Source organism: Paroedura picta, chromosome 11 (assembly GCF_049243985.1).
Source record: "Paroedura picta isolate Pp20150507F chromosome 11, Ppicta_v3.0, whole genome shotgun sequence".
Taxonomy (NCBI): Eukaryota; Metazoa; Chordata; class Lepidosauria; order Squamata; family Gekkonidae; genus Paroedura; species Paroedura picta.
In genome coordinates, this window is record NC_135379.1 from 34,318,675 (window position 1) to 34,533,958 (window position 215,284).

The window sequence follows — 215,284 nt, forward strand, 5'->3', positions numbered from 1 at the left end:
CACAAAAGTAAGCAATCATCATTTTTGAAATGGTTAGTAAATGAATTCCCACTTCTAAGTCACCACTCCCTCATATATATTTATAGAAAGAGCACAAAACCTGCTAATAAAGTTACCATTTACATGAGGATGTGTCAGCATTAAAACAGCATTGTCAGTGTATATTGATAACATTAAATTTCATGTTCACTGTACATGACAAATGTTTCTCTACAATATCTTTGAAGTTGCTAAAGCCAAACCAAATTCCAAAAAGGTTTAGTCTAATTACATTTTCAAAATATAGCTAACAAATTGCCATGGCTGTCTTTTCATCTCTAACTTTTATTTAGTGTTGGCAGAGCTTAAATATGCAAAGAGATGTCAAGCACCAGACTGCTTAAAATAATAAAATAGTGTTATTGTGAAGAGAAACAAATTTTACATAGAAATGATATAAAATTTCTAACTGTCTAATTCAGACTTCTCAACCAGGTTTTCATGAAACCCTGGGGTTTTTTGACAAATGGGTAGGAATTAATTGATTTTTAAATATATTTTTAAATTTGTTAATAATCATTTGGATGATATGACCATATATGGTCATGTTGAACTGTGCCCCCTTCCCAAAATGGCCTACCATGGGCCTGGAAGGGGTGGGAAGGGGAGGGGCCCTGGGTGGGCATGTACACAGCTGGACTTCCCAACAAGATTCTACATGATTGTGCCACTTCTGGGGTTTCTCAGAGCCTGAAGAATGTTTCAGGGGTTTCTCAATGGTAAAAAAAGTTGAGAAAGGCTGGTCTAACTGCTCTGTTCTGTGTTATGTCAGTTGTAGAGGCAAGCAGGAAGGAAGTATGCTCAAAGGAGTAGGAAGAGTCCAAAAGAGCCAATCAGGACATGGGAGGAGACTTTGAAAAAATATCAGGAAGTTCCTAATTGTACTATGCTAAATACACATATTCTCTGATGCCCTCTGTAGGAAATTCTTTGAAACATTCCTTTTCCCTAGCCACATTCCCAGAGAAGGATAAGGCAGCACAGATGGTAATCTCCCCTCCTCCATGTTATTATCACAATAATCTTGTGGTAACAAGATAGGCTGGAACAGGGTTACTGGCCTAAGGCCACGCACTGAACTTTATAGCTGAGTGACAATTTGAATTAAGGTATCCAAGGGCTAAATCCAACAATAACTATTGTGCCACATTGGCTCTCTACAGTCTTAACCTATAGAGAGTTAGATGTAAAAAAGTCATTAGTTTTATGGAAATTAAAACTGACAGCATTTTAAGAAAACCATTTCCATAGCTGAGCTAAAACATGGACTTCCCAATGTTTCTCTCATTTCTTTTAAATAAGGAACATATTGGTCACTTTTAAATGTAATAGCCACTAAATCATCCGAAAACTCCCTTAACACTAACCTGGACTGAATCTTGTTAGACTCTGATAACTTTCCTATATATCTATTTCCTGAAAAAGAGTGAATGTAAATGTAAGGAAAAATCTGGAATGCTTATGTGATTTCATTTTGTTTGCTATTTCTAGACATGGCCAAACATTCTATTGACAAACTGTGATTTCTCCATAATATAATATTCCCTAAAATATACAGAATATGAATAGCATAATTATAAAAAAGATGCAGTGAGAGGATTGTCCCAAGGTCAGGTTTCAATCAAATACATTCAGTTATTGTAAAATGTAGGTTGATAACATAGGTTGTCCAAGGGTTCTTTATCATTTAATGGTTTTGGAAATCCTTCTTCCAACAATACTGAATCTATTCCTTTAAAGCAGTACTTCTCACCCCAGGACCTACAATAAGAATCATAGAATCATAGAATCATAGAGTTGGAAGGGGCCATACAGGCCATCTAGTCCAACCCCCTGCTCAATGCAGGATCAGCCCTAAGCATCCTAAAGCATCCAAGAAAAGTGTGTCTCCAACCTTTGCTTGAAGACTTCCAGTGAGGGGGAGCTCACCACCTCCTTAGGCAGCCTATTCCACTGCTGAACTACTCTGACTGTGAAAAACTTTTTCCTGGTGTCTAGCTTATATCGTTGTACTTGTAGTTGAAACCCATTACTGCGTGTCCTCTCCTCTGCAGCCAGCAGAAACAGCATCCTGCCCTCCTCCAAGTGACAACCTTTCAAATACTTAAAGAGGGCTATCATGTCCCCTCTCAACCTCCTTTTCTCCAGGCTGAACATTCCCAAGTCCCTCAACCTATCTTCATAGGGCTTGGTCTCTTGGCCCCAGATCATCTTCGTCGCTCTCCTCTGTACCCTTTCAATTTTATCGACGTCCTTCTTGAAGTGAGGCCTCCAGAACTGCACACAGTACTTCAGGTGTGGTCTGACCAGTGCCGTATACAATGGGACTATGACATCTTGTGATTTTGATGTGATGCCTCTGTTGATACAGCCCAAAATGGCATTTGCCTTTTTTACCGCTGCATCACACTGCCTGCTCATGTTTAGTTTACAATCCACAAGTACCCCAAGGAATCACAACAGGTGAGACTGTTGGAACACTGTCCCACTCACATTACACATCAGCATGCCTTAAGTGACAGACAGCCAATGATACTGAGAAGTCAGGAAGCTGATTTATTTCCAAGATGCCCAGAAAGAATCCCGAAAAGAAACAACAGAGGCCATGAGCTAAAACAACAAAAACAACCAGCTTTAAAAGCCAACAATCTGGGGAGTTGAACAATGCCAGAGATTGTGAGTGAGTTGAATCCTGTGCTGAGAGAAAACAGAAACGACTGCTCAAGAAGGCACTGCAGAGGACTGAGGCAAGAGCTGGTAAGACTCCTTGGAGTTAAGTGCAGACTTAATCCCGCATAGAGACAATGAGGGAGCAAGCAGGATGAAGGTTAGTTCAGTGCTCAGGTGAGTCACCTGGCTAATAAGACCAGAGGCTAATCTTATACCTTCCGATATCAAAGGAAGAGGGATAGGCTCCACTTCTTATTCTCTACTAGCCAGAGATGGGCACAAAATACATATTTGGAACACTGAGGTCATTTGCTTTAATTGGCAAGCAATTGGGAAAAGGAATCTTGAATCTCTTGCCTTATTCATTAATTTGTTGTTGTTGTTAGGTGCGAAGTCATGTCTGACCCATCGCGACCCCATGGACAATGATCTTCCAGGCCTTCCTGTCCTCTACCATTCCCCGGAGTCCATTTAAGTTTGTACCTACTGCTTCAGTGACTCCATCCAGCCACCTCACTCTCTGTCGTCCCCTTCTTCTTTGGCCCTCGATCGCTCCCAGCATTAGGCTTTTCTCCAGCGAGTCCTTCCTTCTCATGAGGTGGCCAAAGTATTTGAGTTTCATCTTCAGGATCTGGCCTTCTAAGAAGCAGTCAGGGCTGATCTCCTCTAGGACTGACTGGTTTGTTCACCTTGCAGTCCAAGGGACTCGCAAGAGTCTTCTCCAGCACCGGAGTTCAAAAGTCTCAATTCTTTGATGCTCAGCCTTCCTTATGGTCCAACTTTCGCAGCCATACATTGCAAACCATAGCCTTGACTAAACGCACTTTTGTTGGCAGGGTGATGTCTCTGCTTTTTAGGATGCTGTCTAGATTTGCCATAGCTTTCCTCCCCAGGAACAAGCGTCTTTTAATTTCTTTGCTCCAGTCCCCATCTGCAGTGATCTTGGAGCCCAGGAAAATAAAATTCATTCATTAATTCATTAATTCATGAATAAGTTCCCATAATTTTTGAACTTTAACAGAATATTGGGGGAAACAATAATTTTAAGAAATTTATCTTAAACTAGGCCTTTTGGCTACAGAGCCCAATTAATAAAACTTTGAAGATGGAACCATTCAGTTAGTAAATCCATTAACCATTGAGAGGGAGAATCAGGGAAGTGCTTTGCCTCACACCTATCTATAAAGTTGTTCTTTCTAAGTTTATCTATCACAAACAGACTCCTGGAAAGGTCCCAGTTGACACTCCAATTTCTTTAAATTCAATTATTAGCTTTAGAATGATATATATTAAATTGTTTCAAACATTTGACCTTCTTTTAGGGAACTAACAATTATTCCCTTTGGAACTTTCAAGCTGCAAGCTACTTTGAAATTAATGGGATGTGTTATTGGCTTTAAAATAGTTCAGCAAAACCCACTTTTGCATTAATTGGATTATATGCATAATAAATTAAAGATTAAAGACATTCTGTAACCTCAAATAGTATCTGAATGCGTTCATTATTCTGGTGCTTGGTTGTCTGGTTTAAAATATACAGAGCTTAGAGGGAAAGGCAGAAAGAAGATAATGTAACTGGCATAGAAGCTTTCTATCCCCGCCGCCCATTACTATGTGCTAAGCTGGTGCCACTGCGACTACTAGGGTGGTTATGCACAAACAGTTGTTCACTGAAGTCAGACCACTGAAGCTGTTAAATCGCCCCTTTTAAAAATGTGATGGGGGGTGCATACCATAGTAGACTGAAGTAAAGGTTTATGTATTTGAGAGAGCTTTCCTCAAGTGGGAGGATACTTCATCCATTGTACTAGGAGTTCATCGGTAGGCTGTGGTCAGCAGCAATGTCAGCTGACCAACACATGCTTCTGGAAGAGCTTCATGGGAATCATGGCTCATGGGCTTTCTGTTCAGCCATTGGGGTAAAACAGCTTAGGGGAGGAGACAGAAAACAGAGTAACATTTACACGTGCCATAAAGACAAGTGTATAAAGAGCATCCCTGGAACCAGCTTGAAGGAAACCATTGTAGCAAAGCAAGTTTACAATACTATGAGGAAACAATGCTGAAAATGCCATGAGGGGTGACTGCCATGCATAATTAACAGTACTCCAATGGGCTTTCCATGGCAAAATCACTGCCACATACACATCTTTTTTGCAGACTTTTTGTGAGAATTCCTGTTGTGCATAATCGACCCTGGTCAAGTGTGGCATAACCAAGGGTAACTAGGGTAGGGCAGAGTCTATCTTCCTCTGTTCCTGATTTCTCAGTTACTCTTTCAGAAGTGTCCATTAAATGTATTGGTAAATGCAGTTCTGACATTGAATCCTTGCAACTCAATACAACCAATCTTGAATGCAGCAGAAAGAGCATTCAAGGACCTAGGGAAATTATTGTCACATATCACAGCACTCCTGCCTGTTGACATTGCTAGAGTATATTAGTATCCCTATCCCCCCCCCATACACATACAGTAAGTGGGGGGAAATGAGAGAGGGTACATAACTAATGGGGGGGTGAATAGGATCAGTAATTAATATGAGGATAAGTCAAAAGGTATTGTTAATAGGATTCCAGTTCATACACACACAGGTTTATTTCAAACAAAGTATGCCTCTGTGATCAGTGGATGGTAGCAGACAACTTCTTTTAGTAATTCACTTGTCTTAATCTCATTAGGGTGCCTTAATAAAAACTGAAAACTGCACTGATGAGAATAAGTCAGGAACGTTACACCAAATATTTTTTTCCCATTTTGACCATCCACTTGCTTAATCTTTGAGGATAGCAAGGACCATACTACAAAAATTTCATTGGGAAAACTTTACCTCCATCTACTCTACAGCCCTGATCTTGCCCCTTCAGAATGGTTTTTGTTTCCAAAACTCAACAACATTTAAGAGGAACACAATTTGACATCCTCAAGGATGCCAAAACTGCCTTTCTGACATAGTGTAAACCAAACAGCACAAAATTCTTTGGGGAAAGATTTAAAAGATGGAAGCACCACTGTCAGAAGTATATAGACCTAGACGCAGAATATGTCAAGAAGCAATAGTTTCATATTTTGATATTTTTGTTTAATAAAGATTTTGATGAATTTATAGTAATACTTTTTTACTTACCCTTGTATAATGCAAACTTTTAAAAATAAAAGAAACAGTTGTGTGTTTAATCAAATTCACTATCCACAGCACAATAATTTTGAATATCAAGATATCACTTACCGTATTTGCCGGCGTATAAGACGACTGGGCGTATAAGACAACCCCCCAACATTTCCACTCTAAATATAGAGTTTGTTACATTACATTACAGTACTGAAGTGCACCCGGCGTATAGGATGACCCCCCCCCCCACTTGGAGGCATGTTTTTCAGGGGGGAAAAGTAGTCTTATACGCCAGCAAATACTGTATTTTCATAGTGCTTTCAAACTATATTTTACAAGGCTATCTTCTGTTAATCATTTTATGACTGAATCATTACATACATGTACAGTGACCATCTGAGACATAATTTAACAGTAAAATTTCTGGTCTGAACAAATCTCAAAATCCATACTTTTGTTTAAAATAAAGCCACAATTGTTTTCCCAAAATTGCATACAGGAAAGCATCTCTAGGTAACAATGTAAGAAAAAGAAACTTGAAATACCAATCATTTAAATGCTTGTAAATTGTGAGCAACATTTATATTTTTTTAGATTTCATGATCCAATCAATACCAGTAAGCATTATGTAATCCATTCTTGCCTTTATATATTATTTACATCCTGCTTTAGTTTTAGACAGCTAAAAGCCAGCATTTAAAGCCTATAATGTAAAATCAATTAAAATTCAGTCAAAATCATAAACATAGCAATAATTAAAACAGCATAACTCACCATAGGAACACATTATCCTTTAAAAATTAAAGAGGATAAGTTGTTTTAACTTGATGACAGAAGGACCAAAGACTTGGTGGCTGTGCCTTGGAGAATTTCCCTCCCTACAAATGGGGACCCAACACAGAAAATAACCCATTGCTGGCTACATCAGACAGTACTTAACAGTCCAGACACTACCAGACTGTACCTGAGAAGGTACTCTAATCTCCAAGAGTAGACAGGTTCGTATTTAGAATGACAATCTTTTAGATAGCTGGTTCTCTCAACTCGGTTAAGAACATCTATCAATTCCATATGATGCCCCCATTCTTTGAGAAGCCAATATTTTAATGCTGCATTGCTCACACCTTATACATATAGATAAATCTTTTACTGTCCATTTTGGGGAACTTTTGATTCCACTCCTCCCAAAGCTAAATTCCATCAAGAGCTGTTCACCTATGATACATACAACCCCATAAACTGCTCACAGGAGCTCAGATTCCTATGTAGCAAATGCTTTGATTACATAGAAAATTGGTAAGTTTCTTAAGATCGACCTCCGCCTTTCCAGAACTTTTCTTCAGAAAGTTTAAGCTGCCCAGAGTGATTGGTTGCTACATAAAAGGCTATTGCTTCCTATGCAGCAAAAAAAAAAGACCCTGCTTGCTCATTTTTGCACAAAGTAGCAGAAAACTGCCTAAAGTGGGAGGCCGTTTGTCAGTTTCTCTGTAGTAAACTTGACATGACTGCCTCTTTACTTGCCAATATCACTTTGCACCTGAAAAGATAAAAATGTAAATGGCACATGCTTGCAAAAGTGTAAGACCGAGGAACTTGCAGCTCTTTGAAGATGATCTATTTGGGATGCACTTGGGCTTTCCTAAACCAGTACAAGGTAGCCATAATTTGCAAGGGGGGAAAGCTGCTTAGATGAGTCAGCTAACAAGATACGACACTTTATGTTTCCAAAAACAGATCCGAGTACGATCTCCCTTGTGAAGACAACTCTCCTTCCCTCCCCGACAAAACTAAAATGTGTCCTTCAGAGTCAGGAATAAAGACCTAAATTTTCAATTACAAGTCGCCCCACACAATTATAGCTTGGTTATGTGTCCTAATTAAAATATTTTAGTAAAACACTTGAGACAAAAATAAAGTAATTGCTGCAAGGCACTGTTCATTCCTTGTATCATAACTCCTAAGTGTTAAGCTTCTTTCAGATCTGTGAATTTTATTTTGCAATTATATATCTGAAACATTCTGGCAAGCCTGACTGATCATCCTGCATGGAAATCTCCTGCAAAGATTGGATTGAGGTGAGCGGTCCAATCTGAAACATTTGTGCTCGGTCTCAAGTGTCATTTTATCTCAAACACAGGGAGCTTAGGCATTTGAATTGTCATTCATTATGCTGAAATTGTGTTAAGTGTGTGGTGGTTAGCCAAGTTACAGTTATATGGCCAGGCTTCAAAAGAGACTGAAATGGAATACGCCCGGATATCCAGAATTCCACACAGGGCCGACTTTCACCTATCCTAGCTAATCCTCAGGGGTGCTTCTTTCACAGCAAAGGAAGTGCTCATCACAACTGAGTGGTTAGGAAGTGACAAGTTGTTCTTGTAAACAGTGGGTTGTATCCTATCTACTTAGCTAAATGAGGCCTTCTCCCAGCGCAAGATGGGAAGGGAAAAAGTCCTGCACTTACTCAAGTGTAACAATAGAATATAACACATGAACTTGCCTTACATCAGGTCAAACCATTGGTCCAGGTAGAAGTGTCATCTGTGGTAACTGGCCGTGACACCCTGAGGTCTCAGACGGAGCAAGACCTTTTCCAACACTGGCTAGATGAGATTCTTTGACCAGAAATGCCAGGGGTCGGTTTGCAAAGCATATAATCTTTCGGCCCATTGTGATCCCTACAAAAGTGACAAAACCCACCTAGGGGGAGGGGAAAGGGGTTTCTGGGACCACTTCCTATTGGACTGAAAGTATGTCCAATCCAACAGCCTGGACTCTCCAATGAATTCTTTAAACCCCAGCCACTCACAATTAGGTAAAAAGGAGACATAAGCATTCATTAAGGGGATGATAACATGTAAACTATGTGCTCCCTAAGGGTCTCTCATTTGGGAACCTGCTAGACCAGGTTCCCTAATTATTTTAGGGTTGCCAGGTCCTCCCTGGCCACCAGCTGGGGATGGAGATGTTAGGTTGCCAGATCTTGATCGGGAAGCTCCTGGAAATTAAGGGATGGAGCCTGGGAAAGATTGGGGCCTCAGTTTGGTACAATGCCATAGAAGCCACCTTCCAAAGCATGGATTTTCTCCAGGGGAATAGATCTCTGTATTCTGGGGATAAACTGTAATTCCAATGGATTCTCAGATCCCACCTGGAGTTGGCATCCCTATTTATGTGATAAGTAGAAATCACTTTTTAAATAAACATTTGCCTAGACAGAAAAGCCACAGATGAAGAACAACAAATGTTTATTTAACAGTAATCCAATAATCTGTTGGATTTGGATGAATAATCTGTTGGACTTGTGCAATGGTCCAACTTGGCTATATCAAGGAGGCTTGATTCTGAGTTTGATTTTAGGATCCTAATCTTTAGACTGAATGCTTTGTCTCAGGTCTTTGCTTCTTGTTTCTCTTCAGAGACCTAAAACTGGGATCGGAAAACCAGGAGCTACAGAGAGGTCAATTAACCGCCTTTCTTTACAGCTTTGCAGCAAAATGTCATTGTAAAAGGATTGTACAGAGAATCTCAGATAAATCAATCGATATTTTCACTCAGTACATATATGTTGCAAACTGACCCACACAAAGTCTTTGATTGTTTGATATATAATAGTCACTGGGCAGATTTATATATGGACTTTTGGAGCATTGAACTACCAGCAGTTGGATACAGATATGTTTTATGAGAAACCAGAATTTCTCCAGGAGAAATATAATAGGTCATAACAACCTGAGAGCTTTATTATTCAGTACCAAGATAGTTATATAGTCAGTTTCATTTATGTAAAAAATAGTCTGGAATTTTTTTTCAGGCGTTCGAAGAATTTAAAGCAGATTACATAAAACCACATGATCCAAAGCTCTTAAAGTAGGCCTCCAATTATTGTCTTTAGTAGTTCCTAAGTCTTAGGCTCAGCATTTATTTTAACAACTCCAAACTATCATTTTCCTTGGCTGTTTTGACTAATTTCTTCCTATTGATCAGAATTAGATCTAGTACAAACACTTGTTTGCAGAATGACCAGTATGAGTATTTTGCTCCTATTTTAGTATTACATCTAACTCCCCCACTCAAAAAGAAACGGGCAAGTCAAAGATAAGGAATTTCTTTCCTCTCCCTTTATCCTTCTTTTAAGGATATGCATTCAGATATTTCTGATAGAAATATACACCAAAAAATTCCTTCTCCTACACTTCTTGCAGTCATTATTGGGTTGTGTGGTGATTCATGAATAAAAACAGACTTTTGTGCACATATTTCTTGCTGGATGAAGTTTAAATGGCAAGTATCTACAATATATTTATCATTCTGCACCACTATCATTAGAACATGGACCCTTTTTTAATGGAAGCAATCTACTTCCCTTAAAATGGAGGGCTTAGATCAGGGGTAGTCAAACTGCGGCCCTCCAGATGTCCATGGACTACAATTCCCAGGAGCCCCTGCCAGCGAATGCTGGCAGGAGCTCCTGGGAATTGTAATCCATAGACATCTGGAGGGCCGCAGTTTGACTACCCCTGGCTTAGATTAATAAAACATACTTTGTCTCAGTACTGATCAGATCTTTTTTGACACACACAGTGGTACTTGCAGGGAAAATGTAACTGTAGAACTTTTGGGCTAGGCATGTGCCATTTTGGATTTTGTCTGAACTGATTCAGACTGAATCCAAAGCACTGTTCACTTTTTTGGATTCAGATGAATCAAAAAAGCTTTGGGTGTGTTTTGTTTTTTTGCATATGCTCCCCTTCCCAGACAGCAGAGAACATATCGGCATATGTCATTATCAGCTGTTTGGCATGGTGCTCCTTAAAAATGCTTCCCTATGCCTTTGCAGGCAGTGCTTCGCTGACAGTGACAGCCAGGCACAGCACTCTTTAAATGCCCTGCAAAGGCTGCCTGCGATGTCTTTGTAAGGCATTTATTAAGCGCAATGCCTGTCAGTAACAGCTGTTATGTGGGGCACTCTTATGTGTGGGACGAGGTAGTTCCATCTGGGAGTGATGGGAGACAATGACACCTGAAGTGTGTTGTAAAGGGCCAGGGGGGGGGGGAGAGAAGGCGTCCTTCGGGGCCCACCTCCAATTAGTCAAAGGACCACATGTGGTCCATGGCCCACAGGTTGGGGATCGCTACTTTAAACAACTCCTTATGCAAAGGTATTGGGGAGTCATTTATAGATCACTCCACATAACAACTGATACTGACAGTCAGGCATCATTTAGTGCCTTGCAAAGACTTAACAGGCAGCCTTGCCTGCAAAGTCCTTGCAAGGCATTTAAAGAGCACCACACCTGTCAGTCTCTTCCCCCTCCTTCTCAGTCACTGCCTGAGAAAGCGGGGGGGGGGGGGGCTTTAAAGGGTCTGCTAAGCAGCTGACCTGTCAAGATCAGCTGCTTAGCAGGCTATCTTCCCCCTGCCTTTTCAGACAGTGCCAGAGAAAGTAGGGGGTGGGATTTAAACTGGCAAGTCATAGCTGAATGACCAAATTTTGATTCTGCCATTGCTGATTCATTTCCTTTAAATGGCAGGGATGGGTGGTTTGGCTTGGATAGGTCTGAATCAGGGGTAGTCAAACTGCGGCCCTCCAGATGTCCATGGAGCACAATTCCCATGAGCCCCTGCCAGCTAATGCTGGACTTGTATTGATTTGTAAGTCGTCTTCCCATTTTAAAAACCGCTCATGACAGCTCAATTGTTTAGTCCTTAGAATGCTCTATGATAAAAATCACATTGAACTGAGGGGCTGCAGTTGCTGAATGAAAGACATTGTAACCCACCTCGAGCCTTGGGGGAGAGGCGGGCAATAAATTTAAATAATAAATAAATAAAAGAAATGATGTCCTTCCGAATATCGGCATCCCTTTCCCGCCTTAGGGTTACCAACTCATGCTTTGAAAATCCTACTTTTTGATAGCAAAAAATAAAAGATGCAGAAGGGGAGGAAGCTTCTTGTATTTTTTGTCCAGATGATGAGGTGAGGGAAGATAAACCCTTCTATTTATTTACTTTGCTGTGTCGATTATTTCAGCCCAACTGACTGCAGTCAAGCTAGAAGAAAATTACTTCAACCAACAAAGCAGTGATGACAAAGGCAAAGTGGATGAGGTTCCATTTCATTCTCCTCTGTGCTTCATTTTGGGTAAAAAAAAAAATGTAATGTCAACCTCTCACTCCCTGCCCTAGCTATGCCTATTAATGGACAATTTTGTGAAGAAATACATGTAAAGCCTACTGTTGTAATAAGATTAAGCCTTAACTTGACCAATGAGGATTGTGTATGCACTGAGCCATGTATCCTAGTGAAATCATTGACTATCCTTGGATCAATATGTCACTATAAAACCAATCTAAAATCAATATGTCACTATTTCTTGAAATTGCAGCAAGACCGATTATCAAGCTCCAGTAGTTGATTTTTGAACAGCAGGCATGTTTAACGAAAGCAGTACACAAACCTGCAGAGATTAATTATTATTTAAAAAAAGAGGGGAAAGCTAGGAAATTAATCCCACATACAAAGATCTGTTTTGAAAAGTTTCTGAACAATATTTGTGCTCCTTTTCTGTGAACCTTCCCGCATGCTCTGTTAATATCTATTTATGCATTCTTGTTTTACAACTGTTCTTACCTGGTATGAATCAAACATTCTGGTATCTATGACTATGGAAACACCCATTCAACCTGCAACACTGTTCTATGTAAAACAGGAATATGAATTCAGCAGATTTACTACTTACTATGATAATATTCATCTGTTGGAAGAGATGTAAGTTTTCTTAAGTTATCAGCATAACTAAACCAAACTATAAATAATTTATCATAAAAATAAGATGGGAGATGATGACTCAGTAATCTAAATACAGTTATCTCCTGTATTACTGAAACTTAGTATTACCATTAACTATTCCTGCAGGAATATAACTTTTTGATTAAGGAGCAAAACACATGAGGCGTCCATGATTGGATCTTTCTAGCCCTTTAAAAAATGCATTTCCAGCATGTGCAGCACTGATTAGTATTGAGGTTCTGGGGAGGGGGGGGGAGAGAGGAGTTCAATTCTTGATCGGGAAGCTCCTGGAAATTAAGGCTTCAACACTTCCCCAAGCTCCTATGAGCCATGCTGCAAAATATGAGTGCCAATCCATGTTACTTTCTACAGCTAATAGGAATGTGTACAAGGAAGTGGTTTTGATAGGAAAAACATGTAAGAACATAAAAATTAAACCACTAATCTTTCCCCAACTCGGCAGAGACCTACATTGTGCCACATACACCTGAAATTTTCTTCTCTTTTTCTGTGCTCTTTCTCTTGCCTCATTTGATCCTAATAATTTATTCTTTTAAGTTTCCACCATGGAAAATTCAAATGTTTATTACTTAAGAGCACCATATACCTTAAGAATGAACATAACCAGCTTTGCCAGCATAGTTCCTTTTTAACATAGCATGAAGAAACTAAATAACTGCACTTCATCATTCATTTCGCAGTTGCTGAATCTACTATGCTCTAGGAATTTCCCAAACCTCTATGACCTTTACCATATTGTTTCCCCTCCCCTTGCCTTCATTAAAAAAGCTCTCTGGATTGCTAGGACAAGCCTGGGGACACTAAATCATAACTGTACTAGGTAGATCTTATGTAAAAACTGCCCTCTGTTGATCAGCTTTTGGGTGGGAAAGGGAAGCATTATAATTGCCAATTCTTGAACTCAAAACAGATGCTAGTTCCATGACCTGTATGCCAAGTTCTCCAAATCTGAGATAACTGAGCCCTACAGAGTTTGGGATAGGTCCATTAGTAGTGTACAACATAAAAAGCTGTCACATCACATGCACTGCCTGTCAAATTTATTGGTGCCCTTCTGTTTAGTAGTATAGGAAGAGAGAAAGTTCTACTTTCTCCACAATAAACATTAATTTGCAGACTAAATTGAAAACCTCCCAAAGTCTTTAGCCTTTGATCACTTTGGTCACCCTTTCGCTCTTTTCTACACCTTTCCCAGCTCTACAGCATCCTTTTAGAGATGTAGCAACCAGAATTCTGTGTACAATTCCAAATACTGCTTCATCAGAGATCCACACAAAAACAATAACCTGGAGAACTGGGTTTGATTTCTCACTCCTCCACATGCAGCCAGCTGAGTGACCATGAACTAGTCTTAGAGCTGTTCTGGAAGATCAGTTTTCATAGAACGCTCTTAGTCCCACCTACCTCATAAGGTGTGTATTGTGGGGAGAAGTAAAAGGTGTTTGGGTCTTTGGGACTTCTTTGGGTAATGAAAAGTGGGGTATAAAAAAACCCAGTTCTTTTTCTTCTTCCGCTAATGGCTCTTGGATTTTCACCCCTTTCCTACTATTCCCTAAAATAGCATTGGCCTCTGTTTCTGCCCTTAGCTTTGTGTTGTTTAATCAGATATTAATCAACAATAAGTCCTGTCCCCCATTCCCAGGTTGCTAAATTTACTGAGAGATTTTCTTATGAACTTTGTGGAAGTCCAAGTAAAGCAGGTCTAGTGTATAGATACATTCTGCTTCCTATCATTTTCAGTTACTAATTCATGAGAGATCATATGATCCTGTCAAAAGAGATTGTAACCTAAACCACTTCACATATACATATCATCAGAAGTTAAGGGAAGGGCCACAAAAGGGCGAAAGAGAGACTACTATGTAGAGGCACTCCAAGGTGGAAGTCATGCTCAGTGAATGTAGCTATTTGTTTTAGTATCAGAAAAAGATAATCCCCATTGTCTGAAACTCAGGGGGCTAGTCATGCCGGGTATTTAGTCTGTCAGACTAGGACAGCCTTTCTCAACATTTTTACCATTGAGAAACCCCATAAACATTCTTCAGCCTTTGAGAAACCTCAGAAGTGGCACAATCATGTAGAATATATTTAGAAAGCATAGCTGTGTACATGCCCACTGGGCCCCTCCCCTTCCCACCATCTCCAGGCCCATCATTGGCTATTTTGGGAGGGGTGGGTGGGTCAACATGATCATATATGGTCATATCAACTGATCAATGTTTAACAGATTTAAAAAATATTTTAAAGATTAATTAACTCCTACCCTTTTGGGCCATCAAGAAACCCCAGGGTTTCACAAAATCTTGGTTGAGAAAATCTGGACTAGGACTCTGGACTCTGTGATGGAAGCTTGGTGGGTGACCTTGAGCCAGTGACATATTCATCTCAAGTTAATCTACAATACAGGGTTGTTGTGGGGATAAAATAGAGATCCCCCCACTGGAGAGAAATCAATAACTTTCTTATTTAATTTTCTTACTACGCAGTAATTTATACAGTATTTTAACTGCCCTGAACTGGTTTTAATCAACAGATTTACAGGATAAAACATTGTTTTTACCTCTGCTTTGTGTGTGTTGATGATATATTATTGTATTTGTTTGTGCAGTTATATTTCTTATAAATTGCATTGAAAATTATTTATGTAGACAGACAATTATTTTCATATATAGAAAGATATAAATAAATACTTCTTTCTTTCTTTGGCCCTTTGCTATATAGGCAGTTTTAATTTACTCCAGAAACTTTCTCTGTCAGATCTGAGATGATGGACATAGTTCATACTCTGACAAAGCCCAACTGACTTTTCTGAATTATACATTATGTAAGAGTATCAAGTAACTGAAACACATTGACTGGTTACAGGTGCAAAAATAATGTTGCAAGCTCAGACAAGGGATCTGTCATATGGACAAGGCCTAAAATTGCATGCCAGGGGGAAATCAGAGCTGATGCCAAAAAACACGGTAATGTTATTTAATGGCTGTGGATATTACCTCAGTAGTCTTAACTATTTGAGTTTGGAAAAGGCAAGGGACCTCTGCCTTCCCTTCCTTATAGGAAGGGATAGACATGTGAATAAACTGCAGTTTAGATGTTGGAAGAGACAGAGAGCAGCAGATACTGCTATGAATGGGATGAAGCATCTTGGAGGTCAGGATCTATGTTTTCCTGGGGATAGATGCAGGTAGAGAATCTGCTTTCCTATTAAGGTTGCCATCTTCGGGAGTGGAGCTGGAAGTGAGCATGATTTGAGGCAGGGAAGAACCTCAATGGAGTATAATGCCTCATAGGAGAAACTGGTTTCTTTAGTCGGTAGATGAGCTATAATTCCAGGGGATCCCTAGGTCCCACCTGAGGATTGGCATCCCTGTTTCTCATAGGAATATCTATTTACCTGTACTTATTCTCTGCTTTGTTTAGATGGTATAAATAAAATGCTACTAAAACACCATTCAACTCTAATAGTCTCTCTTCCACCAGGAACCAACCCAGGTAAATGCTTTCCTGAAATATCCCATTACTGCAGGAGATGCAACAGTATGGATAAACATGCAAAACTTCATACGTACGTGTGTAGCATGATGTTAGAAATTAATGTTTGGTAATGAATAACATCTAAGCAAAAACAGAGGAGAGCTTCTATTCAGAGTCTCTTCATCTTAAACAGTTTTGAATTAAATCATAACTATGTCACTAAAACACTTCAAATGCCTGCAATATGACCTGACAAAAGTGGTAAATGAAAGAAATCACATTTCTGTTCTTCAAGATGCCCTATGTAAATTGACCAGTAAGTACCCATCACACATTGAGATAAGGTAAAAGGAAAATCAAAAGGGAGCTTAACTAATAAATTTAGCGCTATCTGGAAGTAACAGCTGGAGAAATATAATGCTCTAAGCTTTTAATATCACTAAGATGATGTGATCTTATCTGATGGACCTGTCAAACTCAATTTCTAGTATTTTGAACTTTTTAAAACTCCTGATCTAATCGTTTTGATGTTGGTTCATAGGAATCTTTAACTTTGGGATGTAAAAAAATCTTAACTTTACCACTTCATGGCTGAAATAGAGAAGGGCACATGTGGTCATAGTCAAAATTGCAACTTGAAATTTGTTGAGGTTTTGTTTTATGGGTTATAAGTCAGAGCATATTTTTTACGGAAACAATTTACTAAAATGTGTCTGTTAGTTTGATATGTGCACCTAATGTCAGGATCCAAAATGGAAACTCCTAAACCACAATAAGCAACTTGAGGAAACTGATATGTTGTATATAAATTAGATTGTTGTTTCTCAATAATCTTTACATAGGACACCTTGCAGGAATCAAGCACCCACAGTGAGAACAGAATTCGCTCAGGATTGAAGCAGTGACAAAGAATGAGGTGAGGTTAACTCTGTTTTCTGGATTGCCCATTGAACCGTCTATAGGCTTTGGAGGTGGGGGGAAAGGGAGTTAATCCAGCAAAAGGCAGACTATCTATATTAATACTAGGGCTTTCATAGCAATTTTCTCAAATGTAGTGAATTATATCTGCTCCTGGATATTGTGTCACTGTGGAAAAATCATAGACATTGCAGAGGGAAAATTTAAAGTGCTAAATATCAAAATGAAAATCGAATAACATATCTATCTTTTTAAAATTTGGCATCACCAGGGATAAAAATCCCAGTGCAGATTCAGCCCTAGTCTAACCACTGCACCATGAACAGAAATACAGGTGCTGCGAGTATCCTTCCCAGCTAACTGATATAAAAGGGTGCAATCTCCAAAGATATTGAAAATGACTGATATGTCAAGCTAACTTTGTTTATAACACAGCAGCTATATAGGTTACAATTTCTGTGGAATCAAAATCTAAAACCTCCACTGTCTTCACAAATGAAAACTCAAACTCACACAACTCATATACCATCTTTAAGGTGGTAAGAGGATAAACAGGATAATTCTTTTTCTGTCATTAGAGCATGTCCAACAGAACCTTCCAGCTAAGAAATGGATGTAAGATTTTAGTGTGCTAGCTATTCACTCTTCGTAAAACATTCACATTCTTTAACAGCATAAACATGAGCAGGCAACCCTATATGTATCACACATGAAGCATACTAATATGGAGTATAAATATAATTTAGGTCTAATATTATTTCATTTACTCTTTGGTGAATATTCAAAGTGTTAAAATTTCATTGAATCCTCCAGAGTTAGTTCTTTACAAACAATAATGATCTTGTGTTTGTGGAGGTTGTGTGGAAAGAAATCTGCAGTCAATTATGAGCAGGACTCTGTCAATTATCCTGTAACATTGACATGTAACTAGACTTAATTTGGATCTGCTTACTTACCTGATCTTTCTTAAGTGACAAGATGTCTCTTCTCATCAGTCTAACAAACCTGTATATATTGTATTATATATATATATATATATATATATATATATTCTTTACAACTAATTTAAAAGTAGAAGATAATCCTACATGCACGCTCAAGAAGTTCTGACAATCCATTGTAGTTTGTGCCTTGAACACATATGAAGCTGCTTTATACTAAATCAGACCCTTGGATCATCCAAGTCAGTATTGCCTATTCAGACTAGCAGTGTCTCTTCAGGGACTCAGATGAAGGTCATAAAACATCACCTATTGTCAGATCTTTTAAAATGAAGATGCCAATGATTGAACATAGAACTTCCTGCATGCCAAGTAGCTGCTCTACCACTGAGCCACGACTTTTTCCCTTGTAAATGCTAGAATAGAGAGAGTGAGGATTTATGGTAGCTGCCATCATGTTGCTTTCTATCACAATTTAGATCAAAGAAAATTGTGACCTTCGCGAATTCGCAAAAGCTAGAAACTTCGTTAACCACATACAAAAGTAGACACCAGAATACAGGAATGTATATCCATTTCTACAGATACATCATTAAGGTTGTCTACCTCCAGGTGGGACCTAGAGATCTCTCAAAATTGTAACTGATTTTTGGATTACAGGCTGTTTTGAAAGCTGACCAACTTCAGTCAACATCTGGCTGCAACATTCTATATGAATTAGATTATATACACACACAGCCATTCTGTACCATTCTATATCAATTAAAGTTTCCAAGCACTTTTCAAAGTCAGCCCCAAGTGGCGTGCACTGAAGTAATCTAAATGTTATAAGGGCATGCACTAGAGTGACCAGATATTTTTTTCTTCCTAGGAAAGGCCAAAGCTGGCTGACTAGCCAACGCTAGTAAATGATACAGCAAGCCACAGCTGCCATCTGCTTATCCATCAGTAGATCCAGGTCCAAGAGCATCCCCAGTTAACAGACCTGTTCTTTCAAAGAGAGTGTAATTCCATCCAGAGCAGATAACACATTAAATGAATCAGGCCTTCTATTCATCAATAGCATTTCTATTTTGTCAAGGTTAAATTTCAGTTTATATGCCTGCATCTACTCTAATTGCCTCCAAGTACCACTTCAGGGTTTCTACACCTTCCCTGGGATTTTCAAGATAGAGATGAATGCCGTACACTCATTGCTGACAGCCCAGTCCAAATTTCTGTGTTAGATCCGTGGATTGAGAGACCAGGACACTGGGAGTTCATTTGAGCTCTTTATTGTGACTCCAGCATCATGGTAAAAGAGGAAAAAACTGAACTGGAGAAATCCACCAGCAACCCCAACTTATATACAATACAGCACAATAAATCTTCCCACCAGCGTGTGCTATTGGTCAGTGTCATTTTAAACTGACTGGATCCAGCAGTCAGGATCAAGCCATGAATTGGCTGGTTACAGTGCAGATCCTGTTTCAGACCTCAAGCCAGGTCCTTGGAAGAACTACAGACACAACACTCTGGATGACCTTACCCAGCAGTTTCACATAAATGTTGAAAAGCATTTTTTTGGGGGGGGGGGTGGATAAGATGGAGCCATGCAGGACCCCACAGGTCAGAAGATATCAAGCAGCAGTCCCCCAGCAGCAATCCCCCAGCACTACTCTCAGGCAGCATTGCAAAATAATACTTCCCATTAGGAAAGCACACCCCAATATAGCCGATCTAAATATGTATCTGAAAAACACCTTAGTGATATTTTTGTTATATTCAGGTATCCAGATCAGACCCATAGCCACCATGGTTACCAAAGGGGTGGGACTCAACCAATCATTCCTCATGCCCCTCCAATCAGCACTAGGGGCCTGATATGAAATCTGTCACAGGTCTTCTGCCATCCTCCTACCTCCCCCCCCCCCAGGCTTTGCAAATAAGGGAAAGATTTTCCTTCTCTCCTCCCACCTGACTCCTAGGCTTTGCCAATGAGAATGAAATTCTCTTTTCCTCCTTCCTCCCAGTCTTTCCCTTTGCACTTTGTTTCCTGCACACAGTAGTTGATCAGCTGTGCTCTAAAGCATGTGACACAGTCCTTTTCCTACCATAACATGCTAACTTCTGCGAGTCATGGATTCCTCTGGTCTGCAGCACTGTAGAACATTAAGACAGAAGCTTTCCCAAACACTATCTTAGTCCTGGATGGGAAGTATTCAAAGGTGGTGGTGATCAGAAAGGCAGCCTCTGCCTTTCACAAGTGGATTTGTGATCACTTTACAGTGTGTGTGCAGCCCATGCTGCTGTTTTGACCCTTGAAAATGTTTGGTTTGAGGAGAAAGAGTTCTGCCCTGCAAGGCCTCAGTGGATCAAGGCACTTCAGCATCACTGTAAAATGTATTGGTGCTAGCAACAATTTTGCCTTCTGGACTCAGCAATCTCTATATCTGCAGAGGGGAGCCTTCTTTTCCCATCTGCATGAAGCAAAAAAAGAGCTATCCTTCCCTTGCATGCCAGGCAGGCTATAGCTGAGAAGGGAAAGTGTGTATGCACAAACTTGCTAGAAATTCATGGAGATTTGGTGGATAAAACCTGGGGAAGATGGGGGACGAGGGACATTAATCAGGTATAATAGCACAGTGTCTATCCTCTGAAGTATGAAGTAGCCATTTTCTTCAGTGGAAGTGATCTTTTTAGTCTGGTGATCACTTGTAATTCTGGGAGATCTCCAGGTCCCATCTGGAGGTTGGCAACTATATTGCATTTCAGCCTGCGTACCTCTAGCTGTTCTTAAGTCTTCCTATAGAAAGTTATGTGGAGCCAAACCAAAGCAGGGTTTTAGGCTTTCATGGGGTTAATGACAAATGGCATTGTGAATCAAAGGGCCCTTCCATCCAATAAAATGCACTTTCTTCTGTGATCTCTGTTAGCAAAGCCTCATTTCATGCTCAGAGAAAGAAACTGATGCTTATATGGTGACACATTACAGGGGAGATTCCCATTTGGCACAAGGCAACCCATGAAAGTGGAAGTGGGGAAATATGGGATCTTCATGTGTTTAACAAGACTCTCTTCATCATGTGTAAATAATGGACGGAGATATTTGGTTCCAAGCAAAATGTATTATCGTTTAACATTCTTAAATAAAATGCTGCCTTGTAGAGACTTTGCACTACACCATTGCTCATTTATAACAAATTAAATAAATACTGATGTGCTCATCACAGTCTGCTCATCCCCGCTGCCCCCAAAAAACCACAAAATGTTCTGGCTACGGGCCTGATCCAGATTGCAATTTGGGATTCTTAGAATGCCGGTATCTGGTTCCTAAATATTTCCAGAAGTATCCAGGCTAGCATTTTAAGGATCCCAGGCCTGTCTTACCCCCATTTAACAGGTTTCTCTGGCAACTGGACGGATGTGGGAGGGAGGCAATTCTCCCAAGCAATGAGATCAGGCATTTGGGCAGATGGTTAGAACGCTTCCCCTATCACAACAAATATCTCATAGCCTTGCAAGCCTCTGAGCCTGACAGAGAGGAGCTACATGAAATCATATGACACTCAAATGGAGAGTTTCAAGCTCCATGCTTCCACCTGCTAATGGAAGGTCATGCTCAGATGAATATGAGTATATGCTGCAGGTGCCTTGGCTTGGGTGGCCCAAACCAGCCTGATCTCATCAGATACCAGAAGCTAAACAGGATCAGCCGTGGTGAGCATTAGGATGGGACACTTCCAAGGAAATCCAGGATCATTATGTAGAGACAGGCAATGGCAAATCAACTCTGAACTCTCTTGTCATTCCAGTATCAGCAGTGGGTGGGGTGTGACACATGCCAAGGTCCACGCTTGCTTGCTGTAAAATTGTTGTGGGGTTTCCCCGCTTCCAGCTAAGAACAGCAGAGTCTCTAGGGCAGGGGTAGTCAACCTGTGGTCCTCCAGATGTTCATGGATTACAATTCCCATGAGCCCCTGCCAGCAAATGCTGGCAGGGGCTCATGGGAATTGTAGTCCATGGACATCTGGAGGACCACAGGTTGACTACCCCTGCTCTAGGGCATTCAAATAAAGGAGCTGAAGGACCCAATAATTTCCCTCAAGAAGCAATCTGCCCTTTATAAATCTTTGATTTGTTATTTTTTTTTAAAGGCTTGCAAAGATGGAAAATCTAAAGTCTTATTCATGTCAATATTGGTGCAGTCACCACCAGCAGCAAACATTGCAAACAGTGCACATTTGGGATACAGATGATGATCTGAAGGGATGTCATTTCTTATACGTTTTGAAAGCTAAGCAGTTCTCATCCTGGACAGTGTGGATGGGTCACGGAATCTCCCGGAAGCCACTGTGAAGAGCATCTTATAACAGCAATAATTTTTTTTACGGGTACTCAGAGCCATTCAGCAAAAAAATATCCCCAAGTAGTCAGGACTGAAATTGGGGGGGAGGGAATCAAAGTCCTTAGAACATAAATATGTATTCAGTCCTGATTTGCTGTGTTCTACTGTCCTCCAATGGATGCTTTTTATAATACAGTGCTAGTCTACAAAAGTTGTGAATTAGGATTGTGATTTCAAGCTCAAACAATGCTACATCCTGAAATAGAAAGGAGTCCCTACCCAAGTTTAACTGTGACCTTCGATGATCCCTCTTGGAGCCTGAATTATTTTTAGCAAGTAATAATTAAAGTATAAAGGTAAAGGTAAAGGTATCCCCTGTGCAAGCACCGAGTCATGTCTGACCCTTGGGGTGACGCCCTCTAGCGTTTTCATGGCAGACTCAATACGGGGTGGTTTGCCAGTGCCTTCCCCAGTCATTACCGTTTACCCCCCAGCAAGCCGGGTACTCATTTTACCGACCTCGGAAGGATGGAAGGCTGAGTCAACCTCGAGCCGGCTGCTGGGATCGAACTCCCAGCCTCATGGGCAAAGCTTTCAGACGGCTCCCTTACCACAAGAGGCTCATAACTAAAGTATACATTAGTAGATATATGAATCTTTAAATAATAGAACGAAGTATCTGATCAAAGTATGATTTTTGGACCCTTTCAATTCCTCAGCAGTTTAGCTAGGGTTTCCCATAGCAAAATCAGAAGTGACTGATTTTCCCAAAAAGATCGCTTGTCCGTTATTGTCCGTGTTCTCTTTTTCCATATAAAAGCACTAGAATATGTTGGTAAGTTTGAGGATACACCCTCGGTTTATACAAGGCAGTGATGATAACCAGTCTAATAAACAAAGCCAACATTCCATGAGATCCGGCTGCATATGTAGCCTACCTCCACCCAATTCTTTAGTTTAGCATGCATGGTTTTCAAAGAGATCAACTGAGTTCTTCAACAGGTAAGTTAGTGTATTAAAAGTTCTCAGAATGTAGGAACTTTGAACAGACCTTTGTGCACCTGACCAACTGCACAGTCATGCCAACAGACCGTACTTGGGTCAACAGAAATAGATGGTTGACACACTGGAGCAAGCCCTGCTGAGCAGCCCTTGAGGGGCCACAAGCCAGTACTGCACAGTCTACGCAGCTCAACAGCACCAAAATGGCAATTAAATCACCCACGGCTTCCTCTTCCAAACTTGGAGCAGTTTTTATAAAGTGAGTATGGCCGGATGGTGCTTCTACCCAGGGTGTAAACTGCACTGAGCTTTTATTCCAATCCCAGGCCGATTCAGTCTCTGCTGTCTACACAGAATGGGATTTCCATTTTGATTTTGGGCAATTTAAATTTTCCTTCTGCAACAAGCAGGATTGATGTGCCAATAAATGTAGTGACCCTACCTTTATTGTATGATATCTTAGAGTGCTTTTAAACCTCAATATTTTAAGATTTGGATTGAGAAAGCAGGCTGTTTTGAATCTGGGCTCTCCTTCGTGGTAGAGACACCCTGATTGGCCAAAGGTGCCCATGTGATAAGCTTGCCTTAAAGGAGAAGCCCCTAATTTCTCTCAACTTCTTCGGATTTTTTTCTTCCTCCTCTGCTGTTTTCCAGTCATCTCCCACACCCTTCAAGAAAATTAAGAAAGAGGCTGTGATTGGCTCCCCCCTTTCTGAACTATCCTAACCACGTGCAGAACACTTTTCTGTTTCAATGGGGAGGGGGGGAGAGGAAGACCTGAGTTCAAATTGATCTGAATTCAACAGGATTGACAATGGAATAAACAAAGTAAGTGCAGACTCTGCCCAGGATGACCTCTGATTGGTCATTGGAGATTTGATTGCCCAAGAAGATGTTTTTAAAGATGTTGCTCTGGCCACAGCTTCCATCATAATTCAAGGAACTTCACTATGTGAATGAAGCCATGTCAGCCATTTTGTGGCTGTCTCCACCTCTTTTGGCAGCCATTGTGTGGCAGCCATTTTGTGGATGTGCTCACCACACTATTACAATTTTAATGGTGCCCGCGGGCTCAAAAAGACTAAAGCTCCCTGCATTAAGTCTTCCAACTACATAGAAAAGATTATACAGCTGTCACTTTCAAATGAAAGTGTGCCACTCAAAAAAATTTTTGGGGTGAGATTGCGATATTTTCATTAGTCAGTCATGCTAAAAGTAGCTCTGCCATTGTACTGTTAAAGGTAAAGGTAAAGGTATCCCCTGTGCAAGCACCAAGTCATGTCTGACCCTTGGGGTGATGCCCTCTAGCGTTTTCATGGCAGACTCAATACGGGGTGGTTTGCCAGTGCCTTCCCCAGTCGCAACCCCCTTATTATCTTGGTTGCCCTTTTCTGCACATTTCTATGATATCTTTTTTGAGGTATAGCAACCAGAACTGTACACAGTATTCTAAACGGGGCACAACATGGATCAATACAGTGGCATTACAGTCTTGATCATTTTGTTTTCAAATTATTTCCTAATCACAGTATATTGTCTGACTTTTTCACTGCTGCTGCACCCTGAGTCAATATTTTCATTGAGCTAATACCATGTCGAGATTTATTTTTCTTCTCAGGAATAAATCAGATGAGGCCTGAAATGGTGCCAGGAGATGTTATTTGGCCATACATTACCCTCCACAGTGTCATTTTGGATCAGAAAAATGAAATGGAGGGAAAGGTGGGATCCTCTCCTCTTCTCACACCATGATGAATCTAACCAGAAATGGGTCCTTACAGCACACTTCAAAGGTGTTCTCAAGTGGGAGTGTCCTCTTTAAAATGGCAGTGTTTTACTGGGGCAAACTGAGAGACTTGTCCAGTTTAGCCCTCTGTCTAAACCAATTCAGAAACCATCAGTGTATTTTTAAAGTTAGAATTTTGTGTTCCATAAGACATCACCTTGCTCTTACATATACTGGATAACATCATGACAAATGAAGCTTACTTACCCAGTCTAAAGAGATCCTCAAGGAGATCTTTGGAATCTGAACAAGTTTTCACATCTTGAACAATTTTGTATCATCTTCAGAGAAACTTCAGTGTAATGCCAAGCAGATCCAGAGACTTTTTTGGTTTTCAGTTAGCTCAGAAGTCTTTCACGTTTCATCACTTCAATTGGACTCAGACTCTTCAAAGATCCTTCTTGAAAACAGTCACTCCAATCTGGTTTTATGTTCTCCAGATTTCTGCACTAAAAACAGACACAAAGACTTCATTCATCTTCTCTTCCACCTCCTTGTCTTTCTTAAGCAATCCTTTTGTCATCCCACAGCTCCAGCTGGTCTCCTGTTTTTAATATATTTGAAGAATTGCTTATTATTTGTCCTCAGATTCTTTCTCCACGGTTTATTGTCAATTTACATTTGTCAAAACCTACCAAGCATACATTGTCATGAGGCCAGGAAGAATGATTTTAGGTGGCAAGGAACAGGAATCTTAAATTGCTGAGAGTGTTGCCATGTGTTTAAAATTAGAAAATGTAAGCTGAAAGGCAAATGTCAAGAAAGTTTAGGAGTTTTTCTAGAAATGCCTTTATAGAGTCAAAGAACAAAGAGAGATAAGGTTAATCAATTCAAACTACGCATGATATGGGAAAGCCATTATGAGATCACCAGAGGTGCAATTTATAGTTGTTATTATTTATTTAACAATATTCATCCATTCCCTTTCCATCTCAAGGTGGTGTACAAGTTAAAATTAGATCAGACGCCTCCATTATATTCCTAAAAGAACAAAAATTAACAGAGTATTAACAGTAGTAAAATGCCAAGTTAGCAAGCAAGCCAGCTAACAACTACAATCCTTCATAAATGGAATTTATTTACAGTGAAAACCTAATCAGTCACACCATTGTAAGCTTATTGACTGCAATGGATATAGCTATAGAAGGATGCAGTTCTGTTCTGGTTTATTTGGTTTTGGTTTATTCATATCCCATCCCGCCCCCCCCCCCAGGGACTCAAAACAGTTTATATCATTCCTCTCTCCTCCATTTTTCCCATAGATTATCCCTAGGGGTAGGTTAGGTGAAGTAGTGACTGATCCAAGCCCTCCCAACAAAATTTCAAGGCACAGCTACCTGACACACAAGGTTAAAGGAACACTGGGAGTTTATGCAGAGTTGGGGCTGTGGACGGTTTCCTTAGTCGCCCTGCTCCTGGTCTTTACTGATAGAAACCTGCATTTTGAAGTTGCAAATACAGTACTGGGGAAAGTAGGCACAGCTATCAGGTGTCATTGTAAATCTTCATCCAACTTTTTTTTTCTTAGTGTGATGCTCCCCCTGCCCTTCTGCTGGGATTGTGCTGACTGAGCTGTCACTTTTATAGCCTGGAGTGGAACCTCCAGCTAACTGCCTCTGTATGGGAGAGGGGAGAAGACGTTCTTGTCCGAGCTCTCCTCCTCATCATCACTGTGTTCTGGGGACTGTATGTGGGTTGCAGTGCTTCAAGTGGTGGAGTGAGAACCTGCAAGCAGGCTGGAGGTATATGTAATGGTTACCACTCCGCTGGCACTGGGATCCAGGGCAGTGGCCTACCTAGCAATGCTGGTGTGCCCGCATTCTCCACCCCATATGACACTCCCCCTGCCCTTCTGCTGGTATTGGGCTGGCTGAGCTGCCACTTTTATGGTCTGGGGTGGAGCCTCCAAGTCACTACCTCTGTATAAGGGGAAGGGTGAGGATGCCCTCATTGGAGCTTTCCTCATCATTGTCACTGTGCTCTGGGGACTCCATGTGGGCAGTCAACACCTAGGGCCCAGCTGGCTTGGAACCTTCTCTATGCTTTCCTTTTCCCTCTGGTCTTTTGCCGGACTCCCTTTCCCTTTTCTCACTATCTTCTCTCCTGTTGCTGCCTGTTTCCTGTCTCACTCACTACCTATCTGTCCTCTCCTTCTCATTCCCTCCCCCTCCCACCTGTCCCTGTGGTCTTTATATCTCCCCCTTCAGCCCCTCCTCCTCTATGGTTATCGTCCCCATTCCCTGATGCTGGTTCCCCTGGCCGCCTATCTCCCTTCCCCACTGCCCATTGGCTTCCCCACCCATCCTTCCCTTGCCCCTCTTATACAGAGGTGAGCTCTCCCTCCACCTGCCCAGTGCTGGATTCACCCCAGCATCTTGGAGCTCAGTATCCAATGTGCCTGGGGCCTCGATCAGGGCTCTAGACTGCTACGGGCTCACTTCAGCTTCAGGGCAAGGATGGCACTGCAGCTGCATGAGGACTCAGGATGGCAGCATGGGAGAGCTTTGCCAGCAGCATTGGGTGGTTTGTCAGGTGGGTAGATGGGGGATTCCCGGGTGTGCTTGGGAGCAGTGGGGGCTTCCTGGGGGAGCCCAGAAGGGCCCTCAAGGAATCCGTGGCCAGACACTTGGGCAACCTATTTGTGATGGAAGTGCAAGGGAAACAGCCAATGCTTCACACTCCAAAAGCTAAAGCATTTGGTCAGCACATCCTGTTACCATAGATATAAGTTATTGGAAGAGTGCCATGCAGTATCTCCTTGGGACAGATTTGGCACACAGGCCTCCAGTTGCTGATACATTCCTGCTGTAAATTGTTAATAAATCAAATAGTGCTCCCACTACAGTGATTGTTCAGGTTGCTGGAGCATATATGGTCTGAAGCTTACATGCCACTGGAAACCTTTAAAATATAGGAAATAGATGCATATTAGTGCTGCCCTACAGAAGGTTCAGTTGGCATTTTACTGGGGATAACAATTATGCAGATGTTTAATCTCTTGAGTTTCTGACTGTATGATGCTGCCATCAGGAGAAAAATGCAGAAGTGTTGTCCTGTAGAAGACTGTCCATCTGTTACCCTTCAAAAGATAATTGATTCTCATGGTCTGTTTCCTTCAGTGTTAATAGCTGATGCTGAAGAGAGATGGGAATGTCTTTTTGTTGTCTCATTGCTGCCCCTACAATGCAATTTACTGGACGCCAGGATCTGAATCCTCAGTCAGGAACTATAAGTAATGCTCTGAATGTTTTGGTTTCTCATCACTCCTTCAGTACTATTACAAGCATAAGACCCTTACAGGGGCATCTCATTTTCCCTCTGTGTTCCCTTTCCTCACACCATTTCCTCTTTCCTTCCTACTGATAACCCCATATCCTCACTTTCCCCTGTTTCCTTCCTACCAATGAACCTACATTTTATCTTCCCCTCATTTATTACTTATACCCTGCTTTTTTCACAAAGGAAAGAACACCAAAGCAGCTTGCAGCATCATCTCCTCCTCCATTTCAGCCTCACAACAACCCTATAATATAGATTAGGGTGAGAATGTGTAACGGGCTCAAAGTCCCCCAATGAGCAGAGTGAGGATTCAGACCTGGGTCTCGCAAATCCTAGTTTGAAACTCTAACCCAGTGGTCCCCAACCTGCGGGCCGCGGCTCCCTCTCCCCGCCCCCCCCCCCCGCAGTAAAAAACTTCCCAGGTCGCAAGTTTGCGGCCCGGGAAGCTTCTTACTGCGGGGAGGGCGGGGAGAGGGAATCAGGGCGCGCACCCGCGCGGCCCGATCCGCGGGTGCGGCCCGCGGGCGCGGCCGGGCGCGGCCCGATTCGCGGGTGCGGCCCGCGGGCGCGGCCGGGCGCGGCTCGCGGGCGCGGCTCGATTCGCGGGCGCGGCCGGATCCGCGGGCGCGGCCGGGCGCGGCTCGTGGGCGTGGCTCGCGCGGTCCCTGCGGGCGCGGCCCGATGCCCTGCCGGTCCCCAGCCTAATAAAGGTTGGGGACCACTGCTCTAACCCCCATCCTGGGAGTTGTGTGAACAATAGCAAGCAGTCAGGCAAGCATATGTCAAGCAAGTTGTGTGGTAACAAGTTACCTGATGAATACCATTCTCCTGGCCCTGATGAGCTCTCCCTCAAAAGCCAAACTAGCTTTGGGAAGGACCATGTCCCACCTACTGCCTTTTCCTGATGTAAACCAAGGACAGAAAATGCTGCATGGATGACTAACAATGGCCACAGAAAGAGCTTGATTTTTTAAAGCTGCAGTCATTGCTCTTTTTACTAAGGGGGGGGGGGATTTGACCCCTAGTGCTTTTTTCAGATTTGTAGAAAGATTTATCTTCTCTGTTCATGGCTCCAATCTCTGGATTTAAGTATCCACAGATTTGAGCATTTTGAGATTAGATATTGATTTACTGATGATATTTATAGTCTGCCTTTCTCATTGAGAGAATGGATTGAAGTACAATAAACAGGATGAGGAAGCATATAAACAATGAGATAGGATTAGGGATGAGGAAAGGCATAATAAATATTAATAAATATTAAACATGACATGTTAAACAATGCAAGAATGGTATTACATAAGTTGAAATATAATGAAGTGAGAGCAAGATAGTTTAAAAAACATACAGCAACAGATACTCTGTATTAGTACCGCATTTTCCCTAAAATAAGACCTACTCTGAAAGTAAGACCTAGCGGGGGAACTTTGTGAAGCCTAAGCTGCAAGAGGTGGTGACTTGGGTGAAGAATTCATGAGATAAAATCACTGAATGTGTTGCCAATGCACTACAAGCAGGCTACCTGGACAAGAAGTTTTCATTTAAGGAGAGCAGTATTGCTGCACATGAGAGACTGGGGTCGTTAATTCTAAAGGAATTAGAGTCAAAAGAAATCCAGGAAGGAATTAGATTCAGATATGGAGAGTTATGATATTCTAGAAGATGACATGATGGTATTTGAATAAATGTAGAAGCAGAACATAACATATGGTTGTTTGTATACTGTACATGTTGATTTGAACAGGTGTTAACGTACCAGTAATTTGTACTTGTTGAACTGGAATAAATGTAACATTTTTGGACATCAATAAATATAGGACCTACTCGAAAATAAGCCCTAGTGCATATTTTTAACCTAAAATTAATATATTTCATTAATATTTCATGTTCCTTCTTGAAATGTCTTCCTGAAACATTGTGTTAAAATGTAGCCTTATGTTCTCCTCTGTTTTTTGCAGTAATGTCTTATGTAATTTGCTGAAAGCTCAAGGCTTTCCTGCCCTTATTAGGCAGGCCATTCCATATGGTGGGAGCCACTACAGCAAATACATGCATACAGGGAGTTGTTGATCTTGCCCATTCACAGGTGGTACCCCTATGAGGCCGGTTCAGACCAGCCAAGTAGGTGTGGCAGGGAATAGGAGGAAAGGTTGTCCTGCCTGTATGAAGATGGAAGGCTACGAATGTAACCCAGTATTTACTAAAAGCCAATGGTATGATTGCAAAATGAGGCTCAATATGCATGCACCACCTAATTCCTGAAAGCTTATTTTCTAGATAATTTTATCTTGATTCTCTGGAGACCTGTTCAAGATTGCTACAAAACAAAAATAATAAAATCAAAACATTAAAATATATTAGTTATAATTAGCATTTAAAAAGTCCCAGTCCAGCATAAACACGGCTCATTAAAGAAAGACACCAGACCACAGATAGCTTAAAATAACAGTGTTCACAAAATCAGCCCTTTAATCATAAGGCTGGGTGAACAGATACATTCTGGACTGGTGCCTAAATGACATCAACATAAGCACCAGGTGAGCCTCGGGGAAAAGGGCATTCTACAAGCAAAATGACATCACTAAAAAAGCCCTGTCTCTGGTTGTCACCTGCCTCACCTGTGAACGTGGAGGCATGTAGAGCAGGGTTGTACCAGGCTAAGCAGGCATTGTACAACTAGGCCAAAGTTTTCCCAGAGGAATGAAGACAGGTCAGATAAAGGTTGGTTGGCTGTTGAGTGGGAAGAAAAGAAGGAAGCAGGGGAACGGGAAAGGCCATGTGGGCTTTCAGGTAAAGGAAAGAGGGAAGTGTGAGGTAGGAAAGATGCCCCTTCCAAGTCCTAGGTGGGGAGTCCCCCACTTGTAGCTATATAACTTTCATCTAGAGACAACACTGATGAGACGGACTCCACTGTACACATAGCCAGCATAGTGTAGTGGTTAAGAGTACTGGACTAGTACCTAAGAGACCCAGGTCTGAATTCCCAGTCATGCCATGGAAGCTTGCTGGGTGACCTTGAACCAGTCATATTCTCTCAGGCTAACCTACCTGAGGAGAAAAGAATAACGTAGCTGCCTTGGGCTCCCACTGAAGAGAAAGATGGGAGTATAAATGAAGTAAATAAATATTACAGTAATTTTATAACAGCTCTCTAAGAAAATAGTATTAACAACCGTATATTGAAGATGTTGTGGGTATGTTGGAAGGACAGTTGTGAGGAAGGACTGGAGATAGGATAAAGAAATTTTGCATTGTAAGGTTTGTAGGGCAGAGCGAAAGGGGAGGAAGTGAGGGACTGATTTTCCATCCTGCTAGTCCTCATGTTTGATATTACAAAAATAAAGATGTGATGACTTTGGGGGAAATATCATGATAAGTTTAATATTCCATGTACACTCTACATTCCTATGAGTTAACAAAAAATAGCCATGCTGAACTATAGAAAGAGGGAACTTGTAGAATCCTCTGAATGTAAAAATAGCGATTTCCCTTTGATCAGAAGGCATAGCCTTGCCTGATGCTTTAGCTCCTCCTTGTGGCAAATACTTGGTTAAATATGACAAAGGAAATCCATCATTTAAGTTTTAACAGTTTCAGCTGTACCTTCAAAATGTTCCTCTTCAAGAAAAATCAAGCACAGCTGACAGCATTGTTAGTACCAAGGATAAAGACAGACTAAAAAAGCAGGAGTAAGTTACGATTTGTTACAAATTTAAACTTTCACCAAGATGGAACTAATCTCTAAAGATACTCTTTTGCTTCCCCTCCCTTCATTAAGTCCTTGGGTTCATGAGAAACTAATACCTTTAATATTAAATATGCAATAGCTCTTCTTTCCAATTGCACAGCAAAATGGGTGTTCTAATTGTGCTTCTTGCTTGGAAACAAAAAATATTTTTGAAATACCTCAAAGAGCATCATTCTTATAGAGCATGCTGCAAAACAGATTATCACCAAACTAGGGGTTATGCATAGATTTAAATTTTGTTCAGAAGGATTTATATAGACATACATTGACTTGTAGACTGCAACAGATCTCATTGAAGGAGGATTTTCTCCATTCCCCTTCCTACCGTAGCCCCCTGAAGTTTTGTTGCTGAGAAGAAGAGTTGGTTTTTATATCCGACTTTTCTCTATCCAAAGGAATTTCAAAGTTTCTTACAATCCCCTTCACTTCCTCTCCCCACAACAGACACCCTGTGAGGGGCAGAGAGAACTGTATTTGGCCCGAGTTCATCCAGCAAGTTTCATGTGAAGGAATGGGGAATCAAACCTGTTCTCCAGATTAGAGTCTACCACTCATAACCACTACAACATATTGGATTAGTGGGACCTCAGGAACAGCATAAATGGAAAAGCAGAGTCTGTAATGGGAAGGGGAAAGTTGTTAATCACCCCCTCCCTGGCTCCATTGATGGAATTGGCCTTAAGTCCTCAGAACTGCACAGTTTGAGGCAAACCAGCTTTCCTCACCTACTTCATGAGTCAAATTACATCTACATTATCACCAATGTGTCGCATAGAAATAATCTGTGTTCACTATTTAATTTATCACATTTCTATTCTTTTGTCTCCAAGGAGTTCAGGGAGCTTTCCCATTTGCATGTTCAATAGAAGAGAGGGAAACGACTAGCACAAAATGAGTGCCACAAGCCAACATTCTTCCATTTGTGTGCATTTTATACTACCACCATTCAGTCTCTAACTCCTTGAGCCAGCCTGTGCTCCACAGCAACAGCTATAGACAGACACAAAATGCACTTCCAATCTTTATGCCTCCTTCCTAAGAAATACCTACTGGCTTCTTGTCAGGAATTCTGGAGAAGCAGCCTATCTCCATGGCAGAGAGTTGGACTTTGAGTTGTAGCACCTTCCCCTTTTCAAATCACTGAGAGCAGGGCAGCTGTGCTGGCCTTCAGGAAAGGAGAGGGCAGGGGACAGCTGCATTGCAAGCCTTTACGTGTTGATTTTAATTTCACTGAGCATGACTCACAGGTAAGTGCATACAGGGTAGCCTTAATCGTGGTGGGGGTGGCAAAAAACATGAACAGGGGAGGAAACCAACTCAAAGCCAAAAGAACCTTAAAGGCTTGGGGCCAAACTAGGCATTCTCTTTTTGACAGAAACTCTTTCCCCAGAGAGACACAGCAGCTGGGGGGGGGGGAGAATGTCTCTCAGAAAATAGTTCTCTCAGAATGTCTCTCAGAAAATAGTTCTCCATGTGGGACACTATCACCAGGGTGTGGATGGGCTCCTTACTCCTCCACCCCAGTGCTGAAATAAAACTGAGATGGAGTTATTTCCACATTTTTGTTGCTTTATTTGCATGAGGAAATAACAGGGGGGGGCAGAGCCCATCTTCTGTCCACTAGAGTATTCTAAGCACAAATAGAGCCTTCTTTTATTTGTTGATTTGATTTGTATACCGCTGCTTCCAGTAAGCTTGCTCGCAGTTTACAATAACACTCTAAAACATCAAGTAAAAGTATCAATCAAAAACATCTTACAATACATCATTCATACTAAAAATACAGCTAATACCAAAGAACAGCAAAAAATACAATTAAGATAGCAATAATACAATAAAACTCTTTCCCCAGTAACTTGTAGCTATGGTTTCTAGCATGGGTACAACTAGTGGTCTTAATGGAAAACCAGGAATAGATTGCCATTATCCGGGACTGGTTTAATACCAGGCCCAGGAAGCAGGGGGATGGGGACCTGATCTAATACCCCGGGGGCTTCTGGCCAGCCTCAGCCAAACACCTTGCAGAAGAGCTCCATTTTGCATGCCCTGCAGAACCCAGAAAATTCCTAGAGGTTGTTGAGCACCTGTTCACTACCTTCCTGCAGAGACAAGATTTTCCCTCAGTTTTTATCTTCCTTTGCAACTGAGCCTCCCTAGGTACCTTTTTTCTTCTTTCCTGAAAAACTCTGGGTGCCCATCCTGTCCCAGTATGATATTTTACTGCTGGCTCAGCCCAGAAACCTGAGGAAGGGTCGAGTGCCCCCTCTAATATAAACAAGTGAAATGACACTCAAGGCTTTTGGAAGTTCAAAAATAAAAAAATATTTATAGAGGTTAGGTGAGATCAGGGGTAAAATTACAGAGGTACCTTGAATAAATAACTCTGAAGTAAAATCAGTACATGCAAATGTTTCAGGTTAATAAGAATATCTTAGGCTATTCATCTTGATTTAAGGCATAAGAAGTTGGTTTTTGTACCCCACTGTTCACTTCCAGTACTCAACTCTTCCCAGCTACAGCTGTGGAATCAAAGTGAATTTATCCTCAGCATTCAGTTCTCAAGTCTTTCTCTGCTCAGCTGTTGCCAACCAATCAAATTCCTTGGAGAACCCTCTTAATCAAGGCTTTCTGGCTCTGTGAGAAATTAACCCTTCATGGTACCTTACCTGTTTACACAGAACTTCTGAGCATCTTCAAGTGCAGTCTGTCACACAGTCATTCCCAAAAGCTGCTGTGTGACTGTGGGAAAAGAGAATTGAGTTTGGCTGGTTAAAGTGGGGGGAGGAAAAATGATAGTTAAAGTGGCTTAAAATGGTTAAAAATTTCAGTGGTCCATTTTACTTCCCCTGCTTCTAAGAGGAGAAAAGAAAAATGGACAGGCCCAAACTGGTTGGTTAATTTTGAGACTTTTGTTTTAGGTTGGGGGCTCCCATGTCTTTCACGATACCAGAACACCTCCTACCCTGGATTCCCTCAATGAGGCAGCAGAAAGAAATAGGAAGGCATTTATTACAGATGTCACTTCTGGTTCAAAAGTAGAAGTGATGTTATCACATGGGGTAGCAATCTAGGATTCACCCATGATACCATGGAATACAGATTTCACACCAAAAGTGACAACATGTGTCTCTGCCCCTGAATATTCCTGCTGGGGTAGGTAAAGAGTGTGCGCTTCCCTACTCCACAGCATTCATAGACTATAGGATGAGCAGATAGGCTGTGTTTGTAGGGGCAAACAGTGTTTGCATGATTTAATAATCCTTTTAAAATATCACTGGCCTCGTGAGGAAATTCTGATTCTATGTAAGCAAGGAACTTATTTGTATTCTCTGGAAAAATGCTAACATGGAGGAGTGTAGAGAATCTGTTAGAACAGAGAAAATAATATTTAAACAGAATACAGCATACATCTGTACAAATAAAAAAGCCCAAATAAATGTACATTTGTGTCAAAGCTATTATTTCTTGATACTATATTAATGGGGTTATAAATTTTTAATCAAAGTGTGAAAGAAAAATGAATAGCTTTTCATTTATGTTCCCTGTATAAACATAGTATCTTATTTTACATTCGGTGTGAGTGTGTGGGGAGAAATCACCGCATCAATATTTTTCTTTTCCCTTCTTTCTAGAGAATACTATTTCAAGTTTAATCTCAAGTCAAATATTAATGAATGACAAAGACTATTTGTCAAGAAGAAAAAAAAGGAAATGGGGGGGAGGGGCTCTCTTGAATAATCTCCTGTAATTGTATTTCCCAAAATTCAGATGGTAATGAATTAGTAGATATTGAAAGAGAAATAACAGCTGCAGCTTATCCCGCTGTGTCACTTGGTAATGACAATGTTATACCACATTAGCAATTGTGACATTAATAAAAAAGAAACCCATAGGATTAGCAGGCGACAGCTGACTTTAGTCAAATGTAGGTCATGCTTTGTTTGCTCAGAGCTGGGTAATAAATTTCCAGGTAAGTGCTCTCATGTGTCACACATGTACACCAAGAGCATCATTTCAGCCACACTCAATGAGCCACATTCTTGTATTTCTGTAAGCCATTTTTGAATTACTGTTAAGCATTTAATTCCACCGCAGCATCTCTCAAGCTATTTAAAGGTATTAACTCATGAGACACTGATGTCTAGGTTTATTCTTCCCCCACCATCACAAATGCAAGATAATAGCATCTTGATCTGCTTTCCCTTTCACCGGAAGGCAATAGCAGCTCCTCTGAGTGTATTTAATAAAAGATATTGAACAAGCCTCCAAACCCGGAACATTTTGCTGCTTTGGATAAAGGAAGGAAACACTGTTTGGACAGAAGCCAAGCAGCAGCAAGATATTTTATGCCACAAACGACAGGGTTGGGCAGGGGCGGAAGGAAATGTGAAAGGAATTACAACGAAAAGCCCTCAGTTACTCCTTCCAAATACTCTTTTCTGAAGCTCCCTTCATTGAGGCAGCTGTCAACAGTTAGAACATGATCAAGAGATATGGAGTTTGTGATCTTAATTCCAAAATAAAAATGCTCAGGCTAAATCTTTCCCAGACACTGGAGTTTCTTGGCCTCAACATTTGTGTGTATAAGGGCAAAACAATATGGGACACAATATGTGACTCACAATCAGGTGTCCAATCAGATAATTGAGCTGCAGACAAGAAGCTACGGGGTTTGTGTGTGTGATTTATTTTCTTACTAACTTTGCTCCCCACTTTGCTCCCCACTTTGCTCCCCACTTGCTCCCCTGGCAAGTACCATCTTTCACCTCTGCTGAAACTGAGGCCCATTCCGCACAGATTCATTGTAGCAGGAGTGTGGCACATTGTAATCGCTACTAAAATGCAGTTATGCACAACGTTGTACACAATCTGCCACACTCCTGAAACCGATCAGCAAAAAGCGCTTTGTTGTAGCTCTTCCAGGGAAATCCCAAAAAGTGGATTCACCCTCTGGAAAGCGCTACACTCTTGCAACCAATCTGCAACACTAGCGAAAAAGTTCTCTGTGTTACCATTGTTGCAGTTTCAGCAGAGTCCCTGGCTCTCTCCTCTGATCTTTCGGCGAAGCAATCGCCAATTTTTTTTCTCGGAGCGAGCGGAGAACAATGAACCAGCGAGCCTTCATTCACCCAGCGAGGCTTCCCCGGCTGCAGTCCCTCCACAGAGCTGTTTTAAGTCACCAAGCACAACACATTCCCCGTTTGCTGGTTCCCTTTATTTTTAGCCGAAAATCGCGCCCGGGGGGGGGGATTTTTTTTTCACTCGGGAGAGCATGGCAATGATGAAACAGCAGCTCACACGCCACCTGCCAGCTAGATGGGTCTCTCCGTTGCAATGAATCAATGCAGATTCGTTGCAACGTGGTTTTTTTTTTTACCTGCTTTAAAGGGAAAGAGGCTTTTCAGGAGCATGATAACGGCCGCCCATTGGCTGTTCGTTTGAGTGACGGCCAGGGGCAGGACAAAGCACAGAAATAATCGTGATTTTTGCCGAGACCGGAAACCTGTGGGAAACAATTGAAACGCAACTGGATTCCACTACAAAGGCAGGTATGCATAAAGACGAATTCCACTATTTAAAATTGCGTTTTTTCTTTCCGAAACCAATTTGCCACATTGATCCTGGTGCGGAATGGGCCTGAGGCTCCTTTCTGTCCCTTCCCCCACCTGCACCATTTTCAAGCCCCCTCCACCAGGGGGCTTGAAGCTACAGACATCCCCTCCTTCTCAGATGAGTTCTTCACTTCCCAGTTGAGACCATGGAGAGCCTCAGTAGCTACATCAGGGCAGATAAGCAGGACATAAAAACCCACCATATCTGTAAAGAGGGACACATTATAACTAGGAAAATGACATGGAGATAAAGAGTTAACCCCATCCTCACACTGCATCCAAGCTCCAGTATGAATTGAACACACCCCTCTAATCACAGATTTCCCCAGCATGTCATTTGCACCATTCATACATAATTGTACCATTGGTGGTAATCACTGGAAAAGCAAAGGGGAGTTATGTATCTGATCTGCAGTTTATATATGATGTGCTGCCGTTTATCTGGGTTAGGGCCACACTGGTGGACATTTTGTGCATGCATGAACCACATATTTGCTAACTGCGATCTATGAGAGAGAGCATGAATATAAGTTGAGTGCTCCATTCTGAGAACAATATGGGTTGGATCACTTTAACATAAACTGATGGACTGACTTAACATAAACCATAACTATTTAACGCAGGCAGCAAATAATTTGGCAAAGGCCTTACTAGATTGGCAAGCACATAAATAATTTCTCTTTTGGACAACAACAGATGTTATTCTCATTCCAAAGAAAGATTTCCTGATTTGGATTTAAATGGCCAGAGTTGTTTCATTTAGCTGAGGAAAGAAAGCTGTTTGAAGGCAACAATAATAATAATAATTTAAAAATTCCCCCTTTCCCCCTAAAATACATGATGATCCAGGGAGATATGACATCAACTGGCTACAAACATTTCTACATAATTGTACCATTGGATGCATGCCAATAATGTGCCATCAGAACATGACATAGTGATTATGACAATAAGTGGCCTGAAACAGCCATCATATCACTTGTCTTTACGGATGCTATTGCCTACTTTTAGCTGAAGTGTTTGAGCCCGAGGGGAATCCATGCCAAACAGTGTACGATTCTGGAGTGTAATTCCTGCCTAATGACTTTGCATCATTGTTTAAAGAGGAAAAAGGGTAATTGTGTACAGTGTTGTTGTTATCTTATCAACCTAGAGGGGAAGTGCTAACAGTTTTCAACAATCCTTCATTCTTCAATAGTGCCTTTCATAAGCACATGTCAAGGGGTATTAGCGATAGTGATATTAAGTGTGTGCATACTATGTATTTACCAACAGTTAAGAAGGGATAAATGGCACACAGGTGATTGGCAACAAAGGGCATGACTAATTAAAATGTTATCTGTAGTAGAAACTGAGGTATTTCTTTCTGTTTGCAAACTTGCCAAGTACATGAAGATTTAGAAGAAGAAGAAGAATTGGTGTTTACATGCCACTTTTCTCTACCCAAAGGAGACTCAAAGCGGCTTACAGTCACCTTCCCTTTCCTCTCCCCACAACAGACACCCTGTGAGAGCCCTGATATCACTGCTCAGTCAGAACAGTTTTATCAGTGCTATGATGAGCCCAAGGTCACCCAGCTGGCTCCATGTAGGGGAGCACGGAATCAAATCCAGCTCGCCAGATTAGAAGTCTGCACTCCTAACCACTACAACAAACTGTGAGAAACTATTACTGAATGAGGGGAGAACAGGGTTTAGAAAATTAAAGCTTGTTCCATTATAATATGGCTAATTATTAATCCAGTTGTATGCATTATCTGCCACTTGGGAAGGTTTCTGCCAGTGGAACAGCTGACTTGGTTATAAATTAGTACAAGGCTGCTTCATATGTATTCAAAGTAGAAACATATAGGCCAGACTTTCTCAACTTTTTTACCACTGAGAAACCCCTGGAACATTCCTCAGGCTTCAAGAAACCCCAGAACTGGCACAATTGTGCAGAATATGGTTGGGAAGCATAGCTGTGTTTATGCCCACCCAGGGCCCCTCCCCTTCCCACCCCCTCCAGGCCCATCACTGGCCATTTTGGGAGGGGTAGGTGGGTTGACGTGACCTTATACGGTCATATCATTTGATAAATGTTTAACAAATGTTAAAAATGTTAACTTCCATCCATTTGCGAAACCATTTTCAGGACCATCATGAAACCCCAGGGTTACATAAAACCCTAGTTGAGAAAGCATGACTGAGGCAGTGGCTTTAGTGCTATCAAAACTGTATTTGAGACATGATGACTAAATGGAACTTCAATGTCTGGACGCTATTTTCAGCAGGGAGCCAACATCAGGTGAAGAATGTTGTATTTATTTCCTGGATGCATTTAGATACATTGGGATGTAAGATGTTGGACTGCCATAGCCTTTAATCCAGCATGGCTGGTTCCTGGTACTTATATCAAGCCTAACCATTCAAGAGGCATCATACTACCTGCCAATTGGGGAGGACAACATTATATTTTCTTCTGTATTTGAAGAGGATTCTGACAAGTAGAACAGGTTCAGGCTGGGTAAAGTCTCAGAATACAAGAAAGCAACAGGTAGAGTTTTCTATCTTCACATCCTACCTTACAGTTCTTAGCAAACCCTTCCCATTATGTGAAGCTTAAACTGGCTCTTCATTGTCTCATTCATAGAGGCCTGCTGTACCTTATAGAGGAGAGAGTTACCATCCTTTTGTTCCTCCTCCTCTCCCTGAGCATCTCCATCATAGCCTGGAGGTGCCCCATCAATGTGATGCCCCAAGATCTTGCAAGAATAAAAACACTTGTGAGTGCTTGAGTTCCATCTTTCCTGGCCATGTTCTACCCCAATGCCCATCCCTCTGTCAGTGGGCCATACACAACGACATCACAACGATCCCTTAAAGCCATGAGATCCCACACTTAAGTGGAGACAACACATAGATCTGCTACCTCCATCATCACCAGGCTAGACAGGAGTTTTGGCTGGGCCCTGCACCATGGCTGTCTGTTGAGTGGGCAAGCCAGACAGGCAGATGAGCAGGTTAGGTTAGGGCTGGGGCTAGAAGGGCCCACTGTGCCTCATGGTGGCAGCAGCAACAGAAGGAGGGGCACAGGGGTCCCACCACAGGATGGTGGGAAAGCGGCATGCTGCTATCCTGCCATCATGGGGGGTGTAGAAACACCCCAGCTCTGCAGCACCGCGAAGCCGAATGGGGCATTTTGTATCCCTGCAGGGACACCATACGTGGGAGCCTGACCTGGCTGGGCCCTTGATGGCCACCACGGCAAGAAAGGGAACACAGAAGAATCCACATTCCCTTGACGTAGGCCATCAAAGCAGGCCAGGGTCATGAGGGAGCCCGGATGGTGCTGACATCATGTGTAAGTGGGGATTAGCCCTGCTGTCATGCCCAGCCTTCCTTGCCCATGCATAATCGGTATAAGAAGATCAATTGCTTGATTAGCTGGAAGTGACTCATCTCCAGGACAACAGCCACGAGCATGCAACAAGACTTAGAATTCCTTTGCTATACCTGTCCAATGGAGTCATTACACAGCATGTTTACAGTGAATAATGATCCCGCTCTCTTCAGTTGCAAGACAGCAGGTGTTGCCATAGGAGTGTAAAACACTATCAGATACACAATTAGTTGCCTAAAGACAAGTCCAAAGATTTTTAGACTGTATATTTCTTGACATTTATCATGGGACTTTAATGATGAGAGGGCATCATGATATACTTACATTTCCATCTTTAATTAACACATATGGCAATGAACTGCTGATCATTCAGTCATGAAAATATTATACTGCTTTACAATTGCTGAGTGCCAAATCACAGAACACTGAGGCTGCCAATTTTTGGATCTTTGAAAACCACAAATCCTACATGAAAAATTAAGCACTACAATACTCTGGTTTCTCTTCAGATCGCAAAAATTAAGCACTATACACAACACATGGTTGTGAATAGAACCAAAGGAAAGCATCATGTTGGTACTGGTAGTATAATCATAATGTATAATTTGTCATAGATTTTGATGCACAGTTCTCAGCTTTCGGATTTGCCTGCTTCTTGATTTGATATGGTGTGGTTAGTTTTTTATGGACTTGTACATTATAATAATCAAAGGAACAGCCTTCTTACCCTGCTCTACCCCATGGTGTAGCAGCTTGTTATATTTTATGAATTAGAATAACTGGGTGGAAATAAGACATGTTTAAGACATGTGGCTCTGGTTGCCACTGCCTATCTATAGGAATGGAGGACCAGAGATAAAATTCTGGTTTTCAGGTCTGCCTGAAACCCCGACAGTCCCAGCTAGCCTGGGTGCCTGAGTGGCTAGGATTTTTTTTTTAAATAAAAGTTTGTGGTATAAAGTCTAACTCCAAAAACCAAAGTATTTTTCTTGGATGTTATCAAACTCACAGACAAACCACAAAATCGTCTGTGACTGATGCCACTTACAGCATGGAGAAATAAGTATCTGTAACTTCTGATTGTGCCCATAGTTACTTCTCCTCCACTCATTCAGATTTCCAAGTGGAAGTAATATTAGCTCAGAGCTCAGCCACATCATCAAAGTTCACAATTGCCTCCACTTATATGAAACATGATATTAGACAGAATATGTTAAAAATAGTCATTGAATGCCTCCTTGAAATCTAGATCAACCCAAAAGAGCAATGTACACATGGAGGGAATTATGGTGTCAGGCTTCAGTCTTTAAATTAGACAGACTCAAGGAAGATAGGCATATCAGTGGCTACTATACATTTTGACTAAAGGGAACCTCCACATTTAAATGTCTGAATACTAGTGCCAGGAGGCAATATCAGAAGGCCTTGGCCTCCCTCTATGATCTATTGTTGGTTCTTTAGGGATTCCCTGGGGTTATGCAAGAGCTCCTCAGAGGTTGCACAGCCTTTCCCAGAAGTTTGGATAGCTTTTGACATCACTAGATATCACTGGAGCTCACTTCCCTGTTGGTCTATAGGCCAGGTCTCTTTCTCCACAATAGATATGGTAAATGATAGATTGATGGGCTGTCTCCCATATCTTATTTCTGCACCCACTTCTCTGAAGGCACACATCACCACTTCCAGGGTTCCTTGAAGCCTGACAAATATTCCAGGGGTTCCTCCACAGTCAAAAGTTTGAAAAAGGCTGCTTGAGTAACCGGTTGGCCATTGTGTGAGACAGGATGTTGGACTAGATGGACCACTGATCTGATCCAGCAGAGCTCTTCTTATAACTTACATTCTGACAATGTCTGCAGGTTCTGTGCAAGACTGGAACAGAGTCTTTAGTTATATGCTGACAGATTCTGTTTTGACCTTCCACTCTTCAATGAAACATTGTGTAGGTCAGAGACAGAGCATGGCCTGCCACAACATTTCCCCCCTCCCCACAAAATGTGCTCAGTTGATGTTCTTCAAAGGTCTGGAAAAGGTTTTAATGACAATTAAGTCATTTGAGAGGGAGTTTGCCCATCAATAGAGCATACACATACCTTGAGTCAAAGTCAAAATGTTACCACAGCCATTTCTAACTCCTCATACTGATGTCGTTAAGGCACACTGACTTTTAAAACAAAAGGATGTGGTCAGCACATGCCTTACTGTCTCAGGTTTCCTCAAGCAAAGGCATCTGATCTCCTGTTAATAGCTGAATAGTGCAGAACTGTAATCCAGTATGGATCTCTAACCTCCAAAATTCAGTCGTGTAGTTACCGTATCTAACCCACTTCTCTGAATAGCACCTACTCAGATGAAGGTCAAACATGAAAGAATGCAAAAACGGTGTGTGTTTGGCACTAATTTTCTTCTACAAAGATTAACAGAATAAACACACATCTTGTTCTTCCTCTAAGATTTGTTGTTGTTGTTGTTATGTGCGAAGTCGTGTCCGACCCATCGCGACCCCATGGACAATGATCCTCCAGGCCTTCCTGTCCTCTACCATTCCCCGAAGTCCATTTAAGTTTGCACCTACTGCTTCAGTGACTCCATCCAGCCACCTCATTCTCTGTCGTCCCCTTCTTCTTTTGCCCTCGATCGCTCCCAGCATTAGGCTCTTCTCCAGGGAGTCCTTCCTTCTCATGAGGTGGCCAAAATATTTTAGTTTCATCTTCAGGATCTGGCCTTCTAAAGAGCAGTCAGGGCTGATCTCCTCTAGGACTGACCGGTTTGTTCGCCTTGCAGTCCAAGGGACTCGCAAGAGTCTTCTCCAGCACCAGAGTTCAAAAGCCTCAATTCTTTGACGCTCGGCCTTCCTTATGGTCCAACTTTCGCAGCCATACATTGCAACTGGGAAGACCATAGCCTTGACTAAACGCACTTTTGTTGGCAGGGTGATGTCTCTGCTTTTTAGGATGCTGTCTAGATTTGCCATAGCTTTCCTCCCCAGGAGCAAGCGTCTTTTAATTTCTTTGCTGCAGTCTCCATCTGCAGTGATCTTGGAGCCCAGGAAAATAAAATCTGTCACTATCTCCATTTCTTCCCCTTCTATTTGCCAGGAATTGAGAGGGCCGGATGCCATGATCTTTGTTTTCTTGATGTTGAGTTTCAAGCCAACTTTCGCACTCTCCTCCTTCACCCGCATCAACAGGCTCTTTAGTTCCTCTTCACTTTCTGCCATTAGAGTGGTATCATCTGCATATCTGAGGTTGTTGATATTTCTCCCTGCAATCTTGATCCCAATTTGTGACTCCTCTAATCCCGCATTTCTCATGATGTGCTCTGCATACAAGTTAAATAGGCAAGGCGACAGTATACAGCCTTGCCGAACTCCTTTCTCAATTTTGAACCAGTCAGTGATTCCATGTTCAGTTCTCACTGTTGCTTCTTGACCTGCATATAAATTTCTCAAGAGACAAATAAGATGCTCTGGTATTCCCATCTCTTTAAGAACTTGCCACAATTTGTTGTGCTCCACACAATCAAAGGCTTTAGCATAGTCAATGAAGCAGAAGTAGACGTTCTTCTGGTACTTCCTAGCTTTCTCCATGATCCAGCGTATGTTGGCAATTTGATCTCTAGTTCCTCTGCCTCTTCGAAATCCTGCCTGTACTTCTGGAAGTTCTCGGTCCACATATTGCTGGAGCCTAGCTTGTAGGATTTTGAGCATAACTTTGCTAGCATGAGAAATTAGTGCAATGGTGCGGTAGTTTGAACATTCTTTGGCATTGCCCTTCTTTGGGATTGGAATGTAAACTGACCTTTTCCAATCCTGTGGCCATTGTTGAGTTTTCCAAATTTGCTGGCATATTGAGTGTAGCACTTTTACTGCATCGTCCTTTAAGTTTTTGAATAGTTCAACTGGAATGCTGTCACTACCACTAGCTTTATTGTTGCTCAGACTTCCTAAGGCCCATTTGACTTCACATTCCAGGATGTCTGGCTCCAGGTCAGTAACTACCCCATTGTGGTCATCAGGGATGTTAAGCTCGCTCTTGTATAGTTTTTCTGTATAATTTTGCCACCTTTGTTTAATCTCTTCTGCTTCTGTGAGGTCCCTACCATTTTGGTCCCTTATCATACCCATCTTTGCATGAAACGTTCTCTTCATATCTCCAATTTTCTTGAAAAGATCTCTGGTCCTCCCGATTCTATTGTTTTCTTCTATTTGCTTGCAATGTTCATTTAAGAAGGCATTCTTATCTCTTCTAGCTTTTCTCTGGAATTCTGCATTCAATTGGGTGTATCTTTCTCTTTCTCCCTTGCCTTTCACTTCCCTTCTCTCCTTAGCTATTTGTAAAGCTTCCTCAGACAGCCATTTTGATTTCTTGCATTTCTTTTTCTTTGGGATGGTTTTAGATGCTACCTCTTGTACAATGTTGCGAACCTCCGTCCATAGTTCTTCAGGCACTCTGTCTATCAGATCTAATTCCTTAAATCTATTTGTCACCTCCACTGTGTATTCGTCGGGGATATGATTTAGTTCATACCTGAGTGGCCTAGTGCTTTTCCCTACTTTCTTCAATTTAAGCCTAAATTTTGCAACAAGAAGCTCATGATCTGAACCACAATCAGCTCCTGGTCTTGTTTTTATTGACTGGATAGAACTTTTCCATCTTTGGCTGCAGAGCACATAGTCAATCTGATTTCTGTGTTGACCGTCTGGTGATGTCCATGTGTAGAGTCGTCTCTTGGGTTGCTGGAAAAGAGTGTTTGCTATGACCATTGTATTCTCTTGACAAAATTCTACCAGCCTGTGCCCTGCTTCATTTTGTACTCCAAGGCCAAACTTGCCAGTTATCCCGGTTATCTTTTGGCTTCCTACTTTAGCATTCCAATCCCCCATGATGATAAGCACATCATTTTTGGGCGTTGCTTCTAGAAGGTGTTGTAGGGCTTCATAGAACTGATCAACTTCATCCTCTTCAGCCGCAGTGGTTGGGGCATAGACCTGGATCACTGTGATGTTGAATGGTTTGCCTTGGATTCGAACTGAGATCATTCTGTCATTTTGGGGATTGTATCCCAAGACTGCTTTTCCTACTCTCTTATTGATTATGAAGGCTACTCCATTTCTTCTGCGAGATTCTTGTCCACAGTAGTATACCTGATGGTCATCTGAATTAAATTCACCCATTCCTGTCCATTTTAGTTCACTGATTCCTAAAATGTCGATGTTCAGTCTTCTCATTTCTTGTTTAACCACGTCCAGCTTGCCTTGATTCATGGATCTGACGTTCCAGGTTCCTATGGAATAAAAATCTTTACAGCATCGGACTGTCTTTTCGCCACCAGTTACTTCCACAACTGGGCGTCCTTTCGGCTTTAGCCCAGCCGCTTCATTCATTCTGGCGCTACTCGTACTAGCCGTCTGCTCATCCCCAGTAGCATATTGGACACCTTCCGACCTGAGGGGCTCATCTTCCAGCGTCATATCGTTATGCCTATTGGAACTGTCCATAGAGTTTTCATGGCAAAGATACTGGAGTGGTTTGCCATTTCCTTCTCCAGTGGATCACCTTTTGTCAGAGCTCTCAGCTATGACCTGTCCGTCTTGGGTGGCCCTGCACGGTATAGCTCATAGCTTCACTGAACTACGCAAGCCCCCTTGCCACAACAAGGCAGCGATCCTTGAAGGGGGCCTCTAAGATTAAAAAGTATAAAAATAAGAAGGGGACATTCCAATGCTCACTTATTTTGAAGGAAGCCTCATTTAGCAACATGAGAATAATTCCTGCATATGCACAACAGGACTCTGCGATAAGTAGCAAAATTTAGAAGTAATACCTACTGTATGTTGATTTTTGACACAAAAATCAGAAAAACACATTCTTAAAATAGTTTCTTGTTGAGATAGCTCAGCATGAGAGTTGCTGCCAAGATGGAGCCAGTAGGTGTCATCTGGAAGATAGATATGTTCCACCCATTAATGGTTCTCAAACAGTTTTCAAATGTTGTTTCATTTCTGTATAAAGAATAGAATAGAACAAGAAATGTTAGTCCTCCAAAGCCCAACCATTTTCCCTTTTCAGCTCTGCTCACCCAAGATTCTTCTCGTGTCAGGGTAGACCTTTCCAGATCCCTATCATCCTGAAAAATGTGAAAATGTCAGGCTGATTAAAGCAGGTAAGCGATAACTGAAACGTTACCTATTTATAAGGCATTCCTCAAAAGCAACTGTTTCTTTAAAATTTCTGGTGTTCTTCCCTCAAACACTAACAACTAATGTATGTACAGTCTTGGTAAACTAAAAGTATCTTCAGTTATTATAAAATCATCCATTTCCCATTCACTCAGCGACTGGGTCACCACCACCCTCCACTTTTGGGAGCCCAAGGGAGTGGCCACACACACACACACCGTCAGAGTTGCTGTCACTATGGGAAGAAGGCTGGCCAAGGTGGTGCCCATGCTGTCCCACAAAGGCTCTAGGCAGTTGCTCCAGGGATAGGCTGTGGGTAGCCAGGCCACTTTCAGATTGTCATCATTCTTGATGTAAGAAGTGCTTGCAAGAACTTTTGCAAGGTTCATGGATAGACACTGAAGAAACAGAGATACTAAGTAGTAAATTTCAACTTTTAGAAATCTCATACTGAATTTCTTTTTCATTTCACCTCATGTTCTTTTAGAGAGGTAGCAGCAACAGCAGATGGATGGTAAAGTCAGCATTTGAAGTGCCAAGAAACCCTAGCTGTGCATGAAAACTGGTGTAACCATGCAAACAGATTAATCTGGACACCTCCAAACAGCTTGATGAACTATTGGATCCCTGTTTTCAACTGGCAAGCAGGATGTAAGTTGAACCAGTGAGTGTTTGAATGTAACTAATAAAGATCTAAGTCTTTATTATTAATATTATTTATTTATTATTAAAAATAATAACTTCCTCCACTCTCCTCTCCCTCCCTCTCTTCTCATCAGCTTGCTGCAGTGCCTCCAGATCAGTTTCTCTTACCTCTGTAAACGAGCAAAGAACAATGCATGAAAATAGTATTGCCCTACATGTTAGTCCAGCCAGACCAGAATCTATTTTAATTGGGCATTTGCTTAACAATGTAGAACACAAATTGATAAAGGCAGTATTGGGATCTGCTTGAAACCAGCTTTATTATTATACAGTCAACTGACCTTTTCCAGTAATACAATCCATTCTTTTAAATAAACTGTTATACTTATATAGGTGTTTGATTAATAGAATTCTTTCATCTTTCAGGACCTAGCCTCGGTGGCTGCATATTAAGGAAACAAACATTAGCTACTTTCAGTAATATTATGTGCATGTACACATTTTTCCCAGCAAATAAAGGGTTAGCTAATTATTTTGCTAAATGATTTTATATTGTAGATTGTAGCCAAGAGCTAAGAATTGGGATGCTTGGTAAATATTTTGGTTGTTATCTTTTTGATGCTCACTGCCTTCATCCTGAGTTTTTTTCCCCACATGGCACTCTGTGCCAAAAGGTCATATTCAAAGTGCTTGAAAGATGAACAGTTCCTTATCTGTTCCACTCAATATTTCTGGTAAGGCCTTGAAGGAGGAACTTGTCTAAAGGCTTAAGTGCCGCTCAGCGCTTAACACCCACTCAGGGCAGCTGTCCAGCCCCGGAGTGCCTCATCCTCCAACCAGCTTGCCTGTCTTTCCAGAAACCAGCCAATCGCCTTCTGTCCCTCACTCCTGACCACCCCCTCCTCCTTCCACTTCCCTCTGAGGCTCAGAGTCTGCAGATCCCTGCCACCTGAGAGCTGCCCCTTCCCTTGAGTTCCCTAACAGCTGCCTGCAGCCTTTCCAGGTCCTGGGGGGAGGGGGAGGCCATTTGCAGAATTCTTCCACTCTACCTCCCTAATCTAGTGCCCATTGCATTCCTGAATGCAAGGGGATTGGCCCCTAGTCCAATGATAAATCTGGATATTTTAAGATTTTTCTTGAAGTTATGTGATTGCTGTGCTGGAGAACTGGACTGTTTCTGGTAATGGAATAGAACATGCATGAGATTCAGTGACTATGGGATGCAACAGTTAAATAGAACGACAGATATCATTTCTGTGCACAATACTTAGCAGATACAAGCATATTGAGGGCCATTCTGCATGACTTAAATGTAGCCAAATGTAGCCACCTTTCGTAAACGCTATTAATTCAACGTTCCGCATGATGTTGTAAACAAATCGCAAATCTCCCACCAAACTCCAGCAACAATCGGAATGTTATAGCGCTTAGGGGGAAATTCAGAAAAGTGGATTCCCCCTGAAAAAAATGCTACGCTTCTGAGCACAAGCCGCAACACATCAGCGAAAGACATGTGCGCTCTCAAAATAGCGGTAGAAAGAATGTCCCTCCCTCGCTCTCACCCCTGAGCTTCCGGAGTTGCGATCACCATTTTTTAGACTGGTGAAAGCAATGAACAAGCGAGGCTTCTCCGGCTAAAGTCCCCCCACAGAAATGCCTAACATTAAAAAAAGCTCCCTACTGCAATTGTCTTTAAAGTTTCCAAGCACAATACAGCCCCCTGTTCGACACTGTCCGTAATTTCAGCCAGAAATCACGCCCATCGGGGGGGGGGGTTACTTGAAGAGCATAGAAATGATTAAGCACCAGCTCCTACGCCAGCAAAAAAGGTCTCTCTGAGACAATGATTGAACAAATATTCATTGCAACTGGTGTGTTGGGGTTTTTAAAAAACAGTTTTTAAAGGGAAATGGGGCTTTTGGGGAGCACAAACACAACAATTCATTGGCTGTTCTGTTTGATTGACGGCCAGGGGCGGGAAGAAGCACGGAAAAATATCGCTTCCTTTGGTGCGATTCCAGCGAGACCGGAAACCTGTGAGGAACGAATAGACCGCTACTGGGACTTCAATATTCCAGGTGTGCAGAATGACGAAATTCCACTATTCAATATAGCATTTCTGCATACTGCAAAAATTTGGCAACATTGGTCCTTGTGCAGAAAGGCCCTGAGTATAAGGTGTTACACATATACCTTTTAGGTTCTGGGATGGTGATTACTATGCACTTTGTAGATTGGCAGAAAGTTACTTCACATTATTGTTGTTGCTGTTGTTATTGTTGTTAATTAGATTTCTAGACCACTCTTATATTACTGTTAATGATGCCTCTTTGGATCTCTTTCACTTCAGCTTGAATTTTAATCAGCGTTTCAAAGTTGTTCATGGCATCATGTCAAAACAGTGAGAAACTGCAGATGGGAAAGGCTCAGAGATTAATTTCAGACAGGCAGGCAGGAAATGAAATTTTCCCAGTCCCGTGTGAAGACATCACCTTGGTTGACAAAGAAATCCATGGATCTAAGAACTTTTGAACTACAACAAGTAACATAGAAGCTACACTTCTGAACCCCCAAGGAATCTACCAAGACACACATATTGAAGTCAACAAGATTTTGAAAGACTTACAGTGGCCAATTTTTTTCAACCTCACATTTAAAATGAAGCCACATTTTAAAGTTTCTTTGCTCTTTTTCTTGATCCTGTGAGATGTGATTGGGGACCATGATGAATGGCCATTGCCAAGACTAAACATGCAATTAAAAAATTAGCATTTCCTGGGTGGTTCGAAGGACTTGGTGGTCTGCTTCAGACCCCAGACCTGGTCTTAAAAGCTTTCTCTTTTACTTTTTGTCATTCCCATTATCACCTTGGTTGTTTGGGTTTCAACAAAATAGAGTTTGTGGTGTTATCTGAATTGGGAAAGCGGGAAGGACGAACTGTCCCTGACTTGGAGGATCAGAAACATTATGCGTTAATCAGACCATTGTTCAATTGGATTTATCTGGATGAAGTTCAAATTATTACTCTACTAGCAAGAAAGCCCATTGCAACCAGGAATGCAATGGGCGCTAGGACCCAGGGGACACCAGGAGGTGCTTTTTTTTTCTGCTGCGTGGAGCTGTGAAAGGCTCCTACAGGGTTTTGTTTTCTGCTGCTTGGATCTGCGAAAGGCTCCTACAGGGTTTTTTTTTTCTGCTGCTTGGAGCTGTGAAAGGCTCCTGCAGGGTTTTTTTTTTCTGCTAGCTCTCGTGGGCGTGCCGGCTTGGAGCTCCTACAGGGTTTTTTTTTCCTGCTGCTTGGAGCTGGGAAAGGCTCCTTCAGGGTTTTGTTTTCTGCTGCTTGGATCTGCGAAAGGCTCCTACAGGGTTTTTTTTTCTGCTGCTTGGAGCTGTGAAAGGCTCCTGCAGGGTTTTTTTTTTCTGCTAGCTCTCGTGGGCTTGGAGCTCCTACAGGGTTTTTTTTTCCTGCTGCTTGGAGCTGGGAAAGGCTCCTTCAGGGTTTTGTTTTCTGCTGCTTGGATCTGCGAAAGGCTCCTACAGGGTTTTTTTTTTCTGCTGCTTGGATCTGCGAAAGGCTCCTACAGGGTTTTTTTTTCTGCTGCTTGGAGCTGTGAAAGGCTCCTGCAGGGTTTTTTTTTTCTGCTAGCTCTCGTGGGCTTGGAGCTCCTACAGGGTTTTTTTTTCCTGCTGCTTGGAGCTGGGAAAGGCTCCTTCAGGGTTTTGTTTTCTGCTGCTTGGATCTGCGAAAGGCTCCTACAGGGTTTTTTTTTCTGCTGCTTGGATCTGCGAAAGGCTCCTGAAGGGTTTTTTTTTTCTGCTGCCTCTCGTCGGCGCGGCGGCTTGGAGCTCCTACAGGGGTTTTTTTTTCTGCTGCCTCTCGTCGCGCTAGCGGCGAAAGGCTCCTCCGGGGGTGTTTCTTTTTTTTCTGCAGCTTCTCGGCGGCTGGAGTCTTGTGTTGTGTTTGCGGCGGGGGCTTCCTTGGGGCCGGCCTGACGCGGTGAGAGACGCTTCGCGCCTCTCACCACGTCAGGCCGGGAGCAACTGCGAGCCGCGCTGAGCGCGGCTCGCAGTTGCTGGGGCTGGGAATCGGAGGGACCAATCGGCAGGCGCGAAGCGCCTGCCGTTTGGTCCCTCCGGTTGTCTGTCATGAGGAAGGGTCCAATCCGGACCCTTCCTCATCCCGGACACATCCCGCCCCAGAACCCCTTACTGTTTTATTTAGTCCGTGGCGCCCGCGGCGCCACGGGCGGTGTACAGATGGCGCCCGCGGCGCCACGGGCGGTGTACAGATATTACACTATATTACAGATTTAAATAAACTAGAAAAAGCCTGAGTAAAATGAGCTTTTTTGATGATATTTAGAAGTTGTTGTTTTTTATACCCTGCTTTTTCACTACTGGAAGGAGTCTCAAAGCAGTTTATAATCCCCTTCTCTTCCTCTTCCCACAACTCCTGTGAGGCAGCTGGGGATGAGAGATTTCTGATAGGACTGTTCTGTGAGAACAGCACTATCAGGACCGTGACTAGCCCAAGGTCCCCCAGCTGGCTGTATGTAGAGTAGTGAGGGATCAAATCCAGCTGACCAGGCTATTAAACACTACACCAAGCTGGTTCTCTGCAAATTCTGTGTTTGTGCAAAGTGCCATCAAGTCACAGCTGACTAATGGTGAACCCATAGTGTTTTCAAGGCAAGAGACTAACAGAAGTAGTCATTTGCATAGCAATGCTGGAATTTCTCATCCAAATACTAACCAGGGTTGATCCTGCTGATGTGCTCAGCCTAGCCTGGGCCATCCAGGTCAGCACTGATTGGACAATAGGACATGAAATCTGCCTTCAGTCTTCCCTTTACTTTAATTGTGTATTTTATTAAAGGAATAAATACTCACTAAGGACTTTTACAAGCCAGAACTGATGGCAGGAGAATTAAAATATCAGAGATAGAATTAGATTGCAGTAAAATTGCAACATAAAAACAGGAAGCGCAGATAAAATCACACAAGCTTTTACTTTACCCTGGAATTGCAACATAAAACCAGCAGTCAGATGTACTCACACCACTGAAGCAAATCCAAACTCAATCTAACAGTAACAGTGCACAGCTTAGGAGGACCTATTTCAAGTGTTCCTTATCTTGATTCATAGTAAGGAAGATGAAAGCCTCCTACGAATCCAGGAGATGTATTGAAATCACAGAGAAATGAGTTGGTGTGCATACTGGCACATCATTCAGCCTCCTTCTTTGGTATCCTGTGCTTAGAATCCAGTGGCTGTCAGAGGACAGAGCTATACCCTAGTTATCAACAGCACAGATGAAAAAAGTCAATACCAATATCCAGCTTTATTCCAATAAGAATGCAACATGCCACAACAAGAAAATCAGCTTTTAGGGGATTTCTGCACCCAATAAAAATAGTGAAATACTTACCTTTCATTGTCATTATATTCTGGCCCCGCCATATGATGTCACCAACATGCAGCATCTGGGCAGTAAACGGCTGGCTACATCCTCCATTTTAAAGCACTAGTTGGTGAATCACCAAAAGTGGATTCACCAACCTATGAAATGGAAAGCAACCAGCAGCCCACCAGCCAAAGAAAGATATGGATGTGAAGAAGTGCTATCTCTGCTTCCAATGTCCCGCTCTTGCACCCACCTCCCTTTCCCTTCTCCTGGGTACGTTGTTTTTTTTAAGCAAACTGCATGGAGCAACAAATAGGCATACAAGTGTGCAAGCAAAGCCAAAACTTATTTTCCCCCAAAGTTTTCACACAAAGCATGCCTCTCTACAGTTCGCCCCCCAAAGAATCAGGAACATTATTTTTTAAGTATCAAGACTTGTGATTCCATAATGGGTGAAATTTAAAAAGCACTATGCATCTATGATTAGATGCAAAGGCATTTCAATAGAGAAGGATTGTATTTTAAAAATTACTGGGCATCATGGGCCCTTTAAAACGTTGAGAAAGTGGATTGGTTGCCTGGCTTGATTGACAGGTGGAAGAGAGTCGCGTGTACAGTGCTTTGCTCTCTTCTGCCATTTCAAGCAGGCATGTGGAGTGTAAGAAGCGTGAAAAGGTGGCAGACGAAAGCAAGACAGGAAGAAGGTGAGGAATGGCCAGAGGCGTGATAATTTTTAGTGCTACGCCATTCGGCTGGCATAACACTATTTTTACAGATGTGCGGAAATGACCTTAAAATTGGCATTCACCTGCACTAGGCACAAAACCACACAGATGTTTCACTGTTTGCTATGTCTCAAGCATTTGCCAGACCTGAGTTGTGGTCTGTGCTGAAGATTTTTAGCACAGCATTCTTTTCCTCAGTAAGAGAATCTTCCTGTTCTTCTGAAAAATCCAAAAATGGTTTTTGTGATTCCATTGGCCTGTTAAAAGGAAAGAATGCCCAAACACATGATCCAGGAGTAGAAAAGCAGAGACATAATTATCAAATTGTTATCTGCAGAATTTTCTACTTATCCCCGAGCATTCTCTCATCCAATTGCTAAAGCCCTTCTTATATGCTTGTAGTCACTTAGCAACAGTAACCTAACCACAGCTGCTAAAGGAGCACAGCCACAAATTGGTGACGTATTGAAAGCAGCCTGAGGCACTGCATGTCTAACTTTGCTTTGTGCTGGGCCTCACATAAAGCATGTCTGTATGTTGCTTTCTTTGCAATTGATGGGTTACACCCAGTCCTATTAAAGCTTTGTTAATACAAAAGGAATAGAAATGCCACAAATACCCAACCATACACATAGCAGCTTAAGAAACTACGAAACCTTATCTTGTTTACTTGATCTTCCATTCAAGATTACCTGGACCATCCTAATCAAGTCCATTGGCTTCTAGGGGCTTAGAAGGGCATAACTCTGCTTAGTGTGGCACTGTACATTTGTCACCATTTAGCTATATTTATAAGCCCCATACTTTTCAGTAAACTTACTCAAAAGAAAGTTGCAATGGGACTTATTCACTAATAAAAGTGCACAAGACTGCAGCATTTGGTACAGGAAAAGAGTTCCTACAACTTCCTTATTTTCAGCAGAACCAGAATCAATTGCCCTCATTAAAAAGGATTGTGATCAAGCAAGGAACTCCTAATATATGCATATCAGCAAAAAATGGGGAGGGGGAAGTCACCCTCGAGGCCTTAAAAGCAGCTTAGCCTATTCTATATAAGAATCAGTTCATTGGTAAGGAACATATTTGCATCAAGAAATGTGAACAGCACATCCAGAAATTAACACAAAAAGTCATGGGAAAAGCATACATTTTTGAAAGTGATCCAGACCCACCAATGTGCTTTTTACACACACACAATATTGCTCCAGCGGTTTCTCAACAAGGGTTTTATAAAACCGTGGGATTTCTTGACTGTACTGGAAGCATTTTTCTGATTGGATGGGGAGTTAATTTTTACTATACTTTAATTAAAAAATGTTGAGTGATATGACCATATATGATTACATTGACACCCCCCCCCTCCAATGGCCAGTGATGGGCCTAGGGTGGAAAGGGAAGGGGCCCAAGTCATAAAAATCCTTGCTGGCTAGGCTTATTGCACATGGTAGTGACTGGAGTCCAGAAAGGTAAGTTCTCTTTATTTTAACTTAACTGTGTTGCAGGGTGTGGCAGAGGATGACAGAACAGCTGGCAAAAGCAGAGAGTGGTGGCTTCTGGAAGTGCATATTTTAGAAAGTGGGTTCCAAATCAGATACCTTTCCATTAGAAAGACTAGTTGGAGCAGCACCTAACAGGTTTTTCTTTGCCCTCCAGCAAGCCTTTTGATACTGATTTTATACACAAGTGCATTCCTCACAATAGTTTGACCACTGAGGAAGACCCCTCTGGGTCGAAATACATTTGGTCCATTCTATGTTGGTCTATTCCACGTGTAGTTAGAAATATGATGTTTTAAAATCATGACGACTATGTTTTTAGTGTGCTGAACGAGTGCACTTCATGTAATAAATATTTTAAAATAATTTTTAAAATTATTTCTGCAGCTCAACTTTTGGGTTCCTAACTTTTCTGGTTAAGTTGGGTTTTGGTTTCCCTTTTTGGTTTTGCATACCTGTGTAAAACCTGGAACTGCTATCCCATAGTGAGCAACTGGGATATACATGAATGTCTTCAAATGAAATACAGAATAGCCCTGTTTGCTGGAGTCCAGTGTGCATTGATGGCAAGGCTGGAGAAATGGGCTTTGAGTTGCTTTTACAGCCTTTGATTGTGATTGATCCAATTGCTCCTTGTGGAAAAGATCCCCTCTTTCATGTATGCCAGCTCTCAGCAGGTTTGCCAGGAGACATTATAACAGCCAGTAAACCCTAATTTGGCACAGTGCTGCTCACATAGTTTTCCCTTGGCCAACTTAACTATGTAGAAGGCCAGAGTAAAAAAGGATGAGTAAATCTGAAGGTGTTGTATTACTGTTTTCCAACATCATAAGGTAACACAACCCAGAGCAAACCAAAAATCTTGGCTGCAGCCCATTTTTTAAAGCACATAAAAAATCCCACATAGGAGACTCATAGAATTATGAGATTCTAATGCAAATATTATTTATGAGCCTTGGCTCAATGCAGCATTAAGCAATTGCACTTTTATCTGTGGTCGTCACAGAGATGAGTGATCATTGTCAGTTTCTGCACCCAGACAGTCCTTAAAAAGAATTCATCAAATGGTATCCTTTTCTCTCTCCAAGACTGTCACATATCTTGTTTTACTTTGTATACACCCTGTTATTCAGTTTTATGAGTAATTCTTGCTTCGAAACTTGGCACAGATATCCTTCTTCACCTTCTATGAAAAGGTTTTTATAACCAAACTCTAGCAAGGTGACCTGTCAAGAGCTTAATGGTTAAATCTCTCCCTGGAGAAGAATTTAATTCAGTCTGGCCCCTTGAATCAGATTTAGGGTAAGGGATATCCTGTATTCATGAACCCTTGCTCCTCTCTCTCTCTCTCTCTCTCTCTCACACACACACACACACACACACCACTCTCTCACCCCCTCTCACTTTTTCCTTTCTCAACTTTGCACTCTGTATAAGAGACAAGAAACCTATTTCCTAATGTCTACTGTATCACCAAAGGGAACCTAATAAGTTGGGCTGCCAAGAGAATGATGATATTTAACTCCACGGTGTAAAAAGCTTCAGCTGCCCATCTCTACATATTAAGCCTCTGTTACAGAACAATTTTCTCCTGACGTATTAGCAACCCTGTTAGTAAATAGCTATACGCATGAACTTGTAAAGCAAATAAGACTAAGCTTCACATTAGGTGGCCCTTTGCTTTTTGAGGCCCCAAACAAATCAAGTGAATACATATGGTCAGGTGGGATGGCAAGCTTTGCTGTGGTCTTATTTGCAAGACACAAAAGATATAATTAGACAAGGTGGCAGAAATTACAGTAGACCTACAGACCCAAGAATTCCTGACCAGTCTCCCAGCCAATGATTCCGGCTTCTCAGAGGCTGGAGCCAGACAAAGCTCAAGTAGCCTCAGGGAAGTCTGCATTCCAAGACAGGGCATGGCTGCAGAATAGTGTCTCCAAGCATTGGTAAATCACAGGGCCTTTCCGCACCCGATAAATATAGTGAAATGCTGACCTTAGGTAGTCGTTATATTCCGACTGCTCTGCAGGACGTCGCCAACATCCAGTGTCCAAGCAGCAAATGGCTGGCGACATCCTCCATTTTAACCCAACCAAAAAGCACAAGCTACAGGAGAGCAACCAGCAGCCCACCAGCCAAAGAAAGTTATGGAGGCGAAGAAGCACTATCTCCACCTCCAATGTGTCATCCTCACACCCGCCTCCTTCTCCCTTCTCCCTTCTGGCCAACAAGTTTTTGTCAAACCAAATGCACGATTAAACGTAGAGAAAGTTTACCCATCACATAAGAACGTTAATGATGCAATCTCACAAAAGCACCAGCAACTACTCTGCTCAAATCCTATTGAGATATAATATATCAGGGTTCAAAATTATTGATTTAATAATAGTTATTAGTTTTTATCAAATAATTTTCTGAAGCATGGGTTTTGAAACTGGTACTGTAGTATGATGCTCTGCTTAAAATTCTACCTGTGATATTAGGTTTATAGGTAGGTTCATGAAACAACAGACTCTTGTTAAGCGTGGCTCTTTATGGGATGTGAAGTAGAGCAGTACAGAGAAAGGGGCATAAACTACCTTTCTGACAAGTTAACCTTTGGCTCAACTGTTCTCTTCTTTGGAGCCTATTAGAACAGCTCAAGGAGATGAATTATTTAATAAATGCTTATAGATAAATAACAGAAACCTGTACTGGATTATATTCAGGCTGTCAGGTGTACTTGCCATACATCAAAGCACGGCAATTAACAAAGGGCGGGACCCACATCCCCTCCCCTGGCCTCAACCAAATGCCTGGCAGAAGAGTTCCATCTTGCAATCCCTGTGGAACATTGATAGCTCCGTCAGGGTCCTTAGCTCTTCCTTAGCTCATTCCACCAGGTCAGGGCCAGGGCTGAAAAGGCCTTGGCCCTGGTAGAGGCCAGGTGGATATCCTGGGGGCCTGGGATCACCAGGAGATTCATACCCACAGAGTAGAGCGCCCTGCGGGGAGCATAGATAAGCAGTCCTTCAGATAGGCAGACCCAAGCCATGTACAGCCTTAAAGGTCAGAACCAAAACCTTGAGCTTGATCCGGAAACAGACAGTAACCATTGCAGTTGTCATAGCACAGGCTGGATATGGGCCCTCCAAGGAGTTCTAGTGAGGCTCCTTGCAGCTGCATTTTGTACCAGCTGTAATGCCCAGGTCAAGGCCAAGGGTAGGGCCACGTAGAGCGAGTTACAGTTGTCTAACCTGGATGTTATTTGCAGGATCAGAGCTCAGCTTCTATGGAAAGCAGTAAATATTAGCAGATTTTTAACTGATTTAAGCAACCCAGGGACTTTGAGAAGAAAACTAAGATTATCATTCAAATTCTAAATATTTTGCTAATTACTTCAGGCTTTAGGTTGTCTGTTTAGGGATCTCATAAAGAGACTGTGATGTTTTCCCAGTCAGTAAGAAATCAAAGGGCAATGTTTTGCAAAGAAGTGATATACTTAAGGTAGAATGAGCTGTCCAACCCAAAGGGATCTGTTAATAATTATGTAAATTCTAGTGCCTTGGTATGAACATATTTGTATAAAGCACGCCATGCTGCCATGCACATGATAAGGTTTAATGTGAGCAGTTTAAGCAATATAGTTAAATGGCAAAGCTTAATTAATGGGAACAGTATAATTCAATGACCAAATATAATAGCTTGTATCAAAGCACTAGTAAATTTCCGCACCTTGTAAACAGATATGTCAATTTAATTTGTTTACTTCAAACTGTTGCTAACTTGTTTGTGATCCTTGATAACTGGATTTCAAATGGTAATTATTGCAATCTGCATATTAGAAAGGAGCAGCATCTTAAAGAGGAGGGAGAAATTAAGGGTATTTGCTTGCTTCACCAATCCAATGAATGTATTCTTTTTCACTCAATCTATTCTAATCAGGGAAATTCAGTATAATTTGAATCTTCCCAGGATGGAAAATGAAATTGCTGCTTTAGCAGAGTGATGGCATTCAGGAATGGTGTCTTCTGTTCTAATGTAGTAGAGGTTTATTCACCCACCATTCTCATGTGTTTGTGGTTGTAAGCAGGGCTTCAGTTTGGGAAGGGGTAGGGGGCTACATGGACAACTACCATGCAAGCCTGGGAGATACTTATTGTGTATCTGAAAATGACCAGTCAGTCCAATGCCTCCTTCACTCTCAAGATAATTTGAGTGACTTGGTGGGAGTGTGGGAGTGTAGTAAGACTGTAAGTAAATTAGTTTATTGTTGCAGCTTTATGCCATAATAACCATAACGATCCAAGTAAAACAATTAAAACAAGTGTGCTGTATATTAAGACTGCCTTAGCCAATCAGTGGACTTCTCCCCCCCACACACACATCTTTAAGCTAGTGCTATAGACAAACTATGAGTCTATAAAGAAAGTCATCATCTCCAACCACCAATTGGGATCATAAAATACTTCATTTTAACTGGAACATCAGTTTTACAGTTGCCATTATTATAATGTTGTATCAGCTCAACTGCCCTGCTAAGTAAGGGAGAAATGCAAGTGGAACTTCACTCAGTATTGTTCATTACTGCCGTTAAGCAACACAATTTTACACATGTCATTTCCAGAGATGAGTGATCACTAGAAACACCAGTCATCAAGTCTGCACACATTTACATAAACATACACATTCAAATAAGCTATTGGAGTAATTTGGACCATAGTAAACCACAGTGAACTTTCATGCTTTTGTCACCGCCAGGGTCTAGTAGAGAAATTTCTCTGAGGGTGTTCTTGAAGACTATTTCGAAGTTAGTCCAGAGTACAACAGTAGGATGCTAGCTGGTATGGATCCCCAACTTTATTGAATCTATAGGCACAATAGGAATCTTGAGAATAGGCAGAGAGCACCAACAAAATGGCTGCTACCAGGAAGTGAGACCAATTCCAGAATACCGGAGGTTCAAGCCTAACAACCCCTTATGAGAAAAGCTGCTGTTTCAAAATTGGTGCTCCTTGAAGACATGAAGGAGATACTTCCTGGGATTTTCTGAAGTCTCTGCCATTCCAGTAAAGTGGCAAAAAATCAGGATAGTCTCTCTCTCTCTTTTTTTTTTTAGGAAAGAAGCAAACTGGAGCTAGGAAACACATGGGCAGGTGTCATGCTGTGCACAGGTACTGTGTTGGCATCACTGGACTTCAAGTAGGGTTGGCAGTCAGCCGCTTCACTTCAGCAGAAGAAAAAAATGGGAGGTGGTGTGACATCACTGTTGGTAGAGTTTGGATATTCAAGAGAAGCAGAGCACCAGGCTGTTTAAAAGAATACACTAGTTTTATTATGAAGAGAAACAACTTTGTATAGAAAGAGAGAGGAGAGAGTCCTACAGTCTGTCTCTGACTAACATTATGTCTTTTGAGGAGGCAAACAGGAAGTATACTCAAAGGAACAGGAAGTTTCTAATGAGCCAATCAGGACATCAGAGAAGGCTATTTGAAATATATCAGGAAATTCCTATAACTATGCTAAATACTACTCTTCTCCTATATCCCCTGCAGGATATTATGCAGTTGAATCATACACATTACATATCTGGGCCTTCCTCGTGTATTCAAAAGTAAAATGGATGGCAAAGAAAAATTAGGCCTTTTCATTGGATGGCTCTACCTCTCCTTGCTTCTGATACCATTGTTCTTTGTATTCTGTGGCCAGATCAAGATCCTTTTATTTCAGCTTGATTTTCTTGAATGCTTCATCTTTGGTTTGTTCTTCTGAGCAGTTTTAATTGGATGGTGTGGGCTTATTTATTAAGCAATTTTATCTGCTGCAGTATGTTGTTTATTACTTAGTGGGGGAGGGTTTGGTGGATTTTGAAACTCCATGAGCCCTTGAGTGACAAAGCAGTACAAAATATTTATACAAATAAATACACCTGAATTACATCCCACTGAAACGCATCCAAATGCAAATCCACATTCTGTTCCAATTAGTCAACTGATATCTAAACTACAATGCAGCAAAATAAAATTGGGACTGTCAATAACCCAAACATAATGGAATATATGACTCATATAATCTTGCTGCAGTAATGTAAAATGCAATTCTGTGCTTGTTTATTAGAGATGGGCATGAACCAGCTCACAAACTAAAGATTATGACCAATATTGGCTGGTTCCACAAATTTTCAAGAGGGATTGTGGATGTTTGTGTCAGTTCCTGAATGGATACATTTCCAGACAGACTGTATCTGCTATATTTTGGATTCTGTCTTCCTACTGGCAGCAGTTCTTACCCACTGGGGTGATCTCCAGCACCAATCAACAATAGTGTACAGCTGTCCCAGAACAAGGCTCTGGAAAATAGGGATGTTCGGACTATGGAACACTCAGAAGGTACAATGAAACAGATAAATATGTTCATCCATTTTTTTTACATGGTATTTCTTCCACATGTACCGTGGAGGAAGGAGGCTTAAGCTTATACGTGTGAGTACCCACATAGCTTAATAACTGAATTGTTCAGAAATCAGGGACATTTGGACATTGTGGTGCTCTGGAATAAAAGTAGCCCTTTCCTGTCCCTTTAAAATATGGGAACTTTGATTAGGGGAACCTTTGATTCTCAAAAGCTCCAACCATGAACATTTTGTTGGTCTCCAAGGGGTTACTGGACTCAAATTTAGATGTCCTGCTGTAGACCAACCTAGTTACCCTCTGAAAGTATTTAAAATAACATATAAATAACAATCTTGATTTCATGTATTGCAATTCCATACAGTTCAAAGTCTGCCAAAGGAGAACCTTACTTTTTTGGACTTTTTCCCTACAACATTGGCAAGGTAGGTTGTTAGGCTGTGTTTGCTATCAAAAAGACAATTGGTTACTCTTTCTGCATAATCTTTACTACTAATACAGATTGGAATATGGTACATAAATGCCAGATGTATCAGTTTAGGGATGTTTGAACCCTAGACTGAAATAATTCCTGCTAGCAAGTCTGACATGACAAATATGTAACTCCAGAAAATTGTCTTAGCTATTGGATATTTTGTTGTTAATATACATTCTGAATCAAATTCAGAATTCTGTACATATTCACTTTTACTCCAGAGCATTTTAATTCTTAAAATACTTCTTTCTTCAGAAAACAAAATTCACTTTCATAATCTGAATAGGTTCCAACCTCAGATATCAATGCCATAAAGTAGGTAAGGGATAACTTTGTTTATAAAAATCTTCAGGGCTGGGTCTACTAGAAACCATCCCCTGATGTGGTAAAATCTCAAGATGGCGCCAATGAATTTTGAACCTGAGGTTGACATTCGAGTTTAAAGTCTCACTGTAAGTGATTCCAAGGTATTTAACTGTACTGCAGTGTTCAATGGGAATTTTTTTGGATTTTTTTCCTAAAGCCTATTACTTTTGCTTCCGTGTAGTTGATGGAAAGGGACTCTTCCTTACAGTACGTACCCAGGTTATTAAGTAGCTTTTTCAATCTGAGGGAGAATCAAGGCCAAATCACCTGCATATAGCAAGATGGAAACTTTTTGTTGACTGACACAGAGAGAGATACAAATTCTGGGCCAGACAGCTTTTGTACTATGTCATTAATGTAAATGTTGAAAAACAAGGGGGGCAATATACACCCCTGCATTACCCCTTTTCTTACCGGAATTTACATTGGTTAGCGAACCTGAGGTGCCCACCCGGATTTTTGTGAAGATGTCTGAAGGTAGTTCGCACAGCAAAAATAAAAGGTGTTTGTTGATGTTAGTTTTCATTAATTTCATCCAGAGTCTGTCTCTGTCAATGGAGTCAAAAGCTGTGGCTCTTGTGGGTCCTTTCATGCTAGAATAAGCTAAATAATGAATGGCAGTGGTTGATCGTAGATTGTCGTCTTCTAAATCCTACCTGATATCGATGCATGATGTGATTATCAGCAACGCAGTCCTCTAACCTGTGGAGCAAAAATTTTCCATAAAGTTTAAATGCAATATTTAGTAAACTAATGGGGCGGTAATTTTGTGGGTGAGTTTTGTCACCTTTTTTGTTAATAGGGACTACTATGCTCATTTTCTAACCATTAGTAAAGATACCCAATTCTTTTATCTGGATGCAAACCTAGAACTGGGGCCCACCAGTTAAGAAGGGCTTTGAATAAGTCAGGTAGAATCAGGTCTTCCCCAGACGATTTGTCAGAAGCTAGAGATTTAATAAGGCTTCTGAATCAGCTTCTGTGACTGGGGGCCAAGCTGGTAGGTTTGAAAATTCTATGGGATTGGCCTGAGTACTTGATTCTGTAGATAGCAGTAAAGATGGACAAACTCCAAACATATTGGAGAAATATGTATGCCAAGTGTTTCCAGGTATTTGGGCTTCAAGCTGTTGGGGGAATCTCCCAAGCTCAAATGAAACAAGACTCCAGAGATGAGACTCATTCTTCTCCTTTACTGTCTGGTCTAATCCATTCCATAAATGTTTGTATTTTATTTTTAACTATGTTTTGTAAAGGCTTTTGGCCATATACAATAAGTATCTACTACTACTACATTCTTAATCTGGAATATATATCCCTTTCTCATAATATTGCATAGCATATATTGACAATTATGTTTCTCCCATTTTTCAAGAATCTTTCAACCATAATTACTTTTTCATGTAAATGGCTTGAAAAGAATAAAATTCTTAAATACAGTGGGATTTTTGTTAGTAAAGATAACTATATAATCAAACTGACATGCACATCCATCCCACTGTTAGGCTGAAATTTCTGTGAGCCATTTCACGGGTCAGTTTAGCGTCCCACTGCTTTGAAGTGGTGAAATAGCTTGCAGCATCCATCCCACAGTTAGCCTGAAATGGCAAGGAGAAGCAAAATGGACCTTACAGCACTGAAATGGCAGCCAACCATTCTATCAGTTGTTTTCATTTTCCCTCACTTGGAAGTGTGGGGAACCAAAACTGATTGATGAAATGCCTACCAGCCATTTGGGTCTGCCCATCAGTTGTTAAGTTTAAATAAATGCAAGCAATTATAACCATCAGATGCGCTTCAAAGCAGGGGAAACCAAACAGGTTAAATGGCCATCCTAGGCAACTCCCTTCTTTCTCTTTGCTGAAGCAAGCCCTGGCTGAGAGAAAGGGGGATCTGAGCTTGCCATTTCAGTTTGGGACTTTTGGCTTCGTTCAGTTTGGCGTTTGATTCAGCGCCCACTCCAAATCCTGAACTGTAATGTTTTGGTATGTGCTCATCCCCATTAATTCCAGAATGATGATGGAAGTTACAGTGCCATGAATGAAGGGAACTAGAACACCCTGAACCAGGTTAACTTCATAACAGACAAGATGTAATAGGAGAGCTTTGAAACAACTTGTCATGTGTCTCTAAAACTCAGACCCCCAATCCACCACAGAAGATTATTGGGTGACATACTCTCAGCCAGATTTCTCTCACAAGCATAAAATGATTTACAATCTAGTTCCTGAACTGGGCATTGTAACACGTAGAACACTAAAACAGATTAATGTTCCCTTATCAGAATGACAGGGGAAGCATCCTTTTACTATTTCATTGGATCATGAGGAAATATTAACGCTCCCCTTTTGTTCATACTATTATCAGAGCTTTGCTATTATACTGCTCTTGAATTCATTTTGTTAATAAGCAGAATACAGATGTGAAGATCTTCTGACCAAGAAGTGTATATAAAATTCAGGGGGACACAGAAAAATTAGGTGGGTGGAAAAATAAATAAATGAGGAAAGTGTGGGAAAGAGGGAGATAAATTAAGGAAAAGAGAGAGAACATTTATTTTACTGCAGTGCCCTAACTACCACTTCACAAGATCTGGTTGATCTGAGTGCAAGGAAAGGAGGGAGAATGGCTGGACTATTATAGAAAATGACCTTGACTAGCCAGCTGCAGGCCGACAGAGTAGCAGTCATCACCCAAGTTGTCTTGCTCCATTGATAGATTAGTTGATGGGTTTAGCATGATCCAAGTTTACTTGGAAAAAGGGAAATTTAGCCGATATTAGTGTGTGCTCAGTCCTCCCTGGTGGCTCCAACCAGAAATGCATTAAAAATAAATTTAAAGACATTTGACTGGATGCAGCATGACGCCAGCTTCAAGGGCCCTTCAACTGACTTGGACTCCCCAAATATTGTGTCCCCTCTAGTCTCCCTCTATCAGCAGCCCTATAACAGACTTGTAAACTGCTTTACCTATGTAGAGGAAGCAGTGGCAGTTCTGGAATGGGAAATATCTGCAGATAAATAGAACTTCATGATAGAGTTGAGCTGAATAAGTAGAGGGGAAAACTGTACATGTTTTAGATAAATAGAACTTAATGATCAAGTTGAGCTGAATAAGTAGTTTGCAAGTGCTGCTGCTTCTTTGACTCGATGCCTTCCTTGTTAAGGCTTTCCTTATCGCCTCTGCCCTCTGTTCCTGCTGCTAAGACTCTCCCAACCAGATGCATGTTCATTAGCACTTCCTGCAGCCCAGCCTGTCTTTTAACATTTGTTTTCCAACAAAAGATACATTGGGAATTGTACAAGCTGGCAGTTTCAAGTGCTTTAAATGACTCTGAATAATTTACTGAAACAAGGTCCTTACAGAAAGGAGTTTATTTTTTTTTAAGTAGAATATATTAGGGCTGTACACGCTGAAAACTTTTGAATGTCTAAGATCTAAAGCTGGTCGATTTAGAGATATAAAACTTAATTTGTTGCACTGCAAAACCAGATTTTTTAGGCTGAGTAAAACCATAGTGTGACTTAATAGTGGCATTTTTGCTTTGAAGGTAAAAGTTGAAGCAATGCATCCTCTGGTCTGTGCCAAACTGTAGCCAATTTAAGGTTCCAGCCAGCATGGAACCTCAAATCATATGCACAATGTAGCTCTCACATGTGCAATTGTCATTTTCACAGAGCTGATTTTGGCCACGGGGCTCAACCCTGAGTTAGTGTGATAGAGAACAGCAAGGCATGATGTGGCTAAATTTAAGCACTCTAAATTCTAACACTGCTTCTGAAATCACTGAGATATGCTAATCCTTGAGTCAGGATTTCTTAACCAAAGTTTCGTGAAACCCTGGGGTTTCTTGATGGCCTTGGAAGGGTTTCCCGAATGGGTGGAGTTAATTTTTAATATATTTTTTAATTTGTTAAACACTTATCGATTGATATGACCATTTATGGGGGTTCTCAACAGTAAAAAAGTTAAGAAAAGCTGGCTTTAGTCCTCTGTTTATTAGGAACTGAATTAACACTGTATTTGCTGATGTGAATTAGATCTGTGTTTTTCAGATGATGATCTTTTTGGAAATTGGCCATGTGTATGATTATTACTGACGACAGTTGCAATAATTAGGACTCTTCTTGTTGGGCAGTGAAAAGTGGGGCAAAAAACCAACTCTGTCCCCCCCCCCCCCCCAGAACTATCACATTTCCACATCATAGCTTTTAAAACATAGCATCACATTAGGACACAAACAGGAACAACTATTCTTTACAGATAGATGGGTCAACATGTATATTGCATTTTAGTCTTTTTAATACAGTTTTATTTCTTGTGCCATGATGGTGTGTGTATTGCAGCCAAGAGATCCAAAGACTGTATGACAGTCAGGCAAGGAACATTTGGAGGTAGGTGCTTTGCCATTTCCTGGTTCTGTGTCATGACCCCTAGTGTTCCTTGGAGGAACTACCACCCACCTCTTTAGAGTTCTCCCATCCATATACTAGCCAGGTTCAGCCTTCCTTTGCTTCCATGATCTAGCAGGATTGGGCTTGTCTGAGCTATCCAGGTCAGGACAGTTTACTGTTATCAATAGTTTACTCACACTAAAGGAAATAAAACATATGTATTTATTTGAAAAACTGGAACTTTTTACTACTCGAAGAAGTCACAGCTTACAATCGCTCAACACCTTTCCATCCAAAGTATTACAAGGGAGATTTGCCAAGATTCCTTTCGAAAATAGACTATGCCCTTGCGAATCAAATACTCCTGACACTAGTCAACATATTTTACTGGATTGTCCCTTGTTTATTGTCCAGCGAAGGCATGTTATATCTCTTATACCCAAATGGAGAAATCATTCAAAAGACCCAATCTGCCAATTTTTATTGAGTTATAAGGATGCTGATATCACTTTTATTATAGCTGAATTTCTGTCTTCAGTTTTTAAATTCAAACTGACTGATGTATTTTGATTACCTCTGTTTATCTTGCTTCTAACCTGCTTTTTGCCAATAAAGGTATTGCCTGTGTGAGTATTTACTCCAAGATTTTGTCAAGGGAGTGTCTTAGAAGCCTAATCAGCAGCTGATAGTTTGCCTTCAATTTACCATGGAAGTTCTGCAGTTACCTTACTTGGCTGTGATTTCTTTAAACAATTGTAAAAAGCTTCTCCAAGCTAAGGGACTATTTTCTGGGCCATGGACACAACTTATTTATCGCTGCCACTGCATTCTTCAGATGTTTTATATTTACAATTTAGGATGCTATCTACATATTACATTTGGGAGCCGTGAAGACTGTCAGCATCACATTCTTATAATGGGTTACCTGCAATATGTTGTTTGTGAATGATACTTGGTTAACCGCTTCATAGCAAGGGGAACAGATAAGAAAAGATATTAAGGATGATTTGGAATGGTGCCAGTCATTTGACCTTACGATGAAATATAATAGTTATTGTAATGACTCTGAACAACGCTATCAAATATATTTTAATCTATACAGTTTAAAATTATTTAAATCCATTATGATTTCAAAGAATATCTTTTCCACTGTTCCTTGATACTCTAATGAATTTCACTCTAAATGCTAGCAACAACACCTTTCACATACAGTAAATGATTTTTTTAAAAAGTGATTGCACCACTTCTGGGTTTTTTCAAAGCCTCAAGAATGTTCCAGGAGTTTCTCAACAGTAAAAAAGTTGAGAAAGGCTGACCTAGACAGTCATATAGCTTGGAAAAAAGTCTACTTCTTTTAAACTTGTTTATTCATTTGGACAATTTGTATGCCATCTTTCCAGAGAACCTGCTTCAGCAGCATTTTTTAAATGGCTGTGAAGAACAGAACACATAGTTACAATTCAAAACAGAATTATACCCTTTTAACCTGGTAAATTCAATAGACTTAGAATGGTAAAACTCTGCTCAGGACTGTAAAATCCTTACCACAAAAGATAGAGATACACATACATGCAATACCTGGCCAGTCCATTGCTGTTGCTGGATTTTGTACCCCCATGGTGCACTGAGAGACAGCTGTTAGTGGTTAGGGGATGGTGGATTTTTTTTCACTGCTGGGTTATATATAGTTTTAATGGGGACACTATTTTATTGTGAGGTTTTATTACGTAACCTGCTGTGAGACTGTTTGCCAGGAGCGGCAGGAAATAAATAGAAAATAATAACAACAACAACAACAACAACACAAACACACACATATTTAGGAAACGGCAAATTATAACAGCATTTCAGATGAGTCGACAGTTATACTAATCATACAAGCATCCTTTATATATTCCATTTTTTTCAATGACTCCTATGCCATATTACATATTATTATTAGGTGAACAATAAAATACAAACAATTTATATTTTAAACTAAGAGAAACAATTGCGCATAAACAGAAGAACGTTTAAAGGAGACTATTATTATTTGGTATCTTATTGTTAAAGCCAGCGTGGCTGTTTTTAATTCTTTAAACCTTTAAATTGAATGGCTTTATTACTTTGTAACAAATGTACACCACGGTCACACATGCTGGCCTAATAGTTTTGTTGAAGCTCTGCTGCATATTCAGGCATATTCCTCCCATCCGCTTTCACTTCTAAAATATGTGCTCAGTGCAGCTGGCAGGCAGATATCCAGGAGCTCTGGTTCAGTGCACACAAGAATGAGCTCCTTGTCTGACAAAAGTAAAGAGACATTGCAAAGTCTCTCTTCTCTCCTGTCTTCACTTGACTAACAGTTCACAACTATGAGCTCCACTAATATCCAGTCACTCAGCTCAGAGTAGGATTTTTTTCCCAGGGAATATGCAGTGCAGTGTTCAGCATTTCCACCTCCAGCATTTTGTACAATTTAGCTTCTGAATGTGAAAGACTGCAAACAGAAAGTAAGGGGAAGGGGTGGGTGGGGTGGAGATGCAATCTTATAACAACCTCTAAGAAATCCTATGCAGCTTTTTGTCTGTGGAATTCTCCAATACCTAAGATCTAAACCTAGATTTCATTAGCAGCAAAATAAAAAACTACTGTTAGCATAAGAGTCCTGCTGGGTCAGGCCAGTGGTTCATAGATCATCATCCTGTTTCACGCAGTGGCTATTTATTTATTTATTTATTTGCTACTCCTCTTGGTCACCTGTCTCAGGTTAGTTTACACAGTCTAAAAACTAAAAAAACAACAACTGTAGTACATAAGATAAAAACCAGAATTAAAATTCTATGAGCTACAATTAAACACTTGCATCAATATTAGTTATTAAAGTCAGGTTGTAGCCAGCAGACTTTAACATATAGGAAGGGGGGAGGGGACAAAAAGTAGAGTCGAGGGGGCAAGAGGAAGGCCCAAATATTGCTATAGTTATCTAGCTATTTATCTACCTAGTGGGCCTCAATCGGAAGACCTCCAAGTCCTAACCCATCCTCCTGGGAAGAGAGAGGCAGCAAACCCCATACAAACAGCAAGGCCTTCCTTTGATGCTGCCTGCTGGCAGTGCTATTCAGAAACTGCAGTTGAATGTGGAGGTTCCTTTAGTAACCGGGGGTTGCAGGATAGGTCCTCTCCTCCATGGATCCATCTAATCCCCTTTTTAAAGTATTTATACACTACATCATCTACATCAGCACAGTTTTCTCAAGAACAAGTCATACCAGACTAACCCTCTCTCTCTCTCTTTTTTACCAGTGGGTAAAAAGGCAAGTGGGGTTTTGGGCTGTATCGAAAGAAGTATTGTGTCCAGATCGTGCCAGGTGATGGTACCATTTTATTCTACTCTGGTTAAGCCTCACTTATTAATGTGTTCAATTTTGGGCACCATAATTGAAGAAGGATATAGACAAACTGGAGCACATCCAGAGGAGGGCAACGAAAATGGGGTTTGGAGACCAGGACATATGAGGAAAGATTGAGAGAGCTTGGTCTGTTTAGCCTGGAGAGGAAACAACTAAGAGGTGATATGATAGCCATCTTCAAATACTTGAACAGCTGTCACATAGAGGATGGAGCAGAGTTGGGTTGTTTTTTTTGTCCCAGAGGGTAGAACCAGAATCAATGGGATGAAATTAATTTAAAAGAAATTTCAGCTAAACATCTGGAAGAAGTTCCTGATAGTGCAGTTCCTCAGTGGAACAGGCTTCTTCAGGAGGTGGTGGATTCTCCTCCCTTGGACGTTTTTAAGCAGAAGCTAGATAGCCACCTCACAAAAATGCTGATTCTGTGAATTTAGGCAGATTGTTAGTGGCTGGGCAGAAGGGATTGTTTCCATGCTTAGCTCCTATGGCTCTTTGTATCCCCAGGGAAATTGTGATCACCACTTTGGGGTTGGGATGCAAATTTCCTCCAAGCAAGACTGGTCAGGGATTTTGGTTTTTTTTGGGGGGAGGGGCATCATCTGGACATAGAATTGGGGTCACTGTGAATGGGCAGGTAGTTGTGAATTTCCTGCATTCTGCAAGGGGTTTGACTAGATGACCCTGAAGGTCCCTTCCAACTCTATGATTGTATCTGGCAATGGATTCAGCAATTTAAGTACTCAACAAGTAAAATAAGTTCATTTAATCCATCTATAACCACCAACTTCACTGTACATCCCTGAATTCAAATATTGAGGAGAAACAGAATTGTCAACTCACTTTCTCCACCCTATCCATAATTTTATAAATATCTATCATGCTTACAGGCTCCTGGTGGGGCCTGCAGATCTCCCAGAACTACAACTGATATCCAGACTACAGGGATCATTTCCCCATGAGAAAGTGGATTCTTTGATGGGTGGAGTTTGTGGCAGTATACTCCACTGAGGGCTCTCCCCTCCCCCCAAAAAATCCAGCCCTTCCCACTCCCCTTTCATACCTCATTTTCCAAACCAGATGTCCCCACAGTTGCCTCTATTTAATATATTAATATTTTGTTTAAATGTATTGTTCCTTTTCTCAACCCCAGTTTAAATTTACTTGCAACTACAGGCACACCTGGAGGTGTGGACAGGAGGGAGAAATATATTATACAAACAGAATTTTTTAATAAGTGTAGCATATTTATAAGCAAAGTGTAACAATATTTACTGAGGACAACTTGAAATGTGTTTTATTTCCAAGCAAATATGATTATTTTTGCCAGTTTATATATAATCATTAACTACAAAATCCGCTCATGTTGCAAAAGACAACCTCAATGTTCCCATCATACAGATGGCAAAATGGAAATCTGCTTTGCTCAAGGTTAACCAGTATCTTTCTTAAATTTAAATCTAACAGCCTGTTTTCTTAACCCCATCTTATGTCTCAGCCTAGAACCATTTGGGTGAGTTTTGAAACTTGATAGTAACACTGCAAATCTTGTATTCCAATACAACATCTGTTCATCCAGCCTTTGGTACAGCAATCCTGCCTCCTCAAGCTGGTCCAAGCATTCCTTTTCGTTCTTCATTTATACTCGACCTTTCTTCCCAGTGGGGACCCAAAGTCACATCCATGGCAGAGTGGGGATTTGAACATGGGCTTCTCATTTCCTAGCCTGCTACACCCTGCGGCCTCTGACAAGCCATCTCCAGATCCCCACATTCACACACTGTCTGAACTTGGCCAGTCTCACCCAGGGTGCTTGGGACAACTACAAAAAGCCCAAGTAGCTGTGGTCTTTTTAACAAAGCCAAACTTTCCACCCCTAGGATGGCAGCCCCTGTGCTTTTTATACCTTCCTTAGTTAAGCCTCTCCACACAGTGGATTCTACCAGGCAGGGGGTGGGGTATCCCCCACCATACACACCCAGGTGGCAATATTACGCTCTGCCAGGTAGAGTGGCCAGGTGACCCTCCCCCCATCCACTGGCGGAGGATAGGGGATTAGGGTTGCCAAAACCAGGTCGAGAAGCTCCCGGAGATTTGGGGATGGAGCCTGGGGAGGTTAGGGACCTCAGTGGGGAACAAGGCATCCTTTTTCTCCACGGGAACTGATTTGTGTAGTCTGGAGGTGAGCTGCACCTGCAGGGGATTCCTAGGTCCTACCGCCAGGAGAGTCGGAGAAGTTAGTGGGGCTGCCTGGGCTCTCCTCCCTGCTCGATTACTCCTCCCCTGCTCCTCGGTCCTTCTCGGACACCCCCTGACCTCTCAGTCCGCACGCCAGCCCCAAACGCCCCGCCTGGGAACCAGGCTGCCCCCGACGGCCACCACAGTCCCCTCCCCCGTCCTCTTTTCCGACTGAGCGTCCCTCCCTCGGCCCTCCCCCCTTTCCCTTTAACTCGCGCTTTTGCCCCCGCCCCTCCTGCGCGCGCGCGGCCGCGGCTTCCCCGCGGCGGCGCGCGTGGTGTTCCCGCGTGCGCGCGCGCTCCAGCCCCCCGTCGGCGACTTTTCCTCTCTCTTTCCTTCGCCGTCATTCTGCGAAACCAGCGAGGCGAAGCGCGCCGCCGCCTGCTCTTCCCCTCCCCCCCCCTCTCCTAGCCCCGAACTCCTGGCTTAATTGCCTGAAGACGAGAGCGCGCGTCGGCGCGGCGGGTTTACTTTTCTTCAGGCGGCGGCGACGACGAAGAAGAAGAAGAAGGCGGAGGAGGCAAAGACGACGGTGGGAGCCGCCACCGCCGGGACTTGGGAAGTCACCGCCGAGGCAGGGTGGAAGAGTGGCGGGCGCGCATGTCTCCGTGATCGGCCGGGAAGAGGAACTCCCCACCCCCTCGCCCCCCGCAGGGCTTCTCGCCCCCCCCCCCATACGGATTAACACGCAGCCTGCTGAAGCTGGAGAGCCAGAGACCCCCGCCCGCCCTTCCTCCCGCAGGTAAAAGCGCTTCTCTCTTCTCAGCCCCCCCCCCCCAGGGCCGCCGTGCCCACCTCTCATGGCTGGTAGTTCTGGTCTTCCCTCCGCCCGCCTGCCTGCCGACCCACGAGGCTGCAATCCTCCTCTCCCCCCGCGCCTCAATACTCCTCCTCCTCCTCCTCGAGTATTTTTAACCATACTGCCCATTATCCCGTAGCTACTCATTCTCCTTTTCATATTCCCACTGCTGGGCTTTTAACAATGGTCAAATTATTCCTCCCCTTGTGGCCGCTGCTTTATTGCCCTTCCCCTACATCACATGCAGCTCTCCCCCCCACCCCCCATTCATTGTAAACCCCTCTACTCTCTCCTGCTGACACCATCCATTTCTCTGCACTGTGTAGTACACCTGCGATACTCAGGACTGCTCTCTGTGTATTAGTTGCCTTTTCATGGCTCTGTTGTAGACATGGTCAAGGTAGGGGGGGAAATTGCCCACCCCTGCCTTTCTTTGCATGTTGGAAGTGTGGATTCTGATCTGTGTTAATTGATGACTGTGTCTGGGAACAGGATGGCCCAGACTGGCTCGATCTCATCAGACCTCAGAAGCTAAGTGGAGTTGGCCCTGATGAGTATTGGGATGGGTGACCACCAAGGATGTCCGGGGTAGCTATACAGAGCCAGGCAATGGCAAGCCACCCCTGAAAACTCTCTAGGGTTCCCAGAAGTCATTTGTGCCTTAATGGCATTTTCTACCACCACTGAAAGCAGGTGTGTGGATTGCTATACCATGATAAGAGTATAAGATTTGGTTTTGGGTATGTGTGTGAGACTGTGCCAAATAGTTCATGATTCTTGGATAGACACTTTCAAGTCAAATTTTCCTTCCTGTTTCACTTAGCATTTGATGATGATGAGACTTCCTCCACATCAAATGTGTTGCTGTGGCTTGCTCAGGTTCTTGTGGCAGATACCATCTCTATAGAATACCCTTTGCCATATCTCTACCTTTCCCCCCTTATCCCCAGATGCTCCTCCCTGCAAGGATCCACGTGGGACCTTCTGCTAATTGATCTTTTCCTTCGATCCAGCATCACCAACCCTTGCATTCTGCAGTAGGAAACCCCTATGCATAATATTTCTTCTTAGATTCTCAATCCTATGAATCAACACTTTGCCCTCTTTGTTACCCATAGTCCTTTAGACTCTGACTCACACAATAGAAAATGGCAAAACCCTAAAGCACACAAAAATGTTCATCTGCCTTAATTGCTGACGTGAAGTAACCATCCAGAGCGCTTTATGGTTTCATTAAGGAAATATCACCATTATCAAATTTAGCTGCACATACTTTTTTTTTTTCCAATACAGCATATAATCTCCAGCAATTCCATCACATTGAGCAAATACTGGGCTAAAGAGAACTGACTCGCACATGGCAAACTTTCTACACAGATATTACTTCATGTAAAAAATTGTGCTTGTTCTATGTAAGAAAAGGTTTGCCATGGCATGTGATGGTTAGTGGGATTTCAGTAGTATGTCCTGGTGGGAAAATAAACACATGCATTTTTCATTGCTCACAGTGTATGTTGAGGACATGCTGTTATCTGTTGGAGTTCTTAGTTCCCCCCCCTAGTTATTTTATGCTACTTTTGATTTGATAGGCCCATCTGCAGAATAACCGTAGTCATTGAATCGCTTGACAGCTTCAGTCATTCATACTCTTCAATTGCCTGCTGTGATCCCCACGTGCTTTCTTTCATCATCAGTAGTGATTTTTTTTTCACCTATGACCAGCGTATGAAATGTGTATCCCTGTCTTCTGAAATGTGTACTCCAAGGCCTTGCACTTACATATTTTGGCTCACACTAATCATTCTTCCTGTTTATTTGCAGTTGGTGGCTATAGGTCTTTAATGGTTCTTTCTCCATATTCATGTAGCAAATCCTTTTCTAGTTAATTAGGAAATAACTTATTGACAAGTGAAACACCCACCAGTCTCTCTCATTGATGTGTTTTCTCAAATGGAGGAAGAAGATCAACCAGCTTCTTTCTTCCTCATGCTGAGATTTAGTCTGAGGGACAGAACAAACTCAAAGCATTTCTGCTGCTGGAGAGCAGCTTATGATGGGGCAATTTCCAGCTTCACTGCCCTCACTATTTTCAGTATGTATCTTCAGCTGCTGCCTGAAAACCACTCCTTCCAGTGTATCTTCTTTCCAACCTCTTCTGTCTATTCTAACCCATTTCCTTCTTTTCTTTCACTTAAGTTCTCATTCTCCTTTTCACACCCTCATTTTCTCTCCTTGTCTCCTGCCTTTCCAAGGAAATGTCAAAGAAACAGAACATGTCATGTTTTAAAAGTGTCCATTTCAACCTCTTGTCATTTCTAGTACTGCATAATTATGTCTGTGACATGTATCTCTCCCCCCCTCCTCCTCCTCTAAGCAGCAGGAAAATGGGGGTGAATTGTATATATCTGTTCTCTGTGTGTGTGTATCAGTCTAGGCAGCTGCTTCGCTCTCCTGCTCCTCCCTCCCCCTTCACAAAACTTGGCCTAGACCATTAGGAACATACTCCATGTTTTCTCTCCCATTCCCAGCCACTTTACCATAATGTTTTGATTCTTCTGTGTTTTATAGCTTCAGATGAAGTTAGGATAGTGCTTTCTGCTGCTTTTCATGCACTCGCCAGAAAAGGTCCCCTAATAGGAAATAAAACGCTGCTTGAGAAAGACATCATTGCAATGTTTCCTTCCCATCTCTAGACCCTTGTTGCTAAGTTGCAGTTTGTTTTTGGGTGTGTTTTTTGGGGGGGGAGGGGGGAAAAAGTGGCATCTCATGGTTGTTCTGGAGATTTGTATTTAAAATTCATAGACAGCCAGATAGTTTAATTCCAACATTTCTGCGTCGTTATCTTGTGTTCTCCGAAAGGCTTTAACCTCCCTGACCCTTGTGCATGCCTATCTGTTTCTTTTAGCAAATGCCTAAGAGCTTTTCTCTGGATGAGATTTCAGCTGTGCCTTTTGAAAAAATCTTTGTTGTACTGTGACATAACCTTGAGGCTACTTGATTGTGTGTGGTATTATTAAAGGCAATAAAATGTTTTCCTACCGTTTCACTCTCCCCTGTTGATTTTTAGATTGTTACTTTGTTGGTTTTCCTCTTACTTTGACCACATGTTCAAAAGCTTGGACTTGACAGACTATTTTTTTTTAATCCAGGTTATATTTAGCTTTAGATCTTTTCAGATGACATGCAGCTTGCCTTTGAGTTTAAATGTTTATAGGATATGGCAGGGAACATTTTCCTCCCCTGTTTGTTTAGGGAGATGAAAAATATAGTTATACATCTAATGACAGATTTAAACATTTATTTTCTGTTATAAAAGCTGGTATTACTTGTTAAAGTAATGATATGTTATGGACTGCTGCTGTTATGCATTTATCTGATGAATGGTAACCTGAACTTCTGAAACAAATGCCAGTTGTTTTTCAACAGCAGTAATATTTATAGCACAATTGTTACAGCAAACACGTGCCTGGAATTCCCTAAAAGTGCTACCGATTTTTCTGGTATTCAATTCCAATGATGTGCATGTTGTGTTCATTCTTCTCTTTCATAATGTGTTACTGAACAATCAGTAATTTGCACAACAGAGTCCTGAGGCAGGACTGGATATTATAGCACTGTATTATAATATATTCTTATTCTTTGGGTTTTTTTCATAGCTTTATTTCAAAATAACCTACATTATTTTTCATTCTTCCTGTATAAGCACAAATAATTTTTTATTTTGAAATATGCTAGTGTTGTTTTTAAAACAAATGATTGGAAAATGTGTAGGTGATTTTTTTACTGTTTTCCTCTGTTATCTTTGGTCTAAGTAAATTCACTTGTGAGACAGGAACCTCAGAATCTATCACCCATCTTTGGGAACAACGGCCCATTGGACCATTTTGGCCTTGCAGGAGTCAGTCTGTTGAGAAAACAGAAACAATGGCTTTAAAGGGGATTAAATAGATTCATGAAGGATAAATCTGTCAGTGGTTACTAGTCATGGTGACTTGGGGGGGGGGGAGAAACCTCCATATTCAGAGTTACTAAACCTCTAAATCCCTGAGTCAGGAGGCAACAGGGAAAGGCCTTGGCCATTAGGCCCTGTTTTTTGGGACTCCAAGGGAACTGGTTGGCCACTCTGTGAGATGGGATGCTGGACTAGATGGGCCATTGGTCTAATGCAGCAGGGTTCTTCTTGTGTTCTTATAATTTGGTAGTTTTAAAGGTGTTGCTTAGATCTTATGGGCTTTATGGTCTTGAATCAGTTTCAAGTTTGAGGGCCCCTTTAATAGTGCATATCAGAACTTCATGACTTCTGTGACTATTGTTAGATCGTTCCAAAATATTTGGCCTGTCACACTTTTGATTTGATTTTCTGTACCATACAGTGATATTTCTTCAGGTAATGAAGAAGAAAAAACAACTAAGGCACCTTGAATACCTGCTTACTGTAGCATAAACTTTTATAAACCAGAGCTCACTTCATTAGACTATGGGGGTGGACAGAAGGGATTCTGCAGGGCCTGTAAAACGGAGTTCTTCCACCAGGTTTATGGTTGAGGCTAGGGTCTGCGAGGTAGAGTATTGCCCCCCCGGGGGGGTCTGAAGTATACATCATCTCCCCCATTCTCTATCGCCTTGGCAGGTGGGAGTAGATTGCGATTGGCTGCCACCATGTTATGATTTTTAATGTCTTTGAATGGGGTTTTAATTGGGATTTTTAAGACAACTGTTACCCACCATGAGCCTACCCAGGGAGTGGCGGGAAATAAACCTTATAATAATAATCCTAACCCCGCCCGCGGTGCTATGGGCGCCGCGGACTGAATAAAGCTGTAAGGGCTTAGGGGGAGGAGTTAGGGCGGGCTCTGTCCGGGATGAGGAAGGGTGCCGATTGGCCCCTTCCTCCGGACAGACCATCGCCGGGGCCAATCGGCAGGCGTGAAGCGCCTGCCGATTGGCCTCTCCGATTCCCGCCCTGCTGACAAGGGAGCAACTGTGAGCCGCACGGCAGTTGCTCCCTTGCTGGCGGCCTGATGTGTCGGGAGGCACAAAGCGCCTCCGCCGCGTCAGGCCGCCATGTCCCGCGTGCTGGCGGCCTACAGGCTCGCCGGCACCAAGACCATAATCTAGCGCCTGCTACAGCGGGCTTGATTCCTAGTAATAATAATAATAATAATAATAATAATAATAATAATAAATCAGGGCATGGCTCTTGTAGCCATTTCCTGCATTCTATAGGAGGTTGGATTAGATTACCCTGGAGGTCCTTTCCAACTCTGTGATTCTATGAAATGGTCAATAAGTGTGGGAGGTACATACAGAGGAGATGAAATAAAAGTTTAATGGAATGAAACCAAGGGTCAAGGGATGCAAATACATGCAATAGAAATGTGAAATTACTATGAATTACACGTATGAATGCAAAGTTTAATCAAATAAATACAAAGTACAATCAGAATGGGTGTGACATACTTCAAATGAGATGCTACTGGTGATTAATTAAAAATAAGGCAGTACAAATGATAATGCTCATTAATAATGGGCAGAGCACTTCCATCTACAGGTTGCTCTACAGCAGTTCTTGAAGTTGCCACACTTGGAAATTGAAGCTTATAAGGAAGACTCCAGAGTAATGCCACTGAGTTAAAGTTTATCAGCAAATTTGCACCATGAAACTATTCACAGCTGGGAACGGCTAGTTCATGGCAGAAAGTATACTCACTTTGGGTGTATATTTCAATATTTACCATGCTTCCTTGGATGTCAGCATCTAAAAATTATCCAGTAAATTTGAGAAAGAGGAAATAAACACTTGTGGACCATTTCAACCATGGAATCCAAATTAAAAAGAACGGCCGCAATTTTATCCACAGGAAACTCTGCAACTGTAACAACATGCAAGTGAGATTCAAATGAGTAGCCGTGTTGGTCTGAAGTAGCACAATAAAATCAGAGTCCAGTAGCACGTTTAAGACCAACAAAAATTTATTCAAGGTGTGAGCTTTCGAGTGCAAGCACTCTTCGTCAGGCTAAGAACTGACCATCATAACAGTAGGAATATATACACAAAAGTTAATCCTGTTACATTATTAAACTGTGTCACAGCATCCAAACACAGCCAGATCATAACTCCCTGCCAAACCAGCCAATCATCATGATAACAATCATGTGACACAGTTTAATAATGTAACAGGATTGACCTTTGTGTATATATTTCTACTGTTATGATGGTAATATGACTAATCTGACTGGCTGAAGGACACCATTTTCTTTTCCCCTTACAGCAATTTGAATTTCCTAGCAGGGAGAAAGAGATGAGATGCTCAGGATTTGTAAGGCTCAGGTTGGTTAGCAACTTTCTAGGTTCCTTTTCTTAATCTGTACCCTGGTCCTGAAACGTTGCTATTTTGGCAGCTCTTCCTTCCTTTTTTTTTTTTTTTTTTTTTTATGATAATTTTATTGTTTATTATTATATAAAGCATTTACAGAGAAGTTGTAAAGAAAAAGCTCTTCCTTCCTGATGAAATAGGGAAAGGGAGATAACAGCTAGTGGTGGTAGTAACTACTGAAGGACAGACTCTGAACCCCATTTTACTGGGTTGGGAGGTCAAAGGATTTTAGTAGAGATTTCCAGATTTTCTTTACCAAAAGAAAGATTCCTGCCCTAACCTCCAAGCGAGGCTACATTTCTCTCATTCATTTGAGGGCTGTTTGCCTGAGTGGGGAAAGAGAACAGTCTGATGGGCTGGTGGACAAAAGCATCACATCTCAGTCTCTCATATCATAGTCTGACACTCTGTCCACAAAACCACATTTTCATGGACTGCCTGCTGTTGAGTGGTAGCAAAGCAGTTGAGTTTTAGGTAAGTCAAGCAAGTTTAGTAGTAGCCCGTTGTATGGTGGTTGCTGCTAGGCCTGGCCCCTATAGATCCTCCCTCAAATATAATAAATAAAATATAATGCATGATATACAATATGTAAATATATATAAATAAATATATAACAAATAAAAATGGGCTTTGAAAGGGGCAGCAGGCAGGAGGGCGTGAGAGGGTGCCTGTGGTGGCGATAGGGCTTTTTTGCGACTGGCAGGGAGGCTGCAAACTCCCCTCCCCTGGCTCCCTCTCAGCAGGACTGTACCTGCGGGCTGCAAAGGACAGGGCCTCGGATAGTCTCCTCCCAGGAGGCTGTTTCCCAAATATATAAGGGAGTGAAATAGTGTTAAGGATAATAAAATAAAAATAAAGGCAAAAATAGCCCTGGAAATGGCCTTTCCCCCTTCCAGTGTCTTTTACTGACAGAAACCAAGGCTGACAATACTGTTGTGGTTGCCTAGCAATAATCCCTGATGTCCTTAAAGCTACAGCTGCTGCTTCTATTTTGGGAGAGGGAGGAAGCTTCCCAGTGTATTTTTTTTTTCTTTTGGATTATAGATTTTTCTGCAGACCTGGAATACTATTTCAGGTTTGTTGAAAGTTATTGTCTGTTCATGACTCCAATCTCTGGATTTAAGTTGACTATTAGATATATTGGTGATATGCAGCTAAAGATGGCAGCCTTCACGTGCAGCCTGGGGATCTCCAAGAATTACAACTGATCTCTAGGCTATAGAAATCTGTTCTTCTGGAGAAAATGGAGTCTTTGGAGGGTGGGCTCACTGGCATTGTATTCCACTGAGGTTCCTGTCGTCTTCAGGCTCCACTCCCAAATCTCCAAGGGTCCCCAACACTATCCCTGGTGGTTGGGTGTGGGGGACCTGGCAGCCCTACATACAATTGTTAATGCATACTATGCAATTTTTTTTTGTAGAAAAGGGATATTTGTGAATGGTGTTTCTTTTGGTAAATTTTGTAAGGACTCAGTAGTTTGATGTACTGTTGGCAGTGACACTATTTCTCACAGTATCAGAACCAACTTTTAAAAAATTGTTTTCCATTTAGAATTAAAGATGTCCACTGAAGGGCAAAGAGTTGACGATAGCCCAAGTACTAGTGGAGGCAGCTCTGATGGAGACCAGAGGGAAGGCGTTCAACAAGATCAAGAAAGAGAACAGGTTCAACCCAAGAAAAAAGAAGGCAAAATCTCTAGCAAAACTGCTGCTAAGCTTTCGACTAGTGCTAAAAGGTAGTTACCGTGGTTCTTTATGACATATTTCCTTTTAATAAATATCGCTGGTAGACACTGATGTTTAAAAGAATTCTCAACATTTTAGCCCTCCAATGTGTGTGCTTTCCTAGCATAATTAAACTAGAAGCTGATTATACATCTCACAGGCTCCCTAGCCACATGGTTTTTTAGTAATGGCTGATGTGATAAATAGTGGCATTCCTTTATTGCTGGCAAATTGAGACAGTTCTGTGGCTTCTAAATATATATGTGTGTGTGTGCAAGCGCACACATGTTCAGTCTTGACAGTGCAACTTATGGTTAATTAACTGTAAACATTTCAGACACTTCAGTAATTCAGCATGATAAAAGACTACAGAAATACCTCTTGCTGTAAAATATTGTTTTCTTTCCCCTGTTGGTTAGGTAAAATGTCAGTATGACTGAAAATGCATTTTAGTTTGATTGTGTTAAACTGTATACTTGCTTATACTTTTGGCTCTCCTGCCCTCAAGAGAGAGAATAGATTTGGAGAACAGCTATTTACAAGATTCTAGGCTTGTTGCATCAGTCAGTTCATGATAATGATCGGTGTGCTTAGATTCTGCACAGATGGAGCCTGCATTAATAGATTTCCCCCAAGCACATGGCAGTGTAAGCTTGAACAGAGACATTCAAATCCTATTTCTAGGGAGTTCAAACCAATCATGGATTTTCAAGAAGGTTGCTGGAGCTCAATCCTATATTTGTAACTTGTGGAGAATTTAGAATCACTGATTGCCTTATACTGCACTAGGGTTGCCAGCCCTCAGCTGGGGCCTCAGGGTCTCTTGGTTTGGCACTTTCCCACTTGCTTTCAGGAGTTTTAGATACTAGCCTCCCCCCTCAAAAAACAGGCAAGAAGCTGGGGGGGGGGGGAAGACTTCGTATTGCCCTGATGTTGCCCAGTGAGGAAAGTGAAGGCGGGATGCACACAAAACCCAGCTAGACAAAGGGCACTCTGAGAGCAGGGACTGCATTCCCAACACTCTCCAACACATGGAGCATGCTCTTTGTGGGAAAGTAATGTAATGATGATGTCAAGGGGAGCCAAGAGGAAGAGCCATTAGTATGCTAGCTGGACTACTGGAAGAATTTAGTGAGAAGGGAAACAACTGGGGCAGAAGAGTGGGCACATTTTTACAAAAAGATGGAGGTATTTTGGAACACTTGCTCCCTGTTTAGCATGTTTCAGTGATTCTTTTTGCTCCTGGGAAATGCCCTCCCTATTCCCTGCCAGCAATTGCAAGGACCTGGCAACCCTATACTGTCCCATCCTAAATTTACAATTTTGTAAAGTCTAAAATCTATACGACTCATTGATATTATTGTGAAGTATATGATAAGTTGGGTAATGTGTGGATTAACCCCAAACTAACTGAAACAAAAGCTCCATCTTAGATAGATGCATCTCCTGCATACCAAAAGTCTTCCATGTTTACCTTCTAGAAAATCTCCACCACTAGTTGTTGTTTTTTTTGTCTTTTTTATTCACCTCCATATATAAATACATATTGAAGCTACTATGATGGGGAAATTAATTAAATAATTAAATGATATGAAAGAGTATATCTTGAAATTCAAATAATCTTTTAAACTTTTTTACTATTTCCGATATACTGTGGTTAAAACATTGAAACTTTTTGGGAAAAAACTTTGTATTAGTTTTGTATTAATAAAACTTTCAAACTATATTTTATATACATATTTATTTATTTATTTACACTGAACATTATATACCTTACATGGAACATTATACAGACTATACATTTAGATGTATAAGCATGATTCTAACTATTATTTCCCCCAGAATGTACCAGAGAGATGTCTTATCGTCATACAAATAGGGGAGGGACTGTGGCTCAATGGAAGAGCCTCTGTTTTGCATACAGAAGATCCCAGGTTCAACCCAGCATCTCCAGTTTAGAAGTACCAGGCTGTAGGTGATATGAAGACTCTGGAAAGCCACTCCTAGTCTTAAAAAGGCAGTACTGACCATGATGGACCAGTGGTCTGATTCAGTATAAAGCAGCTTCATGTGTGTTCAATTTATATTCTGTGCGATAATTTCATATTAAATCATATCACATATTCAGACAGGTCTCTCTTCGTATTTAAAGCTATATTTTAATGAAGTACTTGGAATTTTTTATTTAAAATATTTTTGTAATGTTTTTTTACAACATCACAAACATTTAAATAATTTAAAATACTGTTATAATTAAAACACACAACCACACGGCACTATTAGGAGGGCCAATACTGTTTTGGGGGGTTATGCCAGAGGAAACCAAAAAGTCTTTGCTTGCTGGCAAAAGACACAGATAGAGGCCGATAGATTAATCTCTCTGGGAGGGGAGTTCCAGAGTTTTGGTGCTATGACACAGAAGGCCTATTCCTGGGTCTTTATCTTTCTAGCCTAAGGTCGCAGAGGCTACCAAAGCAGGGTCTCCAAGACTGGCCAGAATAAGTAGGTAGGACTGAGAATGCAATCTTTAAGGGATATGGGTCAAAGGGCTTTAAAAGTCAATAACACTGTCAGAAATTGAGCCTAGACGCAAATTTGAAACTAGTGTAGGTAGAACTAGATTGGTGTGACTGGTCCTTATGAAGAAGAAGAAGAGTTGGTTCTTATATGCCGCTTTTCCCTACCCGAAGGAGGCTCAAAGCGGCTTACATTCGCCTTCCCATTCCTCTCCCCACAACAGACACCCTGTGAGGTGGGTGAGGCTGAGAGAGCACTGATATCACTGCCCGGTCAGAACAGTTTAATCAGTGCTGTGACTAGCCCAAGGTCACCCAGCGGGCTGCATGTGGGGGAGCGCAGAATCGAACCTGGAATACCAGATTAGAAGTCCGCACTCCTAACCACTACACCAAACTGGCTATGATCCACTCCAGTCAACCTTCTGGCTTCAGCATTCTGTACCAGTTAGATCCCAGACAGTCTTCAAGGGCAACCCCAAGAGCATCATTGCCCCAGACGTAGAGTTTCATATATACTTTGTGGCTAATAGCCACTGATGGACCTTTGCCCCATATGTTTTTTCAATTCCCAACTGAAGCTGCCTATGCTTGTAGCTGCATTTTGCATTTCATAAGTAAACAAGTATTCATGTATGAAGTAAACACTTTGGTTACTGCTGAGCTGAAAAGCCATGGTGGTGGTAGTTGTAGGAACAGCAGCGAGCAGGTTGTAACAACTGAAATTAATGTTTTAAAATTGTAACAAGTGGAAAATTTCATACACAAATGAGCTGTCTTGGATCAGCAGTGTATTTTGTGTCAGAATCTGGCCTTAACAAATGTATACTATTTTGCACTTCATGGCAAAACAGTATTGATACTGATTCAGAGTCGCAGCTGATTAAACCTAAACTAACAGTTTTCCTTTGATGCACTAGAAATAATTCACAATGATTCAGTTGATTTTTGTAATGGTATAAATGAAGCATTTTCTATTTATGAGGGCTTAAGTAATTTCATTAGTGTACAGCAAGCATACAAAAGTGTTGGAAATGGTAATGGAAAATTCAAGTTCGAAAGACTCTTTAAGACAACAGAACAAGAGTTCTGTGGCTTCATAGCTTGCATATGATTAGCATCTTCAAAGATCACATTCATTCTTAGTTAAGTGAAAACTGGCACAATTGAACACTGTAATTTCTGTTTCCTTTCTTTGGTATATTTGACCACTTGCTCAGCCAATAGCGGATGTAAAAACAGCTACTTCACAGTTATACAAAAATGTTGAAGAAAAGAAATTATCTATTTGGGATTGGTTGTGCCCTAGTAATTTTGTATAAGAAAGTTTGAAAGGGGCAATAGTTCATCCTTTACTGAAGAAGCCTTGCTGGGGCTGGGATCTATGGAACATCCTTACAGTGGCTGTGCTCCTTTTTCAGGAACTGGATACAGAGAGTTGCAGTGAGAAAGGAATTGTCGCATCCCTATCTACTCCCTTATGGAGTTCCTCAGGTCCTCTCCTCTACACTATTTAACATCTTTGTGTGCTTTCTGGCCCAGCTGGTTCAGGGTTATGGGTTTGGGGTGTCATCAGTATGCAGATGACACCCAGCTTTATCTCCTGATGGATGGCTGCCTGGAGCCCCCCCCCCCCCGATACTTTTGTCAGATGTTTGGAAGCCGTAGCTGGGTGGTTGGAGTAGAGTTGCCTGAAACTCAACCCCTCCATGATGGAGGTCCTATGGCTGGGCAGGAAGGCAGCAGATCAGGAAGTGCACCTACCCACCTTGGCAAGGGTGCAACTTAACACCTCACCCTTTTCCAGGAGTCTGGGGATGATCCTAGATGCTTCCCTTTCTATGGAGGCCCAGGTTACAGGAGTAGTGTGTATGGTGTTCTTCCACCTGTACCAAGCAAAACTACTAGCGCCCTACCTGTCATCAGTTTGCTTGGCTGCAGTTCTCCATGTAACAGTCACCTCCAGGGTAGATTTTTGTAACTCGCTCTATGCAGGCCTACCCTTGTTTCTGACCTAGAAATTGCAGCTGGTACAGAAGGCAGCTGCTAAGGTTCTCATGGAAACATCTTGGAGGGCCCATATCCATCCTGTGCTGAGGCTTACCAGTTGTGACCTGGTTCAGGTTTAAGGTTCTGGTGTTAACCTTTAAGGTTATTTGCGGTCTGGGCCCCATATCTGCAGGAACGCCAGTCTCCTTATGCCCCCCTCAGGGCACTACATTCTGTGGGTTTGAATCTGTTGTAGGTCTCTGGCCTGAGGGAGGTTTGCCTAGCCATGACCAGGGCCAGGGCCTTCTTGGTCTTGGCTCCTAACTGGCGGAATGAGCTCCCAGGAGGGCCCTGACACACTGTCTCAGTTCCGCAGGGGCTGTAAGATGGCGCTCTTTCACGTGGTCTTTGGTTGAGGCCAGGACCAGGAAGATTGCTGGCTAGTTAATTCTTCAGTTCCCCTGTTCCCCCCTGGAACACTAGTTACTGAAAAGGTCTGTTGAGCAGGAGGGAAATGGGATCGTCCTAGTGAGGGGAAGTTTTAGGGGTATATTATTTTTTTTAGGGGATTTTATGTTGGTTTTAATGCTATGAACTGCCATAAGCCACTTTGTGGGAGGGGCGGTATATAAATTGAAACATAAAGTGAGTGAGTGAAAATGTGATATAGCAGAGAGAAGAGTGGAATATAGTGGTTTTATCTATGCAGAACATGATTCATTATGACGTCAGATGTTTCAAAAGATACATGGGATGTTGGGTTGTATATGAAAGAAGTAAAAAAAAAAGTCATTAAAACGCAACCAGATTTTCCTAGGGGAGAAGAAGAAATTCTTCAGACTAAAAAAATCTGTGGATTGAGAAAATGCATGTTTCAGATCTGGATTCATTATTATTTGTATAATAGAACTTGGATAGTGTTTTATAATATATTCAGTCTTTATGAATTAATAAATACCGTTAAGGTTCCCGAGAGATATGTAGTTCTAACATTTCAGTTTAATGGCATAACTAGTTACTGAATTAAGTTTATGTAGCATAATTTCGAGATGAGATTTAAGTCAGGACTGGTCTTCCTGCATGGTCAAGTTTTTGGAAATGTAAAATAATAGATTTGAAAGTAAATGTAGCTTAGAGGTTTAGGAAGATGTAAGGTTTTCTTACCTTGTCTTAAAGATAATTTTTAAAAGTTTCTCTTATGCAATTAAGTGCTGGCGTACCCACCTTCTTTTCAGTATAACTACAAAGGACCCCCGACACACCTCTATTCTAAGGTAAATTATCTCCCCCCAAATAAATTGTTATTCCTTCACTGACTGAGCTCCCTTTGTATTGTGTTTTCTTTGTTGTAAAAGATAATGCTGACTGTCCACCGCCTGTCACTGACAGTAGATTTGGCTTTAACTCGGCCCTGGAACTGTTTGGGAAAGTGTAAGAGCCCTTCAGAAAGACACTGAGATGATGAAAGTCCAACCAGAACAAAAGATTTTATGTAACATATATATGCAGGGGAGGGATAGATAGAATGAAGAAATAAAGCTTTGATATAAGAAACAGTGATTATACAGTTTGTAGAATCTGAATCACAGACTTTAGAGAGAAAGAAGCTTTTTTCTAAGTTTCTGCATTCTCACTGAGAGGCTTTTATTTCTGTGTTTACTCAAACACACTTCTGTCTTTTTATCTGAGTTCCTCTGAACTCCCTGAGTTTCTAAAAGGCAGGTATTCTCTGCTAATACTTCACGTTCTCTTCCCAGAATCACCAGGCTCCTCTAACATCTGGGGTGTCTAAATCAGGTTTCTTTCCATACCAGTCCAAGGAAATCCTCAACCAAGTTCCCCTCACCGGATACAGGTTCTTTCAGACTGTCAACCCTAAAAGTCCTACAGTCCTACAACCCAAAAAGTCCTCTTTAAAAAACAACAGCTGTGGTCCTCTGTATGTATATTTGGCAGTAAACTCCATTGTACTCGTTTGGTCTTACACTTTAAACTTACATATAAGCCATCTCATGTCAAACTAAGCCGAAATGCTTTCAGGGTTTCCTCTCTCATAACTATATTGATTCCAATTTGTTTATTTTACATTAATCATAACAGTAAGTGTTAAATTTCAAGTACTTATGTAAGTAATATTGCTGAATGTGGATATACGCTTATTTTTTCCTGTTCTGCTATGGAGCTGGATCCAAAGCACAACCAACACATGTTCTCAGCAAAAAACAATGAATGCATGTATACACTGGGAAAGATTGTTCTCTCATACCACTTTAAAGTCTCTGAAGCGGAACACAGTCTAATTGTATTGCATATAATTTCTTTAAAAACTATGACATGCTTAATAAAGAAATGATTTTGTATTCAGTGATGTCAGTAATGCTAGCATCTTTATGAATATATTAAAATAGAAGATGTACTTAGCAGTCTATACAGATATTTTTAGGAGGTTGTGAGGAGGATAGCGCTAGTTTGCAAGCAGCAGCTGAGTACGATTTGTGCTGAGTATTTTTCTCCTGTGCTTGTAGGTACTTAGCTTGGGTGTGTCCAGAGGTATGAAGCCTTGGCAAAGACCACAAAACTGTTGGTCCTTGCCGCAGCCCATGGTAATGGACTGAGGCCTGTACTAGGCAGCCTGCTAGATCAGTACCAGCCCAGAATGTATTTGCTTCCTTTGTTGGTGTTGGATGTATTGCTTCCTTTGCTGGTGAGACAGCCAGTATGGTGTAGTGGTGTAGCGGTTACGAGTGCAGACTTCTAAGAGAGCGGGTGTGGAGGAAGACTCACAACAAAGGTGGCTAGGACATCTCATCACACGCTTATGAAGGTGTATGAGAATATGCTGAAAGCAGTGAAACAAGACTTCTATGCTGCAGAAATCGCATCTGTGAGCTCTCTCCTGGCACAATTGTTTAAAGTGATTAGGTCTCTTACTGCCCTTGAGGAGGGGCATCAAATGATAAGGAAATTGGATTTGAGCTGTGTGGCTTTATTGAGCTATTTCGCAGACCAAGTTCTGTTGTGCCGCTGGGACCTTCCTACTACAATTGATACAGTTTGGCGAACTGGAAACACTGTGGCCATCATGGGGGTTTCAGGCGGCTCTCTTTAACCGAAGTGGACAACTTGCTGTGGTCAGTGAGGGCAACCACTGGTCCCTTAGATCCCTGTCCATTTTGGTTGCTCAAATCGGGTGACTAATGGATAGGAGGCCCCTAGAGGAACATTGTGAACCTCTCCCTAACATTGGGAGAATTCCCTGAGTATGCCCTCTACTGAAAAAAATGCTGGCCCCCCTGGGAAATCAATTTTTGTGTTTGTGAACTGCATTTATAGGATTTCTGTTCTTTACAAGATATGTATGTACCTGAGGTCAGAATCCAGGTCTGTGCCTGAAGTACATGTTTTAGCAAAGGGAATTGAGATCCTTGGAAGCAAGATTTGTTATAACTGTCTTCTTGCCTAATCCCCTTATGGGACAGGGCAAATACAAGAGGCTTTATATATTTGCATTTATATTCTTCTGTCTTGCTAATGTTTCTGCCCTTTATTTTATAATGCGAATCTTAATTCTATAATGCAAATCTTGTATGTATTACATTTTGTTGATTAGCAGCTGTGCTTTCAGGAACTAATAAGAGAGATAACACAATAAATCTGCTAGTTACACTCATGTTATGCAAAGAAAATCAATCTAAAGTTGGAATATTTTCTGTTTTTGATTCTATAATGCTTGTGCAGACTAATACCGGTTCTGTATAAGTGTATAAGTGAGAAATTTACCAACTGGAGCTACAGTGAGAGAAAAATGAAGTGGGATAAAGGTTACTGCTGAGTTTGTAAACTTCAGTGTCATCCAGTGTCAGCCTATTTGACTGCCTTTGTATCCTGAATCTCACTGGCAATCCTGTGTACGTTCAACAGGGAATACTATCCAGTGGGATTTGTGTGTAAAGTTGCACACAGGCTGCACTGCTATATTTTAGTTAAATAAAGATCAATGGAACTGGTTGGTAGAGCTTTCCAAACTTATCTCTTGTTTAAACTGTGTGCATATCTGGACTCCTGTGCTAACTTGAAAATAGAGTGTTCACATTCACCTTGTTAATAAATTGCTAGTTGAATATTGTAAAGTTGTCTGTATTGCTAGTTTTATTGTTTTTCAAGTTATACTAAATGTAAAGCATGATGCCAACATTGAAAATCTTTAGGTTAAAAGTAGGGTGTAAATTAGAAGAGAGAGAGAAGAAATTGTACAGCTTCCATTGAGTTCAATGGATCTTAATGTTACATATTGACTGATTTCTAATGAATCTAATCAAGACTTGGGAAGGAAGATTAGACACATTTAGTGATTTCTGTATGCCATACTTTCCATGGGAATCCATGTATGCACATTATTTAAGGTAATATGATAAGGTAATATGACATGCCACTTCTTTTGCATCGTGCTCAAAGAATTGAACATACACTTTTCAGAACTTGGCCAAGAAATTCTAAGAAAAGTTTGGATTCTGTTTATGCTCAGTTAACCATAACTAATCATAGTAAATGATAGGATTAATTTTAAAATAAATGAGTGTCTTAGCTTTGTACGCATTACCATAGCTTATGAAATTTGTTACACACTTTCCCTAATAATAGTAATCTACTTTTTTATTAATTGTAGTTACCTCCAGCACACGAAGTTGGAAAGAGATTATCAAAGGGGGAGAAGTTCAGTCTAACCTCTGTTTCTTTTCTTTTAAGAATTCAGAAAGAACTTGCAGAAATTACATTAGACCCTCCTCCAAACTGTAGGTAAGTTTTACATAGATGTATTAACTTGAGATATATGTGAAAATTACACCAGGGTTTTGCCAATGGTTAGTTTGACTTTTGACATAAATGTCTGTAGTAATCTTTATAGCTGTGTTTCCCCAGTGGTAAAGAGTTTCCAGGGATTATTTAGATAGCCGAAACTATCAAATCAGAGCAACATCATTCCAATTTTAATACTTTGATTTTGGTGTCTGGCAGTAGTTGCTGTGTGTTGTTGGCAAATAGTTGTGTGTTGTGTAAAAGAGAAATTGCACAATTTTAGGCTTTCTTTTTCTTGGATGTGATTGTATGAAAGCATAATAAATTGTTGAATATTGTTTTTGAGTTTTGGTTTGGCCGTTTAGGTTCACGTCCTGAACAATTTAGCTCTTAAAACCTGTATACTGTATTTTAGCTGGTTTGTTGTTACATTACATGATTGTCTATCTCAAACTACCATATTTGATGGCGTGTAAGATGACTGGGCGTATAAGACGACCCCCCAACATTTCCACTCTAAATATAGAGTTTGTTACATTACATTACAGTACTGAAGTGCACCCGGCGTATAGGAAGACCCCCCCCCCCCACTTGGAGGCATGTTTTTCAGCGGGGGAAAGTAGTCTTATATGCCAGCAAATACTGTATATCTGCCAATTTGACATGACAGTGTTGGGAGTTTTGTCAGAATTATTCTTCAGGGATTACTCTACTCATGTACTTGTGGTAATGAGTGCTAATATTTTAGTTTAGCATTTTAATTTGGATCACTCTTAAAAATATTCTTGTGGTATATCATATCATGAAACAAGAATGCAAAAGCTTAATGAAATTAGGTAAGAGATGCCTTTTGGAATGAATTTAATAAAATACATTTGCAGTAAGAATGTATTTTACAGCCCTGGTTTCTACACAAAATATAAGTATTAACAAAATACTAGAATATGGTTATGTTGAGTTTTGGAAGTATTTTTGGAAAAACAAAAGTTAGGTTTATAGTTTAACATGAGTTCTTGTTACATGGTCACTGCTATTTTGTGTACCTTTGAGGGTAAAACCCCTTGAAAAATATGTGGATTTATTATCTTGGAGTACAGTACTAGAGCTCTGATTCAAATTATAGGGTGGAGTGGTAGGGCAGCGTGAACCTTGCTACTTCATTTCCTGTGTTTTAACACTTGGATGCTGACCGTAGCTATTTGAACTGCACCACTCTTAGCATTTTAATCTCATTTTATAAAAAGCATTGTTTGTCTAATGTATAGGCTGTTTTTCTGTGAAGCAGCAACAATGTTTAAGTGATAGTGAAATAAAGCAGTTTCAGCTCTTGTATGCCAGCTTGATAAGTTGCTTGCTAGAAGTGAGGCTAGGTTTAGGCAGTGACAAATTATAAAGAGACTTGAATACTATGATTTGCTGATACATGCTGAGAAAAAAACCATCTCCAATGTATAATATTCATTAGCCTTGTTTATAAATATATATTGTTAAGTGTTGATTTTGAGGCTCAGGATCAGTTTAATTTTAATCCCCTAGAGTTAATTTCATGAGAGTGTCGGCTTTGGGAAACAATAAATATTAGTTCTGTACTGCTGGAAGCAGATTGGGGTGGATCCTATTAGTTTATTGCAACAAAAACAAATCAAGTATTGTGACACTTGAGACTAACTGATTGATTGTGGCATAAGCTTTCATAGAGTGGAGACCGCTTACATGATGTTACTTGAGTGAAAGCTTATGCCATAATAAATTTATCAGTCTTTAAGGTGCCACAATATATTTCCTTGTTTTTTCTTGCTAAAAGCTGGAATGAAATTCCCGCACATTCTTTTTACATGGATGTACGTCACCATTTTGTTCTCTTCCCCCCCCCCACCTCTGTTCTGTTCTGTTCTTTTCCCTCCTTCCCATGGGAAATGACTTGCTATCACTGGTACAGCTTTTTATACTGGTTTCTTGCTTTTGCCAACCATGTATGGCGGTCTCAGGAAAAACAATTTACTCCTATATCCAGAAGAGAATTTCAGAAAACCAGTAAATACAGTGGTGCAAGCTGTATTAGTTTAGAAATGTATATGCCATCTCTCCAGGGAACTGGTGATGATTGTTAAGTTTATTTTTTAACTATTTGTTTGTTAAAACATCGTAATACTGCTTTTCCATGAAATTTAGGGCCCCCAAAGTCTGCAAACAATATATATTTTTAGTTATTGGTAGTACGATGTTCTACCCCCCTGCACACACGCACATAATAGTTGTTTTTGTTGTCTTCTTCCCTTTGGGGAAGGGCAGCATATATACGTTTAATAAATAAAATAAGAAAATTAATTAACCAAGAGGATAAATCAATAAATGCAAAGTCTGGTGAAAACAGAAACCATAGAGGTTAGGCAATGTTTTCTCACATCAACATATTTGGAAACTTCAAGGGCAAAATGCCACAGTTTCTTAAAAGGAGGTTGATGAGGTATGAGAGAATGTGAGTGGCTCATGATTACCTGAGAGCTTCACAGATGAGGTTTAAACACAGCTCTTTCCAATTCTATTCCAAAACTGTAACTATGAGTAGGCCTGTTGGCTTGTTACAGGAAGTGGGCGTACATCCCTCGTGTACATCTGTTTGTTAGAGCCAAAACATGTATGCATCAAAAATACAGGCACCTGGATAAATGTGGAGTTTAAATTGCATGTTGAGTTGTACATGTGTTGAATATAATGTAAGAATTATGCAATATCTGTACAAAGAATCAAAGTATATACTATACATAGATTGTAATATGTTTATTGTGACATATGAGCACCAATGGTTACTTAGAATGGTGTAAATCCACTTAGGTTGATGCCTTATAATGAGCTTACAGTTCTTTTTATTTTATAAAACATGACTGCAGTTGTTCAAGGAAGGTAGGATACACATTTCTTACTTGTCCAAATAATGCCAATTGCCACTTTGGAGTAAGGAATGAATTTTCTTCTAAACTAGATTGACTAAGGCAGGAGTAGTCAAACTGTGTCCCTCCAGATGTCCATGGACTACAAGTCCCATGAGCACCTGCAAGCATTTGCTGGCAGGGGCTCATGGGAATTGTAGTCCATGGACATCTGGAGGACCACAGTTTGACTACCCCTGGACTAAGGTATCCTGGAGGGTTTTTGCCTTTCCCAGGGTATAAAATACGAGTCATTGGGGGAGTGTGAAGGGAAATTTCCAGCATGAAGTTGTGCATTACCTTTATTATATTGAAATACACACAGTGTAAAATGTTTAGTTTCATCTATTTATTTACTTTACTTTGTTATTTACCACAAAGTCCATTATTATATTCTCTAATACTGCTCTCAGAGCAGAAAGACAAATAGTGAATCAAATCAAACTTCCATTATAATTCAACAGTTTTTTTTAATTGTTATCCGTGGAGAGTTTGCTTTGTCATTTCAAAAAGCTCCCAAAGGCCATTGTAACCTGCAGGCTGTGGAAAGCTCTACTGACAAACTCCTCTGATCTTGTAATGGAAATAACTGATTTGTAGATCCTTATGTTCAAAATTTCTAAATAGGTGGCCATTGCAGAAAAACAAGGGCTCCTGTTAGAAAATATGAATGCACATTTAAGGAATAAGTGTTTCTTATATATGTTTACCGTATTTGCCGGTGTATAAGACGACTGGGTGTATAAGTCGACCCCCCCAACATTTCTACTCAAAATATAGAGTTCGTTACATTACATTACGGTACTATGGGCCACTATGGGCAGCTATGTCTATCCCAACTGAAGTGCACCCGGAGTATAGGACGACCCCCCCATTTGGAGGCCTGTTTTTCAGGGGGGAAAAGTAGTCTTATACGCCAGCAAATACTGTAATTTAGTGTGGATCACAATAGATGTTAATTACCATGTAGATTTAAAGAACAAGAAGTTAAGAATTTTCTGTGAGGTGGATGCAAATCATGTGTCATCATGATCTGATTGAAATGATATATCCTGTTCCTATTGCAGAGGATTGTGTAGCACTTGGACCTTTGCTCACATATTTGACTTAAATGCCTAATGTGTTTCTCATTTTCAATTTAACAAAGTTCTGTTCTCAAAGGCAACTGTAAACTATCGTGCTTATTTATCTACCAGTCATTATTAGTCTTCTGCTCATCATTGATATAGTCTTTGTGCCTATTTATAAAGTTCATGTTTAATTATTATTCCAGTTTTGCCAGGGCATAGCCACAAATGATATAAGTAAACAGTGCTTTAAATCCTTTCAAAATCATTGGTCAAAAACATGAAACAAGCTGTAGGAAACATTTATACAGTAAATCAAATACTTGCAATATGTATTTATGGATTTGTTTTTCACCGTAATATGTAGAATTAAGATGTGTTAATTTCAGGACTTAAAAAGAGCAATATATATAAATATTAAATTAGTGATTTGTTCCAAGTACAATATAGACAATGCAAATTGTGTTATGTATTGTTGTGTTGCATGTTTCACATAAGTGAAGGTGTCTTTAGTGTAATCCTTAGTTTGTGTATGTGTTCACAGGAATTTAATAGGGTGATTTTCCTTGTGTTTTTGCTTTCATCAAGGTTGAAAATGATGATAGCTCAAGAATAGATTATGTTTTCATTTCCACTTAGTTGTAAAGCTTCTTTGATATGCAGTGGCACTAAAAGTCTTTTGTAATTCTTTCATTATTAAAAACAAGACATAAACAGCCCTCCAAGCAAACATAACTGAGCTAATCTAAATACAATGAATAAACAATAGTAGCTGCTCAGCAGGGTTTTCTAAATCAAATAATGGTCCTATAGATGAAAATATTTTCAAAACATAATCCCTAGACAAAAGAATTCAAAACTATCATTATGAATTAGACTTGAAAATATCTGTGCCTTTACCCTATCTGATATGGCCTCTACAGTGAGGTTAAGAAAAAAGATTGAAGATTTGAGCTAATATGCAGTCTATCTAAGCCAGGGGTAGTCAAACTGTGGCCCTCCAGATGTCCATGGACTACAATTCCCATGAGCCCCTGTCAGCAAGTGCTTGCAGGGGCTCATGGGAATTGTAGTCCATGGACATCTGGAGGGCCGCAGTTTGACTACTCCTGGTCTAAGCATTGCATTTTTGTTTCACTTCACGCATTTGTCTGAAAGTCCAGCACGATTGCATTGATATGTGTGTAATGTGATGTAAGTTGTATGTTTGGATTGATATGGTCCTTCACCTTCAAAATAGGGTGCACATTCATCACACATGTTCTCAAAAACGCTTACCTAGGGCCTGCTCTGTTATTTGTTTGAACCAGCCCTCAACCCACAACTTTCACTTTGGCTTTTACTTTGGCTTTAGCATTAAAATAAAGACCTGTTTAAAAAGGTGGTTTGTTTTAAGGCAAGCCATCAGCAACAAACAAAAATCTGTCCTCCCCTATTATACTAGAACCGTCGTAATGTCTTTGTGGTGTTTGGGTCTACTGTGATGTTGCCTATACTCGTGAAATTGGTTGCTTACCAAGTTTCCAGTGTATACTGTAATGCACCTTTGTGTGGACAAATCCATCTCAATCCCTAGTTCCTCCGTTTCTTCTGTTCTGTTGCTATAATTCCTGTTAATGAGATAAAGACATTTCTTTCTTGCTATTTCTGTCTGAAAAAGTGAGTTCTGTCTAGCAAAAGCTCATATTATACTAATGTTTTCAATCCCTTTGTTAATCACAGTCCTTTTTATGTGACCCAAATTAAAAAGGTGATTTAATTTGGGGATTCATGGATACCTTTCTCCTCTGTGTGAATGTGGCTTTTAGGGAAGAGAGTTCCTAAAGCCTTCGTTTCCAACTTGGCAGCCTTTACCCATGAAATCAAAGCCACCATCATGAGTATTAGTTATCAGGGTCAGGATTGCAGAGAAAAATGTGTTGTTTTACAAGCGTCTTTGATGATAGAACTAATTTGAGCCAAGCTCAGTATCATTTGTGCTTTCATGGGTAATAAAATTCACTCACAATGATATTCAGCATGGGCAGCTGCTGAATAGTTAAGACCAGACGGAGCTTTTGAGCTGATATGGAGGAGGGGGAAGGAGGAAAGCCTGTGAGCTTTAGAAGCTAGAAATAATTATAGCTTTTACTTCTGCCAAGCCCTCCCCCAAATATTTTTCAAAATTAGATTGATCAGGCGTCTGCTTTGTTTATAAGGCTTTCATTAAGTAAATCTTTCCCCCCAAGTGATGAAGGAACAGGGAAGATTTGTTTAGACAAACAAATGAACATTAGCCTATCACCATCTGAATAGATTTGAAAGAAGTCCTATAAAAAAGCAAATATTTGCTTTCTTTTCAGATCCCCTGGGGTGCTGTTAAATGTTTTGTTAATTCTTGTTGGAATATGCAAGATCTGTAGTATGTATGATTTAAAAGGATATGGAGCATTGGATTACATAAGCAATTAGCATATTTAGATACCTCCTAGTTTTTTCAAATATTCTCCTCATGTGTCCTGATTGGCTCAACTGGGGACTTCCTGCTCCTTTGAGCACACTTCCTCCCAGTTTGACTTCGGAGAGAAGAACAGTTAGTTATACTGATAGGACACTCTCCTCTCTCACTTTACAGAGTTGTTTCAGTTCTCAGTAAAGCTATTTATTCTTTTAAGCATCCTGTCCTTTACTCCTTTGCATATTTAAACTTTGCCAACACTTCGTTACTATCAAGTTTTAATTATCCTGAAATGTAATGCATTGCTTTCTCTTAGTTTATCAAGTAAAACTTCTTTACTGCTAAGAATTGCATGTTTTGAAATATATAAATTAAGTTTTTGAGGATTTTTCATTTGTAAACATTGCTGTTTGCATTTGTTTTAATTAAGAGTGACTTGAGTCCAGTGGAAGCTTTCTGTCCAGAATGTAATGCTCATCCCTCACTTTGCAGTCCAGAATTGTTTCTGGGAGATGGTACCCCCACCCAAAATAAATAAATAAATAAAAAAGAACGGGAGGGAAAAATCAGTGAAATCCACCCCTTTTGCATGTAAGCCAGTATATCATGGAAAACAGGAGAAACGCTCCAAAATCTGATTATTCTGTCATATGTAAAAAAGTATGCAGCATCGTGCTTTACTAGTTTATTCTGGAGACATGTTGCCTTCAGTGCTTGGGTTAAGTTAAATGTTCCCTAATTATTATTAAGATATTGCCTTAAAACAACTTCTTCACTTGTCAGCTTATTTTTTAACCAATCTACGTGTAGTGTGAGCTGACTTGTGGTGATTTAAATCACACCAACCTCCACTGATTTTAATGTTTAAAGTTCTATTGTTTTGATACTTTTTTGTGAAGCGCATACTAATTTGTTGCCCTGAAAAGGATAATCAAACAGCTTATGTTTGGGTTGTAATTTGTGTACAAATTGCTAGCAGTACTTATATATTTTTCACTTTTTCCCAGAGGTTCACAATTGGATTGCAGATCCTTTGTGTAATCATATTCTAGCACAGCTTTCTCTGTTTACCCAATGCTGTTGGCAGAGAACAATATTAACTTTCAAAAGAGGTACTCTTCTTGGTTGCATGCTTCTGCTGGGGTGGGCAAAGCTTGTCTTTCTAATTTCCCATTCTTGTGCATTTTGCCTCCATGCCTGATTCCTGCAACCTAGCATGTTCATTTGTGTTGACTGGCTGCTACACAGCTACCCAGAAAATGTAGCTTGATCCAGTAAATTCTATGCAATCAACAAACATGATGAATGCCACTGCCTGACGCCTGTGCAATGGTATCAAATGTTCAATATCGTAGCTGATTTTAAATTATTTATTTATTTATTATATTTATATACCGCCCTCCCCGGAGGCTCACCTGACTGTGATATCATTGGAGCATGTATAATCTAAGTGAGGCATGGCGTTGTGAACATGCACTGATGGTGACTACTTGGCCAGATGCTGCAGTGAATACCTTCACAGATTCAAGGTTATTTAAAATGCCTTTCATTTTGAATAGTAGACATATTGTGTAGTTCTGTTGGTGATCATATCATCATTTGACATCATTATGAGCGAGACAAGTTTAATTTCATGTACCTGTTATAAATGGCTCTTCTTATTTTCTCCTTCCTCGCCCCTCTAGTAGTGGGGGGTTGGGTGGGGTTTTTGTTCTTTTCTTATTTTACTAATTCTGTATGTGGAGAAACGGCTCTTCTTATATTCTCCTTCCTCACCGCTCTAGGAGTGGGGGGTTGGGGGGGGGGTTCCACCATGTTGGGATTGTCATGTCTTTTAACGGGAGTTTTTAATGGGGTTTTATGAAACTTGTAACCCTCCACGAGCTGACTTCGGAAGTGGCGGGGAATAAATCAAAACATAATAATAATAACAATTACAATTACAACAAAAAAAAATAGACAGCTGTCTTTACTTCTACATTTCATGGCTGAAGAGTAAGATTCCTTTGAAATGTTAAGGAGTTATAATTATTATGAGTGAATTAATGCAGCAGTTCTGTCATATATTTTTTCCCATCTCGCCTTCACATTAGAAATTATATAGAAAATTCTCCTGAATGGATAAGGAGGACAAAAAAACATCCCTGTTACAACTGGCTTGTGATCCCTGGCCCCAAACAAGCACATCAGTCCTCAACAAGGGCCAGAGCTTTTTGCGTCCTGACCCCCACCGAGTGGAACGAGCTCCCGGAAGAGATCAGGGCCCTGCCTGAACTGCCACAATTCCACAGGGCCTGCAGAAGGGAGCTCCTCCACCAGGCATTTGCCTGAGACCAACCATACCCAAATAACATCTACAGGTCCCCCTCAGGCAATCCCCTCCAAGGCCTGAACCAGTCTGACCTCTCTGGGGGACTTAGCTAAGTTACTGTTCTTGTTATATTGTTGTTGTTTATGACCATTGAAATTGTGTTGTTCATAATCACTGTCAGATTATTGTTGATGTATTTTACTATGTTATATGTTAGGCCTGGAGGATCGTTGTCCATGGGTCGGACACAACTTTGCACCTAACAACAACAGCAACAATACATGTTAGGTCGTTTCATGTGTCCCTCTGTGACGTCATATGTAAACCGCCCTGAGCTGTATGGAAGGGTGGTATAAAAATCTAATCCTTAACACTATTTGGCTCGCTTATATATTTGGGAAACAGCCTCCTAGGAGGAGACTGTCCGGGGCCCTGTCCGTCCAGGTCCACCCTGATTGACCCTCCCCCTCCAGCTCCTAGCCTCCCTCCTTGCCTGCTAGAAGCCTTATGGCTGTGGCCTCCATTTGCGCCCAGGAGGAGAGAGGCAGCGACAAGGCTTGGCAGCCCTCAGGTACGCTCCTACTGTGAGGGAGCCATGGGGCCTCCCTGTGAGCTGCAAAGCCCCATGCCGCCTCGCAGAATGCTATGCCGAACAGGTAAGCTGAGGAAGGGGCCCTTCCCCCTTCCCCTTCCCCTTCTGCCCATTTCAAAGCCCATTTTTTAAAATGGCTTTGATGCTAGTAAATAAATAAAAATAAATAATAAATATGATTGTTACAGAATAAAAATTACCGGTACATTCAGCATTCAGCTTGCTTTCTCTTTGTGACATGCTATCTAACTGCCTGTGTGTTCAGTGTAGGTGACTGTGTTCATTAGGATAAAATATTTAGAGAGGATTTGTTTTGGGGATGAATGTATTTTGGCATATATTTTCTTACGTTCCTCCAAATAACTGTGTTAATGCAGTTGTAGTTTATTAGGTGGGTTAGTGATTAGTGATGATAAAGTAGTATCCTGGTATTATTGTGGCTCCAGGTATCTCAGTTAGCTGTATTGCATTTAAATACTTTCTCTGATACTGTCAGATTCTGGTACTTTAAATGTTTTTAAATGCTTGGCTTCTGTTAATTAGCTTATTAATTGAATAACATACTGTATGACCTTAACAGCATTCTGTATTAGAGGGTTGTGTAGGGTCTTTTTGCAACAGCAGTCCCAGAGGACATTTGGCTGATTCATTAATATGCAATATCTCTTCTGACTAGGGATGGGGGAGAGCAGCATATGTTGTGCCATGTGAAAGGGCATTTCAGTTGGCTGGTTCAGAGAGGAAATGAGCCTCAGCCCTGCTGCTTGTTGAACAGTTACTACCAGGACTATTGGTGGGTGATGGCTATTTTGTTCAGCTGCCTTATGGCCCTGCTTTTGCTGGGGCACTGATAGAGTGCTTTAAGGCTGACAGCTTTGGGACAAAAACTATAATTAGCACGCTCTAATTTATTTGTGCTTTCCAACAAATAAAATAACATCTGTCATTCATATTTTTGATAGTGCCTTGCTTGCTTCACTGCCATATCTCATTCACAGAAATGTCCTGTTGGTAGCAGCAGGCATGGCAAAACACATTACCGAAATGAAGGAGTAATATGAAAATAGTTGTCAACATTTTCAAAACTTATTATCGAGGCTGGATTAAAGGTGTGAAACTTTTATAGATTTATTTGCATTTTCTTCAGTTTATTGCTTGTCTGTTAAATGGGGTTAAGCATTTACTCATTGGGAAGATTAAGTGATCTAAATGTGCACGAGTCAAAAATTAGCTAAGTGTGCATACAATGTATATATAATATAAAAGGAACACATGCATTTTATTTACTGATATATAATTTGATGCAGACAAATTATATGTTTATATTTTTATACAGTTTCTGATTTAAATAAAGTAATTAAGTTGTCTTCCTAAGCACTATGCTGATTCTTTGTTAATGATTTTTCTTTTTATCTACACTTGATGGTATTTGCTTGAATCTTTACTGATTTAATGCCTCACTAATGAATTGATCTTAGACTATTGCCTCTTTGGAAATTGTTTCAGATTTTTCCAGTATTTTCAGTGCTGCTTTAATCTATTTTATAGTTTTTGTTTGTTTGTTTTTACCAATTTGTGTTCTTCTCATTGTTGTGTAACATTTTTATTTATGTAAGCCATCCTGAGAAACAATTTAGGTAAAAATATATTTTTAATTATATTTCCAGATGATTGGGTTGGCAGAAACCCACACTTCCACATTCATATAATTCTATGCAGTCTGTCATGCTAGTAGATAGTTTTCAAAAAAGTTATACAATGCTAGTTGTGTTGTTTTGAATCTCGGGGTTACATCATATACAATTTCCAATATTAATTTGGAATGTTTAAGTAATAGTTGATTGATTGCATTTGTATACCACCCTCCCATAAGACTCAGGGCAGTTCACATAGAACGTAACAGAACAATACATCGAACTAATTGATCATAATGAATAGTAGCAATAATAACAATTAACAGAGAAAACTTTCCGTATATAGCAATCTAACAGGCCCATGATTGGTACAATCAGTCACATAGGTTCAGGGAGGAAGGATCGTGGCCCAGTAGCTGTATTTTGGGTCGGCCTCAACCAAATACCGGTAGAAAAACACCCCCTTTTACAGGCCCTGCAAAACTGTTTTAGCTCTGTCAGGGCCCTGATCTTCTCTGGGAGCTTGTTCTACCAGGTGGGGGCCAGGACAGAAAAGGCAGACTTCCTTGGGTCCAGGGATCATTAGCCGCTTCGAGGTGGTGGAGCGTAGACAGCTCCTTGGATGTATAGACTGAGGACTGAGCTTCAGATGATTCTGCTTAAGCCACCTTGTCACTGCTTCCAGGCAGCTGGCTAATGCTTCTATGGGAGAGTTAAGGTGGTCGGTCATCCATCAGGAGGAAGAGCTGGGTATCATCCACATATTGGTGACAACGCAGCCCAAACCTCTGTACCATTTGGGCAAAAAGTAATTTTTTTTCTGAAACATTTAAATTTAATCAGAGGTGGCAGCATTGTTCCACCTGCTATTACCCTGGAGGGTTTCTCCTTCTATAGGAAAATTATAATGCCTCGGGGTTCTACTTTAGGCTTGAAAATTGTTGGATTTTTTATGTATTTGGAGTTGCATGTTTGTTGCTCTTCATTGTGTTTGTAAGTAACTATTGACATGTTGGCATAGCGTATGTAAATTTTAATGTATTCTATTATTATACAAATTCCGATATAATATCTATGGATTTTATAATTTATGTGGAGGTTAAATTTACTCTTTTATCTTGGGAATATTTGGATATTTGCTCCAAAATAGTTGATAAATATTATCCTATGTCCTCAAGAGCTAAATTATTACAAACTAGTAGCAAGGCCTGTTCTCAAAATGAGACATAGAACAGGGCAACTGAACTCAACAGCTAGGCCACAACTCTAAGCAGGAGCCCTTTGCCCTCTGCCCTGCATCCTTTCTCCTGCACAGCAAGGGGAGACAAGTGGTGAGCTGGATTGGACAGTTCCCCTCCCCTTGATCTCTCCCAGCAGTCAGGAGACTTGGGTGCATGGTGCACCCAATGAAGAATGTGGCTGAATGTCCTTCCCTGCCCCTGAACTTTTGCCACGGCCAGGATGCTTGGTCATGCAGCAGAGCTGCATAGAGAATGGCCAGATGGCCTTTCCTGCCCTCCCAGCTGCTGGGAATGTTGGGCAATGTGGTTGGATAACTATCCCCAGTTCCCGGGCTTACCTCCTGGCTGCTCCTTCCTCATGTCAAATCCCAGGAAACAGCATGGAGTAGTAGTAGTAGTAGGAAAAGCTGGTGATTAGGAAAGAACCTCTGATTGGCTCTCAATCAGGGACTGCCATTACCCTTTTGAGGGGATGGCCCCCAGTGAGGGACAATCAGATGCTCGGCATGTCATCTGAAGGACAGTAAAGTTTTTATGTAGTATGATAATGATATATAAAGCCTGCCTTGTCAATCACATTTTTAAAAGTGAAATTTGTTTCTGATCATAGACAATAAATATATGTCTAATACATCTACTTTTTAAGGCTAAATTTGCTAATGAAGGTTAATACAATCTTTGAAAGTCTGTCCAAGAATCAAAAAGAGGCTTAAACTTCTCTGTGCATTGTCAAAGGCTTTCACAGCCAGAGTTGTGGGTTTTTCAGTCTGTCTGTAGTCAGAGCATGGCTACACAACCCAGAAACCCACAACCATTAGTTATGCTTTTCTGTTTTGCTATGAAATGCTTTTGTATGAATTATTGTTCTTTTATTAAGATAGCATTTGATATTACATCATGAGTGATTTTTTTCCTTAGCCAACAACATGGAAAAAGGCCAGACTGCAGTTGCATAATCAACCATGTACTATTTATTTGTTACCTCCCAGAACTGAGCCAGTGTTTCAAAGAGAAAGCATGCAGAGACGATTAGTAAATGCACAGCACTACTGTGAAATAGGCTACTTGGCCGTAGTTGATGTATTCATATTCGTACTTATGCATACTTGCATTTTTTTAGTGTTGAGAGCACTAGTAATGTTTAATTTTAGTCAGCATTTCCAATGCAGTGCTATAAAGTAATGATTTTAATATACCAATGATTGTGTTATGCAGGTATAATGAATGCCATCTGGTATTTTCTTTTAGATTGCTTAGAGCTTTATGCAAATATATCTGATACTACAAAGAACTGAAATTGTCTGCTTTAGAGACTTGTTTTAACAATTTAAAATGTTATGTATGCATTTTAGTTATTGTCCACATTGCAACAATTCAGCAGAATTTCATGCCCCTTTTGATGCTTACAAGGCCTATTGTTTGCAGTAAAGGAATTATTTGTAAAGTGCACAAAAGAAATAATACATGGTTAAAATATTATGCAACCAATACATATACACATATTTCGTATATGTAGTTTCTGGTTGCTTTTCTATTGAAGCAGCAGCACTCCTTAGTTGCTCTGAGGACCATGTATGGAAGCTTCATGCATATCAATTTTTTGTTTGTTAATAAGGGTGGGGTATAAACATGATCTTAGACACTTTTGTGATGACACTTATTTAGCTACTTATTCTTAGTATGATGACAAAGGCCAGTAAATGTAATTTGTTATAAAATAATGTCAACATGGGACAGTTATTTCAAATGTTGAAGTGATATTTTTAATTACAGGAGACTAGAACGTTTATCAAATTAATTCAGGTGATTTTTGAGAAAGAGAATGCAGCCAGGGCAAATGGTATGCTGAGCAATTTCCTGGGTTAACACAGTGTGAAGATACCACGTGCTTTCTCTTCTGCAGTGGGAAAGATTTTTGCAAAAGCCCTGGAGCATAGCTTTCTGTTCTAGTCATGCTTTCTGGATAATTTAATTCAGACATGAAGCTAATAACATTTTTAATACAATTGTGTGTATTAAATAGTATTCACACTTTAGCCTTTGTGTGTGGGAACTGATCTAATGCAGACTGTGAACACAGTGGCAAAACCTTCAGTAACCCTTTTATATGCTTTGTGCTATAGAGTGAGAAAGCTGATTCTTTTAATCAGCTATGGTTGAACTGTATGATAGCAGAACTCTAAGAGCATGATTCAGCCAAAGTTAAGTGTGCTTACTGTAATGGAGTACTTATGCACATGCTTAAATAGAGCATATTATCAATTACAAAACACAGAAACTATGAATGGTATTATAAAACTGATTTGTTAGATAAGATATTCCAACCATATCTACTGCTTGTCATTTTTATACATAATTAGATTAGATATTAATACTAACGCTAGTAATATATAGCCCTGTAAGTTTACAATAGGAAAAATAGTGACTACCAGTTCTTCAAAGTCCAAAACCATAGCTCCTGTTTTCTCTTTCCCATTTTGGTTTAGTGGTTAGGAGTGTGGACTTCTAATATGGCACATATAGCCAGCTGGGTGACGTTGGGCTTGCCTCGGCACTGATAAAAATGTTCTGACTGGGCAGTGATATCAGGGTTCTCTCAGCCTCACCGACCTCACAAGGTGTCTGTTGTGGGGAGAGGAAAAGGAAGGTGACTGTAAGCCGCTTTGAGCCTCCTTCGGGTAGAGAAAAGCGGCATATAAGAACCAACTCTTCTTCTTCTTGTTCTTCTTTTTCTCATTAGACTGTACTGGTCTTCTGAACCACTGATTTTCTACTCCTTTATTACATAACAAAAACCTTGCAAAATTCAGAAATGCAATCTGTTAAAAGGTTTATAAACTTTCAATAATTCTTAGTTATATTTAAATATATTAAATCATTCTTCGATATAAATATAAAAATTCTACCACTGTAACACTAAAAAATCTTTAGACTATGATTCTGCATTGAGAATCTCAAGAGTATAGAATGGGCTGTTATTGAGCTTTTCATTATCATGCTATTTTCCCCAGTTTACTGTTACAGAAAACATTGGTGTTCAGGAAAGGAATTTCTACTCTTTATTTGGGGAAGGGATTTAATATTATATTTTTTAGCTTTTCAGATTTTTCTGCAAACTGGGAAAGATCCTCCAAGTCAGTAAAACTAGCTGATTTATGTTACTGTGTCCCTAATCCACAGATTTAAGTAACCACAGATTAGGGCACACTTAAGGGAATGTATATATTCACTGACAAGCACTCAGGAGAGCCTGATCTCATCAGATTTCAGAAGGTAAGAAGGGTTGGCCCTGGTTAGTTCTTGGATGGGAGACTATCAAGGAAGTTGCTGTGCAGAGGGAGGCAATGGTAAACCATCTATGTTCATTTTTGCCTTAAACTCTAGGAGATTAGTGTGAATCCAGCTGTTATTTGACAGCTCAAGGTGTATGCATTTGGATTTACCTGTGCAGAAAATATACCTGAAATACCTTATGGCTCTTTTTTTCCCCAGGTATATTTCAGTATCCCAAAGATGTGCAGGATTTTTTGAGAAAACTAAAACAAAATTCCTGAAAAAATCCTGGATATATTTGGGAATTACCAGGTAGATCTGAAAAACAGCAGAGAAGGCTGGAACAGAACAATTTTGCTTGTCAGCTGTTTGTCAGGCTTCTGTTGCAGTCCCTTTAAACTTTAAAGGGATTACAGAAGACAGCCCAAGGATCAGATGTGCTGTTGGGGTACTGTTTTTGTTTCCCACTGGCACAGCTTCAGGCTAGGGAACAGAGTAACTATGCAAAGCCCTTTAAGATCAGTTATGTGCTGGTTATAGGAAAGGTCTGAATGCTTTGGAAGTAGGGGGAAAGAAGTTCGAGGGGAGGTATATTTAAATGAAAGTAGCATACCAGTCAAGATCTGGGACATGTCTGGGAGAAGTCCTGTTCAATGAGGAGTTCTGATTGGTCCTTAGAGATTTGATTGGCTGTGCAGATTTAAATCATGTTTCAGTGGCTCTGCCTCCCCAGACGGTTTTGGTCTCTCTCTCTTTACCAATATATTTTATAGTACCCCTTCTTACAGTCAAACTTTGTTTGTCTGTTTATCTTTGTCTCCTGTAGCAGCTGCTTTGTAGTTGACTCCACATCCTGTGGCAGTATTTTCCAACTTATAAGGGGAGCATATGTCACAATATAATGCTGAGATTCCAAAATTTTCAAATAATTTTCTAAATACTTTATACTTATTTGACACCTTTTTCATTTTTGGAGTACTATAACCTGGGAAACAGCACAATCCTGAGAGCACTTCTTTGGGAGTAAGAACGCTTTTATGGGAGTAAGCAAGCACCACCAAAAAGACCCGATGGCTGAACTGTAAATCAGTTTCTAGATAAACAGCCGTGTTTGTTCACTGGAAATGAAGCATAATTTTTTTTTTCTCAAATGCAACTAGATTTGACACTAATGCATATTTCTCAGTAGCTGCCTCAGTTAAAATAGTCTGTTCCAACATGAAGCGTTTCTCTCATAGTGATTTATTTAAGATTTGCCTATTTCAGGATTTCATGCTTGTTATTGTATTGATGCACATTAGTGATAATTCAAGCATTGTAAACACCTTACATTTCAATGTAAGAAACATTATTGAAGCTATAATTTAAATTAAGATAGTAGTGTCTACATGACAGCCATGTTAACCTAATGCAGGCGTGGAGTTGGGCTCAAAAGATTCCATCCTAACAATTCTTCTGATACAAGGAGCCTTCCTGCAATGGAAGATTGCTTACGCAAGTGGAAACCTCCATCATTTGGTTCTGAATCCCCATGGTTCTGAATCATGAAAAAATAGTATTAATAACTATTTTTTCATGATTCAGAACCATGGGGATTCTGTCTGTCTGTCTATGGTGCTTATGCCGCAGTCTCACAGCTATACCAAACACAAATGGATAAAAGCTGCCTGTCCTTCCTAAAAGCAAGAACCAAGTGACAAGTGCTTAGGTAAAGTGATGAAATGAATTTAGCCCTCTCTTCCTCTCCTTCTGCAGAAAGGCTAGCCATTGATTGAATTTATGCTGCAGAGGTCTTATTTCTTTCAAACATACATGTTTTACACTTACAACTTGCTACTTACCTCCTTGTTACTAATTTGAGCTCCTGAATACAACTATTCTCTTAAGAGCTTTCAACTTCTATAGGACTGAGACTCAGGAATTAATTATTATGTCTTTATTTAATGATACAATACTAACAGAAAGAAAAGAAAGCAGTCTTCAAGTATTTAAAAGGCTGCCCTGTAGAGCAGTGGTCCCCAACCTTTATTAGGCTGGGGACCGGCAGGGCATCAAGCCGCGCCCGCGGGGACCGCGCCCCGGCCCTGATTCCCTCTCCCCGCCCTCCCCGCAGTAAGAAGCTTCCCGGGCCGCAAGCTTGCGGCCTGGGAAGTTTTTTACGGCGGGGAGAGGGAGCCGCGGCCTGGCGCCATGGCCTTGGCGGCCCGGCGCCGGGCCGCGGCCCGCAGGTTGGGGACCACTGATATAGAGGATGAAGCAGATTTGTTCTCTCGTTTCCCCGGTGGGACGGACCAGAACCACTGAAATTAAATTAATTTGAATGAAATTCCGTCTGAACATCAATAAGAAGTCCCTGACAGAGAGGTTTCTCAGTGGAACAGGCTTCCTCGGGAGGTGGTGGGTTTTCCATCTTTGGAAATTTTTAAGCAGAGGCTGGATAGCCATCTGATGGAGAGGCTGATTCTGTGACAGTTCAAGGGGGTGGCAGGTTACAGTGGATGTGTGATAGGGTTGTGAGTACATTCAAATGAGCAACCGTGTTGGTCTGAAGTAGCACAGTAAAATCAGAGCCCAGTAGTACCTTATGTATTCCCACTGTCATGATGGTCAGTTCATAGTCTGAGGAAGAGTGCTTGCACTCAAAAGTTCACGGCTTGAATAAATCTTTGTTGGTCTTAAAGGTGCTACTGGACTCTGATTTTAGGGTTGTGAGTGTCCTGCATAGTTCAGGGGGTTGGACTTGATGACCCAAGAGTCCCTTCAAATTCTTATTATTTTATGATGCTAGTATATGATTCTATATTTTTGCAAGATTGATATAGACCCAACACAAAAATTATAGGCTCTGCATTTGACTTTAAAGTGCCACCAAAGTATTCTTGGAATATTATGCAAGAAAAATGTTGTCAGTATATGAACCCTGACTTACATATCTGTTTCTTTCATTTATAAGAGAATTTTCCAAGCTGAAAGCGGAAAGTCACTGTATCCATTGTAATTTATTGGATAATTCTTTCTCTGGAAAGCATGATTGTTTGCACAAGAATGATACTGGCTCAACTGTGTTCACACAATGCAGGTTCATTGTGTTGGCTGTCATTCCTGGCACACACAACTCATTATAATGTGAAAAGAAAACTTCACAGAAAAAGAATACTGGATGACATGCTGCCACTGGCAACATATATAATTCTGAAAATATAGACTCGGTTTTTAGAAAGTTGCACACAAAATCATAAAATAGGATTTAGCAGCTGTAGCTGTCACTTCTTATAAAGCCTCACTGAATTATACCAAAGTAATATATGGAAGCATTGATCAATTGCTTGTTGAAGTGTGTGATTATTAAATTTCCAGCTTAGATTATTCATTAAATGCTGTGCAAAATGAATATATTGAACATTTACAAAACTCCTCACAGCCTTAAAATTTCAATGTATATAATTATAAATTATCTAATTCAGTTTACTTTTAAAAAGCAGGTTTTATTCATTATATGGGAAAGAATAATGTTCTGTTGATTGAATGATTGTTTCCTTAAATCAGAAATTTAAGAGGCTAAATAATTCTTTTTGTATCCTAATTAAACAAATAATATGTAAAGTAGTTAAATGTCGGAAGTATGGATTTGTTTCTACAAATTATTCTTTCATTTTAAGAAAATTATATTTGTTTGGAGATATAATTGGAAACTGTTTCTTAGGAGCTGTTTCTTAGGAGAAAACTAATTAATACAGATCATTTTACAAGTTGTTATAAAGTATTCCTAAGGCAATATTGATGTATTTTCAAAATTAAGTTAAACTGTTGACCATAATATTAGCATAAAAAATCAAGGGGAATTGATGAGAGTACAACCTCTGAACGAAAACTGCTTTTTTACTGATCTCACATGATTTGTTTTGCTACTAAGTAGAAGGTCTCATGATTAATACCTGGCGATGCTCAGGCCAAGCAGAGGACAAAGTGAGCCCAGCTGGTATTCTGCTGCTGCTAGCATGCAGGATCTTCCCAGTTTCCTTAGCTGTCATACTTTAATGCTTCAATCCCTGCCCACTATTCCAAAATACAGATAACTAGCTTGTTGGATAGAAATTTGGTTTTATCCACATTTATTTGTAAGCCATAAGACTGAGTGATGCAGGCAGTGCCATAGAGCAGTGGTCCCCAACCGCTGGAACACGAAGGCCTCAGCACCAGGCCGCGTTTCCCTCTCCCCCCCCCCACAGTGAGAAACCTTCCAAGCCGCAAGCAAATCGGTGAAAGTGCCACACATGAACGTTTGCGGCCACGCAAGGTGCAAACGCGCATGCGCGAAATTGCCATGCATGCGCGATATCCGGATCGCCCCCACCAGTCCAGGGCCTGAAAAAGGTTGCGGACCACTGCCATAGAGGACGTTAGTAGCCTCTGCATCTGTATTGGCAAATATGGCACTATCATCTGCAAACATTAGATCTGTCAGGAAGTTGTTTTGGCCATATTGAACTCCATGTTTATTCTTGAATACTTTCCTCATAATGGCATCAACTGTGTTGTTAAAAATTAGGGGAGGGTCTGCAACTCCTTGGAGCACTCCAGTCTGGTTGAACTCCTCTGATAGCAGCAAGAAACCACAGCAGCTCTAAAAACCAGTACTTGGTCAAGAATTATTTGCTATCTAAATCTGATTTTGTAATTAGTTGTAATCAGAATTGGGCACTGCATATGGAAATTATGGGGAACTGGAAACTCATGTGTAATTATTACACTGATGCCAGCACCAGATCGGCTTGTGTACTCCATAATGGATGCTTCTAAGTACCATTCTCAGCTATCCGCAGGAAAGGCACTTTAAATAGGCCTTGGACTGCAGAGTAGATCTATTGGAAAAAAGCATAATGGAAGAGGCTTTGCTTTCAAATGGTCTTTTCAGATTTTCCCCCATAAAATACTTATATACATTTGTTCATGTGGGTATACCCCCATCCCAGTTTTTGTTAAAAGTGAACATCTAACAATTCATGATGTCCATATTTGCATCTGAATATTGACTCTTATGAGGAGCCTCTTGTGGCACAGGGTGGTAAGGCAGCCAACATGCTGTCTGAATCTCTGACCATAAGGATGGGAGTTCGATCCCAGCAGCCAGCTCAAGGTTGACTCAGCCTTCCATTCTTCCGAGGTCAGTAAAATGAATATCCAGCTTGCTGGGGGGGGCGGGGTAAAACGATAATGACTGGGGAAGGGAATGGCAAATCACCTTGTATTGAGTCTGGCAAGAAAACGCTAGAGGGCGTCACCCCAAGGGTCAGACATGACTCGGTGCTTGCACAGGGAATACCTTTGCCTTTACCTATTGACTATTACAGATGATTTTCAGAAACGTATCTGTTTCTCAACTTCTTGAATATACGTGAGGGGTTGCAATAATATGCAGGTTAATGTCCTTTGGTTTGTTTTTTGAATTCCAGACATTGATAAAATTCAGTTAGGATTAACTCATGCAAATTTCAATTTGACATTCACCAGAGCTGGGATGTTTGTTGTAACATTTTGCTTCTGCAGCTACAGGAAGACTAAGGAATATTAAGAACGTAATCTTAGCCAAAGTATAAATTATCTTTCTTGCTCTACATTTAAATTCAATGTTTCTAGTTCTTAGTCCTTCAGTACACTTCTATTGAAATTTATGTTGTTACTGATATGAATGTATTTTATGCATTTCACTTCTAGCACATAAAACTGCATCCCTCTGTTGACTGAAGTGCTAGTACAAATGCAGTAGGTTTCCAAAATTTTCTGTGGCTGACTATTTTGTAGACTTTACAGCTGAAAGCCTATCACCAGTGTATGCATGTATTGATTGTTGTTGTTTTCCATAACAGGATTGTGAACTTTGTACTGTTAAAGTTCAGTATGAGCTTTCTTCTGAACTTTTTTTCTAAAAGAAGAGTTGGTTCTTATATGCCGCTGTTCTCTACCTGAAGGAGGCTCAAAGCGGCTTACAGTCGCCTTCCCTTTCCTCTCCCCACAACAGACACCCTGTGGGGTGGATGAGGCTGAGAGAGCCCTGATATCACTGCTCGGTCAGAACAGTTTTATCAGTGCCATGGCGAGCCCAAGGTCACCCAGCTGGCTGCATGTGGGAGAGCAGAATCGAACCCGGCTTGCCAGGTTAGAAGTCCGCACTCCTAACCACTACACCAAACTGACTCTCTAAGGTTGTAGTTTGCACACTACAGGAGTAGTTGGTGCCAGAGTTTATAAGTTGTGAGTCATTTGCATTCCAAACCAGGAAGAAGTAGCTTAGTGGTTGGTTTGTATATTTACTTGAGAAAATTAATGTGTGTTAGGTTGTATTCATGCCTGTGCTTGTACACTGATGTTCAAAGTAGAATACTGTGCACAATCAATGGTGCAGAGCTTGACCTCTAAATATAGGATAAACATGGTAATGTCGCAATCTTGGTTGATTACAAAATCTGGTTACTGGTCTCTCTTTATTAGGTGGTCTATTGTTGAAAAGCTGTTTTATATTAGAGGTCTCTTTGTAAAGAAGAAAACATGCCACCCAAGTCATGTGTGAGAAAAATAGCATAGAATAGGTTGCAGGTTGTTGACAATGTGTTGGACTGCTGTGAGCTATAAGATATAGGTGATGTTTGTTGGACCCATCTTATTGTAGGCTATTTTGGAGTATAATTCTGCTTTATTGATCTATTTCTTTACTTCATTCGATGGATAGTGTAATTCCAGAAATGCCTGATGAACATCCTGAGACACTGGGTGTAATAATATCAGTTGTTCTATCATAGGCACATTTACTTGCTCTTCTTCAAGAGTAATATATGCTACAGTGAGTCACCAGAATCCCTCCAGGGCATTTTTTTAATTGATCTAAATGTCAATGTTATCCTAACAAATATCTTCAAAGGAAAAATTCAGTGTCAAATCTCTAAAACTGGATTCATCAAGATGTTCTATGCTATCTATCTGTGCCATCCCATCCCTTGTCTCTAAGGATTTAGGATGTGTCACAGACTATAAAGGTAAAGGTATCCCCTGTGCAAGCACTGGGTCATGCCTGACCCTTGGGGTGACGCCCTCTAACGTTTTCATGGCAGACTTAATACTGTGGTGGTTTGCCAGTGCCTTCCCCAGTCATTACCGTTTATCCCCCAGCAAGCTGGTTTGCCAGTGCCTTCCCCAATCATTACCGTTTACAGCTATTAAGACAATGTTATAGTGACTAGACTGTCAACTGTGGCATTCATTTTGAATTGTCAGTCGAACTATGTGTGATTGAGGCTTGTGAATAAAAGGCCACAATCCCAAGAAAAGATACCATACAGTTGCAAATAAAGTCCTAGGTGTTCATGATGAACCATTTTTGATTATGTCCATGGTAATGCATTAAAGGTTTGGGGCTTTGAATAGTAAATCAATATTGCTTATTACTAGCGTATATTTACAGTTGGGTTAAACTTGATAGCAGTTCTGGCGGTTAATTTGGTTTTTCAAAAATAAAATAATAACTCAGTTTAACATACACTGACATTTGTGCTGCCCTGCTGGACTGCACCTGCACAGCTGGGTAGTTGTGCCGGAGCAGAGAGCTTGCCCCAAAGTTCAGATCCAGAGCTGGGAGAGACAGAGTTCACAGGAACACAGGATGGGGAGCAAAGTCAAACTGAGCCATAGTCAAAACTGGAGAGAGTGGGACAAAGGCAAAATATGAACCAGAATGAGGAACAGAGTTGAAAGCCAAAAGAGCCAGAGCAAGAACGTCCGATAAGCCAGAGGTTGAGGATCCGGGACAGGAATGTCAGACAAGCCAGGGGCTGAAGAGCTGGGACAGGAACATCAGACAAGCCAAAGATCGAAGAGCCGGGTGTCACAGGAACAGAGCATTGCCATGGTGAAACAGAATCACATGAGACCGGCATGAAGAGCTGTGCCTCAATGCTCTGCTGAAATAGCCAGAAGCTGGGTGGGGCAGCCCTCAGCCAGAGAGCCTACAGCTGTACCTAATCCTTGTCAGAAGAAGGAGTTGCAGCTGGACCCCATTTACCCTGGCAGTGAACTGCTAAGCGTTCTGATCTTCTGACAGCTGTCAGGGTAGATCGCCTCCTCAAATGTTCTGGGATTGCTGGGACTTTGGCCTGCAGTCTCCAGTGCTACTCCTACAGCGAGACTTCTGGGCTGGGCACTGGCTTGACACAGGAGAACTGAGTTTCAGCCTGGCTGGGCCCAGGCTGCTCCTGGTTTGTGGGAGTTGGGTCTCCCACTGACTCTGGGAGATCTGCTGCTTCTTGAACACCACCTGGTGCCAAATCTGAGGGTGTGGGCATGACAACATTCTTATCGGGTTATACCAGTTTGGTGTAGTGGTTAGGAGTGCGGACTTCTAATCTGGCATGCCAGGTTGATTCTCTCCCCCACATGCAACCAGCTGGGTGACCTTGGGCTGGCCACGGCACTGATAAAAGTGTTCTGACCGGGCAGTGACATCAGGGCTCTCTCAGCCTCACCCACCCCACAGGGTGTCTGTTGTGGGGAGAGGAAAGGGAAGGTGACTGTAAGCCGCTTTGAGCCTCCTTCGGGTAGGGAAAAGCGGCATATAAGAACCAACTCTTCTTCTTCTTCTACCTTAGATTCATAAAATTAATCCCTTTAGTGTATTCAGAATAGTAATTTAATGTTTCTCTCTCTCCCTGCTGCATCTGGAAGCAATTGATCACAAGTTTTCTTTAAACTGTTTGGAGTAAAATTTAATCTAGGATAAAACTATCTAACAGTATTGAAAAGCAGATTGCATTGGCCAATCATAATATTAGTTATTATAATATTTCCTGTGTGATGGCGAGCCTCTCATTCTTACGCTTCTAATTCTGTTAAACTATAGAGTTATTCCAGTGTGGTTTAATGGCAGTCTCTTTCAATTTAAATCTTACGATCACAGTCTTTGGCTGTGATCCCAAAAAAGAGAGATGTTCGTGTGAGAAAGATCAGCATGCACAGCTGGAACATCACTTTTTTTCTTCTGCTGCAGCAGTTTTCACTGCCAAGAAGACAAGTTGTTTTTAAGCAGGACGGCAGATTGTTTCTTCTGCAGTGAGAATGGCTGTGGCAGAAAGAGCAAATGAAGCTCCAGCTGCATGCACGGTTCTCCCTCTGCACACACTTAACTTCTTTGGATCACAGCCTTTACCTTATTTGTAAATTATTCACCTGCCAAGGTGTGGAAATGTGTACAGTGGGAAAATTGCCTTGCTAGTTATGCCAAGAGAAGAGGAAGAATTTGCTCTTGTCTGAACCTCATTAAAATTTGTTCTGCAGTAGAAGAGCTTTTTTTTCTGTACCCCACTTTTTACTACCTAAAGGGGTCTCAAAGCATCTTACCATCACCTACCCTTCTTCTCCCCATAATGGACACCGCGTGAGGTAGGTGAGGCCAAGAGAGCTCTGGGAGAACTGTGACCGGGCCAGGATCACCCAGCTAGCTGCATGTGGATGATTGGGAGATCAAACTCAGTTCTCCAGATAGCAGGCCGCTACTCTTAACCGCTACACCAAGCTGGCTGTAATGAAAATTGCTGGTTCCTACCCTTTTGGAATTTAATGGTTTGAAAACATTTGTTATTCTAGAGCAGGGGTGGCCAAACTGCGGCCCTACAGATATCCATGGACTACAATTCCCATGAGCCCCTGCCAGCGCTTGGCCAAACTGTGGCCCTCTCATATGCTGGCAGGGGCTCATGGGAATTGTAGTCCTTGTACATATGGAGAGGTACAGTTTGGCCCTGCTCTAGAGCATTTATGTTCTGTATAACTCAGTTTAATTTTGCACCTTCACTTGCATAACAGGGAAGAACTATTGTAAAATAAGACTCCCTCAGCTCAAATCCTGTTGTATTTTCTTTTGCAGACATTGCAGACATTTTATATATGTACTAGGGAATAAACCCCATTTATAAAAATGGGCAGAGGTTGGGCATAGTGAGAATGGGCTTCGGAGCATTTGTTCAAATGGAGGTAGCGGCGCAGGGTGGGCTGGGGGGATGGGGCGAGTCATCGGGAGGCGAAGGACGCATGCTCGGGTATCCGGGCATGCGTGCAGGAGCGTGGGGGCGGGGTGCTTGGGGGGCAGAAGTGCGTTGGGCTCTGCAACCAGGCATGCGCGTGAGTCCGCGCATCTCCGGGTCATTCTAGGGCCAGTGGAGCAGGCGGGCAGAGCAGGGCGGCTGGGGCCAGCGTCGGCGAAATGGGAAGGAAGGGGCCGGGCTGCGGAGGACCAGGAAAGGTGAGCGTGGTGGCGGCGAGGGTGGATCGGCATAGGAAAGGGGTGGTGGGGAAGGCCGGGGACAGGAGCTGGGAGTTATGTCGCGACTGGTTGTTTGGACCTCGTGTCGGGGTGGGAAGGGGTCTGGGTAGTGTGGTGGGGTGATCGGTCAGCGGCAGGGTGGGTAATTGTGTGGTTGGGGGGGTTCTGGAAATGTCGGAAGCGTTAGCGGGACGGGAAGGGGTCTGGGGAGGGTGGGAGGGTGATCGGATGGTGTGCGCGCGGGTGAGTGTGTGCGCGAAGCGTGGGAAGTGGCGGCGGGGTGCGGGGAGGGTGGGGGGGTTAGCGGGCGGCGTGCAGGTGGGTGAGTGTGTGGACGGTTGTTTTAAGGGTGGAATTGGCGGGGATGCGGGAAGGGGTGCTGGTCGGCGGGCTGGTCGGCGGCTCCTTCGGCGGCGGCGGCGAGTTTCTTTCGGCGGGGGCGGGCTGACGCGGCGAGAGGCGCTTTGCGCCTCTCGCCGCGTCAGGCCGCCAGGCAGGGAACCCCCGGCAGCCACGCTTCACTCCCTGGGTCGCTTCGCTCCCTTCGCTCCGCTTCGCTCCCTTCACTCCACTTCGCTCCGCTTTGCTCCCTTCGCTCCGCTTCGCTCCCTTCGCTCCCTGGGTCGGCGGCCTGACCCGGCGAGAGGCGCAAAGCGCCTCTCGCCGCGTTAGGCCGGGAGGAACTGCGAGCCGCGCTGTGCGCGGCTCGCAGTTCCTGGGGCTGGGAATCGGAGAGACCAATCGGCAGGCGCTTCGCGCCTGCCGATTGGTCCCTCCGATTGTCTGTCATGAGGAAGGGTCCAATCTGGACCCTTCCTCATCCCGGACTCATCCCGCCCCAGGACCCCTTACTGTTTTATTTAGTCCGTGGCGCCCGCGGCGCCACGGGCGGTTTACAGATTATAATTGAGGATGAGGATATAGACAGGATAAGAGAGGACTCCTAACCTTTACAGGAATGTAGTAAATTGAGGAGGGGGGTCATACTACCACCATTCCTCTTTAATATTCTACAGCTGCTTGGAAGTACATCCTTCCTGCAATCCCAAAGCAAACATCATACTCATTTTGAGGGCAGGTATTAGCTAGATGTTGTATCGATTCTTCAAAGAGATTATTGGATGTTGGTAGTCAAACTGCGGCCCTCCAGATGGACTACAGTTCCCATGAGCCCCTGCCAGCATTTTCTTGCAGGGGCTCGTGGGAATTGTAGTCCATGGACATCTGGAGGGCCACAGTTTGACTACCCCTGCTCTAGTAGGACTGAATTGAAATGAGTACTGTGACTTCATGTATTACATGCAGAGGCCAGCCCCTGTAACATGGTTGGGGGAGGGGAGAGGGCAGAGAGGAGTGATCTTTCCATTAATTTTAGAAGAAATGTGGAGCAAATGTGGGGGAAAGAAAGGACCGATGGAGGATTCTTGCAAACCCTTAATCTTTGATGGTCTATGTGTTTTGTGATGTCTCATTCTGAGATGCACCCTTTTTCAGTAATCTGCAATGCTGTATTCTCAGCACTGATTTGTTTTAACCCAGTTTGTTGTACATTTCAGTGAGGTGTATCCAGTCTTTCCATATTCTTTGTGATAGAAAATAATTGGATGGGTAATTTTCTGTGTTGTGCAGCTTTGTAAAACTTATAATCTGCAAAATAAATAAATTATCCTGTCCTCTGTTAAGGAAAATATTTAGTTTCTATATAACTTGCCAGGAAGGCCAAGAGAAACAATATCCATAACAGCTGTACACAGTTGGAAAACGTATCCACACTGTGAGCAGCAATATATATGTGTGTTAGTAATTCTTGAACTGCCTGCTGAAAAATGAAATAGGTAAGAAACTTCCTTGTTTTTCAAACTTAAAGTGATGTCTATGGATGGCTAAGGCATAAGAAGGAAAATGGAGGTGGGGGCTTATATTCCTGGCGGGGTATGCGCTTATGAATTTCTGTCCATTTCTAGGAAGAAAGAGCTACTGTCTGGAAGAAACTGTTCTTGATTTATGAAATGACAAGGGAAAATACTGGGAGCTGATGGTGATGTTCTCGGCGGGTGTTGGAAGCTCTCAGCTCTCCAGCATGCAGAGTCGTCAAGTGGCACCAGATCAATGAAGCAATCACTTCAGCCTTCAGATTGAGGAAGGAGCAGACAGTGTTAGCCTGCTGTTGTGTGATGTTCCTGTGTGGTCTGTTCAACAGAGTAGCCAATAGCCTGGGAATTTGGGAGAACAGGGGAAATCTGAAATTCCTGTGAGAGGGAAAGCTTGCTTTTACTATACTTACGCAGCCCAAGAGAGTGTGAGCTGAATACTTATGAATTTCATGCAGTGATGCAGTATTGATTTATCCATGTCCCCACCTGTTATATTATTTTCCCTTTTCTTCCCTTTGTGTGACTGTAACATATTTGTAAAGACAGTATAATAACCTACCTGAGTACTGTATGCGGTTTTCTGAACAGAAACTGCAACTCTGATTTCTGGAAAAACCAAATGTAATCAAACATTTGTTGTTGGTTGAGTGCAGTAAAATGTAGTTTTGCCAGGTTGCCAGTTAACTAAATGTGGTATTTATTGTCCTGCCTTCCAAGACAATTGGCTTGGATTCCTAAGAGGGCAGCAGCCAAGTCCAGGCCATCCAGCCTTCTCCCTCACCATCCTTTCATTGATGCTGGCCTGTCTGGTGATTGGCTCCATGATCTGCTCATCTTTCCCAGACATGACTGGAGGCAGGTTTGCAGAAGGTTGTAGCAATCTTGGGGGAGGGGGACACTGGACAAAGTAGGCCCTGCTCTGCAATCCAGGGAGCTTCCAAGGAAGTAATGTCTCATTAATAAAAATTTATGAGAGTGCCTCATATTACATAGATAAGATTAACAAAGCGATAAAAAGACTAACACATCTTTGCACTGACCTAAATTTAAAAGTTTTAAATAGATCTTTGGCGATTCACAAATGCCAATAAACTTACCCATCATTCTAGTAGGGACAATAATGTCATTGACTTTGTCTGCTCAACTCCTGAATTTATGAAGCACATAAGTAAATTTGAAATAGATTATCATACCCAAAGTTAACATATGCCACTTTGTATCTCCATCAGAGTTGGTGAAAAGGAAAGTTCTGTCATCGATGTATTTGATGGATCCTTAATATACAAGAAACTAAATTGGTCCGTTTACCCTGCTATGTATTGGGAGCACCTTTTATATTCCAGGAAATTATTTGAAATGAGGAATAATGTTATTAATACAGGCCCCTCACACACTGTCTTACAGTCATATAATGCCTTGATTGATAGAGGGGTTTTATAAATTGGCAGTGCCTCTGAAGAAAATAACTAAAGCTACCACTTGGTTTGATGGTGAATGCCTAAATAAAAAGAAGACACTGAGAGCTTACTATCAAAACAGGGTTACCGGAGGATCAGGACTTGTATGATAGAATAAAAACTGCCCTGGTCCCATAAAAGAAGTCAACCTTTTATAATAAAAATTGGGAGGCACTGAATAAGGGACTTAATTCATCTAATAGCTGAATATTCGGGGAAACAGTTAACAAAGCCCTGAGCAACAACATAAATAATCCAGTGCATTCAATTGAGACCTCCAAAATGGGTAAACAATTTTTCAAAGCTGTTACGACCTCAGGATCAAGTTGTAAAAAGTCTTTTCTAGCACCTCTGAGATCTAATTTGCAATAGCCAGAGGTGGAGCCATTTGAGATTATGGAGCTGATTAAAACTCTGACACCAGGTAAAGCACTTGGCCCAGATGGATTGCACCCAGAACTATTTATACATCATTTGGACTAGTGGGCCAAACCACTTGCAAATTTATTTTCAAGGATCAATGACTCAGGGCAGATTCCCGAATCCTGGCGAAAGTCCATCATTACCCCAATTAATAAAAAAGGCAATATTAACCTACCAGCAAATTACTGCCCAATCAATCTACTTTCTATTGTAGACAAATTCTATGCCAAATATTTGGCTACTAAACTTATAAAATGGGCTGTAGACAATAACATCATAGGGCCTGAGCAGGGTGGTTTTAAGAAGGGATGTTCAACATTAGACCACTGTATGGTGTTATCCTTTCTTATTAAAAAAGTATAAAATCTAAAAGAGGCAAATTATTTGCCTCATTCATTGATTTAAAGACAGCATTTGACGCTATTCCAAGGGAGAGACTGGTCCAAATTATCAAATCTAGGAATTGATCGATGTCTTTTGTATCTTTTAAAACAATTACATAGTGAGAAACAGGGATGTATTCTTGCCCCACATCTGTTCAATCTCTTCCTTAGCAATTTACCTACCTTGAATTGGTAACTAAATTAATCCCCCAGTTTCTTTATGGATTCCCAGTCTGGATTGAAACTTTTATCAATGAATGGAAAGTTTACAGCTTTCTTTCATTAGGCAATTATTAAGTTCCCAATTGTGTATCAAATAGGATTATTATAGCAGAGCTTGGACAACAGAAGCTAGAAAAAAGAGCATGGCAGCTCGCTTTTGGATACTGGCTTCGGATACATTTCCACCCACATCCCTATTCATTGCTACCAGACTTCCTGAGGAACTCGACAATCCCTGAAGGATTTAATAAAATAGTCCATCAGAAATTATAACATGGGGCTAGATATTTCCTTTTTGGTTACACAGGAGGAACATACAGTTAGGAAGCAAAAAACTCAGAGGTTGGAGGATTTTAACGCTCAGGCCTTAGCCTCAACAATTACAAGTGTATGCTCTCCATGGCATTGGGAAACATTGCCAAAATACAAATTTATGCCTCCATATTTACAAATGTTAGGTGATCCATCAACTAAAAGGGCCTACCTTAAGGCACAATTTAACATCTGTCCCTCAAATGTGAAAGGTCGATTTTTACAAATTCCCTTAGAGGAAAGACAGTGCTTTCATGGATACAGAATGCCATATACTCTGGCCCACATTTTATTTGACTGTAACATTCTCAAATATCATCAGCCCCTCTTGTACTATCTCAAGAAATGTAATTTGGGTGTAAATGAGAAACTAGCTGTAGGCAAGGTGTTGAATGAGGGGAATTCAACCCTTAATGTGAGGATAGCTAAATTTCTGTTAAGACGTTTCTTAGAACTCAGGCAGAACTCAGTGGACTAATGCCATAGCATATCCTGCTACTGAAGCCAGGGAAATTCTTGTCAAACTGAGCGGGGAATCCACACTTCTTTTCTCCTGCAAGAACTGACCCAATGTAAGTCAATATCAGGTGCTCAGTTACATCATGAAAGACTGAAACCACAATCCAATTTTAGGATGTTTGGAAGCTGCCTTCTCATTCAATTTTTTTTCATACAACCATAAAACCATTAAATAATCTAAGAAACTATATTAAGTTTTTGGTCAACTTTTATCTTTACATTTCCTCTGTATGATCTCTTTAGTATTCTATGAACTATGATGGGTATGATCCCATTTTTTAAACTTTCTGTCAAGCTTGCTTCAAAAAAAATAATTAAGTAAAGTAAACACCAATAATGTTTCTCTTTTGCAAATATGTTTTCTAATTATTTAACCAGTGTTGAATTTATTACATTTTTGTTACTTTAATCATTGTCATGCCTAGCCTCGACAAGGACCAGGGCCTTTTCGGTCCTGGCCCCTACCTGGTGGAATGAGCTCCCTGAAGAGCTGCAGGCCCTGTCAGAGCTCTCTGAGTTCCACAGGGCCTGCAAAATGGAGTTCTTCCACCAGGTGTTTATCTGAGGCCGGATGGTAGCCCAGGGGCTAAGATCAGGCCCCTCTCCACAGGGAGAGGGGAAGGCCAGTATTAGACTAGCTTGGTTCTCCAGATTGTTCCATCCTATGCCCAGTTATCCATCCACTCCCTTCTGCCCATCCAGTGGGCCTGTGTGGGAATAGTTTATTCAATCACCATCATTGTGACTGAGTCACTGTTTATGGGTTTTTAATGGGGAATTTTAATGGGTTTTAATGTATTGATTTGTACTGAAATATTGTGAACTGCCACAAGCCGGTTTCCGAGAGCAGCGGTCACACAAATCGAATAAATAATAAAATAATAATAATGCAAATTCAAACTGAATATAATGCATAAAAACATTATGCATAAAAAGCATTATGCAGAATCCAACCTTTAATACTTTATTCCTTTAGGCCTTTAGTCTTTTAACCCAAACATCCTGGATTCTAAACCAAAGACTATTGATACTTTCAGTTCCAGATTTCATCATTTTATACTGAAACAGCTTTTACATGAGGCATACTGGTGTTCTATCAAGCTCAGTAAGAACTGGGGAGAAGGCAAGGAGCATATGGAGAACTGTAGCACAGTAAGGGGCTTCCCTCCCTTCTTCTTTTGTCTCCTCCAACTGAGGCAGCTTTGTGTGTTAATGAGTGAGAGGGAGGGAGGACACTATTTGTGGGTGAGTGAGTGTTCTTGTAACATGCTAGAGTGTGCTTTGTTGTGTTAAGTATCATTAAGAACTATTTTCTCTGCCTGTACCTGATTGAGCAAGTATGTTGGTGGGAGGGGGAAGCAACAGAGGGATTACAAGCCCCGCCCTGTGCTGGGCTGTGACTCTGCAAGTTAAAGGTTCCTCCTTGCCAAAGACAGAGCTGAGAAGCTGGGGAGAAGGCAAGGAGCATGTGGACAACTGTAGCACAGTAAGGGGTTTCCGCCTCCCTTTCTTCTTTTGTCTCTGAGGCAGCTGTGTGTGCTTGTGGGTGGGAGAACAGTATTTGTGGGCGAGCGGCCTGGTAGAGTGCGCTTTGTTGTGCTAAGTATTGTTAAGAGCATTTATCTGTGCCTGTGCCTGATTGAGCAAATGTGTGCCGGGGTGGTAAGCAACAGAGGGATTACAAGCCCTGCCCTGTGCTAGGCTGTGACCCTGTGAGTTAAAGGCTACTCCCAATCAGATGCACAAGCTCTTGTCCTGTGGCCCATTGCCTGGGGATTTGTCTGGGGATCAACCTAACTATCCTGAAGATAAAGATTCTAGAGTCAAGGAATCTATTTTTGGAAGACATGAATTCTCAAGGCTCACATCCAGTCACCTACAAGGAGTAGGCCATGTTTGTTTTCCTCCCTGAATATAAGATGTACTACACTTACCATAAGTGTAAATTGTTAAGGCTTTTAAGAGGAGAAGATCAGGGGGCTTTAGGAGAGGAATAAAACACTGCATGAAATCAAGCAGTGAGAGGATTTCATTGTTAGTACCAGTACAAACCTGCATATGGAGAACACTCCAAAGTAGAATGGGGGTATTGACTTCCGTATGGAGCCTCCTTCACTACTGTAACACAAACTTGAAGGTTTTGAGCGAGGTGACACTCAAGCCATTGGAGCTCAAGAACAGATTTCAAGCCCTTGAAGAGGAGATGGAAAAGCAGCATTGAGGGTTGCAGAAAAACCTAACATTCGAAGACAGAGTAAAGAGGGCATGGGTGTAGGAAGAAATGGCATTCAAAGGAAAAGGAAAGTGTTGGTAATCTGTGATGGTGACTCTTTGCTGAGAGGCATGGAACAGCATATGACAAGGCCTGATCCCCTAATTCGAGAGATGTGTTGGTTGTCAGGGGCAAAGATTAAAGATATTATGGGCAAGATGCCCAAACTGATAAAACCTATAGATTTGTGATGGTTTATGTTGGAATGAATGATATGGCCATCAACTCAATTGCACATATTAAGGCTGACTGTGAAGAAATAATAAGTTATGTTGTAGGCCATGCATGTCCTGTAAAAGAACAGCATTTTAAATATTACATGAAATTCCCTCTGCCTTTTAAATCTCATCCTTTTATGGTGATTGAAAGTAGGTTCAAGCACCCATTTTTTGTTTCTTATCACTACTTCAAAACTTGATCCATTATTTAAATATCAACGCAAGTGTTGCCTTGAGACAGTGTAGAAATTTAAATTTTAGCTTTGAAAAGTTAATGTTGACTGGAAAATGACTGCATGCTGAGTGGCTATTAGGGTAGAAGACAGTTTGCACCTTCATTGACTTATTTCTACGGAGGCTTAGCTATGCTCAGCAACAGACTTTAATGACTCTAATATACTTTAATAGCCTGGAGCAGTAATTTGCTCATAAACTTGTTCCTCTGCCTTACTTTTTAATTACATTGCAGCAGTGCATTTGTTGCTGTTGGAGAAATTTGTAATAAGGTCAGTCAGTTATAAAATCTTGCATAGTTTGAGTCAAGTTATATTTTCATGATTTTTGTTTTGTTTCTTCAACATATGATATTACAAAACTAGATAATCTCATTTATTGCAGGACTCTAAAATATGGTCAACCTTTTAAATTATGTTGGCAAAACCCTTTTGTACATCTGTGTGTGTGTGTGTAAAGTGTCATCAAGTCACATCCAATTTATGGTGACCCCATAGGATAGGATTTTAAAGAGAAGAGATTAACACAGATGATTTCTCATTGCTTTCTCTACAAAGAGTATCTGGCATTCTTTGGTGGTCTCCCACCCAATTACATGTCAGGGCTGACACTGCTTAGCCTCTGAGATCTAATGAGATCCATCTAGCTTGGTCAAGGCTGTACCTACTTCTGCCAAAAAGCCACTGGGAAGGCTAGCTTTATTCCAAAACAATTAGCTCATAAAGTACACAGACAGCAGGGCATTAAAGGTCATAAAACAAGACTCCCACCAACCAAATATGTGCAATCCCCATGTCCAAAGTCAAAAACAAAATTGAAAAGTATACAAGAAGCAATCCAACACTTGCTAGATATTATGGCCATAGAACAAGCACCAAAAGGAGAAGAGAATGTCATCACAACCCCAAGAACAGATTCCGGTACAAATGGACATGTTATCACAGGGCCCGGTATGGCACCCGGACCCAGAGGGCTTAAAACTGACTGCCTGGAGATTGAGTGGGAACATCTGAGCAAGAGGGAATACAGCATGGATGTAATCCGCACCATAATGTCACCACGATGCCAATCTACCAACAGAGTTTACAACATGACCTGGAAGGCCTTCTTAAGATGGTGTAGACAGGAAAAGGTGAGTCACTGAAGGCTTAGTTGGTCCAGGGCCAAGTAGTTTAGCTTGGCACAGGTGGAAAATGCCAGCTGTGCTACTCTTGTGACCTACGCCTCCATGGAGTGGGATGCATTAAAGATCATGCCCGTTCCTGGGAGAGTGTGCAACAGACATTTGGCCAGGATCCTCTGAAGAGTTCTGGGATGGGGTTCTGTGTGGCCAGCCAAGCCTTGCCTCCTTTTGGCCACCTTGGCCCAGGCCATCTGCTTGCCACCATTCCTGCAGAATGGGAGTGTTACCTGGCAGACTATGAGCCTGCAAGTTAACTTTTCTGTGAGGAAGTACTTTATTTTTGTGTAATCTGAATCACATCCACTTCATTGATTGCTTGTGTGCTATTATTTGGGGAGAGGAGAGAGCTCATTCAATCCACAAGCCCAAGTATAAAGTTCTTTCATGTCTCAACTTCTACCCTCTCTATGTAATTAATGGATAACAATGTAGGAGGGCATTCTGTCAGTTTACTGCTTTAATTGATGATATTTCAAGAAAGGGGAGAGAGACCTGGTATGACTACTACACATGAAATTGGTGCAGTTGCTATTGAAACTTTAAGAATAATATGGAGAACAACATACTTTTCTTCTCTACGAAAAACATTTACTTGGATCTCAGAGGTGTGGTCTCAAACAGGCTATTAGAAGGCCCTTCCCTTTATTGTTTCTCTCCACTGGGCATAATTATCAGAGCATTTTTATGTTATACATATTTCAAATATAATCCTTGCTAATGACTAAAAGTTGCTAAAATTACAAGTGAAACTGCATGTACTTTTCTCTGATTTCAAAATGTTCAAATAGGTAGAATTGTGTTCTTGTTTTCAACATAGTGGAAAAGTCATGTACTGTAATGAGTGTAAGATACTTCAGTAATAAAACAAATTTTACTTTATGATTTAACACTAATCAGCCAATGCTAATGTGCTATAAAATGCTACTTAAATAGATACTGACTATCGCTATTAAAGCTGATGACCTACAATTAACTTATCTGCCTTATTCAAAGAGAATACACACAGAGAAGCTGTGGTTTAATTATCACCTAATATTTGTTCTAAATTAATTTCAGCACTATTGAGCTGAAATTGCAATGATGAGACAATTAAAAAACATTATCTGGTCACTCAAAGCTTCTAGTTAAACTCAACAGTATATGATTCTGCTGGAGTTTAATGCCAGTAGAAATTAAAGTTTTTGATTAACATGTTAAATCATTCTATAATAATTACGTTAGATTTTTAAATTATGAGGCATTCTGCTTAGATTACATCTGTATGCCAAATCATTTGAAAATGTTTTTCAACCCATTCTGAGAGTAAAGACAGAATACTACAAATACAGATTTATGGAAATATATTGTGATGTGATTAGTAAGCCAGTTTAAAATGTTAGTCTTCCATTTAGTTCAAATTATTTCGGTTTTCTTGTCCCTTTTTGATAACTTTAGTCAGTTGAGGAGCAACCTCACTTCACTGCAGGTCTGGGAAGAATTTTGTGCTCAGGATATGTATACTACAGGATACGTATTTATTGAACCTCCACCTTATTTTCCTACATAATCACCTACCCAAATGGATGAGCCTTTAATTAGCATGTTGCCTTTTGCTACTGATGAATTGGGTGAGCAAGTGCAACTTTTACTCACAGTAGCTGTGACAGATTTACAGGAAAAGTCACAAATCTTTCCGATTCCCTTTCTGTCCTGCAAGACCAAATTGTCACAATTGCCCCACCCACCCATTTGACATCCCACTATGTGCATTCTGTTTTGGACTACCGTATATACTCGCATATAAGCCAGGTTTTCCAGCACAGTTTTTAGCACTTAAAAGACCTCCTTGGCTTATACACGGGTAATTGATTAATAGCCTGCCCCCAGCCAGCGAATCGCAGCATTGCATTTGCAACCTAAGCTCTTTGCAAGTGAGATAGTTACCTCGTTAACCTTTGCCTTCTGCAAAGATCTTAAAAACTAAGCTCTTTGCAAGTGAGCTAATTGCTCTCAGCTAACCATTGCCTTCTGCAAATATCTTGAAAGCTTACTTTGGCAGCTTGTAGTACATCAATGGTTTGACTGAGGGAATCTGATACTTTCCCCCTTCTCTTACTAATCACTTCTTCCAAACTATTCTTTTGGTTTCTGTGGGTGGGGTGGGTGGGTGGGTTTTGGGGGTGCTTTGGGATTTACTGTTTTTTCAGTGTTTCTTCTTTTATCTGAATTCAGAGCCCATCACCCGTTAACCTGAGTGCCCTTTGTGAGATGACCTTGATGATATGTTAACAATTCAAAACAAACATCTCAGTGATAGTACTCAGCATGATAGCTGGCCAGGTAGACCATGCTAATGCACCTGCAGAATTACTGTTTGCTTGCCTCACAGCATTAAAATCAGATATGGCTAATTTTGCGTGCTCTTTACCCCTGTACAACCTGTGGCATTCATCAGACTGCACAAAATAGAAGTTCAAAATTTCATGGATCTGTATTGTAGATATCACAGAGCTTTGCATATTTTGGACCCTACCCTGTTATATTCATAGCCTGGTGGTTCAAACTGCCTCTACTAGGATTTTGCAAAGCACTTCTCATTTGTATTTTGAGCTAGCTACACAAAGATGCAGAGCAAAAATAAGTATGTAGCATCAGTGCAAATATTAAGTACTTTGTTGTTGTTTTAAAATAGGTATTACTTATTCAATTAAAATAACAGTAAAAGTGTTTTATTGCTCATATATATATATAGAGAGAGAATTAATATATAATAAGGTAACATCTGATTTTCAAAAAATTATTTAAGTAATAAGACATTTAATTCTGTTCTCAGCTGGCTTTCAGAAGCTAGGACAAGGGACTGCTGAAAATCCTGTATGACCTCATAGAAGTGAAAACTTGCTGATGCAACTTTAAATCAATTGTTGGAATAAGACAAATAATTTGTGTGCAATCCTGGACTGTGTTCCAGGCTCTGTGCTTCATATCTCTCATTTACCCATCTATAGCACAACAACCCTGAAAGCTACAGATAAACAGACAATATTTACATATGTGCAGTGGAACAGTTTCCATGGAAAAATATAACATCAGAAAACTTTCCTCCCCAAATCACTGCTGACATGTCTCTAAAAGTTTTGATCCTCTCTCTCCAGCATGTGTAGATCACCTGCTGCATGGAGTGTCTGGCCTCCCTTATGAATCTCTAATTCTGGAGATTTAATTGCTGTTTCTTGGTTTTTGTGGTATTCTGAGAAGAGGGGAGCAATCAACATTAGTAACTTTTGTAGTGTAACTTTTTCCCCCTAAGGAAAATGTGGTTGCACAGACACAGCAGAGAAATGTTGTTATGCCTGGTGCTTCTTGAAGTGGTATGCAGTGTTTTATTTTGCCTTTTTTGGTTATTGGTTTTTCACTTTCATGCTATAGATTGGTTCCAGCAAGTTGCCTGCTTGCTAGAAGGAAGTCTGAATCTGATGACCAACAGTAACCATTATACTCTGGTGTGCTTCCCCAGAGAGCCACTTGAAAGGCTGTATTGAAACAAGACCATTTAGATCTATTAAGGACTCCAAAGAACCAGTTTCTGGCATCCTTTATTTTTGCAACGCAGAAACACATCAAAGAACAATGGCAGCCAACAGTTGTCTATTAAAACCCTGTTTTGAGCCTTTGAACTACTTGTTCCAGAGTAGCTCTTTCATTCTCCTAAAACAGTCCAAACTATAATGAACACTTTCTCCTTCAGCTTCTATCTTTGCAATCAACGACACTTCATTCATTCAGCAAGTCCTTGTTAACGAATTAACTTTAATGATGTTTAATAAAGATGCTGAATTGTAGTGAAAAAAGGATTCTTCTTCTGTGAGGCTTTCCCCCTTTGATTTAACATATTTTATACCTCATAACACCCAAAAGTGTTGCGTTCTGTTGGCTTTAAAAGTATTCTTGAGTATTTTGCTTCTCTAGCTCAAGCTACAGTAAAGGCTAACCACTGTGCAATATTTGACACAAATTTCAGACACAATTTATGTTAAAAGGGTAGGGCCTTCATAAGGGTTGAAGATTTGTGAGTATTAAAGCAAATATTGTTCACCTTTAAATTAATTGATAGACCTTAAGGAGTCTAAATTGATTGTGACATTCTAGAGTCCGGTACATATGAACAGTGAAAAAGAATGCACATTGTAGTTAGTCTCTGAACAATATTTGAATGTCTTCCTTGTTTGTTCACCATCAGCATTCAGAGTATTTGATAAAGTAACAAGAAAAAATTCCTTGTTTCAAAAGCTTGCAATCTAAAATTAATTACAACGGAAGCAATAGATAGAGAAAAGGAATTCAGTTCAATTATGCATAGGCTTTGTTTCAATAGAATGTTAAGGTAAAGGTATCTCCTGTGCAAGCACTGAGTCATGTCTAACCCTTGGGGTGACGCCTTCTAGCGTTTTCCTGGCAGACTCAATACAGGGTGGTTTGCCATTCCCTTCCCCAGTCATTACCGTTTTACCCCCCAGCAAACTGGGTACTCATTTTACCGAACTCTGAAGGATGGTCAGAGCTTCAGACAGCATGTTGACTGCCTTACTACCCTGCGCCACAAGAGACTCTCATAGAATGTGTAGAGTAATGAATTTTGCCAAAATCTTCATGAAAAAACAGGTTTGAGATTGTAAGGAACGTAAATAAATGTATTGTGCTAAGAGTACTACAATCTTTAGTATTAATATGCTGAAGTTCTCACCATGCCAAATACTTGATACTCTCTCTAAGTGCATCTTCAAAATCTGTTTTTCATAACTTGGACTTTTGTGAGTTATCCCTTTGTTAGATGTATGTGGCAGAGAGAGCTCTTGTCTCATAAAAGTTTATGTTGGAATAAAATGAGTTTAAATTTCCACTAGATTTCTGCTTAGTCAAATTTAAATATATGTATCCTGCTCCCATTCATTCCTTATTACTTTTCTCCCTTTCAATCCTTCTGTTTCTCCTTGCACTCCGGGCTTTAGATTGTAGCTTTCTTTGTGATATAGACTTCCTTTTGTAAACTGCTGTGTCTGTTAATGGTTCTGTTGAGCAACTATAAACTGATAAAAGAGTCATCTAGTAATTTTCTTATGAATGGATTAGTGCAACATACCTAAAATCTTATCAAAAGATTCATTAAAGTTTAAGTAGTACAGTTCTTAAATCTTTAATCTTCTCAACTTTAAAATAATCAGCATCTTTTATCATTGCATTTTCTCATGTATGCACTCAAACTCACATTTTACTACATACTTTTAATTTGTTCTTCTTTCTCCAGAAGATCTTTTGCCACCACAACAGTGCTTTAAACATTGTAGTCTTTGAGAGATGCAGTTTTCTCTGAATCTTTCTGACGCTGAGAAGTGTGGCAGGATAATAGACTTTGCTTGCTGTACCCTTGGAAAAGCTTCAAACAAAAAGATTGACACTGAGCATTTACAATGAGGCTTATACTAACAATTCCCATAGGTTTTATTTACTTACTAAGGGCCAAGCCCATTGCATTCAGGAATACAACAGGCGCTAGATTGGGGGGGTGGAGTGGAAAAACTCTGTGAACAGCCTCCTCCTCCCCGCAAGACCTGGAAAGGCTGCAGGCAACTGTAAGGGAGATCAGAGGCAGGGGCAGCTCTCACACGGCAGGAATCTGCAGCCTCCGAGATTCGGAGGGAAGTGGAAGGAGGAGGGGGTAGTCAGGAACTGGGGATGGAAGGCAGTTGGCTGGCCATTGGACAGACAGGCGAGCTGGTTGGAAGAGGAGGCACTCAGGGATGGGACAGCTGCTGAGTGGGTGTTAAGCGCTGGGTAGCACTTAAACCATGGGACACGTTCCTCCTCCAAGGCCTAACCAGAAATATATTATGTGGAACAGATATATTTCTACCGCAGTTTTCTCCCCAGTGGAGCCCCAAAGTGTCTCAGAGTATCATTGCTCCTCCTGCATTTTTATCCTCATAATAACTAAATGAAACAGGTTAGGCTGAGAGAGAGTGATTGGGCCAAGTCACCTGTCAAGCTTCCATGGAGAGTGGGGATTCCAACCTGTTTGAACCTTTTCCAAGAGTACAGCAAGCAAAGTCTGTTAACCTTCCACACTTCTCAGCCTCAGAAAGATTCAGAGAAAACTCCTTTGAACTATGCTGGTTTGAGTTTCCAAGGGAGGTGGAAGTCCCTGTATTGCTTACCCTATGCTTTGTGAATCAGTTCTGCTTATGACTCAAAGGTGTTAGGTACTTGCAATTCTCAAATGAAGAAACTTTTTTTCAAATTGATGAGACAGGGCAAGGATATTTTAAGTAATGCTCACTGGGGCAGTTCCTACCCCTGTCCTACTGAGCAAAGGATGAAATTTGAGGTTTTAAATTCTAGTGTAGAAGATTGACCTGATTTTAATCCTTTGTATAATTTTCCTTTGCTTTTGCATCTATTAGTTAACGATTGGGACTAAACGATTGATTGATCCAGTCTAAGGAGTCTGTCTTCAACTTAAGTGTCTCTTTCTTGGAGGAAGAGCTGCTTAAATTGGATGATGGCTCCTTAAAGCAGGGGTAGTCAACCTGTGACCTCCAGATGTCCATGGACTACAATTCTCATGAGCCCCTGCCAGCGTTTGCTGGAAGGGGTTCATGGGAATTGTAGTCCATGGACATCTGGAAGACCACAGGTTGACTACCCCTGACTTAAAGGATGGTTGGATCTACCCCACTGTCTCTGACATAAAAACAATTGTATTATAAAAATAAATATACAATTTTAAAAGCGATTGTTTATTTTTATCCATCCTGGAAAGTCCTATGCTGAAGTATTTAGAAAGTCAGAAGATGCAGTATTACTTACTCAGTATGTATGTTACTTAACTCATTTCATATGTTCAAGCTATCCCAAAGTTAAAAGGCACAGCAGGCATATAACACAAAGGTTATTTTTAGGGGGGGGGATCATTTAAAAATAGAATTTACCAATAAAATACTACACTACAGAATGTGGGACAAAAATCTCAAATACATTATTCATAATGACAACCCTCCTCAAGTTAGGTAAAGGTAAAGGTAAAGGTATCCCCTGTGCAAGCACCGAGTCATGTCTGACCCTTGGGGTGACGCCCGCTAGCGTTTTCTTGGCAGACTCAATACGGGGTGGTTTGCCAGTGCCTTCCCCAGTCATTACCGTTTACCCCCCAGCAAGCTGGGTACTCATTTTACCGACCTCGGGAGGATGGAAGGCTGAGTCAACCTTGAGCCGGCTGCTGGGATCGAACTCCCAGCCTCATGGGCAGAGCTTTCAGATTGCATGTCTGCTGCTTTACCACGCTGCGCCACAAGAGGCTCCTCAAGTTACACAAGCGTAAATAACAAAATCTCATAACTGGCATTGACAATTACTAATATGCAGATGTCAGTTACAAGCATCTGGTAATTTTCCCATTATGAAAACTCTTCTTCATTTCTTCCATAATGACTGCATTTTTAACAAAATACCACCCTTGGCTATTAATCCATTACTAAATCATAATCAAAGAAATTAAACTTGCTCAATTATTAAGTAAACCAAAGCCAGTAAAGCCTAACATAGTGAAACCCAAACTGAAAACTGATTTTTTTTTTTTTTTTTGGCTAGAGTTTTCCTGAGACTTTTCAAACATAATCACCCTGGATCTTTTTAGTCAGGTTAGCACTTCTAAAGTCATGTAAAATTACTGCTTAAAACAGGAACACCAAATTATTTTGTAGTTGATGATGATAATAAGAAGGGATGGTGATAGGGAGACAATATGTTTGTTGCCCCAAAGAACAGACTTTCACCATCTCTAGTATGGATTCATTATCTTTCTGTTTTAAGAGCTGCCATTGTAACAACATATTATATCATGACAAATTCATTTTATAGCAGATGCCTAGATTCAAAGATAAGAATAGAGATAGGAAATGCTGCTGTCTTCAGTGCTGTTGCAATGATTAGGACACAGGCCAGCATTTGGACTCTTTTTCTTTTTAACCTTTCTGTTCCGTGACATCCATTTATCATGAATAAATGACCAAATCAATTGACTGTTCTGTGGCAAGATAGTAATTATCTTTGACATATTACCTTTAGTAATAATTTTCAGAGGGATTACCATAATTCTCTATTGAGTGCTTTCAGTTTTCTTTTTGTTCTTGAACACAGTATAGTTTGTTTTATTGCTTTCTTTAAAAAAATTATATTACAGATTAGTAAATTGGAAACTGGGATTTAAAACTGTCATTTTTGACACATTTATCACCTTTGTTCTGATAATTTTATTGTACTTTTAAAATGTATTTTTGCTTAGATAAGCAGAGCTAATTTTATACAGCTATAATAAAAATAGTGTCAACATTTAAGTTATCTCATTTCATTTTCATGTCACTGATTTTAGAGGATTAAGTCATACAGTTTGATGTGTAATCAAAAACTATGAAAATGCATGATCTTGATTTTCCTGATTGTGACACTCTATTCTGAAAAGAATCTTAAGTCAGGGCCTTAGGTAAAATGAGAAAAGGTGGATAAGCTGCTGGAGACATAATTCCCCTAGAACAGGGATTCCAACCAAGGGTCCATGGGAGTTCTGGGGTGCTGGGTCTGCAGCCTTTGCCTTCCTACCTTGATGGACTTGGCCACAAGCTAGAGAACTGGCTGCCTCTGCTCAGAGGACTTGGGGATTAGGCCATGGGTATAGTAATCAAAGATGGGGAATTTGTTGGGTCATGTTATGGGGGGTTTCTTTTCAGCTCCTGCCATTATTTCAAGCCAACATGAGGTGGAGCTGCTGTAGTAGTTAGTAAGGCAGGGGGAGAGAGCAAAAGGAAGGTGCAGTTTGTGATGTCACTTCCAGTGACATGTCAGTTCTGGAGTGTGTGGGAGGGAGGCATGGCCAGCTTACATCACTTCTGGAGATCCTTGAAACCTGAAAATTTATTTCAGAGGCTCCTCCACAGTCAACAGGTTGCAAAAGACTGCCCTAGATCATGTAACATCTAGAGTGGAGAAGGTATGTTGAAAAATGACTTAATACAGAGATATGGAAACTGTTCTTGAAAACTAGTGACAACGTTAGAGATGTTGATTAAGGGATCAGGAGCTGGTCACAGAATTGTATGCTTTCTCCTGATAGCACTTCTGGTTCTTACCATATTACCTTTACCCAGGCCAAGAGCGTCAACATCTTATTTACAGGTTTTTCTTTTGATTGTCTAGGATTCAGTCTTAACAAGGCATCAAAGGTGATTTCTGATTCAGTAAGAATAAACCCTTGTTAACATTTACCATTATTAAGAGTAGTTGCTTCTTTTTCTTCAGTAAACCCAAATTAAGAGTTTCATCAGCAAAACCAGTTACAAAGATGTGTATAGTTATTTTCCTAAGTTTTGAGAAGCTTGCTGTAATAAAGCTGTGACTTGTGAGGATCTGTGGTGTATATCACATATATAATCATAACAGTTAAGTATAGAGAGCTCCAGTTTAAACTTTTTACAGTGCTGAGTGCTTATAGCATGAGACTTACCATTATGTTTTTCAGTGGTAGCAGAAAAGTAATAAAGATTCCTAACAGTAGAAGATGCAAGTTCATAGAAAGTGCTTTCAAAGTGAGTGCCATTTTAAGAACTCATTTTCCAAGTACCATTCTGAGTAAAATTGAAAGGGCTGCTTTGAGGTACTTCGTGTAAAGGAAAATCTTTTGAGGTTTGGATTTTCTTACAGACATGCATCCCTCTTATTGTTTGTACAGATGTGAAGATAATATCTTCCAGAAGAAATGTTTTAAAAGATTAAGCTAATGGGATGGATCCCCTCCCAACCAGAGGAGAAAGAGGCTCTGCTAGTGAGAGAGAAGTTATTTTGCCCAGTTCTGCTTCTTCACTGAACTCTTCCCCCTCACTGCCCCATGTGGCAGGTCCATCACCCTCAGTAATGTCTTTTGAGAGGGTCATTTACCCAGTGACTGTATAGTACTGAAAATCAAAGATGCTATAAAATTGCCTTTATTTTTATGAGAAAGAAGCATATTAGATGTGTGGAAAGCAAAATTTATTGATGGAAGCATAAGCCACACTACATTCTGAGAACATAAACTGTGTTGGCTTTCTTTTGTTATTGATCTCCTTTTTTGTAAGCCTAACTAAAGACATTTTTGATTATGCAACTGAAAAGATTGAGTTAAGCTAAGCAAAACAAAACTTGAGTCCAATAGCATCTTTGAAAGCTTCACTTGAAAACTCACATCTTTAATATATCTTTGTTGGTCTTGATGGTGCTATTGGACTCAAATTTTGTTGTGCTACTTCAGACCAACATGAGTACACATTTGAAATTATGCTAAGCAAGTTTGAGTTGGAAATTAGAACTAAAATAAGATGTGAATTTGTTGCTGTATAATTTTTTCGGAAGTAGTCATGAACATGTAAGAAAGTAATAATATTTTTCACCTGTCAGTTCACTTAATGGAGAAAGCACTGTCTTTAGGAAGATTAAATGTCAGTGAGGAAGAATCTTGTATATGCTAAAATAATGCAGATTAGCTATAAAGAAAACAATGACAATGTCACAAAATTTAAACGTAAACAGCATAAACTGCCATTTATTTATTTATTTTTATTCCACCGCTTTCCAAAAAGTCTCACGGCGGTTCACAGCAATGGTAAAATACAATAAAACACCACAAAAACTGGAAGTCTTAATTCTCATCACAACCTTTCTTGTTTCTCATAAGTGTTCTGTGAGTGATTTAGAGGAAGAAGGTTGTTTCTTATACTCAACTTTTCACTGCCTGAAGGAGTCTCAAAGCAATTTACAATAGACTTTCCTTCTACTCCCAATGACAGACACCCTGTAAGGTAGGTGAGACTGAGAGAGCTTCTGACAGGACTTCTTGTTCAGATCAACACTATCAGGGCTTTGACGAGCCCAAGGTCACCCACTGGCTGCATGTGTAGAAGTGGTTTGCGCTGGGGCTGGCCCCCGGGCCGCCCTCTTCCCCCACTCCGGAGCAGTGGTCCGCAGCGGCCGAAAGCTTGCGGACCGCTGCTTTATAGAGTGAGTTTTTTCAAGCTTTTTTTAAGCTTTCATTTTTTGAAAAGTTTTAAGTTACTTAGCATGGTAATGGCAAACACAGTATAGAAAGCTCATAATGCATCTGGTTGTAAAGATTGATTCTTTATATTCAAAGTTTGGTTACCCTTTTTATGTAAAGTAATAATACTACTATTACTATTGAGCATAAGTGTTACATTGAAATGAATAACTTAATTTTTTAAATTTATTATTATATATTTATATACCGCCCTCCCCTGAGGCTCAGGACAGTTTACTTAAAGCAGTGATAACTCAGTAGTTATAAACAATAACAATACAGTGATAACAAACAGAACAATATAATAGAACAGTAGAACAATGGTGAGAACATTCAACTACAGCATACTGACGGCCCCATGGGTTGGACGAATTGGCTTTGGTTTTCATGGAAGGGCCAATGGAAGGTGATTGGTTCAGGTCGACTTCATCCAAATGCCTGGCGAAGGAGCTTCCTTTTGCAGGCCCTGCAGAACTATTCAAGTTTGAGTATACTTATCTAATTATTATCTTTTTTTTAAGCCTAGTGTTCAAAATATATAGAAACAATGTATGATAAGATTGTATATTTATTTATTTCTATATAATGAACAGACAGCTGGAGAAAGTGTCCTATTTGTGAAACAGGGATTTCAGATAGCACCTGTCTATCAGTGTCTTTTACATGTTTAAATTGGATGTATCATAGAAGAGAGGTGAAAAGGAATAACTGAAAAAGTATCATTTTTATTATACTGTTATATTTGTTCCATAACTGCTTTGACGTTCCATTATAAGATCATTACTGTGAATTATCTGTTTATTTGTGGATACACTGGAATTTCCCCCTCCTTTTTTTCTTGCTAGCTTTGCTCCTATGACAGTAGAATAGTAAACATAGAACCAAGCTTTGTTTGTTGGGATGATATCTCTTTGGGTTCTCACACTCTGAATTACTATGAGTTTCTGCAGGTCAGATGAGCCATCTTTATAGGGGGAAATTCTTTTGATTCCAGCATGCAGGTCAAAAGATCAGTTACACCTCACCCTGAAACAGTGTGTTTAGCTCATGTTCTCATACACCTTGACCAAGATATATACATGTGCAAGAAAAGTTTAAACAAGATTTCACAAGATACATATACTCCGTCCTCCAGATTATCCTTGCCATTTTCCTTTAAACAGCAGTTTCTCTTCTGGTCATTATTTTGCATAAAGTGCTCTCCAGTTTTCTCTGAACATTCATGCAGAATAGCATCCAGCTGTAGATCTCTAGATGTCAGTGGACTACAATTACCATGAGCCCCTGCCAAGTGCTGGCATGGGGTCATGGTACTAATAATCTATCCAGGGAAGCCAGGGAAGAAAGCCTTGCTCTGGCAGAGGAAGATTTAGCTGAAAGGAATCACTGGATTTAACCCAAGGACTTAAAAACCATGGGAATATTTTGAAAAGGGTTTTTAATTTACTTAGCATCGAGCACTATGAGCTAACTGCCCAAACCAGTTTATCTTAACAGCTGTCAGCCTACTATGTAAATGAGCTTTGGCTAATCCTATAATCAAGGATGCAATCAAAACAATTCTGTCTCAGAAGTTTTTCTATTAAGGCTTATTTGTAGTCTTCCAGTTCTGTATGCATAAAGGCAGCAGATTTGATTTTTTAAAGTGTTTTCACTTTACTCAGTCACAGTTGCTTGCGAAATTGATTATCTCTGCTTTAATCCTAATTCTGTTCCATTACATTGATCTTATATTATGTATTTTCTGCATCATTTAACATCTCATGTTAATACTTATGCTTTCATAGAATCATAGAATAATAGAGTTGGAAGGGACCTCATGGGTCATCTAGTCCAACCCCCTGCACTATGCAGGACACTTACATCCCGATCACTCATCTACTGTAACCTGCCACTCCTTTGCCTTCACAGAATCTTTGTTTTAGCTGTTTCAGATTTGGGCTCAGTTTCTGATTTCTGCAATCCTAATCCTATTGCACTGTTTATTGGATGCCCCATCCTACTGGTTGCATTTACTTACACTGTGTAATGTGCGGAGCCTTCTGTGAGAAAGGCAGACTATAAATAATGTGAGAACAAAGTCTGGATTGTTTTGTATTTTATATTTTGTAATAATAATAATGCTCCTCTGACTAAAGGAGGTGAGCAAGCAACTAAATAAAACCATGGTCTTAATATGCTAACAAGTGCAACTGGACTCATACTTTGTTCTAAAACTAGGTATGATTTTCATGAACACTTTTTCACAATGAAAAATGCCTTCCTCCCAGTTTAGTGATGGATGGAGCTGCTAGAAATAGAAAATAATATGCACTTCCCTAATTCCCACTTGTGTAATATCCTGTCTGACTTGCATTAACCTTGGTCACAATGTGAGTTGTGCTCCATCTTTTCCCTGGTAAGAGTGAAGTCTTTCACATGGCTTTTTTTACTCCTCTGATGTCATTCCATAGCTCACTCTAATTGGCAGTGTGATGTCATTGTAACATTTCATCCAATATGCGATTGGTTACTTTCTGAATCACTTGAGAAGGAAGGAAAATGGGTAGCAAAACAAACAGAAAGGAGAGATGAAAAACAGAGAATACCAAACCCCCCGAAAACTGAGTATTTTGGTCTCCTGATTTTGCCCAAAATGTTTATTTTCAAACTTTTGGTATAGCCTAATGTTAGTGTTGGAACTAGGGGCATATATTTGGCATGAACAGAGCTGAAAAAATACCTTACTGGTATTTTTCAGGCATTATTTAAGCTGATTACCGATCAGGGAATACAATCAGCTACCTATATAGCTGAGCTCAAAGAAAAGCCTGTTGCTATTTGCTTTTATTTGGGGTTATTATGCTATACTGAAGATCAACTGGGTCTGACTCCTCTTGCAGTTTAAACTGCCTGTCAGCAAAAGAGCAAAGGAGTTGAGTCTACACAGAGTGAGGAGAGTCTTCTCAGCCCCATACAGTTCCAGGGGATAACTTCTCCTGCTGCATAGTTTGAAACTTTTAAAATCATTTTTTGTGTTTCCAAAAAATCCCAAATCCATATACCGTATCAGTATTCAGACCAGGGATTTTTGAGAAATGCTGAAATGTTTTCAAATCCAGTAGACACAAACTGGAGGAAAAAACCATTTACACACCTTTATGCAGGAGAAGCCAAGCCAGCCACAGGTCAGGCTGGGTTTTTAAAAATCAGCATTTTTTGTCACAGGTTTATTAGACCTGGAAAAAATTGGCATTTCTGAAAAATACCAGTTTTGAATACCATATCGGTATTCAGATCTAGGATTTTACAGAAATCCCAAACGTTTCTTGGGTCCAATAGTCAAGAACAAAAAATGCCGCTTTTTTGCACACCCCTTTAACATATTTGAACCCAATATGTAGTCTTTGCCTAGTGAACGACAAACTTTCTGATGACAGATGATTATAACAGAACTGATTCCAGGTGCTAAAATCTGAAACTGTTTAAGTCAAGCTGTTACCATGCTAGTGATGTTAGAATACTGTTAAAATACCCTTAGCAGTAAATATGTTAGATTAAAGGCTTAGCGCCTATTTCAAATCTCATTGATTTTTTTATGGCACTTCTGTTTTTTTCCTAATTAGCTCTTGGGAACATTAATGCATAATGTGTACTGAAAGATATATTGCCATGTGCACTATGAATGATTAACTTTTCAATTTGCGGTTTCTATATGGTTACGGATACAAACCCTTTTCTAAAACTGGAACATGAGAACTTTAAAATAATGCTGAATCTTAACAAAATAAAACAGTATCTTTTGCTGTGTAAAACTGGAGGGCTTTCTAATGGTATGTTAATAGGAAGAAAGAGCTTTAGGCCCTAAGTATTGAATGGTTAGACAGAAGTAACTGAAAGCTATAAAGAAACTTTATGTTATAAAGTCATGCAACTCAGAACTTCCATCTCCAGAACTCTTTAACTTGCTTGTTAATACAGCCGATATACTTTTCAAAGACATCTCTGCAACTTAGCACTAACCCTATTCACATGATGTAGGTCCAAAGCATATAGAAGGAAAGAAGCTAAGTTGCCAGTCATGGCTTCACTCATGATTAAGCAAGTTGGCACTATCCTCTTCTATATGTCTTTTTTACTTGTGGGCATAGTACACTCAGTTGTACAAATTTTAACTATACATAGGGTGTTTTCTTGTGATTAGTATACCCTGCTTCCTTCAAAACAACATTGATGTGATTGGGAGGAGCTGCAAGAGATCGAGGCCTGTTCCTAACTTGTGGTTTTTGAGAATGGTCTGTCTGATAGTTGCAAAAGTTTTTGTCCTAGAACAAGAAGCTGCTGATGGTTGCTTGCTAGTTATGCCTGTGATAAGCTGAGTATGGTGGACTACACTTTTGCAAAGCTTAGAAGCAATGTACAAACAGTTAAAGGACTATGAAGGGTTAATTGATCACAGAGTCAGAGAACCTTGAGTGGCATGCTGTTCACAGAGATCTGATTGGTTAGCATCAGGTGAACAAAGAAAGACTTCTGAACTAGATGCTGAGGAAAATTCAAACTGATTATTTCAGCCCTAGCTGAGAAGAATAATACTAATAGTTTTGGAATTCAGCCCTGAGAGCAGTTTAACACAGACAGGAGAAAGTTGGCAAGGATGAGTGGATAGATAGGCAGAGTCTCACATTCAGGCCAAAGAAAGGGGATAGATCTTCTAGTAAGAGGAGAATTCCTCTAGCCAGTCTCTGAAGAGTGCCGATATCCCTGGTCTTGAGTGGTTAGAAACAGCCTTTAGAGACCTTTAGAATCAGTTAAAAACTCAAGATGAGTACTGATGTTTCAAGAGAAGGGATTTGGGTACGAGAAAGAGTGTACCAGCCTTTTAGAAACCAAAAGAGTTTCTAAACCAGAGTTAGGGACTACTCAAAGAAAGTGTACTGAAGTGTTTGGAGAAAACACTGGAACAAATGCCTCTCAACATAAAGATTTAACTCACTGTGAAAAGCTTAAGAAGTTGTCATCAGCCTGAAACATAAGAACTGGAGTCTGTGCATTTACTGGTTTTATTTCAGAAATTTCACTACTGGTTTCACCTGACCTTTCCTCTCTACATTAAATAAAATATTTTGTTATTTTTGAATTTCGAAATGTCTTGAGTGCCATTTAAGTTTTTTAACTTAAAGTGGGCTCCCATTCTTTCCCTCAGGTTCCTGGGCTGAGCCAACAGCCAAAATATCATATTGTGACAGGGTGGAACAGCCAGAGTTCTTCAAGAAAGAAAAAAACATATTACTATGTCAGTCAGTTAAGGGAAAGAAAAATGGAGGGGAAAATCTTCCCTCTGAGGGCTGTCATACTGAGAAATAGTTTCCTGTGCTCCTGGTGGCAAAGAAAGGGTCATGCCAGCACTACACAGAAGAAAAGTTTGTAGAACGTGTTATGTAGTTTTATTAAGATAGCCTAGATTTCCAGAATTCTACTGGTCCAATTGCCAGATTGTATAGCAATTTACCCATTCCATACAATGTTGGGGTTTGTCATGTGCCACTCATCAACATCACTACTATATATTCCATTAGGCAGCTAGTACATAAATATCCATGTAATATCCTTAAGACCACACACAGTGACCCAACACATCATGTAAGCCATATGTTAAAGGGGAAGACAATTTCAGACTGTGATCTGCTGCTGTTGTTGAATACACATGCAGGAGGTGGTGAGACACTGCATGGAGTTAATAGGATTAATATATTAAGATTAATATATACAGATTAATGTGCAATTAATCAAAGTCTATCCTGTGCCATTTAGCTGGCTTAAATTAAGTTACATTTATTTCTATGGCGCTAGATCCCAGTCTATTTGAAGGTGTTTAATGTACCAGGCTTCAGTTGCTTAACTCAAAGTCACTACAATTTTGCAACTGCTGTATTGTTAAGGATTGGCCAGACTGTGCTTTGAGGTGGTATAATGTGCTCCTTAACAGAAGTATTCTCACATTGAGATCAGTATTTTATCCATTTATCCATTAGCCATTTTATCCAACTCAAAGCTCTTACAACCAAGGACTTTTCTGTTTAAACTAATGTCCGTTTGAAACTTAGATGGCTTTTGCTATAGTCTTCCAGTTTTTTGACATTCAGGTCATGGGTTGCATGAACAAGGCCAGTTGGTTATCTTCTCTCTAACATTTAAGATTGGCATCTGTTACATTTGTATTTGTCTTCATTTTAGAGTTCAGTGACAAATAGGAAATAACATGTAACGCCAGCAGAGTTCAACAGAGGTAGGGATGGAAGTAGTATAAGCTTCCTCAAAGAACTATTGTGAGGCTGAAATTTTCCTCTGTGGTAGAAATGTAAATGTTAACAGAGGGCACTAGAAAGTAGACTGCAAGGGAAAGGTGCTGTTTTGGAAACAGTGGAAAGGGTGTGTTTGGATTTCTTGTGCATGTTGACTGAGAGACTTGCTGCTGCAGCTACTATTTGCTGAACTTTATTCATTTGGGAGGTAATTATGGACATAGCTATGGCTTAGGTAAGTGTAATGTTTGGGAGGAGGGGGTGATAAATCTTTTTATATCACTTAACAGAACATTGCAGAGTATGTTGCACATTTATAAGACAACAGCTCTATTTTATCCTCTTTTTAATCACCAATGTTGTGTTTTCACATTATGTTCTCCTCAGTGAATTTATTGTCTGAAGCTACAGATTGAACCAAAGTTCAGATTTATTTATCTGTGACAATAGTTTTAGTGTCAATGTTTTAATTATCATCATTTTGGGGCCTCAAACAAATGTGAAAGGAAAATGTGAAATGTGAAAGGAAAAATTAAGTAAATATGGAAGGGACCGGTGGAATGTAACATGACATAAAATAATCAAGTAGTGATGCCACCAGTCAACTCTTAAGCCTTTTATACATTTTACATTTCCATTGTTTTTTTATTTATTCTGCTTTTCATCCCACTTTTAGTATGCATGTCTGTTGGGTTTTCTACTTTGATCTGCATGACTTTTCCTCCCTTCTGTGTTCAAGTTGCTTTCCATTCAGTTTGCTGCATAGTTTGCTCCCTGCTGGTAGAATGGCTTCTCCAAAGGGAGGCTGGCCAGACCTGGGAGGAAAACAGTTGCCAAGATGCCAGTGCCTCCCAATGCCAGCATGCAGGCATCGATTGCAGGCAGCTTTTAAAGTGGCCATTGATGCTCCTACTAAGACGTTTTCTGAGGAACCCCTGCCTTGCCCCCTCCCCTACTGGAGATCGCCCCTCTTTCATTAAGCATTCTCAACAGAGGGCACACACAATGTATAAAGTTTTTCCTGGCAAGGTTTTTTTTCTCCAGTGAGCTGAGTCTTACAAGGCACAACCATATCACTAGACTCATTCCATTTCTTTAAAAAAAAAAAGAACACCCTGAAATTGACAAGATGGGAAAAGTAAGCAGTACTGGAGCTTGTATATTGATGAAGATGATACAGCAAGGAACATTCTGTAGCTACTCGACAGTGAGTTCAGTTTGAAGAATCTCTTCTTACAATTTCAAAAATGATGTACAACAACTGAACAGTAAGGAGAGAGAAGCCACAGAACACACACATACACAAAAATTAGCTTAGCTGCAACACTGTTTTTTCTCGTTGGTATGCAGGAAACATACTCTGCAATTCCCAAGAGAAAAATCAAGGGCGTGTGTGCAGAAAGTGTAGAATGTAGGCATAAGATTTGTATTAAAGGGCCTACCCTTATCCCTAACCTGGAAATTACAGCTGGTTCAGAATGCAGCTGCACAGGTCCTTAACAAGTCTTCTTGGAGGACCCACATACAGCCTTTACTGAAACAACTTCATTGGTTACCAGTTTGCCTCTGGATGAGGTTTAAGGTATTGGTGTTAACCTTTAAGGCCCTACTTACCTACGGCACTGCCTACCCACAGGGTGCTGTGCTCTGTGGGTATGGATCTGCTGATGGTCCCAGGTCCCCAGGAGGCACGCCTAGACCCGGGAGGTACACCTGGCCTTTTTGATCCTGGCCCCTTCCTGGTGGAATGTGCTGCAGGCCCTGTCGGGACTCTCTGGGTTCTGCAGGGCCTGCAAAATGGAGTTCTTTCACCAGGCATTTGGTTGAGGCCAGGCAGAGGATCCTAGGGAATAAGATTGGGCCCCCCTCCTCTTGGCCTCCAGGCTCTAGTGCACAGTACTAGACAGTGCCATGAGCCATTGGAGGATAGCCCCGTTATTATTTAACTAATCGTTATTGTCCTTTTGACCAATTCCAATGGTTCATTTGCAAAGAGAGGAGTTTTTATGTACTGCCATTTTATTTGTTTCGGGGAGGGATTGCTAACTTTTATTAATCAGGTTGTATAATTTTTATATTGTATATTGTTTTTATGACACTGTTATAAACCACCATGGGCCAGTTCACTGGGAGCAGCAGTATAAAAATTCAATAAATAAATAAAGACATATTAACTCAGATTCAGTGATAATCAGAAATACCTGCAGAAATGGCCTTGGTTTTGTTTTTGAGAAGAACATTGGTTTGATTTACTTAATTCAAGTGCAATCCAAAAAAGAGTTGAAGGGGATGGGCTTATATGGAGATTAACTGTGAGTAGCATTAGATTACAGCAAATTTATTCCACTGAATGTTTCTGATAAGGCCTTAGAGGAGGAGCGTGTCTCATGGCTTAAGTGCCACTCAGCGTTTAATATCTACTCAGGAGCGCTTAATACATTCTCAGAGCAGCTGTCCTGCCCCTGAATGCCTCCTCCTCCTACCTGTTTGCCTGTCTGTCCAGCGGCCAGCCTTCCGTCCCCCACCCCTGACCACTCCCTCCTCCTTCCACTTCCCTCTGAGGCATGGAGGCTGCAGATTCCTGCTGCGTGAGAGCTGCCCATGCCAGTGAGTTCCATACAGCTGCCTGAAGCTTTCCAGGTCCTGGGGGCAGGGGGAGGCCATCTGCAGAATTCTTCCACTCTACACCCCTAATCTAGCCCCCGTTGTATTCCTTAATGCAACGGGCTTGGCCCCTAGTTCGGTATAGTTCAGTATAGAACACGATTGCTTGAAATGGAACTTATGCACTTAAGTTTAGTCATAGAGTTAAAGGAGATAGATCAAAGTAATGTGTGGAAAAACCCTTTAAAGGTAATAAGGGTCACACCTTTGCTAGTCCCATCATTTGTGGGTAGCTGATGCAATTATTCTGTCAAGATTGCTTTGCTTGTGCTACCCCTGTGTTTAGTTGATCTTTCTCTGATATAGTTCCAGTATCTTTCTTGCCTGCTATCCCTGTTCTCTAGCATCTTGTTAATCCCTTCATTTGCCTCTCTTGTTGTCCTGTGTAATGTGCTTAACTATCTTCAGTTTTGACATCCCCCTACTTTCCCACTCACTCCAATTTGTTTCTCGTAGCTTGCATTCTGCTTTCCCAGTTCCTTTCCAGCCATTGAAATCTGCAATGGAATTCAAGTGACTGTGTTTCATATGTACAGGAAAAAGCAGAAAAGGTTGTGATATAGCTATAAATCTTGAAATACATATGTGGTTCCTGGATCATGTGTTGTATGCATGTAGAAAGCTTTTTGAGGTGGAACACATTTTCTGGTGCACCCCCCTGGGAAAGAAACAGCTACAGATGTGATGTCCATAGTCCTGCCCCAAGGAGCGCACCAGAAGAGGCAGGGAGGCAGCCGTCAGAGGAGGTCAAAGCTGAAGCAGTGGCAGGAGAAGCTGAAAGGTGAGGGAGTCTGTGAATGTGTGTCTGTGAGAGAGGAGGAGGAGGGACCAAGGAAGAGGCTGGGGAAGGGAGAAGGGAAGGGGAAGTGGAGGGGAGGAATGAGCCTGTGTGTGCATGTGTTTGTGTGTCTGTTTCTGCAAGAGAAAAAGAAAGGACTGGGACCAAGGAGCCCTGGAACAGGTATGTGTTTCACATACCATGTGAGAGTCAGACTGTCACAATTTTTGTTGTTTATACATGAGTATGAAATCCTGCATTTTCAGTTATGTTAAAACAATTTTGTTTGAATGTTCTGCACATAGACATAAAGATTTCAGATAGTCCCCAGCTGCTTCTTTTTTAGTGTCTGAGTGTAATAGATTGGACAAAATAGCATTGCTATTTGAGTGGGAGTTAATGCTTTTGAAAGCAACTAATACACTTAACTACAGAGTATTAACAGTGGGCGTCCTGCTTATTTTTATTGCAGGCTTTAGTACTATGCAATTTCCTTGCAACATGTTAACAATAATCCACTTCATGCTGGCACTTAAATATTTGTTGAACTTTACAGTGGAAAAGTTATGGAGAAAGATAGATAAAGAAAACAAATGACTTCCCAGTGTGGCATCCTGTCTCTCATAAGAATCAGTGAAGAAGATTACGATTTTGTTTTAAATGTAGCAATGTGAAACACATTTTCAGCATCAGCTGCAGTTGTCCCCAAGAGAAATGAGGGCTCTGTTCTGGAAAGGTTACAAATAAATTACATATGTTTGCACCACATTTACTACACAAAAGGGATTTTATGGCAGAGTAAAAGTTTATAAATTCACAGCTCCAGGAAGTCTTTTTTCACTACCTCCTGGGTAACACCTCCAGTGTAATGAATAGTAGCCATCCATTAATACTAGGAATGCTTCATCATATTCTTTTTTGAATTATTGTTTTAGAATTATGTTTAGGAAGTTTACATCTTTCCTTGTAAAACATTTAGCCAACAAGAAAGAGCACTCTGGATTGATTTTGTATGTTCAGCGGAGATTTTGACACTCATTTTTATCAATAGGAGCTCCTTCATCTTCCTGCCTCAAAGGGTTTCAGAATCAATTTTTGATATGAAGGGTAGAAAGCGTGTGTTTCTCTGAACAGAATTTGATCATGAATACTGAATATGAATAAACTTTTAACATGTACTGAATATGAATAAACCTTTAACATGTGTAAAGGAATTTCCTTGATCATGATTCTGAAAATATACTTTCAAAGAAAGAAATCAGCTGACTAAAGTGCTGTAACTTTTAACTGTTTCAACAGAGTCACCACAGTCCAGAGCACAGTCGGTGCAGTCATGAATGCATGTGATACACAGCCAAATCTGAATTGTACGATCTGTTCGCTTATTGCTGAATTTATGAATCTGACTGGTTTGGACAGGGATACTCAATATTAGAGCCAGTCCTAGCACTGGGGTCTAGTTCACTGGGCACCAGCCAAGGACCCCACATTAGACAGTGGCCTTCTGCAGAACAGAATACCACAAAATTTCCACTAAAGGACAGCAGTTGTGATACCTGCTGCTTCCATCTACTGCAGGCTATCTCAACCAGGGTTTTGTGAAACCCTGGGGTTTCTTGACAGCCTTGGAAGGGCTTCCCAAATAGTGGGAGTTAATTCATTTTTATATATTTTTTAAAATCTGTTAAACATTTATCAGTGGATATGACCATATAGGGTTATATTGACCTCCCTCACTCCCAAAATGGCCAATGATGAGCCTGGAGGGAAGAAGGGGAGGGGTCCCAGTTGTTCATGTACTCAGCTATGCTTTCCAACTATATTCTGCATGATTGCACAACAACTGGAGTTTCTGGAAGCCTGAAGAATGTTTCAAGGCGTTCTCAATGGTAAAAAAAGTTGAGATGGTCTGTTGCCACTATCTGCTCCTACCACCAGACTTCCTGCATTCCCCCACTCCCTCTGAATTCATTCCTGGAATATCTGCTGTATGCCTTCCATGGAATACTTCAAAATTTTTGTCAAAACAAATGTTCATCTTCATTGTCCTATGCAGTTCCGCACTGGAACATAACAGCAGAGTAGGAGGAACCCCTCCCAACTGGAGTCACTGGAGCTGTTTTCCACCTAACAGTCACATGATCCATGGATGGGCCTCACACACTCCCTCAGTTCTTATTTTGCCTCCACCTGAGAAGAACGTGTGTAGGCTAGCTCTCCTATATAGAAATAAAAGAAGAGAAAAACGTGACTGTTTAAAAAATGTATCTTCTGCTTAAGCAAAATAACAAAAACTGACGAGCATGAGGTATATCTCACCTTTTTGGGAGATGGACATAATATTGTGGCATCTTCCATCTGCTAGTGGTTCATCCCAAAGCCAGGGCTGACAAGGCTTCATGGCTAAAGACCACACTTTGTGAGGAAGCCCTTTCCACTCACCCAGCTATACCTTCTGCAGCGGTGGGCAATCCAGTTTCCCAGGTGCCTACACCCCTCATCAATGAATTGGCACAATCAGTCACAATCCAGCTTGAATAAGGCCATGAACATCAGAGAAAATGCCAAATAGGCCCTTTTTGGAGCTGCCTACACCCCTCCCCCCAAAAAGCAAAAATTAAAACATGAGTCTCAATCCAAATCCTTGGATCCAAAGATTTCAATTCCAGTGCCTAATACATATATGATTCTAGAGCATGGCAAAAATCTGTTTGATGCCCCACACTCTTTCACCAGTCTATATCTTTCCTGCCAGAACTTCTCCTGTATGTAAACTGTTTCCAGCACAACTGGAATTTTGGTCTCATCCAGAACCATGGTCTCAGGAGCCAAGTTGCCAATATTCGCTCCAATCGAGTTGGCCGGAAACATTGGAACATAGGGTAGAACGGATGCCTTATGCCATGAAAGGATCCCATACTCCAGCCTGCTGGTCCAAGCATCCAGTCCCATATGGTTTTGAAGATGATGAAGACAGGTTATCTCTGTCAAACTCCAAGAACTATCCCCAGGAGACTCTGTCAGGGACTCAGAACTGGTTTAACTGACTGTGCTTATACATGAAACAAATTATGTGTATGGCAAATTCACTTGATATTGAAATTATATCTGTCAATGCCAAGTCGAAAGAAAAGACCCTGGGCAGGTTATAGTCAGATACCCTGGATTTTCCTCTAATCAAGGGTATTTTGGCTACCCATTTGTGGGCCAAACCTGTGGCGGTAGCTACCAGGATAGAAGCAAATATGTATGTGGAGGAAAAAACAAAGCTGGCTTCTAGTCTCTTGCTTACAAAAACAATATCCAACCCAATGCAGTATTCTCTCTCTCTCTCTCTCTCTCTCTCTCTCTCATTTAACAACTTGAATTGTGGAGCTATTCCTTTATTCCTAAATCCATACAACAAAATGATCTAGAGAGTTATTTCTCTTTAAAAATGAGTGCTGGTAATCCAGAGAATATGATAGATTGCTGTATGCCAGTTGTTGATTTTTTACAGAAGAAAAATGCTGTTCTGTTTATGGCTCATAGGAGTGGAGGTGGGAGTGCCTACTACAGGGTACTGGGGCAAGGAAAATGCAGAGAACCTTGCAATCTCCATTTTTGCTGTGATGTAATGTCAGCCAAACAAGCCTGTCCCTGTATCGAAAACTCCCTCTTTTGCACACTGTTCCCTGCAGTGAACGTTTAAAAGTGCAGCCTATATTAACATGAAGATTAGCCACAATAGTTTATTACGGATTTTAAAGCTAGCCACATTACACTGATGCCATTTGACCAAGCTCTTTTTTATTGTTTATGTTTGCTTTCGTGTTTGGTTTCCTGACTGAGTCTGGCTTCCCTAAAATTAGCTGTCATTTGAACATTAGACATGCTTTAAAAAAGGAAATTTGTCATTGTCCGTTGGGTCAACAGGCTGCTCCAGTGAAGTAGTTTCATGAAATCTGAACCTCCTAAAGGTCATAAAAAGTGGCTTTGCTGCTATACACAAGTTAGAATTCTAAAGAAAAGCAGTGTCCATGCTGAATTGAATGCCTTGGTGAGGAAGGGGTATCATTGTACAATTCTCAGTCTAAGCCTTTGAGGGCTTGTGGGCCAGCTTTCCAATCACTGAAGCCATTTGACCTGGTGCTGTGTCAGTGAGAGACCTCCCGCACCAAATGAAAGTTAATATCTATTTGACAGTTGCCAAGCAGCTGACATGGTTGTCACAGCATTATAATGACTGACATACCATCTATTTAGGGGTCACAGAAATTACAAAGGAAGTGTGGTGTGTGAAGGATTTGCTGCCTGTCTGCAGTGGACCCCTATAACATGCCTGGATTTCTGAGTAGTTGGACAAATTGTTATGCAAGTGCAAAGGAGGACACACATGTTGTGAAAACCAGCCCTTAATTTACTTATAATTAACATTTGGCCTGTGGCCATTGCGCGAGGGGAGTCCACATTTTAGTTCTGTTAGTGCTGGTTTGTTAAACTGTATTGAATCATACAGGTTCTTTTACAAAGCATCATATTTACCATAACGTCAAAAGTTGTAACAGTGTGCTAGCTTTTTAGAAAATGTTCATGGACTGTACATAAAAACATCCTAACTTTACTATCGTTAGCAATCGAAAAGGAGATATTAATACTAAAAAAACTTATTTTCTTCCAGTTTTGTAAAGGACTGGCAGATTTTTAAAAAGCAATATTTCCTTTTGTTCATTGTTAAACGCCATCAACTTCACTGGATGCCTCTCAAACTGTAGAATTTTAGGAAAGAGAAATAGTTCTCTTTGTCAACTCCACCCCATGTATAATTTTATAAATTTCTATCATGCCCCCCAGTGATCTCTTTTCTAAACTGAGAAGTCCCAAAATCTTCCCTTTTTCCAGCTCAATGAGGCCTTTTTTGAGATACAATGACCAGAACTGTGCTCAATATTCCAGATGAGACTACACCATAGAGATATACAAGGGCATTATGATATCAGTTGTTTTATTTTCAGTCCCTTTCATAATAATTCCTAACACAGAGTTTGTCTTTTTCATTGTTGCAGCATACTGGCTTGAAACTTTAATAGAGCTATCTGTCATAATCCCAAAATCTTTCCACCTCTCAGTCTCAGGAAATTCAAACCCCATTGACTTATACTTGAAGTTGGGATGTTTATCCCAATGATTATCACCTTATACTTATCAACACTGAATGTCTTTTGCCACATTATTTTCACTCACCCAGTTAGTGGAAATTCTCCCTTCAGCTCTTCCCAGTCAGCCTTGGTTTTCGCCATCCTAAATATTTTTGTGGCATCTGCAAATTTGGCCACTTTTGGCAGTGCCTGTGATCATCCTAAGAGCCTCTTGTGGCGCAGAGTGGTAAGGCAGCAGAAATGTTGTCTGAAAGCTCTGCCCATGAGGCTGGGAGTTCAATCCCAGCAGCCGGCTCAAGGTTGACTCAGCCTTCCATCCTTCTGAGGTCAGTAAAATGAGTACCCAGCTTGCTGCTGGGTGGTATACAGTAATGACTGGGAAAGGCACTGGCAAACCACCCCGTATTGCCATGAAAATCCCAGAGGGCGTCACCCCAAGGGTCAGACATGACACAGTGCTTGCACAGGGGATACCTTTACCTTTATGATCATCCTGTTCAAATCCTTGTGCAGACCTCCCACTGTTGAAAAGAAGGTTCTTTATTTTTTATGCACATGTTGGGCCATGTTGAAAATCAGTTATTTTCATCTAATGGAACTAAGATTTTGCCCATCATTTCACACAGTTTTTATTAGCGTTATATTTTGGGTATATGTCTCCTGAAGTGTATCACACAAAAGATATTTTAAACTAAAGTATATATTTAATTAGACACAGGCAAAGTATTAAGATGCAACAGGCTTGCTATTTTTGCAAGCACTTAACATTGTTGCTATTCCCCTGTTTGTAGACTTACATTAAGCTTTTGTGGGGAAATGAACATCTATTTCCTGGTGATTTTATTTACATTTGTCAAACTTTCCTTTCCATGGATTTCTCTTATCCGGTGTTTCCAGCTTAGCCTTCATATTGCTATTTGTCACATTAACGCTGTTTGGGGAACAAACCTAATTGGTACATCTCCAGCAGGGGATACTGAAAGAGATTTGCAAGTTGAATACTTGCCCTGTAGTGAATGAAGATAGTTCATACAGAATTATGTTACCATTGAAGAATAGCAGAAAGTTTCCCTTTGACATCCATGAGAAATGAGATCCAAATGTTACAAATATTCAATTTTTGTAATTGGTTGTAATGTATATGTTTCATCTCTCCTTTTTCTGCCTCTCTTAGTCTGAAGTTTTCACAAGGCTAATTCTGAAAAAATTGTATGTGAGTATATGTGTGAGGATACACTAGCTTTTCCTTTACTGCAAGCCTGTACAAACTGAGAAGCCTTGTGTAAGTATGAACCTGGGTCTCCTGAAACCCATTTTCTTCACCACCAGCTTCGCCTGGAATTCTTTTGCTGTCTCCTTCCATTTGAGGAGAAAGTTTTCTCTATTCTTGGGAGATTAGTCAGACCAGTGATAAGATTTCAGGCTTCCGGTAGTTTGAGACTTTTACATTAGTTTTGGGTTATTCACTTTTTACTTCGGTAGTTGCTTTTTATTGTTCATTTATTTTGTAAAGACTAAATTCTGCCTTTCTGCCAATTCTGCATTGGATAGAGTATATGTGCTGAGTAGATCTTTATGAGCACTTTGCTATATAATACATGGAAGACTTCAGTCACTGAAATAAACAACTTTAACATTGACTTACAAGTAGATTCAAATGGGTAGCTATGTTGGCCTGAATTAGCACAACCAATGGCACCTTTAAGACCAACAACGATTTATTCAAGACCTGAGCTTTCATGTGCATGCACACTTCATCAGACAATGGAACAAAAATCATAAGAGCACAGATAAAAGAGGAGAATAAATTAGTAAACAGCGTCACAACAAATATGCAGCATAATGACAAAGATTGGCTAGTTCCTTGCTAGAATTTCCTTTGGGTTCAGTTGTTGTTCACAAAAACATGGGGGATATAAAAATGTTAAGGTGGCAGATGTTTTCCCAGTTGTGGAAAGAAGTAGTTAAAAGAGACTTGTTGCTAGTTCCACTTAACAGGTGTGGAGGCTTCGGAGACTTAATATTTTCTAAAGAGGTTAATGCAGTCATGCAAGATAAACACCAGGAGATCCTCTATGTTGAAACAATTTTCCCTCTAGTGTGGTAGAAAGGGACATATCACCGGGAAGGAAAAATCATACATGATCATTTGTTACATCTGAAGGCTAAAAGCATGATGTTTTCTTCTCCAAAGGTTCACCTGGCTGCTATTTTATGTTTTCCTACAGGGATTGATGAATAATAATTTCCCCCGTCATTTAGCTAAGAAATGTCTTTAAATTACGCTATCTCTGTCCACCCCAAGATTCTTTGGCACCCCATTGGTCTCTATCAGTTGTCTTCGCACAGTTAAATGTTTAAGCCATTTGACTCTCTTACTACTTGTTCTCTGGCAGAACTTTCAATGAAGGTGTGCATTTTAGTGGCTGATACTTCAGCCAGGAGGGTGAGTAAGCTGGCAGCTCTTTGAATAGATCCTTTGGTTTTGAATTTTTTTTCCTGAAATGGTAGTCCTTCTTTGGAGGCCTGAAGAAGAGTAGGAGATCATCATCCCAGATATTTTCCAGATGCACTGTCAAGGCTATTAGGGAAAATGTTATGGGAAGGGCAAACTGCCCTGCCTGTTGAACTGTCATTCACACTCTACCAGGGCAGTAGCTTTGTTGGATGCAGTGCCTTTGACAGAGATATTTGAAGTGGCTACCTGTTCATTAGCAAATACAGTTGTACAATGGTGAAATGTGAGGTGCAGGTAGGCAAGGCAGTTCTTCATTGTTCAGGTGAGGAGAGCATGTCCCACAGCCTGGGGAGTAGCTTGCTAGAATCCCCATGTGGCATTGCACAAAAAAAGGAATGATGAAAACAAGGTTGCACTTACCAGTAACTGCTGTTCATTGAGTATCTTCTGTACAAACACTCACCCTCCCTCCTAACCCTCTGCATGTTCTTCCTTCCTCCAGCCTAGAGTATATCTCTGAATATGATTTTCTGTTAAGTAGGATCTTCAAGCTGAATGGCTTTTATTTTTTTTAATACTATCAAATGATATTATAGGTTTCCCTGCCACATTTCATTCTGTTCTGTATTATTGCCCTCTCTAAAGAGAATAAATTTTATACATTTTTATCTGGTTGAAAGTCATTTCTCTGGAGTCTGTGAGGAATTTTTATTATCGTTACGAAACTATTGTAGATATATAGAGTGTGTCCCTTAGCACTCCGCTACATTGTGTTAACAATAGCATGATTTATATTTTTCTCAATACATAGTCTGAGATTTTTCTTCCAGTGTTTTTTAGACTGAAAAAAGACAATTGCATACATTGTCTTAACCTAAATTCCTCCTTTGCTGCTCAGTTTAAATATATTCCCAGCTTCGGTAGTCTTAATCTTATGGCCTCCTGAACAATGTGCAGATATCTTCTGTTTGACAGGGGAAGTTAAATGCATAAAACTTAAAAGTTAAATCTGCAAAATGATATCTAATTTGTCTCTCACTAAGTCAATGTGTTGCAAGCTTTTAGTCTTTGAGATGTGTCAGGAATCCAAAACAAATAAGTACTGTCTTTTATGCTTAAAATAGCCAGAACAAATATGATTTATTTATCTTGGGATGTGACAAGATATTTAGTTCTGTGTGTGTACATGGTATTATTCGATATTAAGAGATACAGTACTGCCCTTTTCTCATGTTGGGAGATAATCGAATTGTGTAGAAAGAAGACAATGAATTATTTTGAATTAGGTGACAAGCTCCTGGACATGTAATAGCCGTTACAACCAATTTGCCAAGTAATACAAGTATTGATATAATAAATCAGTAATGTTGCTTGAAGCTTAAACAAAGCTAAAAATTTTTATCTGATTCATGATAAGTATATACTGAAAAAACTATTGCTGTTAAAATATACTCTGGGGAGCTATAACAGATGTGCTCATGTGCCCTATGTAATTAATAACAGTGATTTTTCTTTTACTAAAAGGCTGACTGTGAATAAGAAATACTGTGACTCAAAGACAAAAGATTGTTATAAAAATGGATTGTCTGCTGACTAGAGCCTCATTGAAATGAATGATGCCTTATGAGACATTCTTGATGGATTGTTCCCTTTCTTTACAAGAGAGTATAGTTCTACAAACCCAGCCAAGTACACCTGAGCATTCTGGTCCCAAGCCCAGATAAATGAGGAGGGTTAAGGAAAGACCTGACAACTATCTTGTAAAAAACATTTTGCCAAGGAAATCCTATGTGGTACTGCTCTCAAACAATTTCAGTATGATGCCCAATGGTGAGCCCCTCAGGCCAGAAGGTACCCAACAAGTGAGTGGGGAGGAGCAAGGACTTGCAGCAAGTAGCCCTGGATTTTATGACGTGCCAGGGGCAAATCCAGCAAGAACCCCAGGTGCTGATGCTGCCAATTGTGAAAGAAAAGGTCTGCACTTTATGAAGATGCACCGAATAGCAACTTGGAATGTTAGAGCAGTGGCCCCCAACCTTTTTATCACCAGGGACCAGTCAACGCTTGACTATTTTACTGAGGCCTGGTGGGTGAGGGAAGTCTTTTGCCGAGGGACATTGCTGCCGTCACCTGAGCCCCTGCTCCACTTGCTTTTCCGTTGGCACCCCTGACTTCCCACTGCCCGCTCGGGGCACTGCCAGCAGCAAAGTGAGCCAGCGGCAAAGTGGCAGCAGCCAGGGAGAAGGAGGAGGAGCCACAGCCCGATACCAACTGATCCTTGGACCGGGGGTTGGGGACCACTGTGTCAGAGGACTGACTCAAGGAAAATTGGAAATTGTCAAAAGAGAAACATTGACCTCCTTGGCATCAGTGAATTACATTGGACAGATGATGGTTTCTTTCAGTCAGAAGGTTTTACTCTCTACTATTCAGGACACAACTCCATAAGAAGGAATAGCATGGCTTTCATTGCAAGCAAAACTTTTTCTTGAGGAGTGGAAAGTTTTTCAACTATCAGTGATCGAATCATGACAATTTGAATTTGTGCCAAGCCAATAAATATCACAGCTGTCCAAGTATATGCTTCAACAATGGATGCAACATAGGTAGAAATTGAAGACTCCTATAATACCATGCTTTAAAACAAGTACCCAAGAAGGATGTCATTTACATAATGGGTAACTTTAATGCCAAAGTTGGCACACAAGCAGAGAAAGTCACTACTGGTAACTTGGGACTTGGAGAAAGGAATGGTGCAGGTCATTGTCTGGCACAACTCTTGTCATGAAAATTGGTTTCGCATCATGAACACTTGGTTCAAACATCATAAATATCACCTATACACTTGGCCATCACCAAGTGGACTGCACAGGAACAAAATCGACTTTATCTTATGTAGCCAACAATGGTCCAGTTCAATCCTTGATGTCAAAACATATCCAAGTGCTGATTGCAGTTCAGATCATGAACTGTTAACAATGAGAATAAAATCAAAATAAAACTCTGCAAAATCAAGAGAACATCAGGGTTAAGGAAGTTCAATGTAAATAAAATTCCAGTCACATATGCAGTGGAGGTGAAAAATCGATGTCAACTATTGAACGCAACAGAAAAGATATCTCATGAACTATGGCAGGAAATTCAGTCAACTGTTGTTGAAACAGCAGTTAAACACATACCGCACAAGAAGATGGAAAAAAGATCAAAATGGTTTTTGGTCACTGGAAAAGTGGATTGGTCAGTGGTAAAAGAAAAGCAGGCCAACAAAGGGCACAGTGGTTGGACACGATCAGGATGGACAACAGCCAGAACATTTCACAGTTGATGGAGGTGGTGCAGGATTGGGGATCATAGAGACAGTTGTGCCATGGGATCTGCAAGAGTTGGACATGACTGAATAGCTGACAACAATATAGTTCTAGGGTTTTAAGATTTTTCAGTTCTTGATGTATTTACGTGAACAGTTCTTAGGTATATCTGAGGAAATATTGAAGAGTTGTTTTTTTTAAGTAACATATATTTCCTGTTTATTCAGAAACCTAAAGACAGTAGATTTCAAATAATTTTTTTTTGTCTGTGATTGCAGTGCAGTTAGTTTGCTTTTCATTTGGTACTTGAACCCATGGTCAGCTACTTAGTGACATGAATGTATGGATGTCACTCAATGCCAGTTGTCTAATGACAGGTTTGATTGTTTACTTACTTACTTACTTACTTACTTACTTACTTACTTACTTACTCTCCCCAAGCCATGAACACTGAGGGGCCTTCACAGGATCTTATGTACCTCGATACCATGGTTGGGAAGACCTTAGTTTAAAGGAACTGAATAGCAGAGATAAACCACAAGTTTTCACATGTGCCATTAGATATCCTTGTATAGCAGGGGTTCAAAACTGTGGCTCTTCACAGTGCTTGCAGGGGTCATGGGAATTGTAGTCCGTGGACATCTGCAGAGCCACAGTTCGGCCAACCCTGTTGTATAGTCTTTTCTGCATCCCCTACTGGCTACCATTTTACATTTTGTTTATGACAGGTTTGTAGTGAGGCATGAACATTGGAAAGGGCTCTTAAAAATCCAAGACATTTTAATGGGTGCCAAATATCTAACCTGTATGTATTGGTAAATGTGTTCTTTAGTACTACTTTCATGTTCTGCCTTCAACATGTCTATACATTCATTTTCTCTCCCAATTGTATTTGACTCTTCAAAATGCAGGCCACACATGATAGGAAAGCTGTGTTTTCACTCTATAATTTAACAATTATTATACCGTAAAAGTACCATAAAGTACTATTAATAAGCAAGTTTTTCTTCTAAAGGCAAAATTATATAGCAGTGAGAAAACAGTTTCCCTCTCTCAGCTAGCATGAGGACTTGGCACTGTACATTAATTTTTAAAAAGCTTATTTCTGAAGACATCAAAAACACTGTGAAGCTGCAAAGTCTGTGACTAGAATTAGTCTTTTTCTGTCTCTGTCTTTCTGCCTTTCAGTTTTTACTTTATTTTGAAGGGATAATCCTCTTCATTTTATTTTATAACATGCAGATCACAATGGTTCCCTTCATACAGGGTATGGTAGACTGGAAATGAGCTGCATGCTTACATGTTCCTTTCTCCCTATTTCTTGCCTTCCCTTTCCACTTTTTGTTTTATGCTAAACTACAGTTTGCCAAAGATTGACTCAGCCTTCCATCCTTCCGAGGTCGGTAAAATGAGTACCCAGCTTGCTGGGGGGTAAACGGTAATGACTGGGGAAGGCACTGGCAAACCACCCCATATTGAGTCTGCCATGAAAACGCTAGAGGGCATCACCCCAAGGGTCAGACATGACCTGGTGCTTGCACAGGGGATACCTTTACCTTTACAGTTTGCCATGGTTCACTCCAAACCAGAATCAGTAACTCTTTAAAAACAAGCTGCTGATAGCAGTATTGATAGGCATGCTGTAACCAAGTAGCATTTTTTTCACAGTTTATATTGGAATCCTTGATGTTAGAATTCTTGGTTTATTTGCAGAAACTTTTTTGGTGTAGCAGATAATTGGTCATTTGGGGTGGGTTTTGTAATGGTTTTGCCCTGGGTGTAAACTTTTTGCAGCTGGCTCCTTGACCATAGAGATAGAGAATGAGATATGAGTGTTATATGATCAGAGATAATTCAGATAGTTAGTGAACCTTTGCTTTTTAATAAGTGAGGAGGAACTAAAGAGCCTGTTGATGCGGGTGAAGGAGGAGAGTGCAAAAGTTGGCTTGAAACTCAGCATCAAGAAAACAAAGATCATGGCATCTGGCCCTCTCAATTCCTGGCAAATAGATGGGGAAGAAATGGAGATAGTGAGAGATTTTATTTTCATGGGCTCCAAGTTCACTGCAGATGGGGACTGCAGCAAAGAAATTAAAAGACACTTGCTCCTGGGGAGGAAAGCAATGGCAAATCTAGACAGCATCCTAAAAAGCAGAGACATCACCCTGCCAACAAAAGTGCGTTTCCAGTTGCGATGTATGGCTGTGTAAGTTGGACCATAAGGAAGGCTGAGCGTCAAAGAATTGAGGCTTTTGAACTCTGGTGTTGGAGAAGACTCTTGCGAGTCCCTTGGACTGCAAGGCGAACAAATCGTTCAGTCCTAGAGGAGATCAGCCCTGACTGCTCCTTAGAAGGCCAGATCCTGAAGATGAAACTGAAATACTTTGGCCACCTCATGAGAAGGAAGGACTCCCTGGAGAAGAGCCTAAAGCGACTGAGGGCAAAAGAAGAAGGGGACGACAGAGAATGAGGTGGCTGGATGGAGTAACTGAAGCAGTAGGTACAAACCTAAATGGACTTCGGGGAATGGTAGAGGACAGGAAGGCCTGGAGGATCATTGTCCATGGGGTCGCGATGGGTCGGACACGACTTCGTACCTAACAACAACAACAAAGACAATCTTAGATTTCTTTTTAGCATTTTTCATATTTTTTCTCTTCCCCGATTTGGGCCTTTCTATAAGTAAACACTATTTCAGCCTGTTGGATAAATTTAGAGTTTGTGATAATGCAACAACAAGGGTTATTATTGACATCTTTTCAAAAAGGTATTGCACATGTTGCAGTTGTACATTTCTGTATTATGCCAGTGATACTTCAGCTGATTTCCTGACGCTGTCCATTATTCCCAACAGTGTGGATTGAGATATTGGAATCTTGTATAGTCACCAAATTCATCAGTGAGAAGCCATGAATATTTCTCTTTCTGATGAACAGAAGATGCTATCTTAAATAGCTAATTAGGCAGTAAGGGAAACATTTAGTACTTCTTAAATGAGATTTGTGAATGTGAAAAGATTTGGCTGTAAGAGCAGAGAGTGATTGTGAAGAGCTAGAAGAGGTAAGATTAAAATAAAATATTCTATAACAAAACTCAAGTGGAGGTCAACAAAAAATTCCAGAGTGTATAAGCTTTCATGATTCAAAGTCCTCTTTGATAGATACAAAAAAACATTCCATGTCATTTATTGTTATTTCACTCTCCATTTATTAGATAGGAGAAGGAAATACGCTGAGATAAAATTTATAGTGCAACTAAATACGGATTAAGAGACCAAAACGTAGAATAGAATGCAAATACAATAAATAAATAAAAGCACAAAAACTGTGGGTATAGGCTTAAGTTTTTGCAAGGAAGTTTCATTGGGATGTTTACAAGACTAGGCAAAGCCCTACACTGGGCTTATGCTGTTCCAATTTTAAAATGGAAAATAGCCAGATAGTTCTGAATAATCACAGATTAATCTGTAATATACGTGATTTGGTAAATAAAGCCTTAAATATAATTAAAATGTGTTTAATGTATTTAACAATGAAGAGTGTGTTAGATCTATCAGAGCTAGGCTTTAACTGAAAACTCTTTACAACTCCCATCCAAGGAATCCTACTTTCCCACTTAATCCTAGGTTTTTCTAGTTGTTTGTGTAACCCATAAAACAACATGCCTTTCTTACTCTGTTATCCATATCCAGATGTGTCATTGCTCCCCCACACCAAATGAACATTGTGAATTCTTAAATAAATGCAAAGAAGCACACAGAATTGTAAGAGATGAAAAGTAGGTTGACTGTGGATACTACAGTCCCTTCAGTGGCCAGCCAGATGTGCAGTTAGTTCTGGGCTCTGCTGGGATCACAGCTTCCCAGAGTTTAAAGGTTCCATATGTTTTTGTAGATGGCATGCACAAAGGCAACTTGTAAACAATTCCCTTCAGATTATTACCACTGTCAAACTCAGAAGTAAGCACCTATTTGTATGAGATTGTAAGGTATGTAGCCACTCACAAGGCCATTACCAGTTGTAATCTCTTGCTGAGAAGGACAAGAGGCAGTTATTATAGATCTCCATCAAGTGGATACCATAAAGATTCCTATTTCAGCATTAGCAGTTTTTAAAAAGTCATTTAAGAATGTAATACTTCTGTATGGTTTGTTCTAAGCATATGTATCCAAATACATTGTCATATGAAGTTTAGCTTCTCTAAGACATCCTGAGATGCTGAAGCAGAGAGACATCCATTCCAGCAACACATATAGTGTTCAAGCTTCATATACTCTTTAAAAAAAATGAAAACAAATAGGAGCTGTTTGACTCAAGGGAATAAATGTCTAAAGATTCAGACTTTTTGGCAAAACATTCAAGACTATGTTTAACAGAATAGTAGGGCTTTGTAATTTAAATCATCTGGGTCTTTTCTACCCTTAAAAAAATGGGATGCATCTATCATTATGTTCTTTCCCTGAACAGAAAGAGGAGTTCAGCCATTTTATATACTGCTGGAATATACCCTAAGGTATAATCTTTTATATTATCCATTATTCTACTGGTAATAACAAAGGGAAGCTGTCTTACACACAGCCCAAGACTCTTTTTCGAAGGTATAAAAACATTGTTTTTTGCACTTTGCTTGAAATATTCATCCTCTGATTTTTGTTAAAATAAAACTTTAAAGCTTTAACAGTGTTTCAGATCTTCACTTGTGAGCCATGGTAGAGAATCAGGTAGAACGCTACAGCCAATGATTCTCAGCTGAGGATACTTCAGGCATGTTCATGCTTCTTGAAGTAGGCTTGCTTTTAACGTATTTTCCTGATCTTTCTCCTAGCACTATAATACTTAGCACTATAGTAAAGTAATACTTTCTCAGTGGTCTCATAAATGCTGTGGTAAACTATGCTGCACCATGCACACCACAACACGATTCAGTTACTCTGGTTCTTTTTCCTCACACAAGAGACATAGACCCAGTTTATACCTGCCTGGCCAGCAAATGGCTTCACTTGGTGTATGAGCTATATCCCCTCTGCCGTACAGCTAACATTGCTTGTGAGCCAGGTGTTCTGTGTATATGTCCAATTACTAAGGGATGCTTGTCATCCATTTTCTCTCAGTTCCTCCAGCTTTTAAAAGGAAAAGTATCGTGCAAATCAGTTATCCACTAAAAGTCATAATATAGTGAGTTTTCATTCAGATTTCACAGAATTCTTTCTTCTGTTGCCATGAATGTTGGTATCCTCTCCCTCTCCTTCCCTACATCTGACTAAGGTGCAGGCTGTAGTGTTTCCAGCCCCTTTATGAACACGAAGCAGATAGAAAAGGTGCAGCTGCCTTCGTTAGTGATGCTGCTAGGATTGCACACTGAGATCGAAGTTGAAAGTCTGAATGAAGGCAGAAGTCTTCACTAACTGAATGTTATTTCTCAATATCTGTTATTTTTATCTGAATCCTGCTTGAGAATCCCATTTCCTGGGATAGAGGCAAATCTCAGTTAGTGTAAGTACCTGCATTTGTATGGTTTGAATAGTTGGACTTGAATTGAAGTGTTCTGTCTACAGGCTTGTCATGCTGTGCAAGGAAAGGGGCAAACATGGGCACAGTTCATGCCAGGTACTCAAGTTTTATGTCTGTTGAATTATTATTTCTATCTGTCTTTCTTTCTAATTGCTCTCATCATCCAAGGGATCCTGGAAAGCAATGACTGAATGCAATCTTTGTCAGGCCATTTGATGCATTTCTTAAACAACTGACATAATTTTGTTTTCCATATATAGAGCAGCCCTGAATATTCAGGATCTCCCTGTGTTAGAGGCCAGACAGTGGTCTAATTTGCCACCTCTCTGATTTCCAGAGAGATATAACTTCATGAGAAAGTACATGCTTTGTGTGCCAAAGGCCCCACCCAATTCAATGTCTGTCATTTAAAAGAATTCATCTAGCAGCTGTTGAGAAACCTTTCTGTGCCTGAAATTCTGGAGACCAGCTGATAGTTAAAAATTATCTAGAAAGATGAGAATTAAGGCAACTTCACATGGCCACCAGGATCTGCATTTCTGTCTTCATGCATTTCTGTCTTCTTCCATCAGACAAGTTATTTTCAAAATTATATTAACAGTAATTTGCTAGTACTTCATAAAATTTTCTAATTTTTTAATGGGGGAGGTGTATTTTTGCAGGCCATTGATTGATACATTTCTGAAGCTAACAAGAGAATAGAGATACTTGGGGCAGAAAAGAATAGTCTAAAAAGAACAGCAGCTTGTATTTCAAAGAAATCCTTAATCTGACACTCATTAGAGAATGTTTCAAAACTGCAAGATTCTAACAGTAAAGCAGAATCCTCTCATGCCAACAGAACAAGTGACTTTATCCCTTTTGGCAGGGATAGTCAAACTGCGGCCCTCCAGATGTCCATGGACTACAATTCCCATGAGCCCCTGCCAGCATTTGCAAATGCTGGCAGGGGCTCATGGGAATTGTAGTCCATAGACATCTGGAGGGCCACAGTTTGACTACCCCTGCCTTTTGGCTTAGGGGAGGGAGGATTTCTCCAATATTGATTTTAACCACCCATGAGTAATGTTAACAAGATTTACTACATCCAAACCATGGATTAAAAATCTTCTGTTGACCATGTTTGTGTTCCAAATCAAAGAAATATATTCAGCAAAGGCACTATTACCTGTGTTCTGATCTGCACATAACTTGCTTAGACTGAATTCCAAGTTTATTTAACTTTCTAATCATATATGTTCAGTAACAAGTATCCACTTTTAGAACTTGAAATAGCGGGACATCAGTGTCCTCATTAGAAAGATCCTTCGTTTCCCTTCTCCATGTATAGTTCAACCATGAAATAGGATTGCGTGTACAGCTATCCCTCATCAATTATAGACCTGAAGGTTTGCTACTCCAGCAGATTCTGATCAGATAGCCACTTGAGGCTGTTGCAGCAAAATAAAAAACTAGCCTTATTACTCTTTTATTTACTGAAGCATCAAATTTTGTGGGACAGAGCCCACTTTGATGCATTAAGTAAATTCTCAGTCAACAGGAAGACTCACGTAACCAAATAACATAGTCTCTGAGCAGCAGATTTGAAATTCCATGCAGCATCATTTTATTTCAGAAATATAGAGGTCAATGTTGACTTGGACAAGGTCCCCTAAACTGCATACCTGTATAAATCAATATACACACCATTCTCATTGTACTATACCACAAGGTGAGAGCAGATAGGGCTTTCTAGTTATGCAGGCCAGATTCCTTGAGTAAATCTGGCTAAATGTTACTGGGAAAGCCAAACAAAAGCCAAAACTATTGCTGCCTATCTCTTCTAAATACTTTTTTAGAAGCATCATGATTCAGTATTATACTACTTCTACTGGTTTATCCCAATATAACATTTTCTCAATCACTAGCACAAACCAATCTGCTATCTAAACATGGGATCCAGCTACCATTCTGAATCTAATTGTCTTAATCTCTAAAGAAGAACAGCATCTGCAGTAATTCTTATAAAACCAAGACTACAAGAATGTGGCAGACTGTGTTTCCAGGTGTGCTGGGTGGAAATAGACACTTAACTAGAGATGCTCTTTTTGCATACTTGTCTGTTATTGATACATTATGCTGTTGATATTTTGACTGCATTACTGTTCTCCTACTCATATGAAAGAGATTTGATATTCTGGTGGATACATTTGAATTATACAGAATTATTTATCTGTTTAAGATAAAAGTCTGCAGCAATTTGATTCCATTCCCCTAATATATGTTAACATCTATGAAACTCACCCATTTTGGTTGACAAGTCTTGTAATCAATCATATGGTTTTTCACTCTAATTATTGTAGGCAAGCTTTTACACGGTTAAAGCTTAGGTATTAATCGTACATTGTCCTGAATAAGCTGCTTTTAGCAAATGAAACTATTTGTGCTTGATCTAACAGTCATATTTATAATATAATTTGATTTACATCATTTTTGGATAATCTTTTTAGTAATTCTAATAAACATGAATTCATCTGTCTAAACACATATTTGTCATAGAAGGTGTAATTTTTATACAGGCAACAAAATCACTCTTTAGGTATAAAGTATGGGTCACTTTGGCTCAGAATTCTCGTGGCAGAGGGATTCATTTGCTTCTTTTTAGTGCAGAATACATTCAGCCCTGCTTTTTCATAGCCTTAAGGTTTTTTAACAACCTTAAGGCCATTACTGAGCCTCATAAGCTCGTTATGATAGAATAAGAGCTATGCCTTCTTACCAAACCCCACTTAACAAAGCTTATCACCAGTCAACAGGATTACCGAAACTAAGATTTTCTAATAAGGGGATGGTACTACAGAATGTCATTTCCTGCCATGTTGCTGTACAGAAGAAAATTTCCACAAGTGATGTGCTTAGTGTGAATATAGGAATGTAGTTTGGACTAACACAGTCAAAGATGCAAACAAAATTTTATCAGCCAGAAACTGGAAGTGAACTATCACTTTCATGTGCTCGCTACACTCCCTTTTTCTGCCCACACCAACATAAAGAATTAAGTTGTCTCTTTCACTATAGACTGCACACCATGAATGTCTCATCAGTGTAGCAACATTTTCTGCTTTATTCTGCTATTTTACAATGTAGTTCTAAACAGAGTTACACCCCTCTAAGTCCCCTGAAATCTAAGGGCTTAGAAGAGTAACCCTGTTTAGGGTTCCCACTGATTGTCCTCAGAAGGACTGCATTATGGATGTGTTGTTGGTAATATATGGTTGACCTGTCTAAAATTCTGTTCTTGCACATCAATTCAGAAATCAGTCCCATCTGTTTCTGTGAGAACTCTTTTTACTTGTATGTAGCCTCCATATTAAAATATCTCTATGTTGAACATGCATGTGCCTTGGATTTCAAAAAAACAATCACTGTGTTGAACATAATATCCTCCTTAGTTGTGATGAGAGGTTAGCATCAGTTTTATGACTTACAGAAGAAGAAGCTTATTATTTGGCAATTTGTTGCTGAGAGCAGACTACATCCCCTCATTTCTATATGAATTTCATACATGCACGTGCACACATGCACATACATATATACTGGAGAGGTATATCCAAAATAATCAGTATAATATAAACTTATCTTTATTGCTGAACCATTTGCAGCAGGATCTACCAAAGGCAGTATTAGGTTGCTGTTGAAATTAATTTTATTGAGATTGACATCAGCAACATATATAAAACTTGGGATAGTTGATTCTTAGAAGGATTATATTGCCCTTTCTCAGGGCCATTTCGCATGGCTTCAAAGTAGCACAATGGTTGCTATTTGGAAACGCTACTAATTTGCCATAACCCACGACGTCGTAGACAATCTGCAACAATCCTGAAACCAATCAGCAAAAAGCGCTTCGTTGTGGCGCTTTCAGGGGAATCCAGAAAAGTGGATTCACCCTCCGGATAGCGATACACTCCTGCAACCAATCTGCAACAGTAGCGCTAAAGACCTGTGCGTTACCATTGTTGCTGGTTCTTCAAAGTCCCTCCCCCTGGCTCTCTCCTCCAAACTTCCGGCGAAGCGATCGCCATTTTTTCTTCTCCGAGCGAGCGGGGATAAACGCACCGGCGAGCCTCTTTCTGTTTAGAGGCTTCCCTGGCTTCAGTCCTTCACCTTTAGTCACTAAGCACAAACCACTGAAAAGCCCGTTTGCTGAAATAAAGTCCCTTTATTTTTTACAAATAAATTCAGCCGAAAATCGGGCCCGTGAGAGGGGGGGGGATTTTTTTTTTATCACTCGAGGCAGCGTGCAAACGATCATACAATCAAACGACAGCTCACATTAGGCAGCTGGATGGGTCTCTCCGTAGCAACGAATCTACCTAGATTCGTTGCTATGGGTCGTTTTTTTTTTTAAAAACCTTTCTTAAAGGGAAAGGGGCTGTTTGGGAGCATGCTAACGGCTGCCCATTGGCTGCTTGACGGCCAGGGGCGGGACGAGCTTGCCAATAGCGCTTCCTTTCTAGCGATTTCTGCCGAGACCGGAAGCCTGTGGGAAACGCTAAAAAACGCAACTGATTCCACTACAAAGGCAGGTATGCATAACGACGAATTCCACTATTTTAAATGGCGATTTTTCATTCCGCAAACAATTTGCAACAAAGATCCCTGTGCGAAAAGGCCCTCAATATTGGTTTCTGTCAGAATCAGTCTCTTTAAATATAATGTTTCAGTTTTGCTTCTTCTGAGGTCTGTTGTGTGTTTGCCAGTACAATCAGTGCAATGGCAGTATAAATCACATCACATAAAGTATAAAATGGTTGGGTTTCCGCATATTCGGCAGATGTCCATGTAACGAAGAGAGCAATTAAATCCTTCTGCAGTATAAACCAGATAGAATAATTTTCTTGTAAAGGGCTTGCACATATGGGAATTTTCTCAGGAGAATCCTGATCTCTCATCACTCTCTTGGGGATTATATGTATATAAATGGCTCTATGATTATAAAAAAAATAAGCCAATATTAATATGCAAAGAGATGTGTTAATGCAGTGACTACTGTCTGCTTTTTGGATGGTTTCCACATATTTTGTATTGTTCTTTAAAAGTTTCAAAATATGCAAAAAGTTTGATAATTTTTTTAACCAGTCCTGTCTTTTGAGTACAATTGCCTACCATATCAAAGTGACCAAATTCTGGTGTGTTGCAAAATAAACTTTGGGTTGTATTATTTGGTGCAATGTTATCAAAATGCAGCTACAATGTAGTTGTAATAGCTAGTGTCACTAGTGTATGTTTAAGACGAACTTTGATTTCTTTAAAGCTACAGTCACTGTTTCCATCACTTTGAGGGGTTTTAAGCATTTAATGTTTGTTTTTAAGATTAAAGATTTTTCTGTAAACCTGGGGCTTCTTTCATGTTTTTTCTCTCCATAGCCCCAATTTCTGGATTTCTGAGACTACACAGTGAAGGGCGGGATATAAGCCAAATAAATAAATAAATTTCAGTATGCACAGATTGGGCCGTGTTGAAAATTAGGTATATTGATTTGAAACACTTGAAAGGTGCTATGTAAGTGCTATTATAATTATAATTCAAAATAATATAATGCACTTCTAATACATTTGGGTGCCTGACCTATCAGCGTGGATCAAGAATAATCTGCTGTAATGAGATCCCCCAGACCTAAGGTACAAGTTCCTGAAAACCCCATGCTTGCCGAAAAATTCAAAAGTTAAAAAAGAAGACCAATACCCCATAAAGAAAAAACACACAAAAAAAATACCTGCACATGGGGAGGGAAACCCTCCAGAATAGCACACGATACCAAAAGATGAGTGAGATGGAAAACTGATTAAACATTGAGCTGTGAGTGAGGAGTGGGAGTTGGTAATGGGGGAAGAGAGCTATAAGGACAAGCTGCCAGGATGAGGAAAGACTGGATAGGCAGTTCACCAAGGAGATGAGGGTGGGGAAAATTGAGAGGATGATGGGGAAGACATGGATAGAGGTGGGAGCAGACGGAGACCAGCCAAGGTATGAGGGAAGTGGGATATAGTTGGGGAGAGAATCATCCTGTCTCCCAGAGTCTTGTGAACATAAAACTGTGATTGCTAATGATGAGTTTTCACATTCATGTATTAGTGAGAGAACCATCTAGATTCATCTGTGGGTTACTTTGTCATTCTCAGATTGAGGTATAAATGTGTTTAAATACATAATCCAGCTGAATCTTCTGGCGGTGTTTGGGGGAATGTACATAGTGCCCCTACAGACATCTGCACTAGAGGTGCAGCTGTATGTGTAAACTGTAATGTGCCTTTGGAGCTATCAGTGTTGCAGTGACCAAAAGAGATAAATATACAGCAGACCTCTTTGTGGTCACTGGAATCTGCTGCAATGGCAAGAGTGTCAGCATGATGGTCTTAATTTTTTTTTCAACATGCAATTTAGTTTAATGTGAAGATCTTCCTGTCAAATGCACAGATGGATTTTCAAGAACTTGTGTTTTGAAATTAAAAATCAACTGAATTTTGAAGCACTGTTTCACTTCTTATTTTACATTGATGAATTCATTATCATGCTTTGAGGACTTTGCTTTTTTACGTGACAAGGCTTTGGCCTAGTGATTTCTTCATGCTGATGAAGAGTACAATTAGCTACCTTAATGCTGAGCTCAGTAACAAATTAAACCTCCCTCAACAGTTTAGGATTGGTACTTCTATAGACAGTAAAGGTGTTTTTAATTATTAATTATCTGGTTTGTTTCTTTCAACAGTCTCAGCTGTGCTTTATTATTCAAAGGTTAATGCAAACCGAGAACTGGGTAAATTAAATTCATTTGCCAGCTAGTCACCTGATATCAACGTTGTGAGATGCAGATAAGAGGCATTACCGTGGCTGTCAAATATTTGAAAGCACCATGGCTTTAAAAAATTCTTTGTAAAGATTTCAAAATTTGATAGGTTGAGCATACTGCTTTATAAAGCAAGTTCATGATCTGTAGAAAATGAATGTAGATGCCATGACTAGTGAACTGATACACCACTTTAAAGAGTCATCAACAGGTTATGTACTCAGAAATTTTATTGCAGAATTCCTTAGTAGATACAGGTAAAAGTAGACTAGATTGTGTTTCAGTGAACAAAATGAATAGTTAAGGATTGAATACAACAGGGTGATAGTTTTAGACGGGAACGTTGCAAGTCATGGAACAAAGCCAAAAACCTTCATCTGTTCTAGATAGAGTTAGTTTTCACACCCTGATTAAGTACTACAGCAACTGCAGCAAATAATATTTCATAAGAAAATTCATGAACATATGTTGTGTCATTTACTGTTTTTCCAAAACGGAGAAAAAATCTTCTGAGAAAAGAGTGGTGGTCAATTATTCTTAGCACAGAATCACCATCACAACTAGGATAAGCAGATATTTTATATTGTTAATTTATTTTATGGACTATGTATCTGGAGGCATATTTTAAAGTCAAACATAAGAATGTCTTCCTTAGCTTACTTGGGGCATTATTGCATCTAACTCCCTGAGTTAAAATCACCTTTAATTCATGTACTACCTTCAATATTTCTATTTTTTTCATGTTTTAGATGTAGGTAACTTTTGAACAAAAAAGACGCTTTGAAAAATGTTTCACTCATACTCTTAATTCAAGTTATTATGGAATATCTTTCTATTTGTTACTTCTAAGGAATGATAATAAGCCTCTATAAATTATTGAAGAATAAATCAACCTGGTGTGCTAAGCACTAGTATTATAGCATAATAACATAACATAATTCCATGGAACATTCAATAACAATTACAGCAAAATAAAACAGCAAAAGAACAGCGATGAAATTCTCAGGTACTCATCAATTTTAAATGAATTGACCAGGCTTCAGTCCATAATTCCACATTCAAATGTCATGTGTTGGGCCCTTAATTAATGCAATGCTATCTGTAGATTTGAAACTCAAATACTTTGGCCACCTCATGAGAAGGAAGGACTCCCTGGAGAAGAGCCCAATGCTGGAAGTGATTGAGGGCAAAAGAAGAAGGGGATGGATGGAGTCACTGAAGCAGTTGGTGTGAAATTAAATGGACTCGGGAGAATGGTAGAGGCCAGGAGAGGATTCCGGGGAAGGCCTGGAGGATCATTGTCCTTGGGGTCACGATGGGTTGGACACAACTTTGAACTTAACAACAACAACAAATCTGTAGATTATCAATCCAATGCCATTAATTTTGGAGTACCCTGCTCGTTATATTATCCTTAAGAGTAAGTCTAACCAGGTTCCTTCCATTGACATTTTTGTTATTTGTGGGAGCAAAGATTTTATGTATGTCCAGTAGAATGATAGAAAAACTAGCTTCAAATCCCGTTCCTAAGAACGGGCTTTGAAAGGCCCCCCTGGCCCCCTGCCCATGCTGCTTAAGGAGTCTTTGGGCTGCTTGGACTCTGGAGCAGCTCGCAGTCAGGTCAAGTGGCACACATGGGGGCTGGCCAGCTCGTCAGCAAGGTCAGAGCTTGTTAGCAGGGCAGGACGACACGGAGCTCATTAGCAGGGTAGGCTTGTTAGGACAGGGTGGGATGGAGCTCATCAGCAGGGTGGGATGGCACAGAGCTTGTTAGCAGGGTGGGAAGGGAGGGAGGGAGGTCAGCAGCCTCAGAAGAGCTCATCAGCAGGGCGGGACACACGGAGCTCGTTAGGCACTACACTCGTTAGTAGGGCAGGATGAGATGGAGGTCGTCAGCAGCCCCAGGAGGAAGTCTATGAGCAGGACGGGACAGAGCTCATTAGCAGCCCTGGGAGGGAGGTCTTTAGCAGCCTAGAGGGCTCGCCCCCCTCCACCATGACCCTTCGCCCAGGGCCCTCTCCCCTGAACTGCTGCTGGCTCTGGCAGCGAGGCGTGTCTGAGAGCAAAGTGGCTAGGGTTCAGGAATGGAGGGCAGGAGCTGCAGGGGCAGGGCCACTGAGGGTGCGACCAACTTTGCTGGCCCCTCCCTGACTGGCCCTATTCCAGCTCAGACACCCTGGACATGTTCCACCCCCCAGTCTGTTTCACAAATATTAAGAGGAACAATGGATAAGGATAGCCATTTCAACTCTTCATCAGGCACATGTTTCTAATTTTAACAGAAATTCCAAAACACACTTGTTGGTACATAATAAATATACATATCATAGCAAAGCATAAAAACTCAGACAACTTACACTTCAATAATATAAACATTAAGGTACAGCCTGTATTCTTTTCCATGGTAGAAGAGTTGGTTTTTATATCCTTTTCACTACCTAAAGAAGTCTCAAAGCGGCTTACAATTGCCTTGCCTTCCACTCCCCTCAACAGGCACCCAGTGAGGTAGATGGGCTGAGAACAGCTTTAACAGGACTGTGACTAGTTCAAGATCACCAAGCTGACTGCATGTGGAACAGTGGGGAATCAAACCTGGCTCTCCAGATTAGAAGCCACCGCTCTTAACCACTACACCAAGCTGGCTCCTTGTGTGATATAGCATGAAGGCTCTTGGGTAGCAAACGTACAAGCATATATTTCAAGGGGTAAGATGTAGACTCCAAGAGAATCCTGCAATGACTTTTAATATATTGTTATTTATTTTTATTTTACTTCCAAATAAAACAAAACTCAATCCATATGTCCTTAATCATTTTCAATCAGATGTAACAAGCTAAATCCAAAGTTATTTAAACCCATTAGTCATAGAGTTCCCAGTTTATGTATCCAAGACACATCCAATTTTCAACAAATAATTCTGAACATTTGTATATATGAATTATTTTGTATATTAGTAAATAATAAAAAATCTCATATCTTCTGGGAAATGGTTCTTTTCTTTGTAATGCATTGCAGGCATCTAACACTTCATTCCTGATTTTTTCAATTTATGTTCAGTAAGTCTATTCCTCATTGTTAGAGCTTGTTTCTACATGAGCATAATAGTAAATGCACAATATTTTTAGAGTTGCAATTTGTTAAATTTGTACATTTTATCATAAAGGATGATTTAGCATAATATGGATCCTTATCCTCTTAATTTCCAATTGTTCCAGTTGTTCCATCTGTACTTTTAAGATATTTTAAACAAACAGAATTAATAATAATACCCCTTAGAGATTTAGTTCTACATGAACCAAATGTAGGAAACTCTTAACTGCCTGATAAAAAACTGTATTAAACGCCAGTGCTTATATATAGTGTTTCTGATAGCACTAGAGAATGGTGTATAAGTCAATACAACCTTTATATTACTCTTGGGTCATTTATTTTTATTATCAAGTAGCAGTATTAATGCTGCAGTCATTTGCATATTGCCGTTATTAATGAAGCTGACATCAAATGATGCTGTTTCTTAAATTATTGTTCTTAAATATGAAAACTTGAAAAATCTTGGCATTTGATCAAAGATGATGATGGGGAGATAATGAATTTGTTACTTTTCTATGTATATTTTCAGCATTTTTTGTTATAACCAGATCTGTGATACGGGCAGGGCAATCCTGTGTCACACCTGAAGTATGGTGGTGCTAGTCTATTCCCTTTAGACATAAATCATACAGTAGCCAGCACACAAAGTCAGTGGGTCTACAGTGTTTTCTGATCGTAACCAGGGTAGTGTCCATAGCAACCCCACCACAGTGGTCAGTGAAGGTGGTTGGCACTATGATGGGCAGGTTCACCAGATTCCATCAGGCACCATGTGGCAAATGGGTAAATGCTGGTATCCATCTCAGGCATGGGGCAAAGAGGGGTGAACTACAGGAATTCCGCTTGTTGTCAGGAGCACAGGGGTCCTCGAAAGAGCTCCTGGATATAGTTTTTGTAGGGTAGGGAGAGCATAATTGGGTGCTGACGTGGAATCTTGGCTGCCCTGAGAAGGGATGTGATTAGCCGAGCCTGTACTTAACATTCTGATCTCCTCTGAGCCTAGTTAGCAAAACTGCAGCAGCAGGGGATGATTTGAGTTTTCAGGTCAATTGGAACCTATGAACCACACCAGGTTTTTTGTTGACATAGCTTCCCACCTCTAGCAGGTGTTCAGAAACTGAAATGGCTCAGGGAGGCAGCTACCTCTGGCCATGTCCCCAGTAGTACCCACAACTATGCTAGCACAGTAGCCTACTCTTCAGTTATGCCAACAGGCAGCCGCTGTGGTTCAGTGCCAGAACCCAAGAGCAACAGAGCATTGCTGGGGGCTGCACCATCATAACTGGCTTACGCTGACGTATCTCATTGAGTCCCAGAGCACTTTTGTTCCCCCTTAGGATTATGCTGTGAATGTCAGAAACTTAAAACATGTAAATTGAGGTCATAAGAGTTCCACAAGGAGCACACTAGCTGTATGTGGACTGTGGATCATCTGCCTATGTTAATATGCTTTACTTCACACATATATTTTGTAACTTAATTGGCAGTTTGTCTTTATTTATTTATTGTAATAATTGTGTGAAATAAAGCAGTCTTCAGTATAATTCAGTGAGGTGGATGTCCAGAAAGAAGGCTATTTGTGATGATGCAAAGGTTTTTGACATTTTGTGCAAAACAATGTTATTACAATGCCACCTAGTGATAAGGTGAGTGACAAGGCAAATTAATGCAGAATGTCTAACAGCTAATGTTAAATATCTAGTTTGAGTCAAATGACATTGGATCTGTACTGAAGTGGAAAGCAATTCAAGAATAGGATTTCAAGATTTTCAGTTCTGATGCGTTTTCAGAGTCATAGATTGAGGCCCTGCTCATTTTTTCTGCTGTTATTCAATATGCCACATTTTGTGTTTATATTATAGTGCTGGACCAAAAGGAGACAACATTTATGAATGGAGATCAACTATATTGGGGCCTCCAGGCTCTGTATATGAAGGAGGAGTTTTTTTCCTTGACATTACATTCTCGCCAGACTACCCTTTTAAACCACCTAAGGTAAGGGGAAAATAATCTCTTCAGACACTTTTGTACTGAGGCCTTGTATGCACATGTTATATAGAAAAGAAAAGGTGCAAAATATTTATGCTCGGTATTTACAAGGCTTCATGGCTACTTGTAATATCAAACCAGAATACAGTAGTAATTATGAGCATTTTGATTAACTGCTAATATTAAGGAGCCAATGCAGCCTTACTAGCCTGAATGAATAAATTTCAGATCTCATAATGAAAAGCTTTTAAGATGGTCTTGCACATTTTACTTCACTGTTTGGGAGAGGAAGACATTCTGTATTAGTCTCATTGTATATTGTGAACAAATTTGAAGTATTTCTGAACCATAACCCATTCAGCAAGATGGATACCATTTCAGCTCTTGAACCGGCAACCTATAGTCTGAGTAATATTTTCTCAGAATACTTATAAAAACTGTTACATGCCATCTCATCATGTCTTAGAAATATCCTAACAAGGCAGTTTCTTTTAACATATTTCAAATCATATTGAATTAATTTGGTCTTCAAGAATTGGAAACTGAGGGGTTGAATCTCTTATTTCTAAACATTTTCCTTAAAAGGTGTCTAAAATTTAAATTAGCTAGAAATGAAATCCAGATCACAGTAATTTGTATTCCATAATAGACATGAAGTAACTCTAAGATGGAAATTTGTATTTTGTTTTACAAGCACTATAATTACATGTAAAATAATATTTATTTCACAGACATTCTTGGCAAGTATGGTTTTTTAATTGAGTAATATACTTGCAAAAGAAATAAAAGGCAATAAGGCAGTGGTCCCCAACCTTTTTATCACCGGGGACCACTCAACGCCGGGGACCACTCAGCGCCTTTTACTGAGGCCCAGTGGGGGGGGGGTAGTTTACTCCTCTACTCTCAACCACTTGCCCTAACGCTCTCTGATCGCTATGGTAATGTTTAAACATCCCTTCAAAATAAGATACAGACACGCCACAACAATGAACATAAGGAATATTTTATTTTCATGGAAATTTTAACTCATGACAATGACAAATCAATGGGAACCCTGAGCTTGTTTCTCTGTCCCATCTGGGAGTGATGGGAGACAATGACACCCGAAGTGTGTTGTAAAGGGCCGGGGGGGGTGAAGTAAAGGGCCGGGGGGGGGGGGGGAGAAGGCGTCCTTCAGGGCCCACCTCCAATTAGTCGAAGGACCACTTTGGTCTGTGGCCCACAGGTTGGGGATCGCTACAATAAGGTACTCCTACACCAGATGATCTGTTTTATTTGCTCACTCTATTATGCTAAAATATTTGGACATATAAATTGCTATGGGATAAAAACAGGTAATATGCAGAAATGATTATCCATGGAAAAATAAAATGTATAGGGAACTAATACCAGAATTAACTCACATTTGCTAGCTCTATATACTGCCATCTCTGTCTTAATCTGTGACTTTTACGCCAATCACCATCGCTCATAGTTATAAATAACCCAATCATGAGCATAAGCCTGAAAAGTATTTTGGTGTTATATACTTTCCAGCAACTAATTCCCATTAAAGCCACCGAGAAAATATTGAGAGAAAATATTGTGAGGTGACCATGTGTCTCCAGAAAATTGCCGAAGTCAGTTTTATATTGAGAAGCTACTGTTTAAACCTTATTCTTGTATATTAAAAACATACATTGGTGGTGGAAAACTTTATGAAGCTGAGTTGTGCATTTAAGAAGCTGAACTGCATACTTGTCCTTGATTGGATCACCATTAGACGTAATTTGGTGCTATTGTGTAATTTAGAACAGCGGTCCCCAACCCCCGGTCCGGGGATCAGTACCGGTCCGTGAATCAGTCGCTATTGGGCCGCAGCTCTTTCTCGTCTTCCTCCCTGACTGCTGCCTTGGCGGCTGCCCTGCCACTCTGCCGCTGACTCACCTTTGGTGCTCTCCAGCAGCCACCATGGCTGGGGCTCCCCCTCGGCGTGGCACTGTGCAGATGCTGCTGGCAGCGCTCCCCAGCGGGCGGTAGGAAGTCAGGGGTGCCAGTGGGAAAGCAAGTGGAGCAGGGGCTCAGGCGGCGGCGACGTCCATCGGCAAAAGACTACCCTCCCCCAGGCCTCAGTAAAACTGTCAAATGTTGACCGGTCCCAGTGATAAAAAGGCTGGGGACCACTGATTTAGAAGAAGAAGAGTTGATTTTTATGCCGCTTTTCTCTACTCAAAGGAGTCTCAGAGTGGCTTACAGTCGCCTTCCCTTTCTTCTCCCCACAACAGACACCCTGTTAGGTGGATGAGGCTGACAGAGCCCTGATATCACTGCTCAGACAGAACAGCTTTATCAGTGCCGTGGTGAGCCCAAGGTCACCCAGCTGGCTGTATGTGGAAAGTATACATTAGTGACAGGACTGCAGGTGGAGTCAGCCAACACATAAGAATGAACTGGTATACAGACTCAAATTCATACAAGCATATGGCTTCAGGTTCCAAAAGGAATGAGCCAATCAGATACCTAAAATGCACATATGTATACACAGACACACACACACATTCACTACATTGCACTTATATCATTTTACAGCTGGAAAACACTGAACATACTAATAACTGGCTAACACAACATTACATTACATTCATGTCACACAAGGTTTAAGTAGAAATCTATTTCACATAATATATTTCTGGTAAGGCCTTGGAGTATGTCTCATGGGTTAAGTTAACACCCACTCAGGGTGACTGGTCCCACCTCTGTGTGCTTCCTTCTCCAACCGGCTTTCCTGTCTGTTCAGCGGCCAGCCAATTACCTTCCGTCCTCCTCCCAATCATCCCTCCTCTTTACACTTCCCTCTGAGGCTTAGAGGCTGCAGATCCTGCAGCATGAGAGCCTCCCCTGCTGGTGAGTTCCCTAACAGCTGCCTGCAGCCTTTCCAGGTCCTGGGGGAAGGGGGGCCATCCACAGAGTTATCCCACCCCACCCCCAATCTAGTGCCGATTGTATTCCTAAATGCAACAGGTTTGGCCCCTGGTAACAACATATTTCTGAGCACAGGCACGAGTGCTTTTCTTTACCTCTAAAGTGAGGCCTTTCCAGACAGAGAATTAAGGAAAAAATATTTACAGAATAATAACATCTCCAACAAAAATTAAAGCCCTAACAACACCTATTTAATTAGAAATTATATGCTTTGACATAAACCCTCATAAACTAATACTGGAGAAAATGCAAATTTTCTTGGGGGGGTTGAGTCAGTCCCCTGTAACAACAGTTTACTGTCCATTCTGCCTCAATCTAACACATTTTCATTCTTGCCTTCCGAGGGGGAGGCTGTATACATGGTCCCCCCTTCCACTTTTTATCCTCAGAACAAACTTGTGAGGTGCATGTGTGTGAGAAAGAGTGGCTGACTTTTAAGTCATCCTGCAGACATCACGGCAGGGATCACAGTCCAGACTTCTAACTACAGCACCACACTTACGTCATCTGCTGCAAGACAGTTCCATAAAAACTGAAATATTCCTCAGACCATGTTTGTCCTACATATATCTGACATCATTTTAAAGATTATTTTCACACTTTCAAAATCTGGCAAGTTTTCAAAATGACCTCTTGTGAGTAAAACAACTGTAAATGTGATGTGCATGACAGACCATTACATCAAAAGAGCTGTCCTAAGCAGGTGTGCTCAGATGTCCATTTTATTCAATGTGAATTTCTCCCAGAAAAAAAAAATCAAGATTAGCTATCCTATTTCTAGGGGAGGCAATGTTTGTTGAGCTGGAGGCCAAACAGACATTCCCTGCAAACAAATTTGACGCATCTTGACTCTTCTGAAGGACCTTCTCCACCAATGAGGGAGAGGAAAGCTGGGGTTGAATCTTTACTTTGGGGGAGAGATGCTGTTTTCTTTGGTTTCCATTTTTAATGAAATAGTTAAAGCAAAAATGCTCAACATTCAGAGTCATAAAATCTGTGAGGTTGCAGGTCTGTGATGTGTCTGCTTGGGTTGACCTTAGAACTCAGCCAAACTATCTGTTCATAGGCAGCAACCCAAAACTCCCTGCATCTTTCTGTTCCATGCTTGAAAAGAATAGCAGTGCTTGCCAACAAAGCTTTTGGATTTTATCTCCAAGAAGCAAGCAGATGCCAGAAAACACGTTGTTGGCCACCATGTTGCCCTTTATCAGGGGATGAGACCCCAGTGAATTATCCTCAAAATGAACAAGAAAAATGAAATATCCTCTGTCTGAAACTTGTTTCTTGATTTTATATTGAAAATGTCTAGGATTGTGCGCCAGTCAGAAATTTTAGGTCTTTAGTGTACAATGTGAGATGCAACATGATAACACTCGTGACATCTTGGATATGTACATTTGCTAGAGTAAAATATTGTATTACTTTATCACAGTTTATTAAGATGATTATAGGTTCAAAACTTTTCTTGCTTTCCTTTTGTTAATATATGTCATCTACAGTAGGATTCTATACCATTAAGTGAATATATGTTTTAAGTGAAATTATATGTGGTTTATGCCCAATCACTTTTTTCCCTTAGGTCACGTTTCGCACAAGAATTTATCACTGTAATATTAACAGCCAAGGAGTGATTTGCTTGGACATTTTAAAAGACAACTGGAGTCCAGCATTAACCATCTCTAAAGTCCTTCTTTCCATCTGTTCCCTTCTTACAGACTGCAACCCTGGTAATATTATTTGTTTCATATTTGTATTTATGTGTATAGTTGTATCTGAGTCAGTGATTTGGTCTTCTTTGTTGCTGCAGTTTTAAATAAAATTTAGTATCATACTAGTAGTCAAGCCCGTTGCATCTAGGAATGTAACAGGCGGTAGCGGCGTGTGCAGTTAAAGGGGGCAGGTGGCGGCCAAGGTACCTGAGTCGGTGGCTGTGTAGTGGTCAAGCGGGGCGCAGCGCTGGCAGCAATGGGACATCACTGGAGGTGTTTGGGGCAGCGTGCACCGTTGGAGGCAGCAGGCTCACTGGCAGGTGGGGCAACGGGCAGTGCAGCAGTAAAGCAGGACGCAGTGCTGGCAGCAAAGGAACGTCGCTGGAGGCATCTGGGGCAGCATACACCATTGGAGGTGGCAGCTCGCCAGCGGGTGGGATGATTGGCTGTGCAGTGATCGAGTGGGGCACAGCACTAGTGGTGCTGGGATATTGCTGGAGGCGTTCAGGGAAACGCATGGCATCAGAGGCGGCAGGCTTGCTGGCAGGTGGGGCGACAGGCTGTGCGGCGGTCAAGTGGGGTGCAGTGCTGGCGGCGTTGGGACGTTGCTGGAGGCATTCAGGGCTCGCTGGCGTGTGGGGCGACGGGCTGCACGGCAATCGAACAGGGCGCAGCTTTGGCGGCGGTGGGGCATTGCTGGAGGCGTTTGGGGCAGCATGTGCCATCGGAGGCGGCAGGCTCGCTGTTGGGTGGGGCAACAGGTGCACTGGCGGTCAGGGCCTCATGGTCGGTGGCAGCTGGGTCGAGCAGCGACGAAGGAACGAAGCCACATGAGTGTCCTCCTTGGCGGCCAGGAAGTGTCTGGCAGCGAGGCTGCGCAAGTGCTTCGCAGCCAGCTTCTGGAGGTGGGCGCTTCAGGGGCTGGCCCAATGCAGCCCGGGCAGGCAGAAACGCAGGCCAGACACCCAGAAATGTCCCGGACAGCACTCCGCCTAGGCTGGCTTTTTTCACAAATATTAGAGCCAGCTTATGGTTAAGATAGACAACCATTTCAGGGTAACTCTACGTGCTTTGTTAAACTGTATGGTTTACAGCTTTTTGCACTTTATATTTTCGCTAACATTGAATTATTTAGTCAGTTGTTGATAACTTGCTATTGGCAGCATAGCTGACTGATAATAAAACAGTTTTAAATCTCCGGATGGGATTTGTAAGTGGCAGACAAAAGTACTTTGAGATTCCGATAATATAAGTTCAAAGCGAAGGAACCTATCCTTTAATTGCAGTGTGGCATGCAGGAATTAATCAGGTGATTCTCACAATCTATCTAGGAAAATATTCACCTGCATAACTGTCACATGTTATACCTATCTTACATATTATGCAAGGCAAAAGAAAAAGATCTTTGCTCTTTTCATTGCAAAAGGTGGCAGCCTTATCCAGTTCAAATGTGTTTGTTTTACAATCAATATTGAGATCTGCTAAAGGCATTAACAGATTTTTATTAGCAATAGCATGCAAGATAGAGACAATTGTTGATGGTTCTGTCTTGCATATCACTGCCAATTCAGTTTCCTTTTTGATATGAGAGTATTTCTTGCCAACTCATCTAGCCTGGACTCCTCATGCTTTCTGCTAGCTTAATAACTCTTTCAATCTGCATTTTCATGTCAGCAGCTCATTGATTTCAGTATGACTGCATATGATTGAAAGATTAAGTACCTGGAGATTGAATAAATTTTCTATTAGTGGTGTGACCTTGGCTGGTCTGAATACATGGCATCAAGAAGTTTATGTAAAATGCTTTCTTCAGCATTTTTTCTTTACATGGATCATTTCATTGTTTATGAAATTGTACATTTGAGATGCTTCTTTTTGGAATCCGAGATAGTTAAACGTAGGGTTTTTTTAAGAAGTGTGTGAGTAATCATGATGAACAAATTTTATTTTAAAAATTTTTCTTTAAAATTTATCTCCTGGCGTTAGACCCATTCCTTTCAATTCCAGCATAGTTCTGGTGTAATTTTAACAAATTGCCAGATTAGTCACGCTTTGTAATCTGATTTTGAACATGGTGAAGCAAATTGACTACCTTTTCTGTTCAATGAGGGAATTGCTTTGAGAATACCCCAGGCACATCTTGGAGAAATGCACATGCTTCTGTTCTCAATCAGCTGGAAGCAGTTTTCAGTACACTCCATCTTGCCTTCAACTTAGTTTGCCCCTGCCTGCTCTAAAGGCAAAAGCCTAGCGGAGACCCCAAGTTGATAAGCTACCTTGTACTTTCATCTAATGGGCAGAAGTGGATCAAGTCGAACTGAAAGACAACACCATCTTTACCAAACAATCATGATAATACACATTCGAAATATACAGATTCCCTCCACCCTTGAAGGGAAACTCAAGTATTGGTTACCCAGCAGTCTTAGATATATGGAAATCTTCATTAGAACAACAAATAGGAATGAGAATGGCAGCTAATTAACCCCCGGCCATACACAGTGATTAAACTGTGCTAATGCACAGCTGCAGCTTCATTGGCAAGCACTGCTATTCTTTTCAAGCAGGCCAAGGAAATGAAAAGAGGTATTTGCTCCCGAAGCTTCTGTCACTCACATGGTAATCTACAAAAGACGTTGAGAAGAAGCTCTTTCCTCTTTGGTTTTACATCAGCACCCTTTTGTTTTGGATCACTCAAGGCAGGCACTCGTCTGTCCCCTTTCAACAACTGGTGTGATATTTGACTTGTAAACTGTCGGAGGCTCTTCCGTTCAGTTGCTTGTGTGTTTTTGTTTAGCACTCTCAAGCAGCAAGCTGCATTAAGAGGTGTCAGATTTTTTTCAGCAGCGGCATGAATTTATTGCCATTTTATGGGGAAGGATTCTGTACATGTGTGAATTATGGTATCAGGAAAGGGGGGAGGGATAAAGTAGGCAGCCAAAGTGGCAATAAACAGGAATAAGAAAGAATAACATGATGGCATTAGCCCCACAGTCTTTTCTTTTAAAAAATTCAAAATAACACCATGAGAACAAGCACTTTTCTGCAATCTTGTTTAGAGTTATACGAAATATTCTGAGTTTAATTATGACCAGGATTTCAACTTCTCCTGTTATATAGCATTTGTGCTATTTCTCTCATACGTGATACTCTTTTTATTTTTGAAATGTATATGTTTTTGGTCTCAGTCTATATAAATAGGACACAATTATTGTTTTATGCCAGACAATTATGAATTTACTTCAGTTTATATTCACCATATATGTGTAACAAAAATAGAGTCCAATAGCACCTTTAAGACCAAGGGTGCCATTGGACTCTATTTTTGTTGTGCTCCTTCAGATCAACATGCTACCCACTTGAATCTAACTGTGTGTGTGTGTGTCCTGACCTTGTGTTCCTTTTTCTTTTCTTTTTTTTCTTCTGGACTTCTCTTTTTCTTTTTCTCATGATTTAAACCTAAATATTTTGTTTGCTGAATATATTAAAATGTGAGGGGTAGGTTCCTCTTTATAAAAAAAAATATGAATTTCAGTTAAATAAGATAATATCTTGCAAACACCAGATATGTACAGTCACCACACAGCATAATGCTAAAGCACAAGGAATATTTTAGGGATGGATTACAGCTCCATAAGGAAAATCAGATGTAACTTCCCTATGACAGCACTCTACATGCTAAGTGCAACATTAAAAACACTTTTCTCGATGTGTCAGTCCAAATATACCAGCATCTCCTGACCAAATGCTGCACATTCTAGGACTGTTAGCATGTGTACTGTAATATTGGTATTTCAGTATTATGCTTCAAATGGAAACTGTAAAAATTAAATTCAGGCAAGATTAAACTGGTCCCTCGGTTGTATGTATGTTAAGAAAATAAGATAAGTCCTGTTGGATCAGGACAATGATCCATCTACTCCAACACTCTGCATCACATGGGCAAAACCCAGATCGCAACAAGAGGTCCACCAGCAGAGCCAGAATTCTAGAAGCCCTCCTACTGTTGCCCTATAGCCTCTGAAGCACCAGGGATACACAGTATCACTGCCCTAGAAATAGAGTTCCATCTCTACCTTGTTGCTAATAGTCACTCGTGAACCTCTGCTCCAGATGTTCATCTAATTCCTTCTTGGAGCTGTTTAAGCTTATAGGAGATGCCATCATTTCCTGCAGCAGTGCATTCCACATGTTCATTACTCTTTGGATAAAGAAGTACTTCCTTTAATCTGCTGTAAGCCTACTGCTCATTAATGTTATTGCCCACAAGTTCCTATTTGTGAGAAAAGGAGAAAAATACTTTCTCTACCTTCTCTGTCCCATGAATAATTTTGTAAACCTCTAAACTTCTCATATGTCATTTTTCCAAGCTAAAAAGCCTTAACTGTTACCAAGCAAACCCCTCTTCTCACTGAGGGGCAATTTATTGATAAACACCCAGAAACATCCTTCCTTTAATATCACGTTAAAATTTGCTATTCACTGCTTGGCCAAAATCACTCCAAAAATAACAGTCAGTTCATAAGTGTAAAATGCAGTGTCTATCCCAACCAGAACACCATCATGGTCGCCAGTTTGAAGGACAAGTCTGGTCATATAATTTAGAACTTATGAGAAAGAGAGACTGACCTCCTCCACACCCCAGGAAGATGCATAATTTAGGACAATAGGTTACCTAGGATGACTAATCTCATCAATTTTCTTATCACATAATGTCATTACTTTGGACTTGTCTGTGTTAAACATCATTTACCACAATGACATTCACTTGCTCAGCCTTAAGAGATCCCTCCAAAGCACTTCACAGTTGTCCCTGATTCTCATCACCCTGAACAACATAGTGTGCAAATTTAACCACTTCATGGCTTACTTCCATTAATGACCAAGTTAAAAAGCACCAGACTGTTACTGAGCCCTATGGTACCCCACTGCTTACCACCTTTTGCTGTGAAAACTGCCCATTTATACATACTCTCTGTTTCCTATTAATTAACCTGTTTTTAATCCTTAAGAGTATTTGTTCTCTTATCCCATGACTTATGAGTTTACTTATGAGCTTTCAATGAGAAACTTTATCAAAAGCTTTCTGGAAGTCTAGATAAACAGCATTTATTGGATCACCTTTGTCCACATGTTCCCCACACACATCACAAAAACACTAAAAGGTTAGTGTGCTGCCCTACTGGGCGCACTTCTCAGCCGGGTTGTTGTGCCAGGAAACAGGTGCACAAGCCAGAAACCAGAGTCTAGTCCAGGAGGTTGGGAGACACTTCACTCAGTAGGCAGGTTGGGGAGCGAAGTCAAGCCGAGCTGGGGTCGAGACCCAGAGAAACAGTCAAAGTCAAGTCATTGTCAGAAGCTGGGGGCATGGTCAAATGGAGCCAGGGTCATAGTCAGAAGCCAAAGCCAAGGGTCTGGAGCCAGAAGCATCATCAGAAGTCACACAGAGATCAGGAAAATGGAGTCAGGCAGGCAGAGCAAACCAGAACAAGGAGTAATCTGGAGAGACGGGAAGGTAAACGTACGTATTGCACCCACTGATTTTGCCTCAAGGCCTCCTTAAATACGGCTGAGCCTGGTGGGGCAGCCCTCAGCCAGAGGGCTTGCTGCTGGTCCTAGACCTCTTCAGAGGAAAGTGGTGCAACTGGGCCCCATCTACCTTAACAGCAAGCTGACAGGTGTGCCAGTCTTCTGACAACTATCACGGTCAATTGCTGATGCTGCCGTTCAGGCTTGCTGGGGGTCTTGGCCTGGGCCCATTGGTGCTGCTTCCCCAGTGAGTCTTAAGGGCTGGTGGGCATCTTGTTCTGGGGTTTTACATAATAAGGCTGGGTGTCAGCCTGGCTAGTAACAGGCTGCTCATCCTCCAGGAGATCAGCCAGTACCCAGTCCTCATCAGCTGGGTCTCCCAGTGCGTCTGGGAAATCCTCCGCCTCTGGAATTCGCCTTGGCACTGGAACTTAGGATGTGGTCATGACGGGTAATGAGACACAAATTTTCCTTTAGAATCCATGCTGATTCCAAATTTTACTGAATCGTATATCCAATCTGACTTACAAAGTGACTCCACCTCTGACCTTTCCATCCCTATCCTGTGTTATGATGAAATACTTTTTTCTTTGGAGGCTTAAACTGAGCAAAACCTTTACCTGGAGTTTTTTTAATTGTCTATGAGCATAAAACAGGCAGGAGAGGGAGTCAGTTCAATTGCTTTTGAACCTCACCTCAGCCATATTTTTCTACTTGCTAATAGGTCTAGATAGAGGCAGTGGGATGGTCCAGTTCCCCACAACCACCTCCAGCTATACAAGTGATATTTAACAAGATTTGGTGGAATTAAGTGCTAGAAAGACTTCAGGAAAAAAAATTCCTGGTGACCTCAGGAAAAGCTTCTTTGACCTGGCCTGACCTGACCTGGTCAGTGAAAGGAAAAAGAGGAGAGATGATAAAATTCCTTGGAAGTCAGGAGGAGGGTCTCTTTTGTGATGATTCCATCACAGCAGGCAGAATTGCCATGTGCTAGCCTGCACTGAGGCTAGGCATCAAAGTAACGAAAACTATGTAAAACAACTTTAACCATTTAATCAGATGTCAGGATGATGGAGATTGGTGATATTACTGTTTTATGATTATATTCTGTAAGCCGCCCTGAGCTGACATTGTCGGGAGGGGCGAGGTATCCTTATCCATGGTTCCTCTATGTATTTGTGAAACAGCCTCAGGGGTGGAACGTGTCCGGCTGTCCAAGTTGGAATAGGGCCAATCAGGGTGCAGCCAGCAATGCTAGCTTCCACTATTCACTGTGTCCACAAGTTTCTTTAACATCCATCCATCAAGACCTTTACACACCCTGCCCTGCCATTTTCCCATCACCCTCAATCTTTGCCTCATGATTCCATGCCTTTTCTGGATTCTTCCACTTCCTTCCATTCTTTCTTTTCCCATTTTTGCATGGCCTCTTCAGCATGTCTCCTACCAGATGGCAGCCTCCCTTGGGTACTGAAATGGTATCCCTGTTTCTCTCCTTTTCTGCCAGAGTGCTGGAAAGATTTTTGCAGAGTAACCATCCCAGTGCCCTTGGTGAGTCACAGTTGCTGCAATTGTGAAACATTCATGAGAGCTCACATTGCTGCCTGTGTTGTATAGAACATGAGGGTTAGAGCGTTTTCTAATGACAGCTGAGAAAATAATGAATACTAAAGAACGTAACAGATGTTCTAGTTGTCCATTTAAGTTTATTATTCACCAGACATCTTAGATTTTTGTTGTCCCAGACTGAGTTTTCCCAAAGTTAGCTTTGCATAGTAGACAGATGCAGGGTCTCTATCTCTGTCTCACTCACTTCATGTCTGGACATGAATTTTGAAGAGCACACAAGGCAGGGATAGGGGTTTTTTTTTTGTCTCCACGTTCTTCCTCTCTGCTATATACTCGAGGAGGAACATATAAAGAAGAATAAGGAAAAGAGATTTCACACATGGAAGAGGAACAGGGCTGGCCACAGGTCCATATGGTGATGCAGGGTGGGTCATCAGTACAAGTCAAGGTTCAGCACTGAGGTTCAGGAACTAGAAGGGCTGCCAGCCCACAGGTGCAGAGATAACGCCAGGCAGAAATGTCAGGAGCTGGAAACAGACATGTAACCAGTTCAAACAGGGGTAAGCGTTGATATAGTAAGCAAAATGCAGGTTGGATGCAGGAGCTGGGCTATGCCTATGGATGCATCTTTGTTGGGCATAAATGTTCTAAATATATCAGAATAAGTAATTGAATTGGTTATATAAGATTAGGTACTCAAAATGACACACATAACGTTATGGTTATCCCAAGATCAAGAATTTGTTTGGTAAAATGAAGAGTCGTGGTTTACAGTTCAGTGAGATTGAGTCAGCCAAGATGTTTACAATTTTTTTTAGGAAAATTTTTGGAGGCATAAGATAAAACATTTCAGTAAATGATTTCACCATGATCGCTTATTTCAACACATAAACATAACAGAGCTATCTGTGCTAGCTCTGCAACCCATCACGGATTGTCTGTTTCTGACATTTGTTAGCAGGGCATGGCAGTGATTAGAGGGTCAAACTAGGACAGGGGTAGTCAAACTGTGGCCCTCCAGATGTCTATGGACTACAATTCCAATGAGCCCCTGCCAGTGTTCGCTATTTTTCTTGTCCTGTCTTTAAAATAAAATAGCAATGTGACTAATGCAGTCAGAATTCCAAAAGAAAGGCGACTAATCAAATTATATTCCCTGTGTGATGTTATGTAAGCCAACCAACTTTGTGTACAAGTTATCCACCAATTGCAAAGTACTACCTACCCTGGGATTATGACATTCTAATTCAGAATCCGTTGGCACCTTTAAGAACAACAAAGATTTATTCAAGGTGTGTGCTTTCGAGTGCAAACCACCCCTCACTATTATCTTCATTTGATCCTGTGGTTGTTGGCAGAAACTAAATACTATGAGCAGAAAGAGATTTACAAAGTTTGATACGTCAGTGTTGTTGTGAGAAATCTTGGCTTACTTTTAAAGCCACCAGTTATTTTAGTGGGTCATAACAAAACATTTCATATGGATTATGGTTTAGAATTCTGTTCCAATGAAGATCTGTTAGCTGGATTTTCACCACTAATTTCTTACATCAGCCTTGTGTGAACCAATGGCCTGTTTCAGATGAAGTTCAGGTCTGACCCACAGCAGTTGCCTCAGTGTCTCTGCCTTTTCCCCATAATCAGGGGAAGAACTGCCAGTCCAGCAAATCTGAAATTTGACTATATTCCAAATTTATTTGGAGCTCTGTGATGTCTGTATTTTTTTCTTACTGTATGAAGATTTCAAAAAGTTTCAAAGAGAAATGCATTCACCCCTTTTCCCACTTATGTACAATTGTTATGTTTCCAGTATATTTATTTCTCTCAATTGCAAAGAATCGGCTCACAGTTCTCCCCCTTCAGAGGAATGTTGTGAGCATTCTGCACTTTCCCTTAACTGCCTTTCCTCTCAGCACCCAGATGTTCTGTATATTTTTCCCTGATTGATTCAGGATATCTGCTTTCCTTTAATTCATCAGTTATGCTAACTGCCCTCTCTGCTAGCATGGTGGGCAGACTTCTAGGCTAAAATGGAATACTTGCAGATGGGCCTACCCTATCAGAAATTAATCCCCATTATCCTTTTCTGCTTTATAATTAAGTTCAGAAACTTTCAAGAATAAACAGAGGATTGTAACCTGAAACGTGTTCATTCCCTCCCCCCTTCCCTTTAAGGCTGGTCGTATGTATTTGATTATTGCTAAATTGTTAGCATAGTCTGCAGCACATGCAGCTGAATGAGGTGAACAATTCCTATTATGCCACATATTAAATTAAATAAATATTATTTATGGCCACGGTGGCCTGATCCTGATACTCAGGGGCACTAGCACATGTGCCGAATCCCAACACTATTCCAGTAGTTGCAGCATATTTGCACATCTCCGTATTTACTATGGCAGTGTCAATCTTTGTTCTTAACAGGCATTTCATTTGACATCATGTGACTAAGGAAACGTGCCCTTTGCCCTCGTGGTCAGAATGAACACTTACTCTGCGCTCAGCAAAGTGGTTGACTGTTTTGTTTTCTTTGCAGCTGACCCCCTGGTTGGAAGTATTGCTACTCAGTATATGACAAACAGAGCAGAGCATGACAGAATGGCCAGACAGTGGACCAAGAGATACGCTACATAGGAATCTGCTGTAGAACATGCTGGACCTGTGCAAGCACATTCACTAAGTGCATCAATAACCCTTCCCTTTCCTTATTTTTATTACAAGCCCCCCGCCCCCTTTTTTGTTTATTTTTATTCTTTTATTTTATTTTATTTTTCTGTTCAACTTGAAAATTTTAATCTCTAAAATATAGACTGGGAATTTTGGGTTACTGTGCGAGGAATGTTGGATCTGTAATAGTACAAAGCTTTGTCACAAAGCTTTGTATTAATGTATTTTGTTTTCCTTTCATGTGGTCTTTGGGGGAAAAACAAGCAAACAAACTCAAAAACTATATCTTGTTTCTACTTAAATGTAGTGTTTAGGGTTATTTTTTTGTACGGAAGTCTCTAATGGTGGGTGCATGTTACTGGGAATAGGTTTTGTATAAAAGCATAAAATCAAGAATCACTGTGCATTACTAAGACTGTGTTTTAACACTAGCCTTCGGTTTCCTGAACGCAAGGCTGTTGGTTTGAACAAAATGATATGTATTTTGATTTACTTAAAAGAAAAGTGCTTGTAAATTTCTTAGGGACCTGCCACTTTTGACTGTGGATCAGTTGATGTACACTTGTATTATTAAATCACTCAATAAAAAAACACTGTGGCTGATTACCTGCACTTCTTGCTCTAACATTTCTGCTTCCAGCATCTGCCACTCTGAGCTTGGGGAACCAGCCCTCAAGCAAGCGATCAAGATCCATCCGTGCTCAGAAGCTAGAGGGCAGGGAAGTAACTTTTCCTGATTAAAACCCTCTCTCGCTCGCTCTCTCTCGCTCTCTCTCGCTCTCCCCTATAAATATTCTCTGGGTTGCATGCTAACCATGCCCTTTGGGCATAGAGTATATATTCATGTACATCGCACACACACAAATTTACAAATCTTCTGCAAGGCAGAGGCAAAATCAAGTAAATATCAGCAACCCAGCCCCATTTCCAGGTTGCAGCATCTTTGGGTCTGTTTCCTAGATAAAATATTAGCCACCCCATTCTACCTCTTCGGAACGTGCTGTGTTTGAAAGCCTTTTTTTGTAGGGCAATAGCCAACCGTATTTACTTCTGGTTTTGATTCTGAGCTCTCTTTAGCCACTTCAGGAATGCTTAGTTAGTTTGCAGCTGAAAAGCCAACCCCTCAAGATATGGGAGTTACATTCCTTTATTATCATTGAGTAGTGTTCCTTGCAGGGAAGGAGTTTCTTGCTCAGAAAAACTACCAGATGACAGTCCCCTTCCTCTAATGGTGATAGGACACACACACCCCAGTCACATTAATAGGTCAGGAACCCTTAAAGGCAGTCCAGCCACAAACATAGCTTTCAGAGTCTCAAAAGCCGCCTAACACAGTTCGATCTGGACTTCCTTGTCTGGCTGTTTTCAGCATGCCAAGATGTTGTATCAGGGCACAGACTTCTGATAGTACCCTACCAACCCAAGGAAAGATTGCACCTCTTTCTTTATGATTGGCTCATGCAGACAGAAATAATTTATAACACCCATTTTGGCACCATGTCATCCTTCATGAGAGCTCCTGATCTTCCTCTCCGACACCTTCCTTAAATTCCTAAAATCCACTGACCTTGACCCTATCCTCAAAAACTGTTTCTATATTAACATAAATATGCAAGGTATAGACATGGTAGGTATATTTCCTGATTTTATCTGGGGTCCACTCTGCTTGATTGGTACTTCGTAACATCTCTGAAAGTGCATTGTAAAAAGAAATTTGTCTACAGCATAGTGCCAGAGCTAGGTTTCTTAACACGGGGATGGGCGGTGGGGAGGAGGAGACCTGTTGCATTAAGTTGGCTTAATTAAAGCTTGGCTTTGCGCATTGCCTGAAATGAGCCATTGTCCCTGCAAATTTTTAGTTTGCACATGTTGTAGGAATAGCCTTGGACATTTGCTTCAATCTGGCCCCAAGTGAAGGATGCCTGTGCAGACGTTGGCTTACCACACGGTGCCAGAGAATAGCATGCTGTATTAAAAGCAAGCTACATCTGTCGTGAGTGTACAGCCTGTCTTCATGACCTCAACCCAACTGTCCCAAATATGGTACTGAGACCCATATCATGTAGAAATAAAGCCTTCATTACTGACTAGTGACTTAGAAGGATTAAATCACCTGCAGTCTACATGAACACCAGATATTGGCCTTTGCTGGTAACTCTGCAGATTGGCTCACTGTTACCCTCCCAGCCTTGCCTACATGCAGTACAAGGGTAGTCAAACTGCGGCCCTCCAGATGTCCATGGACTACAATTCCCAGGAGCCCCCTGCCAGCGAATGCTGGCAGGGGGCTCCTGGGAATTGTAGTCCATGGACATCTGGAGGGCCGCAGTTTGACTACCCCTGCATAATTATATACTCAGACTGCATATTGCAGTGCCTTTTTTCCTTCCAGGTTGTAGTCTGATTTTTAAAGCAACTGCTCTTAATAAATCCAGGTTGTGCTGCACAAAAATCAGCCCACTGCACCAAACATTTCTAGCATGTACCATGGCAAGGGTATTTATACTGAGAATTGACCTTCAGGCTAATTTTAGACATGCCGATCTAGAAGGAAAACTTTTAGTCAGCTAAAGAAATGTGTGGGTGTTGTGATTTGGAAAGTATATGCTCTAGTGCTGATATTTAAATTGTCTTCATTTGACAAATGCATGGATCGAAGACCACTATCCAGTATTATTTCACACTGCAGGAATTGTTATTCAATATTTAAGTTTACATTTATTCATAAGACATTAATATCTGGATTTTTATTTTTTTATTCAGAGGTGGGGAAAAGATAGGGAGAACTTTGTATCAAATGTCACTACTTCTAATAATAAATTGGCTGGCCCCCATGAGGAGGATAAAAGTTATATCACAGCCCCCCTTCTCCCCCCCCCCTCAGTTAGGGGTCTTTACATAGTCAGTGGACTTCCAGGATATATAGGAAAAGTTTACATTCTAATTTTTTTTAAGTAGACCTCTGAGAGTTAAATAGTACTCCAAAGAACAGAAAACCAGTTGGGTGTTAAAGGTTAAAAGTGGTGAGGAGAATCCAGCTTGCTCCAGAACTGGAGAACTCAGAGAACTCGGAGAGGGTGAAGTGGGCTTCCCAAACTGGTCCCTCTTTTGCAGTTCCTCATGGGAACTTAATGCCATTACGAAATTTAAATAAGACGTCTCAAAAATTCTATGAATATGTTAGTGTGCAGGGGATGGAATTAAAATGCAAATGTGTGTATTCATTTTCTTCTAATGTGTATACTTACACATCATTTTTAAGCCGCTGTAATAACTCTAAATAATTCCACTACATTTATATACCTGTACATTTGTGATAATCTGAAAGATCTAAGGATTAATGTAAAATCTTTTCTGCCTTCCAATTTATATGAGAGATCTTGAAATAATGTGCCAATGTTGCCATTTGGCTTTAAATAAATGAGAATATTCCACAATACCATTAGGGAAGATTATTCTAATGTAAAACTATTCCACTGGATTAGTTCTCACTATTTGAGCTTTTTTATTAAAAAATATCTGTGTTTCCCACAGCTAAGAGAAACAAAAGCAACATATTTAAAAGTCAAAAATTTGTATCAGCCCCATCCCTGCTGTTCTGTTGTTTAGGTGAACGTAAATGACAATCGATGAGGATGGTGTCGGCATTTAAAATGGTGTTGTTGAGGTGATATGTTCAGACAAGCACTCAGCCTCCTGGCGCTAAGAGAAACAATTATGAAAATAACGCACTGTGCCATAGCTGTCTATTTCATCCTATTTCAGCCACATGCTCCGCAGCCTCATTGTTAGTCTTTGGAAAATATAATGAGGCTAGTATTCACAATAAAAAGGTAATCTATAAATTTTGTAGGGAAGCCATGTGGCATCAGCCTAATTAGTTTCACTAGAAACCCAACATATATCATTCTCTTCCCAAATCTTTCTACAGTGTAGGTCTACATAGGAATAGGGCTTGTTTAACAGTAGCAAGTATTAAACAAGTGAAATATTCATCTAATGCAAATGCCATATTTTTGGCATTTTGCACGATGTCGCCAGCATCCTAGCAGTAATCCGGCAGCTACATCCTCAATTTTAAAGCGATTGCTGGGGAATCCCCAAAATTGGGAGGGGAGGGGAGTAACCAGCAAGCCACACTCCAAGAACACATGCATTACCAAAGTGGGCAAAGTAGCACGATCTCCATCTCCAGAGCCCACCTCCCTCTCCCTTCTACCTGGGGCACTTTTTTTTGTAGCAAACTCTGGAGCAACAAATACTTATTGCTTAGTCCATGCAGAGAAAAAAGAATTCCCCCACCAGTTGATGCACAAAGCATGCCTCTCAGACCAACTCCCAAACAAAAAACCTTAAGAAAATTACTTTTCTTGAGCTTCAGGGCTGTGGGGTGGCATTAAAATAAGCACTATGCATCTATGATTAGATGCATAGGGGTCCCAACAGAGAAGTTTCACTTAAAAAAAAACATTTTTCTATCTCTGTCCCTGTCTGATTACAAGAACATTTCCTGTATTCTTTCGTCACTCTTCTCCCTCCCCCAGGTCTGCAGTATTTTGAAAATGTGAGAAGGCATCCATCTGACTTTTAATTATTTGGAGAGGGAGGGGTCATTGTACACACACTTTGTCAATGTGAATAAAAGAACAAGACTCCCCCAAAACTGTTGATTATTACAGCAAATTGTTTGATTTATCGATTTCAGTTCTAAAGGGATTGTAATTAGGTTTTTAGTTGACTGGTTTAGTTGACATGCAAGCTTTGACTGTTATTTATAAAGAGCCTCTGTATGTTTCTTGACTCAATCTTAATCTGAGTCAAGAAACATACAGAGGCTCTTTATAAACAACAAACAATTTACCAACATAAATGGTAAACAACACAGCTGCGATGTCAGAGCAAAACAGTACGTGGTTCTTTTAAAATGACTAAGCCATGTAATAGCCATGTAATCCTACATAGTGTTACACTGTTCTAAAACCAGTAGGTTGTACTTTTAGTTAATCTAAGAGGAATAAGCGAAAATAAAGGTTTTCTTAGTTTTCCATCAGTGACACTAATAAAATTAGATGTTCGTACTCACAAGAGAATTTAAACCATTGGTTTGTTAATTAGGAATATAGTGCCCCTGTGACCAGATCTCCCCCTTTAATTAGCAGCCATAGCAGATACTGGAATTGAGTGAGGTGATAGCTTTTTGTTGCAGGAATCAATTGTGCATCTTTGGACAGTTTAGACTCTGGCAGGTTCAGGGATGTCAGAGCCACATGAGCATTTCTCCATTAGCCTCACAACTGTCAGTTGGCTTCTGATCTAGGTCAGAGATGAGACGTTGGCTAATTCCCGCTGAGTTGTTAATGAGGGACAAGGACAGGGGGTTAAGCCATCAAAGAATTTCAGCCTGCGGATACAAAAGGAAGGGAGAAAAAAAGAGAAGACTGTTTGGATGCATGTGGTCCCTATCCATGCTCTGAAATTCAGTTTCAAAGTTTGGTAGCTCTTTTTACACGAGTTGTTCTTTGATACCCGTCATATAATTGTTATTTTGTTGGCTTTAACTTTTTAGGTTATGTGCTGTCAACAACATTCTGATTAAGACAGTCTTGTAAAGCACTAGATACAGTGGTAGGTAGCACTATGTAAACAGTGTTAAGAGGGGGTGGAGCTGTCATCATTTATTGCAGCAAAACAAAAATTAGCCTCGTGGCAGCTTAAGTTTATGAAATAAGGCGTCATGAACCAGAATCTCTCAAACCTGCAAATTTAGCATGAAATTGTTAAATTAGAGTAACAGAAAGTTTGATACTATCCCATCAGGGCTCAGTCAGGATAAATGAGTTCCTTTGGTGCTACAGGTGTTAAATCAGTTTAGCACTTTTAAGTCAAACAAAGTTTTGTTATCACTTGTTACCTCTGTGAACAGTCACTGTGAACAGTCACTGCCCCGGAGGGACGGGCCAGAACCAATGGGATGAAATTAATTCAAAAGAAATTCCGTCTAAACATCTGGAAGAAGTTCCTGACAGTTAGAGCAGTTTCTCAGTGGAACAGGCTTCCTCGGGAGGTGGTGGGTTCTCCATCTTTGAAATTTTTTTAAACAAGCTGGATAGCCATCTGATGGAGAGGCTGATTCCGTGAAGGCTTAAGGGGGTGGCAGTTACAGTAGATGAGCACTTGGGATGTGAGTGTCCTGAACAGTGCAGGGGGTTAGACTAGATGACCCAGGAGGTCCCTTCTATCTCTATTATTCTATGATTCTATGATTTTGCAAACTTAGAACATTTTGCATAAAGGTATCAGACTAGTTGCGTTTTTACTGTCTTTTGTTTTTTTTTCCTCTGTTGCTATGTACACAGATATGAGATGCATCTTCATTAATCTATTATGTATTTTAATATCCTAACAAATATGGCCCTATAATAATTGGGAAATGGGCTGGTGGGTGGAGCATGTCTGGGGCCCTGAAAGTGGCTATCCTCAGTTTCTTTCCAGTTTCTGTTCAAAAGTTTTTAAAAAGTCAAAAGTTAGACATTATGCATTCTTAAAACATGAGCTGCTCAAAATCAGAAAAATAGGATATTGGTTGGTAGTCTCAAAAGCTGCTGTGAGATCCAACAGAATTAGCAGGCTTACATTTCCCCTGCCTAGTACTGTATAGGTCATAAACCAAGATGACCCAAGCAGCCTGTGTTCTAGATCCGAGCCTGAAACCAGATTGAAATGGTCCAGAAAACCAGTCTCTTCCGAGAACTGGAACTGAGAAAACAAGATACTCTAGCAACCTTAAGAATGGAAGATTGGAGACTGGCTGGAAATTTTCAAAAAATGTCTGATTGCTACCTCCTTGTGGATGAGTAGAAGAACTCATGCAGGAAGAACCTTGAGCCTTGCCACTTCCCCTTTAGCCACATTTATTGGCCAAGATGGTTGGCTGATTACGAATGCTGTGGGCAGATCTCACTAGTCCAGGGACTTTGTCTTCATCCTCATGATCCCAAAGCTGAAAAATATCCATATAAATCAGAGAAGCTGATGCCAAAGGTATATCATCTGGACATGCATACATGCCAGCATCTAACCCAGAGTGAATCTGAGCAATTTTGTCTGCAGATTGACCACAACGGGGCATTGTATGATCAACGTCCAACTCCTTGGGGCTATGATGTAATGGTCCCAAACCACGTGAAATAGTTCAGCTGGACAATTGTGTGCAGACACAATGGTGGCAGAGAAATATCATTCTTGCAGTCACCACCACAGTATAGGCTCTGATGTGGACTCAATGCTGTGCTTGATAAGTTTTCCCCCAGCAGTGCTCTAGCTCCCATTTCATTGCTGCCAGTCCTCAGTGAACCAGGGAGACTACCTGGCGCTATGCAGGGGAGAGTTTCAATGTTGAGCATGCTACATTTGGGATGGAGGGCTCTGTGAGGTCAGCTGACTGGAAAGCCCAATGAGATCCACTCCAGAGGTATAAGGCTGCTACCAAACTGGGCTTTTTGGTCTGAGCATGTATAATATGAAGATGGTGTGAACTTTTGATTCTTGACCTTGCTTTCTCTGATCTTGCCTCTGTACTGAGCCCTCTTGTGGCTTCTAACATGTTGTCTGACCGTGACCTGGTTTCTGCAGAACCTAACCTTCTGACCTTCTGTTGTTTCTGCTGTGTGCTGCATTCACTTGTGATTTCCCTCTGATGTTATGGCTACCTGAATCCTTTCTGAACTTATGACCTTTCTGTCATGGCTGAGCTGCAACCCACCTGATGCTAGTAGGTAGTAGCTGTGACCCATTTTTTAACACAACACTGGGCATATACAAAGTTCCATTGGCAAGTCCTGTTCTCTGCCCCCCTCACATTTAAATCGGTCCCCAAGATGATAGCCAATAATAGCCCTGGAAATTTGGGCAAGCTACACAATTGAGAGCAGATAACGCGGGGAAGGATAAAACTTCAATAGGTTAATCTTTCTGCGACTTTAGCAAATATTATGTAACTTTTTAAAATATTGTTTTAGTGGAACGAAGTGCCAATGAGGTTAACAGGACTTTCTTTTTAAAATAAGGTAACCAGATTGTCCCACTTTTGTAGGCACATCTGGGGGCACCTGGCAAATTGTACTTATGTTGAAATTAAAGATACATATACATATATTACAATACTATTTTTGCGTTCTATGAGTTCTATGAAACGTTTTGTTGCTCCATATATACCAAATTTTTAATCAAGAACCCCCCCGGTCAATGGTGCCCCACTGTACCAATGTAAAAAACTGGTCACCTTATTTTAAAAGCATGCTAAGGACATACTTTAGATCCTAGGAATATCAACCACTTCAGGTTCAGATGGGGAGGGTATATATCTTCCAACTGTCAGATTCACAGTAAACAAACAATAGAAAATGGGACTGTCCATAAATCACCTGGTGTTTCTGTTTACCGTTTTACAGGGACCATTATGATTTTTGGATATTAGTTCAAGCTGGGCATTATTCTGATCTAATTCTTAATTAGTAATTGGCATGAACCTGTTATTTATCAACAACAAAAATGCTATTCTGAACCTCTTTGGGGGTTGACATTAACTTTGTGGGCATTGCTGAGCGTATATGAAAGTCCTGCTTCCTGTGTTCACTTCCCCCTCTTAACCCTAGAGTCAGACGCTGCACTATGGGCTAAATATATACTCATCAGTAGCGGTGTATAAATGGCAAACTACCAGCATTTCCTCAGCCAAACACTATTGAAATTGATTGGAATGGAGCAGCATCACACATCTATGGGTGACGGTGATGATGTGTCCCCTTTCTTCTGTTGGAGACAGTGGCCATGACTGATGACAGTAGTCATCCATTCTTCTTAATGAGCTGCTATCAGCTATGTTGTTTCTCTCTGCAACTACATGCTAAAATTCAACAAGTACTTATTCATTCTAATCAACAAAGCTGAGCATATACACTCCCCCCCCTTGATGGGTGAAGGAAAAATACTCTTTTGAGCTCTACTGCTTATCCTGAAATTGGAGCCAGGATCCTGAAGTATGCTCTGCCCAGCTGTACTCTTCCTCCATGTCCCATGCATTGCACTGCACCTTGACAAGAGGACGAAAAATCAAGTTGACGAGGGCAAAGGCACCAGCGAAGCACATACTGGTGACTCTCCAGGGCTTGTTTTGGCTTTGTGGCTGTGTGCTTCCCTGATGACTGAAAGAAGAGAGCTCAGTGTCTTTGCTATTGTCAGCCTGATTTTTCACCATCTTATGCATGGGTAGTCAAACTGCGGCCCTCCAGATGTCCATGGGCTACAATTCCCAGGAGCCCCTGCCAGCGAATGCTGGCAGGGACTCCTGGGAATTGTAGTCCATGGACATCTGGAGGGCCACAGTTTGACTACCCCTGATCTTATGATTCTCTCAGCTAATAGGTCTTCTTTTCGACTCAAAACTTGCCTTCAGTAGCCCTTCTGAGAGAGTCAGCTGATGGCCAGGTGATGTCTTGGCTATGGGGTTGTTACAAATGGGTTAAGGGTAGGATTAGGATCTGAGAGACCCAGGCTTGAATCCCTGCTCTGCCATGGACGCTCTCTGGGTGACCTTGCGCCAGTCACTCTCTCTGTCTCGGACTAACCGACCGCACAGGGTTGTTGGTGCGAGGATAAAATGGAGGCTGGAGAATGATGCTGTAAGCTTCTTTGAGTTCCCACTGGGGAAAAGAGTGGGGTATATTTTCCTAAATGAATAGCGCTTGGTATTATTTTGATTGCTTGAACACAGCTAACCAGCGTGGTGTAGTGGTTGGGAGTCATGACCTCTAATCTGAAGAGCCAGGTTTGATTCCTCACTCCTCCTCCACATGCAGCCAGCTGGGTGACCTTGGGCCACTCAGTTTTTCTCAGAGCTCACCTCCCTCACAGAGTGTTGGCTGAGGGGAGAGGAAGGGAAGGCGATTGTAAGCTGTTTTAAGATGCCTTGTGTAGTGAAAAGCAGAGTATAAGAACCAACTCCTTCTCTTCTTCTAATGCCCCAACCCAGGATTTTAGAAGAGTTGAGCGTTTCCCCTGAAAGAACTTTATTTCTAATTTCTTTGTATCCATGGTTCTGTGTTTTTTTTCCAGGCTACTAGCAATCCCTTGTCTCTCAGTCACAGATCCCATACTATTGTTACGTGATAAAATCAGAATCCAGTAGCACCATTAAGACCAACAAAGATTTATTCAGGGGGTGAGCTGACCAAGAGTACTTGCACTCAAAAGCTCACACCTTCAATAAATCTTTGTTGGTCTTAAAGGTGCTACTGGACTCTGATTTTATTGTGCTACTTCAGACCAACGCCGCTATCCATTTGAATCTACTGTTGTGTGGATTACTTTTGAGACACGTGTCTTTTAAACCAGGTAAATCAGCACCTCCTTTGGAGTGAGAGACATGCAGGCGATTTTCATGTGGCTTGAACAGGAAGGTGAGCTATATTTGCCCTGACACGTGTTCTGTTTGCATGCATTTTCAGACCACATGCCCAGCCAGCTTAGCTATGAGATTGCCTTGTTCCTTTGACATACGCAGTTCCTTAACAAAACCTAGCAAAATTGAGCAGCTCAGACAAAGTATAACATGGCATATGTAAATTCCGCTTGACTCTCGGCATTACTGTGTATTTAACAGCAGGCTGGAAAGTGAAAGAGGACAGCGTTATTTATGCATCTGTCACAAGTTATTTGCCAACATAATAACGATGAGAGCCCTTGGACAGCTCACATTAACTTCCATTTCCAATCACAATCCTTCCATGTCCAAAGAGAAGAGAGACAAACCCTGCGGAATGTCGAGCGCTGGATTTCTTTAAGCAACGTTTGCTGAAGAAGGAGACAAAAGGCACTGCCGGGAAGCCAAAGCTGTATGTCGCACAAATGTGGTTTTCAAACTCTGTATTAGATTTGTAACCTACCAGCAGGGTCAAGGGGGTATTATTAGCAGGTCATGGGAAGCTCACTGCTATTGAGTCTTCCTATCAGAAGGGATTTGGTCTTGTTACAGGAGTCCTGACAGTTCGGCAATGCTCGCCATCATATTGTCCCCCCTGTGAAAGGTCAGTCACAGCCAGTTTTGGCTTCAGACAAATATTTCCAGCAGGGTCTCTCCTGACTATAAACGAGAGATGTTTTGCCTTCCCGGACATGAGCAAGACTCTGTAGTACACACTCTTCTATTGGAAATCTTTAATCCTGCAGCCTAAGGAAACAGGGCCTTTTCTGTTCGGATTTGATCTGAAACTGGGCAAAAAAACAAAGAGCTGATCATTTTGCCAATGTGCTTTCCTCCATCGAGAGTGGGGGGGGGGCACACGAGGAAAGAAAGAAAGAAATGAGATAGTCATTAAATAGAACAGAACCTTTATTGCCTTCATGTCATTATTAAAACCTGCTGAAATCTGCTCGGGCTAGAATCCCGTGTGCACCATTAATTGGCTTCAATCCCACAGGCTACAATGGGATATTAGGAGCTTAACCCTGCACAAGATCGCTGCTTGGTCTTGTGTAACCCTGCAGAAGGGGTGCTCTGAATGCCTGATTATTTTAGATCTCTTTCAAGGTATTGGTATAACAGGAGCAAGCACAATCCCAGAATCATTTTAAAAGGGACTTGGAGCCGATAGTATATCTAGACTTAGTGGGGTTACCAGTGTCCAGGTGCTATCTGGATATATCCTGTCACTACAACAGCTCTCCGGGCAATTGAGATCAGCTTCCCTGGAGAAACTGAGTCCTCTGGGGGTGGATTTAGTGGCAGTGTACCCTGCTAAGGTCCCTTCCCTTACCAAATCCTTCCTTTCCCCCAGGCTCCACCCCAGAACTGGCAATCCTGCCCATTCACAGCCTGGGGCAGGAAGACTCATTCGGCCCAGGAAGTCCAGGGACCATGACCAGGATTGCTAACCTCCAGGTGGTAGCTGGAGATCTCTAGGATTTAAACTGATCTCCAGGAGATCACTTGGAAAAAATGGCCAATTTGGAAGGTAGAGTCTATGGCATTTGTTCGGGCTATTAGGCTTTTGCGATCAAACTCATTTAAAAAAAACATTAATGCTCAGCATGGTCAGTGGCAAAGGAAACGTGGTCGCCAAAGGATCCGCTGGCTCAACACAATCAAAGCCGACACAGCGATGACCATAAGCCAACTAAAAGAAGCTGTCATGGACAGAGACGTGTGGCGGAAACTTTCCTATAGAATCGCCAAGAGCCGGACACGACTGAACAGATGACATCATCATCATCATCATCATCATTAGGCTTTACTAAAGATATCAGGTTTCAGCCATTTAATATGCTTGAAGTGTTAAAGAGAGTTTGAAGATTAGTCACCCAGGGGTTGGAAAGCCAGAGGTTCAGTCAAGCAGGTAGACGAGCTCCAAAAAGGGTGGTTGTTGGTCCAGTCTGAGGTCAGAATGTCCAAGAAGTCTGGCAGGATCTCAGGCAGAGGTCAGGCAAGGTATGTGTTGGCTAGAGTGTTGCTCACATTTGCATCCACATAAGACCAAGGTCTCAACTGCCCTAATAAGCCCGATACCAGAGATTCTAGCTCTCATCCTGTGAACACTCTCCTTGTTCCGCTAATTGCCAGCAAGAGACCACCTACAGGTGATTCTTCTTCTGATAGTTCTCTCCTTCCCCTCTGATGGCAGTGAGTCAGAGCTGTTTCAGATGCAGTGTCAGGAGAGCTGGTCCGGTGAAGGTATCAAGCAGGGCTGACCACTGGAAGAAGAGTCTTCTGCTGGTACTTCTGGCTCAGCAGCCGGCTCCTCCAGTTCCCCCAGTGGAAGCTCTGCCTGTGCCCAGAGATCCAACACACCTAGATGTACGGTTTGGTACTTCCAAAGCATTGGGCAGCTCAGTCATTTTATTTACTGCAGTTACTATCAGCAATCCCAGTTTTCTGAAGAGCTTCAGTTGGCTTCCCATCCAAGCTGTGTGCAGGTATCAGGGAGACTTCTTTTGAGTGAGTCATTATTTACACTCATAGTACAAAGCTGGAGTATTTATGTACATTCATAGTAGACAGTTTCAGAAATAACTTACGCTTGGAGATCTCTCCCCAGGGCCACTGGCTGCAGTTGACCTGCATGTTCCTGATGTTCAGAAATATTTGACTACTACAGATCAATGGCAATGCTCTTTTACACGTCTCCTCAGAAACCTGGCTCTCGATTCTATATTTAAAATACAAAGAGCTCCATCACACTCCTTTCTGACACTTATAGTATCCAAGAGATCAGGAAAAGTGTCTACGTGCTGGCTTGGATCTACAGGAGCATGAGCGTGGTACAATCAGAAGAATGCTACTTTCCCACCTCTTCTGTCCCACTGCAGGCAATGACTCCCCTTGAACAATGTCCTCAGGAAACAGGGAACCCACTGGGAACAGCGATGGGTGTAAGGTACATCTAGGTGTGTTGGATCTCTGGGCATACCTGGTAAAATGGATTTTTATACCCATGTTTTATTTGTAGGAAATAGAGCCTGAAAGATGCAAGCTGATCTGCTACAAGCCTTTGTGTAAGAATAAGACTGCAGTGGAGGAAGTGGTGCAGGGTGACCTTCATATCCTTTCCAAGTTCAAGTCTGACTTTATTGTGTGTTGATTTGTGTGTCCCTTTCTCTTCCTCTTTGAATGAAATTATTGCTGTTGCCATACAAGGTAAGGCACAAGGCCCGAGCAGACATGATGGAAACAGATTTGTTTGTTTGTTTACCACCCTCCCTTGCTGCTCAAGGCGGTTTACATGAAACATAGGGGTAAGTACAGTATGATACAATAACATCAAGTAGATACAATACAATAGTAATAGTGCTTTAAGAGTTCCAATACCATTTTCATAAAATAATTCCAGTATTAACTATGGCAACATTAACCTGTTAACTATGGTCCTACAAGTTGAGTGATTCTGGTTTCCATTCATGAGGAGGGGTTTCTGGAGGCTCAGCAGATGATGTTGGTTTGGTCGACCTCAACCAGATGCCTGGTGGAAGAGCTCCATTTTGCAGGCCCTGCAATAGCTCTGGCAGGGCCCTGATATAAATAATAGAATCCACACCCAAATCCCTACAAAATGGTAGGATGTAAGCCAGTTTTAAGAGCTTCATGAAGGGGCAGCTACTTTACCTCGGTGAAGCCCTCCTTTAGAGTAATTTTTTCTCCTAACAGGGCTCTGTGACCTCTGCTAGGAGAAAAACTAGCAGCAGATGGGAAAGAAAGACCACATATTAGAGTCCAGAATCTATGTTTCATCCACTCGTATTCCTGCACCTTTCTTTACTCTGTCCCCTCCATCATCAGGAATCACTTGCACAGAGGATCTTTCCACGCCCCTTTTTCTCACATCCACATTACATCACATCCACATCTCACATCCACATTTTCCCATTTGTATACAGACCATTTATATCCTGTCAATCTAGAGACTTGTCCTGAGGAAAAAGGGAACATGTTTTCTAAAAGTTCCACATGGCCAGGGATTCCCTTATGCTATCTGATTTTCTTTCCTCTTCCATATGTGGAACATAATGGAGAGGGATCCACAAAACAAGCCCAGTGGAAGCTCTGTACCCATCTGCCCAGCTGCTCTGTGATAACCCATAAAGCTAAACCTTTCTAAAACAAGAAGGCAACTCTAGGGGTAGGCCAGTTGGTCTGGATACCAGTTCTCTCCCCCACTCCCCAATTGTTTGCTTAGATTTAATTCCATTTTCTCTGTCTTTTTTTTTTAAAAAGAAAAGGAGGAAGCTACTGGCATATTTTCAAATCAATACTCTAAATCCACCTCTTCTTTTTGAGAACTGAAACTGTAATCTACCTTAAATTGATCTGGGTAGCTGCTGGCACAGCTGACTTCAGCGATTCTGCTTTATCTGTGCTACCTGCAACAGCTAGGATTCGCTTGGCTAGCTAAGTATCCAGGGCTACATTTGGCTCTCTCCCTATTGCTGCTTCAAATCTGGAATAATTCCATTGGCTACAGTCACATTACTCTAGATTTGCACTGGAGAATGGTGAGCAGAATTTAGCTCCCCATTTTCTGTCCAATTGCTCCGGCAGCTGAAAGCTGCATGCTACATAATATTTCCCAACTACAGGTGACACAGAAATACCCATGAGGGTTGGTAAACCACAGAAATCTAATGTTATTTGTATTTGCAACGAACTCTCTAAGGAGATCAGACATTTCTGCTGCAAGATTTAATTTTTGTTCAAGCTAGAAAAAACCATTGAAAGATTAAAACTTAGAGAGGTGTTCAGGTAGGTCCACAAGCTATACTCTCCTATGACTTAACTATGATAATAAAACATCAGGAGAGCTCCTTGTGTCTATTAACATGGAATGAGTGGCCAGCGACCCAGGAGCTGACAACAAAGTTATTGCAAGAGGGGAGAGCATGTTCATGCTATCTTTCTTTATGAGCATCTGCTTTCACAAATAAAGTTGGCTTTATGACACAGAAACTTGCATAGAAGATTTATTGGAGAATAGGCAGGAATCAGAGCCAGTACATGTATTTTGTATACACATAGCTCTTGGAAAAAATTCAGATGGTAGGACTAAAAGCTACATGCCAGGTACCTAGGAGAACTGCTTGGTCGGAACATAATCTAGGCTAGATGAACCACCAGTCCAACACACTATGGAACTGTAATTTATGACTCATGACACTGGAGGTAAAGCCACTGTGACAGATGGCAAGGGTTAGTGACTAATAGAATCTAAGAATCTTTGAGTGACAGGCTGTCCAAATGGAATTGTGTTGAGAAAGTCAGTTAAAGAAGGATTGTTGGGAACTTGGCAGTTGAAGAAGAGACTGTTAGGCACCGACCATGAACTGGGAAGGAGGCTAACAAAGTGGAGCAAGAAAAATCCTCATTCAAGCCAAAAGAGGGGTATAGCTTCTAGTAAGGGGAAGTGATCCCTGCCCAGTTAAGAAGAGAAATATCTTCTAGTGATGAGGAGTGGTCCCTGGTCTGTGTATAAAGAAGGATTTTGTGAACTTGTTTGTATGTTCTTCCTTCTCAACTTTCTGAGGAAGTTAAACTAGGAAACCTATGCTTGAGTGTTTAAGCGGAAACTGAAAAGAAAGTCTTTCTCCTCAGTATTGTAAAGATCTTGTTGAATAGCAGAAACACTTGTCATTAACTAGTATCTGAACCCTCCACTCAGTGTTACTTGGCTGCAGCTCCGTACAAGGAATAGTCCCAGTGACCACACTGCCTACCCCAACAGGTAAGCCTGCCTTGCAAGAACCCCCAACAGGGAGTGGGTTTAGGAAGAGGAGAAGCATTTAGGTAGTGTCATTCTCTCAAATCTGCTACTCATTCTATATGCACTAGGCTCAAGTTCAGGTGCTATTTTTTTCCAGCAATATCACTGTCATAGGGATTGCTTAACAAAAGGAGGAGGAGGATTCATTTTTTTAAGGCAACAAAAATGAGAGGTTGTTTCAGGTAACATCTGTCAAAGGGAACTTTGGCTCTGGAAAACTTATATCCTGAAAATCGTGTTGGTTTTTAAGGTGCTACTGAATAATGAAAGGGTTAAAAATAGCATCTGTACAAAGTAATTATGTCAAACTTTATGATCTCCAAGGTCATAAATGCCCTGGAAACATTTATCTACTGGCAAGTGCTTTGTCCATGCCCTGTCTCCTACATCGTTCCTTCTTTTGCTACTGACCCCCAGTCTTTTAAAAGCCTTCTGGCAAACAGCTGTGCTGTGTTACTGGGAGAATCTTTTAAATCCAGCATCAGCTTCAGCTGGAGATTGAGACACTTGACAAGATTTTTCATGCAGCCATGACTTCGCACAGATATTTTTGCACAATCACTTTTAAGATTAAAAGGTTCCCTTTCCTCTTCTGGAAAAGATGCTTTGCTTTCAAACCACTTCTGCTCATGCAACCCAATACATGCAACCCCCAGTTGTTTTGGGTGTTATTTTTTTGGTGTTATTTTGTTTTTCATAGGATAGGTTCCATTCACTGATCAATGATTTTGAGGTCAGCCAGAGGCAGCCAAATTGGTTGTGCAGATACACTCCCACACACACTGTAATCAAATCTAGCTAGTTTCATCATTCTTCTTCATTGTTTTTTTCTGCAGAAGCGCTCTTGATTCTGAAATTTCAAAATAACGAATGAATGAAAGAAAGAAAGATAAACTCTCCGCAGGCAGTGAGAAATATCTAAATAAATAGGTATCCCTATTTACTTATCCACTAGAAAGTTTCATGTTACAACAAAGAGTTCCTATTCATGGGCTTAATACGTTTCGGAATAAGACACTGCTGGACCTTTGGTGAAAATTGGGGAGTATCTTAGAAAACAAAATTTATCAAGATTAATCAAAGAACAAAGATATATTAATGGTAATATCTCAATATCCGAGGTGGTAGAAGCTATTTAAAATTTAAACCAGGAAAGGCCCCTGGAACAGATGATTTATCATAGAATCATAGAATCATAGAATCATAGAGTTGGAAGGGGCCATACAGGCCATCTAGTCCAACCCCCTGCTCAACGCAGGATTAGCCCTAAGCATCCTAAAGCATCCAAGAAAAGTGTGTATCCAACCTTTGCTTGAAGACTTCCAGTGAGGGGGAGCTCACCACCTCCTTAGGCAGCCTATTCCACTGCTGAACTACTCTGACTGTGAAAAACTTTTTCCTGCTATCTAGCCTATATCGTTGTACTTGAAGTTTAAACCCATTACTGCGTGTCCTCTCCTCTGCAGCCAGCAGAAACAGCATCCTGCCCTCCTCCAAGTGACAACCTCTCAAATACTTAAAGAGGGCTATCATGTCCCCTCTCAACCTCCTTTTCTCCAGGCTGAACATTCCCAAGTCCCTCAACCTATCTTCATAGGGCTTGGTCCCTTGGCCCCAGATCATCTTCGTCACTCTCCTCTGTACCCTTTCAATTTTATCTACGTCCTTCTTGAAGTGAGGCCTCCAGAACTGCACACAGTACTCCAGGTGTGGTCTGACCAGTGCCGTATACAATGGGACTATGACATCTTGTGATTTTGATGTGATGCCTCTGTTGATACAGCCCAAAATGGCATTTGCCTTTTTTACCGCTGTATCACACTGCCTGCTCATGTTTAGTTTACAATCCACAAGTACCCCAAGGTCTCGTTCACACACACTGCTACCTAGAAGCGTATCCCCCATCCAGTAGGCATGCTTTTCATTTTTCTGACCCAGATGCAGAACTTTACACTTATCTTTATTAAATTGCATCTTGTTCTCATTTGCCCATTTTTCCATTGTGTTCAGATCTCGTTGAACTCTGTCTCTATCTTCCGGAGTATTTGCCAGTCCTCCCAATTTGGTGTCATCTGCAAACTTGATGAGTAGTCCCTCCACCCCCTCATCTAGATCATTAATAAATATGTTAAAAAGTACCGGGCCGAGCACCGAGCCCTGAGGTACCCCGCTACTCACCTCTCTCCAGTCTGATGAAACAGGCTTGTATCATAAATTTTTGAGGATGAAATTTTACACCTGCTCAGAATGACTATGAATTCTCTACTAGAAGGGGAAAGATGCCAAAATCTTGGAAAGGAGCTAACTTTAATACCTAAAGTTATAGCTCTAGCCAAAAAAACTCTAGACCAACAGCATTACTAAATAATGACTATAAAGGATTCACTACCATCTTAGCAAAAAGATTGAAAAAGATTTTACAAGATCTTATTCATGAAGATCAGTGCAGGTTTTAATCTAAGAGGCAGTTAAAGGACAATGTTAGAAATGTGTTGAACATTCTAGAATATTTCTTATACATGGAAAAGGCATTTGGCAACCTAATCTGGATTTTTCTTTTAAAAGCTCTGGAAGATATGAATTTTGGAGAGAATTTCTTAAAATGGATGAAATCAATTTATACTTCAGAGTGTGCACATATAATTGTTAATGGAGATTTAACCAAATGATGTAAAAACATATAAAGAAGCAGGACTTGTTTACATTGGTACTATATTGGTACTAAATATAGATATGACAGGATGAAAGAATTGGGAGGTGTACATTTTTAAAAATAAACATATAAACTGAGAGCCTTCACAGACAACATGGTGTTAACTCTGAAGGATCCCTTAAAAGGAGAAAAGATACTCGTGGACAAACTAAAAGATTTTGTTACATTAGCAGGTTTACAAATTAACAAAAAGAAAACAAAGATGTTAACAAAAATATATATTACAAGGTCACATGAAACTGATGAATAAGATGGATTTTAAGGTCAAAAAGATAATTAAGTATCTGGGCATTACATTATCAAATATTAATTGAATGTTATTTCAAGATAACTATGTAAAAGTTTTGATTGTACTGGAAAAAAAGATATGTTAAGGTGGGATAAATTGCAAATGTCACTGATAGGTAGAATTTCTGTAATTTCTTCCCAGAAAGTTATTTTTTAAAGCAATAGCTTTGGCTACTAATGTACCATTTAAACAACAGCAGAAAGACAGATCTAATTTTGTCTGTCAAGGAATAAAACAAAAGTAAAATTTAAGACATTACAAGACACCAAGGAAAGAAGTGGAAAGAAGTTTACTTGAGCTGAAATTGTATTTTTGGCCTGTTGTCTAGACTGGATGAATACACTTAATTCACAGCTCAGTCACATTCAATACTTGTATGTCAAATATGGACTGTCTTGACTCTTGCAGTCTGTCATAATGATGCCACATTGGAACTATTGAGTGGCTATGATTGCAGATGGGTGCACAGTGCAGAGCCTCATAGATCTTGCAGCATGCTGTAAAAAAAAAACTTGGTCATCCTTGATATAAACATACAAAGAGAGTCAAAGAAGGGTGTTGCAAAGGCAATGCAATTGGCCATAGCTGATGCAGGCAAAGGAATAGAATAAAAACAGCTTTGTCTTGTCTTTAAGGGAAAGCCAGCTTTTCTGTGGCTAAAAGCATAGCATCTACTAGAGGATGATGGGAGTTTTAAATGACAGCGTTTAATTCTCTAGTTCCCACTGCAAACTCCAAAGCTGTCACCTTGATAAACATCCCCACTGGATCCCTGATAAAACAGACCCATTAAGTATGTCTAATCTTCTGCCTCAGTTGATTGAAGATGGGCAGCTTCTGGGCTGCTCACCTTGCATGACAGACAAACGATGACATCACTCTTCCAAATGATTTCTTCTGTATAGTATATGATGTCCCTAGACAGATATTCCAGTGGGATATGGCCTATTGGGCTTTCAGGTGGTGTGTAGTTAGATGTACTTTTTATGTTAGATACTGTCTGTTGGGGAAGCTCAAAGCAGAATTCACCTGCTAGTTTGTCTGTCTCCCAGATGTGTGATAGTTCATAAGTAAATACACACAATTAATAGAAATTGGATGTTGTTTTAATACAAAATGTTTACTCCTTACCTCTCCTGTAGAACAATTAAATGACCCAAGTGATTGGTTAAAGAGCGAAGTTGGGACGATAGTTATCTATCTTGAGCAAAGATTCTGAGTTTTCTTAATGCTGAATTTTAGTTATGTACAGGTTGAAAACAGACTTGATGATACAATCACAGTCCATTCCTAAATACATTTTTATAGGAATAAGCCCCTTTCAATAGTCATGAGTAAAATATTGAGAGTAGGGATGGGCAGAAACCGCATTTTTGCAATTCAGTTTATGGTTCGCTGTTGAACCATGAACTCATACAGATAGGAAGTTTGGTTCACAAAACAACCTGGTTCATATTAGTTCATGAGCCATTTTAAATTTAACCCCCTGCTCCCCACTACTTTTCACAGGAAGCAAAATGCAGGGTTTAAATGGCTTCGAAAAGCCACAGGAGCAAAAAGCAAGGGGCCATTTAAACCAAACAGCTGAGTGGTGGAGAGTTCCCTGCTGCTCAGCTGTTTGGTTTAAATGGCTGGGAGTTTTCCTTGCATGAAGGGAAGTTGCCTCACTGATCATAACAAAACAAAGGTGAGGAATAGGAATAGGATGTCAAAAAAACTGATTGCTGTTCCTGTATAATTTTTGTGAGATGCAGTGCCTTAAATTAGGTAAATAAAAGAGGCATTGTATTTCCTATTTGTGTACTTAGAGCAAAATAAACTCTTGAAGTCTCATTTCCATGACATATCTATGTGTCTCCAAATAGGAAAATATCATTTTACATGAGTCTGTGAAGTAGAGAAAGTTTTTCTCATCACTCTTATTACAAAATTACACACATGTGATTCCCCCAATGGTTAATCCCTTCTGCTGATATGATGTCTAGGGGATTTTATTATAGTGGTGCAAAATGTAATCCCCTGCTGGAGACAGAAGTGCTGTAATCCCAGAGGGTCTCTAATGTTCAAAACAAAACATAACAATAGAGTTAATTAGCACTGCATGGTTCACAAGATCCCCTAAGGGGGTGATCCTTTGGTTATCTAAATCATCAGTACTGTGAGATATGGAAATGGTCCAGCTGTGTAGACCCCTTTTCGACCAGATATTAAAAGTTTTTGTGGTTTCGTACCTTGGCCTACAGAAAGATACCAACCAGACCAGGGCAGCCAGAACCAACCAGACTTGCATATTAACACTGGCTGCAATGTTCTCCAGCTCCATGCCAGGACTAATTAACCTCTTGGTAGCCCAGCCAATATCATGTATTTGCCTCTAATGTAGAAGCTAATCTGCAGTGTCTTGCCAACCTCTCAATAGTGTCCTGTCCACTGTGGAGGTCATCTAATCTGAATATTAAGAGGCTTTCCCCATCTGCTCGAGGTCTCCACAGATCCCAAGTTCAAAATGGTGTCTGTTCGGAAATCTGCCAGGATCTGTTTGAGAAGTGATTGCAAAATCAATTGGGCTCAGGCACTGAACAGATACTGAGAAACTATGTAGTATGTCCTAACTCAAGAACCCCAAATTGAGTTTTGTTTTCATTTGCACGTACAAAACTTCAAAGCTGAATCAGAAGGTGGGGGTGGGACTGGTAGAAAAAAAAATGCCCAAAAACAAAAAACAGTGTAACCATGTAAATGGACCCATCTTATTAATTTGGGCACATCTAAATAACTTTCTACTAATGACCAGTAAGCAGATTATGATCCAAATTAGTGGGTGTCAAGCAGATCAAGACAAATCTTACCTAATAGTGGAGACAATAATCCATATTTACAAGAATGAAAAAGAAATCTCTGGCAATGTGACAAATATAGAGTGTTACATCTTCAACCTGACTCAACAGTGGTCTGCAACCTGTGCATGTAAGTTTTAGGACCAATTCCTGGCATCTCTAGTTAACAGACCTGGTAGCAAGTTTTGAGAAATACCTTTAGAGAGCAACTTTAAGGCTCTCTGAGAATCTCAAGATACTAGAAAGCATCAATTAACAACCTGAAGAAGTTTTATTTATGGATGAAAATATTTGTACTTCCCCTTCCCCTTGTAATTCACAATGATTCAAAATTTAAAATATGCAAAATGGAGTAAAACAGTCCTTTGCCCACAATTATAGCTGCAATGTGCACTCTAGGGACAACAGGGGCCCCTCCTCCAGCCAGCGCTATTATATTCTGTGTATTCTATACTTGTGGTGGTTTGATTGTAGACTGAGAAAGATATGGGGGGGGGGGTTATGGAGTTTATGGGGTTTTATAGATTTTAGCATAAGGTATTGTGTTTTATTTTATTGGGGTTTATTTCTGCTTTGTGTAAACCGCCACAAGTCCCTGGAGAGTGGTGGGATAAAAATTTAAGTAATTAATTAATTAAAAGTCCTAGCAAATAATATTGCCTTACAGCATCTCCTAAAACCTGCTAAGGATGGTGTTACCCTTACCCTTTCAGGGAGAACATTCTATAAGGTAGGAGCCACTAATGAAGAGGATCAGACTCTAGCAGATGACAAATGAGCAATTTTAAGCAAGGGAGTGATCAGAAGGTGCTATCTGGAAGAGCATAATCAGCACACATGAATGTATAAGAAGAGTCGGTCCTTTGCAATTCATAAAGCTAGCTGGTGTGCATCTACTGAATGCAGAAACTTAATTTAGTTATCATGGCTAATAAGCATCGGTTGACATCTTCCATTATTTGGTCTAATATCATTTTAAAGCCATCAATACATCATGCAACAGTAAGTTCCAAAAGTGTGTGTGTGTGTGTACACTTTCTATTGTTTGTATGGAATCTACTGGCCATAAACTTAATTACACATCCCTGAGTTCTGGTATTTGGGGAGAGATAAAGTTCTGTTGATCCACTTTCCCCCATGCCATCCATAATTTTATACTATGCTCTTCCCTTAATGCCTTTTCTTCCTGAATGAAAAGCATCAAACCCATGAGCCTTTTCTCCTAGGGAGGATCCTCCTTTACAATATTCGCTTGAACATTTTCTGCATTTTCCCCAGCTCTGAAATCTCTTCAGAGATCAAATTACCAGAATGGGTTGTAAACTACAGATGCAGCTACATCATGCAAGGATGATATGACAATGGCTGTTTTATTTTCAGTCCCTTTCCCTAGCACAGAATTTGAATTTTTCACCATGGCCATAGACTGTATTGACATTTCCTCTGAGCTATTCTTCATGACCCCAAAGGGCTTAACTACATGTTATGTCTTTACCTGGGCACTTTCTGAACTGAGTCAATCATATATCCTGAGACATCTGTGCTTCCCAGGAACATGGAAGCCTGATTCTGATGGAACCATGGCACACAGGGAAAAGGAGCCTAGACCTCACACCAAAGCCATTTTCTTGACCTCAGATGGCCTCAAGGAGCCAGTCTTTGCTCATTGGGAGCGGCATATGTAGGGGGATGGCTTCATGTGAGGTTCCCCAGCGGAGCAAATAACCTCAGTCATTGGGAGTTGAGAAAACAGGGGGTTGAAGACCCTTCCCCGTGGACTACTGGGCACAATCTGAATTGGAGCCCCATGCATCTGAGAATCAAAGAGCTATCAGAATATATGACCTGACTAGAGCACACACCCTGGAAAAACATATCACATGTTTTAAAGATCTCTTTCAAGGCTCGCCATTGCCAGTTGAAAAGTGGAGGAGAGAGCTATACTGATGTGCATCAATTGACATTTCGTTACAGCTCCCCCCCCCCCTTCTCACACACACATTGGCAATGTAGATCGTGGTTGATTTGCAGTGAAGATATCATTCCCTCCAACATTTCCATCCCATTTCCACTCATCACATTTGGATTTGAAACAGAAAACACCCACACTTTAACAAAGGCTTTTGTAGACAAATCAATTTTCTTCCTTTCTTTTTAAGCTGAACAACAATTCCCTTTGCTCAGAAAGATGTTTTCAATAGCAGCCAGCTCTGTTTGCTACTTAGTTACAATCCCAAAGTGTCAGATGTTTATTGAGCCAGTCATGGAGATATAAAAATAGCTGGCAGCCCTCTGCAAATAACTTAAATTTGGAGTAGTGATGCTTCCACGGTAAAGAGTAAATAGCATAAATACAAAAGAGTTCCCAGTCGCACACAGAAAGTGCAAGTTCTAATGTTTCCGCCTCTTGCAATGTGGAATCAGTAGAAACCCACCTCTGCAGTTTTTTTATTTATTATTTAGTATTATTACTATTGTCCTTATTAGTATGAATGGTCACTGTCAGATATTTGACTGGTAGATGGTGTTTGGAAATTCCAGATCTAGCCAAGTTCTTGGGAATTGCAGGGGCATCTTTGCAGGATTCTTGCTGTTCCAAGCAATACTGTCTTCTGGAGCTGCGCTGCTGTGGTTTGCTTAATGCCTAGAACAGGGGTAGTCAAAGTGCGGCCCTCCAGATGTCCATGGACTACAATTCCCATGAGCCCCTGCCAGCGAATGCTGGCAGGGGCTCATGGGAATTGTAGGCCATGGACATCTGGAGAGCTGCAGTATGACTACCCCCAGCCTAGAATGCCCAGGTGTTTCTTGAGTCTTCTGGGCCCTGCTCCAAGGGCTCCAATGACAACTGGACAACAACTGAGACACTCTTAACTCTGTAGAACTTGATATTTTCTTTTCTATTCTGCTGCCTTCTGGCATTGCAATGTCATTCTTCCAAACCCTATTTCTCATTTTTTCCCCCAACACCTGTGATATCAGAGGTGTTATGCTCCAGGTTATTATTATTATTGTTGTTGTTTTGTTGTTACTACTACTACCACCACCTCCACCTGGCCAGTGGGCCACACTTTTATTATTGTGCTGAGCAGTTTTAAACTGGTGCCCATCTGAATGGATTAACACACCCACCGAGCCATAGCTCCATCCTCCCGGGCTACCCTCCTGGGGAGGTGGGAACTGCACCTGCCACCCCAACGGTGCCTGATATTGTCAATGGCTGATCGTTCAATTAGCTCCCAGCCAGGCAACATATTTTCCCCTTTTGCTTTCGAGCAACCTTTGGCTTGCATTATCATCTGCTTTAATACACTGTCAGGCACGGTTAACCTTGGCCTGCTGCAGCTCTGGGGCATTTGTAATCTAGGAATTTCACAGCTAAATTACTGGGAATGCTGGCACAGCCCCAAGGCCTCCTGTTCGGAGCAGCCGTTTCCTTCAGTGGCTGGAGATAGACGCAGAGTGCTTCTCTTAATGAAGAAAAGAGTTTCCACAATGGGAGAAGCAGAAATAAGCAGGTCGCAAGGTAGGATTTTCATCTCTGTTGGCAGGACAGTAATTTACGGCTCTCGCAGCTGCTGCTGATCCATGGCTGGCTGGCTTCCAACTCCTGTATGTGCTCATTGTTCAGCGCGTGTTTGTCTTAGACGACTGCTAAA

At 40.8% G+C, this 215,284-nt stretch overlaps 1 protein-coding gene and 2 long non-coding RNA genes across 4 annotated transcripts in view; 2 read left to right on the forward strand and 1 right to left on the reverse strand.

Annotated features, from left to right (window-relative positions):
- Positions 1-59,814: 59,814 nt before the first annotated feature.
- On the reverse strand, positions 59,815-73,659 carry LOC143820376 (uncharacterized). Its single transcript, XR_013225324.1, has 3 exons — positions 73,606-73,659; positions 63,446-63,491; positions 59,815-60,847 (listed from the first exon to the last, which is right to left on the reverse strand). It is a non-coding gene; the product is annotated as an uncharacterized LOC143820376 (long non-coding RNA).
- On the forward strand, positions 73,075-190,094 carry LOC143820374 (ubiquitin-conjugating enzyme E2 E2). 2 transcript variants are annotated; one of them, XM_077303073.1, is made up of 6 exons: positions 73,082-73,552; positions 81,538-81,721; positions 90,962-91,012; positions 174,921-175,053; positions 179,588-179,735; positions 189,352-190,094. In XM_077303073.1, exons 2-6 carry the CDS (start codon positions 81,546-81,548, stop codon positions 189,447-189,449), a joined length of 606 nt encoding a protein of 201 aa, XP_077159188.1. In that variant the 5' UTR covers positions 73,082-73,552; positions 81,538-81,545; the 3' UTR covers positions 189,450-190,094. The 2 variants fall into 2 exon arrangements, with proteins under 2 accessions (XP_077159189.1, XP_077159188.1); XM_077303074.1 differs by lacking the exon at positions 90,962-91,012 and having other exon boundaries at positions 73,075-73,552.
- Positions 190,095-215,071: 24,977 nt separating this feature from the next.
- The window catches only part of LOC143820660 (uncharacterized), a 20,123-nt gene continuing 19,910 nt past the window's right edge, over positions 215,072-215,284 (forward strand). The window contains exon 1 of the long non-coding RNA XR_013225445.1: positions 215,072-215,151. This is a non-coding gene — a long non-coding RNA (uncharacterized LOC143820660). The remainder of the gene's footprint in view (positions 215,152-215,284) is intronic.

Excerpts from the sequence above, each read along its gene's own strand:
- LOC143820374 (XM_077303073.1), top strand. The coding sequence starts at position 81,546 with ATGTCCACTGAAGGGCAAAGAGTTGACGATAGCCCAAGTACTAGTGGA. Across the intron at positions 81,722-90,961 it reads CTTTCGACTAGTGCTAAAAG|AATTCAGAAAGAACTTGCAG; the intron begins GTAGTTACCGTG and ends TTTTCTTTTAAG. Across the intron at positions 91,013-174,920 it reads GACCCTCCTCCAAACTGTAG|TGCTGGACCAAAAGGAGACA; the intron begins GTAAGTTTTACA and ends TTTATATTATAG.